At 41.1% G+C, this 288,358-nt stretch overlaps 2 protein-coding genes and 1 long non-coding RNA gene across 6 annotated transcripts; 2 read left to right on the top strand and 1 right to left on the bottom strand.

Annotated features, from left to right (window-relative positions):
• CSRP2 (cysteine and glycine rich protein 2) lies at window positions 123,059–143,435 on the top strand. Of its 3 annotated transcripts, XM_018047589.1 has the most exons (7): window positions 123,085–123,163; window positions 123,706–123,844; window positions 134,272–134,384; window positions 137,039–137,207; window positions 141,277–141,406; window positions 142,059–142,152; window positions 143,122–143,435. In XM_018047589.1, the coding sequence occupies exons 3-7, from the start codon at window positions 134,273–134,275 to the stop codon at window positions 143,196–143,198; spliced, it is 582 nt and encodes a 193-aa protein (XP_017903078.1). In that variant the 5' UTR covers window positions 123,085–123,163; window positions 123,706–123,844; window position 134,272; the 3' UTR covers window positions 143,199–143,435. The 3 variants fall into 3 exon arrangements, with proteins under 3 accessions (XP_017903076.1, XP_017903078.1, XP_005679799.1); XM_018047587.1 differs by lacking the exon at window positions 123,706–123,844 and having other exon boundaries at window positions 123,059–123,163; XM_005679742.3 differs by lacking the exons at window positions 123,085–123,163; window positions 123,706–123,844; window positions 134,272–134,384 and adding an exon at window positions 135,399–136,362.
• On the bottom strand, window positions 149,162–250,887 carry ZDHHC17 (zinc finger DHHC-type containing 17). 2 transcript variants are annotated; one of them, XM_018047585.1, is made up of 17 exons: window positions 250,139–250,887; window positions 224,361–224,464; window positions 219,324–219,446; window positions 197,351–197,428; window positions 196,639–196,783; window positions 191,546–191,610; window positions 190,739–190,901; window positions 183,862–183,987; window positions 168,689–168,831; window positions 167,231–167,331; window positions 162,306–162,430; window positions 160,956–161,018; window positions 158,355–158,448; window positions 157,199–157,282; window positions 155,849–156,006; window positions 154,780–154,874; window positions 149,162–151,992 (listed from the first exon to the last, which is right to left on the bottom strand). In XM_018047585.1, exons 1-17 carry the CDS (start codon window positions 250,229–250,231, stop codon window positions 151,854–151,856), a joined length of 1,899 nt encoding a protein of 632 aa, XP_017903074.1. In that variant the 5' UTR covers window positions 250,232–250,887; the 3' UTR covers window positions 149,162–151,853. The 2 variants fall into 2 exon arrangements, with proteins under 2 accessions (XP_017903074.1, XP_017903075.1); XM_018047586.1 differs by lacking the exon at window positions 157,199–157,282 and having other exon boundaries at window positions 250,139–250,340.
• On the top strand, window positions 253,027–258,108 carry LOC102181471. The gene is made up of 3 exons (XR_309984.3): window positions 253,027–254,347; window positions 255,719–255,936; window positions 257,054–258,108. It is a non-coding gene; the product is annotated as an uncharacterized LOC102181471 (long non-coding RNA).

Below are 288,358 nucleotides of genomic sequence, written 5' to 3'. Positions count from 1 at the left end.
GCAGAGTCCATTTTCCCATATCTTAAATCCTACTGGTCTAGTGACTTGCTCTGGCTAATAAAATGAAGCAGAAATGATGGCATGCCAATTTGAAGCCAGACTATGAAAGACTTCATGGGGTCCAGCTTTTCCCGACTTTGAACTTCTGCCTCCAAATTAAGGAACATTTTGGTCTAGCCAGCTAGAAAATGAGAGACCGGTGTAGAGATTATTTGTTCCAACAGAGACCTTCCTAAACTAGCCAGATCTCAACCAACCCACCAGCTAACGGGAAACACATGAAGAATCCAGACAATATCAGTCAAACCTGGCTCAGGTCAGCAGACCTGCCAAGCAGACTCATATATTAACATAACAATGGCTGTCTTAAGCCATTACATTTTGTGATGATTTGTTACTCAGTAAATGCTAACTGATACAAGGGAAATCTTGCTTTAGAACTTTCTTGAGGATCAGTATAGCCCAGGAATCCATAAAGATTCACCCAAACATTATAGGAATATATTGAAAATTTATGCCAACTACTTCTAGTTTCCAATTTCCTTAGGTAACTGACAAAATGCATATTGCTTCTGCTTCTGCCAAAGTATAAAATATCATTAAGTGAAAAAAGAAAAATTTCTCCTGTCACAACTATAATTCAATAAATAAATGCCAAATAAATATCTTAAAAAATTAATCCTAAGGGCCTCAAATAATTAGGTGGTCAAGGAGTCTCAACATTTTAATTCAACCTTGTCTGCTTTATGTATAGATCAAGGCATAAAGATGTTAATAGGGTCATGTACTCACCATCCTCACTTCCTTGGAAAACATCAAAAGTGAATGAAAGGAAGAATACTCTGTTAGTCCAGAAATAGAAAAGTTGCTAGGGCTTTGAGAGGTAAGATCAGGTCAAAAACTAATGGCTGAAAAAGATGTCTCATTCCTTTCAGTCTGTGAGTCTCCCCTCCTTCCTGAACAACTGGTCTTGTGTAACAGGCTCGCCTGTAGAGTATTAGTTCTAGACACCAACTCATCTTCAGATTTTGCTGAGTTTGGAGTCTGGAGGCTCAAGTTTCAAGAAAACCAGGCAAAGTCATTTATGAGTTACATGAGAGTGAAAATTCCATATGGTTTCTGACTTGTAAAAAGTAGAATAATATTTTTTTTTTCAACTCTAATCTTCTCCACCCAAACTTGTTTTCTCAAAGTATAGCCTTGTCTTGTGGTTACTCTCTAAAAGAAAGTATTTTAAAAGGTCTCTTTTGGAAATGAAAAAGTTATTCAAGTACACTTTTAGTCTGTTGTCAGCAAGTATTTCCATGTGCTATTTGCCAGCAGGCTATTGTACTATATGATTTGCTCAAGACAGACAGCCCTTCTTTAGACCTACAGTAGATGAAAAAAGAGAGTGACTTGATAGTTACATTTTAAATCTAGTTGATATTGAAAACACTTAAATAGAGTGTAAGGAATTCAGTGCTCTTAAGCCAGAGGCCAGTTACTCTCTCACTTAATTTAGGAGATGGTGTTGTCCCACGGTTGGGAGCATGGGTTTGACACTCCAGTTCCAGCTGTGCCATTCATTGCTATTTGACTTCAGTTCCCTCCTCTGTAAAATGGGAATGATATTAATGTCCGGAGTGGCTTTTAGGGAGGGATGCCAGGTGCGTAATAATAAGTGGCCAACATTCATTGTGCTGAGCACTGCACTAAAAGGGCGACACCTCATGTAAGTCTCAGATGAGGAATTGAGGCGTGGGGGTTTCATGCTTAGGCTACAGCTTGCCAATAGCAGAGCTGATGTTTGTGCTCCATTGTGTCCGATTCAAAACCTCCGTGCTCTTCCTCTTCTCTTTGTGGCAGCTTTTTACAGATGAAGCAAAGGCTCCAGGGACTGGCTGGGACACAAGCAAACAGGAATGTGGATTGCTGACTCCTCTCGAGGAGGGGAGTCACTTGCCAACCTTGCTTTGGGTGGTGAGTGAGAAAGAAACTTTTATTATGTTCAAGCCATTGGATTGGATTGGCCGGAAAGTTTGTTCAGGTTTTTCCGTTTACTGTTGTTCAGTCCCTAAGTCATGTCAGATTCTTTGAGATCCCAGGGACTGCAGCGCACCAGGCTTCCCTGTCCTTCACTATCTCCCAGAGTTTGCTCAAACTCATGTCCATTGAGTTAGTGATGTCTTCCAACCATCTCATCCTCTGTCGTCCCCTTCTCCTCCTGCCTTCAGTCTTTCCCAGCATCAGGCTCTTTTCCAGTGAGTCAGTTCTTTGTATCACGTGGCCAAAGTATTAGAGTTTCAGCTTCAGCATCAGCCCTTCCAGTGAATATTCAGGGTTGATTTCCTTTAGGATGGACTGGGTTGATCTCCTTGCTGTCCAAGGGACTCTCAAGTCTTCTCCAGCATCACCGTTCGAAAGCATCAGTTCTTGGATGTTTAGCCTTTTTCATGTGAGAGGTCCAACTCTCATGTCCGTACATGACTACTGCTTCCTCCTGTTCTGGATTAGCGTCATTAGCCCTGAGTGCTAATCACAAATATTCAATTCTAGGCTCATGTGGCCCACTCACCAGTAGGAGGAAACTCAGATAAAGAATGTCTTCACAGGCCAATCTGGGCACTCCACAGAGTGGACAGAACTCTCAGATCCACTTAACAACTGACAAGTAGCAACCATCATGGAAAATGACTCCATTCAATGTTCTGCATCAGCTGAGGAAATGACACTGTGTGGCCTTGCATCACGTGAAGAAAGACACATAGTTACCATCTTCCCTCATTTATCCTGATGAGATGAGAACCTTGGCATCCACCCAATCACCAGAGAGAGAGCCTCAAAGGGGCAGGTGTCCCCTCACTGAGGCAGCTGCTGCCATGAGGAGCATGTCCCTGTGTCTAGGAGACCATCCTGTGTCTAAATTTCACTTTCTGCCAGAATCTTGGGGCACAGAAGTTGCTCAGCAATCTGCGTGGCAGGCCAGGAGGGTGAGATCATGTATTTCTCCCCTTTGCATTGCCTTCCCCCCACCCCTTAAATTCCAGTGGTGATACAACTCTTTGGGTGTTCAGTTCTATGTCATTCTCCAAAGGTAAAATTCTCCTCCAAGTCTCCCCCTTGCCACCTAATGTTGTTTAAGATTTTCTAATTTTGTCTTAATATTTATTATAACGGACTGCTGCTGCTGCTAAGTCACTTCAGTCGTGTCCGAATCTGTGTGACCCCACAGACGACAGCCCACTAGGCTCTGCCGTCCCTGGGATTCTCCAGGCAAGAACACTGGAGTGGGTTGCCATTTCCTTTTCCAATGCATGAAAATGAAAAGTGAAAATGAGGTCGCTCAGTCTTGTCCGACTCTTAGCAACCCCATGGACTGCAGCCTACCAAGCTCCTCCGTCCATGGGATTTTCCAGGCAAGAGTGCTGGAGTGGGATGCCATCGCCTTCTCCATATAATGGACTAGATACCACAAATAGAAGTGCTGATTATTCCTAAGGCAATCTTGCCCATAGTGTATATTTTCAAGTTTCTAGTAAAATCCCATTGGTGTCTCTTGGGTCCAGTCACCACAACCATAGCCAGACTGCCAAGTTCATGAAAATCTTCCATACCACAATAAATTGCACTCTAGTGTGTCCTCGTTTATTTGGCTGAATTGGTGCTACTTGGCCACAGCTGTATGACCCTTACAGTATTTCTGGAATAACGTTTACTCTATTGTAAAATATTACAAACCACATTGCTTCACAGTAATATTCAGCTAGTATTTTAAGTCCAGTATGCCTGGCACACCTAAACATTTTCCTGCTTTTCTCCTGTTCTTCTGTATCTGAGGAAAATAGGCAAATAGGAGTTATTCAGAGAAGTGGATATAGTTCTTTGGAAAATGCTGTTTTTTATTTTTTCCTGAACCACAATTCAACCAAAGTTATTGGAATCTCTACCAAGATTTTTAGGGATTTAAGCAGATATATATATTTCTCTCTCTCTCTCTTTCTCTCTTTTTAAGTGATTTATCAGTGCTATAGCTCAGAAGTTGACAAGCTATATAAGCCTGAGCAAATCCAGCCTGCAAACTGTTTTTGTCAATAAAGTTTTATGCGAACACAGCCATGATCACTTGTTATGTGTTGCCTGTGGTACTCTCACACTATAGAAGAAGGCCCCAAAAGACTGGTGTTCATTCAATTCAGTTCAGTTGCTCAGTCGCGTCCAACTCTTTGTGACCTCATGAGCTGTAGCATGCCAGGCTTCCCTGTCCATCACCAACTCCCGGAGCTTGCTCAAACTCATGTCCATCAAGTCGGTGATGCCATCCAACCACCTCATCCTCTGCTGTCCCCTCCTCCTGCCTCCAATCTTTCCCAGCAATAGGGTCTTTTCAATGAGTCAATTATTTGCATCAGGTGGCCAAAGTATTGGAATTTCAGCTTCAGCACCTGTCCTTCCAATGAGAATATTCAGGACTGATTTCCTTTAGGATTGACTGGTTTGATCTCCTTGCAATCCAAGGGACTCTCAAAATCTTCTCCAACACCACAGTTCAAAAGCATCAATTCTTTGGCACTCAGCTTTCTTCACAGTCCAACTCTCACATACATACATGACCACTGGAAAAACCATAGACTTGACTACATGGACCTTTGTCAGCAGGTAATGTCTCTACTTTTTAATATGCTGTCTAAGTTGGCCATAGCTTTTCTACCAAGGAGCAAGCGTCTTTTAATTTCATGACTGCAATCACCATCAGGTGATTTTGGAGCCCAAGAAAATAAAGTCTCTCACTGTTTCCACTGTTTCCCCAACTATTTGCCGTGAAACGATGGGACCAGATGCCATAATCTTGGTTTTCTGAATGTTGAGCTTTAAGCCAACTTTTTCACTCTCCTCTTTCACTTTCATCAAGAGGCTCTTTAGTTCTTCTTCACTTTCTGCCATAAGGGTGGCATCATCTGCATATCTGAGGTTATTGATATTTCTCCTGGCAATCTTGATTCCAGCTTGTGCTTCATACAGCCTAGCATTTTGTATGATGTACTCTGCATATAAGTTAAATAAGCAGGGTGACAATATACAGCCTTGATGTGCTCTTTTCCCAATTTGGAACCAGTCTGTTGTTCCATGTCCAGTTCTAACTGTTGCTTCCTGACCTGTATACAGATTTCTCTGGAGGCAGGTCAGGTGGTCTGGTATTCCCATCTCTTGAAGAATTTTCCAGTTTGTTGTGATCCACACAGTCAAAGGCTTTGATGTAATCAATAAAGCAGAAGTAGATGTTTTTCTGGAGTTCTATTGCTTTTTCTATGATCCAACAGATGTTAGCAATTTGGTCTCTGGTTCCTCTGTCTTTTCTAAATTCACCTTGAACATCTGGAGGAAGATCACGGTTCATGTACTATTGAAGCCTGGCTTGGAGAATTTTGAGCACTATTTTGATAGCGTGTAAGATGAGTGCAATTGTGTGGTAGTCAGAACATTCTTTGGCATTGCCTTTCTTTGGGATTGGAATGAAAACTGACCTTTCCCAGTCCTGTGGCCACCATTGAGTTTTCCAAATTTGCTGGCATATTGAGTGCAGCACTTTCATGGCATCATCTTTCAGGATTGAAATAGCTCAACTGGAATTCCTTCACTTCCACTAGCTTTGTTCATAGTGACGCTTCCTAAGGCCCACTTAGGTGAGTGATCACACCATCACGGTTATCTGGGTCATGAAGATCTTTTTTGTACAGTTCTTCTGTGTATTCTTGCCATCTCTTCTTAATATCTTCTGCTTCTGTTGGGTCCATACCATTTCTACCTTTTATTGTGCCCATTTTTACATGAAATGTTCCCTTGGTATCTCTAATTTTCTTGTAGAGATCTCTAGTCTTTCCCATTCTATTGTTTCCCTCTATTTCTTTGCATTGATCATTGAGGAAGGCTTTCTTATCTCTCCTTGCTATTCTTTGGAATTCTGCATTCAAATAGGTGTATCTCTCTTTTTCTCTTTTGCCTTTTGGTTTTCATTATCTGATCCTTTATAGGGAAAGTTTGCTGACTTCTATAGATGAAAGACTTATTCAGTTTGTATCTGTGAGGTTGAGGCTAAGATGGAAATGATGAATTCCACATGATTGACAGGCAGTTTATACTCAGGATTTCTCCTCTGTACAGGCTTGAATACTGTCCCCTCCCCCACAAAATTCATGTCTATCTGGAACCTGTGTACGTGACCTTACTTGGAAACAGGGTCTTTGCAGATATAATCAAGTTAAGACAAGGTCATATTGGACTTGGATGGGCCCTAAGTTCAATGGCTGTGGTCCCCATAGGGAGACAGAAGCCTGGAGACCCCATAAAAGAAGGCTATGTGCCAACAGAGGTGAAGATTGAAGTGATGCTACTATAGCCAAGGAATGCTAAGGATTGCCTGAGCCACTAGAAGCAGGAAGAGGCTAGAAAAAATTCTCTCCTAGATTCACCATTGCAACGAAAAGAATAAAATACTTAGGAATATATCTACCTAAAGAAACTAAAGACCTATATATAGAAAACTATAAAACACTGATGAAAGAAATCAAAGAGGACACTAATAGATGGAGAAATATACCATGTTCATGGATCAGAAGAATCAATATAGTGAAAATGAGTATACTACCCAAAGCAATTTACAAATTCAATGCAATCCCTATCAAGCTACCAGCCATATTTTTCACAGAACTAGAACAAATAATTTCAAGATTTGTATGGAAATACAAAAAACCTTGAATTGCCAAAGCAATCTTGAGAAATAAGAATGGAACTGGAGGAATCAACTTGCCTGACTTCAGGCTCTACTACAAAGCCACAGTCATCAAAACAGTATGGTACTGGCACAAAGACAGACATATAGATCAATGGAACAAAATAGAAAGCCCAGAGATAAATCCACACACATATGGACACCTTATCTTTGACAAAGGAGGCAAGAATATACAATGGAATAAAGACAATCTCTTTAACAAGTGGTGCTGGGAAAATTGGTCAACCACTTGTAAAAGAATGAAACTAGATCACTTTCTAACACCGCACACAAAAATAAACTCAAAATGGATTAAAGATCTAAATGTAAGATCAGAAACTATAAAACTCCTAGAGAAGAACATAGGCAAAACACTCTCAGACATAAATCACAGCAGGATCCTCTATGATCCACTGCCCAGAATTCTGGAAATAAAAGCAAAAATAACAAATGGGATCTAATTAAAATTAAAAGCTTCTGCACAACAAAGGAAAATATAAGCAAGGTGAAAAGACAGCCTTCTGAATGGGAGAAAAGAATAGCAAATGAAGCAACTGACAAACAACTAATCTCAAAAATATACAAGCAATTTATGCAGCTCAATTCCAGAAAAATAAACGACCCAATCAAAAAATGGGCCAAAGAACTAAACAGACATTTCTCCAAAGAAGACATAGGGATGGCTAACAAACACATGAAAAGATGCTCAACATCACTCATTATTAGAGAAATGCAAATCAAAACCACAATGAGGTACCACTTCACACCAGTCAGAATGGCTGCGATCCAAAAATCTGCAAGCAATAAATGCTGGAGAGGGTGTGGAGAAAAGGGAACCCTCCTGCACTGTTGGTGGGAATGCAAACTAGTACAGCCACTATGGAAAACAGTGTGGAGATTCCTTAAAAAATTGCAAATAGAACTACCTTATGACCCAGCAATCCCACTGCTGGGCATACACACTGAGGAAACCAGAATTGAAAGAGACACATGTATCCCAATGTTCATTGCAGCACTGTTTATAATAGCCAGGGCATGGAAACAACCTAGATGTCCATCAGCAGATGAATGGATAAGAAAGCTGTGGTACATATACACAATGGAATTACTCGGCCATTAAAAAGAATTCATTTGAATCAGTTCTGATGAGATGGATGAAACTGGAGCCGATTATACAGAGTAAAGTAAGCCAGAAAGAAAAACACCAATACAGTATACTAACACATATATATGGAATTTAGAAAGATGGCAATGACGACCCTGTATGCAAGACAGCAAAAAAGACACAGATGTGTATAACAGACTTTTGGACTCAGAGGGAGAGGGAGAGGGTGGGATGATTTGGGAGAATGGCATTCTAACATGTATACTATCATGTGAGAATCGAATCGCCAGTCTATGTCTGACGCAGGATACAGCATGCTTGGGGTAGTGCATGGGGATGACCCAGAGAGATGTTATGAGGAGGGAGGTGGGCGGGGGGTTCATGTTTGGGAACGCATGTAAGAATTAAAGATTTTAAAATTAAAATAAATAAATAAATAAAATCAATTTATCAATTAAAAAAATAAAAGTAACTTTAAAGTAGTTTAAAATTCAGTTACCAAAAAAAAAAAAAATTCTCTCCTAGAACCTTCCAGAAGGAAGATGGCCCTGCTAACACCTTGATTTCACATTTTTGGCCTCCGATAGTGTCAGAGAATGAATTTCTGTTGTTTTTAAGCCACCTTGTTGACAGTTATTTGTTACAGCAGCCCTGGGAAACTAATAAAGTTCAGCTGTAAACTAAAAAATTCGGGTTTTAGCTGTAAAGCCCTTTGACTGCTTTTCTCTACACCATGAAAAGATGACCAAGCAGCTAATGAAATCGCAGGGCGCTGATGCACCGAAAATATTAAATATGCGCAGATGACACCACCCTTATGGCAGAAAGTGAAGAGGAACTAAACAGCCTCTTGATGAAAGTGAAAGAGGAGAGTGAAAAAGTTGGCTTAAAGCTCAACATTCAGAAAACTAAGATCATGGCATCTGGTCCCATCACTTCATGGCAATTAGATGGGGAAACAGTGGAAACAGTGTCAGACTTTATTTTGGGGGGCTCCAAAATCACTGCAGATGGTGATTGCAGCCATGAAATTAAAAGACGCTTACTCCTTGGAAGGAGGGTTATGACCAACCTAGATAGCATATTGAAAAGCAGAGATATTACTTTGCCAAGAAAGGTCCGTCTAGCCAAAGCTTTGGTTTTTCCAGTGGTCATGTATGGATGTGACATTTGAACTGTGAAGGAAGCTGAGTGCCGAAGAATTGATGCTTTTGAACTGTGGTGCTGAAGAAGACTCTTGAGAGTCCCTTGGACTGCAAGAGATTCAACAAGTCCATCCTAAAGGAGATCAGACCTGGGTGTTCATTGGAAGGACTGATGCTAAGGCTGAAGCTCCAATACTTTGGCCACCTCATGCAAAGAGTTAACTCATTGGAAAATATCCTGATGCTGGGAGGGATTGGAGGCAAGAGAAGAAGGGGACGACAGAGGATGAGATGGCTGGATGGCATCCCCACTCAATGCACATGAGTTTGAGTGAACTCCAGGAGTTGGTGATGGACAGGGAGGCCTGGTGTGTTGCGATTCATGGGGTCACAGAATTGGACACGACTGAGCAACTGAACTGAACTGAACTGATGCCTCTAACATGCCTGTCTGGTAAGTGACATAGAGACATTCAAGATGTAGTAGCCCTTAATATAATTTTAACCATTTTTATTAATTTATCTCTGTAACAGAACATCAACTAGCATGTGCTTAGGCAATTATATATTAAAAATCTATGGCCTTCCCAGGTGGCTCAGTGGCAAAGAATCCACCTGCCAACGCAGGAGATGCAGGTTCAATCCCTCGGTCGGGAAGATCCCCTGGAGAAGGAAATGGCAACCCACTCCAGTGTTCTTCCCAGGAAAGGCCATGGACAGGGGAGCCTGGTGAGCTATTCTATTGGGTCGCAGAGTTGGATATGACTTAGCTATAAAACAGCAGCAGCAGCAGCAGCATAGTTCCCAGTGAAGTGAAGTCGCTCAGTCGTGTCTGATTCTTCGCAACCCCATGGACTGTAGCCTACCAGGCTCCTCTATCCATGGGATTTTCCAGGCAAGAATCCCAGAGTGGGTTGCCATTTCCTTCTCCAGGAGACCTTCCTGACCCAGGGATTGAACCCAGGTCTCCCACATTGTAGGCAGATGCTTTTACCATGTGAACATATATAATGAATACTATAGTTAACACTTTTTCTGATTTTGAGCCTTAAAATCACTTAGAAAATAGCCTGATGCTTAAAAATGCAGTAGGCATCTTGTAACCAGGAGGCCGTACATGTGAGAACAAATGATAATGTCTCATAAGAGGAGAACAGAAAGACTGTCAGAGCCTGGGACACTTATGCAGTCACTGAGTAAATTATATTAGCCCCGGACCACTTCCCTCTGTAGTAAACAATAAACCTTTATTTGTCTATATCACTGTAGTTTTATTTCTTTTCTTACAGATAAATAGATTCCTGTCAATTAATAAAGACTCAATCCTTCTATTACCCTTGCAATGAAGAAGACATAAGAGATGTGTGTTCAATACCTGGGTCAGGAAGAACCCCTGCAGAAGAGCATGGTAACCCTCCCTGGTATTCTTGTCTGGAAAATGCCATGGATTCAGAGGAACCTGGTGGGTAACAGTCCATAGGGTCACAAAGAGTCAGGCATGACTGGAGTAACTTAGCACACATGCACGCAAACCCTTTTGGGTGAGATAAGGAGAATTTGCTCCCTGCTCTAGAGAACAGATGACTCAGCTGACAAGATGCAGTATGGCTGAGACTAAGTAGAGACTAAGGTCATTAAACCTCATGGGACTTGAGTGGACAGAGGATCATTTAAGAATTACAAGTGCCTATTGTTCAAAGTTGCTTGCAGTACTGTATTATTATAATAAAACCTATTCACTTGATTAATATTTTGTAAATGAAATTTTGTGTAAACTAGCGAAGGGTTTAATTTCTCTCTTGGATCAAAAAGGTGCATAAAACATAAAGTACATGGGAAATTAGGAGACCCAAGGTCAAATTGGGAACAAAAGGCCATGTGGAGTTCATGGGAACTGGGCTGGGTTCTATCCTTGCACTAACTGTGATATTTAGCATTGGGGTTTAAACCAGTTTTACTTGGGTATTGGAGTTGGAAGGCTTATAGCTGACATTTAGATTGCATGTGTTTAATGCAATGACTTTAAAGCAAATTGGCCAAATGTAAGAATCTTAATAGTGTATTTTTATCACTAAGATGTCAGAATGCCTTTAAACCATGTTTTATTTTTTCTCTTCTAAATAGAAGGAGACCTAGACATAAATCTAAATGGGGGAAAACTAAAGATAAAATGGTAAATTGATTCTTATCATGCTGCAAAAGTACAAAAATACCAGTCCCTGAGGACTTCCAATGTATGTTTGTGCCCTGTCATTTTTAACACACATGAAAGAAATGAAATAAATTTTATAAATGTTCTACTTTAAGATATATTAGTGAAAGGTTATTATGTTAGTCTTAGAATGCACTCACATTTATTTACGATAAGCTAGGTGGTAGATCTAGTTTTCAGCTACATTCTGTGGCCCTGATGTTACACCGCAGTATTAATATAATGCTGCCTCCATTAGAATAGCCTCTGACAAAAAGTTGAGTTTCAGACCAGTTTATAAATTATGCAAAAGAGTTGGCTGTGTTTGCAGCTGTGCAAAAAATTACCCTTCTATAGGGCTCCAAAAGGCATTGTCCCAATGGGAAAAACACAGTCAACTAGACAGATACTGTTTTTAGTTATTAATAGTATGCCATTCTCATCTTTTTGAACTGTTGTGATGGAGAAGACTCTTGAGAGTCCCTTGGACTGCAAGGAGATCAAAGCAGGCAATCCTAAAGGAAATCCACCCTGAATATTCATTGGAAGGATAGATGCTGAAGCTGAAGCTCCAATACTTTGGCCACCTGATGCAAAGAGCTGACTCACTGGAAAAGCCCCTGATGCTGGGAAAGACTGAGAGCAGGAGGAGAAGGAAGTGGCAGGATGAGATGGTTGGATGGCATCACTGACTCAGTGGACATGAGTCTGAGCAAACTTTGGGAGAGTGAAGGATAAGGAAGCCTGGAGTGTTGCAGTCCACGGGGTCGAGAAGAGTCGGACACAACTTAACGACTGAACAACATCTTCAGTACTCTTTCTGCGACTTATTCATCCTCATGGATTTCCTCCCTTTGTTTTAAGTATGGTAAGAGCTCTAGGTTTCTTTACTACTTCACTCTATCAAAACAAGAAAGGATTTACTAAGTGGTATGCGTATTGGTTAACCTGCTGACTAGTGACACTTTGCTGAAACAAATTCAAACTAAACATTGCCTCATCTAGACATCTGCATTCTGTTTCTCCCGTTAGATTGTAGAGTGAAAGATTGTTGCTAGTAAACGAAGTTGGTATGTGCAAGCACATAAGGAAATTAGGAGAGAGAATGAGCAAAGGAACATTTAAAATAGAGTAGACCTCTTTTGTTAAACCCAAAGGCAAACTTAATCAACTCCTTTTAAGATTGAGGGATGAAAATAAGAGGAATTGGTAACTTCCGTGTTCTTCTCCTCCTCACGATGCTTATGTGCATGCGTGTTCAATCACTAAGTCACGTCCAGTCCTTGGCAACCCCATGCACTCTAGCCCGCCAGGCCCCTCTGTCCTCAGGATTTCCCGGGCAAGAGTACTGGAACAGACTGCCATGTCCTTCTCCATGGGATCTTCCCCACCCACGTATCAAACCCCTGTGTCCTGCACTGGTAGCTGGATTCTTCACCTCTCAGCAACCAGGGGAAGTACTCCTCCTGATACCTGTTCCAAAACTCAGGGTACCAGAATATTGGTCACCGTCATCACCTTTGTCTTCATCGTCATCGCCCAGCAGGCTGTATCCCTGCCTCTGCAATAGCATCTGAGATCTGAGGCTCCTCTCACTGTCCTGACCCGGGTCCATCTCTGCAACGTGGAACTGATAAAACCTGCCCTTTCTGCCCACCAATCATGTGCCAGGCCTGTGTCCAGAGTTTCACGGGTTCGTCTTCTCCCTTCTTCTATGAAACAGAGGTCAGTATTTCCCAAAGCAAATTGGATTGTATCAGAAGTACTAGAAGTGCTTACTAAAAACGCAGATTCCAGGCCCTGTGCCAGTTTTACCGCATCACAACCTTCTAGGGATCTTATGCACGCTAAATTTGGAGTGTAGCCAGATACAATTTTTAGCCCAGTTCTACAGCTCAGAAGCATAGGCAGAGCCCAGAGGTTACAGAGATAGAGAGGAAGAACCAAAATGCATTGATAATGCACCTGGAGCCTACTCTGCACCTGGACTTCTCATTAGATAATACATTTACTAATATTTTAGCCAGTTTTAGTAACAGTTACCATTACTTGAAGATGAAATCATCCTAAGAAAAAACTCCTTGTGAGTGTGTGCTAAATCGCTTCAGTCATGCATGACTTTTTGCAACCCTATGGACTATAGCCCGCCAGCCTCCTCTGTCCATGGGATTCGCTATGCAAGAACACTGGAGTGGGCTGCTATGCCTTCCTCCAGGGGATCTTCTCAACCAGGGATTGAACCCCGTATCTCTTCTGTCTCCTGCATTGGCAGGCAGGCTCCTTACCACTAGTGTCACCTGGAGAGCCCTTTAAAAAAAACTCCTTAGTCTAATGAAATGCTCCAGCTTTGGCTTGCTTATACTCACCCTCTATCCCTGCGCTGGGGCAGGGAAGTGTGAAGTATGATTGATGAGTTGCTGAAGGTTCAGTGTGGTTTTTACCTGAGAGATAAACTTTGCGGGGACCTAGTCCTCCGGAGGCTCCTACACTTATCTGAGTTTTACCTCCTGGAACCCTACTACTATTGCTGGGGACTTCAATACCCCATTATCACAGACAGATCTAGCAGGCAGAAGGTAAGTAAGGGTCCAAAAGTCCACTCTACACATCTGTATCTCTTTTGCTGTCTCGCATACAGGGTCATCATTGCCATCTTTCTAAATTCCATATATATGTGTTAGTATACTGTATTGGTGTTTTTCTTTCTGGCTTACTTCACTCTGTATAATCAGCTCCAGTTTCACCCATCTCATTAGAACTGATTCAAATGTATTCTTTTTAATGGCTGAGTAATACTCCATTATGTATATGTACCACAGCTTTCTTATCCATTCATCTGCTGATGGACATCTAGGTTGTTTCCATGTCCTGGCTATTATAAACAGTGCTGCGAGGGCCAAAGAACTAAATAGACATTTCTCCAAAGAAGACATAGGGATGGCTAACAAACACATGAAAAGATGCTCAACATCACTCATTCTCAGAGAAATGCAAATCAAAACCACAATGAGGTACCACTTCACACCAGTCAGAATGGCTGCGATCCAAAAGTCTGTAAGCAATAAATGCTGGAGAGGGTGTGGAGAAAAGGGAACCCTCCTACACTGTTGGTGGGAATGCAAACTAGTACAGCCACTATGGAGAACAGTGTGGAGATTCCTTAAAAAACTGCAAATTGAACTGCCTTATGACCCAGCAATCCCACTTCTGGGCATACACACCAAGGAACCAGAATTCAAAGAGACACATGTACTATCATGTAAGAAACGAATCGCCAGTCTATGTCCGATGGAGGATACAGCATGCTTGGGGCTGGTGCATGGGGATGACCCAGAGAGATGTTATGGGGAGGGAGGTGGGAGGGGGGTTCATGTTTGGGAACGCATGTACACCCGTGATGGATTCATGTCAATGTATGGCAAAACCAATACAGTATTGTAAAGTAAAATAAAGTAAAAATAAAAATTTTAAAAAAAAAGGTAAGTAAGGACATAGTTGAATGCAAAAACATTAATCAACCAGATAGAATAGACATCTACAGATGACTTCATCCAAACAATGGTGGAATACACATTCTTGTCACATTCACATGTAGAACACTCACCAAGATATACCACATTCTGTGCCACTAAACACACCTGAACAAATTTAAAATAATAAAAATGTTCAGTTCAGTTCAGTTCAGTTCAGTAACTCAGTCATGTCCGATTCTTTGCAACCCCATGAATTGCAGCATGCCAGGCCTCCCTGTCCATCACCAACTCCCAGAGTTCACTCAGACTCACGTCCATCGAGTCAGTGATGCCATCCAGCCATCTCATCCTCTGCCGTCCCCTTCTCCTCCTGCCCCCAGTCCCTCCCAGCATCAAAGTCTTTTCCAATGAGTCAACTCTACACATGAGGTGGCCAAAGTACTGGAGTTTCAGCTTTAGCATCAATCCCTCCAAAGAAATCCCAGGGCTGATCTCCTTCAGAATGGACTGGTTGGATCTCCTTGTAGTCCAAGGGACTCTCAAGAGTCTCCTCCAATACCACAGTTCAAAAGCATCAATTCTTTGGTGCTCAGCCTTCTTCACAGTCCAACTCTCACATCCATACATGACCACTGGAAAAACCATAGCCTTTCTAGACGGACCTTTGTTGGCAAAGTAATGTCTCTGCTTTTCAATATGCTATCTAGGTTGGTCATAACTTTTCTTCCAAGGAGTGTCTCTTCATTTCTGATTTATAATAAAAATTATATGAATATATATAAGCTGATTATATTCTCAGTCCACAATGGAATTAAACTAAAAATCACTAACAAAAAGATAGTTGGAAAATCCCCAAATACTTGGAAATCAAACAATACACTTCTAAGTAACATATAGGACAAAGAAGTCTCAAGGGAAATTTTAAAATATTGGTTGGCCAAAAGGTTCCTTCAGGAAAATCCCAAATGAAACTTTTGCCAATCCAATGTTTTGAACTTAATGAAAATGAAGACATCAAATACTAGAGAGGGTGTGGCACAGTAAGAACTCTCATTTATTGCTAATGAAAAGGTAAAATGGTGTAGTTTCTTTGGAAGGCAGCTTGGCAGTTTTTTTACAACCTTAAATACATTCTTACCACATGACCCACCAATCACGCTCCTTGACAGTTACCCAAAGGAGCTGCAAACTTATGTTCATACAGAAACCAGCACATGGAGGTTTAAAGCAGTTTTATTTGTAATTGTCAAAACTTAACAACAACAAAGATTTCCTTCAGTAGATGAATGAGTAAACTGTGGCACATTGTAACAGCAGAATGTTATTCAGCTCTAAAGTAAATGAGCTATCAAGCCATTAAAGGACACAGAGGAAACGTAAATACATACTACGAAGTGAAAGAAACCTATCTGAAAAGGCTACATGTTGTATGATCCCAAATACATGACATTCTGAAAAGGCGAAACTATAGAGATAGCAAAAGGATCAGTGGTTGCCGAGAGTTGGAAAAGGCAGTGATATGAAGAGGTGGAGCAAATAGAATTTTCAGGGCAGTGAAAACACTCTTTCTGACGGTGGATCCATGTGATTATAAATGGTCCGGGACTTACCACAGCTCAATCTAATAATTTTTCAACTTTATGATGATGTAAAGCAATACACACTCAGTAGAAATTGTACCAAATTTTGAATTTTGATCTTGTCCCTGATGCTGGGCAGCAGCAGAGACCACAGCTCCCATTTAGCCTTATGATTGAGAAGGCACTTACGACATTTCTGTACACATACAATCATTCAGTTTCTCCCTTTCAGTACAAGATTCAATTAATTACATGAAATATTCAACACTTTATTGTAAAACAGGCTTGGTGTTATATGACTTTGCCCAACAGTAGGCTAATGTCAGCGTTCTGAGCATGTTTAAGGTGGACTAGAACATGATGTTCAGTAGGTGTATTAAAAGTATTTTTGACTTAGAATATTTCCAGCTTACAATGGGTTTATCTGAACATAACTCCACTGAATGTCAAGGAAGATTGGAATATATTTGTCCAAATCTGTAGAATATACAAGAATGAATCATAAAGTAAACTATGGGCTTTGGGTGATAATAACTTGTCAATGCAGGCTAACTAATTATAATAAATATCCCAATATGATGAGGGATGTTTACAGTGGTGAAACTGTTCATAGGTATGAACAAAAAAGTATATGATAAATCTTTGTACCTTCCACTCAATTTTTCTGTGAATCTAAAACTGCTCTAAATAATGAAGTCTGCTTTTTTTAAACTAATGATGATGATATAGGTTCATAATCCCTTATTCACAATTACAAAATCAAAAAATCTCTAAAAACCAAAAGTTTAAAAAAAATTTTTCTGGGGCACAACCTGACCTGGATTAACATGAGACTGTTTATGAATACACTTTGTATGAATATTCATGTATTTCACTACAGAAATACTAACGTGCTTAATCTGGCGGACTGGAGAAATCATGCAAGATACAGCATATCTCTTATTTCTATTTTAAAATCTAAAAAATTTTGAATTCCAAAATACATCTTATGCCAAGCATTTCAAACAAGGAGTTACTGTCCTATAACATAATTGGTATTTACTAGGAGCTATTCTAAGTGCTCAGAGAAGGCAATGACATCCCACTCCAGCACTCTTGCCTAGAAAATCCCATGGACAGAGGAGCCTGGTAGGCTGCAGTCCATGGGGTCGCTGAGGGTCGGACACGACTGAGCAACTTCCCTTTCACTTTTCACTTTCATGCATTGGAGAAGGAAATGGCAACCCACTCCAGTGTTCTTGCCTGGAGACTCCCAGGGACGGGGGAGCCTGGTGGGCTGCCGTCTGTGGGGTCGCACAGAGTCGGACATGACTGAAGCGACTTCGCAGCAGCATTCTAAGTGCTTTATATTTGTTAAATCAGTTCATCTAATTAGTGTAATTATGGTGTTACCAAAACTAGGGCACCTCCAGAAGGACATACAGTCCAAGAGTACTTGAAAAGAGAAAATGTCTTGTGTGCCCATCTTTTGGAGAAATTTGGTCACCCTCTCCATGTTACCTGGCAGAACTCAATCTCAGGGATCTACCTTTAGAAGAGATGTACTTCATCTGCAAGAAGTTCTTGCAGATGGAGATGCTGACTAAAAAATTAATCACAATCTGCAAGTAGAGAGTGTTTTATTCAGTAGGAAAGTTTAGGACTCCGAGCCCCAGGAAGCAGTCTCTCAGGGGTACTGAGATGCTTGGAGTCTTAAACATTCCCACAGAATAAAACACTCTCTACTTTCAATCAATAGAGACAAGTTTCAGCATCACAGACTCACTGGACATGAGTTTGAACAAACTCCAGGAGATAGTGAGGATGGGGAAGCCGGTCATGCTGCAGTCCATGGAGTCACAAGGAGTCAGACACAACTTAGCGACTGAACAATAATGCATTAATTCACTGAAGCTTATAGAAGAAAGAAAAGAGCTCTTTCAACATAGATCCTATTTTTTTTTTTGACAACATCAATTTGTGAAAAGTAAATGTGAATGGAAAAAATGAAGCGAACAAGAATGAAAATCTAAATCATATTTCCATTTACAGTAAAATCATTAGACAAATTGTACTCCGTAGTTCTGACCAGTTCCTTCTTCAACAGCAAATACATACTGGAGGTATGAAAATTACTTATGGAAATGAATGTTTTATCTGATGAGAGGACTTCATTTTTTGAAAAGTAAATATTTATTGGTTTCTAAGGAATAAATATTTCTTGGTTTCTAAGGATGAATGACTAGGGAGAGAAACTGTATTGAATTCATACTGTAATTCCTTTCTTTAGTTACCCACTTCCTGATGCACAGAACTAAATCAAATCAATGGGAAATTGATTTCAAGCTCAGCTTGAACGGTAAAATATCACCAGTTAACCTAATATTCCATGTTACTTACTATGCCTCCATTACGTAGCAAAGAAAGGCTAAATAGGCCTCAATTAGGTGGCATATCATCACATCACATTGATTACAAGCTTGACTTGTACAACACGCATGTCCTCTGATTTCAAGAGCTATACAAAAGAGCTAAACTAAAAAGCAACGAAAAGAATAGTCACTCCTCTTACTGACACAATATAAAAGAGCAAAGGCAATTTATCATCAATGAGTGAGGAGGTGGTATTGTCTTATTCACCTGATTCTCTGAACTTTCTAAAAAGTTTAAGGTGGAACGCATCATTGATAGTGGTTTATATAAGTAAAACATTTTTTGTCTAGGAATATCAGACTAATTTATCCACAGGAGTTATAATTGGGAGATGCAGAATTTTCACTTAACATGCCTAGATGCAATCCCAAAGAAAATGACTGACCCTCTGTCCTCCGTTTATTCACTAATTTAGCTCATTTGGTATAAACCTTATCTCCAGGTTCAGTAAAGAATAAGATAAAGTATCTGAATAAGATATGATTCCTGCTTGCCTTCAAAGAACAAAGAGCTTTTAGTCTAATACAGAAGATAAGGATATTATGCTGTTGACTTCAGTGCTGGAAAATCATTAAAGAGTCTTTGGAAAGCAATGTTTGGCTTGTGATCTTAGTTGGAGTCCCTAGAAGCAGACCCTGAGGTGAGGATTTGTGTGCAAGGAAGTACTCCCTGAAGAAAATGTTAAGGAAGAGAGAGAAGTACCACGAAGAAGAAAATAAATCAAGAAGGCTTTAATGTCAGAGAATTCCCTGGAAAGCAGTTTCAGCCTGAGTCCACCTGATGATTCTGGAGTATAAATTACAGCCTCAGAGATGTTGTGCCTTAAGGCTAGGGGATGGATTCTCATCTCTGGATGTGACCTTCCATCAGCTGAGCATCCCCTTAGTGAAGTCGCTTAGTCGTGTCCGACTCTTTGAGATCCCATGGACTGTAGCCTACCAGGTTCAACCATCCATGGGATTTTCCAGGCAAGAATACTGGAGTGGGGTGCCATTTCCTTCTCCAGGAGATCTTCCTGACCCAGGGATTGAACCCAGGTCCCCTGCATTGTAGGCAGACACTTTACCGTCTGAGCCACCAGGGAAAGGGAATCATAAACTCCCAGGCCCTTCCAGTTCTGTGTCTGTGGGCAAAGGTGCCGCAGTGGCCTGAGGACAGTCCTCTGAAGAAGACTGACAGCGAGAAGGTTGAAAGGAGGAGCACATTAAAGCTGGGGAGTGGACACAGAAAACTAAAAGAAGTCTGAGGGCACCCATGCAAACAGTGGCAACATCCACTGTCGAGATATGTGGGAAACAGTTGGAGAAAACATTTCCTACGTAATTACTAGCAGCCTTGCACGAGTTAGTCGCTCAGTCACGTCCAGCTCTTTGCAGCCCCATGGACTGTAGCCCACCAGGCTCCTCCGCTCATGGGATTCTCTAGGCAGGAATACTGGAGTGGATTACCATTCCCTTCTCCAGGGGATCTCCCCTACCCGGGGACTGAACCCACGTCTACTGCATTGCAGACAGATTCCTTACCAGCTGAGTCACTGGAAAGCCCGTATGTAATTACCAACCCCCCTCCCCCCCACCAAAAAAAAACACATAGGTTGAGCGAGATACAGATGCTTCCTCCAGAAAGGTATCTAATGCAGTGATTCGGGTGTTTACTCCATCATTCGAACAAGAGGACAGCCAGTCTACTAGGCATTCAAGAATGGTTCCCTGCAGGAAGGACCTAGAAGGAAAGGAGCAGAGCCACTATCTCAGCCACGGTCAGAAGTTGATAAATCAAGACTGCTACTGCAGCTGGGGCCAGAGGAACACATCTCAGCTGTGATCTAGGGAAGTGCTGCTGCAGCCCAGGGTTCTGGAGCCCCACTGCACTTACTGGAGCTTCACTAGCAAAACGCATGAATAAATGAACCAATCAGGCAGTCGGTGAAAGCAGTTTCGCTGATGTTTTTTAATCACAAAAGTCTCATATTTTATAGGATTTCTACTTAAAATCAAGCAGTGAAAAAATAATGTACTATAAAATAAAGAATCCCAGTTGAGCTATTTCCAATCCTAAAAGATGATGCTACTAAAGTGCTGTACTCAATATGCCCGCAAATTTGGAAAACTCAGCAGCGGCCACAGGCTTGGAAAAACTCAATTTTCATTCTAATCCCAAAGAAAGGCAGTGTTCAAACTACCACACAATTGCACCCATTCCACATGCCAGAAAAGTTATGCTCAAAATCCTTCAAGCTAGACTTCAACAGTACATGAACTGAGAACTGCCAGATATATAAGCTGGGTTTAGAAAAGGTAGCGGAACTAGAGATCAAATTGCCAAAATCTGCTGGATCATAGTAAAAGCAAGGGAATTCCAGAAAAACATCTACTTCTGCTTCCTTGACTACACTAAATACTTTGGCTGTGTGGATCACAACACACTGTGGAAAATCCTTAAAAAGATGGAAATCCCAAAGCACCTCACTGTCTCCTGAGAAACCTGTATGCAGGTCAAGAAGCAACAGTTAGAACCAGACATGGAACAACAGCCTGGTTCCAAATTGGGAAAGGAGGATGTCAAGGCTGTATACTGTCACTTTGCTTATTTAAGTTCTATGCAGAATACATTATGAAAAATGCCAGGCTGAATGAAACACAAGCTAGAATCAAGTTTTCCAGGAGAAACATCAACAACCACAGATATGCTGATGATAACACTCTAATGGCAGAAAAGGAAGAGGAACTAAAGAGCCTCTTGATGAAAGTGAAAGAGGGGAGTGAAGAAGCTGGCTTAAAACTCAATATTCAAAAAACTAAGATCACAGCATCCTGTCCCATCCCTTCATGGCAAGTAAATGGGGAAAGAGTGGAAACAGTGACAGATTTTATTTTCTTGGGTTCCAAAATCACCGCAGATGGTGGTCGCAGCCATGAAATTAAAAGACACTTGCTCCTTGGAAGAAAATCTATGACAAACCTAGACAGAGTATTAAAAAGCAGAGACATTACTTTGCCAACAAAGCTCCATATAGTGAAAGCTAAGGTTTTTCCAGTAGTCATGTACAGATGAGAGAGTTGGACCGTAAAGAAAGCTGAGCACCGAAGAATTGATGCTTTCAAATTGTAGTGCTAGAGAAGATTCTTGAGAGTCCCTTGGACTGCAAGGAGATCAAACCAGTCAACTCTAAAGGAAAGCAACCCTGAATATCATTGAAAGGACTGATGCTGAAGCTCCAAAACTTGACACCTGATGCAAAGAGCCTCGCTGGAGAAGATCCTGATGCTGGGAAAGATTGAGGGCATGAGGAGAAGCGGATGACAGAGATGGCTGGATGGCATCATCGCCTCAATGGACACGAGTCTGAGCAAACTCTGGGAGATGATGAAGGACAGGGAAGCTTGGTGTGCTACAGTCCATGGGGTCACCAAGAGTCGGACACAGCTTAGTGATTGAACAACAACAAAAATATGGAAACATACTTTGTTCTAGGTCTGAAGTAAATAAGTAGCTTTGATAACAATCCTCTTTTTAAAATCTCCTTTATGTATTTCTCTCACCTTTCATCCTCCAACTCTGACAACCACCAATCTCTTCTGTGTCTATGAGTTTTGGTTTTTTGTTTTTTTTAAGAATACACATATATGAAAGCTCATACAGCATTTGTTTTTGTCTGATTTTTTCTCTTAGCATAATGCCCTCAAGCTTCATCCATGTTGTTGCAAATGATAAGATTGCATTCATTTTTTTGACTGAATAATATTTCATTGTGTGTGTGCATGTATATATATACACATGCACACACACAATGAAATATACGTGCACACACACAAAATGTGTATACATACTCACTCACACACACACACATACACACACATATATACACCATATCTTCTTGATCTATTCATCTCTTAGTGGATATTTAGATTGCTTCAATATCTTGGCTATTATAAATAATGCTCCAGTGAATATGGGGATGCAGGCATCTTTTCAAGGTAGTGTTTTCATTTTCTTGGGATAAATACCCAGAGGTAAAATTAATGAATCACATAGTGCTTCTTTTTTTAGTGTTTTGAGGAACCTCCACACGGTCTTCTGTAGTAGCTGTATCAATTTACCTTCTCATTAACAGTGCCCTGCTGCTGCTGCTGCTGCTAAGCCGCTTCGGTTGTGGCCGACTCTGTGAGACCCCATGGACGGCAGCCCACCAGGCTCCTCTGTCCATGGGATTTTCCAGGCAGGAGTGCTGGAGGGGGGTGCCACTGCCTTCTCCACAACAGTGCACTAGAGTTTCCTTGTCTCTACATCTTTGCTAACACCTACTGTTTCTTGTCTTTTTGATAGTAGCTACTCCAACATATATGAGGTGATATCTTATTGTGGTTTTGATTTGCATTTCCCTGCTAACTAATTATATTTAGCATCTTTTCATGTACCTGTTGGCCATCTGTATGTCTTCTTTGGAAAAATGTCTATTCAGATCTTCTGAAATTTTTAAGTTAGACTGTGTTTTTGCGTTTGAATAGTATGAGTTCTTTGTATATTAACCGCTTGTCAGATAATGATTTGCAGATATTTTCTTCCACTCAGTAGGTCGCCTTTCATTATTTTGATTGCTTGCTTTGCTGTGCGGAAGCTTTTCAGTTTAATATAGCCCCACTTGTGTATTTCTGCTTTTGTCACTTTGAGCATCAGATATGAAAAAATCATCACCAAAGAGTGTGCTGCCTATTCTTTCTTCTAGGATTTTTATGGCTTCAGCTTTTCTTGTTTCTAAGTGCTCTAAGAATATAGTCCTGAATATATCATGGAATCCTCCCTGTAGAATGTACGTGTCTTTCATGGTCTCCCTCATAGTGGTTGGATTGTGTGTTGATTTCATGCATATTCAGTCACGTCCAACTCCTTGCGACCCCATGGACAGTAGTCCACCAGGTTCCTCTGTCCATGAAATTTTCCTAGCAAGAATACTGGAGTAGGTTGCCATTTCCTCCTCCAGGGGATCTTCTCGAGCCAGCCCGCATCTGCTGCATTGTAGGGCAGGTTCTTTACTACCAGTTTTTCTTAGCTTATGTTTCTCAAACTTAGTACCTGAAGATGTTCCTAGAAGCTTGTGTTCAAAGTATAATAGCAACTATTTCGATCCTTACCTATAGTAAGCAATCAACAAAATGATTGTCCATTTCTTTACATTTAACACTGTATGGTTGGCTGATGCAGGTTGATGTATGGCAGAAATCAACACAATATCCTAATGCAATTATCCTTCAATTATCACTGGAAAAGACTCTGATGCTGGGAGGGATTGGGGGCAGGAGGAGAAGGGGATGACAGAGGATGAGATGGCTGGATGGCATCACGGATTCAATGGACATGAGTCTGAGTGAACTCTGGGAGATGTTGATGGACAGGGAGGCCTGGCGTGCTGCGATTCATGGGGTCGCAAAGAGTTGAACACGACTAAGCGACTGAACGGAACTGAATGTTGATGTTTGATAGAAACCAACACAATACTGTAAAGCAATTATCCTTCAATTAAAAATAAATTCACAAATTTTTATAAGTTTGCAGCTTATAAAAGAAAAAAGCTTTAAAAAAAAAAGCTGTACAGTTTAAGAGCTTCCAAATATGTATGTAGTAGCATGCGTAGCAATCAGTGGCAATCAGATGAGTAAATTTATCATTCAGCTGAGCACTGCTCACCACAAGAAAAGTTTTGAGTGCCAGGGCTGGCCTTCAGTTCCACCACCAGAATATGCTTCCAGGGTCTCCCCAGTTCATTACTAGCATCGAATGAGCCACCTCTAAAACATCCATATGATGGATTATATTCATGAGAAGGTAGTGGAAGTGAAAATATCTTTATAATTCTAGGAATATTACTTTGTAACTATATCTTCTTCCTGATTGGGTTTAAATGACATACAAGGTCATGCTGTTTAGATCCTATTTTTTTCCCCCTTACATGCAGGTTTTCTTCAACAGATATGTACTACAATCCTACACAGTCCTCAGATATGGAAACCTGGTAGATCATTTTTTTAAATGCTCTTTAAATTTTTATTTTCATGAATAAATTATATATTATTTTAAATTTCTTTCTATTAAACAAACAGATGCCAAATTGACTCCAGTTAGGTAGCTCTAAGTAGTATATTTTAATTAAATTTTACTATAAGAAATTCATCTGTGAATTTGTTTTTATTAAAATTATACACATACATAATATAAACATAAAAACCAAAAAAACCTGGAAAAAAATGCACCAAAATCCCATTATCTATAAATAACCACAAGTAACATTTCAGTGAATATCTTTCTAATGAGAAGGAGATAATTTTATATTAATGGAGTCATGCTTAGAGCAGTTTTCACCTTTTTTCACTCAGGACTATGTCACAAACATCTCTCCATGTCAATAAATAGTAAATCATGTTTAATAACTTAAGAATAATATTGCATTTATGTGCAGTAATTTACTTAATCAGACCCCTATTGATAGATGTCTAGGATGTTTCCAAATTTTATATATTAAAAACAGATTTATAAGAAACATTCACGTGCCTACATCTTTCTATTCTTATATGTCCTCAGGGCAAAAGCCTACAAGTGGGAATACTGAGTCAGAGTCAGATTTTTATGAGTTGCTAAACTGCATACCAGAAGGCACCCTGGATTTATCGCATCCTTTCTTCCATTTAACACATAAGCCTAAGTGTGGCTTTTTTTTAAAAAAGCAGCTTTATTCCTTGAGGAATCTAGAGACATTTTCTTTATTTTCTCTAAGGCATTTCTCATTAAAATACGAGTGCCTCTAAAAACTAAAATAAATAATTACCATTAAATGTGTTCTCAGTACATTTTAATTTTATGACAGCTGTAAGATGATATATTCAGGTGAGAAAAAAAATAAAATGAGTTGCTTTCTCCACCAGCAGTTAAAACTCTTGTGGTGTATTATAGAAAAGATTTGAAATATATTCACTCTGAGACTATCCATTTTTCTGTTATTAAAGCAGCTGAGAAATGAATGTAAAATATAGTCATTACTTTTAGAAGAACATGCAAATCACCAGTCATTATTATTCAGGACAAAAACTATTTTATTAAAGTAAAGAATACAGAAGAAATTACCACTTTTAGTGGCAAAACTTACAGTGATCCTGTCATCCCATTCATGTTTGAGAAAGGAGTTTTGCTGTGATTAAAGACTCTGAAATGTAATAATTCATACGTGTAAGAAAGACTAGTCCCAGCGTTTGAAATGAGGAAGATCTTACTTGCGAGAAGAAGAAATATAAAAACTTTAGTTGCCCTCTAGATGTGAAAGATATATCTGTCTTGCATTTATATGACTGACTGAGAGGTAAACTCATGATTGCTCCTCACCTCTGGACATCTACTATTCATGTCTGCCAGCCCTGGTATCTGGTGTGTCTGGAGATCCATATTGTCTATGGAAACAGCACAGTCAAGGCTGGTGAGGCTTGCAATGTCTACTACTTTTAAAGGCCAAGAGTGAACATGTGTACTAATGAGCATGTACAGTTCATAAAAAGACTGCTGCTTTCAGAGAATAATTTTGTGAAGAGGCATGAGAGCCCTTAATTTATTTTCCTTTACTATGAAAAAGTCATAAGTACTTCCCCTCTCTCTTTGCCCTGTTTATACATGGTTTATGCAACGTTTTCACTCTTTATTTTCCCACTTGAATTAAATCTCTATTATCATTCATATATGTATCATTTCATCCTATATTATTGAAAACCTACTATAAGTTAGAAATGGTTTCAAGCATTGAAAAAATAGCAGTCAATATAACAAATTCTCTTTTCTAAAGAAGCTTAAATTCTAGTTGGAGAGACAGACAATAATCATTAAATGAGTAAATAAATATGCAGCGATACTAGTTTCTCATGGAAAGATGGAGTGGGTAAGGGAACAGAAAATCACACGCAGGGGTGACGGTCAAGGTGAGCCTCTCTGAAGAAGTGACATTGAGCAGAGGCCAAGGAAAAGAGGAGTGAGCCGTGAGCCATGCCCACATGGGAAGAGTAACATTCCAGGCAAAGGAAACACGAGGTATGATGAGAAGCTCTATAAGCGTTTTCAAAGAATTATTGACTGTACTCTTGAGGGGCCATTGACTGCTATAAAGATTATTGAAAAAGAAGAAAAGATCATTGGATGAGTAAGAGTGAAAGAAGAAATCGAGGGTTTGCCGTTAGGTGTTTTGAAGTTGAGACATCAGAGTGAAGATGTCAAGTAGGCCATTTGATATGCATTTTATGAAGTCCAGAAGAGACATCTGAAGACATGTATCATAAAATGAATCATGTTATCTCAGAATTAGATGGATCCTGTGAGTATTATCTTCCCTAATGACTCAGATGGTAAAGAATTTGCTTGCCATGCAGGAAAACTCGGTTCGATCCTTGGATCAGGAAGATCCCCTGGAGAAGGGACTGGCAACCCACTCCAGTATTCTTGCCTGGAGAATCCCATGGACGGAGGAGCCTGGTGGGCTATAGTCCAAGGAGTTGCAAAGAGTCAGACATGACTGAGCGACTCACATTTAAGTATCATCTATCCCATACACCTATCAGATGCTTGAATCTCTCTATAATATTCCCATCCATTGATTGTACAGTCTAACTCAAGGCTTTCCAGCAATGGGTAATTCCTTCTCCCTGTGACCATAAGCAGCCCACTCCATGCCAAGACCATTCTGACCCACAGAAAATTCTTCTTGACAGTAATAAAAAATCAGTCTCTCTGTAAATTCTACCCTCCAGTCCTAGCCCCATCCCTTTGATTCCTACAAAAAGTGTCTGTGTGAAATAGTATCCAGAAAAACATAGAGAAAGGACTTTCAGCTCCTTGTAAGAAAGAACTATTCAACTTTTACAGCTAGTTCTAAATTTAGATATGGCATTTCATAAGGGGATAAAGTTAGAGCATACAATAACTTAGGGAGAAGTTGGGATATAGATGCCAAGAATTCCTGCACAACTAGATTTCTGAGATCTTTTCTGAGGTTAATGTTCTAATTCTGATATATTATCTGTTTACAGTATGTCAAGTCAATATATCATAATCTATATTTCATGTTGGTTTGGGAGTATGGATCGCTCTCTCTGAAAGTATTGTATGACTGCTCAACAAACCTCAACTCCATCTGTTGAACCCTAGTTTTATCATTGACATATTTTGAAGTCAGAAATATTATCAGCCGTCTGGTCCCCTCTTAGAGACATAATCTTTTAAAGAGCTGTGTTCCAGAAATAGACGTCTGCAGGGAGGGATAAATTCTCCAGCTGGGCTCCTATTTCAAAGTGGTCATTTTTTACAGAAAGTAGGGAGAAGGATTCAGCCCCCTTTGGGGGCACCTTAGGGCCCTTCAAGGGTTAACCTAAATCAAAAATAAACACACTTCAAAATGGACAAACATAAAAACTTATATAGCAAGTTAGACCTTGCACATTTGCCCTGACCTACTTTAGTTTTATCTCTAAGTTTAAACCTCAGGAGGTTTATGGTTCCTGTCTAAATAACTTGTTCCTTCCATAAATTTAACAATCAGTGGGAATCAAGTGTGAGAATTTCTGTATTTATCCAGAGTTTTGAAAGGTCACCAAACTCAGAAAATAGAATTCTATTTCAAAAGTAATGAAGTAATAGCCTTCAAATAAATGCTCCCACCTGCTCATTTTCACAGTACTATGAAATGCCTCCATTCATTTATTTATTCAGCAAACATTTCTAGAGTTTACTATGAGTTGTTACAGAGCCAGGCACTGAGAAATTCATTTTCTACCTCTTTGAAGGAAAAACAGGCTATGGAATAGAAAGATAGTGTTTAAAAAAGAAAGAAAGAAAGAAAGAAACTGTTGGCCTGATAATTACTGGGTATCAGCTTGGAACCATAAAAAGATCATTTCAGTAACTAACTTATGCACTACAATCCAACCGTGGGAACAGAATACATTATTATGAAATAATTTTTCTGTTACTCCCCTAACAAACGAAGGGTGAGCAAACTCTTCCCAGCGGTTTATGTTCTGAAATATGCTGAGAGTTCTTTTTTCTAATGTCAACATTTTATGCAACACTCACAAGGCACCTGTTGAACTCATTATCTGAAAATGTAAATAAGTATTTACACACACTTGCATCACTACATTTTATTCTGGACTCATAAATCACTCAGCTGGAGAAGTACTTAGCCAGGTGATAAAATCATTTCACTTTCATTTTATATCTGCATATAATTTCTTCCTCTTTAAGTATAATTTTCATTGCTAATATGGGGATGGGAAAGAAGGCTTATGGGAATCCTAAGGAAATATGGCTCTCACAGTTTTGAAAGCACAGCGGCTGTTGCAACAGAATTCCTCACCCACTGTACCACCTGAAGTCTACAAGGCCTGGGGAGCTTCACACTGAGTCACAACCCCTTTGGAAAATCAGAATTTCATGTTGCCCCAATAAACCACACCACTGCTCTGTGTGAAGGTAACTTGAGGTTTTTAAACTAGCTCTTTCTGATAGAAAGAGCTAGGGTTTGTTTATCATCTTTATTTTTATCCACAGAGAAAATAGAAACAATGAAAGACAATAGAAAGAATTTAAAGGAGGGTTTTGTTTACTCCGGTACTTCAAAAGAGGAACCTAAAAAAAAACATTTCAAAGGCATCCTTGCCAGAAAGTTCACCTCTGTCCAGAAGGCGGAGGGAACTGGGCCTCTGTGTTCATCCTTGTCAAAATATACTCTCCTGTTGACAGAATCCCCATGAGGCCAGAGACTGAATTATTCTTCCCTGGCCCCCAGCACACCCAACCCACAAAGGGAAGAGGAAGGAATATTAATAATAGCTCTCTGGATTTGGGATTTTCATCTTTTTTTTTTTTAGAGTACCAGAATACTTTCTTCAAAAGAAATCACACCAGGGAGTCCAAAAGGAAAAACAAACAAAATGACGAAAGTAAAGGTGTTATCTTCAAACGGTTCTATGAAGACGACAAGATCTTCTAGCACTAACACCCAAAAAAGATGTCCTTTTCATTACAGGGGACTGGAATGCAAAAGGAGGAAGTCAAGAAACACCTAGGGTAACAGGAAAATTTGGCCTTGGAGTCCAGGATGAAGCAGGGCAAAGACTGAAAGAGTTTTGCCAAGAGAACGCACTGGTCATAGCAAACAAACTCTTCCAACAACACAAGAGAAGACTCTACACATGGACATCACCAGATGGCCAAAACTGAAATCAGACTGATTATATTCTTTTCAGCCAAAGGTGGAGAAGCTCTATACAGTCAACAAAAACAAGACCGGGAGCTGACTGTGGCTCAGATCATGAGCTCCTTATTGCCAAATTCAGACTTAAATTGAAGAAAGTGGAGAAAACCACTAGACCATTCAGGTATGACCTAAATCAAATCCTTTATGATTATACAGTGGAGGTGAGAAATGAATTTAAGGGACTAGATCTGATACAGTGCCTAATAAACTATGGACAGAGGTTTGTGACATTGTACAGGAGACAGGGATCAAGACCATCCCCAAGGAAAAGAATGCAAAAAGGCAAAACGGCTATCAGAGGAGGCCTTACAAATAGCTGTGAAAAGAAGAGAAGCAAAAAGCCAAGGAGAAAAGGAAAGATATAAGCATCTGAATGCAGAGTTCCAAAGAATAGCAAGGAGAGATAAGAAAGACTTCCTCAGCGATCAAAGCAAAGAAATAGAGGAAAACAACAGAATGGGAAAGACTAGAGATCTCTTCAAGAAAATTAGAGATACCAAGGGAATATTTCATGCAAAGATGGGCTCAATAAAGGACAGAAATGGTATGGACCTAACAGAAGCAGAAGCTATTAAGAAGAGGTGGAAAGAATACACAGAAGAACTGTACAAAAAAGATCTTCATGACCCAGATAATCACAATGGTATGATCACTTACCTAGAGCCTGACGTCCTAGAAGTGAAGTCAAGTGGGCCTTAGAAAGCATCACTACAAACAAAGCTAGTGGAGGTGATGGAATTCCAGTTGAGCTATTTCAAATCCTAAAGGATGATGCTGTGAAAGTGCTGCACTCAATATGCCAGCAAATTTGGAAAACTCAGCAGTAGCCACAGGACCAGAAAAGGTCAGTTTTCATTCTAATCCCTAAGAAAGTCAATGCCAAAGAATCCTCAAACTACCACACAATTGCACTCATCGCATATGCTAGTAAAGTAATGCTCAAAATTCTCCAAGTTAGGCTTCAGCAATATATGAAACATGAACTTCCAGATGTTCAAGTTGGTTTTAGAAAATGCAGAAGAACCAGAGATCAAATTGCCAACATCCACTGGATCATCAAAAAAGCAAGAGAGTTTCAGAAAAACACCTATTTCTGCTTTATTGACTATGCCAAAGCCTTTGACTGTGTGGCTCACAATAAACTGGAAAATTCTTCAAGAGATGGGAATACTAGACCACCTGACTTGCCTCTTGAGAAACCTATATGCAGGTCAGGAAGCAACAGTTAAAACTGGACATGGAACAACAGACTGGTTCCAAGTAGGAAAAGGAGCATGTCAAGGCTGTATATTGTCACCCTGCTTATTTAACTTATATGCAGAGTACATCATGAGAAACGCTGGGCTGGAAGAAGCACAAGCTGGAATCAAAATTGCCGGGAGAAATATCAATAACCTCAGATATGCAGATGACACCACTCTTATGGCTGAAAGTGAAGAAGAACTGATGAGCCTCTTGATGAAAGTGAAAGAGGAGAGTGAAAATGTTGGCTTAAATCTCAACATTCAAAAAACAAAGATCATGGCATCTGGTCCCATCACTTCATGGCAAATAGATTAGGAAACAGTGGAAACAGTGGCTGACTTTATTTTTTTGGCCTCCAAAATCACTGCAGATGGTGACTGCAGCCATGAAATTAAAAGATGCTTACTCCTTGGAAGGAAAGACAGCATATTAAAAAGCAGAGCTATTACTTGGCGAACAAAGGTCTGTCTAGTCAAGGCTATGGTTTTCCCAGTAGTCATGTATGGATGTGAGAGTTGAATCATAAAGAAAGCTGAGCACTGGAGAATTGATGCTTTTGCACTGTGGTGTTGGAGAAGACTCTTGAGAGTCCCTTGGACTGCAAGGAGATCCAGCCAATCCATCCTAAAGGAGATCAGTCCTGGGTTTCATTGGAAGGACTGATGCTGAGGCTGAAATTCAATACTTTGGCCACCTAATGCAAAGAGCTGACTCATTTTAAAAGACCCTGGTGCTGGGAAAGATTGAAAGCAGGAGGAGAAGGGGACGACAGAGGATGAGATGGTTGGATGGCATCACTGACTCAATGGACATGAGTTTGGGTGAACTCCAGAAGTGGTGATTAACAGGGAGGCCTGGCGTGCTGCCGTCATGGGGTCACACAGTGGGACACGACTGAGCACCTGAACTGAACTGAAAGGTGTTTTAACTTTACTTTGGCAGGGTTGGGGGGAGTATTGCTAAGAGGGAGACCCTAGGGAGCTGATTTCACCTTTGTTCCTATTCTAACCACGAATCATCTCTTAATGAATCATCACCATTTCTTTCATTTAGATCATACATACAGGCAAGCTTGTCTGCATTTTGCTACATCTGACATCATGTGACATCAAGTCTAATCATTACCTGGTTAGTTCTGATGCTGATTTTAGCCCAGAGCCTCACAGATGCATTCTGATTCAGTAAGTGAAAACTGAAGAAATCATCATTCTATTTTTAAAAATGAAAATGATATGAATATATTGGGCTTAAAGTGACAAAATGGCGAGAGAGAGAGCTCTTTCCCACTTGAACCCAACATCATGAGTTGATTCTAGAGCCATTAAGTTCATGACTTCTGGAATCATGTTCAGTTCAGTCGCTCAGTCGTATCTGATTCTTGTGACCCCATGGACTGCAGCACGCCAGGCCTTCCTGTCCATCACCAACTCCTGGACACATGTCCATTGAGTTGGGGGTGCCATCCAGCCATCTCATCCTCTGTCATCCCCTTCTCCTCCTGCCCTCAATCTTTCCCAGCATCACGGTCTTTTCAAATGAGTCAGCTCTTCACTTCACGTGGCCAAAGTATTGGAGCTTCAGCATCAGTCCTTCCAATGAACACCCAGGACTGATCTCCTTTAGGATGGACTGGTTGGATCTCCTTGCAGTCCAAGGGACTCTGAAGAGTCTTCTCCAACACCACAGTTCAAAAGCATCAATTCTTTGGCGCTCAGCTTTCTTCACAGTCCAACTCTCACATCCATACATGACCACAGGAAAAACCATAGCCTTGACTAGACAGACCTTTGTTGACAAAGTAATGTCTCTGCTTTTTAATATGTTGCCTATGTTGGTCATAACTTCCCTTCCAAAGAGTAAGCATCTTTTAATTTCAAGGCTGCAATCACCATCTGCAGTGATTTTGGATGTCAAAAAGATAAAGTCAGCCTTTGTTTCCACTGTTTCCCCATCTATTTGCCATGAAGTGATGGGACTGGAGGCCAAGATCTTCGTTTTCTGAATGCTGAGCTTTACGCCAACATTTTCACTCTCCTCTTTCACTTTCATCAAGAGGCTCTTTAGTCCTTCTTCGCTTTTTGCCATAAGGGTGGGGTCATAACAGCTTGGTTAAAATCCAGTCTCTATATTTGTTACCTGTATAAACAAGTTAACCCTTTCAAAGACTCAGTCCTGACCACTTATAAAATGTGGATAATTATAGTGCCCACCTCACAGAGCTGTTATGAGTATTAAGTGAACAAAGTTCTTAGCACATAGTAAGTGCTCAGCGAATATTAGTTACTACCGTTTGTGGGTGGCAATGCTATACTCTACCCTATTGGGATGGTACCAGAACACATGGTGGCCCAGCTCCAGCACAGCAAACTGGTGTGGGGCTGGCTTGGGTGAATAATAGTCAAATTTGGCACAAAGACTCCAGTAACCAACGCTCTGGCAACCATCCAGCCTACCACCCACCATCAGACCAGACCCTCTGGGTCACAAGGCAGCAGGATGCAGTGTCTGTTGGCGTGGCTTGGTGGTGGGCGCTAGTAGTAGAGAAGAACTCCTTCGGAGAATTTGGAGGGTGCTAGAGGCCTCTTTCCTTCAGCAAGGCAAGGCCCCTGAGACAGTCAAGAGTTCAAAGAACAAGATAACTGATGTGACTAGAATGGAGTGAACCCGGGAAGACAGAAGGAGGTGAAGAAAGGCAAGAACAGGACCAGATCATGGGAGGTCTTACAGGCTATTCTACAACTTTTTCATGTGAACGAGAGGGAAAACCTTTGCAAGAATCTGAGAAGTGGAAGATCATCTGCTTGGTTGAAGTAAATGTCTTAGAAAAGACTCTGAACCAAGTGGTCCATCAGTTCTAAGAGACTAAGTGTCTACATGAGGCCAAATGAACTGGATGTGCTTTGATCTCAGTAGTCAAGCAAACGACACACGGATTGTATATTATGACCTCAACGCAGATTTTGCAAGGATCTAATAGCATCCAAGTTGACTGTAGAAATCATCTGAAGTATCTGGAAAACTGTCAGATGTCCTTTGGATGCTGTGTTTCTACAGCATTGGACTGTACAGGCCAAGTATAACAACCACAAAGTCTGAATCTGAACTCTGAAGTAATTGAAAGTTAGTATTTGTGCCATCCGCAGGTCACCGAAAGTGCTAACCCAAATCTGATGAAACCAGAGATGAGAAGGAGCCTAGAAATAGCAGGCAACACTCAGTGACAACCACTCCCAAACCAGAGATTGTATATACATATCTCAAATTTACAACAGACTCAAGCCCTCTGAAAGAAGGACTCATTCCCCACAGCCAACATCTGCTGAATGGGCTTCATTTTAATGTAATGTGTCAGCATTTCCTACTCTCTGGACCTGAAACCAACGCTATCAATCATCTTTGAGGCTGGCTCTTTCATAAATACACCCAAAGAACTGAGTTAATATTTTCCAAGAACCTGCAGTCACACGTCCCTTTACCCTTTACTCTCTGTTGTAGAAATCTGTTCCAATATTTGGTCACCCCACCCAAGAGATGAGCTATGGAGTAAATGCTCAGTCAAGGATTAATGTATTTGACACACTCATAGCACCTCGTATGTTGCAACATCAAGTGAAACTTCTATAAAAGTTTTTATTTTAGGGAGCAGGTTCCCACTAGCAACCTATCTTATACATTATTTGTTGGTTTAGTATTTCATTATAAGTTCTATATAGTTAAATATTAATACCAATGTCCTAATTTTGTAGTGAGAGAAAATCAATTAAAATCTTTTCACTTGACAAAAATTTGTCACTTGAGATGAGGGCTTCATTTTTACTATGGTGTTAGGTGATTTCTCATTATACTTTCTTAGTTGTCTGTGTCTTCTAAACTTTTCACAAGTATGTATTAAATTATTTCCTTTTGTAATTAAAAATATAAATAGTTTATTTTTTTTTTAAGTAAAACCATTAAAAAAAAAGAAGTTCTTACTTTAATTAGAATGTTGAGTTGTTATTTCCTGATAGTGGTCCCTAACCAGTAACAACGTGATTTGTGAACCTATATTTTTAAAAACTGAACCTTTAATATTATCCTATCTTCACAGATGAGGAAACTGAAGTCTAAAGAGAGTAAGTGGCTTTTCCTCCTAAGTCTCAAAGCAAGTGAGTTGCAAAGCCACAACTATAGCTCATATCCCATGACCCTTAACTCAGTGTTCCTTCCACCTCGTGCTGCTTCCACTTAAGCTAAGTTAGTTAAGCTTCTATGGCAGCAAGCAACAGAAACTGCCTTGGCAAACATAAACACAAAGGGAAGGATTAATTAAAAGGATATGGGGGAACCACAAACTGGAAGAAGGAGATGGTAAAACAGCCTTGAAGTGAATGAAACCAAGTGACTCCAGAAGGTCTTTGCAGTTGAAACTGCTGTCAACTGTGCCCAGATTGTACCATTGGCATATAGCAGCTCCAACAATCTCTTCCAACCTGGCATAATTCTACTCAAGACTTAAAGCTGCATGAAACCCTGATACTGTCATAGGCCTACAGCTACTAGGTAGTTCCTGAATAATAAGGAAAAAGGATTCAATACAAGGAGCCTCCAGAAATCACCTCAGAGTCCATAATGGCATAGCAAATATCTGCATTTAGCACCAGTCCAAAACACGATGGAGTGAATTAATTTCCCTAAATACAATCAGTGTGTCAGTGGGAAGAGGTATTGGTGCTGAGTGGCCAATAACTGATAAACATCACTGCAAGATGAAATAATATGTGAGATTTTGTACAACTTGAAAAGGAAACAATTTTAGAAAGCAGAGATCACCTATAAAATTAGGTAGTTGAGCACAGTATTTTTCTAAGTTGATAAAATTCTTTATCAATTCAAGAAATGACATGACTAGTTATGATTTATTGGATGATACTGTTGATTTAGAAACATGCTGAGAACACAATTCAATTTTCATAGATCGTGGGCAGGAAAGGGAAAAAGTACTGATAAATTTATAGCATACATTAACTGAATGCTATAAATTTAATTTATAAATTTATAAATAATATTTCAATTACTGGAGAGAATGAAGTCATCCTTAACACTACAAGACAGTAACTGTTTCAAACGCTAACTTATGAAATTAAAATAGATGGCAACCTAGAAGTGAGTGTACGTGGGGCCATAATCGTGGTGTTAATCCAGAAGACAAGTGGATTTGCTCTCAGTAGCCAAGATATTTGTTTAATTGGTAAAAAGAACATTAATAAAATATCACTGTAAAATAAAAGAAAATAAAATATCACTGTAAGGGAATTCAGTATTTATTTATATTTACATTATAGACACTAATATAATTTTAAATAAAGTCTAATCTTTGCCCTCAAAAATATTAGACACTTTTGTTGAAGGTATACACAGACACATACATACACACACAAAGACAGAAATGAATTGACCACTTTCCAGGGTAACTGAGAGTTCAGCTTCCCAGCTACAGCCACCACTGACCCCTTGGGCAGTGATGTTCCCACTCTCCACTGTAGCGTCTCCAAGGGTCCTGGGATTTTTGAGACACTGGTTAGCCCTCTTGGACCAGTTGATTGGGTACTGAGCAAAGTTTTGTGCAGACGGCTATCTTCTGTCAGATAATCACTAGGTGGTGTGCTGATTGCTGACTGTGAGAGGGAACGGCCTCTTCGTCATCTCTGGCTTTCCTTTACGTCTAGAGCAGCACAGCTAACCTAACTCTGCTGGCTCTCCAGCCCAGTTTTGTAGGAAAGGTAAATATAGGCATTTCTGTACCTGGGAAGTTTGGGAAGAACATACTGGGCATGCTCACACCACTTCCCTTTTTCCTCTCGAGAGCAAACCTGCTTACCAAGGTGAGCAGTGGGAGCCTCCAATAACCTCCCGGGACACCCCTCGTCTCCCAGAGCAAGAGCCTGCCCTTCCTCCAGCACTGCCAGCAAGGAGAGAAGGTATGTCTACCTCATCTGGGTTTCTATAACCCATATTCTACATCTTCAACCTAGGATTGGTCAATAATAAGGGTGATACTGTGGTTCTTGTTTGTCACTTCTTGGTTTTAATTCTGACTCTGTTTAGAAACCCAGGCATATCCCACCATCCCAGATCCCACCTGTCTGCTTCCCTCCAGGTTATATTCCCTCCATCTCCATCTTATGCTATGACAAACCTAGACAGCATATTAAAAAGCAAAGACATTACTTTGCCGACAAAGGGTCATATAATCAACGCTATGGTTTTTCCAGTAGTCATGTATGGATGTGAGAGTTGGACTACAAAGAAAGCCAAGCACCAAAGAATTGATGCTTTTGAACTATGGTGCTGAGAAGACTCTTGAGAGTCCCTTGGACTTCAAGGAGATCAAACCAGTCAGTCCTAAAAGAAATCAGTCCTGAATATTCATTGAAAGGACTGATGCTGAAGCTGAAGCTCCAGTACTTTGGCCACCTGATGAGAAGAACCGACTCATTAGAAAAGACCTTGATGCTGGCAAAGAATGAAGTCAGGAGAAGGGGACGACAGAGGATGAAATGGTTGGATGGCATCACTGACTCACTGGACATGAGTTTGAGTAAACTCCGGGAGTTGGTGATGGACAGGGAGGCCTGGCATGCTGCAGTCCATGGGGTCACAAAGTCAGACACGACTGAGCGACTGAACTGATCTCCATCCTGTCCCCCATGCTAGGGGACCCAGCACCGAAGAGGAGGATAGCACAGGTGATGTACAGTCCGCACTGGCATGAGACTGGGCCTTCTCACACAGCTCCCTGGTGCTGGTGCCAAACAGTGCTCACTCTAGAGGATGGCCAGATGTGGGCAAGCTCTCTCTGGAGACAGACTCCAGGCTTGTCTGGAACCCTCCAGACCTGGCGTATCATCTTGGACCCCATCAGTCTCTACTCCCACTAGGCTCTGTTCCCTGCATCTCATCCCATATTCCAGCAAGGGAGTCCTAGCTACAAGTTAGTTCTTCTCTGACCCATCGCATCTTTATCTATGATGTCTCCACGGGTCCTCCTATCTCTGTGATGCTCAGGCTTTGAAGCTCAAAGGTCAACCATCACTTATTTTTTGTCTCTGTGTCTCCTCTACCACCCCTTCCCTGAGGCCATGAACAAAAGATACTTGAGCCGGCTGAGTAGGGTAAAAGCCAAGGGGTAAGAATAGAGATGGGAAACAGAAAGCTTATTCAAAAGTATTATTCCAGGGGCTTCCCTGCTGGCTCCCTTGCCACCACCACAGGAGACTCGGATTCTACCCTTTGATCTGGGAAGATCCCACGAGCCACAGAGCAACTAAGTCTGTACACCACAACTACTGAGCCTGTGCTCCAGGGCCGGGGAGGCAGGACTACCAAGCCCGTGCACCACAACTACCAAGCCTGTGCTCCAGGGCCGGGAGTCAGGACTACTAAGCCCATACACCACAACTACCGAGCCTGTGCCCTAGGGCCAGGGAGTCAGGACTACCAAGCCCGTGTGCTGCCACTACTGAAGCCCTAGAGTCTGTGCCCTGCAGCCAGAGAAGGCCCTGCCTGAGAAGCCTGTGCACTTCACCTAGACAGCAGCCAGCACAGCAACGAAGACTCAGCACAGTCAGAAATAAATACAATTGCTAAAACATGTACAGATCATCCCACTCCCCAGGTGACTAAGCAATTACAGCTTGATGACAGCAACAGGAGGAGTCGGCACAGACGACTACCGGGATGCAAACCAAGGCCAGATAAGACAGTCAGCTTTGGAGAAGACATTAAGAAGAGCTTTAAGGTAAAGAGTACTCCATGTCAAGGCTTGAAACTGTCAGAATAGAATCTGAGATCTTGCAAGGTGTGTGTGTTTGTGTGTGTGTTTGTGCTGTAGTGATTTTTAACTTTAGGTTCTTTGTTTACGTTTGGTTTTGGAAAATTCCAACACAAGTGCAGAAGAAGAGTACCATGAATCCCCCGCACCCAGTGCATCACAAAGTTGCACTAGTTATCAGCTCATGGCCAATCTTCTTTCATTTAAACCACCCGTCTCCCCCTGCCCTAATTATGTTGAAGCAAATTCTAGACATTAAAGTCTTCCCTGGTGGCTCAGTTGATAAATAATCCACTTGTAAAGCAGGAGACTCGGGTTCAATCCTTGGGTCAGGAAGATCCCTTGGAGAAAGGAATGGCAACTCACTCCAGTATTCTTGCCTGGGAAATCTCATGGACAGAGGAGCCTGGTGGGCTCCATGGAGTCATAAGAGTCGGACATAACTTAGCAACTAAACCACCACTACCACTATACATTAAAAGGTAAGGACTTATAACATTCAATCTTAATGCATGTTAAAATCACTGATATTTCTTTAATATTATTAAATAATCGGTCAGCATTCAGAGTTTTCCAATTATATCCATTAAAAAAATACAGTTGGTGTCTTTAAATCAGATTCCAAACAAGGAGGTTCATAATGTTTTTGCATGATATTCACGGTAAGTCTCTTTTCATCTGTAGCTTCCTTCTCTTTTTTTTCTTGGCAATTTGTTTGTCGAAGAAACCAGATTGTTTGTCCCATAGAGTTTTTCACATTCTGGATTTCAGTGAATAAATTCCTGTGGTGTCTTTTTATACATCTCTTTATCCCCGTTATTCACTATAAACTGTTAGTTAGACCTAAAGCTTAGACCTAAAGACTGATTTTTTTTTCACCAAAAATACATCATGGGTGATATTATAAACTTCCAATAGGAGTCACATAATTTTCTATTGCCCCTCTGTGATGTTAACCATTGAAGGTGATTACCTAGAGTTATAACTCCATTAGGGGTTTTATCAGTATTTTAATGGTTTATAGAATTCATATTCCTCTGTGATGTGAGGCAGGGTATTTTGTACTGTCATACAATTTCTAACACTCTGGGGCTAGAGTCAATAAAGAAGAGAAGTCCCAACAGCTTCACCAACTACTCTAAAAATGACACTGGTAAATCTCATTGTGATACTCAAAGACTGATGCTTAAATTGAAGCTAGATTTAAATGCAGTTTCCAGAGCAATTCTATGAAGAAACAGAGAATTCTGATTTTACTTCCTCTTCACTTAACTTTTCAACCCCACTCCCTTAGATCCACTAAATAAAAATTAAGAAACAATTTATTCTTTTTGTATCAATTCCCATTTTCTTCCTCTCTGGACAGATTTCCCTCCCTCCAGTTGAAATTCTCCGTCATAAATTTAAAAGTCAGTTGGATTTATTTACAGACAGTCCTGTCAAGGATAAAAAAATCACTACAGATTAAAAGCCTAGGCGGTACTAAGAGACACAGGCAGCGTGTATTTCCATGCCCAGGACATCTGCAAGCAGTTAAGGTGTTGTAATAATTCTCTTCCTTTGTGCATCTATCGCTAGCTAAGCCACCTGTTAAGCTTTCAGTGCTACTCACTTCACAACGCAGACTAAGAATTTACACCAAGTAAAGAATTGCTCCCAAGACTAACTCTTTTAAAATAAGGCATGGCTAGATTAATTTCTTATCTAACAAACAGTAATTAAAAGCAATGTTTATTTCACATCTGTTTCATAGACCCCAATCAATCCTGCGAAAAGTTTTCTTCTTTTCCTATATATTTAATTGAAGGCAAAAATTCAAATGAAATAATCATACATTTTTAATCACCCAAGGAACATTAGGGTGAGTAATGGGGGAGGGTGGTTTGGCAATCATGAAAACAACAGATTTGCCTGTCATAAATATGAACACCATATGAGGTGCCTAAACTCACAGCTTGGCATTACATTACAAACCACCGTTGAACTTACAATATGTCACATTTCAAAGAAGCCCGGATATGTTTTCAAGTGCAATCTTTAACACTTTGAATTCCCTTTGATGTCAGTTCTATTAAGTCTTGTGCCTGTTCTGAATAGGCTTAATTAAAAATACAAATCGTTACAGCTCATTTCAGAAATGGTCATAAAAAATAGTACTATGCATGGTCACTAACTCGTGTTTATATCCTGCCTTACTCATGATGGATTTAAGAAAGCTCATAAAGATACATATAATAAAGTGAGAGGAAAAAGAAATGAAGGGAAAGCAAAGAAGACATAGAACAGAGCTGGGAATGAAGCTAGTTTCTGAAAAGTGTGCCTGTATGCTTCTAAAAAGGGCAATCCTCATGCATAAAGAGACTTTTCTAAGATTCAAGGATATCACTGAATAAAGCCAAATGGGACTGACTTCATGCGGACATTACTACTCAGATCTTCATTGTGTGGTAAATTTCTCCCAGCCTATCATTAGTTCTATGACTTTAAAACTTTTAGCTTAAAAAACAAATAAGTCTTTAGATGAAACACACAAAAGAAAGCCATAATTGTATCCAGTTCAGATCATCAATTCCTCCAAATTTCTCTAGAAATATATTACTCTTATCCTGTAGCAGTATAACTATACAAAGATCATATAACTAACAAAACTCAGGATCGCTTTGAGCCTTTTGTAAAAACTTAACAGACACGAGTGTTAGTTGCTCAGTCATGTCCAACTCTTTGCGATCCCATGGACTGTAGCCTGCCAGGCTCCTCTGTCCGTGGAAGTTCAATCAGATAGAATCCTGAGACCAGAAGGGGGAGCTCTCATGCCCCAGGAAGACAGTAGAGCCCAATGGGAAGAAGACAGATTCCTCTTCTCTCCCGACAAGGATTCAGCCAATAAGAATTCGTGGACATTTTGCATACTATAGCTCTCCAAACTTCCTTGTCCCTTCTATATACGTGGCCTCTTTCCCTTGCAAGTGCCTCTCCATAGTTACAGACCCTGAGTTGTAATTTTCTGCTAACGCTGAATGTACCTATCTTTGTTGGAGAAATATCTGATTGTTTTAGTTCAACACTTTCTAAACCTTCTAAAGAATTTCTAAAAATCAGAGTCTAGACTATTTAAACCATTTTCTCCTGATTTCAGCATGGAAAATTTTTTACACTGCAGTCTAACTCCAGCCAGTCTTGTAAAGAGTACTCTCTAAACCCTCCTACACGTTGGTGGGGATGTAAATTAGTGCAGCCACAATGCAAGATAGTATAGAGGTTCCTTAAAAAATTAAAAATAGAGTTACCATATGATTCAGCAATCCCAGTCTTGTGGACATATTCAGAGAAATCTCTAATCCAAAAAGATACACCTCCCAATGTTCTTAACAGCACTTTATACACTAGCCAAGATATGAAAGCAACCCAAATGTCCATCAGAAGATACATGGATAAAGGAGACACAGTATGTATAATGGAATACTACTCAGTCATAAAAAAGAATGAAATAAAGCCATTTCCAGCAACATGAATGGACCTACAGATGATCATACTAACTGAAGTCAGACAGAGAAAGACAAATACCAAATGATATGATATTATGTGGAATCTAAAATATGATACAAGTGAACTTATTTAAAAACCAGAAACAGACTCATAACATAGTTACCAAAGTTTTAGGGGGAGGGGATAAATTAGGAGTTTGGGATTCAGTTCAGTTCAGTTCAGTCACTCAATTGTGTCCAATTCTTTGTGACCCCATGAATCGCAGCATGCCAGGCCTCCCTGTCCATCACCATCTCCCGGAGTTCACTCAGACCCACGTCCATCAAGTCAGTGATGCCATCCAGCCATCTCATCCTCTGTCGTCCCCTTCTCCTCCTGCCCCCAATCTCTCCCGGCATCAGAGTCTTTTCCAATGAGACAACTCTTCGCATGAGGTGGCCAAAGTACTGGAGCTTCAGCTTTAGCATCATTCCTTCCAAAGAAATCCCAGGGCTGATCTCCTTCAGAATGGACTGGTTGGATCTCCTTGCAGTCCAAGGGATTAGCAGATACAAACTACTTTGTTTGGGATTAGCAGTTTGGGATTAGCAGATACAAACTACTATATATAAGAAACAAGATCTTACTACATAGCCCAGGGAACTATACTCTATCTTGTAATAAACTGTAATGGAAAAGAATCTGAATCGTTTTGCTGTATATCAGAAACTGACATTGTAAATCATCAATGTCAATCAACATTGTAAATCAAATATACTTAATTTTTTTTAAGTGATTCTTCCTAAAGCCTCACATGCTTTGGCAGCTGAAAAGGCATTCATCCATTCGTTTATTTATTTATTCATAAATTCATCAATTTAACAGATATTTATTGTTACTTTCTATATTCCAGGGCTTTCCAGGTGGCTCAGATGGTAAAGAATCTGCCTGCATTGCAACAAACCAAGGTTCAATCCCTGGGTCGGGAAGATCACCTGAAGAGAATGGCAACCCACTTCAGTATTCTTGCCTGGAGAATTCCACGGACAGAGGAGTCTGATGGGCTACAGTCCATGGGGTCACAAAGAGTCGGACACGACTGAGTGACTGACACTTTCACTTTCTATGTTGCAGAAGTGGCACTAGGCAAAGCAAAGAAGGATTGAATAGGATTTTTTCTGTCTTTAAGGAGCATGGCAGACATGAGACCTGATCCCAACCCCCTTTCTTTGGATTCCCCTCTCCTGTGAAGTTTCTCAGCTCCCAGGCTTCCTGAAGCTTGGTGTTGCCATTTGATATAGTTTAACAACATATACAAAAATGTTTGCTCAAATTCTGGGAAAGCTTTCTTGATGAGATGAAAGACTTAGCTGAGCTGACTTTGGTTCTGCAAAAGGATCAGCTGCTAAACCAAGGCCAACAGCTGGTTTCTTTTATCTTGACATTCTGTATGTAAGAAAACAACTTCTTTTTAAGCCACTCAGTGTCAAATTTCCTGCCTCTTGCAGCCTAAAGCATTCCTAACTAAATCAATGCTCATAGTCTATCTGAATATTAGACGTTGGAGAAGACTCTCGAGAGTCCCTTGGACTGCAAGGAGATCCAACCAGTCCATTCTGAAGGAGATCAACCCTGGGATTTCTTTGGAAGGAATGATGCTAAAGCTGAAGCTCCAGTACTTTGGCCACCTCATGCGAAGAGTTGACTCATTGGAAAAGACTCTGATGCTGGGAGGGATTGGGGGCAGGAGGAGAAGAGGACGACAGAGGATGAGATGGCTGGATGGCATCACTGACTCGCTGGACGTGAGTCTGAGTGAACTCCGGGAGATGGTGATGGACAGGGAGGCCTGGCGTGCTGCGATTCATGGGGTCGCAAAGAGTCGGACACGACTGAGAGACTGAACTGAACTGAACTGAACCATAAAATATAAGACTAAAAGAAAAAAAAAAGCTGTTAGAGATAACAGAGTAGGAAGAGATGAATCGGGGGGAAATGGGGAGGAAGAGAAAAAAGGGAAGATTTTTGCTTTTGCATGTATTTGTCCCAGCAAACCTGCTTTAGAAATAGTTTGAGGCAGTGCTTCAATCAAACTTTAGATAACGGAACAGTCAACCTGCTGGACAGGGGCTGGGAAATTAGGAAGAGAGCGAAATGAGGAAGAACTAATAATTTTGGCCAGGATTGGGGTAGCTGCGCTGTAAACTGTAACTCGGGCGAGAAGAGAATTTTTAGGAAGTTTTGATCAATGTTGAATAAGGAGACTGCACCTTTCTTTTTTAGACATACACAATGATTTGTGTTATTTCTTAGGGCTTTTGGAAATGGATATATCTCCTATTAAATGGAACACTACACAAAGTAGAAACTTTAGGTGACTTAATAAGGGCCAGAATATTCAAGTTTCACATGCATTATCATATTTGATCGTTGCAACTACTCTATGAAAGAGCTTGTTTGGTCTTTTTTTTTTAATATGAGGAATTAGGGCTCAAAGGACTGAAGTTTTTGCCTCAAGTCTTATCTTTGGAAAGTTGCATCGTGAAGATTGAATGTTTGCCGGTTTCCAAAATCCTTTCTCTTTCCACTGTACTATGTGGTTGTGGCCTGTGGGGGAGGAAGGGGAAGAGTGGAGAAAAATAGGAAGAAGGTGGATACAAACAAGGCTGAGAGAAAAAATTCCTTAGACAGGAATTTCCCTGAAATTCCATAACAGATAACCAGAAGCCAAAAGGAAGGTTTGTTGCTCAATATAGGGAAGGGAAAAAACACACACACGCACAGTTTTTTGTTAGGTGAAAGGAAGCTACATCGCTAACTATCTGGGTGACCTTAGAGGATGTACTTAACATCTCTGGCTCATTTGCAGAAACATGTATGGACCCAGGGATTGTCATACTAAGTGAAGTAAGTCAGACAGAGAAAAACAAACAGCATGTGATATCACTTCTATGTGGAATCTAAAAAATGATACCTATGAGCTTATTTATAAAGCAGAAATAGACTCGCAGATACAGAAAACAAATGTTTGGTTACCAAGGAGGGAAGGGGGAGAATGAATTGGAGATTTAGGATTAACAGATTCACACTGTTACACATAAAACAGATAAACAACAAGAGCCTGCTGTATAGTGCAGGGAACTGTATTGAATATCTTGGGATAGGCTATAATTGAAAACAATTTAAGAATCATTTTGCCTGAAATATTGTTTTTTTTTCTCATTTATTAATTTTATTATATCAATGAATATTTCTTTATTAATTCTTGAGTGGCATTTTGGATTGTTGTTATTGCAGGGGTGAGGGGCAGATATCAATAGCCTCCAACAGTGAGAGATGGGCCACATGTTCTTTATTTTTTTTATTTTATTTTATTTTTTTTTAAGATTTAAAATGTTTTATTTTATTTTTTATTTTTTTTTAAATTTTAAAATCTTTAATTCTTACATGCGTTCCCAAACATGAACCCCCCTCCCACCTCCCTACCCATAACATCTCTCTGGGTCATCCCCATGCACCAGCTCCAAGCATGCTGTATCCTGCATCAGACATAGACTGGCAATTCAATTCTTACATGATAGTATACATGTTAGAATGTCATTCTCCCAAATCATCCCACCCTCTCCCTCTCCCTCTGAGTCCAAAAGTCCATTATACACATCTGTGTCTCTTTCCCTGTCTTGCATACAGGGTCGTCATTGCCATCTTCCTAAATTCCATATATATGTGTTAGTATACTGTATTGGTGTTTTTCTTTCTGGCTTACTTCACTCTGTATAATCGGCTCCAGTTTCATCCATCTCATCAGAACTGATTCAAATGAATTCTTTTTAATGGCTGAGTAATACTCCATTGTGTATATGTACCACTGCTTTCTTATCCATTCATCTGCTGATGGACATCTAGGTTGTTTCCATGTCCTAGCTATTATAAACAGTGCTGCGATGAACATTGGGGTACATGTGTCTCTTTCAATTCTGGTTTCCTCGGTGTGTATGCCCAGCAGTGGGATTGCTGGGTCATAAGGTAGTTCTATTTGCAATTTTTTAAGGAATCTCCACACTGTTCTCCATAGTGGCTGTACTAGTTTGCATTCCCACCAACAGTGTAGGAGGGTTCCCTTTTCTCCACACCCTCTCCAGCATTTATTGCTTGCAGATTTTTGGATCGCAGCCATTCTGACTGGTGTGAAGTGGTACCTCATTGTGGTTTTGATTTGCATTTCTCTAATAATGAGTGATGTTGAGCATCTTTTCATGTGTTTGTTAGCCATCCGTATGTCTTCTTTGGAGAAATGTCTATTTAGTTCTTTGGCCCATTTTTTGATTGGGTCGTTTATTTTTCTGGAATTGAGCTGCAGAAGTTGTTTGTATATTTTTGAGATTAGTTGTTTGTCAGTTGCTTCATTTGCTATTATTTTCTCCCATTCAGAAGGCTGTCTTTTCACCTTGCTTATATTTTCCTTTGTTGTGCAGAAGCTTTTAATTTTAATTAGATCCCATTTATTTATTTTTGCTTTTATTTCCAGAATTCTGGGAGGTGGATCATAGAGGATCCTGCTGTGATTTATGTCTGAGAGTGTTTTGCCTATGTTCTCCTCTAGGAGTTTTATAGTTTCTGATCTTACATTTAGACCTTTAATCCATTTTGAGTTTATTTTTGTGTGGGGTGTTAGAAAGTGATCTAGTTTCATTCTTTTACAAGTGGTTGACCAGTTTTCCCAGCACCACTTGTTAAAGAGATTGTCTTTACTCCATTGTATATTCTTGCCTCCTTTGTCAAAGATAAGGTGTCCATATGTGTGTGGATTTATCTCTGGGCTTTCTATTTTGTTCCATTGATCTATATGTGCCTGAAATATTGTAAATCAACTGTATTTTAAAAATCAAAACAAAAATCTCTGGCTCTCAGTTTTCTCATCTGTAAGACAAGTTTCTCATCTGTAAGCCCACTTACAGAGCCGCACTCAATATGTCAGCAAATTTGGAAAACTCCGCAGTGGCCACAGGACTGGAAAATCTCAGTTTTCATTCCAATCCCAAAGAAGGGCAATGCCAAAGAATGTTCAACTACCAGGCAATTGTGTTCATTTTGCATGCTAGTAAGATTATGCTTAAAATCCTTCAAACTAGATTACATGAACCAAGAACTTCCAGATGTACAAGTTGGGTTTAGAAAAGACAGAGAAACAAGAGATCAAATTGCCAAAATTCACTGATCATAGGGAAAGCAAGGGAATTCCAGAAAAACATCTACTTCTACTTCACTGACCACACTAAAGCCTTTGACTGTGTGAATCACAACAGACTGTGGAGAATTCTTAAAGATGTGGTAATACCAGATCACGTTACCTGTCTCCTGAGAAACCTGTATGCAGGTCAAGAAGCAACAGTTAGAACATTATACAAAACAATAGACTGGTTCCAAATTGGGAAAGGAGTATGTCAAGGCTGTATATTATCACCCTGCTTATTCTACTCATATGCAGTGTAGATCATGCAAAATGCCAGGCTGGATGAAGCACAAGCTGAAATCAAGATTTCTTGGAGAAATATCAATAACCTCAGATGGGCAAATGATACCACTCTAATGGCAGAAAGTGACAAGGAATTCAAGAACCTCTTGATGAAGATGAAAGAGGAGAGTGAAAAAAGCTGGCTTAAAACTCAACATTCAAAACACTAAGATCAAGGCCTCTGGTCCCATCACTTCATGGCAAATAGACGGGGAAAAAGTGGAAGCAGTGATAGATTTGCTTTACTTGGGCTCCAAAATCACAGTGGATGGTGACCATAGCCATGAAATTAAAAGACACTTGCTTCTTGGAAGAAAAGCTATGACAAATCCAGACAGCATATTAAAAAGCAGAGACATTACTTTGCCAACAAAGTCCGTCCACTGGTTTTTCCAGTAGTCATGTATGGATGTGAAAGTTGGACTATAAAGAAAGCTGAGCACCAAAGAATTGATGCTTTTGGACTGTGGTGTTGGAGAAGACCCTTGTGAGTCCCTTGGACTGCAAGATCAAACCAGTCAATCCTAAAGGAAATCAATCCTGAATATTCTTTGGAAGGACTGATGCTGAAGCTGAAGTTCCAACACTTTGGCCACCTGATGCAAAGAACTGACTCATTGGAAAAGACCTTGATACTGGGAAAGACTGAAGGCAAAACAAGGAGGCAGCAGGGGATGAGATGGTTGGATGGCATCACCAACTCAATGGACATGAGTTTGAGCAAACTCAGGGAGATAACGGAGGACAGAGGAACCTGGTGAGCTGCAGTTTGTGGGGGTCACAAGGAATCAGACACGACTTAGTGACTGAACAACAGAAACAACAACAATAAGTACTTTGCTGTAGTGCCTGTGGTGTTGTAAGTTTTAAACCTGTTAACTATTGCTTTCACCACAATTTCTCTCTTTCCTGGTTCCAGTCACTACTCAACTGCAAGTGAGAATGTATCATCGTATTCCTCTTCTGTTCTTATAGAAAATTAGTTTCTAAGAAGTCAAGAAAGCAATCAGAGGTGCCTACAAGCAATGGAAAAAAGTAATATCCGAAGAACAGTCTGCAATATGAGTGATCCTGGACCAACACCAAGATCAGCAGGACCTCACTTCAAGGCTGCTAAACACCATTGACACCATTCTTATATGGAGCAAGGCTTCTGGAATGTCAAAGCCACCAGTCTTCTCTGGCTGTAATGGGAGTTTTCACGGAGGGGGACTAAAAGCAAAACCAGAAGGTCACAAAGGAAGGGGCCTCCCACTCTTTAAGATGAGATCAGGTCGTTTATTCCTTGATGTTAAAAATACACTGAGTGAACTGAAGGTTTTGAAAAGCAAATGGACATGCCATAACTTTTTTGCCTGCTGTTACACCTCTAACGTTTCCCTAAAAATTTCTAAAGTGGATTTCCTAAAATATCTACAGCTTCTCCCCCCTCCAAAAATTACTATTCTTGTAGCAGTTATAAAGAAACCCTTTGTTGGAATCCTAGGAATTATTTCTTAAAACTTTAATATAGTTGTGGTTAATGGTTTACAAACTGTTGAATAGCTAGAGCTAGACCAAAAATGTCTACTAGGCAAGCAGAGACCCAGGAGGGTGAACAGCTGAAGTCAGGTGCATGGCTCCATCTGTACCAGGCTGGGAAAAGAGCCCTAATAAGATAACTCAAGCCTGAGAGAAAATGCTTTGTGAGTGAACTGTGAGATCCAAAGCAACTTTGCAGTAGGAAATCCCTGAGAATAAGAACAGGCTATTGACTCAGTGCTTCTGGGTTCTAAATAAGACTAGTAGGGAGCAGACCACCCAATGGTGGAAAAAGACACAACTGACCCTATACAACCTTTAATCTGTTCCACCTCTAGACCAATGCCTGGTCTTTTAATTTTCTTTTGTCCCTTGGTTTCAGTCTCTGAGTTTGGGACGTAGTGTGAACACAGCATTTTATTAATGCACAAGTACTTTAGATTTCAGATACATAATTTCAGAGCTGGGAAGGATTTAGGGAGGCTTGAGAGTCCCTGGACTACAAGGAGATCCAACCAGTCCATTCTGAAGGAGATCAACCCTGGGATTTCTTTGGAAGGAATGATGCTAAAGCTGAAACTCCAGTACTTTGGCCACCTCATGCAAAGAGTTGACTCATTGGAAAAGACTCTGATGCTGGGGGGGATTGGGGGCAGGAGGAGAAGGGGACGACAGAGGATGAGATGGCTGGATGGCATCACTGACTTGATAGACATGAATCTGAGTGAACTCCGGGAGCTGGTGATGGACAGGGAGGCCTGGCGTGCTGCGATTCATGGGGTCGCAAAGAGTCAGACACGACTGAGGGACTGAACTGAACTGAACTCAACTGGTCCAGACTAGATCAACAGTCTCCTCATTTGGATGCTACCGACACAGCAAGGCAAAAACCAGGAGTGCCAACCTCAGGCTACAGAACAGTTGTAGAACTGGGAAAACCGGATGAAAGGGAAAGTAGAAGGCAGGGAAGGGAGAGAAAGAACAATGGAATAGCAGCACACGCAGCAGGGAGTGGCAGCTATAATTGCCCTGATCTTGTCGTAGCAACTATGACTCAAAGTCTGGTCTTCTCCCAGACTAGACTTTACCTAAGCCACTCCATATGTGACTGGACAGGAGAGATATGAGGGAAAAACAGTGGTTAGAGGGAACCTCAGCCTGCCTTTTTGTGAGCCCTACTCTCCCAACCAGTGATTTGGTGATAGCATGCATCTCAGTCACTCAGTTCTGTCTGACTCTTTTGCACCTCTATGGACTGTAGCCCGCCAGGCTCCTCTGTCCATGGGATTCTCTGGGCAAGAATACTTGAGTGTGCTGCCATTTCCTCCTCCAGGGGAGCTTCCTGACCCAAGGATTGAAACCTGCATCTCCTATAGCTCCTGCATGGGCAGGCAGATTCTTTACCACTGAGCTATCTGGACAGGCAATCAAATCCACCCAGACTCTCAGCTTAGGCAAGTGGAACATGAATTCTTCCCATACCCCACCATTATCTCCTAAATGACCCAAGAGATTTATCAGTTACTTAGTATTTTACAGTTTGAAAAGCAATGAAGTTTCATGGTTAAGGCTTTGATGTCAGCCTGAGATCAAGTCTTATCTGTTACTGGTTGTACGACACAGGGGTGAAAGTTAGCACATTCATTCAGCCAGTAGTTACTGAGCCATACTTTGCCAGCTAAAGACACAGCAACAAACACAACAGAAGTCTCTCCTTATCTCAGGGAACTCACGAGCTAGTGGGGAGAGAGAGAATGAACAAGAATTTTAGACTATGATAGGTGCTCAAAGGGAAAGTATAAGCAGAGAAGGGAGATAAAAAGTCTTGAAGGTACAAGGCTGTCATTTTAGATAAGTTGAGTGAGGAGAAGGTGGTTTTTGAGAAAAGAATGTGAAGGAGCCCATGGTGATAATTGGCCGAGAAATATTCAGGCAGAGGAAGGAGCCAGCAGGATGGCTCCTAAGGTGGGAGGATGAGCGGGTACAAGGAAGCAGTGTAACCAATGGGGACAAGCAAGATAAAGAGAGGCAAGCCAGTCACCAGGACCTCGCATACAGGGTGGATTTGGGCTTTTGCTCTGGGTGAGATGGGAAGCCACCAGAAGATTCTGAGCAGAGGAAGAACCAGATCTAAATCAAGTCTTAACAGGATCACTTTGCCTGTGGTGTTCTAGAATAGACTGACCAGAAAGAAGGGGGAAAGAAAGGGAGGTCATTCAATCCATTGCTATATTCCAAGCAAGAGAGATGATGGCTTATATTAACCAACATCTCCACATGTCTTCTTCATCTACTGACTAGCATAGTAACGTGCCCTGTAGTCCATGAGATGCTGCATTAACTTATATAGCACACTCATATAGTGACAGATATAGCAAACCCTCAAATATTTGCTCTTACATGGTCTTCTTCGAATTTCTCAATGAGCCCCATTTTATGGAGACAGAAACTGAAGCCATGGAAATTGAAATGACTCCACTCAATATCTGGAAAGGGTTATAGGCAGAACTTGAACATGAGACTAAATCAACATGCTGCTGCTTTAAGGAAAGAAACTCTCAATTTCATTCTAGCCAAAGTTTCCTCTGACTCTGTTCTTCGCATCCACAGGTCTGGTCCTGAGCTAACCCTGGACCACAGGTCTGATGGATGGAAAGAGATGGGGGATTGTTCAGAGCACAGGGCATTCCTAGTTAGAGCAGGCCCACCCTGAGAATTTAGGGAGGATGAACAGCAGATACCTTAGGAAGAATGTAAGAGAAAAATAGAAGATGAAACATGGGCATGCAGGAAAAGCAAAAGAAGAAAAAGAAAAGTTCTACAGAGACAGAAGATTGAACCCTGAGAAAAATTTACTTTCTTCAGAATCCTGTTCAGGCTGGCCATGGACTCTCTTTTTAGACCTTGTAATTTTCTTGAATGACTTTGTTTTGACCTGCTTCAAGTTTTCCTCATCTGTCTTTAGCATCAATAAATTGCAGAGAGCTAGGGTGGGGCAGGAAGGGAAAGAATGAGAGTCTGGGACTGACATGTACACACCACTATATTTAAAACAGATAACCAACAAGGACTTACAGTATAGTACCCAGAGTGCCACTCAATATTCCATAATAACCTCAATGGGGAAAGAATTTGAAAAAGAATAGATACATGTGGATATATAACATGTGGGTGAATCACTTTCCTGTACACCCGAAACTAACACAGTGTAGTTAATTAACTATGCTCCAAAATAAGAAATGTTTTTATACACAAAAAATACAGAGAATAAAATCCCTGATGGTCCAATAGTTAAGACTTTGTCTTCCAGTGCAAAGGGTGAGGGTTCAGTCTCTGGTCAGGGAGCTATATACCAGGTAGCAAAAGCAAAAAACATAAAACAGAAGCAATATTATAATCAGTTCAATAAAAACATTTAAAAACAGTCTCCAATGAAAAACAAATCTTAAAAAAAAAAATGCAGACAACCAAATGTACTAAGAACCCATTACAGGGGCTGAAGAAATACAGAGGAAAATATATCTAAATTAAGGCCAACTGAAGAGCAAGACCATTGTAATCAGGAGCCAATTAAAAATGCAGAGTGGTTTCTCCTTGGGATGAGCTATTCACGTTACTTTTATTTCAGCAACAGGAGACATTCTTTTCCTTTCAAATCTCTCTTTCTTCAAAGGAAAGAGGTCACCTGTTCTTTTGCTTTAATTGATCCAAAAACAATTAGCCTGACAAAAATATTCTTAATATAAATGAGCCATCTTCTGTTGTGAACTATCACAATTTTGATTTCTTTCAGCACCTATAGTATAGTGTCTCCACCCAGAAGTGTGCACCCTCTCCTTCATTAGAAAGCTTAATATGTGCTTATGTTCATTAACAAAGGTAATCCTGGCTTAATTAGCATCCAAATTTATAGGCCCTCTTTTGTAGAGATAAGCCCTCGAAAATTAATAAAAATGTCTGATTTATGCAAATCACCTTAATCAGATTTGTCATTAATTTTATGTGCATGAAGTTCCTATTTAGAAAATGAAGAGAGCTTGGTTAAGTTAAGGCCAGAACACACGTAAATCCAAGCTAAAGAAAAGAAGTTTTCGTTCCTAATAAAAATGTGGACAATAGAGGGGCTACACAAAGGGATGAGACCTTTTATTTCTGATAACATAAGAGGCTAACAAGGCCATCTTCATGGTATTTCTTCTCTGGTTAAATTGAATGTGAAAGACAGAGTCAGATACCTGGGGGTTGTAAAAACACTGAAGGATGAGACAAATGGCAAAGCCGGCTTTAGTGGCAGCACGTTCATTTTTGTTGGACTGAGAAAATTAAAATAGGAACCCTTCCCCCATGCCAAAAAACAAACAAACAAACCCTGGCAGCTAAAGAAGTAAAAGAATCATACTAAATGACATTTAATCATTTTGCCTTCATCTTTAATAGACTCTTAGATAGTTTCTTCTAAACCTTTGCCAATGAAGCAGCAGTCATATTTTTTTCTAAAAAAAGATTTTATTTGGTAAATGTAATTAGGGGACTTAAGTAGCAAGCCCCAAGAACCCAGTCCCTTCAGTTTGGTAACAGAGGCAATGGCTTCCTAACGATCTTGCCTCTGAGCAGTTACATCTGCTCCCCTAATTGACTATGCAGGAGGGAACTGTCGTAATTTGTTTTCTTTGGATTAAATAAAAAATGTGTAAAACATTCATAACCACATGGTGGCAGGGACAGTAACTATATAAGTCCATACCAGTTACTCTGATGAGAACTTATCATTTCAAATAACAGGCTGCCTTTTGAAAGGTTGCTGCTAAACCACAAAAGATGCTGGGATTCTTGGCCTCTGGAGAGCTCAATCCTGGGCCAGAAATGAGGCCTGATCGCTCAGAGCTTCTGTGTAATAAAGTTTTATTAAAGTATAAAAGAGAGAGAAAGCTTCTGACATAGACATCAGAAGGGGGATGGATTGGCCCCCCACAGTTATTAATACCTGGGGTTCCTCAGGTGTAATTAGGATGGGAGCTTGTGTGGGGACCCTCAGGCACCTTCAGTCCCAGTTGTCTTGAGAGTCTGACCCCCAAAACCTATGCCTCTGGGGACAGTCTCTCCTCCAGTGTGGTCCCTTGCAGATTGGACATGGAGCCAGGGCGGCTTAGATGCCCGAGGGCAATCCCGCTTCAGGTGCCCCTCCTTCCCGCAGTAATAGCAAGCCCATCTCTTTTCACCCAGGTCCCTCTGGGCATTTTTCTCGGGCTGTTTAAGAACGGTTCTCATAGCCATTGTGAGAGCTTCAGCCTGTTCCTTTGTCTTTTTCTGCCTTTCCCTCATATTCCCTGCCATAATAGACTGTCTGATACACCTGTTTTAATAGCTTATGGTGGATATCTGGAGCTGACTGAATGAGAAATCTATCTTTTAAGATCATTCTTCCCTCTTCACTTTTGGGATCAATGTCAGCCAATCTGCGAAGGGCTTCTTTCAGTCTATCTAGGAATTTACCAGAAGCTTCCTTCTCCTGTTCTATGTTTGCCAATTCGGCATAGTTTAAAGTCTTAGCACCTGCTTGCCTGAGTCCTTCAAGAATACATCTGACAAAATGACTCTGATCCCTTCCTCCTTTAGCCGTGTTGTAGTCCCAGTCTGGTTTAATAGTTTCCCAGTGGGGAGGGCAGCTATCTCGTTCTCTCTCTTTCCTACTGATTCACTACCAAGCCATTCATCTCCATAAGCAACAGCTTTCCCCAAAACTCGAGTTTTCGAGTCAGGAGTCAGCATTTGTCCCAAGATATACATCACATCCTTCCAAGTAAGGTCATAAAGGAGAGTAATGCCTTTAAAAGCTCTAATACATTTTTCTGGGTCCTCTAAATAGTCTCCCAGATCCTCCTTGATGCGTTGTACTTTGTGATAAGAAAAGGGCTTATTAACTCTCCTAGACTGATTATTTCTCCTGGTGGGTGCTTCATGAAGAGGCAACAGCTTGTGTGGCTCTCAGCCTCCCTGGCTGTTCTGCACATATGATCCCAGGCATAGATTGGAGAAACCCGCTCTTCTTTCTCTCTTGTTTCCTGTCCTCCATCTCAACCTATATTTCACCCTTAGTTTTTGCTGTCTGAGCTTCTCTTATTTCGATGGTCTGCGTTTCTATTGAAACCAGAGCGGTCTGAGGTCATACTGAGATGGGGCTGTTGGGACCTCTACTTGGACTGTTTAAATCTCAGCTTGCGTTTTTGCTGAGACCAAGGCAACCCTCCTTGTGGGGGGTTCTCTGAGTTCCAGTTTGCTCAGTTTGGAGCCCCGGATACAGGGGCAAAGTAGGACAGGGGGGAGCTGAAGCTTTCACACCCAAATCTATACCCTTAGGACACAAGCCTGGCCTATCTTGCAGAGAGAAAAAGGATGACATATACGCTGCTTCTACCCATTTCCCTGGTTTTCTACAGAGCCAGTCTAATTGTAAAACAGTATTATAATTAAGAGACCCTGCAACCGGCCACCGTTCGCCGTCCTCCAGTGGATACCGTGGCCACGCAGTACCGCATAGGAAGATCAGGCGTGTCTTCTTTAAGCTCTGGGGATCAAACCTATCCCAGTCTTTCAGGATACAGTTCAAAGGAGTGAGGCTGGAGTTGTCAGCTCCCATCTGTAAGAGAGGGAAAAAAGCGACCAGCGCCATCTTTCTACCGGAGGCGTCCCTCCTTGCTCTAGATGGAGGTGTAGACAGACCTTAAACTGAAGCTTTCCTTCCGGTCCCTCACCGACGCGGGCGCTGTACTTGTCCCTCCCGGTTCTACCACTGAGATGGGGTGGGGATGCACCAGGGGCGGACCTGATGGCATCCCAAACTGATGTCCAGCTCCTCACCATTAAAACCTTGCTCGCCTCTGATGCCACCCAGGGTGCAGTCAGAGTAACCCTTCCGGAATGCCTCCCAAGCTAAGACCACTGTGGGAAACATCCATCACCTGAGTGCCTGTGCACGGCCGTGAGCATATTCCTGACCACAGTAAGACTGGTACAAACCCAGAACTGAGATGTTCCTTCCAAGCGTCACCACACCAGTATAAGCAATAGCAAAAGAGATGGTGAAGGGCTGCCCAGGGAGGAAAAAGCCATTTTTGTCCTCGAGTTATTAGGGCCAGTCCTTCCATTTCATTCCCACAGATTCCACAGAAAGAGTATCTAAGGAGTTGGGACAAAAGCCACTGGAAATTCTCCTCTGGTCCACTAAGAGCCAGCATTACCAAAGGAGGAAACTCATTGTACTTCCAATCTGAGTAACCTTTCACCTCAGAGATGCTCTTGAGCATCTAGCTTCTGAACTTTCGACTCCTAGCGAGGCTAGGCTACCTAACTGCCAATCCAAGTTTGGGACCTAAGTAACAGTACACAGCAACAACATGGATCACAAGTCCCTTGAAAGTCTATGATTCGACAGGTTAGTAGTTCTAATTCCCAAGAAGTTATGACACGGTCAAAGAGACCGGAAAGTTTGACCGAGAAAGGAGAGTTCAGGCCTCACGCTTTGCCGATTTCTGGTCGGTCCCCGAAGGAGACACTGGGTGCCACTTGGCATTGGCAGGTCAGTATAAACCCCAACAGGTTTCTGCCATAAGCCGTATGACATCACCACGGAACCGCAGAGCAGGGCTCCTCAACTGCTTCACGCAGGGCGTGTCATTCATTCACAGAAGCACACCGTAGAGTTAGTAAAGCGAAGTCGCTCAGTCGCATCTGACTATTTGCGACCCCATGGACTGTAGCCTATCAGGCTCCTCCATCCATGGGACTTTCCAGGCAAGAGTGCTGGAGTGGATTGCCATTTCCTTCTCCAAAAAGTACAGCAGAAAACATGTTTACTAGGAGAACAAAGAACTAGAGCTCCAAGCATCCTTATCTTCTTCTGAAGAATCCCGGCTGAGCTGCCAGGATGAAAGGTTGCTGCTAAACCACAAAAGACACCAGGATTCTTGGCCTCCAAAGGAGAAGAATTCAATCTGGGGCCAGAGTTTATTAAAGTATAAAAGAGATAGAGAAATCTTCTGACATAGACATCAGAAGCAGGGAGAAAGAATGCCCCCTCACTAGTATTAGCAATGGAGTTATATACTTTTTAATTAGTTATTACAATGAATCAAAAGAATGTCTGGAGGTTGTAAAGATCTTACTAGACCAACTCCCATAATTTACATTTTTAAGATAACAGGATTAGCCAGAGGGTTTTCAGGAAGGAGAAACTGTCCTCAAGCAGGATACACTGTTGTTATATAATCCTTAGTACAGAGTTAAAACTGGTTTGTTGTATAATCATCAGTTTGAGGCCTAAAGATTTAAAAAAAAAAAAAAAAAGTTTTATGTGACTAAGACTAAGGAATGTAGAGAAAAAAAAAGTTTGTCCTTTCCTTCTCCTTGAGAATTCCAGACCCCTCTCTCCTCGGGGATCCCCGGACTTCTTATCAACCTGCCTAGGAATTGACTCTCTCACTTTTCCCATGATACTTCAGTTTACAAATATCTGTAAATCTGAAACATATTTGCTTATGGTGTTTGTCTAAGCAGGTCTGGGAAATCATGTCTATGCTATAGGGGAGCCTCAACTGAGGAGTAAGTTAGAAAAAACAAACAAGAGGAGAAAAATACCTTTCATTTGTAGAACCAGACTAATGCAAATCAACCATTCTATGTCTTGTTTTCAAAGATTATCAAATAAGAATTATCAAGAACAAAAATGCTCTAATTTTCTCTTGCACTTGATCAATAAGTTTGTATTAACTTGACAGCCTGTTCTATATTTGAAAAATAATTAAATTTAATCAAATAACATTTATGATTGATTCTGTTACCACCATGTTTTATATTTCTAAAACAAGCAAATATAATTAAGCAGAGTTTGAGTAATTTAAAGAAAGTGAAAGTGAAACTGAAACTGAAGTCGCTCAGTCATGTCTGACTCTTTGCGACCCCATGGACTGTAGCCCACCAGGCTCCTCTGTCCATGGGATTCTCCAGGCAAGAATACTGGAGTGGGTTGCCATTTCCTTCTCCAGGGCATCTTTCCGACCCAGGGATCAAACCCAGGTCTCCTGCATTGCAGGCAGACGTTTTAATCTCTGAGCCACCCGGGACTGGCATATCCTAAATCTTATCTCACTGAATTGTAATGGAGGATATCATGAAAATTGTTTCAACCAAATCCAAGTTCCCCAGGACTGTTTCGTTGAACGGCTTCCAGAAGTATCATTCACATCACTGGCTGTGGGAACGACAACCCCTTGAGTTGAGCGGTGCACAGCCTGGGCAGACCTATGCTTGTGGGCTTGGGTTTTCCCTAGTCTGCTACTGTCAGATTGCAGACTTCAGGAACCAAACCAGCTCCTAAGTCTTGACTATTCATTTGCAAAGCAAAACTTTCATTCAGAGACTACACGCCATCATAATGTCAAATTAGTCATTTGTTCAATTTTGCCAGGCCATATATTACTGATCCCATTTCCCATCTATGAATAGAAATAATAAATGAGGGCAGCAGATTTATCCTAATAAATTTACTAATATTTATTGAGAAACTACAATATACTAAGCACTCTTATTTTAATTAATCTTCAAAATAAATTCGTGTACTCTAGCCTTCCAGGCTCCTCTTTTCTCCACTATCTCCCCAAGTTTGCTCAAATTCATGTCCATTGGGCTGGTGATGCTATCCAACCATCTCATCCTCTGCTGTCTCCTTCCCCTTCTTCAATATTTTGCAGCATCAGGGGCTTTTCCAATAAGCAGGATCTTCACATTAGGTGGCCAAACTACTGGAGCTTCAGATTCAGCATCAGTCCTTCCAATGAATATTCAAGGTTGATTTCCTTTAGGATTGACTGATTTGATCTCCTTGCATTCCAAGGGACTCTTTAAAGTCTTCTCCAACACCACAATTTGAAAGCATCAATTCTTCAGTGCTCAGCCTTCTTTATGGTCCAATTCTCACATCCATACATGACTACTGGAAAAACCATAATTTTAACTATATGCACCTCTGTCAGCAAAGCAGAGTCTGCTTTTCAATATGCTGTCTGGGTTTGTCATAGCTTTTCTTCCAAGGAGCAAGCATCTTTTAATTTCATGGCTGCAGTCACCATCTGCAGTGATTTTGGAGCCCAAGAAAATAAAGTCTGTTACTCTTCCCACATTTTCCCCAACTATTTGCCATGAAGTGATGGTACCAGATGCCATGATCTTCATTTTCTGAATGCTGAGGTTTAAGCCAATTTTTCACTCTTGTCTTTCACCTTTATTAAGAGGCTCTTTAGTTCCTTTTCACTTTCTGCCATTAGAGTGGTACCATCTCCATATCTGAAGCTGTTGATATTTTGGGGGTCAATCTTGATTCCAGCTTGTGCTTCATCCAGCCCAGCATTTCACATGATTTACTCTACATATGAGTTAAATAAGCAGAGTAACAATATACAGCCTTGGCATACTCCTTTCCCAGTTTGGAACCAATCTGTTGTTCCATGTCCTGTTCTAAATGTTGTTTCTTGATCTGCATACAGGTTTCTCAGGAGACAGGTAAAGTAGTCTGGTGTACTCCCATCTCCTTAAGAATTTTCCACAGTTTGTTGTGATCCACACACTCAAAGACTTTAGTGTAGTCAATGAAGAAGAAGTAGATGTTTTTCTGAAACTCTCTCGTTTTCTCCATGATCCAAAAAATGTTAGCAATTTGATTTCTGATTCCTCTCCCTCTTCAAAACCCAGCTTGTACATCTGGAAGTTCTCAGTTCACATACTGCTGAAGCCTAGCATCAAGGATTTTGAGCAAAACTTTGCTAGAATGTGAAATGAGCACAAATATATGGTAGTTTGAGCATTCTTTGGCATTGCCTTTCTTTGGGATTGGAATGAAAACTGGCCTTTTCCAGTCCCGTGGCCACATGAAGTCTTCAAGGGAAGACTTCAAGAAGCCACATACAGTACAATTTAAAACTGAGTTGAGTTTTCCAAATTTGCTGACATATGGAGGGCAGCATTTGAACAGCATTATCTTTTAGGACTTTAAACAATCTGCTAGAATTCCATCACCTGCCCTAGCCTTGTTCAGAGTAATGATTCCTAAGGCCCATTTGACTTTGCACTCCAGGATGTCCAGCTCTAGGTGAATGACCACACCATTGTGGTTATCCAGGTCTTTAAGGCCTTTTTGTACAGTTCTTCTGTGCATTCTTACCACTTCTTAATATCTTTTGCTTCTGTTAGGTCCATACCATTTCTGTCCTTTATTGAGCCCATCTTTGTATGAAATGTTCCCTTGGTGTCTCTAATTTTCTTGAGGAGATCTCTAGTCTTTCTCATTCTGTTGTTTTCCTCTATTTCTTTGTATTGTTCATTTATGAAGGCATCCTTATCTCTTCTTGTTAGTCTCTGGAATTCTGTATTTGGCTGGATATTATCTTTCTTTCTCTCCCTTGCCTTTTTCTTCTCTTTTTTCTCAGCTATTTGTAAAGTCTTCTCAGACAACCACTCTGCCTTCTTGCATTCCTTTTCTTTCAGGATGGTTTTAGTCTCTGCTTCCTGCACAATGTTATGAATCTCTGTCCATAATTCTTCAGTCACTCTGTCTACCAGTCTTAATCCCTTGAATCTATTTGCCACCTGCACTGTATAATCATAGCGGATGTGATTTAGGTCATACCTGAATGGTCTAGTGGCGTTCCCTACTTTCTTCTATTTAAGTCTGAATTTTGCAATAAGGAGTTCATGATCTCAGCCACAATCAGCTCCAGGTCTTGTTTTTGCTGACTCTATAGAGCTTCTCCATCTTTGGCTCAAAGAACATAATCAGTCTAATTTCAGTATTGACCTTCTGGTGATGTCCATGTGTAGAGCCATATCTTGAGTTGTGGGAAAAGGGTGTTTGCTATGATCAGTGTGTTCTCTTGATAAAACTCTCTTAGCCTTTGCCTTGCTTCATTTTGCAGTCCAGGGCCAAACTTGCCTGTCACTCCAGGTCTCTCTTGACTTCCTACCTTGGCATTCTAGTCCCCTATGATGAAAATGACATCTCTTTTGGGTGCTAGTTCTAGAAGGTCTTGTAGTTGTTCACAGAACCAGTCAACTTCAGCCTTTTTGCATCATTGGTTGGGGCATAGACTTGGTTTAGTGTGATGTTGAATGGTTTGCCTTGGAAATGAACTGAGATCATTCTGTTATTTTTGAGACTGCACCCAAGTACTGCATTTCAGACTCTTTTGTTGACTATAAGGGCTGCTCCATTTCCTCTAAGGAACTCTTGCCCATAGTAGTAGATGTAATGGTCATCTGAATCAAATTCATCCGTTCCCATCCATTTTAGTTCACTGATTCCTAAGATGTAGATGTTTACTCTTGCCATCTGCTGCTTGACCACATCCAACTTGCCTTGGTTTACGGGCCTAACATCCCAATATTGTTCTTTACAGCACTGGACTTTACTTTCACCACCAGACACATCTACAACTGAGCATGGCTTCTGCTTTGTCCCAGCCTCGTCATTATCTCTGGAGCTATTAGTAATTGACCTTCACTTTTCCCCAGTGGCATTTTGGACACTTTCTGACCTGCAGGGCTTATCTTCTGGTGTCATATCTTTTTGCTTTTTCATGCTGTTCATGGGGTTCTCACAGCAAGCATACTGGAGTGGGTTGCCATTTCCTCCTCCAGAAGATCACATTTTGTCAGAACTCTTCACCATGACCCATCCATCTTGGATGGCCCTGCATAGTATGGCTCATAGCTTCATTGAATTACTCAAGCCCCTTTACCACAACAAGACTATTATAAAAGCAGGCTTTGATAAATGGCTATAAGAAACTACCCAGAATGTGATAATCAGTTGTCATAAAGATGATGCTAGCACATAAAAGGGAGTTTTAAGTACCATCTAGACTTCTTAGGGGGAAGGGTGATGCAGTTAGCATGAAGTGTATGGAAAGTTTTCCCAGTGGAGAGATTGCAAAGAGGAGAGAGCTGAATGCAAATGATCTAACGCAGAGGATGAGAGGGGTGATAGAGCTGTACAAAGCTAATGCAGACATGATGTGAGGAGTCAGGGGTATGAAAAATACAGATGGAAGCACAAGCTATTAGAGGAATCTACGACCAAGGGAAAGTGGGCCGAGACTAAGAAAACCAGTATCAGATGCTCACAGGCAGTAAAATAAAAATGTAATAAGTACATCAAGAACACCACCTGGTAAAAGAAAATAAAAGCAAACAAGATTTCAGGAACATAGGGGATTCGTCTGAGAGGAACACCAACTGATTGAGTCAGTACCTACAACCAGAGGTGAACCCAAAAGGAAGGCTCTGCTTCTTTAAGAAGAGTTTGGACGATAACTAAAGATGCAGGCAAGAGGATAGTCTTTCCTTAAAGATTATGCTGTGTGTGTTTTAAAGGATAAACTGAAACTCCAGTACTTTGGCCACCTCATGTGAAGAGTTGACTCATTGGAAAAGACTCTGATGCTGGGAGGGATTGGGGGCAGGAGGAGAAGGGGACGACAGAGGATGAGATGGCTGGATGGCATCACCGACTCGATGGACATGAGTCTGAGTGAACTCTGGGAGTTGGTGATGGACAGGGAGCCCTGGCGTGCTGCGATTCATGGGGTCACAAAGAGTCGGACACGACTGAGCGAATGAACTGAAGTGAAGGCGTATTAAATTTTTTTAGACTCTATTAAACAAAAATTGACTAGAATCTCAATGCCAAACCGCAAGTGGTTAGGACAGCTCCACAGACAGGATCAAGGGGAAGCCTTCAACAGAGACAATGTGTAAGCAAAGATAGGAAATGATTTGATTGACTATCGCTAAAGCTGAGTTGACTGTTTGTGAGTGGTTGTCCTTTGTTTTTTTTTGATTTCATAATCTTGGGGCATTTACAGGCTTAGATTTCTGTTGCCTTTGAGGGCCATGAGTGCCACCTCAGTCCAATAGACTCCTTGTTGACTTAGTTTTAACAGCATTCATCAAATTCTATTTCCTGTTCTCCTGGCTTACAGCTCCATTCCTTTCCCTGGTGTCTCTGGCAGTTACATGTGATCTATATGGTGGAACTTGGCCAATGGAACAAGAGCAAGGTGACAGGTAGCACTTTGTGGATGAAATTGTTGAGATGAATGTCCATCTTCTCTCCAGTCTACATCCCCACCTGTGAACTGAATGAAGACAGGATTTCTAGAGGTAGGTAGAGCCCCAAGATGGAAGCAACCCAGCTCCCCAGCTGAGCACACGAATGTCAATCAGCCAGAAATACACACTGCAGTGTGGTGAGAGCAAGAAAGAAACTCATGCTGTGAGCCACCAAGGTTATAGAGGTTCTCTCCTGTTACTGTTAGAGATCTGTTACTTTTACAAGGGTAAGTTCAACTCTCACCCTGACTAACGCAGGCTGACAAATTACTTAGGGTTAGGGCCTAGAGAAAGACTGTGTAGTCTGGTGAATGAGTGATAGAAGTGACTCTGAAACCATTTAATGCTTTAAAAGCTGTCCTAACTCATTTAGTCTCAACTCACTCCACTATCCTATTTCCACTCTGCACTAGGCCGTTTATTTAGGTCCTGGGGTCAACGTGATGAGACAGAAAAGTCCTTCCCTTCATGAGGCTTATACTGAAGAAGTTCAGATAGGCAGGCTGGGGCTAGACACTAGTAAGTGTCTAAAGAGGAAATCATTTCAGATCATGGAAAGTGCTACATAGGAGATAAAACTGGGTTGATTGGATGGTGCTGACAGGGGGGCTAGCTGCTTCAGCTATGGTGGCAAGAAAGCCTCTCTGGGAAGCAGTTTCTGAGCTGAGCACTAGATGATGAAAGCCCGCCGATCACATAAAGATTACGGGAAAGGAGGAGCAGCAAGAACAAGAGCCCTGAGGTGAGAACAAGCTTCGTGCGTTCTGTTGACAGGAAGCCAGTGTCGCGGCAGCGCAGGGAAGGAGGTGCAGAAGGTGGGGTGAGCATCGCAAATCATGTGGCACCTTGTGGGCCATGCTCCTGAGTAGCTGAGGTTTTCTTTTTAAACTAATTCTAAATACAATAGGAAGCAACGAGAGGTCCTTTAGTGTTCTTAATTTTATACTCAGCTTCCTGGGTGGCTCAGTGGTAAAGAATCTACCAGCAATGCAGGACACATGGGTTCAAACCCTGGGTAGGAAAGATATTCTGGAGAAAGAAGTTGGCAACCCACTCCAGTGTTCTTGCCTGGGAAATCCCATGGACAGAAGAGTCTGGTGGGCTACAGTCCATATGGTCGCAATAGAGTTGGACATGACTTGGCAACTAAACAACAGCAACAACAAATTTTATACTCAGTGTAACAGCACTTAGTTTAGCTGTGTTTGATTATACGTATTAAATGTGCTACACCTTAAGCAAAGTTGAGTCATACTCTGAATCGGATGAATGGAGACAAGGAAATATCTCTGATCTTAAGAAAACTACTTGGAAACTCCACACATACACACCTTTATCCAGTTGGCTCCATGGCAGACTCTGAAGACATTTGTCAAAATTGCCAATGCCTGTATTATCTCTTGTGTTATTAAAAAAATTACCAGTCATGTACTGGAAAATATGTACCGGGGGTGGGATGATTTATTCCTTGTCTTTCTCAAAGCCGTCTTAGAATTTACTTCCTATTATTATTCTTTCCCTTGGAGTATGATTTTTTTAAAGTTTAGAAGCCTTGACATTTGTGTGGATAGATGTGAAATACCACAGTATGTTTAAAATTGCAAACAAAGAGACAAGATATTTGAGTCAAAAGGACAAATATGTTGGTGGCACTCTCCCTTCTAGGCAGTCTGAAGACCTTGAGTGCCAAGGTTCTAAGCTTCCCACAGATGGCTCTTAGGGTCCATTGTCTGTAAGATTTTGCTCTGCATGAGGGAATTGTGATGTAGAAATTTTTATGCCTACTAATGGTTCTGGATTACTAGTGCACGTGCTGAAATTAGCTCTCATTTTGTTCAGTTATCATCTGAGCATGAGGATATCTGGTTCAAGGTTCTGCATTGTTTTTGTTTTGTTAAACTTATAGACATAATGCTTGCATTAAAATTTGAACCGACAATTATTTCTTCTCTGGCCTAATTAAAAACTATGGTAAATAATCAAGTCTGCCTTCATTATCTAATTCCATCATGATGAGGTGATGGAAAAGGTTTCTCTCTTTAATTTGCATGTAATGTGAATGTGTGTGAGTATGTGTACTCTAAGATAACTTGACATCTGGGTATCTTGAAACAGTACCAGTGATACTGGCTGCCTGTTTCCCGGAGGCCCCAAGCCATGGGAAGACACTGCCTGCAAGAACAGTTTTCCTGGATGCCCTTGGTATCTTTACATCAAGAAGCAAATTCAGCAGCAGGTCACATGCCTTGCTATGCTGCCTGGAAATCTGACATGCTGCCACCAGCACTGGACAAAGCCACCAGAGGTGGGTCTCAGACCGTCCAGAGCACAGAGGGTGATAACAGATCTGGAATGCTAGGATTTCCCATTTGTGCATGTGGACATTTATACAATGTGGTTTGTACATTTATCACTGATTTTTGTGCTTAGTCATTCAGCCGTCTCCAACTCACTGTGATCCAAGGACTGTAGCCCGCCAGGCTCCTCTGTCCACAGATTTTCCAGGCAAGGATACTGGAGTGGGTAGCCATTTCCTTCTCCAGGGGATCTTCCCAGCCCATGGATCAAACCTGGTTCTCCTGCATTGCTGGCAGATTCCTTACCATATGAGCTACCAGGGAAACCCATCTGATTTTACTAGGCAGCCTTTTTGTCTTTAGCTTAACACACAAGAGATATCAGAATTCACAACAGAATGTCTTTCTTATAAATTTTCATAGGACCAACCAAGTTCTGAGAGAGATGAATCAACCCTTATCAAGAAAGGTACCCCTTACCTGCTCTACAGATAAAATTGGTGCTCTACACCAATTTTCCATAAGGTGGGATGCATCTATTAATGCATTTTGAAGAATCAGCTTTCCTAGGAGGCTCTAAAATGTATATTTTGAAAGAAAGGATTATAAAACCACAAGATTCTTCAAAGCATGCCCCAATAAATATCTTGCAGTACATTTTTCCTTTTGTTCTTTCCTAATAAAATTTAAACTCAGAAACTTCTTTCAAATTTTTTCAGTATTTGCCATTTTTCCCATTTCGTTCTCTTCTGAATTAAATCACCACACACACACACACACACACACATTTCCAATAGCTTAACCCAATTTCTGCAGCAAATTACCCTGCAAGTCAGAGAAAAGTGCAAAACCATTTTAAAAGGGGCCATTAGCTTCCAAGATATTTCTCCTCAATACAATTTATATTTCCTGAAAATATATATATGCTTTAGAAATGTGAGTAATTTGATTACTGCTAATTTGATTCCTATTGCTTTAGAAATGTGAGTAATTTCACATAAAAGACTTTACAGAATGAGTCTGAAAGTCTTGATTATTAATTACACCTATCACAAAGTGAATTCTCTCTAATGATTTGTTAACCACTGCAGTTAGCCCACGGAGAAGGCAATGGCACCCCACTCCAGTACTCCTGCCTGGAAAATCCCATGGACAGAGGAGCTTGGTAGGCTGCAGTCCATGGGGTCGCTGAGTCAGACATGACTAAGCAACTTCACTTTCACTTTTCACTTTCATGCCTTGGAGAAGGAAATGGCAACCCACTCCACTGTTCTTGCCTGGAAAATCCCAGGGACGGTGGAGCCTGGTGGGCTGCCGTCTCTGGGGTAGCACAGAGTTGGACATGACTGAAGCGACTTAGCAGCAGCAGCAGCAGTAGTTAGCCCAAAATGAGTTCCTGCTGAAACTGTGTAAACTTACTTAGGAAAATACTATTCTGCATAAACTAGATAAATTATCCCTAGCTTATGTACGTGCCCAAGAAATTACATCAAGAAAACAGCAAGCAATGTAACTCACTCTTCCAACATGTGATCTTGATTTTCATATTTTAATCGAAGGGAGATGATAGATAAGAACACTGGGTTTCTTTTTTTCATTTACCTTTTTAATTGTAGGGAAATTGCTTTACAATGTTGTGTTGGTTTCTGCCCTACAATAACACAAAGCTACACTGGGTTTTCATATAAATATATCTAGTAGTTTATTCTATTGAGGATATGTAATTTCTTGTGTAACTTTCTAAACATTCTCTTCATTATCTATGAATACAAATTTTCTAGGATGAAAAACTGCCTTTTAAGCATTTTGGTTTTCTTTAATTTTCAAATTAAAGAAAATGAATTCTGATTCCATTATTTACCAATTTTAAAGAACTGGCTTAAAACATATTAAAGATGGTATCTGAACTTTAATAGGGAAAATTAAAGATATTTTGCATGATTGTTTTCTTCTTTTATTAAAAGTAAGGTGAGCATAAGAAACTAACACATTGTAAAGCAATTATACTCCAAATGAAAATAAGTAAATAAAAAGCAAAAATAAATAAATCAATCATGAGGAAAAGGTAAGCATAAAGTATTATACCGTGTTTGTTAATAAAGTACACTGCATATGTTTTACATGTGCTACAGAATTTCATACTGAAAATCTTTCTGGTAACAGAGACAGTGCAAAAGAGTGCTCAAGACCTACTTCCTGTAGTTCAAATACCATCAGGATTTAATATAAAATATCTATAAATTTTGCTTGCCTACAAACTCATTTAATGATTAAAAATGCATTTCACTGTGAAGAAAGTTCAGATTATTTAAAGGATCGATCCCAGGTCTCCCACATTGCAGGCAGGTAGATACTTTACTGTCTGAGCCACCAGGAAAGCGGAATAAGAAGGTTCTGGGGTGACAATCAGATTTTAAGCATACCAAGGCTAGAGTTCACTGTGAAGATAAAATAAGTAAATTTGGTTTGGTCAGCTATAAAATCTTTAAAATGTTGATTATTTCCTGCCCAACAAAATTCACAGACTCCTTAGGAGAAATACAAACATGATGAAAAATGACCATCCTTCTTCAGCAGAAAGGTGCTATAGTAACATTATGTTTAGTTACTCAGTTGTGTCTGACTCTTTGAGACCCCTTGAACAGTAGTTGGTGATGGACAGGGAGGCCTGGTGTGTTGCAGTTCATGGGGTCACAAAGAGTCGGACACAACTGAGAGACTGAACTGAACAGTAGCCCACCTGGCTCCTCCGTCCGTGGAAATTTCCAGGCAAGAATACTGGAGTGGGTTGCTATTTATACTTCCTTCCCAATGCATTATATCTTCCTTAAAGTGGAACATTCCAGTTAAAGTCTGGTGGCCCTGGTTTACTGTGTGGAAATTGACTTCAGCTCCCCAGAAGTGAGATTCCACCCAGCAGTAAGATGAGGCCCGTCTGCCTCATCAGCCTTCCAAATGTATTGTCACTTACCCAAAAAGATCCTTGAAGGTGAGTCCATTTTTAAAATTCAATATTAAAATTAAATGAAGTATGAATAAATGAGGATTGTATTGGTCCTCTTGGGCTGAAATAAATCTTGTCTACAGCTTGTTTTGTGTGGTCTGAAAGCTATGAATGGTTTTCACCTTTTTAAAGTGTTGAAAGGAAAGAAGGAAGGGATGAAGGAAGAAAGAAGAGAGGCAAGGAAAGAAAAAAACTGCTACAGAAGTGGCACGTGGTCTGCCTAAAATATATGCTACCTCACTCTTTATAGAAAATGCTTGCAATTTGTGATCTAGATACCACAATTACAGGCAAAATTCTTTCTTGTCCCTCAGTTTAATAAAGGTGCTAAATATATATTTCCATCAATGGCCATTTAGCCTTTTAATTTCTAACAATTTACATGCAATAAACTGCATATATTTAAAATATATGATTTTATGAGTTTTCAAAGGAAACTATCATCCCAACCAAGATACTCAATATTTCTATCACCTCCAAAAGTTTCTTCTTGCTTCTCTGAAATTTATCCCTCCCTCCACTCCTTTCCCCAGGCACTCCTTTCCTCTCTCCTTTCTGTTATCATAGGTTGGTTTGCACTTTGTGAAAGAGTTAATCCTTCAGTTGTGTCTGACTCTTTGTAACTACTTGGACCATAGCTTGCCAGGCTCCTCCGTTCCTAGAATTCTCCAGGCAAGAATACTGGAGTAGGTTGCCATTCCCTTCTCCAGAGTATCTTCCTAATACAGGGATCGAACCTGGGTCTCCTGATTGCAGGTGGATTCCTTACCGTGTGAGACACCAGGGAAGCCCAATGCATGTTGTAATGTTTTATATATAAAAATCATAGTACATAATTTGTTTCAACTGGCTCTTCCAGGTAATGATTTTGAGATTCATCTTTCTGTGGTATTTGTAGTTTGCTCCATTTTAATGTTGAGTACGATTCCACTGCATGGATATATGCAGTTTGTTTACTGTTTATTTTTTGACGGGCATTTTTCTTGGGTAAATATACAGAATCAAAATTTCTCAGTAATATGGTAACTATATGCTTAACTTTACAAGAAACTATCTAACTGTTTTCCAAAGAATTTGTACCACTTCTTATTCCCCATGGCAACTCTTGCCCCACATCCTTAACACTTGCTATTGTCATTTTTTTTTAAAGCAATTCTAGATATGCGATGCTATCTCACCACCGCGCTAGTTCACATTTTCCTAACGACTAACGGTAAAGACTGTCTCCTTGAACACACTCTAGTCAGGCTTCTCTGAGCACTCATCTTTGCCCTAAAATGACAGCAGACTCCTCGCACAAACAACCTTGCCCACCCCACACTAAGACCCCTGAGAGAACACTAGCCTAGTTTCCAGCGTCTCATCCCTAGGATGACCACCGCCCCCCTTAACATGGAGATGGGCAGACAGGCCTCTGAATCATCTCTTAGAGAAGTTTCTTTAGAAACTTTGCAACAACAAATCCTTTCTCTATGCTTTGGGATATAAATCTACCACCTAAAACTGTTCTCTCTAGGACCCAAAAGTCATTTCTTTAACAGGCAAACATGTGAGGGGACAACTCATATCTTGCTCCCAGTCCCCACGGGAGGACTGGGCCCAGCTTCACTGGGTCCTGACTCCCATCAATACCGCTGCCTCCTGCGGTAAAGATACGACAAGCCTCCTCTGGGTAAGGGCTGACTAACCAAGTCAGACGGCCTGGTCCTGTCAACTAACCCCACTTTCTGCTCTTCATCAATTCCTCCCTCCGTGACCTGCTCAAGCCCATACTGCTCCCCCTCCCTGCTCCCTCATACTCCCTTTAAAACGCTCAGCACCTCTGCACAAGTCAGCACTGACTTCACGTCACACTGGACTCTTCCCTACTGCAATAGCATTGCCTGGTAAAATCTGTCCCCACCGCTTTAACTAGTGTCTGGCTTTATCTTTGATGCTGATTACATCATCTGTTTTCTCCTCTTTTTCTTGTTAATGTTGACTATCTTTTGATGTGCTTATTGGTCATTCACACGCGTTCTTTGCGAAGTGCTTGTTCAGATCTTGGTCATTTATTACTGCCTTTTTATTGAGTTTTAAGATGCTTCATATATTCTGAATATGGGTCCCTTTAATGTATATGCATGCATGCACGGGTGCTTAGTCTTGTCCAACTCTTTGTGAACCTATGGAATGTAGCCCACCAGGCTTTTGTGTCCATTGGATTTTCCAGGCAAGAATCCTGGAGTCGGTTGTCCTTTTGTGTGTGTGTGTTCACATTTGTGTGTGTGACGTAAGCCATTCTGTGTCATGACTTTCATTTCCTTCATGGCATCTTTCAAAGAGTAAAAGTTTTCACTTTGATGAAATTTAACTATATATTTTTCTTTTATGATTTTATATTAGGATTCTCCAGAAAAATACAGCCAATGTGATATACGTGTGTGTGTGGAGATGTGGATACCTACATACAGATATATAGAACAAACAGGATGTGTCCTGATAATTATATATATATAGTTGGCTTATATATATAAAATTCTCTACATATAGTTGGTTCTATATATATCTATATATCAACATCTGTATATGTATAGTATATCTCTATAACTATAATCTGTACATATCTAATTTATAGATACAGATATATTTATTTTATGGAATTAACTCCCACAATTGTGGAGACTTGACAAGTCCAAAATCTATAGGTCAGAAGTACAATAGAAGTTTTCTTTAAAAGCCTAATGATTATACCTAGTTAGGTCAAAGTGAATTCATTGGATGGCAAACATCTGTATTTATAATCAGTCTAACTCCATGAAGCTTGTTTTCCTGGAATCTGTACACTCTGTAGTAAATTAACCTTTGCTCCCATGTCACTGGATGAAACTCACATTTGGCTGAAGAGTGGACAGCCAAGTGCAGGCACAAGGGAGAAATAAAAGGCAGAGGGGCCTTGGGGCTCTAATAGTGACTGGAGACGCTGCGGGGGCCTTGGGTAGAGGCAACAGAAAGTTAGCCGTGAAGGAATGAGGAGGAAGCGGCTTTCTCTCTGGTAGCATCCAGAGCCCATTCCATCACATAAACACCTCGAGCACATTAAGTCCTGGCGTTCCATGAAAGCACTGGTTCCATTACTTCAAATAATATGAGGATAGGAAAAGTAAGTGGCTTCTGGGAAGGAGTCCAAAAAGCACATTTCATAAGAGGGCTATTTTCTCAAATCATAACGTTAGATATTCCAGAAAAGGAAATTTAATAAAAAATATATCCTTTCAAATACACTTTAAAAGATTTGAGCTGTGCAAACGTGGTAACATGGAAGCTTTTCCTCATTGAATGGTGTGTAAATGTTCACCAGGGCAATCATTTTGGGGAAAATGCAGTTTAATTTAGTAAGAGAATTTACTTACAATATATTATTTACTGTGGGCTCTGACAGGCAAGCTATCATTGAACAAGGAGTTTTTGTCTCAAGGTTTTAGTCCTAGTTGTACTACAGATTCACAGCTACTGAAGGAAGACAAAACACTTGGACCCCTCCCCAACCCACTTTCTTAGTTAACACCACCAAAAGCACTTTCACATTTATTATCTTATTAAATTGAAAATGCACAGTAAAATATCTTGGAAGAGAGCTTTTTAACAAATTATAAAAAAAAAAAAAAGAAAGGAAAACCTTGGAAGGTTAGGTATTAGTATCTCCACTCTATGGATGAGAGTTAATTTTGGATGAGTTAAGTGGTTTCTCCAAGTCACACAGCTAATGGCAACCCCAGGGGTAGAACTTTAGTCTAATTTCCAGCTGGTGTTTTTCCATTACACTGGTTTTTTTGTAAGTAGCTCACTCATCCATTCATCAAAATTTATTGAACACCTACTATATTCCAGGAATTATGCCAAGGGCTAGAACTACAAGGATGAATTAGACATAATCCTTGCCCTCCAGGGAGCTCACCGTATAAGAAAGAAGTTGCGTGATTAAATATAAATTGTGTGTCACTGGTTCTCACCCACATGCAATATTAAGAACCAAGTGCCTTGCAAAAGACATCTCCCCAAATCGTTAAGTATCCCTAAGGCCCCCACAAGTCTCATGAATAAATCTTATCAGCTCCTAAAGATTTTAGAAATAGTGACCAATAGTCTATAAGGATATAAAGATACTGCTTGACGTGTGTATTATTTGACCTGCACAGCTGCCTTTTTAAAATATAAATTAGTTGCTAACTGATTTGGGCTTCCCAGGTGGCTCTAGTAGTAAAGACCCCACCTGCGAGTGCAGGAGACATAAGAGACACAGGTTTGATCCCTGGGCTGGGAAGATCCCTTGGAGGAGAGCACAGCAACCCATTTCATTCTTGCCTGGAGAATCCCCATGGACAGAGGAGCCCAGCGGGCTACAATCCATAGGCCCTCCACAAAGAGATGGACACAACTGAAGCAACTTAGCACACACGCTAACTAATTTTACCTAAAAGTATCGACTTTGAGCCTTCCTAAAAATGTTGGCGATCCAGACCCTGCACTCCTAAGTGCCAGTGATAGGCTGCAACTGAGTAGTAGTTGTCCCTTACTGACAAGGTGATGGTTCTCCAGTTAACCAAAGCCCCACCTCCCTTGTTTCACTGACCTAACCTACTCTAGCCTCTACCTGCCTGGATATCAGCCAGATTTTTGTCTCCTCCAGCCCTGACCTTCTCCACTGGTTCAGTTCAGTTCAGTTCAGTCGCTCAGTCGTGTCCGACTCTTTGCGACCCCATGAATCGCAGCACGCCAGGCCTCCCTGTCCATCACCAACTCCCGGAGTTCACTCAGACTCACGTCCATCGAGTCCGTGATGCCATCCAGCCATCTCATCCTCAGTCGTCCCCTTCTCCTCCTGCCCTCAATCCCTCCCAGCATCAGAGTCTTTTCCAAGGAGTCAACTCTTCGCATGAGGTGGCCAAAGTACTGGAGTTTCAGCTTTAGCATCATTCCTTCCAAAGAAATCCCAGGGCTGATCTCCTTCAGAAGGGGCTGGTTGGATCTCCTTGTAGTCCAGGGACTCTCAAGAGTCTTCTCCCACACCACGGTTCAAAAGCATCAATTCTTTGGCACTCAGCTTTCTTCACAGTCCAACTCTCACATCCATACATGACCACTGGGAAAACCATAGCCTTGACTGCTGTATTAAACTCTAAAAATTCATAGTGATTCCACAAAGTCTCACAGATAATTCTCCTGCAGGAGACTCTGGGGAAGATGCTGTGGTCAAAAGCAGAGAACAAGTTCATTCTTGTGCCAGTCTCTCTAGGAGGGATACAAACATTACTGTTCTTGCAGAAAACTGTCTTTGCATTTTTCACTTCCATCCTCTCAGATTCACGTGTAGGTTCATGGAGAACTGAGGGGGAGTGTGGATCAGTCGGACTCCAGTAGGAAAACAGCAGCCGTATTAGTGATTTTAACAGAATGTATAATAGGGAATCAGTTAAACAGGTACTGGGGAACCAAAACACAAAAGAGGACCCCAAGGGAACAGAGCAGTACCTGCAGAAAGCTGCCATCAGCCGTGCCCTGGGGAAATAGGAAAAGTGCGGGGTTCCTATAGCCTAGGAGCTTGGAGGAGACCCTCAGAGCTGAGAGACCCTCAAAGACCCTTCAACCTTTGAGGAAGGGTGTCACCCTACTGCTTCTGGCACCTCTGAGAGAGACTGGTACTCAGATGTTATGTTTGGGTGAGATGTTAGTAGTTAGAGCACAGAACAGATGGCAAACTGGAGCAACCCCTCTTCTCTCCTTTTACATCCCTATCTCCCTCTAGTGCTTTCTACTGGCAGAGTAGAATCCCAGCCCCAGAATTCAATACAGAACATGGGTCTGGAGGTGAGAAGGAAGAGGAAGAATCAGCATACAGACATCAGGTCAAGATGACCTGCTTTGTTAAGAACCAAGACTATTATATAGCACAATTTGTTGTTCTTGGTTTCCCTTCCTTAAGCTGAGTTTTCTCCCAGAATGGTCCTCTGTCCCTTATATAAACACGTATCTGGAAGATCTGCCCGTCCCATAGGATCATCGCACAGTCTGACTCCCAAGAATGAACAGCAAAATCTCATGTTGGAGAGCTTGCTACACAACTAGTTATAATTATGTGCAATTAATATTAATCAAAGGTATATACAGCTGGCTTAAAACTCAACATTCAAAAAACTAAGATCATGGCATCCAGTCCCATCACTTCATGACAAATATATGGGGAAAAAATGGAAAACAGTGCCAGACTTTATTTTTGGGGCTCCAAAATCACTGCAGATGGTTACTGCAGCCATGAAATTAGAAGACTCTTGCTCCTTGGAAGAAAAGTAATGACTAACCTAGACAGCATATTGAAAAGCAGAGACATTACTTCGCCAACAAAGGTCCGTATAGTCAAAGCTATGGTTTTTCCAATATTCATGTATAGATGTGAGAGTTGGACTATAAAGAAGGCTGAGTGCTGAAGAATTGATGCTTTTGAACTGTGGGACTGGAGAAGACTCTTGAGAGCCCCTTGGGCTGTGAAGAGATCAAACCAGTCAATCCTAAAGGAAATCAATCCTGAATATTCATTGGAAGAACTGATGCTGAAGCTGAAACTCCAATACTTTGGCCACCTGATGAAAAGAGCTGACTCATCGGAAAAGACCCTGATGTTGGGAAAGATTGAGGGCAGGAGGAGAAGGGGATGAAGGAGGACAAGATGGTTGGATGGAATCACCAATTCAATGGACATGAGTTTGAGCAAGATCCAGGAAATCTGAAGGACAGGAAAGCCTGGTGTGCTGCAGTCCTTGGGGCTGCAAAGAGTCGGACACGACTGAGCAACTGAACAACAACAAATATACAATATGCAGCAATGAAAATAATCAAAGAAGAGGTGACATTTGACCTGCCTATAATAACTTTTGCATTCAGAACTTATTATACACATAAAGATGAAATTCACATATATATACGTAAACTTGTTATATATATGTATATAAGTACACACACACACACACACACACACACACACATATATATATAAGCAAATAATCCCTTTTATAAAAAATTGTTTCTCCTCCTGCTTAGGAAGGCCTTCCCCAACCAGATTTATAAAATCCTATTTTTAACATTTAGATCTTTAATCTAACTAAATTTATTTTTTTAAACTATGCAATCCAATCATTTTCTTCCAGTGGTTACAATCTTCCCCTACCGCCAATGAACTGAAATGCCAGATATCATATATTAATTTTCCATGTGTGCTAGAGGGCCTTATTTACTCCCTCAGATTCTTCTCTGCCCAACACTGCAAGCTAGGAAGCTGACCCCTAGGATCCGTACCACCCAGCCCCCTACTTCCTGATTTTAAATCAGCTTTGACCTAGATGGGGCACTGTTTGAAGATCACAGATCAAAAGGAGAGAGAGGTTAGCGTATTTCTTCCCCTACCCTTCCTTGCTTTGTCACCAAAGTACCTCAGCCTCCCTGTTGATCCCCTTTCCTGGCATACACCTGTATAAATAGACACTTCTAAATTCTGGTTTTGGTCTCATTTGAGTGTCCCTTATGTTTTTAGACACTGTCTTTTCTTGTGCCTATTTTATAGTTTGATTATGGCAGTTTGAATATATTTTAACACATACCTATCTTATTATCTGGCCAAGATATTCTCCTACACTTATTCTTCAATATGCTTCTATTCTTTCAATATTTTCTTGGAAATTTTAACATGTTCATTCTTCCACATGAGATAATTAAAATAATCTGGTCAGTTCAAAAAATTTGCACTTATGATGAAAACTGTACTAGGTTTAGATGCCAGCCAGGTAGTCTTATGATGGAGAGTTTCCCACTCAACAGTGTACTGCTCAGGGTATTCAAATGCCTACTGCAAATCTCAACTCAGTATGCACAAAATGGGTCAAACTAATTACTGCCCTTGCACAAATTTGCTTTTGCTTTTAATTCTCTCTCACTTAATAGTATTCACACTATTGCACACACTTAAACCTAACATCATTTTCACTCACTCTCATTCCCCACATCCAATGAGTACCAAGTCTTGTCCACACTAACTGGAAAACATCTTTCCAATCCTTTCCTCAACCATCTGAAAACTGCAGAACCAAGTTCTATTGTCTCTTGAATGAACATCATTTGTGTCCCTTAACTGGCCTCCAGTCTCCATTCCTTCTTAAATCTGTTTCTCACACTGCCTCCAGAATTAGAGTTTTACAATACAGATGTGAAAATGTCATTCTTTTGCAGAAAACTGTCAATGGTTCCAATGTCATCAAGTCAAACATATTTCATATTCTTGCTCCAATTTATCTTTCTGGTTCCTTTTTCAATTCACCACTCCCTCCCAAAACACACACTCACGTGTGCATGTATACATACACACACACACACCATGCTCTAACCACATCAGGTTATTTATTTCTCAGACATCTGCTTCCTGTCTTTGAAAATGTTTTAGTCTTACACTATCCAGTGTGGCACCCACTAGCCACGTGTGGCTAGAAAGCACATGAAAAATGCTTAGTCAAAATTAAGATGTATTATACATGTAAAATGCATACTGAATTTCAAGTATTTTATATCAAAAGGTAATGGCAAATCTCTCATTAATAATGTTTTATTAAAAGTTATTACATGTTGATAGTATAGTAGAAAGTAATAATTTAGTGGATACCTTAGATTAAATAAGACATATGATTAAAATTAACTTTATCTGTTTCTTTTTACTTTCTTAATGTGGCTACCAGAACATTTGCATTTTCTATGTGGCACGCATTGCTGGACAGCACTGCACTCCTCTATGTTTTTCTCCTTCAGATAAAATCTTCTTTTTGCTCAAAGTCCTACTTCAGAGGTCACCTTCTGTGTGAAGGCTTCACAGGTCTCCCACTCCAGGGAAAATAATGATTTCCACCTAAGTCCCCTAAGACTTTACCCATACATCTATCACAGCACTGACCTCATTATCACGTGAGTATTTTGTTCATATGTCTGCCATTACCATTTTTAAAAATCTTTGCATCATTTGTTTCCTTTCTCTGCAAACAGGCTTAGTCCTCATTCAATTTGTGCTTGTTAACTGGAAGGAATAAACAATTTTATTTCAAGTCAACACTAAGGATCATCACTAAAAATAATCATAAGATTTACCCTTAAGTTACTGCACATGAGACAGGAAAATATTTTATATAACTCCAATAAGAGAAAGTTTGTGGTTTGTCAAGAAACCAAACATTTTCTAGGAGGGATTTATTACCTGAAATCTTATATGAGACACTGAACCACATAGCATGTCAGGTCTTTAATCAGGGGGTCTACAGATAATACAGAAAAATTCCTTATATGGTCATTTCTTATATCAACCAACATTGCAAACAGACAGCATAATATTATAGCTCTGCAGAAAGCAAGCATTTTATAGACTAGAGTGAGACAGTCCAAATTGAGCTCCCTGGTGATCTCACTTGATAAAAAAGAATCCAGAGAATATAGTTGGGTTTTTCTAAATTCACTCTGACAGTCTATCTCTTTTACTCGGAATGTGAATTACAAGTTATTAAAATTATTGATTTTGGGTTCAAATTTCTCATCATGCTCTGTTTCCCATTTGCCCTATTTGTTCTCTGTTTCTTTATTCCTCACTTCTCTTGAATTAATCAAGTCTTTTCATTATTCCATTTTTCTCCTATGTTAGTTTTTCAGTTATATATTCTTTGATCTTTCCTTTAATGATTAGACCATTAATAGATAAAACTTTTAATTGTTTTGAAACATATGTTATTGACAAAAGAAAATATTTAAATGCAAAGGACACAGAAAAATTCAGAGAAAGGGAATTAGAAAAGACATTAAGAAATACATACTATTATAATGACAAATAAACAATTCACCTAAAAAATAACAATCCTGAACATGTTGTTAGTTAGAAACATAGCTAAAATGTATGTTTAAAATAGTGACAAAATTATAAGAAGAAATTTACAAACCTATAATCATAGTGGATGACATTAACATCCCTCTCTCAGCAATTTATAAAGTATATTGGTAGTAAGAATATCAAGAATTTAAAGGTAGTAAGAATATCAAGAATTTAAACAAAATGATGATGAAACTTGGTCTAATGGAAATATACATATGAATCTTGAGCACAATTTTCCAAACCTATGAAATTTTTATAAAATCTGACCTTATACTAAGTCACAAAGCAAATCTCAATACTACTCCAAAAATCAGCATAATACTCAGATAGCCTATTCACAAGTCATTAAAAATAGAACATACTAACAAAAATATAACTTCCCAAAATACCTGCATTTGGAAATTGTAAAATATAATGGTAAAATATCTGTGGATCAAGAAGTATAAGTCAAATAGAAATTATAAAACATTTTAAAACTGTATAACATGAAAATGTCATATATTAAAACATATGGGATGCAGTTAAAGTACTTAGTTATCTGCACAGTTAAATGCATGGACTAGAAAAGACAAATGACTGAAAATTAATGCTGTCAACACAGCAAATGGAAAAATGGCACAAAAGAGAAGCTTTGACCAAGAGAAAGGCCAAGAGAAGTACAAGAAAGGAAATAAAAATAAGAATATAAGAATATCATTAAAACAGGAAACAAAGAATACCAGCAAATCACACACACAAAACCAAAAGCCAGTAATTTTTGAAAAGCTAAGAAAACAGAAATAACAAAATCCTGGCAACTTTGATCAGTGGACCAAAAAAAAAAAAAGGCACAAGTATATTAGGAATTTAAAAAAGGATTCGGTAGACTTTTTCCCCCCAACCATATGTATTAGTCTTAACACTTTGGGCTATAAACGATCAGAAACCCAACATGAACTGACTCTAATTAATGAGTTTATTGGTTCATATCATGGTGAAGTACAAAGAGAGGCATGGCTCTAAGTAAAGACTCCTCAGGAGTGAAAGTTATATTGCTCAGCCACTCAGTCCTGTCCATCTCTTTGCAGCCCCATGGACTGTGGCCTGCCAGGCTTCTCCAACCATGGGATCCTCCAGGCAAGAACACTGGAGCAGGTTGCCATTTCCTTCTCCAGGGATCTTACCAACCCAGGGACGGAACCCATGTCTCCCGCATCTCCTACACTGTCAGGCAGATCCTTTACCACTGAGCCACCTGGGAGGTTACACTTCCATGACCCAAATTCAACCTTGTTTCTCTGAGCCTGTCAGCTCCCCTCTCCTGCACATTAATTATCATCAGACTCTCCCCTCACACGGCGGCACAGCTAGAGCCAGTACCCTGATAACAACGTTCTGGAGTGAAAGGGGAAGGGTCCCCTTTCCAGGGTCTCAGTAGATGTCTTATTATACTTTATTGTCTCTGATTGGCTCAGGAGCCTATCCCTAACCCAGCAAACTATAGCCCAGGCCACAAGCTGCTCTAGTAGGCTAAGCTGGAATCACATCTCTCTGCTGAAGTAGGCATGATGAGTAGCAAGTTAATCAAACTTAAAGTGCAGTTAGAGAGGCATGGTGAATGGCTGTGCTCGGGCAAAGAAATAAAATAGTATGTGATGAACTACATCACGATGTTATGTTGTGTTTTAAATGGGACTCCCACACTATGAGCTCACCAAGCTGAGTTGATTGTCAAATATTCCTCCATGTAACAAAAATTCAATCCATTGCATTTAATGATTCAGTATTATTCAATGTACCTGAATACTACAGCCCATTTGCCAAAATTGACTATTCAGGTTTGGGCAGATTGGGTTTCTCAGCTGGTTTAGTGGTACAGAGGGCCTTCCCTGGTGGCTCAGAGGTTAAACAGTCTGCCTGGAATGTGGGGGACCTGGGTTCGATCCCTGGGTCAGGAAGATCCCTTGGAGAAGGAAATGGCAACCCACTCCAGTACTCTTGCCTGGAGAATCCCATGGAGGAAGGAGCCTGGTAGGCTACAGTCCATGGGGTGGCAAAGAGTCTTCACTTTTAGTGGTAAAGAATCTGCCTACCCATTCAAAAGACCTGGGATGGATCCCTGGGTTGGGAAGATCCCCTGGAGGAGGAAATGGCAACCTACTCCAGTATTCTTGCCTGCAGAATCCCATGAATAGAGGAGCCTGGCAGGCTACAGTCTACGGGGTCGCAAAGAGTCAGGCACGACTGAGTGACTGAGCATGGCATGGTATTAATTTGTTCTTTTTGACAGATGTTAGCCAACAGAGTCAACCACTTCTTAACATCTATTTCTAAATCACTTCGTTCCTTTCAGGCAGGTTTTTAATAAACCGAGTATCTTAAAAGTACTCCAGTGCTCTATATAAAGTTTGTTCTTTGCTTATTTAAGACTTATTTATTGAGTGCTCTGGCCCGGAGGGGTAGGGTGAAGAGAGAGGTGGGAGGAGGGTTCAGGACCTGTGGCTGATTTATGCTGATGTATGGCAAAAACCATCACAATATTGTAAAGTCATTATCCTTCAGTTAAATAATTTAAAAAGAATTAATTATTGAGTGCTGACTCTGCATTTCATTTATTGCCAGGGGAAGAAAAGCAAACACTTTTATCCCTGCCCTCATGGAGTTGACAGCAGTAACCCTAACAGTAAAATGCATTTTCAACTGCTACACTGAAATATAATTGTGCAAGAGGATGAGTTAATTTTATACCCCTTTTAAAGGATTTTGCACTGCAGATTTCACAGGCCATTAACCTGGCCAAGCAAGGAGAACATTTTGCTCTTGTAGAAACATGCTCTGGGCACTGGGGAATGTGTCACTAGCATTTAGACGAGGCTTAAGGTGAAAGAACATAGGCAACTGAAACGATTTGTATAGCCTGTCATCTAGATGATGTCTAGACCGTGTTCTCTGCCCAGATACAACCTGGCAGTCTTTTAAGGGTGGGTGGTTTGGAGGAAGGGAGCAGACTGTAACAAAAGAAGGAGGAAGAGAAAGTTGGGAAGGGGTAGGTGGGAGTCGGGTGTTTTGGGAAAGAATCTTCATACACGTTGAACTGTGCCTTCCAGGGCACAAATATCTGTCCATCGCTTGTGGTCAGCACTTATTTACTGTTTTGGGAAAGATGTCTTCTCTGAATGATTCAGTGACTTTGTTTCAAATGATCTTCAAAATTCTGAAGGAGACCACTATTGACTAAAGACCTAGAAAGCTACTTTAATGCCATTCTGACTTCATTACAGCAAAGAATAATTGATTTTATATAAAATTCCATGTTATATTCATGTCCTACCTCTTAGATACTTGCATACTTCACTAACAAGAAAATGATATTTTTGATTGCAAAACAAAGGAAAGAAAGTCAAAATGCAGATTCAAATGGGTAGAAACTATGCATTTTCAAACAATGAGAATGATTATGTGTACAACATCATAAGCCAGTCTTCAAAGAATGTAGGCAGTGATTGATGTAAAGTATTTCTACCAGTAAACAAAAGACCTCTTTTGAATAAAGACAATAGTGTATGTAATTTATATTTATTGCTGAATAAAAATACATTTCAGGAGGCGTTTTTAAACAAGAAATCAGAGTATCGTACCAAAGTTAGTAGTAAAGTTTAAACAGCTCATCAAATCAAAAAAATTAGAAAGTTCTATTAAAAATTTTTCGAGAGCCAGGGGAAAGAACTAGGAAAACTGTTTAAGTTTGTGGTACCCAGTTATATATGCTACTGCTAACTTTAATTTGCTAAGGGAAGAATGATTTTGCATGTATTCAAGTCTTCCAGGTCCAAACCTTTCCACCACCAGTGCTCACAGGAAGGAATTCAGTCCAGTTGGACAGCTTTCTATAGGCAAGATTCTGTTGCCTCTGGAAATCAAGCAGATCAAGTCACTCTTTTGCAGAAAATCTGTCAGTGTTTCCCTTGTAAACACCAAGAAAGTGAAAGTGAAGTAGCTTAGTCGTGTCCAACTCTTTGCTACCCCATGGACTGTAGCCTACCAGGTTCCTCCATCCATGGGATTTTCCAGGCAAGAATACTAGAGCGGGGTGCCATTTCCTTCTCCAGGAGATCTTCCTGACCCAGGGATTGAACCCAGGTCCCCTGCATTGTAGGCAGACGCTTTACCGTCTGAGCCACCAGGGAAGCTCTCAAGGTCCTACTCAGTTTGGCCTTGCTTCTCTCCCCCGTCTCCTATCCATCTGTCCTTGACCGCTGCCCTCCAGCCAGGCTGGTTCTGAGTTGCTTCCAAACCAGACTCAGTTCTTTATCACCCCAGGGCTTTGCATTTGTCCTAGGCTCTGATTGGAATCCTCTTCTCACGTTTCTACACGGCTCCCTCCAAGCTTCAAGTCTGTTCACGCGAGGTTGTTCCTGATGCCCTATTTAAATTAAACCTTCTCCTGTATTCACAGCTTCCTCCCCTGCTTTTTTCTCTCCATGACACTTTTCATACGAGCAACACAAAAGGCAGAAATCGGTGTGTTTTGTTTCCTTGTATTCTATGCCTGGCACAGAGTAAGTTAAGTGCTCAATGAGTATTTGTTGAATGAATGAATATTGGTGTCTGAAAACGGGGCTACCCACATGGTTGGAGGTCTAGTTAAGCATCAGGTGAGTAAAATTAGCCTGATCAAAAATCCCATCTCTAAGCTGCACTGGTCTGATTGTTAGAGTCTGGGTTCTCTTAAAAGCAGAGCCTGAGGCAAAGCCAAGCATGCAGATTATTTATTTGCCAAGTGATGCCAGGCATCAGGAATGAAGGGCAAAAAAAACACAGTGAAATAAATAAGAGTTCATGAAATGGCAACAGAGGAAAGTCAATACACAGGATTAACTGATAAACAGGGTTGATAGCCTCAACGCCAGGAGTGCTAGCAGATAGGCAAGGGGAGGTGGTGTCCAAGACTGAGGCCTGTAAGCTTTAGAGGGGTGGGTCTGGAGAAGAGAATAGGTGGGGTTGATGTAGGACAAGGCCACAAAGCCAGGCACAGCAGTGGACACTGACAATTTCTAGCTTCATAATCTCTGATTTTAGGGTTGGAGCAATGGCCTGGAAAGACCTAATTGTCCACCTGGTCTCATGGGCATATCATCCACAGGCCTGTGGAGGTGGTGTACTCGCTAAGTCATGTCCAACTCTTGCGACCCCATGGACTGTGGCCAGCCAGGCTCCTCTGTTCATGGGATTCTCCAGGCAGGAGTACTGGAGTGGGTTGCCATTTCTTTCTCCTAGGGATCTTCCCAACCCAGGGATTGAACCCCAGTCTCCTTCATTGCAGACAGATTCTTTACCAACTGAGCTACAAAGGAAGCCCTACACAGGCCTGCACTTGGTTTAATGTTCTGTTCTGCTGTCTTAAAATTCTTTTTTCTTTTTGCACTTGTGTTCTATCGAAAAGTCTGAAGAACAGCGGCATGTGAGCAGAGTAAAGCCTGCAAGCAGTTATGGTCGCAGCAGCCCCCACACAAAAGGCCTCAGATGCATGGGCATGGCTGGCAGCAGGCACACAGAGCAGTGTTGGGGGGCCACCGTGCCCAAGGAGGGGACTGGGCGGGCACCTGGCCCAGACTGACACTGCAACAGCCACAGAAGAGGCTTTGGATGTGGGACAGGCTGGGACCCAGGACCCTTTGCAGCACTGCTTGTACCTGGACGCATGTCTCCTCCAGCAACAAAAGACAAAGAAACTATAAGGGACTAAAAATAACTGCATGCATGCAAGTTGAGGCAAATCATGGACAACAAGATATGAAAAGCCCAACTGCCACTTCCGAAGAGTCGGGAGCAAAAGCAGGGTACTGCTCATGCACACCCCCCTCCCCCAGCACACCACCATGAAAGGGGTGGGCAACCCCCTAAGTCGCTCTTCGGGCCCGACCCCCCGCTCACCTCATGTGCGGAACCAGCTGCCCGCCCCCAGTCAGGGAGCAAGCAACAAAAGGGACTTGTTTCTCGTTCTTGCTCCCCACCGCCCCCCGCTACAGCAGGAGCCCCAATAAAACTTGGCTTGAATTTCCTGCCTAGCATCTTATCCATTTCTATTGATTAAGGAGGCCAAGAACCCTGGTCAGTAACGGATAGAGGCAGCACCAGGTCATGCAGTGGAAGCCCGCTTGTCTGTCCGTCCAGAGCCCATCCTCGCCCCACTTGCACAAGTACTAACTCTCCCTATTTGAAGGCTAGCTGATTAGTGCTATGTAACTCTCCCTGAGGCACTGAGATCACACTTGCCCACACTCAAGAGTTTAGAAACTCTGGTTTGAAAACTCTGCAATACTCCAAAGCAAATATCTACAGGCTTAGAAATGGACATAAAACTCAAAAATTGTCATTCAATGAGAAAAGTCACTATTTTTCTATGAAGCTTTTGCTGAGCCAAATATTAACAAGGAAAAGGAAAACAATTTTAAAATTATTTTTCATCTTGTAGTCAAAGATATACCACAGAATTAATAAATGAATATTTTCAATGATACACAGATCATAAAGTCCCTTTTGGTTTATTGGATGACCTCTACAAGTTATAAGAAATCCCAGAGGAAAAATTAAAATGCCATTTAAATTTACATTTAAAACTAAATTCAGACTTACATAAAACTGATTTGTATGAAGTTTTTTTTTTTTTTGATAAATTATTCTAAAGACTTTTTTTAGATAAATTAGTACATCAGCTGCAGGTATACTAAAATTTACATCAGGGTAATTTATCAGAAACTCATCCCACTGTTGTCACTTTCTATAAAATACTTTTAACAGCTCCAGTAACAGTTGTATCAGCAGAAAGATCCTTCACAGTATTACAAGTAAAATTATCTGCCACAAATGACTGACATCACTTTAAAATACATTAGAAGTATAAATTTTGATAATCAACTGAATTTGCAGGACACTGAGCCAGGAAAATTGTATGAGCAATCAAGATATCACATTAATAAAGTATGGTTTTAACAAATGTAAAAAATAGAAACCAAATAGCAAGATATAAATACCTTTATAATTTATAAAGTTTTTAAAACTTATATAATTTATATATGTAATATATATATAAGATATAAATATCAATAATGACTGTTTGGCGGCTTAATCCTAAAGAATCCACCTGCAATGCAAGAGATGTGGGTTCGATCCCTGGATCAGGAAGGTTCCTTGGAGAAGGGATTGGCAACCCACTCCAGCATTCTTGCCTGGAGAATCCATGGACACAGTAGCCTGGTGGGCTACAGTCCATGGGGTCTCAAAGAGTTGGACAGGTCTTAGCGACTAACGCTTTCACTTTCATTTCAATAATTGCATGTAAATGGTGCTAAATATTCCAATTAAAAGACAAAGATTGTCACACCGCAGAAAACACAAGATCCTACTATATGATTGCTATGGGAAACCTTACGTATAAAGACACAGATAGGTTAAAGATAAAAGGATGAAAGAAAATAAAACATGAAAATAAGAAGATAAAACAGAACTGATTATATTAACATCAGACAAGGCAGACTTTGAAACAAGAAGTATTAGAAAGAAAAATAGGATGAATACATCATAAAAAAAGAGAATCAAGTCCTTCAGAAAACATAATAACATGCACTGATGACAAAGCTTCAAAGGGCCTAAAACAAAAACTAAAAGAACTAAAAACAGAAATTAAAAAGCACGCCATTACAGTGAGAAATTTCAAAGACTACGTTTTTTAAACTTTAATAACTGAACAGTTAATTTGAAATATGAACACCTACAAAAAATTCTTCACAACCTTTTAAGTTTATAAAGACATCATTAAAATATAAAAAAACATGACGACAACAAACACCAAACTCAAACACCCTTCACATCTGAGGTGGAGGAGAATTACTGGAAAGAGATACAAAAGGGGCTGCTACTTTACTTGCCATTTTCTATTTATTTAAACAATCTGAAGTAAATGTGGTAAAAATAAGTAAATTTTGAAAAATCTGAAAAAAAGTATGCACTATTTTAATATGTAAAATTTGACACCAAAAAATATTTTTTGCAATTTATAAGTTTATGTTGTTACTCATGCATCATTATTACCATTATTATGCTTTATAATAATAAAATCTTTTGAAAGAAAACTTTATATTTTAGTACCTTTAATGGCACTGCCCCTCCTTTTTGAACAAAGAGACCCACATTTTCATTCAGCACTGGGCTCTACAAATAATGCAGCTGGTCCTGCTAATAGTCATTTGAAACTTCACCATTTGAATCTGGACATTACTTTGAAATGAAAGGAGATCCTTTCACTATGAAGAAGATTAAGTGTGGCATGTAAACAGAATCCAGCATCTGGCAGTGGTCCTTGCTGCCCATCCTTCTGGTAGGAGAAGATGACTAACTGATGAGAAGGATGAAGGAAAGAAAAAGTGTTTCTTTAAACATACATCTTGCAAAGTCAAGCTCAACACCTTGAAAAAGAAACAGGACTAACGGTCGGAGTCAAGAATGCACATGGAAAAATACAGTCCCTACCCATAAATACCTTGTTAATTGGCAACATGAGTTACATACATAAAACAAAACAAAATCAGAGGAAAAGTCTTACTTGAGAGCTAAATTAAAGGTGAACCAAGAAGCAAATACATACTGTAGCAACAAGGACTCTGATGAGAACGGAGCCAATGTTTTAATTCAAAGAGGAGTTCCTAAGATCTAAGATTCAAGGAATTTTTCTTACGGATCAAGATGGAAAGGAGCTGGTAGCTGGCAGAGAAGGAAGCAATACAGACTGTTATTTTCCTCAAATGTTAAAATGCTAGATGGTTAACTGTAACCATCACTCTTCCATTATGTCAACACACGGAAAGCACGGTTGATAGGCCAAGTGGGACTTAGGGTTCTTGGTCGGCCACTAATTGCCTACATGACACAGGGAAAATGTAGCCTCTTTTTTTCCTAATCTGAAAACTGGAGGAATTATAGCTAAGATAGTCTTCCCACTCACAGGATTATATAGAGATAACATATGTGAAAGTGCTTTGGAAAAATAAAAAGTAGTAGTCAGAGCCTTAAATTATACATTCCAGCACCTAGAAGAGCTGCTTTATGTTGAAAAAGAGAAAGAGAGAATGGTTTTCCTGTGATTTAACAAAGACTATAATTTCAGTGGAGTGATCATCAGTAGTATTATCTCCTGAAGCATTCTTTAAAAAGTATCTGTCAAACGCTGAATAGCAAAAATACCAGTAATTACTGAGTTGTCCTCCTCAAATCTCTCCTAAACTGAGTGCAGTCATGATAAACAGCTAACACAGAAGTAGCTGACCAATGGAAAACTGCAGTGGTGAACACACTCTGGATTAGAATCCAAAATAAATACCAAATTGTTTAAAAATAGCTTCATGATTTTGAAAACACTAAAATACAAACACACAAAATTCTTCAAGTTATTTGGGTAAATTGTGATAAACATGACAAAAATATCCTGAATTTTAAAATCAGATGAATTTTCCCAAGCCATCTCTTCAACCTTTATAGCAAAGTTTCTTTCTAGAGTATCTGTAGAACCTAAGTGGAACTGTGCAAGCTTTGTTTCTGGGACACAGTTATGTAGCCTTGTATATATTTCTATATTTTGAAAGAGTCCATTTAAGCATTTGTAAAATAGGGTAATAATCCCTCCTCTGCCCATTGCATGGTGCTTTAAAAAAACTGAGTGTGAAAATGTCTTGAAAACAATGGGGTGTTTACAGGGAGACATATTATTTCTTCCAGTTTTCATTATGATCTAAGATTCTGGAATGTTGGCTGGAAAAAGTCAGAGGTAGTGAGCAGGGGAAAATCTAAAAAATCCTTCATTTAAGGCTATAATGAATAATAAAAGGACAGAATCCTCATTAGTGGACTTTGTTAGAAATAACGCAAAAAAGAACTAAAATTAATGACTATTAACCAGTTCCTGGTTACCAGAAATCTCTGTCTCGTCAAAAATTAATAAGTGTTATGTTGCAGGGGAAGAGAGGGAGAAATTAGGAGTTTGGGATTAACAGATACGCACTACTATGTATAAAATAGATAAACAACAAGGACCTACTCTATAGCACAGGAAACTATATTCAAAATCTTGTGATAACCTTTAATGGAAAATAATCTGAAGACTATATACATGTAACTGAATCACTTGCCATACACCTGAAATTAACACAACATTGTAAATTAACTATACTTTCAATTTTTAAAATCCTATGTATTTTAGAAATAAAGCCACTATAAAAAAGAAGTGTCATGTTGCATACATGAAAGACTTATGAAAATATATCTGAATATATTTAAACAGTGTTGTCTCCCTCAAAATAACACTTCTTTTACAAAACAGACACCTCCCCTTTTTCATTGTTCAAAATACTTTTAGATCTGCTTCAAATTTTATTTGTAAACCAAAATAGTATTATCCAGAATTGCCCACCCCCCCACCCCCGAAAGAGTTTTGGTTCCTGCCAAAAATCAAATCTGTCCTTAAAGACTGACATCTTGCTTTCATTGGGGATTATTCAATAGCAGGAGCCACAGGCTTCAATCATAGGATATCAGAAAAGTCAATGTTCAAGCTGCTTTGGCAATGGCATCTTTAATGTTAACATTTGTATAATTTTGAGAAGGAAATGGCAACCACTCCAGTATCTTTGCCTGGGGAATTCCATGGACAGAGGAGCCTGGCAGGCTACAGTCTGTGGGGTCATAAGAGTTGGACACGACTAAGTGGCTAAGCACACCTGAAGCTGTACAGGTAACTTCCGTGGAGAGATCCAACAAATTCCTATTTTGCTCTACTGTTAATCGGTCACGTTACAGCACAGTGACACTGCCCACATCCACGTCTGTACCCTCAGGTGTGCAGATCTGTATTTGTGAGCTTGTGTTGATCAGCAGCAGCAGGCATTCTTTAATATCCTTGAGACTGCTAGATGACCTGAAACAGCTCATAAAAATTTGACCCTCAAGTCAATGCTTTTATTAGAGTGAAAAACTAGCTTTACCTACTGGTAATCCTGGGTGTTCATTGGAAGGACTGATGCTGAAGCTGAAACTCCAATACTTTGGCCATCTCATGCGAAGAGTTGACTCATTGGAAAAGACTCTGATGCTGGGAGGGATTGGGGGCAGGAGGAGAAGGGGACGACAGAGGTTGAGACGGCTGGATGGCATCACGGACTCAATGCACATGAGTTTGGGTGAACTCTGGGAATTGGTGATGGACAGGGAGGCCTGGCGTGCTGCGATTCATGGGGTCGCAAAGAGTCGGACACGACTGAGCGACTGAACTGAACTGAATTCCTCTTTATCTCATTGCCCTGTTTTTTTAGGTTTTTCTTTTTTTTTTTTTTACCACAAAATGATTTTGTACTGGCATACAGTCAACTAACAATATTGTGCTCATTTCAGGTGAACAGCGGAGGGACTCAGCCATACATATACATGTATCCATTCTCCCCCAAAGCCCCCTCCCATCCAGGCTGGCATATAACATTGAGCAGAGTTTCGTATGCTATACAATAAGTCTTTGTTGGTTATCCATTTCAAATATAGCAATGTGCATGACCTTCCCGAAGTCCATAATCATCCCTTCCCCCTGGCAACCATGTGTTCCTTTTCAAAGTCTGTGAGTCTCTTTCTGTTGATAAGTCCATCTGTATCCTTCCCTTTTACATTCCACATATAAGGGATGTCATATGCCATTTCTCCGTCTTTATCTGACTTACTTCACTTAGTATGACAATCTCTAGGTCCCTCCTTGTTGCTGCAAATTCATTGCTCGGTCTTCATATCCATCATACCACTGAGTATTGATCTCAGATTATCATGATTCTCTGCTTTTTGCTCCTTCTCCCTATTAAGACTCTAAGCTCCACTTGAGTAGGATTTTCTGGGTCCTACTCCACTCCAGAGCCCAAGGCCTGCAACATAAAAAAAGCTTACACTATTCAGCAGAGAGAGAGGGCTAAGTCTGAAATGTAGACCTTAGCCACTACCTCCAAGACAGCTTATACTTACAGTCACCTTTGGGGGTGGGGAATCATGTTAAAAATGGCTTGCTAACTGTAAACGTTTAAAATTAAATGTGATCTTGTTCGGACATTTCTCCATTTTTAAAGACATTGGGAGTCCCAAGAAATGGAACTGGCTTGGGCACTCTCTACCTCAAAAAGGTCCTGAACAAAGATGGAAAATTCTAGCTTCTAGCTACTTGACCTTGAATATATTTTGAAACTTTGGCCACCTAATCATTTATAAAATGGAATCATAATCTCTACCCCGCCTATTGCACAGTACTGTTGAAAGGCCCAAATTTGGAAAGGCCCCTTAAGCTGTAAGGAGTGTCCCTGGGAGGAGCTTCGGGTGCGGAAGACCAGAACCCAAGGGGGAGGCTGCCCGCCTGCCCCGGTAGCTCCGGGCCTGGGCGGAGCCACCCGCCTGCGGAGCAAGAAGTGCGTGTCCAGCTCTGTTCTTACGGCTATCCAATTCTGAGATGTTAGAAATGATAACTACTATCGCCCCTGTCTTTTCACCTTTGGTAGCCATCTTTACAACAGAAGGGGCTGAAATAAACTGGCCTTTTTGACTGTCACTTATTTTATGGAATTAAGAGCTCACCATTAACCCCAGGGAAATGAACAGAGGGTGGAGCTAAAAGGAAAAGGCAGCGTGTTCGCTGAGAAATTGGCGGTTTTTTTGAAACTCGATGGCTAGTGAATTAAAAAAAAAAGTCTTCATGCTTCTAGGCACTGTGGATCACAGGTGACGGCCTCATCTCTGTCCTCCTCAGAGCTAGTCAACTGGAGCCAGTCTGTTATCACAAGCAATTGAAAGCGTCTGACACCAAGGAGGGAAAATGGAAGGGGGGTTGGGGGGGCAGCGGAGAGGTCAAAGAAAGTCGATTTGGTCTGCACGTGCTTACCAAATAATAAAAGGAGGGGAAAAGGAATGTCTGTTTTGAGTTTGACAAGGACTAGAATAAAGCAGGAGACAGAAGTATTTATTAAAATGTCTGCTCTCTTCAAAACCTCCTAAGTAAATAATCTCACCAGTTTTCCTCAAATAGATAATGAACTTGGTTTTTTTCCCAGGTTCTCATCCCTTTGCTCGTTCTTACAACCTGTCCTTCAACATAGAATTTAAACTTTCTTGAGCAGATACTAAATTATATATATACACACACATTTCAAAAGGCCTGATTTCTAGTTTCTCAAAAAATTGAAACATGCAGCAACAATGGATATCCAAAGTTCTGTTCTCTCCCCTCTTTTCTCTGCTGGGGAAAGTCTCTACCCCACGTTCTCTCCTCTCTCCTTGCTTTCTCTCTCTCTCCTGCTCTCTCTTTAAAAACCTGAGTCCATCTTATTTATTTAGATTTCCTGCCTGGCCCCGCTGACTTGTGAATTTTTTTACCCCAGACCATGAGGAGGATAGTGTCTTTGTTTGGATTTCCTTTATTTACACTACATTTTAAAAGGTTTTCCTGCTTCTGAGTTTTTGTCTTAATGTCAATATAATATGACCACCTTAATAGTAAAAGACTAGGAAGACAGACTTTATTTAAACATATTTCAGTGAGGTAAATAGAGAATGCCTTTGCTTTGTGTAAACAGAACAAAGGCATTACAATTGTGAATGGAAAATATATATACTAAAAAAAAAATTAGCAAATTTCACCAAAATCAGAAATCCATTCAAATGAATCTGTAGAAAAGAGAACCTGATTTTATTAAGCTTCTAACTTGGAGGAACTCATTTTATAGTGATAGAGCATAATAAACTAGTTTTTTTTTTTTTTTTAAGGGTGTGCTTATGTAATCGAATATTGCCTATTGTAAACCAGTTATGTGGTGGGGCTATCAGTACCACAAATTAAGTCCCTGGTTGTAGATCAGGAGCTCCTAAACTTGGAATCACCTTGGATGCTTTAAAAGAAAAAAAAAGTCTAACTCCACTCCAACAGCTTAGGATTTAATTGGCGTGCACTGTGGCCTAGACATTGGGATTTTAAAGTTTCCCGGGTACTTCTAAAATGTGTAGACATTGCTTTGGCTATAATTAAATCTTAGCGCTGCTGCTTCATAAAGCCAGTCTTATTTGTTGAAAATAAAATCATCTGCATATTCCCAGAGCTGAAGGGAGAAGCAGCTCCTCCAAAAAGGTGCAATATGTCGCTAAACTCAGGATTTGAAAGAACAGCCGGCCACAGGGCAAATCGTTTTACCCCAAAGGAACTATCTGATCCATCAAAGAATTTCCACAGCCCTCCCAAAACTCTGACAAGTTAATTCCTGAACTGAGCCTTGCTATCCCCATTTGTAAAATGGAAACAGCAGTTCCTTCTTTTGAAGGTTGTTCTAAAGATAAATGAGATCATGTATGTGAAGTAATATTTGGTTCTTAATAAATAGTAACTATTTTTAAAAATTCAATATTAGTGATTTTAGTTGTTCCCCAAAGCCATTGCCAATAATTCTAGCTAGTGTAAATCTCTCCTCCCTTACATTACAAAGCACAGCAATTTCAAATGATTTTGTATGGCTCTACAACTGTTCAGTGAATGTGGTCTTACTGGATGGACAAGAATTATTTGCAAGAAAGGGAAATTTAACTGATCATTTAACAGCAATGATAAAAACCCATGTGCTTCTCACACAACTGAATGCAACATATTAAGTTGAGAGACTTGACCCTAAAGTTCTTAGAGGAAACTGGCCATGAGTTGTAAGGTGGTGTCCAGACAACCAGTGAGTCAGGAGATGGGGAGAGGGGCTGTGGATCCGCATTTTCCTTTTCAAAGGCAGACTAACCCGTATTTTGTGTATGACTTTTTTGCTGCAGCTGTAACAAATTACCAGAAACTTGGTGTCTTATACAACACAAATTCATCTCACAGTCCTGGATGTTATGGAAAGTAGCAGGATATGCCTCCCCCAGATATGCTACTTTGGCCCAGTGATTATTTTGAGTTGTAGGCACTTGCAAAACAGCAAAGGCAGGGAGAGGCTTTTTCTGATCTCCCCTTATCTGCCTAAAGACAGAACCTCCTAAAGGAACTCGACGGTTGTAAATTCCCCTCCCCAGGAGTTTCCTTAGCCGGGGAGGAGACTAGTGGCCGACATCATACCCAGACAGACTTTGTCACAAAATGCCCTGTCTCCCAACTGTACTCCCAAGGGCCTATTTATCTTTCATAAGAATTCTTTGCTCTCCCCTAGGAGGTATACAGAGAAGGCAATGGCACCCCACTCCAGTACTCTTGCCTGGAAAATCCCATGGACAGAGGAGCCTGGCAGGCTGCAGTCCATGGGGTCGCAAAGAGTTGGACACGACGGAAGCAACTTAGCAGCAGCAGGAGATATACACCCCACTCCCCTTTCCCTATTAAAATGGTATTTAATCCTGAATCGTAAAGTTACCTCTTTTAATTACTCATTTTCCTGGCTATCTTCTGAGATATGTGCATGCTAAGTCACTTCATTACCTGCCACCTTACCTGCCACCTGAGAAATCTGTATGCAGGTCAAGAAGCAACATTTAGAACTGGACATGGAACAAGACTGGTTCCAAATTGGGAATGGAGTACATCAAGGCTGTGTGTTGTCACCCTGCTTATTCAACTTATATGCAGAGTATATCATGCAAAATGCCGGGCTGGATGAAGCACAAACTGAAATCAAGATTGCCTGGAGAAATATCAATAACCTCAGATAAACAGATGACACCACCCTTATGGCAGAAAGTGAAGAACTAAAGAGCTTCTTGATGAAAGTGGAAGAGGAGAGCAAAAAAGTTGGCTTAAAGCTCGACATTCAGAAAACTAAGATCATCACATCCAGTCCCATCACTTCATGGTGTATAGATAGTGAAACAATGAGAGATTTTATTTGGGGGGGGGGGGTGGCTCCAAAATCACTGTAGATGGTGACTACAGCCATGAAATTAAAAGACACTTGCTCCTTGGAAGAAAAGCTATAACCAACCTAGACAGCATATTAAAAAGCAGAGACATTACTTTGCCAATAAAGGTCCATCGAGTCAAAGCTATGGTTTTTCCAGTAGCCATGTATGGATGTGAGTTGGACTAGAAAAGAAAAGCTGAGCTCCGAAGAATTGATGCTTTTGAACTGTAGTGTTGGAAGAAGACTCTTGAAAGTCCCTTGGACTGCAAGGAGATCCAACCAGTCCATCCTAAAGGAAATCAGTCCTGAATGTTCATTGGGAGGACTGATGCTGAAGCTGAAACTCCAATAATACTTTGGCCACCTGATGTGAAGAACTGACTCATTGGAAAAGACCCTGATGCTGGGAAAGATTGAAGGCGGGAGGAGAAGGGGATGACAGAGGATGAGATGGTTGGATGGCATCACTGACTGGATGGACACGAGTTTGAGCAAGCTCTGGGAGCTGGTGATGGACAGGCAAGCCTGGTGTGCTATAGTCCGTGGGCTGGCAAAGAGTTGGCCATGACTGAGCGACTGAACTGACTGAAGTGACTTCAGTCATGTCAGACTCTGTCCAATGCTGTGGACTGTAGTCTGCCAGGCTCCTCTGTCCATGGGATTTTTCAGTCAGGAACACTGGAGTGGGTTGCCATGCCCTTCTCCAGGAGATCTTCCCAACCCGGGGATCGAACCCACATCTCCCGTGTATTGGCAGACAGGTTCTTTACCACTAGTGCCAACTGGGAAACCCATCTCCTGAGGTATACATGTTAATAAACTTCTGCTTGTTTTTCTCCTGTTAATGTCTTTTAATAAAGGAGGTCTCAGTCAAGAACTCTCAGAAAGTTAGAAGAAAAATTATTTTTTCTTCTCTACAGTTAGAAAGAGGACATGGATCCCACCTGTTTAAGAGCAAGGTGCTGGCAAGCGCATTACTTTCTGGGAACTCAAGAGGGGCCTCCTTTGCCTTGTCTTTTCCAGTTTCTCGAGTCCGCTCTCCTTCGCTCTTGGCTCCCTTTCTGCTCTTTCAAAGCTGACCAGGTGAAGCAGGGTCCTTTGCTGTGCTGCCGATGCTCTGGTTCTCATTTCCAGAGCCGCAGCTCCCGCTTTGTCTCCTCTGTCTCCCACAAGCTTTGAAGGACGCTTGTGATTAGGATGGGCCCACCTGGATATAATTCACAGTCCATTCCCTATTTGAAGGCTAGCTGATTAGTGATTTATTCCATCTGGCCCTTTGCCATGTAACATAACATTCACATAGCAGTGCACTATGGGAAGAGATGTCCAACTAGATTGCCAGATAGGTTGCAATCAGCAATCATTTCCTAGCTCCGTTCAGTCAAAAGTGACTGTTACTCGAATTACCGACTGTTACTTGGGGTTAGGATGTAGACCTCTTTGGGGAGCATTGTTCCGCCTGTCTCATTTTGAACTCATCCTGAGGAGTTAATTAGGCCCAAGAGCTTATAAAGAAGTAGGTCCTGATACAAGTTGGGTTCCATAACAGTAACCAACCAAGTCGTTTCGCTGACAGGACAATCAAGCCCCTTCTCCTCTATACCTGATCCACGGCAGACATTGCTAAGCATACCCTCAGGATCCTTCTCCACACAGCATAATAGGTAATCACCAGTACAGTCAATCAGACTTGGCAAGCAAACTGAAATCTGTTTTCCATACTAAAACTGAACAAACGTAGTGGAAAGAGACTTTCTCTCAGGGCCTTTTTTGGTATAACTTGCTGATCTGATGTTTTTAAATTGGCAGACAAAAGGAGTCCCAGCTGGCCTAAATAAAGAGATCATAATATGACAGAAAAATAAGTGGAATAATTTATTCAACCCTTGACAGAAGTCTCTTTCCATGATACTTTGTAGAGCTCCCAAATAGTAACTAAAGAAGTCTGTATTTATTACTAGACCTGCCCACATAATGCAAAGCCTTCTTGTGAGATTTTTTTGATAATGAATTTTTTTTCCCTAAGGGGATATTTTGCTTAGATAAATATTTGACTGTATGCTTATATGTAGGTATTTGAAAGCTTTTATTATTTCTAAAATAGAACATTATGATCTTTTACATGCAATCCATAATTGTGGTAGTGAATTTTGGAAAAACAAAGAAGAAACAAAAACGAAAAACCACACAGAATTGTCAGAAGTACAGTTTGCTTTTATTCTGCCAGATATGTTTACATTCATTTATTCATTCAACACATTTTTATTGAGCCTTTGTGCCACGCACCATTCTAGGCTTTGCTGTTGTTCAGTTGCTGGGTCGTGTCCAACTCTTTGCAACCATATGGACTGCAGCATGCCAGGCCTCCCTGTCCATCACCATCTCCTGGAGTTTGCCCAAATTCATGTCCATTGAATCAGTGATGCCATCCAACCATCTCATCCTCTGCTGCCCTCTCTTGCTTTTGCCTTCAATCTTTCATCAGCATCTTTTCCAGTGAGTCAGCTCTTCACATCAGGCAGCCAAATTATTGGAGCTTCAGCATCAGTCCTTCCAATGAGTATTCAGGGTTGATTTCACTTAGGATTGACTGGTTTGATCTTGCAGTCCAAGGGACTCTCAAGAGTCTTCTCCAGCACCACAACTGAAAGCATCAGTTCTTCGGTGTTCAGCCTTCTTTATGATCCAACTCTCATCCATACATGACTACTAGAAAAACCATAGCTTTATCCATGTGGATCTTTAAGTGTATATTATGGAAAAAAAAATAATAATAAGCAGACAAAAATCCATTCCCTCAATGAGCTCAGTTAAGTACAGGGAAAATAAATTACACCAAAAATGATACTATATTTTTCAAATTGTTTGTAACTCATTGTTTGATATGCTAGTTTTTTTCTTTAAACTATTCCTCTAATTTTGTCAGGCTTTTGTAGTCTTCCCAACAGTCTTGATCGCCCTGGGAGGCATGATGATCGTGGACTGCTGATTATGTAGTTAGCAGTTCAGTCGTTCAGTCTTGACTCCTCTTTCTAAGATTTGATGGTATGTGATCAGGAAGAAACCTCCCACAAAGAGAATGCTGAGAAATCTTACACCACAAAAGCTGACCTAAGGAACTGAAGAGAACTTCATTCTGTTTGCTTCCAGTTATCTATTGTTGCACTATGTGTCCTCCTAAAGCTTAGTAGCTCAGGAGAACAGCAATCATTTTACGATTATTAACTCTCATAATTCTCAAGATTTACTCAACTCAAGGGGCAAGTTCCCTGTTGGAGCTTGTTTTTCATGCAGCCTGACAATTCTGGGTACTGGAGTCACCTTCTATCTTTCTTCATTCACATGGCCCATTGCTTATGGCCGTTGGCTAGGATGTCAGCCAAAGCTGTGGTCTGGAGCACCCACACATGCCTGTGGGTGCCTGCCTTCTTTGAACAAGGTGGTTGGAACACTAGGTGGAAGCTGTATCATAGCCTTTTATGAGGTAGCCTCACAAGTCACATAGGGTCACTTCCCCCATAGTTACAGGCCCATCAGATTCAAGAAGAAACAGAGATGCCATTTCTTAACAGGAGAGTTGGACATGACTCAAGATTCTTGAGAGTCCCTTGGACTGCAAGGAGATCCAAACAGTCCACTCTAAAGATCAGTCCTGAGTGTTCTTTGGAAAGAATGATGCTAAAGCTGAAACTCCAGTACTTTGGCCACCTCATGTGAATGGTTGACTCATTGGAAAAGACTCTGATGCTGGGAGGGATTGGGGGCAGGAGGAGAAGGGGACAACAGAGGATGAGATGGCTGGATGGCATCACGGACTCGATGGAGGCGAGTCTGAGTGAACTCCAGGAGTTGGTGATGGACAGGGAGGCCTGGCGTGCTGTGATTCATGGGGTCGCAAAGAGTCGGACACGATTGAGCGACTGAACTGAACTGAACTGAAGACATGAGATGTCTACTAACAGAGGAAAAGAAAGATGATATGGTGCATGCTAAGTCACGTCAGTTGTGTCCAACTCTTTGTGACCCTATGGACCATAGCCCACCAGGCTCCTCTGTCCATGGGATTCTCTAGGCAAGAATACTGGAGAGGGTTGCCATGCCCTCCTCCAGGGGATCTTCCCAACCCAGGAATTGAACCTGTATCTCTTAAGTCTCCTGAATTGGCAGGCAGGTTCTTTACCACTAGTGCCACCTGGGAAGCCTGTATATATATGGAATATATATAAAATGGAATTTTACTTAGCTGTTCAGTTCAGTTCAGTCACTCAGTCATGTCTGACTCTTTGCAACCCCATGGACTGCAGCATGAAAGAATGAAATACTGCCATTTGCAGCCACATTGTTGGACATAGAAATTAGCATACCAAGTGAAGTAAGGCAGAAAGAGAAAGAAAATATATCACTTGTATGTGGAATCGAAAAAAAAGATACAAAACAGAAATAGACCCAGAGACAGAGAAAACAAACTTATGATTACCAAAGAGGAAGGGGGAGAGGGATAAACTAGGAGGTTGGGATGAACAAATATACACATTAGTAGATACAAAACAGATAGTCAACAAGGGCCTGATACATAGCACAGGGAACTCACCTTAATACTTAGTAATAATCTATACGGGAAAAGAATCTGAAAAAGAATATATATGTATATAACTGAATCACTGTGCTAGATACCTGAAACTAACATGACATTGTAAATCAACTATACTTCAATATACAAAGAAAGGAAAAAATAAAGAAAATACTTGCTTAAATGAATCAACATTTTACCCTTTTATTTCAATTCTTAATGAACACCTATGATATCAGTTCAGTTCAGTTCAGTCACTCATTCGTGTCCGACTCTTTGTGACCCCATGAATCACAGCACGCCAGGCCTCCCTGTCCATCACCAACTCCCGGAGTTCACTCAAACTCACGTCCATCAAGTCAGTGATGCCATCCAGCCATCTCATCCTCTGTCGCCCCCTTCTCCTCCTGCCCCCAACCCCCCCAGCACCAGAGTCTTTTCCAATGAGTCAACTCTTCGCATGAGATGGCCAAAGTACTGGAGCTTCAGCTTTAGCATCATTCCTTCCACAGAAATCCCAGGGCTGATCTCCTTCAGAATGGACTGGTTGGATCTCCTTGCAGTCCAAAGGACTCTCAAGAGTCTTCTCCAACACCACAGTTCAAAAGCATCGATTCTTTGGTGCTCAGCTTTCTTCACAGTCCAACTCTCACATCCATACATGACCACTGGAAAAACCATAGCCCTGACTAGACAGACCTTTGTTGGCAAAGTAATGTCTCTGCTTTTGAATATTCTATCGAGGTTGGTCATAACTTTTCTTCCAAGGAATAAGCGTCTTTTAATTTCATGGCTGCAGTCACCATCTGCAGTGATTTTGGAGCCCCCAGAAATGAAGTCTGACACTGTTTCCACTGTTTCCCCATCTATTTGCCATGAAGTGATGGGACCAGATGCCATGATCTTCATTTTCTGAATGTTGAGCTTTAAGCCAACTTTTTCACTCTCTTCTTTCACTTTCATCAAAAGGCTTTTTAGCTCCTCTTCACTTTCTGCCATAAGGGGGGTGTCATCTGCATATCTGAGGTTATTGATATTTCTCCCAGCAATCTTGATTCCAGCTTGTGCTTCTTCCCGCCCAGCATTTCTCATGATGTACTCTGCATAGACGTTAAATAAGCAGGGTGACAATACACAGCCTTGACGTACTCCTTTTCCTATTTGGAACCAGTCTGTTGTTCCATGTCCAGTTCGAACTGTTGCTTCCTGACCTGCATACAGGTTTCTCAAGAGGCAGGTCAGGTGGTCTGGTATTCCCACTTCTTGAAGAATTTTCCAGTTTATTGTGATCCACACAAAGACTTTAGCATAGTCAATAAAGCAAAAATAGATGTTTTTCTGGAACTCTTGCTTTTTCCATGATCGAGCAGATGTTGGCAATTTGATCTCTGGTTCTTCTGCCTTTCGTAAAACCGGCTTGAACATCTGGAAGTTCACGGTTCACGTATTGCTGAAGCCTGGCTTGGAGAATTTTGAGCATTACTTTACTAGTGTGCGAGATGAGTGCAATTGTGTGGTAGTTTGAGCATTCTTTGGCATTGCCTTTCTTTGGGATTGGAATGAAAACTGACCTTTTCCAGTCCTGTGGCCACTGTTGAGTTTTCCAAATTTGCTGGCATATTGAGTGCAGCACTTTCACAGCATCATCTTTCAGGATTTGAAAGAGCTCAACTGGAATTCCATCAACTCCACTAGCTTTGTTCGTAGTGATGCTTTCTAAGGCCCACTTGACTTCACATTCCAGGATGTCTGGCTCTAGGTGAGTGATCATACCATCGTGATTATCTGGGTTGTGAAGATCTTTTTTGCACAGTTCTTCTGTGTATTCTTGCCACCTCTTTTTAATAGCTTCTGCTTCTGTTAGGTCCATACCATTTCTGTCTTTTATCAAGCCCATCTTTGCATGAAATGTTCCCTTGGTATCTCTAATTTTCTTGAAGAGATCTCTAGTCTTTCCCATTCTGTTCTTTTCCTCTATTTCTTTGCATTGATCGCTGAGGAAGTCTTTCTTATCTCTCCTTGCTATTCTTTGGAACTCTGCATTCAGATGTTTATATCTTTCCATTTCTCCTTTGCTTTCGCTTCTCTTCTTCTCTTCTTTTCACAGCTATTTGTAAGGCCTCCCTAGACAGCCATTTTGCTTTTTTGCATTTCTTTTCCATTCTTTACCTATGATATATCTGGTTCAAATACTATGTATTCATGTCATACTAGCTATTTAGGAAATAAAGTAATATTAAAATAAGCAATACTCTATCAGTTTAATAGTAGAAATAAAATCCCATTATAGTAAATACCATTATGAAGAAGTATACTCTAGAGCAGGTATTTATACTATAATGCTATAGTAGGCTATCCACTACATCACTGCACTATTGATCTAATCTCAACACACTTTTCCTGTTGCCTAGCCAAAAGAGTTACTTTACAGATTCATAACTGATTCCTGTGGAGGAAGAATCAAGCTGGATGTAGCTGAATGCCACTCATTTCTTTTGTCCAGATGTCAAGAAGCACTGACTTCTCTCCATGTTGTATGAATTCTCAAATCCTCACTCTAAAATCAACATAAAGAAGGAAAATGCTTTCTTTCTGAGTTCAGTCCTTTTTCCCTATAACTCACCACAGTGAATATCTTTTTTATGATTTCACTTATTTATTTATGCCTGTGCTGGATCTTTATAGCTCCAGAGTTTCAGCTCCCAGGTTCTGGAACAGAGGCTCAGTAGTTGCAGAGCATGGACTTAGTTGCTCTGTGACATGCAGGATCTCTCCAGGTTAGGGATTGAATGTGTGTTCCCTGATCTGGCAGGCAGATTCTTTACCACTGGGCCACCAGGGAAGCCCCACAATGAATATTAATTGTTTCTTTCAAACCTGTTTCTAATCATGAGTTCATTAAAGCTGAAGCTCTTGTTTTAAATTTTTTTTATTCTCTAGAGCACATTAGAATGCAGGTTGACTCCTGTGATCTCTAAGAACATTCTGCATTACTTAGTTGATAAAATCAACCTAAGAAATCTGAGATTTTGTGCATGGTGTGCTCAAATTTATGAACTTAATGGGCCATTTCATTTAACAAGGGGGAAACACAGATGAGAGAAAAGTACCACAAACTAGCAAAGTTTTGTCCTCTATTGTTCTCTGGTTCAGAGGTTTGGGTTTAGTTTGGGTTTGGTCTTGCTGATGAAAAGACATACATATCAGGAGCTTGTTCACCAGCACTGCCCCAACAAAATGATAGCCGGGCCCAAACCCTGTCTTCCTGGAATCGCAGCCTTTTCTCCCCATCACTAAAGACAGCTTAGGGAACTCACACCACCCAGGTTTCTTTCCAGAAAACTCCATTTTCTTTGTTGAATCATACAGGGAGAGGAAATGATGAAAAAGTTTTCTTCCTGTTCTCAGAATAGACTTATTGCTTCTATGGGTCCATGTGCGGGGACTGGAATCCCTTGTGGGCTTTCTAGGGCCTTTAGTGAATAGTTATGGCTTTGTCTTTTATTATTTAGAATTTCAAATGATCTAGAAGAGCTGATGAAGCTTGAATTTTTGCCTTAATGTCTGATATTGTAACTACCATAGTGACCAGTTGTTTTCCTCCAGACACTACAAATTATAAATTACATGATAATCATATATTAACCACTTTTTTTTTTTAAGTCTCATACATCTGCTTAGGCCTTCTTAGGTCACAGAAACATAATGGTTTAGCAAGACAAAAGTCATCGTTTCTTCTGATGATATAAAATAAGGGAGAAGAAAGAATATTAGTTAGATTGATTCATTCCCAGTTTTCCAAATCTGTCATAAGTATCAAGGTTTCACTTCATAGGCATTCAATACTTATATCCGGGAAATCAATTTCTAAAATCTGAGTAAATCGGCCTTTTCATGATGGGCCTTACTCTGGTTTGACTTCATATTTTCCCCATATTTTGTTTATTCACTCTGCCAATATTCATGAAGTACCTAGTATATTCCAAGCCTTGTGCATTAGGCTGGGAGCTCAAGACAAGTGAAACAAACAAAATTCCTGGTCCTCAGAGAGTTTAAAATTTAGCAGGGAAACAGACAATAACCAGTCACAAAGCAATGTGTTTAAACAGGAGGCATTTAAAGAATGGTTTATGCAACAAACATTCCAGACACTGTACAAGGTTGGGAATAGAATAGATAACAACAACGACAACAAAAAAGACACAAACTTTGTCCCTGTGAACTTTAGTCATGGAGATAGGCCTGAATCAGATGTAATACAAGTCAAGTATTATATAATTTAGAACCCTTTCGACTCCAAGTAGCCAAAAACCCAACTCACACTGGCATAAGCAAAAAAAAGGTGTTTATTGATTCATGTAATATACAAACCAAAGGCTAGTTGAGGTGGGGTTGGTATAGGGGCTCATAAAATAAGACTGGTACCTGGTACCTCCCCTTATTTCAGCCCTGCTTTAACCTGTGTTTGGTTTCATCCTCACACTGAAATCCACCAGTAAAAAAGAAGAATGTTTCTCCTCTTGCAACAAATACCCTGGGCATGAAGCTCACTAGGCCACCTTCCCTAAGTGGCTCCTGGTCAGGGCACATGGGGTGTGACACCAGCGTCACACGTGAGGCCTTAGAGGTGGGGCTGGGCTGCACCGTGAGAGAGGAAAGGTGGGTCAGGCCCGCACGGAAAATGGGGCTGCCTTACCCCAGGGAGTCTGGACCCTGGCGGCCAAAGCCCTCTAGCCACGCTCCACGGCAGTTTCCCATCCAGTCTAATCTCCATGTGCCGTCCTACTCCTGGGGACAAACACAGCAGCCAAAATTCCACCAAAAGCGGCTTCTATCCTTACTGCTGCTGCTGCTAAGTCGCTTCAGTCGTGTCTGACTCTGTGCGACCCCATCAATGGCAGCCCACTAGGCTCCGCTGTCCCTGGGATTCTCCAGGCAAGAACACTGGAGTGGGTTGCCTGGTGCCTATTAAAGCTTGCCCAGTGTGATTCGATTCGCAGTCCTGACGCACACCCTGACGATCCCTTCTCCCTCCCCTCTCCCTGTGTCTCATATCCAACATCACCCCACTGCCTCTCGGCAGCCCTGCTCTCCAGCTCCTCCCCAAAGTCCTCTCAACCCGAACTCATGCCCCTGCAACCCATCCCTCAGTTTTCCAGCCTCAGCTCGCTTTGTCTGGATCCACTTTCCCCTCTCCTCTAGTACTTTCCACCCCCAGCCTAGATCTTCCAGGCTTACCTGTTTCTCAAGTTTTCTCTCCACTGATCACCCTCATCTGCATAATAAATGTCAGGATACCATTACAAAGTGGGGGATGGGGGGAGGGATGAACCCATTAGCGATGAAAAGATTGGGCTATTTTCAGCTGAAGAAGCGAATATGAGCACTTTTCATGTCTTGTCTTCTGTCTCTGCCATCCAAATAATCACATTCCACAGTACATAATTTCAAACTGTGTCAAGAATCTGGAAAGCAGGTAGAGGACACAGTGGAGGATTTATGGATTAAGATCTAAAGAATGAACACGAATGAACTAAGTGAACGAGTTCAGCAGGTGAGACAGTGTTCTGGAAAGGAACTCATCATGGGACAGGATAAGCCTGGGGAAGGTAGAACTGAAACGCAGCAGGAGTGTTCTGATGAGGGAGCAGGACACGGGATGAGCCCAAGGGCCATATCCAGGCAATCCCCAAGCAGTGGACGGCAAAGGAGCAACACCAAGGACCCAACAGGAGTGGCCCGAAAGGTCTGCGAGTGTCCTTGGGTCTCAGGCAGACAAAGGAGAGTACTTTTAATAGTGTTGCTAAGCCCCAGGCTTGGAAGAAAGAAATCCCTTTTTGAATACTCTGTGCCTGGGTTGCTACGCTCTAGCGATCTGAGTTATGTAAGCGCTCTGAGAAGAAAGAAATGAAAAGTGCCTTCAGCTCAGTGTCTCTTGGCTGAACTTGTTAGTCATCTTTCTGTGATAGGCTAAGTCAGAAGAGGAATCGCTGCCAAGATCATTTTGCTGTTATGATTAGTTCAAGTTTCTAATCTTTCACTGCACTGCTTTTGGAAAGAAATTCAATGCTAATAGGGGATAAAAAGTTAACTTGTTTATTTGCTGAAGAGTACAGGGGGCAAAAAAACTTGGTTTATTTGCCCAAGTGTTTACAAATATGGATGGGTTTAAGTCTACCATCTTGCAATCTAGTTGACTTATCTATTCTTTGTTCCTTTTTTAAAACATATTTTTCTACTTTCTTTGGGGTTGAGTGTTTTTATGGTTCCATTTTATTTCCTTTGGTAATTTGTTAAGGTTATTTCCTTTTGTTGCTTTAGGGTTTACGGTATATGTCTATCACAGTCAACTTTCAAGAAATAATGCACCGCTTCAGAGTATAAAAACCTTGCAATAAGACACTTCCTTTTCCCACCTCTGTGTATGCTGTTGTCATAATGTTACTTCTACTTACTCTATAAGCCCTATAATACATCATATGCATTGCACTGTTTTCTTGTCAAGCAACTGATGATCTTTTAGACAGATTTTCAAAATAAGGAAAAAATGGTCTTTTCTACTTACCTAGGTACTGTTTCTAGAGCTCTTCATTCCTTTAAGTAGCTCCAGATTTCCTTTTAGTATCATTTTCCTTCTGTTTGAAGAAGTTTTTTTAACATTTCTTTTGGTTCAAGTCTGCTGTGATGAACTCTTTCAGCTTTTATATGCCTGAAAGTAACTTTATTTAACCTTCCTTTTTGAAAGATTTTTTGTTTGTTTGTTTTTGAATTCTAGCTTGGCAGATTTTTTTTTTTTTTTCTTTTCTTTCAGTACTTTAAAGATGTCGATCCACCATCTTGTGGCTTGCATTGCTTTCCATAAGAAATCTGTGATCATTCTTCCTTTTGTTTCCCCTCTGCTTAGACTGTGATGTTTCCCCTCTGCTTTTAAGATGTTTTTCATCATCATTAATTTCAAATAATTTGGTTACAATATGCCTTGGTATAGTTTTCATGGTTCTTATTCTTTGAGTTTGTTGAATTTCTTGGATTTATAGATTCATAGTTTTCATGAAATTTGGAAAATTTCTGGTGAATATTTTAAAATATTCTTTCTGCCCTTCTCTTTCAGGGACTCTCAGTATTGTATTTGATCACTCAAGGTTGTCCTGAAGCTCACCAATGTTCTACTAATTTTTTCCCTCACACTCTTGCTTTGGTCAGTATTAGCTGAAGATTTCAGGAGGAGCATCTGCAGTTCTCTAGACTTTTCTTTCTGTGCAGTTTTCTCTTATCTGCTGTTCTGCTAGGAAAGTCCTAGGCACCTTGGTCTCCCTGGACTCTCAACTCCATCTCCATTACTCAGTGAGAGAAGCAGGCCCTTCCTGGGGTCCCTCCTCTTCCTTTCACCGAGAAACTCTCTCTCCATGCTAAGCTGGAACAGTTGTAGGGATCATTTTATTTGTTTTCCACTTCTCAGGATGGATGGTGTCTTGAGCTGCCTGATGTCCAATGTCTGAAAACCATTTTTTCATGCATTTCGTCCAGTCTTTCCTTTTTTTTTTTTTTTTCAGGTAAGAGGATAGATAAATCCGGTCCCCGTTCCGTGTTACAAGCTGAAAGCAGAAGTTTTAAACTGTGTGAAACTGGTGATTCTCAAACTTCTGTATGCAAGCGTTAACTGGGAGGCTTATTAAAACACAGGGCACAGTGGTACAGATGCAGGAGACATAAGAGACATGGGTTTGATCCCTTGGTGGGGAAGATCCCCTGAAGAAAGGAATGGCAAACCACTCCAGTATTCTTGCCTGGAGAACTCCTGTGACAGAGGAGCCTGGCGGGCTACAGTCCATTAGGGTCACAAAGAGTCAGACATGACTGAGCAATCGAGTACATTAAAATACACGTTAAAACACAGATTGTTGGACCCTCCCCTTGAGCTCCTAGATCAGTAGGTATGGGACCTGAGAATTCGCATCTCTAAAAAATTCTCCGATAATCCTGAAACCTCTGGTTCAGGGATCACGCTTTGAGAACAGCTGTGTTATACTATTCAACTAAATCCCAGATGATGTTTATCTACAAATCAGCAATACGATGTAAATCACATTGATAATCAAAACAAAACCTGTCAGTCACAGAAATGCAATCAAGGTCCTTATACAGTGTTTGAATCCATTGGAAGACATGTACAAGAACTACAGACCTGTTTGTGCCCTTTTATATGGTAAATCCAGGTAATAAACTCCATAGAAACCATGTAGGTGAATCTTTCCCAAGTGATATTTCTTAGACCATTACTACTCAGGTGGTACAGTGGTGAAGAATCTGCCTGCCAGGGCAGGAGACAAAAGCGACAGGGGTTTGATCCCTGGGTTGGGAAGATTCCTGGAGAAGAAAATGGCAACCCACTCTGGTATTCTTGCCTGGGAAATCCCATGGACAGAGGAGCCTAGCAGGCTACAGTCTATGGGGTCCCAAAGAGTCAGACACGACTGAGCACACACACATTGGTCATTCTTCATTTGAGCTGTTAATAGGTGCTGTGTGTGAAAGATGTTTATAGTCAAATAAGGTTAGGGACCTATAACATGTTAATGTATTTTATGAACCTTCCAAGGGGAAGATAAGAATAAGAAGTGTTTTCCAAACTGATTTGACCACAGAGTCATTTATTTTGCAAAACATGTATTAGTAACTTGAGAAACTTTATTGCTCCTTGGAAGCTAGTTTGGGAAATACTGGAGCAGACCCTTGGCTTTTGTAAGTTTATTATTAATGTTAGCTATTTGTCAGAAGATATTTCATTGCTGTAATTATTTGTGGTTCTGCTGGAGTAAGTGTCCATTCCCAGGAAGTGAGTCACTCAGCTAATGAATGAACCCAACCCACTGCCCATAATCCATACCCTAATTTGCTTTGCTGCTCATCACTCAGTAGCTTTTGTAGTAATAACAATTTGTTTCCTTTGTGAAAATGACCCTGAAAAAAAAAGGGCAAAATTTTGGTGAAAGAGAAAAAAAAAAAGGAGTTGGGAGTGTTGGAAGTGATATTAAAAAGGGCATCTTAGCAATGAAATAGAAGTTTGGGGATAAATTTTAAAGGCCATCTCCTAAATTTGTTGGGGACTTAGCTCTGTATGCAAATAAGCTCATCCTGTAACCTACTCGGAAACCAACAAGAATGATTCCTGAGTCACTTTAATGAGAGAAAAAACCTAGCAAGATAAAATGTTACACAAACAATTGCTGACCGGAATATAACTCAAGAGAAAGCCAAAAAGCCTGGGCAGGTGTTTCTGTGAAGCCACAGGAGGTGAAGACACTCATACATAATGAAGTTGGCTTCTAGAATTTAAAGAGGAATTTTATTCTGTACATTATGTCAGTAAGGGAGATATGACCTTAGCTGACTATATCTCAAGGAAATGGAATATGTTTCATCCTATGCTAAAGACCCTACAGAAGCCTGAGAAATAAATTTCATGCCTCAGGACATAAAGAAAGTTGTAGAGGGGAAAAAAATGCTGCTAATCACAATGGTTCTTTCATAAAAACTTAAATTCACGTTCCTCTTACCCCTTTCATACTCTACTTAGGGCTTTTCTCCATTAACTTAACCAACGTTACCAGTACTAAGGACTAGGTGGTATGATAGTTATAGGAGTTTTAAGTATAAAGAAACCAGTGCCCTGCCTGCAGGGACCTCAAGGGCGGAAGACGTTTGGATACTGCAGCCTGACTGATTGACCACAGCTGTGTTCCTATAGGCTCCCTCACTAACATGTCAACTCCGTAAGGGAAGATATTTGATCCATCACTGTATTTGTGGAATATACTTTAATTGATTAAATGAGTATCCCTTATAATAAAGCTTAAAAACAACTTAGGTATTTAAATATAGAGAACTGAGTGAAGCAAAGAGTTAACACAATGAAATACTAGGCAGTAATAAAAATAAGAAACAGTGTCAGAGGACAAAAACAAATAGGGGAGAGTTATACCAATGAGCCATTAAAGTACCCTGGACTTTGCCTTGTCGAGGTGTATGCTCTAACTCTCCCCTGCCCGCATCTGTAGATGCCCTGCCTCTTTAGGGCTCAGCTGAAGCGCACATCCCCCTCAGGTAGCAAGGCTCCTGCATCCCCCCTCCCTCAGAATCAACCTCCTAGAAGATGCTGGGGACCCTTACCCACACACCTCGTGCTTTACCCTCAGTGTTGACAAGTGGATTTCCGACTGCTGGTAGCAGTGTGTCTTTAGTCGGGAACCTTCTCCAAACCTGGAGAACGCTGCTGTGTCCACTTGCTTGGCGGGCCAGAATGCAGGGGAAGCAACTGCTCCCCACCTGGGCCCTGTGTTCCTGTATCGTAATGTGTCTCATACTATGCTCTTTACTGCGAGGTTTTGTGACTGTCTTGGCTCTCGTAACCTGCAAAACTGTTTGAGAACAGAGACCTTTAAATACTATATCTCCCACAGGCTAACAAAGTGTCTTGCATACAGAAGCTGTTTTTAAAAAACTAGATTAACTACATTAAATCAAACTGAGTATTTTTAGAAGACAAGCACTGTAGATATCTAACACCTCAATAGTTCACAGCACTCTCTGTGGCATTTAATCAATGAAATTATTTAAGCAAGTTTTTATGAATCACAGTTATTGCTTTTAAAATCTTATAATTATTGTTTTAAGGTCAAAGTCGGGCGTTGAGTTTTATATTGAGTATATTTTAACATTTACTGATTGAAAAAACTCAGCATCCATTGAGGGAAATAGAGGGGATAAGATCTGAATTGAGTCTGATTTTTTTTTTTTTTTGGCTGTACCATATCGCTTGTGGGATCTTAATTCCCTGACCTGGGATCTGACCCTGAACTCCCTGCAGTGGAAGCTCAGAGTCCTAACCACTGGACCACCAGGTCATTCTCTGTATTGCTTAACAGAGCATTCAGAAACCCACATGGTCCAGCCTCTACTGCCTTTCTCAGTTTTATCTTCCATACTCTTGCCACCATTCCTATATATACACCTGTGGGATCCTCGTGCAAAAGATTTGTAGTTCACATTTATCTTTGCTTGTTAACAACACTGTGTTCTTGTTGATGCACAGATAACAATAATGCAAGGTTCTACAACAATGCAGTGTTCTTATAAAGTGATATGTTCCTATAAAGTGATATCTTCTTATGAAGATATCGCTTCGTAAGAAAAATTATCATTTGCAGAATGGCAATGAAAGATATGATACATGGCAATGAAAAATGGCAATGACAGTGTGATATGAGGACCAAAAAAAAAAAAAAAAACAACTCCAAATGATAAACCTTCTTGAGATCCCACTTTTGATTTCCTATCATTATTATATTGTCTTTGAGGGGCAGTGGCTGAGAGGAACAACCCCACATCCAAGGAGGGTGGCTACATGGGTGCAGGAGGGCCTAGAGGAGCTATTTCATGTTCAAGGTCAGGAGGGGAAGTGGTGAGGAGATACCCCTCATCCAAGTAAGGAGCAGTGGCTGCACTTTGCTGGAGCAGCTGTGAAGAGATATCCCATGTCCAAAGTAAGAGAAACCCAAGTAAGACAGTAGATGTTGCAAGAGGGCATCAGAGGGAAGACACACTGAAACCATAATCACAGAAAACTAGTCAATCTAATCACACGGAACCACAGCCTTGTCTAAGTCAATGAAGCTAAGCCATGCCCTGTGGGGCACCCAAGATGGGTGGGTCATGGTGGAGAGGTCTGACAGAATGTGGTCCACTGGAGAAGGGAATGGCAAGCCACTTCAGTATTCTTGTCTTGAGAACCCCATGAACAGTATGAAAAGGCAAAAGGATAGGATACTGAAAGAGGAACTCCCCAGGTCAGTAGGTGCCCAATATGCTACTTGAGATCAGTGGAGAAATAACTCCAGAAAGGATGAAGGGATGGAGCCAAAGCAAAAACAGTACCCAGTTGTGGATGTGACTGGTGATAGAAGCAAGATCTGATGCTGTAAAGAGCAATATTGCATAGGAACCTGGAATGTCAGGTCCATGAATCAAGGCAAATTGGAAGTGGTCAAACAAGAGATGGCAAGGGTGAATGTTGACATTCTAGGAATCAGTAAACTAAAATAGACTGGAATGGGTGAATTTAACTCAGATGACCATTATATCTACTACTGCGGCAGGAATCCCTTAGAAGAAATGGAGTAGCCATCATGGTCAACAAAAGAGTCCAAAATGCAGTACTTGGATGCAATCTCAAAAACGACAGAATGATCTCTGTTTGTTTCCAAGGCAAACCATTCAATATCACAGTAATCCAAGTCTAGGCCCCAACCAGTAACACTGAAGAAGCTGAAGTTGAACGGTTCTATGAAGACCTACAAGGCCTTTTAGAACACCCAAAAAAGATGTCCTTTTCATTTTAGGGGACTGGATGCAAAAGTAGGAAGTCAAGAAACACCTGGAGTAACAGGCAAATTTGGCCTTGGAATACAGAATGAAGCAGGGCAAAGGCTCATAGAGTTTTGCCAAGAGAACACATTGGTCATAGCAAACACCCTCTTCCAACAACACAAGAGAAGACTCTACACATGGACATCACCAGATGGTCAACACCGAAATCAGATTGATTATATTCTTTGCAGCCAAGGATGGAAAAGCTCTACAGTCAGCAAAAACAAGACCAGGAGCTGACTGTGGCTCAGATAATGAACTCCTTATCACCAAATTCAGACTCAAATTGAAGAAAGTAGGGAAAATCGCTAGACCATTCAGGTATGACCTAAATCAAATCCCTTATGATTATACAGTGGAAGTGAGGAATAGATTCAAGGGACTAGATCTGATAGATAGAGTGCCTGATGAACTATGGACGGAGGTTTGTGACACTGTACAGGAGACAGGGATCAAGACCATCCCCAAGAAAAAGAAATGGAAAAAAGCAAAATGGCTGTCTGGGGAGGCCTTAAAAATAGCTGTGAAAAGAAGAGAAGTGAAAAGCAAAGAAGAAAAGGAAAGATATAAACATCTGAATGCAGAGTTCAAAGAATAGCAAGGAGAGATAAGAAAGCCTTCCTCAGTGATCAATGCAAAGAAATAGAGGAAAACAACAGAATGGGAAGACTAGAGATCTCTTCAAGAAAATTAGAGATACCAAGGGAACATTTCATGCAAAGATGGGCTCGATAAAGAACAGAAATGGTATGGACCTAACAGAAGCAAAAGATATTAAGAAGAGGTGGCAAGAATACACAGAAGAACTGTACAAAAAAGATCTTCACAACCAAGATAATAACAATGGTATGATCACTCACCTAGAGCCAGACATCCTGGATGTGAAGTCAAGTGGGCCTTAGAAAGCATCACTACGAACAAAGCTAGTGGAGGTGATGGAATTCCAGTGGAGCTATTTCAAATCCCGAAAGATGATGCTGTGAAAGTGCTGCACTCAATATGCCAGCAAGTTTGGAAAACTCAACAGTGGCCACAGGACTGGAAAAGGTCAGTTTTCATTCCAATCCCAAAGAAAGGCAATGCCAAAGAATGCCCAAACTACCACACAATTGCATTCATCTCACATGCTAGTAAAGTAATGCTCAAAATTCTCCAAGCCAGGCTTCAGCAATACATGAACCTTGAAATTCCAGATGTTCAAGCTGGATTTAGAAAAGGCAGAGGAACAAGAGGTCAAATTGCCAACATCCACTGGATCATGGAAAAAGCAAGAGAGTTCCAGAAAAACATCTATTTCTGCTTTATTGACTGTGCCAAAGCCTTCGACTATGTGGATCACAATAAACTGTGGAAAATTCTGAAAGAGATGGGAATACCAGACCACCTGACCTGCCTCTTGAGAAACCTGTATGCAGGTCAGGAAGCAACAGTTAGAACTGGACATGGAACAACAAACTGGTTCCAAATAGGAAAAGGAGTATGTCAAGGCTGTATATTGTCACTCTGCTTATTTAACTTACATGCAGAGTACATCATGAGAAACGCTGGGCTGGAAGAAGCACAAGCTGGAATCAAGATTGCTGAGAGAAATATCAACAACCTCAGACATGCAGATGACACCACCCTTATGGCAGAAAGTGAAGAGCAACTAAAAAGCCTCTTGATGAAAGTGAAAGAGGAGAGTGAAAATGTTGGCTTAAAGCTCAACATTCAGAAAATGAAGATCATGGCATCTGGTCCCATCACTTCATGGCAAATAGATGGGGAAACAGTGGAAACAGTGTCAGACTTTATTTTTGGGGGCTCCAAAATCACTGCAGATGGTGACTGCAGCCATGAAATCAAAAGACGCTTACTCCTTGGAAGGAAACTTATGACCAACCTCGATAGAATATTCAAAAGCAGAGACGTTACTTTGCCAACAAAGGTCTGTCTAGTCAAGGCTATGGTTTTTCCACTGGTCATGTATGGATGTGAGATTTGGACTGTGAAGAAAGCCGAGCGACGAAGAATTGATGCTTTTGAACTGTGGTGTTGGAGAAGACTCCTGAGAGTCCCTTGGACTGCTAGGAGATCCAACTAGTCCATTTTAAAGGAGATCAGCCCTGGGTGTTCTTTGGAAGGAATCATGCTAAAGCTGAAACTCCAGTACTTTGGCCACCTCATGCAAAGTTGACTCATTGGAAAAGTCTCTGATGCTGGGAGGGATTGGGGGCAGGAGAAATATCTATCCCATGATAGAGGATGAGATGGCTGGATGGCAACACAGACTTGATGGACGTGAGTCTGACTGAACTCCAGGAGTTGGTGATGGACAGGGAGGCCTGGCGTGCTGCAATTCATGGGGTCGCATAAGAGTTGGACACGACTGAGCGACTAAACTGAACTGAACTTGAGTCTTTATTAACAAATGTTCAGTTAGCTAGGAATTTGATAACATGACCTAATTTTGAATAATGATTTACATGCCTTTCAAAGTCATCTCCCAGGTCTAATTCAGTGGTCAATATCCTGAAGACCCATGTCTACAGGACACAAAAAGGATACCACCTCTATGTCACATAGAATCAAAAGAATATAAACAATAAGCATCATTCTTTTAAGAAAAAACACAAGAAGTACTCATTCTTGGTAGAAATATCAGCCAATTCAGAGAAATGAAAAGACAGTAAAAACACAGTAATATTTCTGATCAAAGCAAAATACTACCAAAACTTTGGTGCATACCGCTTCAGACTTTTTGGTATGGTATTTTTACCATAGCTATTTAAAGGGCTCACGGTATGTGCATGCTTTTTTCTCCTCCTTTTGCACTCAGTCGTGTAACAGGCCGAGCCAGGCACTACACACAGGCTCACTCGACACCCACTCAAGTTCTAACACAGCCTCCATCCTCCAGAGACTAGTAGTAGTAGCACTGTTAGTCACTCAGTCGTGTCCGACTATTTGTGACCCCATGGGCTGTAGCCCGCCAGGCTCCTCTGCCCATGGGATTCTCCAGGCAAGAATACTGGAGTGGGTAGCCATTCCCTTCTCCAGAGGATCCTTACCCAAGGATCAAACCTGGGTCTCCCACATTGCAGGCGGATTCTTTACCACTGTACCACCTGAGAAGCCCAAAGGCTAGAAAGCCAAACATTTCCAAGACTCCCTTGCAGCCTGGCTTCCACACATAACTGAGTTTCCACCAAACCCAGATGGAAGATACATTCCCTGAGCCAGATTTGGAAGGCACGTGAGTGACATGAAGTGACGATCATGCTCAGGGATGGCAGATCGACTGGTAGCTGAGACGGAAAGTTTACTGTCAGTCTCTAGGATGAGAGCCATTGAGAGGAGAGCATGGGCAGACACGGCGTCTCCTTTCACACTGTGCTGGGCTCAGCTATTGTTCTGGGCTCTGTAGCAACACTTGCAACTCTGCTCCTCTCAGAAATTCTGTGGTCTGCAACTAAGAACCCTAATGAATACCTGTGAACGCCTTTTCACATCAAAAAATACAAGTCAAGAAATATTCTATAACTGCCACTAGAAGAATCAGAGAATTCTAGAGTTCAGTGGGAACCGAGCAATCAATTAGACTTAGGAAAATATACTCAAAGAAGTTAAATAACTCACCCGTTTCCCCAGATGGAGTGCGGTGGAGGCAAGACCACATGTAAATCTCCTTATCCTCATTCCATATAAGGAATTTACTCCATGCTTGCGTCCCAGTGAGAAGATGGACAAAAATGGCAGTGCTCCAAGTTAAACTTCAGTGTTTTGTGTTGCATACCACACTCATTCATCATCTGGGAGGCTTTAGCCCAAGAAAGAGCCACAGTGGGATGTCTTTTTAATGTGTTGCCTCTTCTTTCCATCCACCTCCATCCCCCAGGGCAGGCCCATCCCCAGAGCTGCTCCCCTGGGTGAAGACCTGCTGACGTAGTCATGGTGCCATGACCCAACACTGTAGACTTCATTGCAGTTGGCTATGGGGTGGAGCATCTCCTCAGGCAACAGAGGGTTCTGTTTGGTTTGTATGAATGAAGACTTGCTCCCAGGGAGCTAGTGGTGTGTAATGCTGTCAAAGAGGGACACTTCTTTTCACTCTTCTCTTATGACAGCAAAGAATCATTGTCGAAAGGCTCCCTTTGGTAATGGAAAGAGCTTTGGATCCAGACTGGATTTGAATCCCAGCTCTGCTGCTTACTAGCTATGTGACTGTGGGAAAAGTTATTCAATTTCCACAAGTCTCTCACTTTACTTAGTTGCAAAGTGCAAAGAAAGATAATGGCTTTTACAAGGCTGTTCTTTGGACCAGAAGAAATATTTCTGTAATGTTTGACATGTAAGGGACATTCTCAGGTGGCTCAGTGGTAAAAAATCCACCTGCCAATGCAGGAGACTCCAGTTCGATCCCTGGGTTGGGAAGATCCCCTGGAGGAGGAAATGGCAAACCACTCCAGTATTTTTGCCAGAAAAATCCCAGGGACAGAGGAGCCTGGAAGGGTCACAAAGAGTCGGACACAAATGAGTGACTGAGCACACACAATAAATAGTTATTTTTATTGGGTTGCAATATATGCTGTTAACCTGAAGACCAGCCAATGGAGTATATGTTGGCCCTTTCCTACTTATGATTTTATAGCTGAATTTGAACAGAAGAGTAAGATCACTCCAGGGTAGCCCACTGCCATTTAATAAAGGATTTAGATGGTTTCTTAAGTCCATATAAACATACATATCTGAGCTCATACCCAGCCATTAACAGGTCAGTGGAGTTTGTTTCTGCTGCAGCCTTACAAGTCTTCCACTAAGTGAACACAGGGACAAATAAATTAAAGCTTGGGTCTTTGAACATATGACATTATTTAAGAATTAGGAATGGAAATTAGGTATTCCGACAATCTTTGGAATGGTGTGAGTCAATAATATTTAAAGTAAAAGCTAAGTCAGCTTTCCCTATAGACATATAAATACAGAATTTATAGGAGTTGGGGTGTTTTTAGGTATTAACCTTTTTTCTATAGCTCAATGTTTTTCTTACGAGGTGAGAGTTGCAGGAACATGACAATTTTTGTTTTGCAAGAAACGGTTCATTTTACAAATGACATTTAATCCCTTATGTGCAGGTTACACAGAAGTCCTGGCAGGCATATGCTGTAAGTAAGTAAGTAAGCGCCGGTCAATTATAGTGTTGTGCATTGTTTCCAAAATCCTGTTAACTTTCCTTACATCATTTCCCAGAGAAGCATTACGTATGTACATATATATGACGTTTTAGCTGGACGTTTTTATGAGGCTTTCTCTAAAGCTTTATTCAATGATAAAAATACATATGGAAATCTTGTTTAACGATATTTGAAATGAAATATATACCCAAATGCTGATTCTTAAATCCCAAACTAGACTAATTTTCTACTTAGTCTTTTTCTGAACAGAAGGGGAAAAAATCAAAATACTTTGGTAAGCACCACTGCAGATTCTAAAACTTTTTGTTGAAATTTACTGGATAAATATACACTTACTTTTATACAATCTGTAGCAAGAGAAAAAGTTTTATGAAAGTTGGAATATATATATATAGATATATACACATTTTATTTTTCTGAAATTATCTAGTATTTCTTATCAAGCATGAGATAATTCTTTTGGGGAGAAAGGAATAGGTTTCCTAGTGGTTGTGGCTTTGAGAATTCATTCCCATTTCCACCAAAACAGGCTCTTAAGACAGACGTTAACATTTGTGTGAAACTTTAGAACTGTGACCTTTCTTGGAAAATTCCATTCTGTGAGTGTACACACAATCACATATTCATTCAACATTGTCTCATAACCAAGAGGTCAAACAGGGTAAGCACTGAAAGATGGCAACTGGTTTGGCAATCAGGGACTCTCCGTGACCACAGTGAGAGGCTCAGGGTCTCTCAAGAGGGTGCTGTCAAAGTTGCAACAAGGGCTGGAGTCATTTCAAGCTTGACAGACTGTAGAATCTCCTTCCAAGCTCACTCATGTTTTTGTTGGCAAAAGGCTTCAACTCCTTGGAGTCTGTTGGCGGTAGGCCTCTGTTCTGCACCATGTGGGCCCTCCACGGGCAGCTTGCGTGTCCTCCTGACATGGCTGCTGGCTTCCGCAGAGCAAGGATCCATCTGACAGAGACAGAGATGCAGAGAGAGGGGGACAGGAGTGGTAGGACATAGGAGGAAATTACAATGCCTTTTTGGATGTAGGCTGAGAATCATAGACTTTATGCTATTTTCTGGAAGTGAGTCACTAAAACCACCACACACTCAAGGAGAGGGGAAATTAAATGCCACCGAATGAAAAACCAAAGAATATGTGGACATAGTTTAAAACCACCACAATCAGTTGAGAGTCTTAACTGCAAGTTACAGAAGTCCCACCTCAAAGTGAAATAAACATCAATGGGAATTTATTTGTTCCCCAAATGCAAAGACTCTGCAGGTAGACAAACTTTGTGAGTCGTTTGTTCAGAGCTCTGGCTCTATTTCTCTGATTCTCTTTATGTTGAATCATCCTCATGCTGGTTTCCTACAAGCAAAATAAGACTGTAGAAACTCTAGGCCCCATGTATGTGCATAGAGCTTTCCAGACTGAAGAGCATGGCTCCCTCTCAACATCCCAACAGAGTTCAGAGGCTCCCTCTGACTGGATGGGCTGAGGTCACGTGACTTGCCATGCAAACCAGGCGTTGGAAGGCTTAGATTGGTTCCAGAGCTCCACCCCAAGTCAGGGCTATGGAGGCTGTTTCCTGAAAGCACAGGGACCTCCAAACAGAAACCTGGGCCTCTGGGTAAAGGGGAATGACTGCTAGTGAGACAGCCACCAAAACCTACTACAAAACTCAGGGAAGTTTCTGTCAACTTTCAAAAATGGAGTAGAGAGCATTTTTGTCATTATTGATAGAAAGGGAAGGAAGCAGTAGAAATAGAGAAATTGAAGAGCAAAGTAATATAAGCATGCCAAAGAATGAAAAGCTCAGGCAGAATGGCTATTCTTGATTAGGTGGGAGAAGCACCTGTTCTTCTGAGATTCAGTTCAGTCGCTCAGTTGTGTCCAACTCTTTGCGACCCCGTGAATCGCAGCACGCCAGGCCTCCCTGTCCATCACCGACTCCCGGAGTTCACTCAGACTCACGTCCATCGAGTCGGTGATGCCATCTGTCGTCCCTTTCTCCTCCTGCCCTCAATCCCTCCCAGCATCAGAGTCTTTTCCAATGAGTCAACTCTTTGCATGAGGTGGCCAAAGTACTGGAGTTTCAGCTTTAGCATCATTCCTTCCAAAGAAATCCCAGGGCTGATCTCCTTCAGAATGGACTGGTTGGATCTCCTTGCAGTCCAAGGGACTCTCAAGAGTCTTCTCCAACACCACAGTTTAAAAGCAACAATTCTTCGGTGCTCAAGTATAAACATGGGGGAAAATATGGTGATTCGAGGCAAAGTGGAGGAAGGCTCAGGCAGTGCTGGCTGGTAAACGGGAATTAGAATGAGGGAGAAGGTGATGTCACCACCTGAAAGAGGAGAACACTATAATGGGACATCTAAGGGGTTAAGATGGTTGAAATGGACAGACTCAAAGGCTAAAGTTAATGGTATTTTTCATACTAGAAGAGCTAGAAAAACTCTGCTGCAGTAAGAAAGTCTAAACCAGAGGAGCCTGGTGAACTACAGTCCACACAGTGGCAAAGAGTCAGACCTGACTGAGCGCGCACACACACACACACACACACACACACACACAAGCAGAGCTAGAAAAGCAAGAATGCTCCTGTAGAAAAGAAAACCTAAATAATGCTGCAACAGAAGGTAATAGCACTGAAGGGAAATACTGTAGTATTCATCAAGGAAAAGGTTAAGAAATAACCAAATTAAAGAAAGGGGGAGTGTGAAGCAAGTTTTAAAAAAAGCAAATATGGTAAATGTCAAAAATGATATTTTAATCTACCTTTCAGATTTTAAGTGTATAAATCTTACATTATTTAGTCTCTGCCAGACAGTGCCTCACAGAGTATTGGGGTAATTTTTGAGTATGGGTAATTTTTAATTCTTACCATGGCTTCTAAATCTTGGCAACAAAATGAGGTGGGAACATCTGCTTCTTTTTTATTATTAAGCAGGTAGATAAGCAAAATGAGAAAATGTCTATATTTTTTCCTTTATTTAATAAATACTAAAAGATTCCTTTCCACCTAGCTGGCTTCTGGGAAGGAATCCTTGCCTTAAAAAAAAATAAAGCCTTATGTTTATATTCACACACTCATCTGGCTCAGAGTTTTGTTAAGAAAGAGTAGCATAAAATAAAAAGAATAAAAATATTTGAAAAATGTGACCTTGAAGCACAAGGTCATGAAGAAAGGCAACCTAGGTTCAACTTGCCTTAGGACAGCGACCTTGATAAAGGAGTTTGATTCAAAATTGGTTAATGGGTTCCAGAGACTGAAGGAGCTGTTATACAAGTATAATGTGCCTTTCCTGGGAAAAAGAAACACCCTGCTGGATACATTTAACCTTCAGTTTTGCCTCTTATAGTAAGGCGGAAGGAGTCAGCAGACTAGGACCATATGGAAGTGAAGAAAAGCCTATTCTCCGTGAGGGCACATTTCTCCCACTAGCTCTTTCCCAGGCTGACAATTTATTTTCTACTGGCAGTCTCTTAATGGTTTTGGAAAACACTTCATACTTTCTTACTACCAAACCCTTCATGGGCAACATAAGATGAATGATCAGCAAAGCCTGGCTTCTATTTCTTTCTGAAGGCAGAAGAGGACATCAAGATATCCTTACTTCACATAACTATCATCATTCACCGAATGTTCACCAGGTGCCACATGCTGTACTTGGCATTTTACATACATCATCTGATGTAACTCTCCCAACAATGCTGCAAGGTGTGTGCTGTCATCATTTGACAGGTAAAGAAACAGATACAGAGAAGACAAGTATTCGGTCAAGCTCACAAAGTTAGTAGGTGTCAGAGCTGTATGTTGAAACCACCTCTGTTTCTGAAGCTCACACTCTTTCCTTTGTGCCACTCTGTCTAAATAAACGGAAAGAATTTCCTAAAATTTATATTGAAAAGAGTCAACAGTTTAAGGAAATGTTTAATATAAGAGAAATAAAATATTTTTAAAATGTGGATAGTTCAGTACAAATGTAGATTAAAAATCAAATGTTGCACTTGATCCCCAAATTCACTGTAAAATACACTCAGACAAATACATAGACAGATAGCAGAAATACTTTTTAAGGTCAGAAAGCAAAGTGAAAGTCGCTCAGTCATGTCCAACTCTTTGCAACCCCATGGACTATACAGTCTGTGGAATTCTCCAGGCCAGAATACTGGAGTGGGTAGCCTTTCCCTTCTCCAGGGGAGCTTCCCAACATTGAGCCCAGGTCTCCTGCACTGCGGGTGGATTCTTTACGAGCTGAGCTGTCAAAGCCCCCAGCTTCAAATGCTAGGAGGTAACTGACAAGTTTAGGGATGACATGAGCATATCAGAAAGCAAACAGCTCAGGCCTGGAGGTAACAAAAAGAACCCAAAAGAATTGAGAAAGGACAATTTACTGAAAACCAGTGTGGCATCAAAATTCACTGATGGCTTCATTCAGTTAGAAACACGACATAAACCAACGCAAGAAAAAATAAATACTCTAAGCAGCAGAGCTAAAGGGTATATAGAATCTGAAAAACAGATTTTTCATGTTGGCCCCAGGAGTCAAGTCACTGTTACATTAGATGATGTCATGAAAATAGGGGCTGACCATATTTAGCAACACTCACAGCAGGCAGGAATACTTCAGACTCCCAAGACAATATCAGGAGATGTCAATCACCACTATGTGTTTTTGCACAGTACTGGGTGGACAGAGAATAACGCTGCTGTTTTAATGGGTTTATCCTGGATTGGTCCCAGCATATAAAATAAAACAATACTATAAGCCACTTCTGCACTTTGACATGCAGATATATACCAGGGTGGTGTTCTCAAACAATGCCCTCTGCCCCCTTCCCAAGAGGGCATTTACCACTGTCTGGGGACTTTTTGATTATTACAGTGTGTGAGGAAGGGTGTTATTGGCATGTCGGTGGAGGCATTCTACAATGTGCAGCAAGCCCCCATAGCTACGAATCATGCAACCCCAAATATCTACAGTGCGGAGTTGGAAAAACTTTGCGCTAGAGGAGGCTATTGCATTTGTGACCTGAGGGAAAGCCTTGGTCACTGCCTTTTGGAGTTCTCCACTTTCCCAAACACCAACTCTCCGGGATCATGGCTGCTGGCACAGAGGTCACTAGCAGGCCTAGAACTCTGAACAAGGTAGAGACGCCATTGTTTATTTTTCTTTCCACCTGAAACAATAAAGCAGACTGTACGGTCAGGTATCAGGTCGCTTGGGGTTTTCTGACACCGACACAGCAGGGTCCTTTGGCGCCCGGGGTTTCTGGCTGGGTTTGCCCCCCAACCCCCACAGCAGTGTGTGCAACCGTTACCCCAGCGGTGAGAAAAGCAAAACACTTGGGTACTGAGGCGTTTTCTGTAACGTCATTTATTTAGTCTAGATGAGAAATTTTGCTCTTTAAGAACAGGAAGGCTGCGTGAATTCCCAGAAGCTGGAAATCGGGCCAGAGGATACTTGTCCACTGGGGAAGCTGATCACTTTGAGTTTACTTATAAGGATAAGGCAAGGGAGGGGGCGGTGGAAACCCCCGATCTGGCCGATTTTCTACTGCTGGAAACTCCTCGACCTTGGAGTGCTCCGTCCTGAAGGAGAACCGGCGCCCGCGGTAGGAAGGTCACGTCGCAAGAGCTGTTTCCCGACGGGACCGTCCCACTGTCCCGCCTCGCGTCAGGGCGAGGCGGTCTCCTTTCCCCAACTCCTGAGCGCCTCAGGAAACCCTGGGCTTCAGCGGCTACGACGAAGGGGAAACCGGCCGGAGCGGTCCCAGCACGGCGGGGGACGCCGGGCGCGCGGGAAGCAGTAGGAAAAGGCGGGATTCTGCCTTTGTCTGTCCGGCCTAACCGCGGAGCCCCGCCGCGCGCAGCCCTCCCTCCAGACGCCCCAAAGTCCTAGCATTGTACCCTGGAGGCCGCTCGGCGCGGCGGGGCAGGGGCGGGGCGCACATAGACCACGCCCACGGGGCTTTAAAAGGTGCCCGGCGCAGCGGGGCGGGGCGCACATAGGCCACACCCACTGTATTTTAAGAGGTACCGTGCGGCGGGGCGGGGCGCACCGGGGTGGGGGCGGGGTGCACAGAGGCCACACCCACGGGGGCTTTAAAAGGTACCGGCGCTCCCCGCCGGGTTGCCAGACTCCCGCTGCCGTTTCTGTGACCTGTTCTCGAGCCCTCAGCGTGGTCCCCCTTCCGATTTGAGTGAGTAACCGGAGTAAGGCGATGGGGGTGTTCCGCCGATGTTGGGGGTGGGGGTCCCCCTCAGCCCCCCGGAATCCTCAGGCCGCCCTGCGGGCGCCCCTCCCACCTCCTCTGATGTTTCCATGGCGATCCCCATTTGGTACCCCCTTCATCCTCCTCACTCCTGCGCCCCGATCCCCACCAACCCCCTCCACACACCTGCCCTGGTCCCCGCGGCCGCCCGAGCCCTGCTCTCGTATCCCGGGTCCCCTGGGCAGAGAAATAATGGTGCGTTATCTCCATACCGGTTTTTCCGGGAGAGAGAGGTAGGGTCGAGAGTTTCGCGTGGCTGCTAATCCGCCTTTTAGTAGTCTTGGGCCCGCTCCTCCAGTGGCGCATTCTCTCTCCGCGGAGGGGAGGGCGGAATCCGAGTCCTGGGGTCTCCTGTGCCCCGAGTGTGCTGTGCGCTGAGAGCGACCTTCCCAGGGGCTGGTTCGGAGCCCTGGGGGGTGAGCAGGGGGCTCCCATAGCCGGTTGAACCCAGAATGCTTCCTCTGTTGCAGAGGAAGAGTACAGAGCTCCTGTAGCCCTGTTGTTCGGCGGCCTCTGCCCACCGAGCGCCGAACCTTAAATGTTGAAGGAACGGGAGTGAAACGTCATATCGATCAGTCCCAGCTTTTTCCGGAACTTTCTACAATTCAGGTACAAACCGGGAAAGCAAGAATGCTTAGTTGTAAATTCTGCGACAGGTTCTGAAAATCACAACCGCGGTTCCAAAACTCCACGTAGGCAGCCCCCAGGGGGGAGGGGGGAGGGGGCTTTTCTGAGTCAGGAGACACCCACGTCTGCCCCACCCCCACCTCCCAGCCTGGACTTTTGTAGAACGGTATCTGTTTAAATGGTTACTCAAGATGTTTAAGCTGCTTTATTCGCGGTCCAGAGACCAGACTTGTTTTTCATTTTCATTTTATAAATACTTTTTATTTTGGGTAATTTTTTAACTCGGGGAGTAAAAATGGCCTCTATAATTCTTAACTTTTCTAATTAACCTGTTTTAAAGCTCTACTTATAAAAATGCCAAGAATTCAAATAGAACAGCCACAGAGTTGGCTATAATTTGACTCAGATTTTCGGGAAAGAGCTGGGCAATAGATTCTAAAAGGGTAAAATTCACATACTGTGTGTGTGAGAGAGAGAGAAAGAAGCTGGGCAATAGATTCTAAAAGGGTAAATTTCACATACTGTGTGTGTGTGTTTGTGTGAGAGAGAGAGAGAAATAAAGGTTTATTGTTACTTGTAGCAAGGAAGGAGAATACTCTCCTAAAGCAGTGTCTCCCCAACAGCAAAAGTGTCTCCCCAACAGCAAAAGTGTCTCCCCAAGAGCAAAACGGGAAGTTTTGAGCTAAGGGCACATGCATATTCATGAAGGGGTTTGAGCAAAGGAGAATTCAGCATAGAATTGGGACAGAGGTCAACAGAGTCCAAGCCTTAATCTATTGAAGTTGGGGGCGAGGCTGGGGTGGGGAGGGGGCGGTCAACATCATTATTCCATCTCCACCCGGGTGGGAGGGCCTTAGTTACTAGTCTCAGGACTTAATGAAACTCAGGTTCCTGATGCCTCATCTCAGAAAGAATTCACTGAGAAAGTATTAGGTAAGAAGTGGAGTATTTAGAGAAACACACTCCACAGACTATCTCAGAAGGTAACAGACTGACATACTTTAAAACTGTATGTATTTAAGTCATACTTTAAAAACTGCATACCAAACTAGAACAAATATTACTAAGTCCTCTGGGGTCTCCCCCCACTATCTCATTGGTTGTTGCCCTCTAAAATTGATTGCCTCTGATACTTTACCAGTATTTCTCAAGGTTCTTTCTACTCTGAATTCTAGTTTCCTTTACTCCAGCACTCTTGCCTGGAAAATCCCATGGATGGAGGAGCCTGATAGGCTACAGTCCATGGGGTCGCAAAGAGTCGGACACGACTGAGCGACTTCACTTTCTCTTTCAGAATGAAGTTAGGTAGAGACAGGGTCTGCATCTCACGAGTCTTTGAAATTCACAGAACTTTGCTTGGATATCTTAAACACTGTTGGACCAGAACCAGTACTGGTTAGCTGAATGAATGAATGAAAGTTTGAGTAAGATTGCAATTATAGAGAACAAAGATATAATTGGACTCAAGCCATGTAAGTATTAGCAGCTTGGAGCTACAGTTTCTATCTTGAATTTTTTAATGGATTCCTCTAAATGTATTCACAAATACTGACTGATACTGGTATGTGCCAAATACTGAGCTGAAAGCCATACCCTTTGGAGGTCTGTCCTGATGAAACCGCCAACTCACTTGGATTTTGAGGAAACTTATTTTACATTGAAACAGCAAGAGTGATGGCATAGAGTAAAGGTTGGCAGTAATACATGAAGAGCTTGAGAAACCTCAGTGCCACTGAATGTGGAGATCTGGGCCTCTAATTTTTCTTCCCTGTCAAAAATCAGGTAAATCAGATGAGCGGGGTGAGCACGCCCACTGCAGGAGGGGAGGCATAGCACGGTGAGAAGGGCAGGACTGGCCGGTAGGGCCCAAATGCACATCCCAGCTTCAGCACCCACTGCTTTGATGACCTTAGGCAAGTTAGTTTACTCTTGGGTCTGTTACTTCATCTTATAAAATGGGTGTAATAGCCCTTACCTTGCAGGGGTTCTCAGAAGGCATGCTGTTCCTTGTACCATTCTGTACTTAAACACAGGGGGAAATGGCTATCAGCGAAAGCCTTCTCTGGGAGAGTGCTGACTTGGACAGTATTGCCTGGGCCTTGCTTGGAGCCCAGCTTTCTTCTCTTTTGCAGGTTTCCTCAACTGTGTCATTTCCTGGGTTGGTTTTGCCTGGCATCCCTTGTGTTCTCTTGGATGGGGTTCCCTGCACCTGGGGTCTCGATTACTTAGGATGGTACTACCTAACTTTGTTGTGTCATGGAAGTGGCAGTCTAGTGAAGCCTCTGGACCCCTTCTCAAACTTTTTAAGTACATAAAATAAAGTACATGGTACTAAGTTCACCAATCCCCAGAACTTCAGGGAATCTGTGGACCTCAGGTTAAGAACCTTGACTTAGGGGAGTTTTCTCAAAATGGATTGTGGAGGAGGCAGGCACAAGTTCTGATTGTTGAACATTTTAATGTAAGTCTTAGAGGAAGAACCAAAAAATGTGTATGTAAACCATTTGCAAAGGACATCAGGTTCCTTTGTTGCTCATCTCATTGTGCCAACACTACTACTAATTGTCCTTGACTAGCAAGAAGACGGCACATACCGTTGAACGCATTTCCGCCGGATGTCTTCCCAGTAAGGTTTCATCGTGGCTTCTTTTCCAGAAGAGAAAGACAGAATCAAATCCTCACCCCTCCCACAGCAGGACAGAAAACACCCAATTTAAAAAGAACTTGTTGAGAGTGTAGCATTGACATATATACACTTCCACGTATCAAACAGATAGCTAGTGGGAAGCTGCTGCATAGCACAGGGGCCTCAGCTGGGCGCTCTGGACCTGGGCAGGTGGGAGGGCGAGGAGACAGATCTGTCTATATGTATACATCTATGACTAATTCACTTTGTTCTACAGCAGAAAGTAATACAACGTTGTAAACCAATTATACTCCCAATAAAAATTTTTTTAATAAAAATAATAAATCTAAAAAAATTAAAAAAAAAAAAAACTGGTACGAATAGGCCCATGTCAGTCACTACTGTTCTGTGTGGTAGCAGTGGTTTACTTTCAGTGAAACATCAGTCAAATATACTGAATACAGTCTATTTGAATTTCATTGGTATTTTTACGTTGAATTGGTAAGTTTTGGTTTCACAGTTATGAGCCACTTAATAATCTATGCCTCAGCTTTCCCACTCATACAATGAGGATAATGATAATCCTTAGCTGTTACAAGAATTAAGTTAATATAATATGTAAACTACTTAAGTATAGTAAGCTTTACATTTGATTGATTTTTCTTACTCAGTCGCGTCCAACTCTGTGTGACCCCACTAGACTCCTCTGTCCGTGGAATTTTCCAGGCAAGAATCCTGGAGTGGGTAGCCATTCCCTTCTCTAGGGAATCTTCCCCACCCAAGGACTGAACCTGTGTTTCCTGAAACTTCTGCACTGGCAGGCAGGTTCTTTACCACCTGGGAAGCCCCAACCTTTAGAATAGTTAGAAATAACTATTTCTAATTATTGTTACTTATCACATGGCAGACATTACTCTAAGTGCTTTACAAATATCGTACAATCTCAAAACTGCCTTATGATATAAATAAGCAGTATCTCCCATTTTTAAAATGAGAAAATGAGCAGATCAGATAACCAACCTAAGATCTTTTGGCAAATAAACAGTAGTCTTGGCAGATCGATCTCAGTCTGACTGTATGTAAAAACCACGCAAACATTAAATTGTCTGAGTAATTAAATATCTGGTCGTTGGCACAGATTATGGACAGATGGAGGTCTGGCAGACGGAGGTCAGAGTGACCGAGTTGAGAGCGTGGGTGTATTCTAATGGGTGATTGGCAGCTAGTCTCCAAATCTGTGTCAAGGATTTTGCTGTCCTCCGGGTTGAAAACATGAGTGGCAACAAGATACAGAATTAGTAATGAATGGTGAGCGTGAGGTGAACATAGGAGTGCTTGTTAGACAGAAGGGCGGTTTCCCTCAGGAGGAGGATGGACTTGGGGGGCACAGAGGAGTGGGAGAGTACTTTTTGGTCGAGAGCAGCCGTCTGGGCGTGAGATTGGCAGAGAGGACGCTCACTGACTGCCAGCTGGTGGGTGAAGACGCTGGGCGGAACAGAAGGCATTCCTGGGTGCGAGTCCCAGTTCATGCTCCAGTGAGCTGCATGTTCTCCACCCTTAAATCGGACGCTAGAGTTTGGGGGACAGCTTGTGGTTCTGGAGTCAGACATGAGTGGTTGAACCTAGATTTGCATCTTTGGAGGTCACTGATCTGAGCAAGTCACTTAACCCTGGAACATTTGGTAACCATATTTCAGGCCCACTGATGCTCCTGAAGGAAAAGGAGGCCCACATTTATGGAGCACAGGCTCTCTGCCAGGAACTTTACGAATGTTATTAATCTCTCGTTAAATCCTTAACAGTCATCCTATGAGAGACTGCTTATCCACTTCCAAGTTGTAGCTGAAGACATAGAGGCTCAGGGGTCAGGAACTTGGTTAAGATAGCAGAGCTGATCACCGACTTTCAAGCTTACAAGCGTCTGATTCTGAGTCCCACACTCTCTCTTCCTCCAGGAATGACATTAGAGGCGGCATGTGCCCTGCGATTTCTGGGGCAGACATTAAATAATCATCTTGAATTCAGGACCTTGACTGACCGGAATCTTTTCTCAACATAGTTGCAGGAACCCGTATCAGTGAACAAGATGAAACTATCCTGGCATCCCTCTGTCAGGGATGCGTCTGGGCTTTGGGTTATATTACTTTGCTGTTACTTGTCTACCACCAAAGTAGAACTCCTGAGAAACTGACACTCTTCCTTTACCCTTTTATGCTCCGCTCCCGACCCAGGATAAGGCTTCTAGGATGCTGAGTTAATAGGTCTGCAGGAGAGCTGCATGAACAGTGCAGCGTTCCAGTCTTTATCAGCTGCTCCTGTGCTGGAAGAATTACTTGAGATTCAGAAATGAAGTCAGGAGTTAACTGGATGAGGGAAGGAAGTCAGCTTTCCTGATGTTTGAGAGAGATTAGGGGTATAATGAAGGAATGGATGGACTCTGAGATGGGTAGGAGATGAGTATTGATAACAAAGACTGAACATGGCTAAATACCGATGGTAAAGGCTACCAATAATTAGATGCTGACTAGAAGGACATTTTCTCATCTGATTCTCTTAACAACTCTATATGAAAGGCACTGCTATCCTCATTTTGCATATGAGGGAAGTGAGACTGTTGACTCCAAAATCCATTTTCTTAGTTCACCCTGAGGCTGAGCTTTTCTGAAGGCTAGCTTGAGGATCTGGCTTTGGTAGAAGATGCCCAATGGAACATGGAGCCTGTCACTCAGATGCAGTCCCACTCAGATAAGGGACATAGAAGGTAGTTTGGGTCGAAGAAGAAAATTTTAGAATGGGCATTCATACACAAATGCTTGTGAAGCTTAATTCCCAATTATTTACAGCTCTCAAACTCTGGCCTCTTTAAAAACCACTGTAATTGGGGACAGTTACATATTCTTTAACAAGTGACCCTGTCTAGATGTGGCTCAAAATGAAACTGGTTTATAGTAGATTCTCCTCTTGGGAAGTTATTACAGTATGCTAACAAAGATTCTAGTATAATAACAAAGACCTGCATGTAGTCGTAAAATGGCAGATCTTCTGGAAGCATTTAGAATCTAGGTTTATGAACAATTCACTCGGCATCAGAGCAATTAACTTAAATTGCAAGTGGTGACATGGAGACTTGAAATTCATGGGTTTGCATCATTCAGATCCTAAAATAAGGCAGTCAGCGCAGCACAGGTGGGGAGAATGATCCCTGTGGCCACTGGCTATCTAGAGAATGAGCTAACTTTACCACAAGGTGACTCAGATTTAGACAGTAAGTTTCTTCTTGGGCTAAGTGTTATGGATTCTGGGTGTGGTGCCTTTAGACTAGCGAGAAGCAGCAAAGAGAAACTGCACATAGGTGTTTGGATGAAAATCAAGTTTTTTTTTTTTCATCCAGCACAGTGGATAAATCCTAGCGCTGGAACTCTTTCTGGTAATGAGAACCAAAGAACAAGATGAAAAACCGGAATTAGCCCAAGTGTGGCCTCTTTTGCAAGGTGTGTGTGACGTGGGATTTTCTTACCATTCTGTAAATTAATGCACAGAATCAGGGAAAGGCATGCAGACTGCTCAGTGCAAATCCAGCCTGCTGTGATTAATGTCAGCTGTCGTGGAGCAGTGCAGCCAGGGGCTTGTAGGAAAATGAAGCTTTGGGTGTGTATGTGTGTGTGTTAATCTATGCATAGCAGTGCCAAGAGTGACAGAAATGAAAGATGGTCCCGTTTCCCTCTGCCAAACTTAGCAAATGTGCAGAAGGGTACACCCAAAAGGTGTAAACTCGAGCTTCATTTCATAGTCCCCATGGGTGCCAACTGTCATTTACTTGTGGTGCACTGTAATGTCCCAGAAGAAGGTTTTTGAGGGACTGATCAGGTAACTCTTTTCTTTACTGGCTGTTGCTCTGAGCTGTGTCCTGTGGGTGCTGGTCAGGGGGTTTCCTCTAGGAAGACTGCTGGCAGGGTGGACAGTATGAGATGCTCCCCCATCTTCAAGCTGCCAGTTACTGGATATCTGCCAAGAAATTTATGTATTTGTGTTTTATCTTCACAATATCTCTGTGAGGTAGAGAGGGTTACCTTCCTTCCCCCTTCCTTTTGCATCTAAGAAAGCCAAAGACTGCACAACCATTATAATAGTGAAATTAACTCAGGTCTGTCTAAATCAATGTTTTCCTTCATCTCTCCCTTCCTTCTTTTCCCTCCTTCTTTCCTCCCATTACAAAATATTTCAGACGTACGAAACTAAGAAACACCCAGCTACCCACTCTCCAGCTTAACCAATAAACATAAATCCAACTGGCTCTCTCTGAGGATGCCCTGTTAGCCTGGCCCACAGGGAGTGTTATTCAGAACCCTGAGCAAAGCCTTTAAGCTGAGTGCAACTTTTAAAAAGCTAATGACTTGGAAATTGTGCTGAGATTCCAAGAACGTGACGGAGAAAAGTAGGGCAGTGCTACGCAGTCTTCATAACATGGAATCGGGAAGTGTGCAAATTGAAAACGGAAGGATTCTTTTAAAACAATAGAAATTAAGTATTTTAACATAAGCCAAATACTCTGGTAGATGTGGGGGGAAGACAGAACTGTGGTCCCCACCCCCAAAGGAAGTTCTTAAAATGCTAAGCTGAATAGCTGTTGGATAGGTATTTCCCCACAAGATGACTACTTAACATTTGACTGGCATGGTGTTTACAGTAGGAATCAGACATAACTTACAAGAAGTGAATTTAAGTAACCCTGAGTTGCCTAAGAAAAGGGAGGATATTCTTCTTTTTTTAAAAGTCCCAAGTTGCTCTACAGTAGAGAGAAACATAGAGTGATGAGTTAGTTTTGATGTATTTTTAAATGCTAGTCAAAGAAAACCCAGAACAGTGTTAGTCTTGATAGAAGTCTGGCTTCTCCTGACAGGTGATTGCTCCAAAGTAAATATGATACAGGTTGGCGGTACCATGACACTTTCGAATATGATGAGAAGGGCCTTGACGATAATGCATTTTAAAAGCCAGCCAGGCAGTTGATGTTTGGGATCCCATTTTAAGTCACTACAGCATCATTACCTACAAGGCTGGCTTTGGTGTTTGGATTCCTCAGAATCATGGGGTTACTTCCAGCAGATGTCTGTTGTATCTGTGAGCATTCCAGAATGCAGGTAACTTTGGAGCCATGGGGCAAGGTCATTACATTAACTCAGCTCCGAGCTTAAGCCAGGGCAGGCTGTTGGAGCCCAGTTCTGTGTCAAGTTCTGCGGCCGGGCTCAGGTTTCACTGTGCATGTAAACAACGGAGCACCCGTCTGCAGGGACGGGAATGAGAGATTCATGCAGCTCCTAAACTCCTATGCAGATACATCCCATTGGTGCTGGGTATCGATCCTATGCGATGCCTTCACAGGAGCCTGGGAACACGCGTGGACCCCAGGAATTAATCTGTTCCTGGGGTCAGAGAAATAGGCTTTCTGCAAGTTGAGGCCAATAGTATAGTGATAACTGGTCCCATCAGTCAGGCCTTGGTGTGTCTCTTTGTTGCTGCTGCTGTTTATTTCTGGGACCAGGGGCTCTATCTCCCAAAGGGAATTTATTGGCTCATGTAAGTGAAGAGCATGGGATACAACGAGGTGAAGCTGAAAAGCATCGTTTGTCTGTTTTCCTCCATACTGGCTTCATTCTTAAGTTTTCTTGCAGACAGCTGCTAGCAACGCCTCTCCTGCATTTGCCCGGTTAACTGTAAACCAAAGACCAGGTTTCACTTCCGTTGAACTGGCCTGGGGTCCTGTGCCTGGTCCTAAACCAGTCACCACAGGGGATGCAGTGATGACCGGTATGACGAGTCGCATGCCCAACCCTGGAGTGGAGGGTCGAGTCAAACCCCTCTAACCCAGTGCTTCTCAAACCGTCTGTGGTAAAGGACTGTTCTCTTTAATTTCCAAATAGAGACTGACCATCTGACTGTCCTCTGTCTGACAAGATGAGCCCACTGGTTATGCTCTTGACTGTTGTGGCATAAAACTGGGGAAAGCTTTCTAAATGCTTACCTGCATGTTGTCTTGAATTGGTAGCAAGCACCGTGCACTGTCTCCAGGAAACTGCATCTTAGTAAGTCTCTTAAAGCACATGTGCCAAGAAAGAGATGGCTGCTTCCCTGGAGAGAATCTGGGGAAAGTATTCCCAGAAGAGAGGCCAGAGAAGGCTGGGTACCAGCAGGGTGCCCAACACGGTGATTAATTCTGTCAGGCTTTCTTGTGGAAAGACCTCATCTCAATGTCCAGGAAGCCTCATGTTCTGGATGGTCTAAATGGTGTAGGATGGTGAGTAGGATGGGAATGTTCTCCACCCTCCTTTTTAATCTTAAGACTGAAGATTCTTCAGCGTTTTGCTTAAGAGGCTGTCCCTGTCTCTTCTTTTTCTAGCCAGATTTGAGTTAGTCAGGATGTCCCAGCTTTCTTAGCCAGCTATGAATACTTCCTACAGAGGCCAGCCGCTCATCCAAGGGGACGCAACAGACAAGGGCTGCAAACGCCACTGACTGAAGGGAAGTCTGGAAATGACGGTGGAAGCCGAAGGGATTCTTATACTGTGTTTTTAGACACTGTGTTGTAGGTACTGCAGGGCTGACATAACATGCTGTCTTTACAGGACAACTGTAACTGGCAAAGGCACTCGAGCAGGCTGGCCATTCAGAACTAGGCATTTTAGACTGGGTCCAAGTAGACCAACCCATTGAGAGAGAGACGAGAACACGCTGCCCTACATCATAGCGAGCCAGCTGAGGACTTCAGCTTCCAGCTGCTCTACCACCTCAAGTCACACTGCGTGCGTGCTCAGATGCTCAGTCGTGTCTGACTCTGTGTGATGCTGCCAGGCTCCTCTGTCCATGGGACTGCCCAGGCAAGAACACTGGGGTGGGCTACCATTTCCTCCCCCAGGGGATCTTCCTGACCCAGGGATCGAACCCAGGTCTCCGGAGCCTCTTGCTTTGGCAGGTGGATTCTTTGCCACTGAGTCACCTGGGAAGCCCCATCAGGCCACACTACTTAAGAGGTTTTTCTGACACACTCAACGAGCAATTCACTTCACTAGGAAGGGGACTGGGCAACATTTTGTATGGACGGCCAGGCCCATCAGAGAGGGACAGCCAGCTGTTGGCTGGACCAGAGGACAGCAGCTGATATGGTCGGCATCTGGATGGAGGTCTGTTGTGGTTACAGCCAGGCTCCACCCGAGCAGTTGTGCTAGGCAGATAACTATTTACGCTTTGACCTTCTGTAACTTTACTGAACATACACAGCTTAATGTTGCCGGGCCACTCAGCACTTGCTTCCTCCTTAGAAAGTGTGTCATAGCTTGTGTATGTTAAGTGGTTAAGAGTGTGGCAGTGTTACAGTGACGTAAACATGTAGCAACAAGCTCTGCCCCTCAGCTGAGTTTTCAAACAGTTCATTGCAGCTGGCTGTGCTGGTGGCGGCGTCTGCCTTTCTGCTCCCTACACTGCTTTCTGAAAGCCTGTGGATGAGGGTGGCGGTTTGTTTTGTGCCTGGCGGCCTGCACTGTTGCCTCGTCCTTTGTCCTGTAGCAGGAAAAAAACCTGTTTGTGACAACCCCGTTTCCTAGTGAAAGAGCTGTAATTTGGGAGGCAAGATGAGGTTATGTTGGCAGACCCGCCCATCTTTGAAAGGTGTGGTCAGGGCAGGTTATAGAGAAATGAACGCTGTCCCCCGGGTCTAAACAGCCCTCCGGGGAACCTGTGCGGCATCTTGCTGGGTAGGGGCCTGTCCTAAAGATGCTCTCTTCCACAGGATGCCTGTCTGGGGAGGTGGCAACAAGTGCGGGGCCTGTGGGAGGACCGTGTACCACGCCGAGGAGGTGCAGTGTGATGGCCGGAGCTTCCACCGCTGCTGCTTTCTGTGCAGTGAGTTGCCCTGAGCTCGGACTCGCGTGTGGGAGCTTCCATTCACCTACTTCGGGAAGCGGCTGCTTCTGTTAACAAAGCTGACACCAGCAGTCCCAGTGGTTTCCGCCTGTCTGTCCTCCTGGACAGTGCATGCACCCAGCCTCCCAGCAAGGACAGCGAGCCAGACACTCAGCCCTGCGTCCCCACAGCACTTCCCCTCCATTCGTGCATGGTAACTCCATGCACGTTATCAGTTGTCACGTCTGTCTCCCCTGCTGCACCCAGAGCGCGCGGGTGTCTGTGGTTTGGCGCCCAGCACAGTCCCTGGCACGCCCCCGGGGCTTGGCTCCGATCCCCGTGCGCTCTGGCTTTCTCGTCCTGGCTGAGCTCCTCCTCTTTGAAACCTACTGGCCGGTTTCTCACCATGTTAGTTGCTGAAATTCACATGTCTAGAAGCTCAGATCCTAACTTCTCTGATAGTGAATAAATATTTACAGTTCTCTCTTGTTATTGATGTCCTAAATTTGAGGGAAAGGAACTAAGGAAATGAGAATACCATAGAGTTTGTGGGGAATTCCTGTTGTTTCTGGATGGAGAATGAGCAGAGTGTCTGATGGAGACAGGAAGTAGCCCGTGAAACAGCACATCCCCGACTGTTCCACGGAGGAGCAGTACCTGATAAGGAGAAAAAGAGGATAGGAGAGAAGCCCCCCACCCACCACGCTGCAGACTCCTTCTGAGGACCACCAAGTCTTCCGTCTTAAAACAGGAGAGTAGCTGCTTCAGAAAGCTCTACGTTAATCAGCTTGATTCATATGACATTTTCTTTAATGAAGGGTTTGTCACATGAGGAACCCTCCCATCTGTGCAACTTATCTGCCGTCTCTAGAGTACTGTGCAGTGAAAACTACTGTTAGGAGTTCTGTATGGTTTTTTAAAAAAATTAGTTACACTAAGGAATAACCAGAAAGAGCTTCCCTCACAAATTTTAGTCTTCCTTTTCCTTCCAGGCACCAACACTGAAGGCATCTGGACCTTTTTATACAGCAGCTGCTTTGCAGGCAGGCAGAGACAGACGACAGAGTTGCAGCTACACGGAATACAAACACAGCATATGAGTGTTTACTCTGCACGCCTCCATAGCAGCTAGCATTTCTCAGATTTGATTTAACCGTTTCTTCTCTTAGAAGTTAATTTTCTTTTAAAGGAATCTAATTTTTCCACAGCTTTGTACCGAGAGAGTGTAAGAACAGAGAGGAAATGCAGACACTTGAAAAACTGTGCTGTTTCCTCTAGGTTAAGCCACGAGGTCTACACCATAATCAAGCCAGTGTTTATTAAATGTCAAGGTCATTACTGGTCATTTTTATTACTCTTTCCTAATATTTGCCTCTGCTGACTAAAGCCTTTTAAAGAAATAATTTAGAGGAGTTTGTAGACCTCAAATTTTACTGCATAGAATGCAGATGAGGCCTTAGGGGGAGGGGGTGGTTCTGCAGTAAAAATTTCATATATTTAAACTTGTTCTGGTTCATAGATACGTGTTTAAACAGTTTTTTTCTGTGTATTCTGTGAAGGGTGTTTGTTCTTCAGCAGTGTACAATTTTAGGTTCACTCTACCTTTAGGCAGACACAGGTATGTCAGTACTGGAGCCTCAGCATCAAGGTTCAAAGAGGATGATGTCATTCTGTCCTACCAGAGACCTCAGTCTAAGAAAACAGAGACTTCACCATCCAGCTCTGCTCTGAAGCAGCCAGCTGGTCGCGTCTCCCTGCCTCCGCCCCTCCTCTTTCCATCTCTCCTTTAAGGGGGGGACCCCCTCCTCTATCGCACCAGGGCGGCTTTCCTGCTGCCCAGCTGTGCTACCAGTGAGCTTTCTCACAGTTTGTTTTTTTCTCCAGCTTAATTGCAGTTTTAGAAAGTGAAATAATGTCTGGATAAAACCTGATGACATTTGGCAGTTTTATGAAGTGGGATACGTGGAAATGTCTTGTGGTAAGAAATCCATCAAGAAAGAATGTGTTCCCCTTTGGGGACTGAAGGGAGACTTGAAACCACTTGACGATTTTCAGACATTACTTATCACTGCTGGAGAAGCTGGTGGTGAGATGCGAGAAGACTGTTTTTTTCCCTTCCAGACTAGTGATGAAAACTAGAATTCTGGATTTTAAAACTGTTTTCATCCCAGGAGGTGCTTTGAGGGGAGGAGGAGCTGCAGAGGCAGCCCCCGCCCCCTGCCAAGGCACTCCTGCCCTTTTGTTCTTAAACAATCCTTGGATGAAGGGGATGAAGACTGAGTGTTGAGGGCTAGGAGCAAAGGCCTGGGCCCAAAGCGCTAGCTCTGGTGCTTTTGTGCACCGTATCACAGTCACCTCTGAAACCTCTCTCCCTCCTGCCTGAGAGGCAGATCCTGCCACAAAGTTTGAGGCTTCAGGATGTTAACATTCTAATGTATCTCTAATGCAAACCATCATATAGGTGGAGGAAGGCAGATCACTCTCACAGATAACTGAGCAGTCCAGAGGCCGTTGGGTGGCTTTTGGGAAGCAGAGGATGAAGCAGGAATGAGAGCCTGTCCTTTCCCTTTTCTAAGTTTTGAGTCAGCGCTATCACTGTTCTAAGGAAAAGGCATCTTTGGCACATTTTCTAAGTCTAACTTTCTCCCCCTCAGTGGTTTGCAGGAAGAATTTAGATAGTACCACAGTGGCAATTCATGATGAAGAGGTCTACTGCAAATCCTGCTACGGAAAGAAGTACGGGCCAAAAGGCTACGGGTACGGCCAGGGCGCAGGCACGCTCAACATGGACCGGGGCGAGAGGCTGGGCATCAAGCCCGAGAGGTGAGTCAGGACTCTGACCAGCAGAGAGGAGCAGTGCTGAGTCCTGTGGCTTGATGAGCAGTGGGACCTGGGAGTTTCCAGGTTTTTAGCTTAAAATAATCAAAGACAATGACTCAGATTTACTGCTGTTCTTTAAGCTTGAAATAATGGACAGTTTGGGACCTGGCAAAGTTCTATTGATTATTCTAGTGATTCCCAGTCCTGGTTTATAGCATGTATTCAAGGAGTCATGATATTCTCAAAAGCTAGTGCCGCTTCCACAGCACTTCACAGATGTCAGATAGTGTCGCAGTCAGGAGATGCGTTTCTCCTGCGGGGTTACGCAGTCGGCGACAATTCCTCAGTCACTCCCTCCATGCTAGAGTGCTTCCTCACCAAGAAATGACTTTTCTTTAGCTTACTTAAAACTGGAAATTATTTCCTGTGTTTGATTCTATGAGATGAGTTGCTGTTAACGGTGTCAGTACCCAAGTAAGCCAAGTGCTAATAAATCCGCTAAATTTTAGTGATTCATGTTGAGACTAATTTCTTCACATGAAACTTATTCCTATTGTTGACCCGATAATTCCTTCAAATGAACTTCATATTTTTCACAGGCATTTTTATACTGAAGAAGCCAAAAGTGGTATAATAATCCTGTAAGATGGCCTTTCCCTTGGACAAGGCCATTAATTGTGCCCTTACTCTAGAATGGACACTATGCAATAATATATGGTAACTCATATACTTCTCACAGTCCTATGAAGTAGGGCTTCCTATCTTACTCAGGAAGAAAGAAAGACAGAATTAAGTGATTTGCCTAAAGTCACACTGCTAGTTAACTGTAGAGCCTAGAACAGTGTAACTCCAAAGCTTATAATCTTAAGCACAAGGCATTGTGGTATGCCTGAAATTATGTCTGCTGAACATTTATGTTCATTCTGTATAATCTTCATAGTAATTCTGAGTTTAGGTACTTTGTCCCTGTTTTATAGGCAGGGCACTAAGGCTCAGTTCACACAGGTTAAGTAGCAGAGCCAGGATCTGAACATTTGTCCTCTTGGCCCCAAACCTGTGCTCCTTTCGGCGTCGAAGCCTGCCTCTCGTTTCTGCTCCTCCCTGAGCCGTGGCGCCTTGCTCCTTTCGGCGTCGAAGCCCGCCTCTCTCGTTTCTGCTCCTCTCTGAGCCGTGGCGCCTTGCTGGGTGTCAGCTGTACCAGGACTGACTCGTTCACGGCTGCATGCCATCACTTGAAGGAAGGCCGGCTTACCTGACTTCGTTAACATTCACTGTTCTTGTTCTTTTCCAACTTGTTAAAATCCACTCTTGTTCCCCAAGATTTTATTTCAAGCACAGATCTGTCCAGCTGCCCCCTAAACAGAGCTCATCCATGACCCCAAAGTGAGTCAGTGTCTGTGGCCACAGTGGTAAAGCCACAAGGACCAGTGGCCCCTCCTCGGTGTCTGCTCTTCCCACATCCTCCAGTAACTGGCCGATGTTCCAAGCTGGCCTGTGTTATCTGTGCCCTCCCCTCTTCCCTGTGTTAGCCTGTCCCTGTGCCATGCATCCAGCAGGACCAGGTGTAGGCTTTCCTTTTCTGGAAGCCTCTCTCAGTGACTGCACTCTGCGAGCACCTGTGGTCTGGAAGGCCCCCACGTGGTCAGCGCAACAGGTGTGGGGCACACACAACTCTGGGAGAACTTCTTGACGAGGCAGCACTCGGGGGGGCAGGGACATGTTCATTGGGCTGCTGCTGCTAAGTCGCTTCAGTCGTGTCCGACTCTGTGCGACCCCAGAGACAGCAGCCCACCAGGCTCCCCCGTCCCTGGGATTCTCCAGGCAAGAACACTAGAGTGGGTTGCCATTTCCTTCTCCAATGCATGAAACTGAAAAGTGAAAGTGAAGTCGCTCAGTGGTGTCCGACTCTTAGTGACCCCATGGACTGTGGCCCACCAGGCTCCTCTATCCACGGGATTTTCCAGGCAAGAGTGCTGGAGTGGGGTGCCATTGCCTTCTCCGGTTCATTGGGCAGACCTGCATTTTTTTAGTTCAGGCTCACCAATTTACTAATACTCTGGCCCTTCAGCAGGTTATTCAACACATAAGCCCATGTTTCCTCATCTGACATTCAAGGTAACAATTAACCATACCTTCTGAAGTTGTTAGTTCCCTGGTGACTCAGATGGGTTAAAAAAAAAAAAAAAAAAAAAAAACTGCCTGCAATGTGGGAGACCCAGGTTTGATCCCTGAGTCAGGAAGATCCCCTAGAGAAGGGCGTGGCAACCCAGTCCAGTATTCTTGCCTGGAGAATCCCATGGACAGAGGTGGGTCACAGTCCATGGGGTTGCAAAGAGTTGGACACGACTAAGCGACTTTCCCTTCTGAGGTTGTTGGAAGGAAGGTGGAAGATAGTTCATATCAAATTCTTCTCAGTAGGACTAGCAGATCTGGAAATTTTTCCTGGAGAACATGTAACTACAAGTGTTGGATATTGTGAATAGCTTTTAAAGATCACAAAGTAGGTGGGGATGTCCTTTGGTATCTGCAGGGGACTGGTTCCAGCACCCTTACGGATACTAAGACCCGAGAATGCTCAGATCTTACACAAAATGGTGTGGTATTTGCATGTCACCTACACATATCCTCCCAGGTACTTTTAAATCACCTCCTGATGACTTATAAGACCTATTACAATGTAAGTGCTATGTAAATAGTTGCTGCTGCTACTGCTACGTCACTTCAGTCATGTCTGACTCTGTGCGACCCCACAGACGGCAGCCCACCAGGCTCCTCCATCCCTGGGATTCTCCAGGCAAGAACACTGGAGTGGGTTGCCATTTCCTTGGTGGTATGTGGTAAATTCAGGTTTTACTTTTTGGAACTTCCTGGAATTTTTTTCTTGAGTATTTTCACTCTGAGTTGGATCAATCTGTGGGTGCACAACTTGTGGATAGAGGCCTGACTATGTAGATACAGTGGGTTGTGGAGTTGTAAAAATATGCCCATTTACGGACAGTTCAATCCTGTGAATTAGTACTGTGAATTGGTATTTGTTGCTTAGAATAAAATTTCCAGTGGCCACATCAAACGTGATTCAAGAAATTCTGTGCATGAAACAATTTAGGTAGGTGGAAATGTAGGAAACTTGGAGATGAAGATATTAATACGTGTGAAATTTGAATAAATTGTCTTAAGAAAAGGTGGTATTTCTCAGTAAACATTTCACTTAAAACATATATGTAAGTTACTTAGTGAAAATATAACTAGGACAAGATTGTTTTTCTAGGTGGGAAAACTGACACTTAGCTACCCTTTGCTGAATGCTAACTGTTGTCTTATCTGCTCAACCTGTTTGTAAGGTTTTAGAGTAGCCTTTAAATCTGTTCAGAGCCCAGAATGGTGTTCTATGTGCAGGTGCATCTATATAATGAGTGGAAAAAAATTACAGAACAAGGAAAATAAGGTTTTATCTAGTGACCTGTAAATAGTGACAAAAACAGCACTCTATACAGAGAAAAAGCAAAAGATACACCGATCACATAGTAATAGGCCAACTTTCTGAAATATTTTCCCATGAAGAAAGTAAGTTATTTATACTTTCCCCCAATATACTGGGGAATTAAATAATCCATAAAACATACTTAATTTTCATAATTCTGCCTATATGCAGAAACTTGACTGCTTAAACTACCACTGATATTTTCTATTTTTTGTGAAGAAGCTAGCTGTTAACTCCAATGTTATATCAACAATAATAATACGAATGTGGGGTGCACATACATGCTATGGTAGGTGGCCTAAGTGTTTAGTGCTGAGGATTCCATGAATTCTGATGAGTTGATAGACTCAGAGGGACAGATACTTAAGCCTTGTCTGACTTTTGGTAACAATAATGAGCCCATAAATAGATTAAGAATAATAACTGGCTAGCCCCTGAGCTTTCTTTCTTCTTTGCCCTGTCCTGGCCTGTGGAGGCCTCCAGCCAAGGACAGGAAAGCAGTTACGTCCCAGAGTTCTGTTGTGTCTGCCTTGTGGCTTCTGAGAGCCTTTTGGGAAATCTTACCTAGTTCCTTTCTTCTCCCTTCCACAGTGTTCAACCTCACAGGCCGACAACAAATCCAAACACTTCTAAATTTGCTCAGAAATACGGAGGTGCTGAGAAGTGTTCCAGATGTGGGGATTCTGTATACGCTGCCGAGAAGATCATTGGAGCTGGAAAGGTGAGGGGCTGTCTAGAGTTAGTAAGCCTGCTCTCTGCTCCCTCTCCCCCCCAGGTCCCTTCAAGGCCCACTCAGGCGCTCTGCCTTATAAATGAATGCCTTGAACTAAACTTTTTCTTAATCAGATTTCCATCTGAATCATTAATTTTTTGGAGTGATCCCCTTGTTTGACAGATCAGATCTATGTTTAACAGAAACTTGTTTTCATGGGGGGGGGGCACTTATGAAGGTGTTAACGAATAAAGCAAGACTTTTAACAAACCTGGACTCCACAGGTTTTTCAGTGTGGTGAAAGGGGAAAAAAAAACAAGAAAGGAAGTATCAGGGCACCTGATGCTAATTCAGTTTGGAAGCGTTGCCCGAGCACGTTTCCTCTTTAAGCTGCAGTGTTCTCAACCACAGGGGAGGTGGTCTTTAAGGGAGTCCACTGCGCCTGCGGCGGGCCTTCAGACAGCTCTTCGGGAAATGGCCCTTCTGTGGCACAGCTCCCGCTCCGTGTCTGCTGTGGATGAAGTCTGAATTGAGTGCCTCCGCAGGCAGCCGAGCATGTGGAAGGTCTGGGCTTATCCTGGTTGGGGCTCACCCACAGCAGTCAGGAGCCCATGTGGGGCTGATCTTCCAGCACCTAAACTTACTCATTCTTCTCTTCCAGCCCTGGCACAAAAACTGTTTCCGATGTGCTAAGTGTGGGAAGAGTCTTGAGTCAACAACTCTGACTGAGAAAGAAGGTGAAATCTATTGTAAAGGTATAATTTAACTTCAGTTATTGCTGTCCATATGAATATCCTGTACTGGCTATTAGTGAAGGAAATGTCACCAGGAGGGGGATAAAATACTCTAAAAATGGGGAAAAGGTGGGGGATAGGGCCACTGGGTATTTGAAAAGATCTAGAGATGGCAATGGCACCCCACTCCAATACTCTTGCCTGGGAAATCCCATGGATGGGGGAGCCTGGTAGGGCTTCCCTGGTGGCTCAGAGGTTAAAGTGTCTGCCTCCAGTGCGGAAGACCTGGGTTCGATCCTTGGGTTGGGAAGATCCCCTGGAGAAGGAAATGGCAACCCACTCCAGGATTCTTGCCTGGAGAATCCCATGGACTGAGGAGCCTGTTGGGCTACAGTCCACAGGGTCGCAGAGTAGGACACGACTGAGCGACTTGCCTTTCACTTTTCACTTTCATGCATTGGAGAAGGAAATGGCAACCCACTCCAGTGTTCTTGCCTGGAGAATCCCAGGGACCGGGGAGCCTGGTGGGCTGCTGTCTGTGGGGTCGCACAGAGTTGGACACGACTGAAGCGACTTAGCAGCAGCAGCAGAGATGCTTACAGATGACAGAAAACCACAGAACATTCTTGAGGACACAGTAAGTTAAGTTCCCGGCCATTAAAAACACCTCTACATAAACAACAGTTTTCTTTCAACTTAAATGTTTTAAGCAAAACATATGAATATCTGAAGGTAACGGACACATACATAACTAGTCTGGTCCCAACCTGCAAGTCAGTTGAGACCATGAGCTAAACCTAGGGAACTAGAATACTCAAGACTTAAATTTGCAGCTTTAAGGTAGTTACTGTAAGGCATGTGTAGCAGGCTTCTATAGTTTACAGGGGTTTGTTGATGCCTGGGTCTCAAGCAGTGCTGAGCCGCTCCAGCCATGTCACGCCAGCAAAGCTTAATGGGCCTGCACCGATTCTCCCCTTTTCTTTTTTGTAGGATGCTACGCGAAGAACTTTGGGCCCAAGGGATTTGGCTACGGCCAAGGAGCGGGGGCCCTCGTTCATGCTCAGTAGAGGTGCAAACCCAGAACCGAGCAAGATCACACACCGAGTCTCTACAGAATCTAGGCGTAGGTAACCTAACACTCAACCACTGTGAAATCCTGCAGTACGGAAGTACTGTGTGCCGCCTTGTGCTTGGATAGGCTGGCTGACTAGTAGGAAGAGAGCACTACATCTTTTCACTTTATTCATCAGTATTTCAAGAACTATTTCTTTTACATTTTAAATAAAACTTCAGCTTGGTTTGGGTATTCAGTGTCTTTCAGTAAACCTTTTGGAGGAGTGCTGTGATGTTGGCTAGCATAAAACTAACCAGTGGGTCCCCACCTGCATTTTTATTGGTTAAAGAGCATCTACCTACCCCATTACGTGGTTGACTCGCCAGGTTAGTCTCTGCATTATAGCTGTTGGAGAAGATGGCTCTCTGAGCGGCAAGTGTGCCCTAAGTGAGGGTTGCTAGGCAACAGGCCCACCATGCCAGCGCCTCAGAGCTGGCATTTAGCAGTGCAGACCGCCTGCCTGCCCGCCCCTCTCAAGCTCAGTGGGCGCACTTCTGTTGTTGGATGCAGTCTCCTAAAACGTGGCTCCTAGACAACCTGCACCAGTCCCCTGAGAGTATTGGAAGGCAGGTTCTAGGCCGCAGAGAAGCAGGACCTCTAGGAGTGAGGCCATAGAAGCCTTCTGAACAAGCTTCTCAGAAAGGCACACCGACCCAGGGTGGGCACACTGTTATCAAAACACTTAGAAATTCCTTGGGTTTATCTAGGTCATTACAAACAGCTACCTATAGACAACTACAGAAGACTCCCCACTCATCTGATAGATGGTGAATTACTAATCCAGGAAATGGGCGAATATCTTGCAAATTTCAGTTCTGCAAAATCGGCAAAGAATGTTACATTGTCCTGGCACATTCAGCTGGCTCAGGGAGAAAATGAATATTAGACTATATGTGGTATATTTTCATTAATTTCTCCAGAAACTTTTAGTTCATTATCAAAGACTCAGTCAACCCTTTATTTTTCAGGAGCAGGGTGTGAAATTGTTCAATAATGTGTAATTATAAAATTGAACCAGCCTAGTGTGTGAATATATCTTAATCTTACATAACCTCAAGAAAAGGAAAAAAGTCAGAAACTTGGCGGGAAAAGGCTAGTTGAGGGTGTACCACGTGAAAACAACTCATGATTGTTTACATCACAGCCTTGAACACTGCATGTTCCGTAAGTTAGGTTTCACTGTGAGAAAGGGGGCAGCAGGCTGGGGAAGTTAATCAGCATTAACAAATAGGTTTCCCTGGTGGTCCAGTGGTTAAGAACCTGCCTGCCAGCGTAGGGAACATGGGTTTGAGCCCTGTGGGGAAATCCCACATGCCTCAGGACAACGAGGTGCGTGCACCACAACTGCTGAGCCTGCGCTCTAAAGCCTGCATGCTGCAACCACTGAAGCCTGCTTGTTGAGAGCCTGTGCTGCAAGTAGTCTCTGCCTACCGCGATTAGAGAAAGTCTGCACAGCAACGAAGACCCAGCACGGCCACAACGAAGTAAGAAGAAGTAAAAATTAAGACAAGGACATAGGGTTATGAAGAAGACTTAGGTAATAAACTGAAATCATTCTGTGGCAGCTTCAAATGTGTACAAATTCTTTTGACAGCTCCATCAAAAGATGGCAGTCTAATTACCCAACTTCAGTGTCTCGTTTTTAACAGTATATATAATGGACCAGACTAGGCTAGAAAAGACAACACAGCTCCCTGCCTCTTTCTCTTGAGATGCTTACTCTTGGCGGGGAGGCCGCGTGTAGGTGTTACAGCCATAACCTCAGCTAAGATCTCCCTCGTCAGACAGTATCACCAACAGCTTGCAGACTGTTCCAGTGCCCAGTTTTTTGAACCATCCCTGTGGATACCAACTGGTGCAAAGTGAGTTATTCCTGTTGAGTTCTGACTAAATTGCAGATCTGTGAACAAAAATGCCTTTTTAAGCCACTAAACTTTTCAGTGCTATAGATAATCGGAATTTAACTTACCACAGAGCCAACATTCCCCATCCTACTGTTTCCCAAACTACTGCATATGCTAACAGATATTCAAGAGGAAAATACACGAAGTTGTCAGGCACCTGATAATTTGAAATTTAAAGTTTAGACCACCCCCCCCTCCCCGTTCAGAATTAAATTTATTCTAAAATTGGGAGCCATGGCAAAACAGCTACTCCAACTATAAAGGTTCCAGTCGTTCCAGGAGTAGAAACAGCAGTCTGGCTTTGAGCAGGCTCTGTGCTGAGAGGCGTCACTTTCATCATTTGGAAGCAGAGCAGTAGGGTACTCCCAAGTTAGTCCAAATGTAATGCTGAAGTGTTGCATGGTAAACATCAATATTTCTGTTTTAAAACTGGCCCACCTGGGATATTCTCAGGGCCCTGTGGCGGTTTGGTACATCTGCTGACAACTCCAGTTCTGAAGGGCTTCCCTGATGGCCCAGATGGTACAGAATCTGCCTGCAATGCATGAGACCCGAGTGCGATCCCGAAAAAGCTTTCATCATCAACCAAGTTTAGGGAGCGTTGCAGCCATCTCTGTCTATACCTGTGTTCCTTTAGAGTCACAGTGCACGTCGGCATATTGAAGTCTTGAGATCTTGAGGTGAGAAGTCTGTTTTAACTTGAAGAAAGCCTTGTATGGAATTAACTGTTCATGGAACCACTAACATCTCAAGGAACAATACTGGGAAATGATGGTTTGGACCACTGGTTCTCAAACTTTCTGACCCCAGGACCTCTTTACATTCTTCAGTTACTCAGCCTCCCACTCCCACCCCCCTGCAAAGAGCTTTTGTTTATGACAATTAAATCTGTCATTACTTTCCATATTAGGAAATTTAAAAAATTAAAAAATACATTAGCTCAGACTTATGGTCAAGTTGAGATTGACAGGAACCAGATTCACCTCACCTCAAACAATCAAAAATAAAGACAAATTGCATGAAAAAAATATGATTTTGAGAACTGACAATAGGCAACAAAGGATAGTGAAGGGGAAAATGAGGTCAGCCTTGAGATTAGCAAGCTTATTACTCCTCTGAGAGCTTCTGGGCTACAGTGCAAGAAGGGGGAAGAATGAGGGAGCCGAAGGGCACCCCAAGTTGAGGAGACAGAGCTGAGGGTGCAGAGGGAGCAGGGCGGCTAGAGCGGGAGGGACTGGAGAGAGCTGCACAGAGCAGGAAGCCCAGGAGTTCGTGAAGTCCCGCCTGGCCCCCGACGTGAAGTCTCCAGCTGCGTTCTGGACTGAACATGCGTGTGAGGTAACTACTCAAGAGCATGGAAAAACCATCTCAAAGATTTAGACAGAACAGCGTCTGGTGCTCATACAGAGCTGGGGGCAGTGCCTGCTCTCACCCGTGAGATCGGGAGGCGTGACTCATGGAACTCTATGGAACACACAAGTCTTGCTTCAGAAATGGGGACCGATTAACCCTAAACTGAACACTGCTCTGGTCCTGCCTTAAACAACCCTGCTCATCAGCAAAACCTGAAAGGATTAACGTTTCCAAATAACCGCATCCCAGAGCAACGCTCTGGAATTTCTACAGGAATAAAAATACCCAGTACTCAGTCTCTAGTGTCTGGCATCCAGTCAAAAACTAGCAGGCATTTGCAGCAACATGGATGGACCTAGAGGCTGTCATAGTGAGCAGAGTAAGTCAGACAGAGAAGGAAAAATATCATACGACATGCTTTATATGCAGAATCTAAAAAGAAGTGATTCAAATTTACAAAACAGAAACAGACTCATAGATTTAGAGAAGGAACTTATAGTTGCTGGGGGTGGGAGGAAGGGATAGTTAGGGAGTTCGGGATCACCATGTACACACTGCTATATTTAAAGTGGATGACCAGCAAGGAGGTCCTACTGTACAGTATAGCAGAGAGAACTCTGCTCAGTGTTACGTGACAGCCTGGATGAGGGGGAAGTTTCGGAGAGAATGGATACTTGTATATCTACCTGACCATCACAACACTGTTAACTGGCTATACTCCCAACATAAAAGTTCCAAAATAATAATAATGTTAAATTTACCAAGCATGCAACGAAGCAGGAAAATAGTCCATAATGATGAAAAATAAAATCTATCAGAACCAACTGAGACCTGATATACACTGTGATAATTAGCAGATAACAATATTAAAACAGCTAACTGTTAACAGTATTCTATTTTGAAAGCATTAAGTAGTAATACAGATGATGTAAAAATGGTTCAAATAAAAGCACTGTAGGTGAAAACTATAATGGAGCAGATAAAAAAACACACTGGATAGCCCTGATGACGGACTAGACAGTGCAGAAAAGAACTTAAGTGAACGTAAGAGAACTTCAATAAACGAGTCATCACTGCGCCCGAGGACAATCTCAAATGGCCCAATATGTGTGTAACTGCAGTCTGCTGAAAGCGGGGGGAAGGAAAGTATTTGAAATGATGACTGAAAATTTTCCAAACTTGATGAAAACTGTAAAACTACAGATCCAAGAAACAGCATTTGTAGCAGTGAGGCTTCCCAACGCTTTGGATGGGAACAGCCCCTTGCTTACTTGGTACTAGAGACACTGCCGTGCATTAGAAAGCCTCCACCACGCCGAGGGCGGGCCGCTCTGAGGGAGCAGCACTCGCGCACGCATACCGCCATGTGAAGCAGATGGCCAGTGCGAGTCGGTGCAGGGCGCCCGGGGCTGGCGCTCTGGGACGGCCCCGAGGGACGGGCTGGGGCGGGGGGCGGGGGGCGGGTTCAGGACGGCGGACACGTGTGCACCCGTGGCCGACTCATGTCCATGTGTGGCGAAACCACCACAATACTGCACAGCAATTAGCCTCCAATTAAAATAAAGATATCAATTTTTTAAAAAAGTATTTCCCAATACCAGTCTGTTATCTCAAGACAGATATATTCTGGTAAAATTTATCTAAGCAAAACATTCATACTTCAATTCAAAGGCAAAAACTTTTCTAAGAGACACATATGATTTCCTTGAGTTGGTGACTTAGCTGACCTAGATCAAGGGACATTTTGAATTTTCCACTTGGAATTACAGATTTTTCTACTTTAAAAGCCACATAAAGATATTTAAAACTCTTAGACCAAAAATTTGATAAAATTTAAGGTTTACTTTCTGACTTGAAGCTAAGATTTCTTGCCCTGGTATGTACTTGTTTCCAATTATCTCCATAAACTCTTAGAACCAGGCATTCACATCACAGGCGCAAGCTACCAATCTGGGAAGGACCAGGGGATCCACTCAAGAAGATAACAGAGAGAAAAGGACCTAACCAGAGTGAAAGGGGAGGGCTTACTGTACAATTTCCTTTTGTATTTGTACTTGTTTAAAATATTGTTACTTGAGTTCTAATAGCTCTGGAGGCATTACTTTCAATACAGTAAAATAATTATGAAATGAGTATTAGGCCAATCTATTTGTTTAATACCACTCGGTCCTCAATTAAACTATAAACAATCATGTGATCAACAGGAAAGGATTCCTCCATAATTTTTGCTTTGTAAATTCCCAAATAAAGCTTTCCTTGTCCCACAGAGTTTCTCAAGTAACTGAGAGCGATGTTTCATAGGTTTTCAATATTTCACTAGAGTCTTTAGACACACTTACGTTTAAATCTTGGGGATTCATACAGTTCCTGAAAATCCTAGTTAACTGTATGGAATCTGAAATTCTTAAAGAAAAATATACTCTCTTATTTTAAAATAATTAATTACAAACATGCACATATACACACATACACAGAATGAAAGTTATGTTTGTCTTATCAATACTACCACCTTCTACTTTTGCCAATTTCTAGTTTTGCCACTTGATTCCTAGTTGACCCAGATATAAACATACAGAATAATGTTTTCATATCACAGGTACCAGTATCAGCAGTTCATCAATCTTTTGAAGTGAACTGAGCAAAATAACAAACACACACACACACTTAAGAGTCAATATTTATTCTGATTAATATTTTACAAAATTTTGACAGATTTAATTTATGTAAGGAGAGCTAATTTATTAAACACTTTACAGGTTTTTCTTTCCACAGAATAACACGTTAAGTAGCAAAATAATACTTGGCACAGTTATAAATAAAGAATATAAAATAAAAATATTCATAGCTTAAGTATAATAATGATGCTATTTTATGCCTATTAATATTTCAAATAAATTCCTGGGAACAACAGAAATAAGGAAAAGATTCCAAAGGAGTAATTCATGTTTAGAGCTGAGAAGTAAGTTCCTATTTGCTAAAAGTATCCAATTAAGCTGATATGAACTATTCCTCAAAGGGTCACCCTTATTCACAACTTTAGAATGGGGTTAAACTGGTTCCACACGTAAGACCTATAAAGTCATCAGAAGGTAGACTGCTGCATAGTTGGCTCCTGACCATCCGACCATTTCTGAGTTACAGATTTCACTGGTGCTATGAGATGGTTTAGTGCTAAAGCATTAACATTGCTAATATTTTCCATGTATACATCTACATTTTTTTTTTCTATTTAACTGAAAGACATTTCTTTCGCACTTAAAAGAATATTGTACCATAAAGAAAGAACATGGTAACAACACTCTCATTCAAACTCCGAGAAAACCACCATTGTATTTGACTGTTAATAAAAAATGTTTCGATAAAAATTGCAACTGAGTCTTCATGTGAAGTGGCTCAAAATACAAAAAATTAAAACAAATTCTAGCCTTTTATAAATAACTTTGAATTTAAAAATTATCTAAAATTTCCCCCAATTAGTAGTCAAAACTAGCAGAGACATTTGTAAAGATAACCAATTTTGTACATTCTATGACAAAATGGCACGATGCTGTTGCCACCCCACACCCATCTCTTCCCTTTTCAAAAATAAAGCACGTATGCCAATTTTCTAATATTAAAACACTCACATACACTAAGTAATCTTTTTGATGTATGACTTATGGTCAAAGAAACTACTATATAAAAATGGTACTTGGAAATACTGAACGTCAACTATATACAGATTCGCTGCTCCTCTTACTAAGGCAAGGGGCGGGTTTACCACTAGATTGCTTTAATAGCTGTAATCTGCATTTTACAGAGAATACTACTTTTACCAAGCATCAGACATGCAGTGAACTTGCAGGGTATAATGCCTATTAACAGCAACATCGAACACCACTAGAAGCTCATTAGATGTCTCCCTTTTCTTTTCGGTTGGATAAAATGAAATGAGCAGCTTTAAATACACTAACACATAGAGACAAAAGGAGAAAACTATGCGATAACTTATTTATATACAGATACACAATCTTTACACTGGTCTAGGGCCTGTCGTCAGTCTGGCCGCCCTTTTCCCACTCTCTGCTGGCCTATCCCCTCTCACACACTTCCCACAGGTTGCCTGAACCACAGTTTGCGACAGCACTTAAAAAGGACTCCAGCAAGTCTCACTCTGTAAACAGCATTTGTGGAAGCAGTGACTAACAGTTCACCATGAGGGTATGGAAAACAAAAATTGATCAGTGCGTCATGTTTAACAATTAGAAAATCTTTCTGAAACTGTTTCAGACAGCATTAACAAATTTCAAAACATTCAACGCTGGGAAAACTGAAACAGTCTTAGAGATAAAATTCTCATAGGTCATTTTTAAAAAACCAGAATATACCATTAGCTTTTCTTGTATTCACATGTCTATTATGTACAGAAATCATGCTCCATCTTTAGCTAGACTCCCATTATTTTGTCTACAATTTATTTTTGCAGTATATCCGTTTATCTCTATCACTGAGAATTTTGCATTAACTTGAAAATAGCTCAACTCTTAACAATTGGACTATCTGCACATCAAATTAAATTCTAATTTACGCTTTACTGGATAGTGTGTGCTAGTATACATTCTATGAGGTGCATCATGCACTTAGTAGGGCTTTTAAGTTGAACAAAATAACATGACTTACTATACTCATGCAAGTGCTTTATTATCAGACCATAAAACCTTAAGAGCAAATTATTTCACTGAACTAGAAATATATCAGCACTTCAACAGCTGATAGCAATAAAATATTGTTAGCACATTTTTTTGGTGAACATTATTTTCCTGTGCCTCTGAAGACACATTACAGTAGATCCCTAATAAAACCACATGATTTTCATCACAGTATTTACATGTACACTCTAACACGTACGTAATACTAGTCTGAATCAATTTAAGACAACTCTCTTGGAATTGAATGCAATACTAACAGTAGATTGCATTATAAAATTTAGCTGTATACCATAAATTTAGTTTTAGCTAGACTCGAACATTTCTGATCAGTAAACCATGTCTGTCAACAGAACAAGTTCATTCTTTCCTCATGAAAAATGTTATGAGAACAAAACCAAAAAGCTGCATATGTTGTGAATTCCCACATTAAGAACCATTAAAATTCTTGTTAAGATCTTTATTCTTCCCAGAAGTGGCAGTGTGTTCTGTCCATGTTTACCTTTGTTAACAAAAATGTTGAAAAAAAGACTGTAAAGTTCACTGTTAGCCCTACATATAGCATGCTATTTGTTCAAAGGACGTGGATTCGAGTGTGAGAGAGACACGGACAGACACAATTTTCAGGCACCACTCAGCAATATGCTTCAAAGGATAAAGATGGTGCTACACGAGCTGGTACCCAGATCCTGATATTTGGTCATATTCTATTGTATACTGCCTGGTCCAGTCCACGATAACAGGACGAAAGAGGCCACAGCATCGAAATTCAAAGAAGTCTATAATATTCCTTACACATCCATGGCTAAGCACCCCCCGCAAAAAAACAAACCAGAGAAACAAACAGAAAACAGAAAAAGAAAAAAACAGTCTATTAGTACAGTAACTTAATATGAGTTTAACATAATTTTATGTTAAATATATTGTTTCCAAACTTAAATACTCAAATTTTTTTGTCAGAAAGAATCTGCTTATAACTCTACAAGATATTTATGCATTCATGTTTCTTCACAGCTCTGACAACACTGATTTTCTCTTGTGCTTATACCATGGGTTACACTATTATATTTTAAAGTTATTCAAACATCCATCTCTCATCCCTATGTAAAATAAAATTTTTGATAAAACCTTTCCTTGACTGGTAGCAAGGAAACAAACTATATCCAAAATTGAGAAAGTAAAAGAAAAAATAAATATAAATAGCATAAATGTGACAGTGTACCCTAAGAGTAACAAATTTTTAAAAAAAGAAATGTCAAGGGAAGTTCCTGCAATTTTAGAAACCTCAAGAATACCTTTGGAAAAGCAGTCAGTTTCACACCTTATGTAATTATTATGCCAGTGGGAGAATTCTCAAAACTGTTCAACTGACTCTATTACTTTTTCTTTTAAAGATCTGCATGCTTTCCAAAAGCATGCAACAATTAACAGCACCACAAAAGCTTGAAGGTAGCAGACAATTTGTTTGAGTAAAACTCAAAGTTTTAAATATTTCATATTATTAGGAAACTACTGTTTAACTCCAAACTGAATGCAAATTTCCAAATATATACATATATAAATAAAAGAAGAGTACAATCTCCTCAATAAATGGTGTTGGCAAAACTGAAGTCACATGCAAAAGAACTAAACTGAACCACTATCTTACAGTATATACAGAAATGAACTCAAATGGGTTAGACTTGAATTTATGAACTGAAACCAGAAAACAGAGATGGTAAGCTCCTTGACATTAGTCTTGGTGATGAATTTTTGAATCTGACACCAACAGCAAAGGTAACAGAAGCAAAGATAAATGAGGCGACATTAAACTAAAAAAGGTTCTGCCCAGCAAAGGAAACCATCAACAAAATGAAAAGGCAACCTACTGAATGGGAGAAAATATCTTCAGATCACATATCTGCAGGTTGATATCCAAACTGCATAAAGAACTCATACAACTCAAAAGAAAAAAAGCAAATAATCCAAGTAAAAACAGATAATCTGAACAGACTGATGGCCAAGAGACACGAGAAGACATTCAACATTACACTAATTGTCAGGGAAATGCGAATCAAAACCACCACGAGACCACACTGCCACATACTTGTTAGAATGGTTATTATCAAAAAGACAGGACAAGCAAGTGTCGCGGAGGATACAGAGAACCCTGTGCACTGTTGGTGGGAACATAAATCAGTGCAGCTGCTGCGGAAACCACTATGGAGGTTCCTCAAAAATTAAAAATAGGACCACCATATGATTCAGCAATTCCACTTCTGGGTATTTATCCAAAGAAACTGAAAACACTAGCTTGAAAAGATGTATGCACCCACGTGTTCCCTGCAGCATTATTTACAACAGTCAAGATATGGTAACAGTCTTAAGTATCCATCGAAGGATGAATGGATTTTTTAAAAAATGTGATACACACACACACGCAATGAAACAAAATCCAGCCACTGTAAAGAAAAAGGAAATCCAGCCACTGGCAATAACATGGATGGACCGTGAGGGCACCCTACGTGGAGTCAGTCAGACCAATACGACACTATCGCACTTACTCTGAATATAAACAAACCGGAGCTCAGAGACAGAGAACAGACTGGGCAGGCCAGAGACTGGGAGTGGGGCAGGCAAACGGGTGAAGGAGGCTCAGAACATACAAACTCCCGGTTCTAAACAAGGGAGTCCTGGGAACGCAGCGTGCAGCATGGTGACGGCAGGCTACACCGCGCTGCACGTGTGAAAACTGCCATGGGAACAGATGGTGAAAGTTCTCACGACAAGAAAAAATTTTCCAGCTATTCATGGTGACAGAGGTTCACTAGATTTTAATGGTGATCACTCTGCAGTGTATACAAGCATCAAGCCATCATGCTGTACACTTCAAACCAACATAATGTTGTATGTCAATTAAAGGTAAAAAGGAAAAAGAAAAATTAGGTGTGTGGAAATCTTTATGTCATTCAAACAGCAAATAAAATAAGTAATCCGGGACTTCCCTGGTGGTCCAGTGGCTAAGAATACACACTCCCAATGCAGGGGACCTGAGTTCGATCCCTGGTCAGGGAACTAGGTCCCACATCAGGGAACTAGATCCCACATGCTGCAACTAAGAGTTTACATGGTGCAACTAAAGATCCTGAGTACTGCAACTAAGATCCAGTGCAGGCAAACAAACAAATACTTAAGAATAGTAAGTAATCTGAAGCAAAAAGTAGCTGCCTGAGACTCTAAGAAATTTCCCCAAAGAATGAATTTCAAGCAATTGTATTTTTAAAAATCTTATTTCAATTTTCTTGATCCATTCATTTTTCAATGAAAATTTATAAAGTGATGGAAACGTTAAAGAACAAATACTAAACATCAGTAGGTGAATAAAGCTTGAATCATAATGAAAGGAAAAAGTGAAATTTTGGTATTTGCGTTTTACAAGCTATTTTATACATGGCTAAGTAAAAGAAACATTCCCTATTTCATACCTTATTGCCACTTTAAAAGAAAAGACTTCTCTCTGATGTACTCATTAGACATTTGCTTAGTTTAGCTAGTAAGGAACTTCTTGAAGGAACTTCAAGAGAAAATATTAAATCCACAAAAATGTACGTACTTGAATGGACTTTCAATAGATGTTGTTGTGACTTTAAAGTGCTTGTATCTCCTGGCATTCATTCTTTCGTTTGTAGTAATACCTAAACATGATATCTGAGAGGCAAAAGAAATTAAACCATTAAATCTCTGAATATTTAATATAAAATGAATTAAAATTAATTCTCAGGATTAGGATGGAGAAAAAAATGATGAAGTCTGTTTTTGGTTTTCCATCAAGAAACATCAAGCTAATGTACAAGAGATCATCTGTCTCTATGAAGAGTGGCTAAACAGGGAAATAATTTTTAAACAGGTTACTCGGCATTGTGTATGTGGAGAGATGGACATTACGTGCATATTACTACTCCATCGGGCCCTTTAAGCAGGAGATTTTTTAAAAAATCCTAATTAAAAGGAAAGGGCTTCCCAGGTGGCTCAGTGGTACAGAACCCGCCTGCCAATGCAGGAGACGCAAGAGATGCAGGCTTGAACCCTGGTCAGGAAGATCCTCTGAAGGAGGGAATGGCTACCCATTCCAGTACTCTTGCCTGGAAACTTCCACGGGTGAAGTAACCTGGTGGGCTACAGTCCATGGGGCTGCAGAGTCAGATACGACTGGGCACACAGAGCGCACACAGAGAAAATCCATATGTATCAGTTTTCTTAATTAAATTAAGAAAAAGTCAATTAAATTAACTTTAAAAATTAAGTTAAAAAACCCTCTTGAATAAATACTGACATTTGCAGGTAATAAAATATCACTACTAAAACACTCACCAAACTAACGGCACCAATCAATCTAAGCTTACAGTCACACCCAACTGGATGCGTGTAAGTCAGCAAAGCCAGAAACAATGAGCCCCGTTAAGAGCGGTGCTGAAAGCCAAAAGCTCCTCGCGCAAGGAGAGGGGGGCGAGGCGGGGAGACGGGGAGAAGAGAGGCACCGCCAGCGCAAGCTTCTAGCTCTTGAAGGGTCTTAGCTATTGGGGAGGAGGAGTGGTCAGAAAGAGGACACACTGTTGCCTTTCAAGCAAGGAGTGAGTTTTTAAGAGTTCTCTGCACACCAAAGAAAACTCATTTGCACATACCTGATACATCTGACACATGAGTAACACAGCCACCCACATGAAATGGAAAACACTGTTCAGGAACATCCAAAACATCCAAGGTGAACAGGTGGCGATTTGAGTGATGTATGTCCAGAACCCATCCTTGGTGTAGCTGGTCTCACAGTGCAGTCCCCAGTCTAAAATCAGAGCAGAAGCCCTCAGATTTACTCGATAATCATCCGAGCCCCTTGGGGGTGATTTTGTAGCAGGTACCACTTAGAAAACATGACCTAAGAATTTCGCTGATGACTTTCAAAGCAAGTATTTTTGTACTCATAAATAATTCCCTTATCCCCTAGTGAAAAAACATAAAGAACAGAAAGCAGCAGCCAACCTTCAAAACAAACCAACCTGTCCTGTAACAACAGTTTTTATCTGACTGGTACTGCACACATAGAATACATAAAAACATGTCCTTTATACAAAGATGAGATGATATATACATGTGAGACTTCTTTGGAGGGAAGGCATAGAATACAAGGTCACCTTGGGGAGGAGAGCTTTTTCCAAAGCAAAGTTTACTCAGAGAGCCGCCGCCATGAAAGAACCAATGTTGTTGCTGGACCATGCTCTTTCTTAGGGGTGCTGGACTGCCAGAGATTAGGGTAAAGGTCTCCGACCAAAACTTTCTCTCTCTGTTCATCTCTATTTGAGGAACTAGCCTCCTTTTTCATTACAGTATTAATAATAATGGAGATTATTCTTAATATCTGTGGGAGCAGGAAGACTAGGACATCATCCAAGACTTATTTTCAAGTCAACATCTAATATGTCTTCATGCTAAGTACCAATGAGCCCCGAAGGACAGTAACTAATATTTTCATTCAAATTCTTTCCAAATTAGGTTCTCAGTGCAATAAAAGCCTATTATTTCTTCTAAAAAACTAAACCATATGATCAGTGAATGACAACTTATTTTTAACCATTTAAATATTCTCCAATAGACAATAATTATACCTTACTCTTCAAAATATTTCAAGTTCTGTGAAAACTGAACTTCAACTATATTTTCCCAGCTGTTTGATAAGAAAGAGCGACTAGCATAATCACAAAATTTACAAACTATTAAAGTGAAGCGAGCATGCAACGTGAAAAATCTTGCTGTATTTTACCCAGAAGCTTTTCAAAACCTATTACAAGATAATTAACCTATAATTCTGCTGCTTATACTCTACTGAACATGTTTGATAGTTCTGTATCTATTTTTTCATTGTAGTGAACTGCCTCAGTTAAAAGACATTTGTCATTATCGTATTTTTTGTTAACATGGTGAAGCATAAGTTTGCAAGCATTTGCTTTAAGAAGATAAAAGATACTAATTGTACTCACAAGAAACACAACCATAAATCATCCAGCAGATCATAAAAAGCAAGAAGAACAGGTAGCCCATAAAGTATCTATGGTTGCCTGCACCTAGACAACAAAACAGAGCAATTTTTCCAGCTAAGAAAACACAACCAGACACATACCTAGAGGAGGCTGGGTGGGGAAATGCCATGAAAAGTGAGATACACATTGGACAGTAATCACATACGTTATTTATAAGATGACTGTCAAGAAAACAGCTGTTTTAATGAAAGCCTTTAAATAAAAGAAGGCTTACAATTACACACACAGATGTAGTGACTGCAATGAAATGCATTCTAAAGTCAAAAGTCTTAATGAACCAAAAATACCACAATATTGAGCTTTGATTCCACTGTGTCTTTTGAGGTTTAAAAAGCCCTATTTTATCTTTACTTTTACGAACTCTATAATCCGACTTTTTAAAGGTTTCTCCCCAGGAGTCATGCAGTCTTTGTAGCATCTCCCAGCTGTCCCTCATAAAATCCCCATGGCCATCTCTCAGGCCCTTAGTCCACTTCCTTAGACTGGGCCATTCTCAACACTGACGTATGCAGAGTTCTTATCCGTCATTTTGCTCTGCCTCTGTACATAACAATTTTGTAGCAATTTTTAATTGTCTTACTTTTTCTAGTTTAACTAAAAGACAACACAACCTGCCTCTTGACTGATTTCACTGCTGTCCAATGGAGAAAACAAGAAAGAGGAGGCACCAGAGAGAACTGAGAAATTATATCAGTCTTTCCTAGACAACGATTTTATGATGTCTTTTCGCCTCTCTCACAACTGAGCTGATGTACCGCCAACAAGGAAATAACTAGGGGAACGAGGAGTGTTGCATGGTGCAAGAACGAAGCTTCTACATCTACTTTAATATTGTACTCCATTAGTTACCTGCTGCTGCTGCTGCTAAGTCGCTTCAGTCGTGTCCGACTCTGTGCGACCCCACAGACGGCAGCCCACCAGGCTCCCCCATCCCTGGGATTCTCAAGGCAAGAACACTGGAGTGGGTTGCCATTTCCTTCTCCAATGCATGAAAGTGAAGAGTGAAAGTGAAGTCGCTCAGTCGTGTCCAACTCTTAGCGACCCCATGGAGCAATATAAATGAACAATATACTTAGAAATTACTAATAAAACTTACCTACACAGTTACCCACCCATGGGCAATGATGGTCGAATTTCGCTATACAGCGGTTGCACACACCACAGTGTTTGGACCTTACTGGTTTCCGTATCTGTCAACAGGCATGTGAAAAGATTACAAAAGGCACTGTACCTAAGACAGAGAAGCTGAACATTTTCTCAAAATACAGTTATGAAAAAAACAAGGTTTCCAAAAGAGTAGATCCAATCAAAAATCATTCTTGATTAATAAAATGTCAACTGCAACAACAAAGATGAAAAAGAAGGCTACAACTAAAATATAAACTTGCTGTGTGGACAGTCAAAGAGACAAACAAACAAATAAAAACTCCTAAGGTGGGGCAGAACCATCAATTTACAAAAAATAAGAAACAAATACCAATCTGTTATTGCAGTGAATGGTACTATACTTAATTCATAACCCTTAAATTCCTCAAATATCACTCTTTTGGGTTCTTAATGAAAATCTATCACAGTGAATGATACTGCTTGCTGCTTAATAAAATGAAACTGTTCCTTAGTAATAGGAAGGTCGTTAGAAGTTAATAAAAGCAGCTTTTAAAATTCAAATCATTAATGTCTTCCCAGAGTTAACATATCTAGCAAAAAAAAAAAAAACACCACCCAGTAAGTGCACGCATCTTTCAGAGCCTCCTCAGATCTCAGATTAAGGTACAGCACTTCTCCCTGCTGAACTGCAAGACCATTATCTAAGAAAATACAACATACTTGTGAAGTTTAGGCAGTCCCTGTTTGTTCTAAAATACAAAAAATACATTATACAGCTCTCGACAGGCAATAAAGAATTCATTTTCATGATGCCTTCTGTTTCAAATCTTGTGAAATGCTTTTCTCTCCATTACTCTAAAGCGGTCAAGTGAATATAAGAACTCATTAGTGATCTTCAAAGAGCTGTTAGTCCCAATGCTGGATACATGACAAGAGCTAGAGTAATAACACTTGCTAGAAGCAAATTTCAAAATACCCTTCATTGGTGGTTCAATAAAAGCACTGTCATTTCCCCAAAACTTTACATAAGGTTATACATGATTCTGAGGGTACTGAGAAGAAGGCATAGGTGCATTATGTGGCTCTTACATGGGCTAAAATAATCTGTGGACCCAAGAAAAGGCTAAGTCATTCTTCACCACAGATGTAAGACTAAATCTATCAGCAGAAAGAAGTAGGATATATCAAACAACTTCTACCCTAACTTGCAACTCTCAGCTAAGTCTCCTCTTTGAGCAACAGTTATGAAGGAATCCTGCACAAAAGCTGACACCAGTAATTCATTGTTAGGAAATTCTGATTTACATCTGTCTTCTTACCTATTTGTCAAAGTGAAGGAGATCCATATAGTTACAAATACCTCTGTCAATCTGAATCGTTTTATAGTACAACATGCTCTTGATTTTACAATACCAAATTATCTATCCAGAACTACAGCTTACCGTAACATAATACATAATGAAAACATTTATGCTATAATGACAAAGGTAGTCTTGTTCTTGCCATCAGATATTTACTTAATAATGAAACTGTACTGAGCAACTCTATATAAAAGAATCTGTTTGCCATATGGCAAAAACATCAGCAATGTATACTTGACTTTGTGGAACAGAATAATATGTTCATAGAATAGTAGAATATAAAAATGTTCTAAACATTAAGAATACAATTCTGCAAATTACCCATTGTAAAGCACAGAAACAAAAATCTTTTTAAAGCATGCTTTAAGATACAAAAGAATCAGTACTCTAAAGTTGTTACCCAAAATAAAGCAGTATATATAGTGAAAATCCAAAATCGTAACTGTTTGTCAAAGAATGCAAGTCAAACTTAAAAGAATCTTTAGAACTAGAGCTTAGTTTCAAAAACTCATTCCAGAATCCTCAGCTAAGTCGATTATTTCACTATTATTGTTAAGATGTTAGTTCACTTGTAGTGTATAACTTAAAGGCATAAAAGAACATATAGTTTCAAGCAATGATTTGGGGATACTTCCATTTCCGTACAGAGAAACATGGTTTATAAGGGAACACTGTACGCCACAGAAACACTGTGGCAGTCCATACATTTTCCACAAGAACTAATTACAAAAATCAAGCAGAAAATCACTAAAACACAAACCGTATTATTATCTACGACCTGGCTGAATATGACAACTTTCACTGTCAATGATAAAAGAGTGCTCTAATTTGCACTAACACTCTAACACAGATGGGTAACTGCTCTGATGTTGTCTTAAAGATTACCTATTTCCCATCATGGCCTTTAAACATAAGAAACTAGGATAACAGCATATTAGGCAATCAGTAAACTTTTGATTTTAAATACTTTATTAGTTTTCTGTTGAATTACATTCTGAGAAAAAAAGAATGGATACAAATGAATGGCAACAGTGAATCGGAAATGCAGTTACGGTATAACATCAGGGGGGCAAGAACACTGGGAAGAAGATATCTTTTCACCATCTGTCCTCCTGTCCCATGATCTAAAAGCCTTCTGGTTGGGGGATCATGAAATGTGCTCAAACTCTCTATGCTATGCCACTGCTGAGGGGAAAGGAGAGAGGGAAGAATAAAGAAAAAAATACTACCAAACAGGTACTGCAGAATATACTGAGGTCCAGACTTCCTGTCTCTGCAAGTTCAACTATTGTCTGTGAATTAAAAAAAAAAAAACTTCATTCAAAACAGAACAATATTCATCAGCTATTGTTCCATCAAAATGAGTATCAATACCCACTACTAAATACAGATAACCAACAAGGACCTGCTGCATGGCACAGGGAACTCTACTCAGTATTTTGTAATAAACTATAAGGGAAAAGAATCTGAGAAAGAATGTATTATTTTATTATAATTATATTTTATATTATTATATAATAATAATAAATAAAGTATTTCTCAGATTACATATATAAAACTCAGTGATTCAGTTATACACAACTGAATCATTGTGCTGTACACCTGAAACGAAAACAACTCTGAAAACCAACTATACTCAATATTTATGAGTGTCAAGAAACACACATTTATTTTTAATTAGCCAAGGTTTTCAGCTGAAAATAATAAATTTCTTCACTTACTTCTGTTATTTTACTATAATTTGAATACAGAAACTTTATTTCTTGGATATATGAATAAAGCAACCCTAAACTTTAGTTACGGGAATAAAACTAAATTATGTAAGAACTAGTCTGCATGGGTTTTGATGATTGAGGGATAAATGTAAACCTGAATCCAAAAGAGAGTCGACTCTTCAGAGCTAGATTATGCCTTAAGAAAACCTGGCAAATCAACCGGCAGTAAATGTCCGAAGAATACCGGCGCGTAAGCGCAGCGTGCTTCGTGCAGCACAGAGAGGGGCAGGCTGCAAGAGCCTGCCCGTGCTTTAGTCGACTGCGGATAGAAAGACGCATCAGGGTTTGCTCTGTTCTCAGGGGCTGGGTCAAACAACTCTTAAAATAATGTAACTGCCTCTGGTCTATTTCTCCACTTAACATGACCTCTTTGGATTATAAATTCGGCTTCCTAAGTACCTGAGACATAGATGAGGGGTGCCCTGGATCACATATACAAATATGTTAGCTATTAGAACAATTTATCTATGCTATCAACCAGTTTTCTGGCCTTCTAGTTTACACGGCCTTTTAACATTTATTTAACGAATGCAAATTTTTTTGCTGAAGCTTTACAGAGATGTTTAAAATACTGTATTAGTCCCTCAAAACAATCATAATCCTTAGAAAGGAGAGAAACATGAAATATTAAAATGTCATTTTAACATGGCACAGAAGTATAAGGACAGGCATCTCAAGAGCACCAACTATATACATAATCTCAGATTGGTTTGAAATTCCCAGTTTCTTTACTCTCGTATCTGCTAAAAATACTGATAATCTGGCAATAAAACACATGTAACTAGTTAGATTGTATCTTGCTACCTTTTTCTTTTGTTCTTCTGTGGCTTTAATAATCCCTGGATCTGATTTCCAAGATTTTCCAAAATTGTAGAAAAGTGCAATACTGTTGGCAAGGAATGGAAGATGGATAAATAGAAAATTGAGATGTGCCTAAAGTTAAGGAATCTAAAGAAGCAATGAAAACTAGTTATTACTATAGGTAAATTTATAATCTGTAAGATTTTATCACACATACAAAGAAACCTAGAAAAAAGTACAAGATGGTTTATAACATCAAAATGAATTCCATCTGCACATGCTAGTCTATTACATCACAACAAACACATTTTCCATTGTGCTCATAAGTAAACACAAAAAAACAAAAATGTCAATTGCTTACAAATTTTAAATCATGTAGGGTAAGTTTACCTGACACTTTTTTAAAGTCAGTGAATACATTATTTTTAAATGACCATTACTTCTTTTGACAAAAATGAGGGACTTCTCATGTCCAAAGTAATTAGCATATTACTTTATCTATATTCATTAAAATCTACCAAACACTTAGATATCATACCCATATATTTAAAAGATTGTTTTTACATTCTCTTCATTGCCATTTTTGCCCACATTCAAGTTGACTTTAATTTTAGAAAAAGTATTTATAAACTTGCTTAAAACAGAAATACTTTCTTTGGTTACATTTTCCTTCCTAATAAAAACATAATAAATGTACCAGGCACTTATAAATGTTAAGTGAAGAATCAAAGACTATTTTCAATAACACTGGGAAAAATAAAGCAATGTTGCTACAGCAACACATTTTTGAGGCACAAAACACTCCATTTCCAAGATTTCCAAGGCAAAAGCTGTCCACGAAATTGCCCGTGAGAATGGTGCGGTCCCTGTACCAAGGAAGAAAGGAAAGGCCCCTCACAGAAGTCTGGGATGGACGCTGATGACAGGGATCTCTGTTCACACACTGACCGCACTAACCGTTCACGTCCATCCGTCCTCCCACACGTCTGCGGGCCACACCCCCACCAACTGACTGCCTCAGCCCAAATCTTTCTCTTGTTATTCTTCACAAATGTATTATTGGTCTAAAAGGCATGAAGATTCCTACTCTGTTCATTTGTTAGGTCTTCATTATTTATGAAGGCCCCTAAGTACATGGAGAAGGAAATGGCAACCCACTCCAGTATTCTGGCCTGGAGAATCCCATGGACAGAGGAACCTGGCGGGCTACAGTCCATGGTGTCGCAAGAGTCGGACACGACTGAGTGACTTTCACTTTCACTAAGTACACGTTAAAAAAAAAAGAAAAGATTTAGTAAAACATATATGCTAGGAATTCCCTGGTAGTCCAGGACTCCAAACTCTCTTTGCCAAAGGCCTGGGTTCAGTCCCTGGTGGGGAAACTAAGATCCCACAGACTGCAGGATGCAACCAAACAGAAAGTGTATGCTTTTCTCCTGTTAAAAAAGAGTATCATATAAATATTCTGTAATATTTTTAGACATTATTATGTATACACACTCTTTACATTTCTCATGGAAGCACAGGTTAAGAAAGAACAGTTTCGTGAATGAAACAAACCTGTCTTTGTTTGGTAAATACCAAAACACTACCCAACCACTTAAAATACAGGAGGAACAAAAAGGAAGAAGAAAAGAGAGTAGTTAATATCAGCTGCCACATATAAAAGTGATTTTCTTGCTCCAATCCCGTTTACTTCCACCTTTCACCATCCTCATTCTCCAAAATCCATGGGAACAGCCAGCACAGAATACACAGAAAGCCAAATTTCCAGCTCTTTCAACAGCCAAAATAAAATAAAAAATAAATAAAGCTTAAGAATAAAGCTGGATAAATGTTATGTGCCAAGAATGCTGAATGGTGGCATTTTTCAGTGCAAAATCTTTATTATAACAGTTTCAAAAAGTGCTAACATATGTAATGAATATATCCATTAGGTTCTTGTTGTGCAGCTGCTCAGTCGTGTCTGACTCTTCACAACCCCATGAACTAGAGCCTGCCAGGCTCCTCTGTCCGTGGGATTCCCCGTGGGCTCCCATTTCCTTCTCCAGGGGACCTTCCTGACACAGGGATTAAACCCATGTCTCCTGACTCACCTGGGAAGCCACACGCCATTTGGCTGCACAAAAACCCAATGATAAAGCTTGCTGCCATCCCCATGACAAAACCAAGGCAGAGGCTAAACAAGCAGTTGAAGATTAAAGAATGGATTTGAGATGAAGCTGGTAATAAAACTGAGGCTCTTACTACATATGCTATCCTGCCTCTCCAAAGTACTCTACAGAATATTCTGAGTCATTGACTATTATGGGAACAATGATCACATCCACTTCTGATTTAAGAAGCTCAAGACCTGATTGAAAAATAATTTAGTTTTAGATACAGAATTCCTAACAACCTATTTCGAAAGCTTTGTCAACACAATAAACAGTAGACTACATCACTTACGACAGTGAATTTTAGAGTTGTATGATAATTACAGAAGTATGAACAAAATTTTCAAGTAAAAGTGCAAGCAAATCGCTACCAGAAATAACCACAGCTAAAATTGCATGTGCTCACTGCCGGCTCTTATCATTCACACATTCTAAAATCAGAATCTCGCTTTAAATGCAATTTAGTGCTTTTTGTTATAAGTATGACACCACATCACTAAGTCCTAGAAAAGCATTTTAACGGATATTTTATTGTCTACCACATGTCGGATAACTGATAAATCTATCCTCCTATTCAAGTTATTTCCATTTTTTCTCTATAAATGGTACAATGATAAACTTCTTTGTAAATAAACCTTTGGTCTGATCTCTTATTATTTCCTTGTACGAATTATGGTCAGTGTATAATATAGGGCATTTGAAGATATACTGTATCAGGTCAAAGAACTGGGCTCTATACCAGACTCTCAATAATTACCTGGCTATGTAACTTTGAGCAAGGCATACAACTTCTATGAACCGCAGTTTTTCAATCAGTTAGAAATTATGATTTGTATGTTGTTTTTTTTAATCTCAAAGAACTGTTCTGAGAACCAAGTAACATATCTGAAGAACTATACATCAAATAGTAGAATTTATTTATTATAACAAATGGTTTATATCAATGTAAGACTCATTATCACCACAAAAACACTGAAGCTGAGTAACATATGAGAAATTAAAATAACTTATATACAGTTGACCCTCATGTCTACTAACTAAAATTTATTTGTAACCCCCAAACCAATATTTAGAATGCTTCTGCAGTCATTTGTGACTATGTGCAAAGTAACAATAAACATGAGTTGCCTTATGCACACATTTCCAGTTGAGCTAAACAAGGCAACACTTTGCCTTCTTGTCTAGCATTTGTGTGCTTCTTGTTGGTGATTTTGCTGTTTAAAATGGTCTCCAAGTATACTGCTTAAGTGCCATCTGAAGTTCCTAAGCAAAAGTTGATATATGGACTATATAAAACTCTCTGGCGTAAAGTTTTCACTGCTTGTAATTTACTAACCATCCTGCTTTCTCTGCTTAAATGCGAACAGATCAGCAGTACAGCAACAGTCTGATATTTTGAGATGTGGACTGGATTTTTTTTTTGGGGGGGGAACATTAAACTTACTGTCCGATTTAGGAAGCCAAGTTAGAAAATATGTCTGGAATACTAGTCATTTCAGAGGTCAGTGCTTTTTATAAATTTAAAATAGATGAGGTACTGAAAATGAGCAGTTACGTTTTACTCATTAAATAATCCAATAAGATAATTCTAATGCTTAATAAATCTCTGAAGAACAATTTTTATATCAAAGTATAATACAGGCCCAGAATGAGCTGGTAAAAACTGCAAGTGAAAAAATTGCAATAGACACTATGCTAAGAAAGTATTTTAAAAAGTAATCCTATAATGCTGTGATAATTAAGAATCAGAAGCACAGTTATAATTCTGCGGCTCAGTTTCACAAAGAAATAAGCATATTCTGTTTTTGTCTAGTAATACACAGGACAACTTAACAAAAAGAATGCAATATTATAATATGCAAGACTGTGAAGCGAAATCAGGTATCAGTAATAATTAATATTGTTCAGAACAGTTAAGTCACTGAATACTGCATACCATTTAAAATATCATATACTTTTTACATTGACAGTAATGTTCTGAAGAATGATTTAAGACATCAAACATGTACCTTTATTATAATAAAACAGACTGCCTTACTGATTTTTTCCATTAAAACATCAAAAGCTGACATTGTCCTTACCTCTTATATGTACACACATGCACAGATTTACAATGTCAAATTATACTACTTCTTAAAAGTACATCGAAAAAAAATAGTGCATCGAAATAATTTGCTGAACTTAGCAAACATCTGAAGATACACCACTAAAGGCTTTTCATAAGCAAAAGAGAAAACTAACTGTTACCTATCACAGCAGAACAGTAATAGGTGTGACAGCAAGAAAAGACGCAGAGAAAATGACACTGAAGCACGGAAAGCACCGCGCAGTCCAAAGGGGCAGCGTGTGCTAGAGTCAGACAGACGTGCTCCTGCTCTGCTTTATCAGGGACCAGCTGCGTGACCTCGGGAAAAACTAACAGATTAACCTACTTAAACCTAAGTTTCCTCATCTGTAAAATGGAGACAACAATATAAACATAACAGGATGTGTAGTAAATGGAACACAAAGTAGTTAGGAAAATGCCCTTTAAAAACTCAATTAATGGTCACTATTATCAAGATTTTATTACTACTGATGTTATTAAAAGCAGCTTTGAAAAGCAATTTATTAAATATGAAACATTTAAAAATACATTAGTTCATACTTATTTTTCTAATAAAACTGTTTTATTCTAGTATATAGTCAGTAGCTCAGCTATGTTAAATTATTAAACATTTGTTTAAACAAACAAAAATTGTTTTAGATAGGACCTTTATAACCAAAGGATATCATTCCAAAACCAGAAGAACCATGTCACATACATCCAAAATTTGGTTGCCAAATATATTCCAAGGGGCAATGCACTATGCATTGAATGATCAAAAAAGGATCTGTAAGACACAAGTTTTATAAAATGTGAACTCTATATTTCATTGTAAAAATGACTATTTATTTAAATGAAAATTACATCTATTCCGCATAGTAAACTTTTTAACAAAACCCAGAAATTCAGGATGCTTAAATATGAAGGCTGTTTTCCACAGTAATCAGTAACACATGAATGCACAGCTGAATGACTCAAGTCTGAAGCTAATTCATCAAGAATTAGAATTATATTCTATATACGTTCCAACTTTAGAATTTCATTGTATTCCTATTCTTTTAAATAAAAAACCCACTTTAGCATATACAGTAACTCTGTCATCCAGCTTACTACTCACCAAAGGCATGTTATAATTTTAACAAATGAGGCAAAGCAATCCCCAAGTTTTTCACTGCATCATTATTTCTCCTTACCTACACATTCCCACTAAGCTTTCAGTACATCTTTTCAAAGAGAATGAACCAGCTAGTTTGGAGGGATTAAAGGTCATTATTTACGGCATTTAGAATTCAGGAAAAAATAAACACTGATAAATTTCATTAAACACTAAGCAGGACTATGTATGCTTAGCAACCATCCATGTATGCTAAGAAGGCAGAACTGGTGAATTCTTACTCACACCTCTTGGTGGAAGTAAACACTAAAATAAGATTAGGTTTCCTCCTGAGAGTTACCACACTGGCGCCCTACCATTCACTCTCATCTCTGTGAATTATTTTCAGAACTCTCTTGTGAAATTCTGGTGAAAACAAAGTACTAAAGGAATGGAAATTACGTGGGAAATTCTGGACCATAAATAACTTCTAGTTTGCTGGGACAAACTTTAGGGCAATAGGAACTAAGGATAAGAAGCAAACAGAACAAACACAATGTTTAGAGAACAAAGGAGAAAATCTTAAAAAACCACCGAGACCACTTCATATGCTTAGACTCTTCAAATGCTTAGATGTTCCCTTGAGCTAAAACTAAACCTCTTTCTTGCATACTGCCTATGACCAGAGAAAACTTAATTTCTATGGAAAGGTAAGCTCAGGCATTATACTTATCCAGAAATAAGCAATATATTACATTCAGAGTTCAACAAACTCACGTTCATGTCTACTGAAAAGTTTTAAAACTGTATTCTAGCCTTAAAAATGTTAGACTTAGTCACTAAAAGTACCTTTACAGTCATTTTTCACAACGATGTTAAAAATGTTAAAGATGTCAGATATAAATTTGCCAAAAATTCTTCCACATTACATTAAGATCAAACATGTTACATAAAGGCAGTGTTCTAAATATACATTAATTTTACATAGCCAGGTGCAAATTATGACTTTTACCTGTCTGGTTAAAAATACAGTTAAAAACAACACACTTACTTTGAAAGAAACTGTACTGTAGCCCAAACACCACCATACATTAGCCCTTTAATGAGCCAAGAATCAATATTTAGGTCTGCTATAAACCCAACCAGCCAAATAACTAGGAAAGGAGTTCCCAGCATTACTTTCTGCCGAAATTCCTGGACAGGAAAAAAAAAAAAAAAGTTTTCATGTTTCAAGTAACCTCAATGTGAATCACTGTTACCTTTGTGAAAACACACAACAGAGGTGAAATTATCAAATATACCTACTATGTGCAGAAAGTATTCAAGGTACTAGTCTGTTTTCTAGGAAGAGGTATTAAATAAGCAATTTGAAAGTACTTGGTTAAAGTTGTGGAAAATGAGAACATGAGTTATTAAGAGTGGGTTTAGACAGGCAGATACAGAAAACGGCAGGTACCACCTGCTAACATATGGATGGGCTAAAAACCGTTCATGAAAATAATAGCCGATTTTAACAAGTGCATTGAAATCGAAGGAAACAAAGGCGACAGAATGACTGAAGGCCTAACAGCTGCATCAGAGAAGGAGAACTGTGTGTGTAACCTGGAGAGGATAGTTTGAATGATACATGTAAATAGTATATTAAAATACCTAAGTAAGAGAATAAAATCAATTTTATTTACAGTCCCAGAGATCACAGAATAGAGATGATGTGCCTCTGAACATGTGTCAAAGTACAGTGCTTAAAACTTCAGCTGTAGTACCATTTCATTTTTGTACTGGTCTAACTGTTAGAAATACTCCTAAGTACAAAACCTGCCTGCTTCCTTCTAACAGCTATTACAACCGTATCTTTGGAGCAACACACAGTCTATTGCCTCTTCTACGTAACAACCCTTCACAGATTCATAGGCAGCTATTAAGTCTTGAGTTATGTTAAAGGACAAAATTATATAAGATACTCCAATTGTGATCTAACAAAGCTCAGAGTGTAAACATTACTCTCCTCATTGAATATTTACCTTTTTGAAGGCCAAGATTACATCAGACCTTTTTAGCACCCCTTTCATACCATTGGCTTCTAATGAAATAAACACTTTTTTCATATAAGTGACTGTTTTCCCCAACTCAGTCACTGTAATTCATATACTGAACTAATTGCGTAATTTTAACTTAGACTAATAATTAAACACATCAACTTCAGAGTTTAATTTTATGCTGTTGCGAAATATCATCATTCCAATTTCTTTTTCATCTCTATTATGTGTGAATTTTGTATCAAGACATGAGAGAGCGTGTAACTGAGAAGAGTATATGAGTAAGGGTGGATACTGGTGGGAGAGGAGGTGAGCGTGTGGCATTTGAAGAGGTATTTTCTAAAGTTATCTTTAATCCGGCTTGTTTTTAGTCAAGACATTTGTTTCCCCCCAGCAATGGGCACATTTTGGTCCTTATTAAAAATTAAGACACAATTTATATACAGTGAAATTCACCCTTTTTTGTGTATACTTCTCTGAGTTTTGATGAATATACACAGTTGTGTAACAAGCGTGACTATCAAGACACAGCACAGCCCCATCAAGCCCGCAAACACCCTGTGCCAGGAGGCACAGCCCTGGCAAACACTAGTCTGCTACCTGTCCTTTGACTTTTTCCTTTGCATGCATGTCACATGAAAGGGGTCACACAATGCAGTCTTTTAAATCTGGTTTCTTTCACTTAGGTAACGCATCTGACATTCATCCATTTGTTTCGTGTATCAGTAGTAAGTTTCTTTTGAAAGCTGAGTAGTATTCCATTAAGAATTTAACACAGTCTGCCTATCCACTTCCCAGCTGAGAGACTATGCTTGTTCCCAGTTTCTGATTGTAAATAAAGCCAGCAGAAACATTGACATATAATTTTTTTTGTGAACACTGGCTCATCTCACCCGGTTAAAAACCTACGTGTGTGATTCCTGGATGTTCTTCAAGCTGTCATTTAACACACATATTACAATATTGTAAAGATGTAATGGTGATGTGCTGCTCTTATAGATGCAGAAAGTTTTATATTTAGTTACAGAATTTTTCAGATATATAGTAAATTTGAAGGGATTGTGAAGTGAATCTACCACCCAGATTCAATTCAGTTCTTTAATTACACTTTTCGTTTTTAAATAATTGCAATTTTTAATCTATTTTAAAAACTGATGTACAGTTAATTTACACTGTTAAATTAGCTTCAAGTGTACAGCAAATTTCAGTCATACATAGAAAGGAATATTCATATACCTTCTTTTTCAGCTTCTTTCCCATTACGGATTATTATAAGACACTGAATACATCTTCCTGTGCTACTATACAGCAGGCCCCTGTTGCTTATCTACTTTATACATAGTAGCGCATAGATGGAACTTATCTCCCCCACCCCTATCATCCTTTCTGGTCACCATGCTTCATTCCATGTCTGTGAGTCTATTTCCATTTGGTAAAGACATGCATTTATGTTATTTTTAAGATCCCACACAGAAGTGATATTATAAATTTGTCTTTCTCTGGCTTAATATGGTTTCTACCTTCACCCATGCTGCAGCAAATGGCATTAGTTCATTTTTTATGGCTGAATAATATTCCACTCTGTATATATACCATCCTTATCTTATTTAGACTTCCCTGGTGGCTCAGATGGTAAAGCGTCTGTCTGCAACGCAGGACACCAGGGTTTGATCCCCGGGTCGGGAAGATCTCCTGGAGAAGGAAATGGCAACCCACTCCAGTATTCTCGCCTGGAAAATCCCATGGACAGAGGAACCTCTTAGGCTGCAATCCATGGGGTCGCAAAGAGTCGGACACGACTGAGTGACTTCACTTTCACTTATTTAGGCTGCTTCCATGTCTTGGCTATTATAAATAGTGCTGCTATGAAAATTGGGGTGTATATAATCTTTTTGAAATAGCGTTTTATCTGGATACATGCCCAGGAGTGGGATTGCTTGATCATACGGTAACTATTTTCAGTTTTTTAAGGAACCTCCATACTGTTCCCCATAGAGACTGCACCAATTTACATTCCCACCAAAAGCATAGGAGAGTTCCCTTTTCTCCATAATCTCACCAGCATATATTATTTCTAGACATTTTAATGATGCCCATTCTGATTAGCGGGCTTCCTGGGTGGGACTAGTGGTGGCAAAGGATCCACCTGCCAATGCAGGAGATGCAAGAGAGATGGGTTCAATCCCTGGGTTGGGAAGATCCCCTGGAGGAGGAAATGGCAACCTGTTTCATATTCTTGCCTGGAAAATTCCATGGACAGAAGGACCTGCTGGGCTACAGGTTCCACAGGTCACCAAGAACTGGACATGACTGAGCACGCAGGAGAAAGAGGAACATTGGTGGGAGCGGGATTAGGCAGCAGGGTGCTCTGCTGCCAATCTGTGAATATGCAAACACATACTGACCAGGGTGAGGTGGCACCTCATTGTAGTTTGGATTTGCACTTCTCTAATAATAAGTGATAATGAGCGTCTTCTCATGGCCATCTGTATGTCTTCTTTGGAGGAATGTCTATTTAGGTCTTTCACCCATTTTTTTGATCAGGTTTTTTTTTTTTTTTTACAGTAAGCTATTATGAACTTTTTATTTTAGAAATTAATCCCTTGATGGTAGCATCATTTACAAATATTTTCTCCCATCCCACAGGTTGTCTGTTTTGTTTATGCTTTCCTTTGCAGAAGCTTTTAAGTTTAATTAGGTCCCATTTGTTTCTTTTTGTTTTTATTTCCATTACTCTTTAGAGATGGATCTGAAAAATATTACCATGATTTCTGTCAAAGAGTGTTCTGCTTGTTTTCCTCTAGGAGCTTCACAGTATCCAGTTCTACATTTAGGTCTTTAATCTATTTTGAGCTTATTTTTATACATGGTGTTAGAGAAAGCTCTAATTTCATTCTTTCACATGAAGCTGTCAAGTTTTCCCAGCACCCACTTCTCAAAGGGACTGCCTTATTTTCATTGTATATTTCTGCCTCCTTTGTTGTAGATAACTGACCCTAACTGCATGGGCTTCTTGCTGGGTTTTCTGTCCTATTCCACTGAGCCATATACATCTGCTTCTGTGCCAGTACCATACTGTTTTGATTACCATAGCTTTGTAGTATAGTCAGAATTCAGGGAGCATGATTCTCCCAGTTCCCCTTTTCCTTTCTCAAGATTGTTTTGGCTATTCCAGGTCTTTTGTGTTTCCAAAGAAATTGCAAAATTTTTTTGTTCTAGGTCAAAGAAAAATGCCATCAGTAATTTGACAGTGATTGTGCTGAATCTGCCTTGGGTAGTATGGTCATTTTAACAATATCAATTATTTCAATTCAAGAACATCATATACCTTTCCATCTGTTTGTGTCATCTTCAATTTCTCTTACTAGTAGCTTACACTTTTTTTGAAGAGTACAGGTGTTTTATCTTCTTAGATAGGTTTATTCCTAGGTACTTTATTCTTTTTGATGCAATGGTAAATGAGATTGTTTCCTTAATTTCCCATTTTGATATTTCATTGATAGTGTATAGAAATGCAACAGATTTCTATATATTAGATTTGCATCCAGTAACCTTATCAAATTCATTGATGAGCACGAGCAGTTTTCCACTAGCATCATTAGAATTTTCCACATATAGTATAATGTCACCTGCAAACAGTGACCGCTTGGCTTTTCATTCATAATTTTCTGGGTATTCATTGGGTTACTACATAGACCATTAGTTCATTCCTTTTTATTGCTGAGGAATGTTTCACAGAATGAATGTGTTTGTTTGTTTAATCATTCACCCACTGAAGGACTTTGGGGTTTTTTCCATTTGGGGTCTATTATGAATATATGAACAAATATTATGAATACATGAGTATGAACGCTATAAACATTCACATACAAATCTGTGTGTGAACGTCAGTTTTCCCTTTTCTGGGATAAACGCTTAAGAGTATGATTTCCGGGTTGTATGGAACTACGTGTTCCGAACTGCTCTCCAGGGCGCTGTATTGCTTTACATGTCTGCTAGCAATGTCTGAGTCTCTCAGCATCCTCATCAGCATCTGGCGGTGCGGTAACTTTTTACTGCAGCTATTCAGATAGGTATGTAACAGTAAGTCACTGCAGTTTCAATTTGAATTTCCCAAATGACTAAAACGATGTTGAAGATTTTTCAATGTGCCTGTTACTTTTATACCCTTTTTGGTAAAAATGTCTCTTCTTTAAACTATTTTCTAATTGGATTATTTGATTTTACACTTTTGAGTTCTGAAAGCTCTTAATATATCTTGGAAACTAGTCCCTTTGTTGGATATGTGGCTTGTAAATTCTTTATCCCAGTCTGTAGTCTTCATTTTCATTTTAATAACAGAGTCTTTCACAGAACATAAGTTTTAATTTTGATTCAAACCTGAATGATCAATTTTTACCTTTATGGATCATGCTTTTTATATCAGATCTCTGCATAGCCCTAGATTTTTAGGTTTTACATTTCACATTTAAGTCTTCAACAGTTGTGAGTTAGTTTACTAATGCAGTATGAGGTCTGAGTAGAGGTTTATTTTTTTGCCTATGCATGTCCAGACGCTCTAATATCAACTGTTGAAAAGGCTATGTTTCCTCCACTGAACCGTTTTTATACATCTGTCAAACATCTGTGGGCACATCTTCGTGATTCTAACTCTAGGCTCTCTATTCTGTTTCACTGGTTATTTTATTTCTCCAGAAATACTAGAGTCTTGACTACTGAAGCTATATAATATAGCACATGTTAAAACTGCAGACAGTGATTCTTCTTTTTCAAAACTGTTTTAGGTATTCTAAGTCTACTGCCTTTCCAAGTAAGCTTTGGCTATACAAAAAAAAAAAGAAAAAAATCTTGCCAGGATTTGAGAACAACTGATATATTTACTACACTGAATCTTCCAATTCATGAATACAGTAAGTCTCCCCACTTACTTAGATCATCCTTGATTTCTTTCATAGGCATTTAAAATTTTTTCAGCATACAAGTTACTTTACAACCATTTATAGAGCAACTCTCTAGGAAAATAACCTGAAGACTAGCAGAAAAGATTTTTCATAACTAAAGAAATAAAGGTGGAACCACAGTGAGATGGCAGGAAGGGGTGAACACGGTATAACCAGAGCTCCCATCTCCAGGGTCAGTGGGCTTACAAATGGAAGGAGTATCACAATCCCAGAGGCCTTCCCCAAGGAAGACGTGGTTTAAGCCCCATGTGGGGCTCCCCAGCCAAGGGTCCTCCTATACTAGGAAGAAAAGCTTCCACACATCTGGCTTTGAAAACCAGCAGGACCCATTTCAGGAGAGCTGGAGGTCCACAGGAAACAGAGATTCTGTTTTAAAGGACACTGGCAAAATTCAGACGCTACAAAGTACGAGCACAAAGAGGCAATACTCAGAAGCTTGGAACAGATCTACTAGCTAAGCTTGAAGAGTCCTCTGGAGCGGGAGAAAGCAAATAAAAGACCCCTACATATACAGAAATTGGTGGCAGCTATTTTGGGGAACTTCTTTTACCCTAATAACACTAGGTTTCTCTGGAGGCTCAGCTGGTAAAGAATCCACCTCCAATGGGGGAGACCTGGGTTCAATCCCTGGGTTGGGAAGATCCCCTGGAGAAGGGAAAGGCTACCCACTCCAGTATTCTGGGCTAGAGAATTCCATGGACTGTATTGTCCAAGGGGTCACAAAGAGTTGGACACGACTGAGCAACTTTCACTTTCACTAACACTAGGGTTGGAAAGAAGCATTTTAGAATCCTCCCTCTAGCCTATTGGTCCCCAGAACCTGGCCCCACCCTCCATCTGGGCAGCACGAGGCAAGCACTGCCCCTACCACCACCTGGGGCCACCCAAACAGCCAACCAATCAGTATGACATACTACAATAACAAACTGAAGAATAAAAATCCGATGATTATCTCAGGAGATACATAGAAAGTTTTTAACAAAATTCAACATTCATTTATGATAAAAATCTCAACAAAAGTGGGTATAGAGGAAACATATCTCAACATAAAAAAGGCCATACATGACAAACCCACAGGTAACATCATACTCAATAGTAAAACGTTGAAAGCATTTCCTCTAAGGTCAGGAACAAGACAAAGATGCACACTCTTCCGCAGCGGTGAGACAAGAAAAAGAAAAGAAGAATCCAGACTGGAAAGGAAGAAGTAAAACTGTCGATGTTTGCAGGTGACATGACACCATGCATAAGACATCACCAAAAGTCTATTAGAGCTAACAAGTGAACTGAGCAGTTACAAGACATAAGACTAATAAACTGAACTCTGTTGGTTCACACACTAATAATCAACAATGAGAAAGAGAAATTAAGAAAACAATCCCATCTACAAGTACATCAGAAAGAATTCAATACCTAGTAATAAATCTAACCAAAGAGGTAGAAGATTTACACTCTGAAAACTGTTAAGACATTGGTAAAAGAAACTGAAGACGGCACAACAGATGGAAAAGCATACCATTCTCACAGGCTAGAAGAACTAATATTGTAACTGACCATACTGCCCAAGGCAGTTTACAGATCCAGTGTGGTCCTTATCAGAATACCAATGGCACTTTTCACAGAACTAAAACAAGCAATTCTACAATTTGTATGGAAACACAAATGACCTGAATAGCCAAAGCAATCTTGAGAAAGAAGAACAAAGCCAAAATATCACATTCCTTGACTTCATATTATACCGCACAGGTACGGCAACCAACAGAGCACAGCACCGGCACCGAAACGGACACTCCAGCCACTAATCGGTGAGACACGGGTCAGGACCAGCAGAGGGCGCCACCTCGGACCTGCAAGAGTGGGTCTCAGCAAAGGGGATGAGAAAACACGAACGCTGGTGAGGGTGTGGAGAAAAGGAAATCCTTGCCCACTCCTGGTGTAACTGTAAGTCGGTACAGGCACTATGGAGGGTCCGCAAAAAGTTAAAACCAGAACTGCCGCACATCCCAGAAATATCACTTCTGGGTATCTACCCAAAGAAAACAAAAGGACTAAACAGAAATCATATTTACACCTCAGTGTTCCCTGCAGTATCATTTACTGTAGCAGTGATATAAAAGGAACTTAAGTGCCCACTGAGGTATGAATGGATACAGAAGGTGTCATCTATACATATAATGGAGTATTACTCAGCCATTGAAGAGTGGAGTCTTGCTATTTGTGACAACATGGACGGACTGAGAGGTATTATGCTAGGTGGAATAAATCAGAGAAAGACAAATATTACTACCACGTGGTCACACTTACATGGGAAATCTAAAAATACAAACAAAACAAAAACAGACACAGAGATACCAGAGGGGAAGGGGCTGCGGCTGAAAGAGATTAAGAGTTAAGAACCTTCGATTATAAAATTAATAAGCCATAGGATGTTATACTGTACTTAGAGTAACCACTAAAAAAAGGTCTTCAAAGAGATATAAATTCTGAAAAGCTTTTATAGATAGTTATGAAAAGTTTATCAGTAACTCACAAGAAGATAGGAAAAAGAAAACAGAAACAAAAACAGAACAAATGGAAAACAGCATAAGGAATATGGTCAATAATATTATAACAAATGTATACAGGAAAAATGGCTACTAGACTTAATGTGGTGATCATTTCATGTGTACAAATGTTAAATTACTATGCAGTACATCTGAAACTGACATAATATTGGACATCAACTATATTTCAATTTTAAAAGTAAAGTAAAAAATAATAATAAAAAAAGAAAATAGAAAAACAACAACAAAAAAAGTTATATGTTTATACTATACTATAGTGTATTAATACCCTTATGTCAAAAAAAAGCATATCTTTTAACTTAAAAATATTGCTAAAAAATTGCTAAAAAGTGCTAACCATCACCTGAGCCTTGATCAAGTCATAATCTTTTTGCTGGCGGAGGGTTTGAAATACTGCAAGAATTACCAAAATGTGACATGGAGACATGAAATAAGCAAATGCTGTTGAAACTGGCACCAACAAGACTTACTTGATGCCGCCTGCCACAAAACTTCACTTGTTAAAAAAAAGAAAGAAATATCTGTGAAACGCAATAAAATGAGATATACCTGGAGTTTTCCTTTTTGTACTGTCTTTGCCTGCTTTTGGAATCATACGTCATTTCTATTCTGCTACTTGCCCATACAAGTAACTTTTCAATATTCTTGTAGGTGAAGTGAGTTTCTTACAGACAGCATATAGTTGAGTCATGGATAATCCACACTGCCGATATCGGTCTTTTAATTGGTATATTTAGACCATTTATAGTTATTCTGGGCTTTCCGAGTGGCACTAGTGGTAGTAAAGAACCTGTCTGCCAATACAAGAGACTTAGAGATAAGGGTTCAATCCCTGGGTCAGGAATATCCCCTGGAGGAGGACACGGCAACCCACTCCAGGATTCTTGCCCGGAGAACCCCACGGGCAGAGGAGAGCTTCAGTCCAGAGGGTCGCAGAGAGTTGGACGTGACTAAAGCGACTTAGCACACAAACAGTTACTCTAACTACTGATATGTTAGGATGCTGCTGCTGCTAAGTTGCTTCAGTCGTGTTCGACTCTGTGTGACCCCATAGACAGCAGCCCATCAGGCTCCGCCATCCCTGGGATTCTCTAGGCAAGAACACTAGAGTGGGTTGCCATTTCCTTCTCCAATGCATTAAAGTGAAAAGTGAAAGTCAAGTCGCTCAGTCGTGTCTGACTCTTAGCATGGACTGCAGCCCACCAGGCTCCTCTGTCCTTGGAATTTTCCAGGCAAGAATACTGGGGTGGCGTGCCATTTGCCTTCTCCAATATGTTAGGATATAAATCTATAATTTAACGTTTTGTTTTCCATTTGTTCTGTTTTTGTTTCTGTTTTCTTTTTCCTATCTTCTTGTGAGTTACTGATAAACTTTTCATAACTATCTTTAAAAGCTTTTCAGAATTTATATCTCTTTGAAGACCTTTTTAAGTGGCTACTCTAAGTACAATATAAATATAACTTATCACAGTATACTGGCTGCAGTCACCATCTGCAGTGATTTTGGAGCCCAAAATAATAAAGTCTGACACTGTTTCTACTGTTTCCCCACCTATTTCCCATGAAGTGATGGGACCAGATTGCCATGATCTTTGTCTTCTGAATGTTGAGCTTTAAGCCAACTGAACTGAACTGAACTGAACTGAACTGAACTGAACAGTATACTGGTGTCATCATTTCACCAATCTAAGTGAAGTGTGGAAACCTTACCTCCATTATTCTCTCTCTGTCCTTACCTGTCTACAATATAAGCTGTCTCAAAACTGTTTTCTACATGCATTCAGATCCACAGCAAACAATACTGTGATGTTTGTTCCAACTGTCACATAGTTTGGAAGATGCAGAATAAGAGGGAAGTCTACTGCATCTGCCTGCAATTTTGCTTACTTGACATTATGTTCCAAGAGTCTTTCTTTTATCACTTCCCGTCTGTCTAAAGAACGCCTCTTAGCCACTTTCAGGGCGGGACGCAGTTCAGTTCAGTTGCTCAGTCGTGTCCGACTCCTTGCGACCCCATGAATCGCAGCACGCCAGGCCTCCCTGTCCATCACCAACTCCCAGAGTTCACTCAGACTCACACCCATCGAGTCTGTGATGCCATCCAACCGTCTCATCCTCTGCCATCCCCTTCTCCTCCTGCTCCCAATCCCTCCCAGCATCAGAGTCTTTTCCAATGAGTCAACTCTTTGCATGAGGTGGCCAAAGTACTGGAGTTTCAGCTTCAGCATCATTCCTTCCAAAGAAATCCCAGGGCTGATCTCCTTCAGAATGGACTGGTTGGATCTCCTTGCAGTCCAAGGGACTCTCAAGAGTCTTCTCCAACACCACAGTTCAAAAGCATCAATTCTTCGGTGCCCAGCTTTCTTCACAGTCCAACTCTCACATCCATACATGACCACTGGAAAAACCATACCCTTGTCTAGATGGACCTTTGTTGGCAAAGTAATGTCTCTGCTTTTCAATATGCTATCTAGGTTGGTCATAACTTTTCTTCCAAGGAGTAAGCGTCTTTTAATTTCATGGCTGCAGTCACCATCTGCAGTGATTTTGGAGCCCCCAAAATAAAGTCTGACACTGTTTCCACTGTTTCCTCATTTATTTCCCAAGAAGTGATGGGACCAGATGCTATAATCTTCGTTTTCTGAATGTTGAGCTTTAAGCCAACTTTTTCACTCTCCTCTTTCACTTTCATTAAGAGGCTTTTTAGTTCCTCTTCACTTTCTGCCATAAGGGTGGTGTCATCTGCATATCTGAGGTTATTGATATTTCTCCCGGCAATCTTGATTCCAGCTTGTGCTTCTTCCAGTCCAGCGTTTCTCATGATGTACTCTGCATATAAGTTAAATAAGCAGGGTGACAATATACAGCCTTGACATACTCCAGAGGCAGGTCAGGTGGTCTGGTATTCCCACCTCTTGAAGAATTTTCCACAGTTTATTGTGATCCACACAGTCAGAGGCTTTGGCATAGTCAATAAAGCAGAAATAGATGTTTTTCTGGAACTCTCTTGCTTCTTCGATGATCCAGCGGATGTTGGCAATTTGATCTCTGGTTCTTCTGCCTTTTCTAAAACCAGCTTGAACATCTGGAAGTTCCCAGTTCACGTATTGCTCAACCCTGGCTTGGAGAATTTTGAACATTACTTTACTAGCATGTGAGATGAGTGCAACTGTGCGGTAGTTTGAGCTGTCTACAAACTCTGGCTTTTCTTTTATCTAAAAACGTGTTCTTCTCCTTCACTCCTGAAACATATTTTCACTGGATATAGGATTCTGAATTGATAGTTCTTTCCATCTGGCATTTGGAAAATGCAGCAGCTGAATAGAAATCCACTATTACTGAATGGTTTTATCCCTACTGGTAAGGGGTGTTTAAGATTTTTATTTTTTGGTCTTTAGCTTCCAGAAGTTTCACTATGATACATTCAGTATGGATTTTATTGAGTTTAATCTGTTCAGGGTTTGTTCTATTTGTTAACCTACAAGTCTGTCTTTTGCAAAATTTGGGGATTTTTTGGCCATTATATCTTTGAGCATGTTTTCAGCCCCACCCTCTTTTCTTCTGGAACCCCAATCATATCAATGTTAGATATACTGTTATAACCACAGGCCCCTAAGGTTCTTTTCTGTTTGTTTTCATCGTTTATTTCCTTTTGTTGTCTTCAAGGTCATTGATTCTTTTCTCTTCTCTTCTGCTGTTGAACTCATCCACTGACTTTAAAAAATTTTTTGGTTATTTTAATTTTCAGTTTTACAGTTTCCATTTGGTTCTTATTTACAGTCTATTTCTATATTTCTATTTCTTCACTAAGCCTCTATTTTTCACTTGTTTCAAGTGTGTTCATAAGTATTCACTGAAGGCTTTTTATGATGATTGTTTTAAAATCTTTTGTCACATAATTCTAACATCTTTGATATTACACTGGCATCTAGCGATTCTCTTTTCATTCAGTCGGATCTTCTTGATTCTTGTTTTGATGAACAATTTCTTTTTGAAACCTAGACATTTGGGGTATTATGAGACACTGGAACGTATTTAAACCTTTCGTGTGGATTCCTCTGATGCAGGCAGAGGGATACCTTCTCATTACTGGCAGGTGAGGTGAAGTCCAGGCTGCCGAGAGGGCCTCACTGACACTGAGGAGAGGCTTCCTCATTACTGATGGGCAGAGGTGGGGCTCCCAAGTCCCCAGTGCCCCTCACTGGTGACCTCCCTGGCTGGGAGTGCCCCATTCCTGTTTCCTACATGATCGCCACTAACACAGCAGGGGAAGGGAGCTCACTGACAGCGTGTGTGGACGAAAACCCGGCTCTCTACCCAACCTTCCCTGACCCCACCCCAGGAGAGAAGCTGGGGCACATCACTGTAGCACGGTAAGGCTGGAAAGCTAGGTCTTTGCTGGTACGAGTCAGGGTGGGTCCACAGTTTTTTCTGTTGTTTCTGGCTGTAGCAGAAATTTATTTTCTAAAAGTTTCTACCTTGCCAAATATGCTGTCTCTTTTGTGGTCTTTGGGTTAAGGGCAAGCTTTTGGGGGAGCTGTTTTAGTCTGTACCCATTCATGATTCTGGGTTGTTGGCCTGGTCAGTTCCTCTTCTGGAAAATATGAAGCAAAAAAAGAAAAAAGAGGAAACTCACCACCACGTTACTCTTTGGATCCTTAGCTCCCTAACTCTCTGCCTTCTTCTCTCCATCCTCAGTCTTCCTATATTTGTTTTGTACATAATATCCAGGTTCTTTAGTTGTACTTGGCAAGAAGGAATAGGGAAAAATACATCTACTCCATCTTCCCAGATTTATTTTCACATAATTAATAAAAAACATTAGAGAGTAATCCTTGTGAGATTTTCACTGCTAACAGAAGGGATCCTGGGTTTTTAAATGTTGAGAAACACTAATTTAGAGATTTTCTTATAACTCATCAAGATTCCTTTCATATCTGTCTACTATCAGTGTCCAAAAATAATTTTTTTTCCTTTTGGGCTGACTTATTTTTAGTAAAAAGCTATTGAGTCTTGGGCGTTTTCTTGTTTAGTTTTAAATACAGAACATACTTCACAGACTAGCAAATCCAGTCATGTTCATAATTTAAATTTTTCTAATGTGAGATGGAGAGAGAATAGTCTATACAAATGCAAATATTTAATTTCACAAAGCCCCAGTTAATGAAATCATGAATTTTTATCTAGTGATTGCTTTAGATTACATAATATTTTTAAAGCTACTAATGCAAAAAGCTTAAACAAAAAAAACAGGAATATACAACTTCTGAACTGATCACAGTAATATACACAAATGTTAATAAAATTGTGCAGAACTTTTTAATGCAGCTCTCTTCTTGAAAGAAACTGTATTCAAACACATAACCCTGATATATAGTTCATTACTGCTATAATAAATAATTTTATAAACATCTAAAACTTCACTAAGCAAATGAAAGCACAAAGACAATGAGTCGTTCCAGAGTAACAAAAGACATTTTTATTAGTGGCCTAGTTATTATGAGAAATTGGCCATTTTTTACTCTGTTGAGCAAAACTGCTCTTAATCCTGGAGGACAGAGCAACATCAGAGTATTGGGGTGGCCAAAAAGTTTGTTTAAAAGTTTCCATAACACTGTATGGAAAAACCAGAAGAAACTTTGGGGCCCACTCAATAAATAATTAACTTTTTAATATCATATCTAAATAGTAAAATGAAAAGATGATATGACATGCAAAAACTGCTTCTCAGACTCATATATGGGGCTAAAAATGGCCAAGTTTATAAACTACAAATCTAATTCTTCTGATGTCTAAGTAATGGACCAATGGACTTTTCAGCTCATTAGGACGTTAAGGAAGTCTAAATCCTACATATCAATGAGGCATGCTTTCAAATCTGTTTCCCTTTACCCCAAACTTATTTTGTTTTGGTAACAGATAGATCAGTGTTAACTTTATATAAAAGTATCACCATTAGAACCGCCTGAATAAGACATATGTGATGCCCAAGGCGTAATGCCATTCAACTTGTGATTACTGACAAGTCAGCAAATGTCTCATCAATTATTCAGATATACCAAAAACTATCAGTCAGCTAGTCTTACCTTTTAAGGAAATAAATTTTTAAGGAATACAGATCCTTCTTTTGGGGAAAATGTTCTTAGTTTTGAAATCATACAATTAGGCAACTAAGGCAAAAATCACACAGTTTAAAACTGAAGATTTTACGGAAGATTTAAAATGAGCTTTCTATAAAGAATAGCATAAGTTTCTCTCTCTCAATGAAAGTTACAACATATTACAAAAGAATGGAAAGCTTAAATTAACTATAGAGATGTAAGTAGTTTCAAAATATATAAGGACTAAGATTTTTCACAAGTTATTATTATTATACTAACAAATACACTTAAAAGGAAAAGTTTTATTATCTCTCTATAAAAACTTGACAAAGGCCAGCTGAATTAAAGTTTATGTTAGTAGTGAACAGGCATCTAAACAATTTCATATATACCCATCCTTCTTAAACTTTGGTCTCTACCTTTATTTAGCTGGGTGAAATAATACTTTAAAACACTGCACTGGCCAGTGCCAAGACTAAAGCCCATACACACGCTGAGAAAATACGCTTATGAATTTTACTCAAAAAGACTATCTGTTGAAAACCTTCAGTCATGGACTTACCTTATCAGCTTTCAGCTTTCTAAGGAAAGATGGATTGTCATATCCCTTTGCTTGCCGTGCCTCTTGCAGATGGTTGATCATCCACACATTTTTTCTCTGCTTTGCCAAATCAAGTGCTGATTCGCCCTGATGATATAAGCAGAAGAAATTCACATCAAAAAAAAAAGAAAACAAAGAAAAAGTAGAATATTTTAGTTACTAGCTAAAATTAAAGCACTTCCACAAAGATAAACGGACAGCACTATTAATTCATTAACATTGTTTTTACATGTGGCAAAGTCAATTACTAAAAGACTCTAAATTATATATTACTTATGCTTTTCTACTTAAGGTACATTCAGAAAATATATTTACACCTCCTATTCTATAGACTATTTCTGGCTTGCATTTTTACTTATTTTAGAGAGTAATCAAAAAGTAGGTATTTTAGCACCTGCTGGATCAGAGGCTATCACTAAGTTTATGCAGTTATTCTAAATTCTTTAAGGGTTTCATTAGGAACAGTAATTGCTACAAACCATCCTGCTATAATACCAAACTGCCAGGAACCCCTCTGTTTAATTTTAGTGCCGAAAGAAGTCTAGAGAAGAGAAGAGAGGAGAAAAAGAGGAGACCGCCACTTCTTCTACTCTCATGTTGGTCTTCTTGATCATGTTAAACTCACTCACCCATCCAGAAACCTCCAAAGAGAACGAGGGCAGTAACGAAAGAGTTAGGCTCATGTTAGAGGCTTGAAGCTCCCTTTACTTGCAAGGGAAAGAATGCCAGGAAGTGTGAATGACCAAAACTAGAACATTTTAAAGGAAGGAACAAGGAATGAGTGTCCCCAATTCTAAATTTATGCTTCTTTATGCCTTTATTAATTAAAAATCATATTTCTCCTTTTGGTAGTTATATACCTACATTTTTATTCTATTTCATAGTCTCCACTTTTATCTACTTCCTTAAAAAGAAAGAAATAATTTTGTTTGCCAAAATTTTAAGAATTAAGGATGAATATTCAAAATTACTTTAAAAATGGGAAAAAGTACTGAAATTTTATTTTTAGAAACTGGATGAAAATAAAGAAATAAGGAGGCCTGGGTGCCTTACTTATGAGGGATAATTATTAATCAAATATGGAATACAGTTTATTCAATTTTTAGAAAACACTGAAAAATAATCAAACAACAAAATAAACACACCACTACCACCAAGAGCAACAGCAATAGCAACACAACTATAAAAACAAAAAGCCTAACCAATCCTTTAATAAAAAGATCAATAGTATTTAATAAGAAATGGGCTAACTTAGGTGAATCTTCCACAAACAGGGATATTTACTTTAAAATGTCCCCCTACCTATTCCAAAATTCTATCACCTAGGTTGTCAGAACCAAACTGAAAGATTACCTGAATGAAAGCACTCCCTTGGGCAACAACTCCCAGAGCATATCCTGCGGCTGCCTCGGTCCAGCTGAGCATCCCCTCCACTAGGGGGCCATGTGGCACCTAAGGGTCGCCTAGATAAAGAGATGGAGGGCGCTTAGAGGAGCCTCTCAGCTGCTCCTCTAGTCGTCTGACTACTTTTGCACAGTTCTTTTATTCAGCTGGCAAAACAAACAGGCAATTAATTTAAGAAATTCTAAAACCAAGGTTCCAGGTCAAGTCTATATTTGAACACTCCATGTGTCAGCCAAAACAGCAAGTGAATACATGAGCAGTAACAAGAATCATGGAGTATTAGAGCATGTAACTGACTAGTAAGAGAGGACCTTCAGGGGTTTTGGTGAGATAAACACTATGGAAGGCGGAAGACCACTTTCTGCCTAAGCGAGGTTGAATTTCATTATTAAATCTAAGGAAAGCTCTTCCTTGGAGACCATCAAGGCCGGGTACCTAAGAGGTAATGAAAACTATTTTCTGAAAATAGTTTCTTAGTTCTTTTCAAGAAACCATACAAAAGTCTTTCAATATATTAATTAACAAAGCTCAGGAATTTTACATTTTGCACAAGCTAAAAATTATGTCCTTTGATAATTTTAGAAAGAATAAATTATAAATATATAGGCAGCACTCAAGATTAATTGCCCTCCCCAAACTCAATTCATCTGAATTTATCAACCAAAAACACGTGTAAGGAGGTGAAATATATTTTTTAAATCCACAAATGAGATGCTACCGTGAAAAGGGATTACTGCATAGGCCATTTTTCTTAAAGTCTAAGTATCTCAAATCACTCTCTCCCACTATTATTACCACCTCAGAAGATTTATTCTTTGTAACCATTAATTAGGGACATGGTTTTTAAACTCTTTTAAGGCAGGTCTGATGAAAGTCTGGCGACTTCCTCGCCAGAAAAATGCTGATACTTTATTCATTAACAATATTAGAGCTCAAGGACCTACCCCTTGACCAAAATCCACTGGTGGGCCCCAGATTAAGAACCTCTAATTGAGGGTATATGGTCATTCCTAATCCCTCTAAGGATAAAATTAGTCATTTTAAAGTGATCTATCATTTAATAATGTCTCCAAAATAAGTTATTATTTTGATAGAATCATTTGTTTATACATTAAAAGAACTGAAACACTCAAATAACTAATTTACAAGGATATAAAGACAGATTCCTAAGAAACTTATGCTTAATTTTATTTAGGAAATAGCTATTTTAGAAGAAATAATCAATAGTTAAATACTATAACATAAAGTATAATTTTTCATATTCTTTGACGAATGTAACTTTTATTAGCTATTAAAGCCATATCCAGATTTACAGGCTCCATCTTGGTACAATTCATGTTTATCACCAGACTTTCTTAAGGCTTAAAATGAAAAAAAGGAAACATACACAGCTATAAATCAACTTAATCCGTCAAATTCCAGGACAAACAATCTAGGTTGGTTTTTTTTTTTTAATTTAACGAATTTTTCACATAGCTATGTGACATTCCACAAAGCTAAAAAGTACCATCTCAAATTATATATGACTAAAACAGAACCAAGTCCTGTTGCCCCAAAAAAGCTTATTTCCTTCCATTTTCACAATTTCAACATATATCACAAGACACTCAGTTATTCAAACCAAAACTGAATCATTGATATTTTTTCTTTCACCTTCATTTTTAATCTACCTTTTCTTTTCTGCTCTAAATTATCATTTCCCAAATCATTCATTTTTCTCCATCACTTCAATCTCAGGCAAAAGTAACATTATCACTTGCCTGATTTATTACAAGAACCAAACTGGTCTTAATACATCCCCTTTCACTTTCTTAATTCTTCAATATATTCTCCAAATAACAAAGCAATTTTAAAAAAATATTTTTAACACTAAGATTACGTAACAATTCTACAAAAATCTTTCCAACTACTTCTCATGACTGCGAATACAGTGAAAGTACTCTATCGTAGCCTGGTACCTATCTCTCTCAGTGACTCTTGCTTGGTCAAAGCTGTCATTTCTACGCCTCTAACATGACAAGCTTATTCCTGGCCTTGGACCTCACACTTGTAGGTTCCTCTACATGTAAAGTTATTTTCTCATATATCTAACTGATCCCTGTCTCAGAGACATTCACAAATCACTCTCACCTGATACAGCCCCCTTAGCCCTCATCATGACCACGTTTGCCTCTGTGGGTGTGTGTTAATTTACTTATCATCTATTTCCTTAATACAGTGTAATTTTCTGAGAGAATAGGGACTTTGTCTGTCTTAAGCACTGACTGCCCAGCACTGAACAAACATTTGCTGGATGAATGAACACTCTCCACTAGAAGGTGACTAGACTACAGCATATTAGGAATGCCAGATTCCAGTAGAAAAGGTATTTGATACTTATTTCACCCTTTTAATCACATTAAAATTACAGTTTTAAACAAAAATCTATTTTTTAACCAGTGTGGTTAAAAAGATTGCTTTTACTCTGAAAGTATAAATGCTCCCTGAGCAACTGAAGCAACTCCTTAGACTTTATTTCCTTTAAAAACAGTGTCACTTCAAGTAAGTCAGAAGAATGACAAATACCTTATGATACCACTTACATGTGGAATCTGAAAACAAAACATCAACAAAACGCAAGCTCATAAATACAGAGAACAGACTGCTGAGTGCCAGAGGGAGACAGTGTGGGAAGTTGGGGAGAATAGCGAAGGGAGTCCAAGGTACGGCCAGTTCTAAAAAAAAGAGGTCACGAGGATATAATCCACGATACTGTAGTTAATAACTGCTGTTATCTAGCTGCTAAATCAGGTCCAACTCTTGTGCAGCTGCATGGACTGCAGCCCGCCAGGCTCCTCCGTCCGTGGGATGCTCCAGGCAAGGATACTGGAGGGGCTGCCACTTCCTCCTCCAGGGGGTCTTCCCCACCCGGGGACGGGAAGTCACATCCCCCGCACTGGCAGGCAGGCTGTTCACAACTGAGCCCCCAGTGGAGCCCACAGCTACCAATACTCTAGTGCACATTCAGAAGCCTCTAAGAGTGGGTACCTCGAGGGCTTGCATCGTCTGCGTGCTAAGTCACTCTAGTTGTGTCCAACTCTTTGCAAGCCAGGCTCCTCTGTCCATGGGATTCTCTAGGCAAGAATATTGGAGTGGGTTGCCATCCCCCGACCCCGCCGCACCTCCAAGGGATCTTCTTGACCCAGGGATCAAGCCCGTGTCTCTCAGGTGCACTGCACTGCCAGGCAGGATCTTCACCACTATGTCCATCTGGGGAGCCCAAATCTTGAGGGGTTTACACCACGGGAAAAAAGAAATTTGTCACTGTGATGGTGATGGATGTTTACTGGACATGTTGGTCATTTCGCAAGGTGTACACATGTCAAATCATCATGTTCTACACCTGGAGTTGTATGGAAGTGAAAGCGTTCGTCACTCGGTCATGTCTGACTCTGTGACCCCGTGGATGGTAGCCCACCAGTCTCCCACACTGGCAGTCAGACTCTTAATCACTGAGCTGCCTGGGAAGCCAAACGCTTATCGAAGTTTATACAATGGTTAATTTTGAGTACCAGATGAAAGGACATTACACTTACAAACCACATCTCAAATACTTAAAAGTTCATGACTGAAGTTCATGAAAAGTTATCTAAACTTTTATATGCTAAGAAAAGATCATTTTAAATGCTCTGAAAATACATACTACTAGTTTCACATTATAAAACTCTGCCGTCACTTTGTCATAATTCTTTGGTACTACTGTAATTTCAACATATCTATATGATTCTTGCAAAGTCTGTGGACATACACTATTTGCCATAGTGAAACTGGTTAAAATATAACACTAAATACTGGAAATGTATTCCTGAGGCATGACTCACTTTAGGAATGGCTATCCAGTAGCTAAGAGAAGAAAAATCACACTCTAAAGCAATTCAGATCATAAAATATAAGGTCATCTCGTTAATTTTTTCTCATAGGGACTGGTTAGGGTCAGTCAAACTCCTCCCTCCTTTTTCTTCAGGCCTGGGATCAGCCTAATTTACTGATTACAACGTTACGAATTTTTCAGAACTTCCTACTTTAGAATGTTTGGAAAAGCAAAAATTTCTCTCTATGATTTCAGAAGTGGCAGAGAAGTATGCCACCACAGTCGTGAAAACCAGCCTAGGAGTGAAGCTCAAGACAAGAATCTTCATTCGGTCAACAAAATTTAAAGGAGTGCTCATCACACGTCAGACATGACGGTAAGTTGACTGTCCTCTTTCCATAAATTTACCAGCAGGTAACTAGACCATTCTGATCACTTTGGGTAGAGACAAAAAGACTTGAAATTGAAAAAAGGTAAAAGAAAATACATGCTTTTCTCAATTTCTTAGTGTTTCCAATAAGATATTTGATATTAACTTTTAACTAAGTACTTTCAGTTAGAGACTCATTTCTAAAAATTGGTTGTAATCATAAATAAATTAGTCTAAGCTATTTTATTTTAGTAGTTTAATCTTCTCAGAGTAATCGAACAGAGAAAGAACTATTCACTGCTACATAAAAAGATGCCCTGATCCAGCAGGAGATAACCAACTTTTTGATTGCCATTTTAGATTATGCAATTAAAATTCCTTTAATATTTAAATAGCATATATTCCTTAGAAATTTAAGAGGCATGACTAAGAAAATACTATGGCTTATAGTCAAAATTAAACAACATTTGTTAATAAGTACAAAGTTATTTAAGAAGGCACATTATTAAAAGATGTTTAAAATTTTAAAGTCATTTCACAGAAAAAGTCTGTTGCTAAAAGACAAGCTTTAACACAGAATGGTTACCCAAAATTTAAGATTATCAACAGAATTTTCTTGCAGGTATTCATAAAAAAGTCTATAAATTTCTAAAATGCTCAGAGTGTAAATGTTAACATTTTGTATTTTTGGGGTACATTTTTCTTGGATTACTCCAGCATTTAGGGGAGAGAAATTCTCCTACAAATATCACAGAGGTGATTATCAAATGTAAAGGTCTTGACCTTTATAAAAATAAGATAATTAATGACCAAGTCAAGAAATTACTCAAAGTTATTATGCATACTTGGGATAAAAATCTGTGATTCTCTGCAATGATATTATTTATTTAGGTTACGTGGTGCCACATGTGGGATCTTAGTGCAATAATCTTCTTAAAGAAATCAGAAAACTATCTATTCAGCTATAAAGAGATAAAAGTCAGTAAGAATTCACTAATGAAAAGGTCACCAAAATCTGAAAAATACTTCAATACTAAAAGATGAAAATAAATAAATTAGTTTTTCAAAACAAATTCTTGCATGGAAGCAAAGGGTTGAGAGTAAGTAAGTTTCTTCCACCTCTGACAGTCTATTAAAAAACCTAAGTTTTATTAAAGAATTCCAATCTTGGTAATCACATTTCACAAAGCACAATCAATAAAGGCTATTTTTACCTTGATATTCTGGGCATCGACATTAGCTCCAGCTTCCAGAAGAAGACTAATGACTGTGGTATTCCCTGCTAGTACTGCCCAATGCAGAGCAGTGTTTTTGTGATACTTGTCACCAAGGTTAACTGAAACATTGAATGTTAAAAGCAATCTAGTTGGATCCACACTGAAAAGGAAAAAAAAACACAACAACAACAACAACCCTAATTTCAATTATAGAAATCATTACAGACACTAAACTGATTGTGGTTATATTCCATCTTGGAACACTTCTATTCTAACCTATTTTCGACAACTTTATAATGAGTAATGAGACAACATTTTTAACATGAAGAATTAAGTATGTTCTACATCACAGAACGTAAACTAGTTCCAAGAGAGAGCACACTTGGTCCTGATGTTTATATTCTACATCATGGAGTTAATGTCGTTAGTATTTAAATACTTAAACAATTAAAATTTTAAATTTAAATCTAGATTGTTCCAAAAATGATTTAAGGCAACTTATTAATGTTAAACTTGCCAATATGCCAGTCATATAAAAAATGAGTTATACTTTTAATAAGAAGGTAGCATCTTCCATTCTTGGAAACTGCTTAAGACTACCTTAAGGGTATGACAATTGCCAACATAAAGGTAAACATAAAGACTCAAAATACCCAAAAGGATAATCTGTGTTATATACTATGTATTCATTGTAAGAATTTTAAATATTAATAAGTATAACATTAATTGCTTTTTCTCATCACTTGTTTTACATTTTATCATGCTGAAAATGATCTAAATAAGTATTTCATAATGGTTACATACCTATGTGTTCTATAAGCTGCCCACATTAAAGGCGTCATCCCATTCTGATCCATCATATCTACATCCTGATAGAGTAAAAAGTCAGACAGTAAAAATGTCTAAGTCCCTACCACATGTACTTAGAAAAACGTATTATTACACATCACAAAAGAAGCCAACATGAGGACACCACTCAGTCAAGGTTGATTTATGAAACTTTTCCTTTCTTAACTTTAAAGTAAAACTATTCAATATTTATTATTATTAAATATTCAAATTAATATGGATATGTTACTTATTTATAAATAAAAACATATATTTAATATTTAATTAACTTCTATTTATAGTTTTCTCTTTTCAGATGCTTCACTCAGCCTTTTAAAGATCTTGACCTACCCTTGATCTTTCACCCACAATGGACAGATTAAATAATGACTTATGTCTCTGAAAAACTTATTTATATTAATTCGTATATGAGGGAATAATAAAACCCTGTTTATTTCTAGTCATTTTAAAACAAAGAATAAATTCAATAAATTTTAAAAGAGTCAAATGTTCTGAATCTACTAAAATTTACTGAATTTGTTCCTTGTTTTAAAATGCTTCTTATCACTATGTCACTATGCATAAATATTTTTAGAATTAACTATCTCGACAAAGTCTGTGGTGAAAAAGCAAGGTAATAAAGCAATCCTTTGTCTTACTCCCTACCATTTTCATTTTTTAAAACCTCATTATTTATTGCGCTTTTTACTCCCACATACTTAAAATAAAAAACCTGAATTGGCGCTTTTTGGTTTTTCAGCTTCAGGCATTATCCTCAGCATCCACATTTCACGCAGCCTCAGCATGTAAAATGGCACGTTCTCTCTCTTCTCACTGGCCCACCACAGGCACGCACCCTTCCTAGCCCTTCCTCTGAAGAGGTAATAATTCAGGCTCTGTAAATATTTGATGCTTACATTACTATGAATATATATGAATACTACTCCCAACAAAGTTATGTAGAAACCATGATTACTTTTTCTCTCCTACCCAGCTTTTTGCTTTCCTTGGTACTCTATTTTTTTCTCCCTTTTGCTTAATTCTTTTTTTTTTTCTTTTTAGCAAATTAGAATTAAAACTACAACCTATTCAACCCAAACTCTTCTCAAGTTATCTAAATCTTCTTTTAAGACATGCTAATGTATCAGAGACTCTATTCGTTTCACTTCCCTAAAATTCTTTCTTGACCCACTCCAGCAATCAATTTGGCTTGATTCTGCTATGTACCTGAGGCATCTGTTTCATTAACTAGAACAGGACTTCTTTAAAGATCAATATTGTTTTAAAATCATCTTTGTATCTACTTTTCGGGGCACGGAGAATAATCAAAAACCATCTGTTAAATGAACAGACAAGTTTACCTATCTACTCTTCCAGGCTTGGGAAAGGCATGGGCGTTAGAACAAGACAGACATGATTTTGAATTCCTAGCTCCATCACTTACTAACTGTAAAATTGGCAAAATTACTATAATTCTCTGAACCTCAGCTTTCCCATCTACAAATGTGAATACAAATAATGGCTTCATAAGATCCCTGATGATTAAATGGAATGATGTGTGTAAGGCAACCTAATTCTATAACAGACATTCAATAAAAATTGTTTCCTCTTCGTCCCGTCCCCATCTCCTATTCCTGGACTACATCAAACCTGCAGATGTTATCCAACATATGTTATCTAATCTACCACCCAGCGGAGAGAACGCAGTTATAGTGAGTGCACTGTTAGAACACTTCATAACTCTACATACAGTTCTCTGTAAGCCACTCTCACTGATGGGAGTGTGTCTCCAACGTCCAAATATATTGAGGTAAAGAGAAAAAGAGCCGAGACAAGTGATAACATATCCTCCTTGGACATCACTAGTTTTAGTCTGTCTTGTGAAAACTATAGTTAAATGCTGTGCCTTATCACTACAAATCCATTTCTAAATTTATTCCAGGTGTTGTTGGGAATATTTCATGTAACCTCACTCAATACTTACATTATACATGTTTGTTTTTTTTCCCAATAAAAATCTTAAAAAAAAACCCCTTCTCTGAAGAAATGACAAACTTCCTTGTTTCTTACATGAGAGTTGAGTACTGTCACTTATTTTACTTCCTTCACTGCCCTGGTTTCAAGAAAGCTCAACTAAATCTGATGTCCAATTAAAACAAACATGTAAATTCTCATGCTGAAGTATCTTCTTCCTTCTTAGTCGTAAGCCTCTGCATTATCGTTTTTAAAAAGTGACAGTATTAAAAATGTTAATAAATAAAAAATGTAAAACTATGCCACACCTCTAGAGTACTAAAAGAAAAATGAAAATCAACCTTTTCTCTCTTTGGGTCAGGATTTAAAACTTGGTACTTCTTTTCCAAGTTCAGCCTGGACGTATGAGTATTCTCTATTAGGAAGAATTAACAAGCCCAGATCAAAAGGTTATGGGAATTCCATGATCAACAGGGTCCATTACTTAACATTTTCCCCTGAAAATCATTCAAAAGAATTGGTAGTGAGCACTGAATATATTTGACAGTATAACTAAAATGAAACAATTGTGATGAGTAGAATGACAAACTGAATGGAAATGTTATATGTTCTAAGAATGTAAATTTGGCACAATTGATAAAAAATGGGGGGCGGGGGTGGGAAAAGGCTGAAAAGAAAGCATAATGAGTGTCTACCCTGTAATAGCTATGAACCAAAGAATATTATTTAGAGCTGAAAAATCAAGTTATATTTATCAGAACAAAGTTAACAGTAAGAAAAACAGTATCACTGACTGATGACAAAATAAGGCGGAGAAGAATAAGAAGGAATTAGAAATATGATAATTTTATTACTGCTTATAATTGGGAACTAATCAGAACTAATCAAAATTGAGCAAACATCTGACTAAAGTGAGAGGGACAAGGAGAGCGAACTGTGTGACTGAGAAAAGAAATACCAAGCAGGAGAAGAGCAGGCACAAAAGCCTTATGACAAAACTTATCACAGCTGTTCAGCAAGCTGCAAGACAGGTGCGGTAAAAGCAGTGAGGGAGGGAGAGAGGACAGAAGATGAGATCACAGGTTTCCAGGGCTGACCACACGCAGTTCAACAGGCCAGAGAAGGACTCTGGAACCCACTCAAAGCACAATGGAATGCGCATTAGAGGGGTTTTCTTTCTATAATATTTTAGCATACACATTGACAAATTCTGGAAAAATATATAGTAAACCATTAGAGGAAGAGATCTCAGTGGGGGTGAGGAGTAAAGGAAGGTGAGATTTCATTCTCTAAGCCATACTTTTCTATTATGTTTGAATACTTTACAGTAAGTATGTTACTTCTGTAAGCAGGAAAAAAAAATTACTCATGAAAAAGAAAACGAATTTTCTGTCAGACACTCATTACCATCATCATGTATTTACTGCACAGAAGTTACTGTGACAAAAAACCCTATCCTTTAAGAATTTTATAGCCTACATACTATGCCAGAGTTAAAATGATTACACCTCAAAAATCAATAAATTAACAAAAAGAGTCAAAACTTTACTCCACTATTCCTACCCACTTACAAACTGGAAGGAAAAAGGTGAACATGTATTGTAAACTTATGTCTGTGATAGAGAAGGCCACTAAAGACAAAGTCATGTGCAACAGCGCCATCTACTGCTCTTGTCCCCAGTCGAGAAGGAACTGTAGGAGAGCAAAAGTGATCCCTCCTGGTAGCTGGTCTCCAAAGGCAGCTTCCAGTGAACCTCCTCTCGGGGTGTGCAAACCTCTGTGTTCCCACAATGGACACAGGCTGGGCCTGTTACTTGGTTTAATTGACAGAATTGAGCAGAAATGTTGCCATGCTGGTTCAAACCCTTTAAAAAGTCAGACAGCTTCTGCTTTTGCTCTCTGGGGAGCTCTGTACCACCAAGTTTCCCTGCTAGAGAGAGCGCATGGAGGGGTATTGTGGAGAAGGAGAAATTCTGGGACTGCATGGAGAGAAAGAGAGAGGCCTAGCTGCCTGGTATCCCAAGTGAGCCCAGCCTTCTGGCCATTCCTATCAAGATACAAGGTATGCAAGTGAGCCATTCTCCAGCCCAGCAGAGCCCCTATATATGTCCCCCCTGCCATCATCACAAGAAGAACCACCCAGCCACGCCCAGTTAACCCAGAGAACTGTGAAATATAATGGTGGGTGCTGTTCTAAAACCATCAGATTTAGGGAGTAGTCTTCACCACAGCAACAGATGATAAAACTCCTTTCAACAATTAACCAGCCTCAGCCTCCTTTTCTTAACAATAGTGTACAAGAGTCATCACTGACTGCCACTGTCAACAGCAAATACCTCAAAGGATTCATAAAATAAATACTATTCAAATCCTGAATCTAATGTTTTACATTAAAATAACAAATATATTTTAACAACACTGTATTAAAATCATTTATCTTACTTTTACGATAAGATCCTTAGCTAAAATAACTAATGTTTAAGTACAACTAGAAAAAAATCTCATGAAAGAAAAATTAAGTGATATAACTTTTAACAGAATACAGTTGCTATTAGAAAATCATGGTACACATAAACTGATAATATTTAATATGATTACAGTCACTACATATTCAGGAGTAATTAGGAAGAACCACTGAAATCATGAGAATTCTTCTGACATGTAAGCAGCAGTATGTTATACATCAGAAACAGAGAAAATGAGAGAGGAACGTATCCCCCTTGAGAGGGACTTAATATAGAAAACAACCAGTAATATGTTCAAAACAGTTTACATGAATTCAGATAATATGTTCAAAGGGTGTAATTAAGGGGAAAAAATAGACAACCTAAACTGTCCCCCTTACTTTCTGGAATTCATGTCCACCACTACTGGCAATAAAAAACCCAACTTAACGAATCACTATCTGGATCATAACTGGTTTTTGTATTTTTATGTTAACTACAATAAACAGCTCATTTATTTACTCTCTTCATTCATCAGAAAGTACTATTTTAACATCACTAGACTGTTACACTTCTCAACACCAATGATCTTAGGTATTCAAACCATGAAGAAACTTTGATTAAAATCTACCCCATTGTGATTTTTTTTACCTGTCCTTTTGCTATGAGATAAGCAACAATTGAGGTATGTCCAAACTGAGCAGCCAAATGAATACAGCTACATCCTTCTCCATCAATTAACGAAGGATCTGCACCATATTTCATTAGTTGCACAACCATAGACAGATGGCCTTGTCTAAAACACAAAAGAATAAACACTTACATAGATAAAGCTATTTCAAACAGGAAACTCTGGAAAGATCTTTTTTAAAAAATAGGGTAATGGTAGGAAAGATTAGAAAAAACCTTATTTTATGTTATTTTAAAACAAATATTCGTCAAGACACATTTAGGATTTTATGTTCTTAAGTCTTAACTGGTATAAAAGTCTTTGAAAATTTATACTCATACCTTCTTTAAATATGTATTAAATAGTTACCATATTCTATTAATCCTATTCCAATATGACCTTAATTGTCCCATGAACTAGATACTTCTTTCACTATAAACATATATAGACTGCAAAAGTATTCCAAAATTTAACCCCATCTTAAAATTAACTGGATTAACATCAGCATGGTTAATTTCTAAAGGACACTTCGGACAATAAACTTTGCTTTCAACACAAGTAACCCCGGACAGCAATAAGTGAGTACATTATTGATATTAACTACCGGCACAACAAGTTCTCCCATTCATTTCAGCATATCATTCTTTTAAAAAGTTGCTAAAAGAGGAAAAAAGTCCAGAAGTAAATGTAAACCTTGTGGCCCAGTGCAATGGGGTTGAATTTAGGTCTCCTCCAAGTTGATCCACAATAGCACCTTTCGAAATATAGTATCTATAAGACAAAATTTTAAATAATTGAGACAATTTCCATGTTCAATTTTAAGAAATTATACAAAAAGTAAAGAAATAATTCTTTATTTTAGGTGTCATGCTAGTTCACGCCTCTGACAATAAACAGCCTTCTGTGAGGTTTTAAAATATATTAGAAGAACTTTATATGAAATGTATCTGTCTTGTTTGTTTCAGAAGTAAAAGGAAAACAATGTTTTTAATTACAAAAAAGAACAGCAAAGCCAAAGCACCATCATATAAGAAAGAAAGCAGTCCGAGCCACAAGACTTGGATCCTACAGCAGGATCAGGCAGAAGTCTGGGAAGCACAGCAGTTGCAGAGCAGGCCAGACGCTTAACCCACCATGGGCAGAAGCTCCGCTTTACCTTCCTCACAAGATTACTGTGGGTTAAATCAAACAGTGTATGTGAAGGCGTTTTCTAAACTGTGAAGTGTAACACAGAGGTTTTTCATGATGCCTTATTTGCGATGCTTTTAAAGTTATGCTGCTTTAAAAAGAAAGAGCACCCTCATTGCTCACCAAATTAAATGTTGTAACGTCTTGATATTCTCTGAAATGAACAGGACCTAGCTGTTTATATAATGCTTGCTTTCAAACTGATTAATGCAATGAATCTGAATACAAATGATTTCAAGGCATTTGATGGCAAGTATTTGACAGGGGTTCTTTAAGCTGTTCTAAGCGATTACTCTTCCAGGTCACTAATGCATTCACTCTTAAAGCTCACGGTTCTACACATCTAATACATTCATACTTATGAGCCTGATTCAGAAATTTCCTTCTTTGTATACTTAAGTTGGTGCTTTTAAGGCATTATGCAATGATGGGCCCAATTCCACTCTATCATATAGAATAGCTTAAAGTGACTTAAAAGTATTTCCAGACTAACATATTTTCAGTCCAAAATATCAGACAGTCTGAACACAAATATTCAAATACTCCTAAACTGTTTCTTGAGATACTCAGCAGACTTCAATGTAATAATTAAAAATGGGTTTTTTGAGCCCAACGAGAAGTACAGCACTGCCAAAGAACTGCTTTGACAGGAAATATTTTCTTAAAAATTCCAACTAGAGAGGTTTTTTAAAAGCAATTTTATTGCCTTCTCTATAGTTAATATAGCTGTATCCCTGAGAGGTATTTTTACTCACATTTCAAATTCATGCTAGGACTACGGAAAAGAGTGATTTCCCAAGTTCTAGAGTACAACTTTTTTTCCACAAGGATAGGGGAACTTTTTTTCTGCATGCTAATAACTTCTATCATCTTTTTCATAAAAAAACACCATATTTTTATGTTATTCTTTGTAGCTTGAAGATCTTTGTTCAAAGCTCCAAAATTCTGAAATCTTATAATTATTACTGTTAAACCTAAGCCTCCTTGTAATACTATAAGAAGGTTATTATCAAGATATGTACTTCCAGGTACTAATGATCTCTAGGTTTGAGAAGAGAGTATCAGTGAATGACAGATAGCAACAGATATCTGAAAGAGGAAAAGCAAAGAGCTAAAGCCCAAATGTCTTCAGAAGCACCAATGAGAAGCAAGCCAGAATATGGTTAGAGCCCTAGGAAGGTTAAGGGATTGAAGGCAAGAGTTACAGCAAAAGGAAGAGGCAAGAGGCTGGGCTGCGAACAGGAACAGCGGTTCAAAGTCAACGTGAGTTGCTGAAAAACTGTTGCTTTCCAACTTATATTCTCACCGAAAGTAATTATTTATTCAGCATCACCACAGACATTTTGCAGGGAAGGCAATGGCACCCCACTTCAGTGCTCTTTCCTGGAGAATCCCAGGGACAGGGGCGCCTGGTGGGCTGCAGTCCATGGGGTCGCGCAGAGTCGGGCACGACTGAGCGGCTTAGCAGCAGCACCAGCAGGCATTTTGGGCTTTCCTGGTGGCTCAGACAGTAAAGATCTGTCTGCAAGGCAGAAGACCCGGATCTGATCCCTAGGTCAGAAGCTGCCTGGAGGAGGAAATGGCAGCCCACTCCAGTATTCTTGTCTAGAGAATTCCATGGACAGAGGAGCCTGGCAGGCTACAGCCAACGGAGCTGCAAAGCGGGGGACACGACTGAGCAGCTAACACAGACACACACGTAGGATTTTAGTGACATGGAAGCAATCAAGCAGCCAACAAGACTATACTAGTTTTCTTTGTGTGATGTATTCTTAAAATGCGACTATTCAAATTCTCAATATTACAGTGATAACTGAAGTGAAGTGAAGTGATAACTGAAACTCTATTAAAAGTAGACTGAGTCTAGTGTCCTTAAACTTCTCATGCTCCTGCTGATTTTAACATTCAGCCATTCAGTATTTGCCAAAAGGCATATTCAGCGCATCTTTACCAGAGAAGTTTAGGGACTCGAGGAATCACATCACAGAAACACAGGAGACACTGAAAATGCAGCAACGAAAGTTTACATGCTGAAGGGACATTTGGGAGGTTCCTGCTGTGAACTCTCTCAGTTCCACAACTTCTAATCAGGTCTGTTATGTCTCTCCTAAGTATGAATGGTCAAACATGATCAGATAATCGAAGAAAACTTCAAATATGGAAGGAGACCAAAGTAAACAGAAGCTCCAAATAAATAATATACAGAGAAGAAAACCTTAAAAAAGAGACTGCTGCTGGGAAAGACTGAAGGCAGGAGAAGGGGATGACAGAGGACGAAATGGTTGGATGGCACCACTGACTCGATGGACACGAATCTGAGCGAGCTCCAGGAGATGGTGAAGGACAGGGAAGCCTGCTGTGCTGCAGTCCACAGGGTCGCAAAGAGTTGCACACGACTGAGGGACCGAGCAACAAATGATTAATATCCCCCCCAAAATAAAATATGATACTTCTGATGTAAGAACAAAACATTTTTTTAAAGTGGGGTGAGAGGTAGAGATCAACAAAGAATGCTCCAAATTGAAAACACAATAGATAAAATTAGAAATTCAAAAGAAGGATTAGAAGATAAACTTAAAGATCTCCCCAAAATACAACAGCTATAAAAGGACCATATCAATGTACACTGATGTAAACTGTCACAAAGTGGAGGATAGAGTATAAAAACTTACATGTTGCCAGACAAGAGTAAGCCACACACACAGGGTATTCTCAGAATTTATAAGCTGCACGTTTTTTAACAAAGCCCCATACTCATTACCAACACCTTGACTTGAAATCAAACTGAAATCAGAGACTCTAAGCATTATCATCTGTTGTTAATGAAGAATCTTGAGGTAACAGGAGACTGCTGAAGGCAAAAACCTGCACTAAACCTTCCTAGTTCGTTTTATCTGGATAAAGTTTAAGGAACAGTACAAAGACTTCCACTTGAAAACCTGAGAAATATGAGAAACCCAGGTTAGGTGAAGGTCTCCTCCTTCCAAATTACACTCACTTTAATCCTGTCGTCATGGAAGTGACCCAGCTACTTTGCCTGCAGTAAGTTCCTTTAACACGTCCTGATGGAACGTAAGACACTTCTCCATTGGTCTCTGGTGCTCCCCTGTGTCTTGCTGAGCATATGAGAAGACTGCAAGGCCCTAACCACTCTTCACGTAAGACGTTTCTGAGAGCTGTGCGTGCATCAAGCAACCTTGAGGATGAGGTAATGTCTCCCTCTGGAACAAAAACCTTGCTTCCTGCTGCTGCAAAGTCGCTTCAGTCGTGTCCGACTCTGTGCGACCCCACAGACAGCAGCCCACCAGGCTCCTCTGTCCCTGGGATTCCCCAGGCAAGAACAATGGAGTGGGTTGCCATTTCCTTCTCCAGTGCATGAAAGTGAAAAGTGAAAGTGAAGTCGCTCCGTCGTGCCCGACTCTTAGCGACCCCATGGACTGCAGCCCACCAGGCTCCTCTGTCCATGGGATTTTCTACATACTCTCAAAGCAGTGACAAGAGGAGGGAGCGGAGCAGACCAGAGACTGCGTGGCAAGCCGAGCAGCGGCAGGATCCACGGGCCAGCACACCCAGCCAGCAGCCCCACAACTCCAACTCTGGTGCGCACGCCCTGGCTGCCGAGCGGTCTCCCCCGCAGGCACCGCCCGGCGCTCCTGGACCGTGAGCAGGTGGGGCCCGCAGCCACCGGGGCGCCTAGCCAGGCTTGGGGGCGCTGATCAAGTGGGCGCAGCCGAGAAGCCACGGCCTGCAGCCTGGTGCGGACACTCGTGCATAGATGCTGTGGTGGAGGGGGACTGGGTAGACAGCTGGACTGTTCACGTGGGCCAGGCACGGAGGCCTACATCCTGCAGCGGTCCCGGGCAACAGGGCCCTCTGCCAGCGCACGCTGCGGAGCTTCATACCCAAGCACTTCTTTGAACGATTCACAAGAACAGCCAACTTTACTTCCTTGTACTTCCCGTACAGCTGATTACTGATACGCTCAGGAGTCTGGTGAGGAGCGGGCTCTCCCTGTTCTCCCGCCTCACTGTCACAGCCATCTCAGGTGAGCTTTACAGACAGAGAGAGGAAGGTTCTACAGAACGTTACCACATATCACCTTCCATCCAAACCAGAGTCATCTGGCTTGTTTCAGCCAGTGCGTGGGAAATCTGACTCACTTCTAGAAGGTCACTTTTGTAGCTGCTTCAGATTGATTCTCGAGTTAAGAGACTGTTGATCTTCACTCAGTCACTACTTTGGATCTCAGTCTTGGCCATGCCACAGACTTCAGTGCACCAGGCTTCCCTGTCCTTCACTACCTCTCAGAGTTAGAATGAGAGAAATTGTACAATGTGGTGCCAGTTTGGTGCCCTGAGAGTTTGAGGAGGAAACCTACTGTTCTCACACTGAATCACATGGAGATGGCACCTAAGTCGCTTCACCTGCTGTGTCCCCAGGTGCCCTACCTGCCAGGACCTGCTCCCACAGGGGGTCTGAGACGTGACCCTACAGCACAGCCCACTGACTCCTGACTTGCTCAGTGTGGATCCAGATGTTCTTTGCGATCCTGATGAATGAAGAAGCCGGTGACTAACGGGAGGAGCAGTTCATCTTTTATTTCCACAGTCCGCTCACTGATGTTTAGTACTTAACCATCAGCTCTGTTCAGTTCCAGAAAATTCCCATCATCTTGAAAGAAACCCGTGAGCATCTCTCTCTACCCTCCTCCCCATGCCCAGCCCCTGGCAGTCAGCAGTCCACGTTCAGTTCTTTAATTTGCTTATTCTGGATTTTTGTAACAGAATCGTGCACCAATGGCCTTTTGTGTTCGGCTTATTTCACTGAGCACGCTCTCAAGGTCTATCCACATTGCAGCACATGTCAGTGCTTTACTCAGATGAATAATACTCCACCATGTGGACAGACCACACGTTCTGTTTATCCGCCATTCGCTGACGAACATTTGCGGTGCTTCTACTTTTTGGCTATTATGGAGAACACTGTTATGAACATTTGCTTAAGAACTTTGTGTGAACATCGCTTTTCAGCTCCCCTGCATACATGTAAAGTAAAATAATTGCTCTAAAGTTCTTTTTTCCCAAACTGACTGCCCCCTTTACATTCTCATCAGCCATGTTTGAGATTCCCATTTTTCCACATTCCTGCTGAGGCTTACTGTCCATCTTCTTTATTATACTCATCCTGGCGGGTGTGAAGTGGTACCCACCATGGTTTTAGTTTTACATTTCCTTGGTAACTAATGATGCTGAGTAACTTTTCATTAGTTTACTGACCTTTTGTAAATTTTCTTTTGAGAAATACCTTCAAAATCATTGGCCCATTTTTAAATGGGGCTGCCGCTTATCCATGAGTTGTGAAAATTCTGTGTGTTCCAGACACAAGTCCCTTATCTGCTGCAAATATTTGAACAAACTTATATTTGCATTTGAAACTGTTTCCAAAAGGGAGCAACTAAATTCTTGGTACTCACACTGTTGCTGACAAAGCCATGCTTTCTGTGTTAGTCTCTCAATTAAAAATAAAACACTAGGGGAGAAAGGGGGACGAGAGAGAAGATGGTGGAGGAGTAGGTGCACAGGGGCGTGCATCTCTCTCCACAGGTGCACCAGGAAAACATCTTCAGACGCACCAGCTCTCACAGAACACCAGCTGAGAGTGGACAGGAGTCCCTGCCCGCTGGAAAGGAACAGAGAGATTCCTTTCACACAGAATCCAGTCAGATGAAGGAAGGAAGGGGAAAAGGAGAGAGTGAGCAGGACTGGACCTCCATCCAAGGGTTGGGGAACTGAAGCAGGGGGCAGACCCCCACATCAGACCAACTGTTTCAGACAGAAGGGGGGCATGTGAGGCTGACGGAAGAGTGCAGCAGCTGGCCTGTGACAGCGAATGGAGTAAGGGCCACACAGACAATCCTTGCCGCAGCCCTACACACCCCAGAGAAGCATGCAAGTCTCCTGGAACGGGTGCCAGCTGAGACTGGAGTGTGCGGACTGCAGAGCAGTCCTAGGGTGAGGTCTGCTGCTGACTGCACTTGGACAGCCGGAGGGGGCATAAGGGAGATCACAGCGGGTAATACCTTTGGAGGAAAACCGGGCAGCCGTGGAGGCAAGGCAATACCGCTGAGTCATGCGCAGGGTGTGGGCCAAAACTGCAGCCTCTCTTTTCCTACACACCTGTGCTGGCGGCTGACCAATGGTGAAAGACCCCAGAGAGGGTGGATCTCTGAGTGCCTGATCTGCAGAGCAAACAAAAGGATCCCAGCTGAGGGGGTCTTTTGAGCACCAGCTATGCCAAGCAACAGAGAAGGACCCCAGCTTGGGGGGGGGGGGGCGGCATCTTTTGAGTGCCAGCTGTGTCAAGAAACAGAAAAGGATGAGCCAGTGAAACTCTTTGAACAACAGCTGCCAGAAGCTACAAAAAAAGATTAATAGGGCCTTCCTGGTGACTCAGATGGTAAAGAATCTGCCCACAGTGCAGGAGACCTGGGTTCAGTCTCTGGGCTGGGAAGATCCCCTAGAGAAGGGCATGGCAACCCACTCCAGTATCCTTGCCTGGGGAATTCCATGGACAGAGGAAGCTGGCTGGCCACTTGGCACTGCCAGGGTTCCCACAATCCAAGCAGCTGCACCAGCTCCACACTCAATCCTCACAGGAGCAGAGCTGCCAGAGGCTAGAAAAATCCCTAACAGTGCCATAAATCCTGTGCCCATGGCCGCCAGCTCCACCGCATGCCTGGCACTGCAATCCAAGCAGCTGCACCACCTCCACACCGGTCCTCTCTGAGGCAGACCCAAGTCCCAAAGAGCAGTCTCAGGAGCAAACGCCTGTGGTTGACCCACACGCAGAGGTGGGCTAAAGGCACAGCTGAACTCCAGAGGCAGTGTAGCCGAGGAAGAGTAACAAAAACATTTCTACCAGCTGTACAAGCTGAGGTTAAATCCATACGACCAACAAGGCAGACTCTGTATCTATGGAACATGTAAAAGGATAATGAGAGCTCCCCCAAAAGAAAACCACCTAGCTCTGGCAGCTGTGGACACTGGAGGCAAGAAAACGCAGGAGCAGGGCCAAATGAGGGTCTGAGCTGTCCCCACAGCAGGTACAGCGACCAGCCTAGTTTCGGAAAGCAACCTACCGAGGGAGATATGGACTGTGACTTACGGCAAGTGAAAGAACGCTGACAGCTGAGGTGCGAGAAAAAACACTATCATTCTGAAGTTGGTTCTGGATTTTTTTCCTCTGTTGCTATGACTGTTGATTTCTTACTTTATCTATTTAAGCTTTCGAGAACTTTTTTATTTTAATCATACTTTTATTTCCTTTATACGCTTCTACCTCTACTGTGGCTCGGATCATGAACTTATTGCCAAATTCAGATGTAATTGAAGAGAACAGGGAAAACCACTAGACCATTCAGCTATGACCTAAATCAAATCCCTCACGATGACACACTGGAAGTGAGAAGTAGATTCCAGGGCCTAGACCTGACAGACAGATGGCCTGATGAACTGTGGACGGAGGTGGATCCCAGGGCCTACATCTGACAGACAGACAGCCTGATGAACTGTGGACGGAGGCAGATCCCAGACCCTAGACCTGACAGACAGACGGCCTGATGAACTGTGGACGGAGGTAGATCCCAGGGCCTACACCTGACAGACAGACGGCCTGATGAACTGTGGACGGAGGCAGATCCCAGGCCCTAGACCTGACCGACAGACGGCCTGATGAACTGTGGACGGAGGCGGATCCCAGACCCTAGACCTGACAGACAGACGGCCTGATGAACTGTGGACGGAGGCAGATCCCAGACCCTAGACCTGACAGACAGACGGCCTGATGAACTGTGGACGGAGGTAGATCCCAGGGCCTACACCTGACAGACAGACGGCCTGATGAACTGTGGACGGAGGCAGATCCCAGGCCCTAGACCTGACCGACAGACGGCCTGATGAACTGTGGACGGAGGCGGATCCCAGACCCTAGACCTGACAGACAGACGGCCTGATGAACTGTGGACGGAGGCAGATCCCAGACCCTAGACCTGACAGACAGACGGCCTGATGAACTGTGGACGGAGGTAGATCCCAGGGCCTACACCTGACAGACAGACGGCCTGATGAACTGTGGACGGAGGCAGATCCCAGGCCCTAGACCTGACAGACAGACGGCCTGATGAACTGTGGATGGAGGTTCGTGACACTATACAGGAGGCAGTGATCAAGACCATCCCCAAGAAAAAGAAATGCAAAAAGGCAAAATGGTTGCCTGAGAAGGCCTTACAAATAGCTGTGAAGAGAAGAGAAGTGGAAGGCAAAGGAGAAAAGGAAAGAAATAACCCATTTGAATGCAGAGTTCCAAAGAATAGCAAGGAGAGATAAGAAAGCCCTCCTCAGTGATCAATGCAAAGAAATAGAGGAAAACAACAGAATGGGAAAGACTACAGATCTCCTTAAGAAAATTTAGAGATACCAAGGGAACATTTCATGCAAAGACGGGCTCAATAAAGGACAGAAATGGTATGGACCTAACAGAAGCAGAAGATATTAAGTAGCAGTGGCAAGAATACACTGAAGAACTATACAAAAAAGAACTTCACAACCCAGATAATCACAATGGTGTGATCATACACCTAGAGCCAGACATCCTGGAATGCAAAGTCATGTGGGCCTTAGGAAACATCACTGTGAACAAAGCTAGTGGAGGTGATGGAATTCCAGTTGAGCTATTTCAAATCCTGAAAGATGCTGCTGTGAAAGTGCTGCACTCAATATGCCAGCAAATTTGGAAAACTCAGCAGTGGCCACAGGACTGGAAAAAGTCAGTTTTCATTCCAATCCCAAAGAAAGGCAATGCCAAAGAATGCTCAAACTACCGCACAATTGCACTCATCTCACACACTAGCAGAGTAATGCTCAAAATTCTCCAAGCCAGGCTTCAACAGTATTTGAGCTGTGAACTTTCAGATGTTCAAGCTGGATTTAGAAAAGGCAGAGGAACCAGGGAGCAAATTGCCAATATCCGCTGGACCATCAGAAAAGCAAGAGAGTTCCAGAAAAACATCTACTTTTGCTTTATTGACTACACCAAAGCCTCTGACTGTGTGGATCACCACAAAAGTGTGGAAAATTCTTCAAGAGATGGGAATACCAGACCACTTGACCTGCCTCCCGAGAAATCTCTATGCAGGTCAGGAAGCAACAGTTAGAACAGGACATGGAAGAACAGAGTGGTCCCAAATCGGGAAAGGAATACATCAAGGCTGTACATTGTCACCTTGCTCATTTAACTTCTATGCAGAGTACATCATGAGAAACTCTGGGCTGGATGAAGCACAAGCATGAATCAAGACTGCCGGGAGAAATATCAATAACCTCAGATATGCAGATGACAACACCCTTATGGCAGAAAGCAAAGAACTAAAGAGCCTCTTGATGAAAGTGAAAGAGGAGAGTGAAAAAGTTGGCTTAAAACTCAACATTCAGAAAACTAAGATCACGGCATCTGGTCCCATCACTTCATGGCAAACAGATGGGGAAACAAGGGAAACAGTGACAAATGTTATTTTAGGGGGCTCCAAAAATCACTGCAAATGGTGACTGCAGCCATGAAATTAAAAGACGGTTGCTCCCTGGAAGAAAAGTTATGACCAAACTAGATAGCATATTATAAAGCAGAGATATTATTTTGCCAACAAATGTCCGTCTAGTCAAAGCTATGGTTTTTCCAGTAGTCATGTATGGATGTGAGAGCTGGACTATAAAGATGGCTGAGTGCTGAAGAACTGATGCTTCTGAACTGTGATGCTGGAGAAGACTCTTGAGGGTCCCCTGGACAACAAGGAGATCCAATCAGTGCATCCTAAACGAAATCAGTCCTGAATATTCACTGGAAGGACTGATGCTGAAGCTCCAATACGTTGGCCCCCTGATGGGAAGAACTAACTCATTTGAAAAGACCCTGATGCTGGGAATGATTGAGGGCAGGAGGAGAAGGGGACGACAGAGAATAAGATGGTTGGATGGCATCACTGACTCAATGGACATGGGTTTGGGTGGACTCTGGGAGATGGTGATGGACAGGGAAGCCTGGCATGCTGCAGTTTGTGGGGTCGCAAAGAGTCAGACACGACTGAGCAACTGAACTGAGCTGAACCTACTCACTGGCCTTTCCTGGTTCTGCGGGTTTCTTCTTGCCGTCCTTTCTCTATTTCACCATGTCTGTTAGTCTGCTTTGTTTTCACTGCTTTATTCCCCTGTTGGCACTCTGCTTTGGTCTTGTTTTTAGTTTTGTTTGTAACTGGTCAATGTCATGTTTTACTTCCTTTGGTCACTGGGCTACTCTCTTCTACCTCCTTTTCCTTGGGCTGTTTTAATTTTATGTGTGTGTCTGTGAATGTTCCTTTGTCTTTGCTTTTATTTGTCTGATTCTGTATTTCCCATTTGTCTGGGGTTTTTCCTTTGTTTCTTGTTTTGTCTTTTGTTTTAATCCCCTTTCATGCCATAACAAACAGATCGTGGAATCTTGGTTCCCCAAGCAGAGATCAGGCCTGAGCCTCTGGAATGGGACCTCTGAGTCCAAGTCCCTAGGCTGCCAGAGAGCTCCTAGCTGCAAGAGTGTTAATTTGTGAGACCTCCCACAAAGGTCTCTACCTGTACCCAAGGTCTGGCAGCCCCCGCCACAGGACACCTCACCCAAACAACAAACAAGACAAAAACACAAACTCAACCATCGGCAGACAGACTTCCCACAGACACCCTAAAACATACCACCTCACACAGCCCTGCTCATCGGAGGGAAAAAAGCTCACCTCCTCCAACCAGAACGCAGAGACAAGTCCTCCCAACCTGTAGCCTACGCAAACAACTGGACCAACCTAACCCACCGTGGGCAGAAACCAAAAAGAAGGAGGGATACGGCCCTAGGGCCTGAGAGAAGGAGACCCCAAACACAGTAGGTTAGAAAAAATAAAAAGGGAAATACTGCACAAGCGAAGCAACAAGTTAAAAACTTGTAATTCCAAACAAACGAAGAGGAAACAGGCAAACTACCTGAAAAAGAATTCAGAGTAACGATAGCCAAGATGGACCAAAACTTAGAAAACAGAATGGAGAAAATCCAAGAATCAATTAACACATTAACAAAGACCTAGAGAAAATAAAGAATAAACAGAAAGAGACACAATTAATGCAAATAAAAACACTATAAAAGGAATCAATGGCAGGGTAACAGGCAGAAGAACAGACAAATGAGTGGGAAGGCAGAATATTGGGAATAACTACTGAAGAGCAGAATAAAGAAAAAAGAATGAAAAGAATTGAAGACAGTCTCAGAAACCTCTGTGATAATATCAAACACACCAACATTCAAATTATAGGGGTCCCAGAAGAAGAAGGGAAAAAGAAAGGATCCGAGAAAACTGGAGAGATTACAGTTAAAAACCTCCCTACCGTGGAAAAGAAAACCGTCGATCCAATCCAAGAAGCAGAGTCCTCCCAAAACAGGATAACCCAAGGAGAAACGCGCCAAGACACATACTAATCAATCCAACAAAGATTAAACACAAAGAGAGAGATCTAGAAGCAGCAAGGGAAAAGTAACACACAAAGGAAATATACAAAGTAACACACAAAGAAGGCTGTTAATAATTTTCACACAATTAACAGCTGATCTTTGCAGAAACCCTGCAGGTCAAGGGAATGGCAGGATGTACTTCCAGTACTGCAAGGGAAAAAAATCTACAACCAAGATTACTCTACCTGGCAAGCATCTCATTCAAAACTGATGGAGAAGTCAAAGGCTTTACACAAAAGCAAGAGCTGAGGATCTAGCACCACCAAACCAGCTTTACAGCAAATGTTAAAGGAACTTCTGTAGGCAGGAAACACAAGAGAAGGAAAAGACCTACAAAAACAAATCGGAAACAAGAAACTGTCCAAAGGGACTACATATCAACTTTGAATGTAAATGGATTAAACGCTCCAACCAAAAGACACAGACTGGATGAATGGACACAAAAACAAGACCCACATATGAGCTGCTTATAAGAGACCCACTTCAGAGCTGGAGATACACACAGGCTGAAAGTAAGAGGATGGAAAAAGATATTCCATGCAAGTGGAAATCAAAAGACAGCTGGAGCAGCAACCCTCATATCCGACAAAATAGACAAATAAAGAGCATAACAAGAGACAACGAAGGACCCTACTTAACGACCAAGGGATCAATCCAAGAGGAAGACATAGCAACTGTGAATATCTACGCACCCAACACTGGGGCACCTCAATCCACGAGGCAAGCACTAACAGACGTGAAAGGGGAGACTGACAGTACGCCAGTGACAGCTGGAGACGTTCACACCCACTCACACCAATGGACAGATCGTCAAAGCAGCAAGTGAATGAGGAAACACAAGTCTCAAAGGACACACCAGACCAGAGAGACCTTACTGATATCTTCAGGACATTCCATCCAAATGTAGACAAATACCACTTTCTTCTCAAGCGCACATGGAACTTCTCTAGGATAAACCACATCCTGGGTCACAAGTCAAGCCTAAGTAAATTTAAGACAACTGAAATTGTACCAAGCATCTTCTCTGACCACAATGCTATGTGACTAGTTATCAATTACAGGAAAAAAAACTTTAAAAAATACAAACACATGGAGGTTAAACAATATGTTTCTAAATAACCACCAGATTACTGAAGAAACAAAAAGGGCAATCAAAAAATTCCTAGAAACAAATGACAACGAAAACACAACTCAAAACCTATGGGATGCAGCAAGAACAGTTCTAAGAGGGACGTTTATAGCAACACAATCCCACCGCAGGAAACAAAAATACCAAATAGACAACCTCACTTTACAGCTAAAACAACTAGAAAAGGAAGAGCAACAATCCGTGAAGTTAGCAGAGGGAAAGAAACCACAAAGAGCAGAGCAGAAATAAATGAAAAAGGAGTGAAGGAAACAGTAGTAAAACCAAAAAAACTGAAAGCTGGTTCTTTGAGAAGATAAACAAAACTGACAAACCATTAGCCATACTCATCAAGAATAAAAGGGAGAAGAATCAAATCAACAAAATTAGCGATGAAAACGGAGAGGTTACAACAGACAATGCAGAAATTCGAAAGATCGTAAGAGCAACTATATGCCAATAAAATGGACAACCTAGAAGAAATGCACAGATTCTTAGCAAAGCTCAATCTCCCAAGACTGAACCAGCAAGAAATTGAGACTATGAACAAGCTAATCACAAGGAAACCATAATCAAAACTGTGGTAAAAAAATCTCCAAAAAAAACCAAAAGCCTAGGGCCAGATGCTTTCAAAGGCAAATTCTATCAAACATTTAGAGAAGACCTAATGCCTATGCTTCACAAGCTCTTCGGAAAAACCGCAGAGGCAGGAACACTTCCAAACTTATTCTACAAGGCCACCATCACCCTGACACCAAAACAGATAAAGATATGACAAACAAAGAAAATTACAGACCAATACCACTGATGAACACAAATGCAAAAATCCTCAGTGAAATTTTAGCAAACAGAATCCATCGACACATTAAAAAGATCATATACCTTGACCACGCTGGGTTTATCCAAGGGATGCAAGGATTCAATATACACAAGTCAATCAATGTGATACACCATATCAATAAACTGAAGGACAAAAACCATGTGATAATCTCAATAGATGCAGAAAAAGCTTTTGACAAAATTCAGTGCCCATTCATGATAAAAACTTTCTCTAAAAAAAATGGCCATAGAGGGAACCTACCTCAACATAATAAAGGCCATAAATGATAAACCCACAGCAAACATTTTCAATGGTAAAAAACTGAAAGCATTTCATCTAAGATAAGGAACAAAAGGGGTGCCCACTCTTGCCACTATTATTCAACATAGTTTTGGAAGTCCTAGCCACGGCCATCAGAAAAGAAAAGAAATAAAAGGAATCCAGATTGGAAAAGAAGTAAAACTCTCACCGTTTGCAGATGATATGATACTCTACACAGAAAACCCTAAAGATGCTATCAGAAAACTGATAAGAGCTAATATGCTCTAGGAAAGTCACATGATACAAAATCAATACACAGAAATCACTAGCATCCCTATACATTGACGACTAAAAATCAGAGAGATCAAGGAATCAATCCCATTTACCACTGCAACAACAACAACAACAACAACCCAAGAATAAACCTACCTGATGAAAGAAATCAAAGACAACATAAACAGATGGAGAGATAGTCCATGTTCCTGGGTTGAAAGAATCAATACTGTGAAAATGATTAGACTACCAAAAGCAATCTACAGATTCAATGAGATCCCTATCAAATTACGAACGGCATTTTTCACAGAACTAGAACAAAAAATTTCACAGTTCGTATGGAAACACAAAAGACCCCAAATAGCCAAAGCAATCTTGTAAAAGAAGAACGGAGCTGGAGGAATCAACTGTTCTGAGTGCAGACTACACTACAAAGCTAGTCATCAAGACAGTATGGTACTGGCACAAAAACAGAAATATAGACCAATGCAACAAAATAGAAAGCCCAGAGATAATCTATGCAACTACAGCCACCTTATCTTTGACAAAGGAGGCGAGAATATACAATGGAGAAAACTATCTTCAGTGAGTAGCAATGGGAAAACTGGACAGCTACGTGTAAAAGAATGAAATCAGAGCACTTCCTAACAGCACACACACAGATAAACTCAAAATGGATTAAAGACCTAAATGTAAGACCAGAAACTATAAAACTCTCAGAGGAAAACATAGGCAGAACACGCGATGACATAAATCAAAGCAAGTGCCTCTATGACCCACCTCCTAGAGTAATGGAAATAAGAACAAAAATAAACAACTATAATCTAATTAAACTTAAAAGCTTTTGCACAGCAAAGGAAAGTATAAACAAGATGAAAAAAAAAAACCCTCAGAATGGGAAAAAATAATAGCAACTGAAACAACTGACAAAGGATTAATTTCCAAAATACACAAGCAGCTCATGCAACTCAATACCAGAAAAGCAAACATTCCAATCAAACAGTGGGGAAAAGACCTAAACAGACATTTCTCCAAAGAAGAAATACAAATGGCTAATAAACATGTGAAAAGATGCACAACACTGCTCATTATTAGAGAAATGAAAATCAAAACTATAATGAGGTATCACCTATCAGTCAGAATGGCCACCATCAAAAAATCTGCAAACAATAAATGCTGGAGGGACTGTGGAGAAAAGGGAACCTTCCTGCACTGCCCGTGAAAACGTACACTGATATAGCCACTATGGAAGACAGTATGGTGTTTCTTTAAAAAAACTAGGAGTAAAACTACCATGAAAAGTGAAAAGTGAAAGTGAAGTTGCTCAGTCGTATCCGACTCTTTGTGACCCCATGGACTGCAGCCTACCAGGCTCCTCCCTCCATGGAATTCTCCAGGCAAGAGTACTGGAGTGGGTTGCCACTGCCTTCTCCAAAACTACCATATGACCCAACAATCCCATTACTGGGCATATACCCTGAGAAAACCGTAACTGAAAAAGACACATGTACCCCAGTGTTCACTGCAGCACTATTTACAATAACTAGGACATGGAAGCAACCTAGATGTCTACTGACAGATGAATGGATAAAGCAGCTGTGGTACATGTATACAATAGAATACCACTCAGCCATAAAAGGAACACATTTGAGTCAGTGCTAATGAGGTGGATGAACTGAGAGTCTATTACACATCGTGAAGTCAGTCAGAAGGAGAAAAACAAATATCACACATTAATGCCGATATAGCAGATCTAGAAATGTTGTACTGATGAACCTACCTGCAGGGCAGCAATGGACACACAGAGAGGACAGACTTGTGGACCCAGGAGGGGAGGACAGCTCACCACCATACGTGAAATAGAGAGCCAGTGGGAATTTGCCGCGTGGCTCAGGGAACTCAATGTGGTACTCTGTGACAATCCAGAGGGGCGGGACCGGGTGTGAGGTGGGATGGAGGTTCAAGAGGGAGGGGACATACGTATACCTATGGCTGATTCATGCTGATACGTGGCAGAAACCAACACAATATTGTGATTATCCTTCAATTAAAAACAAATAAATTTAAATAAATACAATTTATACCTTAAAAAATAAAGTATTAGAATATTTTTCTAATATCCTGACTCAAGCTGTCTAACAGCTGGCTTATGTTTGTCTTTTTTTTCGTATTTAGTTGCATTTCATTTGTTTTGTTACAGACCCTGTAGTCACGCCTAGACTTTCCAGACTGAAAACATTACATCTATGTATGATCTACAAAGTCAATGTATGATCAATGATCAAACTGGAATATCTGAAAGCGATGCAATTTTGAATTAGTGTCAATGTTTCATATTTCTGTTTTCTGAGTAAAGAAGAAATAAATATACTTTCTTGTTATAAAGCAAAATAAATCTTAAATACTGCTTAAAAACAAAACAAAACAATGAATATCCACTGTGTGTGCTACATCACTCTGGACCACATCAAGCTGCTCCCATAGAACCTAGGGAGCAAGAGGGAGCTATGTAAATAAGATGCTCATGCTATTTGCTGCACTATGAATAATAAAGGCCTTTGTCTCTACCAGAATTGTGCGTCTTCTGCTAGCATCCATGAAATAGTAATTCTAGACTCAAAAGTAAAAATCTTGAGGCTATGAATACTACTTGCTATTGAAAACAGTATTTACTCACAATTATGTTTGTTTTAGGAAAGTAAGTTGCTAGACTACGTATTGTAAGAAATTAATTTTACCCCCCTGAAGATATAATATACACAGACACTATAATTATTAACCCACTCCATAATTACTGACTTTATCCTGTAACCTCGCTTGTCCGTAAGTGGTGAACAATCGAGGCAGGCAACAGGCAATATCAAGACTTTCTGTCTGCACTTCTCATTGTAGAGTTCCTTATTTATTTTTACACAAGACAAATGTGACTTTTTGATCAGCAGAATAAGATCAAACATATCTCAACTGGAACACTTGAAGCAAAAACATAATCAAGTAATGCTTTAAAATTCTGAGAAAATTAAGTTCAATCTAGAAGTCTATGCTCAGCCAACCAACCAATAAGGGTTAAGGTCATAAGAGATAGTAACTTCAAAACATTTTCCTCCCGAGGACTCTCTTTCTCTCAGAAAGTTATCAGAAAGTTTCGTTATCTACTAAGAGCAGAGAGCAAACCAACAGATGGAAGCACCTGAGATGCAGGAAACTGAGACCCACAATGGAGCAAAGGGATCTCTCAGAATGCATGCAAAGGTGCGTCTCAAGACGACGGCTGCACGCAGCTCTCAGGAGCAAACAGCCTTTGCCAGAGCAGAAAGATGGAGAAATTCAGAAATGATCTCATCCTTTCCACTCCACCAAAACAGGAGCCGATAAATTATGTGACACTGTTTGTTCACGCAGATGGTTTTTACAGTTCTATTTAAGAGTATGGAACAATCAGTTATGATATACAGAAAGCTAAACAAATGAGGGGGGAAAAGCAACTATTACTTCAGAAAAAAATAAAAATTCTATAAGAAAAAAAAATCACTGAACACTTCTGGGCTTATCAGTGAGAATTTACATATGCACAACAGTTTAAACTTTACACAGTAATTTAACGAAAACTGTAACAGCAGATAGAGGAAGAAGTATTAGCAGTGAGGTGTTCTAGGACATCTGGCTATCCCCAAACGGAAAGTCAAAATAAAATAACTGATAAGCCAAGAGACAGCACAAAAGTTGGCAGTATTTACTAAAATCCACCCTCCCAAGTTTCCTTCTCATAAGAATTCTACAGATGTATACAAACACAAGCAAAATGCTACCTGTAGAAGGTATTAATTATAACACTGTATGAAATAGTAAAAACACTAAAATCAATCTAAATGTTCACCAACAGGTAAACCATTAAATAAAGCCCATACAATTGAACATGATGCAGCATTTTAGAGAGAATGATGTAGCTCTAGTTGTACTGATATGAAAATCTTCAAGAAACAAAAATTAAATGAAGAAAGCTGAAAAGCATTTGCTATCATCTTTGTAAAGAAGATAACTTTCCACATAAAAGTAACAACATAAAAATATAAAATACAATAATGAAAGAAACATCTGAAGTACTGAAAATAGTTACCTCTGAGGTATAGAACTAAAGGGTAGGGAAGGGCTGCTGTTTTCATCGTAAGACTTTAAGAACTATTTAATTTTTTAAATTGCTTAACTAAGATCATGGCATCTGGTCCCATCACTTCATGGCAAATAGATGGGGAAACAGAGGAAACAGTGTCAGCCTTTATTTTTGGGGGGCTCCAAAATCCCTGCAGATGGTGATGCAGCCATGAAATTAAAAGACGCTTACTCCTTGGAAGGAAAAGTTATGGCCAACCTAGATAGCATATTGAAAAGCAGAGACATTACTTTGCCGACTAAGGTCCGTCTAGTCAAGGCTATGGTTTTTCCTGTGGTCATGTATGGATGTGAGAGTTGGACTGTGAAGAAGGCTGGGCGCCGAAGAATTGATGCTTTTGAATTGTGATGTTGAAGACGACTCTTGAGAGTCCCTTGGACTGCAAGGAGATCCAACCAGTCCATCCTAAAGGAGATCAGTCCTGGTGTTCATTGGAAGGGCTGATGTTGAAGCTGAAACTCCAATACTTGGGCCACCTGATGGGAAAAGCTGACTCATTTGAAAAGACCCTGGTGCTGGGAGGGATTGGGGGCAGGAGAAAAGGGCGACAGAGGATGAGATGGTTGGATGGCATCACCGACTCAATGCACATGGGTTTGGGTGGACTCTGGAAGTTGGTGATGGACAGGGAGGCCTGGTGTGCTGCAGTCATGGGGTCACAAAGAGTCGGACATGACTGAGCGACTGAACTGAACTGATTGTGATTAAAATAACAGTAATTTTTTAAAAATACAGAGCCTACAGAAGGCTAGGTAATTTGAATCAACTCAAAGAAAACTTTAAAAAGCTCAACAATATGTAAGAAATATTTCCTAAAAATAAAACCTAAGATTAAGAGCATTCACCTTCACCAGGAGATTAAGATTCAGGAGAAAGTTAAAACTGGGAAAAGTTAGAAAACTGCTTGGGCACCATCTGCCCTAGAGACAATTTGCTGAGGCAGGAGACTTGACCCAGAGGCAACCTCAGCAGACAAAGCAAAAGAAGGGTTGGGACCCCAAAAGCGTAACTGTAGACGTAGTTAAGAACCAGAATTAAACCTTGCTCTAGCATAGTCGTCAGCCACCTAAGTGCTCCAGAAAATCTAAACCCTTAAAGTTGGGCTTAATAAAAACAAATGGTATCTTCTCACCTTGAAGTGAAGTCGCTCAGTTGTGTCCGACTCTTTGCGACCCTATGGATAGTAGACTACCAGCCTTCTCAGTCCATAGGATTTTCCAGGCTAGAGTACTGGAGTGGGTTGCCATTTCCTTCTCCAGGGGATCTTCCCAACCCAGGGATCGAACCTGGGTCTCCCACATTGGAGGCAGATGCTTTATCCACTGAGCCACCAGGCCTCAAATTATTCCACAACTAAGTTTTCAAACATAATATCTAGTACACATTCAAAGATAAAACAGGCACACAAAAGAATAATACAACAGATACAGACCCACATGGGCTCCCAATGCTGTCTTCTCAAACAGATTATATATAACTATATTTTTAAGTATGTAAGACAAGATGGAAAATTTCAGCAACAAAAGAATCAAATAATACAAGCTAAAAGAAAATTAAAATTCTAGAACTAAAAAACAAAATTAGAAACTCACCGAATAGATTTAACAGCAGACAACACATAGAGTACAAAAGAACTGGAAGGTTAAGTCAGAAGAAGTTTCCAGAATGAAGCAGAGAAAAAAGGATGGTGCACACAGAAGAGAGGTTAAGAGACACTGTATACGATGAAAAGGCCAGAGATACGTTTAATTGGAGTTCCAGGAAGAGACAAAAAGAGAACGGGGCAGAAGCAGTGTCTGAAGAAACACATACATGCTAAGTCACATCAGTCATGTCCCAACTCCTCGTGACCCCATGGACTGTAGCCCACCAGGCTCCTCTGTCCATGGAATTCTCCAGGCAAGAATACTGGAGTGGGTTGCCATTTCCTCCTCCAGGGAATCTTCCCGACTCAGGGATCGAACCCGCGTCTTTTGTGTCTCTTGCACTTGCAAGTGGGTTCTTTACCACTAGTGCCACCTGGGAAGCCCTGTTTGAAGAAATAATGACTGAGATTTTCCAGAACCGATGAAAACATCAATCCACAGAATCAAGAATTTCTTGCAATCTCAGAGTAAATAAAAGAAATCCACACTTAGAAATGTCATCACGAAATTGCAGAAAACCAGAAAGAAAAAAAAAACTTAAAAGCAGTCAGAAAAAAAAAGCAAAGCCTTTAAAAGTGTAATACTTAGACTGATTTATCACTAGTAACAGAAGCCAGAAAACAGTGGAATGATGCTCTCAATGAGTAAACAACGAAAATAAAACAAAAATGGCCAACCTAAATTTCTATGCCATCTGAAAATATCCTTCACAAATGAAGATGAAATGAAAACATTTTCTGACAAACAATAACAGAATTTAGACATCAAGAGACCCCATGCAGGCGGAGGAAAAGTTAAAGGTTTAAGAAGGGGGAAAAGAGCAAATAAGATGGAAACATGCTCTCCAGAAGAATGTGATTCACGGAGTTCAACGCTTTAATTACTACTTGCTTAACCTTTTTTTAGTACTCTAAGGGCAAATTCTTTTACTTGATATTAACATCCTATTTATCTCCAGACTCGGCATGTTGCGCTTGAAAGGCACATCTGCAAGCAGTTCATTTCAGGTTCATGTCTCTATCTAAAGATCTTAGGCCCAAATTGCCAGAGGCTATTAAGCCAGATTTACTAAGACTTTGTTATCATTCTGACTCTCGCTTATCTAACTTATTATTACTGAATAAGCAGAAAAATAAGTAATAAAAATAATGTATACTGGGTATATAAGGTATTCTTCATTTATGCTGATATGAAGTTAGGTTGTTACCTACTATCTTTGTAACTCCTCATTCCTTTTCTCCATAGAATTCATATTTAGAATGTGAGCTACAGACGCCAACCTTTAACACCCAAATGTCACTTGGCAGTATATTTAACCTCTTTATGCATCAGTTTCCAAATCATTAGGACAGTAGTAAAAATTGTTATTTTTCACATAGGTTATTTCAAGAATTAAGATCTAAAATACACATAGAAAAGCACTAAGCAAAATATCCATCACATAATAAACATTCAACATACATTAAAAACAATTTTTTCTCAAAAAAAAAAGTATACAGAAACTACATTTAAAAAGCTATGAATTTTAGAAATTATATATTTTATAATTATTCTCAATAATTTTGTAGTAACAACTAATTACTTAAAAATAAAGAAATACTTACTTGACTAAATCTATTCTGTTATTGATGGCAGCCCAATGAAGGAGTGTAACATTTTCTTTGTCTGGTTGCCTTACATCATAACCTGCTTCCACCAATTCTCGGCAGCGTTCATAAATTCCATATCTTAAAAAGAAGGAAAACTTGATTGTTAACACTATTTGACAAGAAATTTAAAGCTGAGAATAACATTTCTAGAAGAAACTGATGCTCCATTTTGATACCTGGAAACTAAAAAGGCTTTCTCAATATAAAGTGTTACTTTAGAAATATCAATATTCCAACAGCTTTTACTAACCCGTTTTATAATTTTAAATTTCTCTTCTCTAAGAATGCAATAACTCATAAAGTAGGAGAGAACAGGACACTATAAATAAAAATATCTATCAGTTGTTTGTTTTTACTAACAACACCACTATTCCACAAAACACTGAAGGCAGCTTATTAAAAATACATACAATTATGTTAAAATATTGTCATAAAGAAGCAATAACAAAGAATTTATCATTGATTTAGAACAACATCAAAAAAAAAAGGATGTCTTACACCTGTAAGATACTTTATTTAGAAATTTAGCTTTGGTATTCCTAAAGGCAAATTTAAGAAAAGTGTGGAGGTGGGAAGTAGGGTGGGTGGGGAAGGGTCTTGTGAGTATAAGTCAATGAGACATAAGAGAAAGTTTACTAGAAGAGCTTGAGAAAAGAAGTTAATTTAATAAAGAAGAAAGATGCATGCACAGAGCTTAACCTTCTCCTCTCTTTCTGTTTAGGTCACTGTGTGACTGCATATATATTTCTCAAAATGCTATAACATGGAAATGTTTATGCATAAGCAAAAATCAAAGAATAATACAACAAATCACCAAGAATCCACATGGAGTCTCAAAAACCATCAACTTTATCCAAAACAAAATACTGGATCCTTGGAAATATGTGACACAAAAACAAACTGAAATGAGCTTTGACCATATTCATCAGAATAGCCTCCAAAATGGGGAAGGCGTACCACAGGGTGAGGCTGGGCGAAAGGTGACAACAATGGAACATTTGCAGCAAATATTAAAACTACATTCACATCACAGTTAATAGAGAAAGCAACTGATCTTCACTAACATTTACCAGTCTTCACTGCTTTAATGCTCGCCTACCCTGGCTCCGTGCTGCGTATGTACACACACACACACACACACACGGGCGCGTACAAAGTCAGTCAACCTAAGCAAACAGCAGGAGTTCCACAATTCACAAGCGATGACAGGAGCACCTTCAGTCTCTGTTCTTTTTCAGAAAACTGTTTACATGTGCCCAGTTAAGGGAACTATGACTGAGCAACTGAACACACACACACACACACACACACACACACACACACACGAATGTTCATGAGAATGATTCATAGTAATTTCAAGAGAAGTTTCCTTGGGGAGAGAAGGAAAAAAGGATGCCGAGCAACCTGCAGCATTGCAGCAAAATGTTAGCATCTGCTTAATCTGACAGTTATATTCTTCTCTATATTTATCTGGAGGATTAAAACATTTCAAAATTTAAATAAATGTTTTAAAAGGCAGAAATCACAGACGGCACACACAGTTAGAGGGTATTTGAGGAATAAAGAAAGGAGGCTTTTTCCTTAAGAGGAGAGACGCTGGAGTACGTTTGCTGGTGGAAATCACGCATTAGAGTGTGAGGTTAATGACAAAGGAGAGGAGGAATATATTAGCAGCAGCAAGGTTGGAAAGGAGAGTCAATGCAGAGCAGTGTAGCTGGCCTGGTGAATAGAGCCAGCAGGGTGTGCCTTGCTTTCTGACTGTGCGTGCATGTGTGAGGCAGGGGGGCAGTGGACTGAGGACTCAGGGAGCTTGCCTCTCCATGAAAGCAATGAAAAAACCGGCACCATCAACGTTTGGGGCTTTTCCAAACAGTTCTTCTCACTGGTAAAGAACCCACCTGCAACGCAGGGGATGCAGGTTCAATCCCTGGGTCGGGAAGATCCCCTGGAGAAGGAGATGGCAACCCACTCCTGTATTTTTGCCTGAAAAATCCTGTGGACAGAGGAGCCTGGTGGGCTACCGTCTATGGCATCACAAATGAGTCAGAAACGACTCAGCAACTAAACAACATCAAATTTTTCAGAATCTAGGAGAAAAACAGTTAACAAGACTTTCAGCTACCGAAAGTATCTTTGGTCAAGAAAAACAGGAAGACTTTCAGGAAGAACAGAGGACTTTGTGGTATTTTAAAATACCATACTCCCACACTTCTCTGGCGGTCCAATGGTAAGAAACAGCCTGCCAATGCACGGGACAGGGGTTCAATCCCTGGTCTGGGAAGATCCCACGTGCTGCAGGGCAATGACGCCCATGGCCCACAACTCCTGAAGCCTGCAGGCTCCAGTGCCTGCGCTACACTGCAAGAGGCGCCACAGTGATGAGAAGCCGGAGCACTTCAGCCAGAGGACCCCCACTGTCACAGCCAGAGAGGACCCCACAGTCACAGCCAGAGAGGACCCCCACTGTCACAGCCAGAGAGGACCCCACAGTCACAGCCAGAGAGGACCCCCACTGTCACAGCCAGAGAGGACCCCACTGTCACAGCCAGAGAGGACCCCACTGTCACAGCCAGAGAGGACCCCACTGTCACAGCCAGAGGACCCCCCACTGTCACAGCCAGAGAGGACCCCCCACTGTCACAGCCAGAGAGGACCCCACTGTCACAGCCAGAGAGGACCCCCCACCTGCCACAGCCAGAGAGGACCCCCCCATTGTCACAGCCAGAGAGGACCCCACTGTCACAGTCAGAGAGGACCCCACTGTCACAGCCAGAGAGGACCCCACTGTCACAGCCAGAGAGGACCCCTCACTGTCACAGCCAGAGAGGACCCCACTGTCACAGCCAGAGAGGACCCCACTGTCACAGCCAGAGAGGACCCCACAGTCACAGCCAGAGAGGACCCCACTGTCACAGCCAGAGAGGACCCCACAGTCACAGCCAGAGGACCCCCACTGTCACAGCCAGAGAGGACCCCACTGTCACAGCCAGAGAGGACCCCACAGTCACAGCCAGAGAGGACCCCACTGTCACAGCCAGAGAGGACCCCCCACTGTCACAGCCAGAGAGGACCCCTCACTGTCACAGCCAGAGAGGACCCCTCACTGTCACAGCCAGAGAGGACCCCTCACTGTCACAGCCAGAGAGGACCCCACTGTCACAGCCAGAGAGGACCCCACAGTCACAGCCAGAGAGGACCCCACTGTCACAGCCAGAGGACCCCCACTGTCACAGCCAGAGAGGACCCCACTGTCACAGCCAGAGAGGACCCCACTGTCACAGCCAGAGGACCCCCACTGTCACAGCCAGAGAGGACCCCCCACTGCCACAGCCAGAGAGGACCCCACTGTCACAGCCAGAGAGGACCCCACTGTCACAGCCAGAGAGGACCCCCCACTGTCACAGCCAGAGGACCCCCACTGTCACAGCTAGAGAGGACCCCCCACTGCCACAGCCAGAGAGGACCCCACTGTCACAGCCAGAGAGGACCCCACTGTCACAGCCAGAGAGGACCCCACTGTCACAGCCAGAGAGGACCCCACTGTCACAGCCAGAGGACCCCCACTGTCACAGCCAGAGAGGACCCCCCATTGTCACAGCCAGAGAGGACCCCCCACCTGCCACAGCCAGAGAGGACCCCCCACCTGCCACAGCCAGAGAGGACCCCTCACCTGCCACAGCCAGAGAGGACCCCCCACTGTCACAGCCAGAGAGGACCCCCACTGTCACAGCCAGAGGACCCCACTGTCACAGCCAGAGAGGACCCCACTGTCACAGCCAGAGAGGACCCCACAGTCACAGCCAGAGAGGACCCCACTGTCACAGCCAGAGAGGACCCCCCACTGTCACAGCTAGAGAGGACCCCCCACTGTCACAGCCAGGGAGGACCCCCCACTGTCACAGCCAGAGAGGACCCCCACTGTCACAGCTAGAGAGGACCCCCCACCTGCCACAGCCAGAGAGGACCCCACTGTCACAGCCAGAGGACCCCACTGTCACAGCTAGAGAGGACCCCCCACTGTCACAGCTAGAGAGGACCCCCCACCTGCCACAGCCAGAGAGGACCCCACTGTCACAGCCAGAGAGGACCCCACTGTCACAGCCAGAGGACCCCACAGTCACAGCCAGAGAGGACCCCACTGTCACAGCCAGAGGACCCCACTGTCACAGCCAGAGAGGACCCCCCACCTGCCACAGCCAGAGAGGACCCCCACTGTCACAGCTAGAGAGGACCCCCCACCTGCCACAGCCAGAGAGGACCCCACTGTCACAGCCAGAGAGGACCCCCCACCTGCCACAGCCAGAGAGGACCCCACTGTCACAGCCAGAGAGGACCCCACTGTCTCAGCTAGAGAGGACCCCACTGTCACAGCCAGAGGACCCCCACTGTCACAGCCAGAGGACCCCCACTGTCACAGCCAGAGAGGACCCCCCACTGTCACAGCCAGAGAGGACCCCCCACCTGTCACAGCCAGAGAGGACCCCCACTGTCACAGCCAGAGAGGACCCCCACTGTCACAGCCAGAGAGGACCCCACTGTCACAGCCAGAGAGGACCCCCCACCTGCCACAGCCAGAGAGGACCCCACTGTCACAGCCAGAGAGGACCCCCACTGTCACAGCTAGAGAGGACCCCCCACCTGCCACAGCCAGAGAGGACCCCTCACTGTCACAACTAGAGAAAGCCCTCACCCAGCAACGAAGACCCGGCAAGGCTAGAAATAATAAATAAACAAAAGTCTTTAAAAAATACCACAGTCCCATCCTCTGCTCCCAGCAACCTTGAGAAAAATGTTATATTCCTGGTACTGGTATCACAGTGAGCAGAACAGGAAAGGAGTTCTCACAAAGCCTCATTCCCAATGAGGAGTCATTACTTCAACTACATGGTGGTTCCTTGGAAGAGTCTACTTGAAAGGCTTATCAACTGGACCTCACCCAGTTGATGACTTAAAAACAGATGTCAAAGAAGACAACTCCAACAAAAAACTTACTGTGTCGCCTTAACTATGTCCCATGTGCTATAATCGTCAATATGAGTTTTCCGTCCCAGGGGTTCACCATATCCATGGTTATAATGGCTCTGAGGTTTGATTTCCTGTTAAAGAAAAAAAAATTACACAGAAGAAATGAGAAAAGTACAGAAAATATTTCAGTATTTTACGATTGCTTCTGTGCTGTTTGAAGAATGTTCATTATTTAAAATATTAACTTTATGCTGAAGTCCATACTCTTTGGAGAAAAAGCATGTTCAAACAGATATACCCCTTACACAAACTCAAAATAAACAGCTGTAAGACTTCAAATTAGTGACAAATTAGTCACTGCAATTTATCTTTAGCTCCACAGAACTCTACTTCTTCATTAAATCAACTCTCACTCTCTCTGACCAATTTTTCTATTATTCCAGCATAACCTCCAGCTCTACATCAAAACTTTCATCACCTGCCAAATAAAAACTAAGGTCCTAAAAAAGGAAGCCAGGATATTATTTTATTAATCTCAGATATCACCTTTTCTTATACTCCTTCATGCTGAGAGCTTGTTAAGCATCTAGCAGGTGAATAAAGAAAAATGGGAGTACTCAGTCACTTAGTCATGTCTGACTCTTTGTGACCCCACAGACTGTAGGCCATCAGGCTCCTCTGTCCATGGGATTTTCCAGGCAAGAATACTGGAGTGGGTTGCCATTTCCTCCTCCAGGGGCTCCTTCTGTTGCAGGGATTGAACCCTTGTCTCCTGCACCTCCTGCTTTGACAGGCAGATTCTTTACCACCGTACCACCTATAAACTCACTTAAGTAATCCTAAAATGTCAACATCCTTAAACTAATTTTTTAATAAAAGTTTAAACAGCCTTATAGAATATTATCAATATATCCATTTAAAGCTTATATACTATGTGCAACTTTCTATTTAAAATACAAAATTTGCTATGCATAGTCAATTTCTTCAGTATACAGCACTAAGATCCAATTACTTCTATATGACAACAGCAAAATTGAGCACGTTTGGCTCTACTATCATCCATTCAAATCTCTATGATTCTGATATTTTTCTCTTAAATGTGCACACACATGCAAATGAAAAGGTATAACAAGATATTTGGAAAGAATTAAATCCTTAGAATAATTCATTTTTTCTTGGCCACTGAAATTTAGTAATACAAATTTAATGGTAGTTCACTGGAGGAAAAAAGGCTATTATCTTCAGCTCACTTTAGCCATTGAACTTGTGAAAAATTCCAAAACTGATTTGTCTGGGCCATACATTTAGAAGACTATCAACAATATTGCTGAAAATTTTCAACAAAAAAAAATTTTTAAGTTTCACAAAAATAAATTCTGCTTAATATAACCTTTCAACAAAGAAAGCTTAGTTCCATAAGAAAATGCTATCGCCAATATTAAAACACAACCATAACAATCACAAGTACACATTTGCAGAAGAAGGTAGACATCAGTCTTAAGCCAAGACCCACAACATACATGCTACATGGTTTATCAAGGGACTTTTTTTTGAGAGATTGTTCTTGGACTCCATTAAAGCACAACTGGTTAGATGTGAGTGAGCACAAGCAGGCACACGATGCTGGGTGTAAGCAACAGTCTGAATGACTGATGGAGCTAACCAATACACGACTTGCCCAGTTTAATTTTTTTTTTTACCTTTTCTATTAAATTTCTCCACTGAATTCCAGTTCTCAACTTCTCGGTGCTCTTTATCCAGTGACACAAGATAAGACAAAGACACTTCTCAGATCAGTTAACACTGATTTTCCTTTTTCCTAAATATTTTTATATTATTCTCCCCTGCCACAGGGAAAATAACTTTTTAAACTTTTGAATCTGACTGTTCTATAGGAGTCTAAGACATCTGAAGGAAAATAAAACCCGGCCATAGTTTACAAGCAGAACAGGACAATATATTCAACAAAACATGTACTGAAAGCCTGCAAGAAACAAAACCCTCTACAGTGTACTGGGACCCACAAGCCAGGACAGGGTAAGGCCAATGCAAAGTTTAAGAGGGTGTCAAATATTCCATAATCAAAATCTTAAAAATCAGAATGAATTATCTTTTAAAAATCAGAAAAAGACTACCCAAACATCAAACTTTTAAATACAGACATCACTAGTAGTATTGCTCACTGCTGTTCCTTTGTACCAGGCTCCACTGCGGCTCTTTGACACTGTCCATGGGGTTCTGCTGTTAAAGTGCTGTGTTCAAACTGGTCACCAAATCTGGAAAAATCAGCTGTGGCCACAGGACTGGAAAAGATCAGTTTTCATTCCAATCCCAAGGAAAGGAAATGCCAAACAACATTCAAACTACCATACAATTGTAATCACTGCACAAGCTAGCAAGGTTATGCTCAAAATCCTTCAAGCTAAACTTCAGCAGTATGTGAACCAAGAACATCAAGTTGTATCACAAGCCAGATGAATCACAAGCTGGAATCAAGACTTCCCAGGAGAAATATCAACAATCTCAGATATGCAGATAAGACCACTCTAATGTCAGAAAGCAAAGAGGAACTAAAGAGCCTCCTGATGAGCGTGAAAGGGTGCGAAAAAGCTGGCTTGAAGCTCAACATGCAAAAATCTAAGACCAAGCCATCCAGTCTCATCACTTCATGGCAAACATATGGGGGAAACCTGGTAGCATTTTATTTTCTTGGGCTCCAAAATCACTGCACACGGTGACTGCAGCCATGAAATTAGAAGACGCTTGCTGCCTGGAAGGAAAGCTATGACAAACCCAGACAGCATATTAAAAAGCAGAGACATCACTTTGCTGACAGAGGTTGGTATAGTCAAAGCTATGATTTTTCCAGTAGTTATGTAGGGATATGAGTCTTGGACCATTAAGAAGGCTGAGTGCCGAACTGATGCTTTCAAACTGCGGTGCTGGAAAAGACTCTTGAGTGTCCCTTGGACTGCAAGGAGATAGAACCAGTCAATCCTAAAGGAAATCAACCCTGAATATTCATTGGAAGGACTGTTGCTGAAGCTCCAATACTTTGGCCACTTGATATGAAGAGCCAACTCACTGGAAAAGCCCCTGACGCTGGGAAAGATTGAAGGCAAAAGGAAAAGGGGGTGGCAGTGGATACGATGGGTTAGACAGCATCACCAACCGAATGGACATGAATCTGAGCAAACTCGAGGAGATAGTGGAGGACAGAGGAGCCTGGTGTGCTTTACAGTTCACTGTTCAGTCGCTAAGTTGCGTCGCTTACGGTCGCTTAAGGTCACAGAGGGAGACACAAGTTAGCACCTGGGCAGCAACCAACCACTGTGGCTTGGATCAGCATCGCCAAGCAAGATGCACACACCCAGCAAGGTCTGATGCTCTCCAGGCCTCTACAAACCAGAGTGGAAGGACAAAGGAGATGAGACGCAAAGGCAGAGAGTAGAAGCAGGAGCTAAGCTAAGACCTAAAGACAGACAACGTAAGGACCAAAAAGTAATAATGTAACTTTAAAACCTATGTACACATGAAAATCTGCTAGGGCAAACTGCTGTTCTTTCTCTTACTAAGGACAAACATGTTCTTTTACAGGCAAATAACAAATATTCATTAAATAAAATAAATATCGTTTTAAGGCTTACTACTGTAATACTTTCATGTGATTTTAATTTCATTTTTATAAAAACCCCAGAGACCTGTTATTATATATGATTAAACTGTATTCTCAGTTTATCTTCTATCCATTTTATCCCACTGACAGTGCCAAATGTGATATTCCAATATACTAGAAATCAGACTTTTTTCCAGTAACATTTAAAAGTTAAACCTGTAACCAGTATTTGTTTTATCACAGTTATCTGACTTTTATTTAATTTCCTACTTTTTAGTAAAGGAAATAAGATTTTTTCAAAGATGGTTTTACATATATCCCTAGAGTAATTCTTAAGAGGTAGAGCTACTCCCACTGAAGAGGGAGAAGAAAGGGTGTTTAACCAACTCTCCAACCTGTTTTACATAAAAAAAAAAGTAATAATATAGAATTTAAATTATTTTTCTCATTTTAAATCACACTGGAAACTGATTGATTTCTGGAACTAGGACCCTGCCAATCTGACATGACAACGTTCTCTATCAAGATAAACACCACTATCACTAGGTCCAGGAGCAACAGCTGTGATTTTTAAACTCTAAAAATATAAAATAAAAAATAATATGCTAATGTAAACAAATATCACCTATAAATGTATCAGTTCAGTTCAGTCGTTCAGTCGTGTCTGACTCTTTGCGACCCCATGAATCGCAGCACGCGAGGCCTCCCTGCCCATCACCAACTCCCGGAGTTCACTCAGACTCACATCCATCAAGTCAGTGATGCCATCCAGCCATCTCATCCTCTGTCATCCCCTTCTCCTCCTGCCCCCAATCCCTCCCAGCATCAGAGTCTTCTCCAATGAGTCAACTCTTCACATGAGGTGGCCAAAGTAGTAGAGTTTCAGCTTCAGCATCATTCCTTCCAAAGAACACCCAGGACTGATCTCCTTCAGAATGGACTGGTTGGATCTCCTTGCAGTCCCAGGGACTCTCAAGAGTCTTCTCCAACACCACAGTTCAAAAGCATCAATTCTCCGGCCCTCAGCCTTCTTCACAGTACAAATCTCACATCCATACATGTCCACTGGAAAAACCATAGCCTTGACTAGACGGACTTTGTTGGCAAAGTAATGTCTCTGCTTTTGAATATGCTATCTAGGTTGGTCATAACTTTTCTTCCAAGGAGTAAACGTCTTTTAATTTCATGGCTGCAGTCACCATCTGCAGTGATTTTTGAGCCCAAAAACATAAAGTCTGATACTGTTTCCACTGTTTCCCCATCTATTTCCCATGAACTGATGGGACCAGATGCCATGATCTTCGTTTTCTGAATGTTGAGCTTTAAGCCAACTTTTTCACTCTCCCCTTTCACTTTCATCAAGAGGCTTTTTAGTTCCCCTTCACTTTCTGCCATAAGGGTGGTGTCATCTGTACATCTGAGGTTATTGATATTTCTCCTGGCAATCTTGATTATAAATGTATAGATAATATTAATTTTTAATTATAAATGTGCTATTATATATCAGATAAATTTTCAACATACAGATATTTAATAACACTTTAGAATCTTACAATTTTTCCTTGATTTGAATGAAAACCAAGAAGGAATTTAATTGGTTTCTCTGCCAAGGAAAGTAGTACTGATTTCAGAATACACATGCGGGTCATCGCAGCTTTTGAGAGCACACTTACTCCGCTAGAAGCAGCACAGTATAACAAAAAAGCCCTTGACTGGGAGACTGCTGAACTGAAAGCCTGCCACTCTCCTATCTAGGCTGCAGCCCAGCAAGGCAATTAACTACGGCAGGGCTCAGGTCCCTTGTCAGCAGAGACAGCAAGTGAGTGAGATGAGCCCAGAGTTCACCGAGGGCCCTCAAGGACCACACCAGGGCACCAGAGAGCGCGATGGGTTCAGCTCCACTCAACTCACTCCCTTCTTAAACAAAGCACTTTATTATTTAGCCTCTTTAGATATACGGGAATTTACATAGTATGTCTTTAATAAAAAAAGATTCAGCTGCTTTTAAAAAAACTAGATCAGAAGTCCTCCAAGATCCCTTCTAAGACTAACACACAATGAAATTATTTTACATATTGGAATAAAGCAATTACAGACACTAAAAAGAGTCTTAAAGGTACCTAAATTGACAGACAAAGGTTTTTTATAGTCCTAGGACTGCTGAACAGAACTGGCAGGAGAGAAAGCATCTCCAAACCTTGCTGCTGAAAGAGCTGACAGGAACGAGAACTGTGACAAGCTCAGCTGCCATACACTGCTGCTGAGAAATCAGTAGGATAAAACCCAAACTCACATGCAGGCCCAGGCAGACACCAGCCTGCACACCAAGACGACAGGACTCCACGTGTGCATGCTCAGCTGGGTCTGACTCTTTGCAACCCCATGGATTATAATCCACCAGGCGCCTCTGTCCGTGGGATTATCCAGGCAAGAATAGGGGAATGGGTTACCATTTCCTTCTCCAAGGGATCTTCCTGACCCAGGGAATGAACCAGAGTATCCTGCAGTGGCAAGTGAATTCTTTACCACTAAGCCACATGGGAAGCCCCAATAGGCTCCATCTGTTCAGTTCAGTCACTCAGTCATGTCTGACTCTTTGCGACCCCATGGACTGCAGCACGCCAGGCTTCCCTGTCCATCACCAATTCCCAGAGTTTACTCAAATTCATGTCCATTGAGTTGGTGGTACCATCCAACCATCTCATCCTCTGTCATCCCCTTTTCCTCCTGCCTTCTATCTTCCCGAGGATCAGGGTCTTTTCCAAGGAGTCAGGTCTACACATCAGGTGGCCAAAGTATTGGAGCTTCAGCTTCAACATCAGTCCTTCCAATGAATATCCAGGACTGATTTCCTTTAGGATTGACTGGCTGAATCTCCTTGCTGTCCAAGGGACTCTCAAGAGTCTTCTCCAACACCACAGTTCCAAAGTATCAATTCTTCACTGCTCAGAGTTTCTTTACAGTCCAACTCTCACATCCATATATGACTACTGGAAAAACCATAGCTTTGACTAGACGGACCTTTATCGACAAAGTAATGTCTCTGCTTTTTAATATGCTGTCTAGGTTGGTCATAGCTTTTCTTCCAAGGAGCAAGCATCTTTTAATTTCATGCCTGCAGTCACCATCTGCAGTGATTTTGGAGCCCCCAAAATAATGCCTGTCACTGTTTCCATTGTTTCCCCATCTATCTGCCACGAAGTGATGGGACCAGATGCCATGATATTAGTTTTCTGAATGTTGAGTTTTAAGCCAGCTTTTTCACTCTCCTCTTTCACTTTCATCAAGAGGCTCTTTAGTTCTTCTTCACTTTCTGCCGTAAGGGTGGTGTCATCTGCATATCTGAGGTTATTGATGTTTCTCCCAGAAATCTTGATTCCAGCTTGTACTTCTTCCAGCTCAGCATTTCTCGTGATGTACTCTGCATGTAAGTTAAATAAGCATGGTGACAATACACAGCCTTGATGTACTCCTTCCCCAATCTGGAACAAGTCTGTTGTTCCACGTTCAATTCTTCATTGTCAACAAAAGAGTCCAAAATGCAGAAATTGGACGCAGTCTCAAAAACAACAGAATGATCTCTGTTCGTTTCCAAGGCAAACCATTCAATATCACAGCAATCCAAGCCTATGTCCCAACCAGTGATGCTGAAGGAGCTGAAACTGAACAGTTCTATGAAGACGTACAAGATCTTCTAGAAATAACACCCCCAAAAGATGTTCTTTTCATTATAGGGGACTGGAATGCAAAAGTAGGAAGTCAAGAGACATCTGGAGTAACAGGCAAATTTGGCCTTGGAGTATAAAACAAAGCAGGTCAAAGGCTAACAGAGTTTTGCCGAGAGAATGCACTGGTCATAGCAAACACCCTCTTCCAACAACACAAGAGAAGACGCTACACATGGACATCACCAGATGGTCAACACCGAAATCAGATTGATTATATCCTTTGCAGCCAAACATGGAGAAGCTCTATACAGTCAGCAAAAACAAGACCAGGAGCTGACTGTGGCTCAGATCATGAACTCCTTATTGCCAAATTCAGACTCAAACTGAAGAAAGTAGGGAAAACCACCAGACCATTCAGATACGACCTAAATCAAATCCCTTATGATTATACAGTGGAAGTGACAAACAGATTCAAGGGATCAGATCTGATAGAGTGCCGGAAGAACTATGGATGGAGGTTCGTGACACTGTACAACAGACTCCATAATATGTGTTTATCCACATGCCTGGGTGGACAGCTAACAGATGAATTACTAAGTGTGTGCAATCTAGTTAGCTTTCAAAAAATGCTAGACCTATTAAATTCATTTAAAAGATGGAGGCAGCACTGACCAAAGAATCCTCTGTGGCACAGCACTTTATCACCCCCCAAATACAGATGTTTTTATAAGTGCTCTATAAGAAAAGGTGCTCCCAGAACTGGTTCAATGGTAGAGCGTATCTGAAGGAACGAGCATGCAAAGAGTAAGTTCAGGAATGCTCAGAAACAACAGTAAGGGCAGGGACTTGTCCTATCATTAATTACAATAGATCAGAAAGCAAGCCAGTGAAAACCAGGAGTGCTGCAGTAACAGGGCAGGGGATAGAGCTTGAAGAATGAGAACCGGGATCAGGAGGGAAAGGCGTGTTATCAGCAAATGGCTGCGCATGCATGCTCAGTCATGTCCAACTCTCTGTGATCCCATTAGGCTCCTCTGTTCACGGAATTTTCTGGGCAAGAATACTGGGTTGGGTTGCTGCTTCCTTCTCAAGGGGATCTTCCCAACCCAGGGACCGAACCCATGTCTCTCCTGTCTTCTGCAACGGCAGGCAGATTCTTCACTACTGTGCCACTTGGGATCCCCTAGAACATCTGACTGAGTAAATGGTATAAGCGGACAAACCAGCCATTTAGGATTTTTAAAAAAGAAATTCAACAAGCTCCAACACAAAACGGTGATGTCTGTGACAGGAAAACGCCAACAAATACAGCCAAGGATATAGTCTGTTTAATGGCAGATGATGCTGAAACCTGTCTGAAAAGGCAATGCCACACAAAGCAGGATTCAGAGCAGCATGCTCCCGGGGGAAGCTTCCCACGTCCACAACATATTCCCTGAGAACACACAGGGAGATGGCTACACCACTCTCCGAGTGAGAGAAGCACGCACCCTCCTGTTCTCAGGGCGTCTCTGTGCCCTTCTGGATGCTCCCATCCTGGACACACGACCATGTGTTTGCTGCTTACCAGGTCCAAGCAATAACTTGTTCAAAAGAGCTCTAGGACTTTCCTGAGTGATCAGTGCAAGACCAGGGGTGCTGCAGACCAACTCCCCAGGCTTCCTAGATAAGTGGCGATCAGGCCTCAGGACCAGGCCTCAGTCTGCCTAAGGAGTCCTCCTCTGAGATTTCCATCTCATTCCTCACATTAGACAACTTCCAATCAGATTAAAGATTTAAAAGTAAGAATATCCGTAATAATAGTTCTAATGGTTAAAAAAAAAAAGCTCTGAGAAAAGCATGAGTAACAACACATTTGAAAAATGGGCAAGGAATACGAAGATAATTCAAAGAGGGCAAAACACAATGGCAAATACAGTATGAGAAGACACTATAATTCTCAATTACTATCAGTGTATTTCCAAACTAAGAGGGAGAAAGAGAGAGAGAGAACTGGAGCAGAGAATCAATTCAATGAACTCCTACGGCACATATATGTTACCTACAAGACGCGTGTTCCCTGCCTGCCTTTGGGGCACTAACTCATATACACGGGTGCATTAGGAAACCAGCAGGGCCTCACCATATGCGTACATCAGGGCTTCACTGCACGCTGATGAGCTGCACTGTGCAAATGTCTGCTGTCGGGTGTCACTGTAACGGGGTGAACTGAATCAAGAAGCCAACTGTATTTAATCATATAATCTGGAGCTGCTCAAATTTATTTCTGTAAGATGTATAGAACAATACCGAGGGTTACTGACAAGAAGCACCAAGGAAAGAATATCTCTATGCATAACTGACTTATTTTTAACTCCTAACCAAAACTGATGAGCCAAATGTGAGACCTTCTTAGAACCTAGGTAGTGATGAACGAAATTCTAGGAGTATCATAAGGATTTTTTTTTTAAAGAATAAACAATGAAAGGACAGCACAAGCATAAAACATACAAACAAGTGAACAGTGAAGGATAAAGAAAAGTAATAGCCACCACAAAATTATAAAATAACCTTCTTTTAAAAATATATCTAATTAACAGTGCCACTCGACAGAATTTCTCAGTCATCCATTTGATGCACCCTCTTTAAGGGAAGACTGGACAAAAATGATTTGGTAGTACAATGGAAAGAGCTCACATCAATTCTTCAGTTAGAGGCCTCTTACGTAGTGTGATCCGCTGTGGCCCCTGACCCCCGGTTAAGAGAAAACGACTTTCACTTTTGAAAACAGACCAACTTGAGGCATAAGTTCCTTTACGCTGCAGAACCACCGTCTCAAACTTGCTTTGTTGCTTCCAAAAGATTTTACACGAGGAGAATATTTATCAGCTTCTATAAAAAGCTGATTTTCACTTCATTTCCTTCTAGCATTAATCTATATTTAAACACATGTATATAACAATATACATAAATCTGCATTTTTTTCCTTCCACAGACATTTGATAAACAAATGCCTATACGTGTATTTTTCTCCCTCTCTTAAAAAAAAGCAACTTTATTTTTAGGATTTTTATTTAGGATAGTTTAAGATTTACAAAACCAACGAAGAGTCCCCATATTTCTTCCACACACCCAGTTTCCACTATTACTAACCCTAACGTTACTATGGTACAGTTGTTCTAATTCAATCAACATTAGCATTAATTGAAGTCCATATTTTATTCAGATTGTCTTAATTTTTAGGCAATGTCCTTTTTCTGTCCCAGGATTCCGTCTAGAGTGTCACATTAAAGTTGTCACGGCTCCCTAGGCTGTTCTTGGGTATGACAATCTCTCAAACTTTCCTTATTCTTGATGACCTTGATGAGTATGTGTTTTGTTTTAGGGCTTTCCTCATAGTTCAGCTGGTAAAGAATCCGCCTACAATGCAGGAGACCCTGGTTCAATTCCTGGGTCAAGAAAATCTGCTGGGGAAGGGATATGCTACCTGCTCCAGTATTCTTGGGCTTTCCTTGTTGGCTCAGCTGGTAAAGAATCACCTGCAATGTGGGAGACCTGGGTTCAATCCCTGGGATGGGAAGATCCCCTGGAGAAGGGAAAAAGGCTACCCACTCCAGTATTCTGGCCTTGAGAATTCCATAGACTGTATAATCCATGGGGTCGCAAAGAGTCAGACACAACTGAGCAACTTTGACTTTCTTTCACTTTCATGTGTTTTTAAAATGTGTTAGCTTTTAATGCAGAGAAGGCAATGGCACCCCACTCCAGTACTCTTGCCTGGAAAATCCCATGGACGGAGGAGCCTGGTGGGCTGCAGTCCATGGGGTCATGAAGAGTTGGACACGACTGAGCGACTTCACTTTCACTTTTCACTTCCATGCATTGGAGAAGGAAATGGCAACCCACTCCAGTGTTCTTGCCTGGAGAACCCCAGGGACGGGGGAGCCTGGTAGGCTGCCATCTATGGGGTCACAAAGAGTCAGACACGACTGAAGCAACTTAGCAGCAGCAGCTTTTAATATAACCTAATTTTGTAAATTTCCTTCAATAGTGCTATATAATCTTTATTTGCCCAAATATTTATATACCTTTATGTAGTCTGTAATCACAGTACTCATTTATTTTATACTCTTCCCTTTACATTTTCTCTTAGAATGACTACTATTAAAAAGACAAGATATAACAAATGTCGGAGACGATGTGAAAAAAGGAGACCCTTGCACACTGTTGGTGGGACTGTAAACTGAAACAATCACTTATGGAAAATAGTATGGAGATTCCTCAAAAACTTAACACTGGAATTACCATGTGACTACACTATACTTAGACTGACCAGGTTAATTTTGGAGGAATCTGATGGGTAAGAAATTGTATCTTGTTTTCATCTGCATTTCCCTGAAGCAAACTGAAAAAAAAATTATCTAGAATATCGATCCTGCTGAAAAGTCACCAAGTCAACCAGCGGATGTAGCAATATAGATTTCCTGTTACTTTGACAAGGCAGGGGCACACACCAGACCACAACTGATTGAGGAGAAGATGGAAGGAAAGAGGGACAGCAAGTACAGGCAAATCTTTGGAGTTCTGATACAAGGAACAGCAATGAAGTAGGGCAGTAGGCAGAAAAGAAGTGGAATCAAAGGACAACACAGTTTGGGTTTTCAGATTTTTTTTAGGATGGGTGAAATGACTGCTAGCAGAAATGATCTGGTAGAGTCAGAAACTGATGAGGTAGAAGTAGGAACAGAGAACTGCTGGAGAGACACCGTAAGTGGGCATGAGAGGACAGAAATTATCATAAACAAACATATGCAGTACTTCTGTACTAAAAAACACAGAACACTGATGAGAAATCAAAGAAGATCTAAATAAATAGGCAGACGTACCATATTTATGGACTGGAAGACTAGAAACAGTTAAGATGTCAATTTCCCCCACACGGAGAGATAAATTTAAGGCAAGTTCTATCAAAATCCCAGCAAGATGTTCTGTATGTATATATAACACTATTCTATTAATAAAACTTATATGCAGGGCTTCCCAGGTGGGAGTCTCTGAGTTGGGAAGATTCCCTGGAGGAGGAAATAGCAACCCACTCCGGTATTCCTGCCAGGAAAATCCCATGGACAGAGGAGCCTGGCGGGCTACAGTCTATGGGGTCGCAGCGAGCCGGACACAACTGAGTGCATACACAAAATTTACATGGAAAGGCAACTAAAACAGCTAAAATAATTTCAAAAATTAAAAAAGAAATTGTACAAAGAAGCAGCCTGTTCAAGACCTAGTACATAGCTCCAACAATCAAGACTGTGTAGTACTGGGTGAGAGGTAGATACATAGATCAATGAAATAGAATCCAGAATCCAGAAATGAAAACATACAAATATGCTCTCCTGATTTCTGACAATAACATAAAAGCAATTCAATGGAAGGATGATAAACTTTTCAATAAATGGTGCTAGAGCAGCTGGACATTTATGGGGCGGGGGAGGGGGGGCCGGGAATGTTCAATCTACTTTTCACATTTCATACAAAAAAAAAACTCAAAATTGATCCTGAACTTAAACATAAATGTTACAAGTAAAACCATAAACTGTCTGAACAAGAAAAAGAAAAAGAAAGAAAAAAAAAAAACTCTTGGATCTATTGCTAGGCAAAGAGAGCTTAAACTTAACATCAAAAGCTCAATCCATAAAAGGAAAAATTTATAAACTGAAATTAATCAGAATTTAAATATATATATGGTCTCAGTGAGTCTTCCCTGGTGGCTCAGATGGTAAAGCGTCTGCTTGCGATGCGGGAGACCTAGGTTCGATCCCTGGGTTGGGGAGATCCCCTAGAGAAGGAAGCGGCAACCCACTCCAGTCTCTTGCCTGGAAAATCCCATGGACGGAGGAGCCTCGTAGGCTACAGTCCATGAGGTCGCAGAGAGTCGGACACGACTGAGCGACTTCACTTTCACTTTCACCTCATGGTCTCAGAAAGACCCAGTTATGAGAATGAATAAACAAGCTACCTTGGTGGTTCAGATGGTAAAGGATTTGCCTGCAATGCAGGAGACCCGGGTTCAATCCCTGGGTCAGGAAGATCCCCTGGAGAAGGGAATGGCAACCCACTCCAGTATTCTTGCCTGGAGAATCCCTCGTGGGCTACAGTCCATGGGGTCACAAAGAGTCGGACACGACTGAGTGACTTCCACTGTCAAGTTTAATCAAACTTTCACAAACAAGCTACAGGCTGAGAGAAAATATTTGCAAACCGTAACAAAAGACTAGGGCCTAGGATATTAAAAACAAAAAACCAAACTTCTCAAAACTCAACAGTAAAACAATTTTTAAAAAAACTGGAAAGGGACACTGTTATGGCTGAACTGTGTCCCCGCAAATCTATCTGCGGAAGCCCGAACTGGTCAAGTTAAAATGACGTCATCAAGGCGGGCCCTAATCCAGCGTGACTGGCGTCCCGTCAGTGGCTCAGTCGCACCCGACTCTGTGACACCGTGAACCGTAGGCTCCTCTGTCCATGATCCCATGGACATGCCAGGCTCCGCTGCCCATGAGACTCTCCAGGGAGGACACTGGAATAGGTATTTCCTACTCCAGGGAGAAAATCTGGACATGCCGACACCAGATATACGTATACACTCAGAAACAGACACGCGGAGGACACAGCAAGAGGGCTGCCATCTGCTAAGCAGAGTGACGCCTCAGAAGAAACCACACCTGCCAACCTTGTTCTTGGATTCCCTGCTCCCAGAACTAAATAGATGAGAAAATAATTTTCCATCATTTAAGACATTTCATATGTGATATTTTGTCATGGTGGCTCTAACAAACTCACACAAAGAAATACTTAACTCAGGAAGATACAGATGGCAAATAAGCACATTGAAAACAAAGTCAGCATCATTAGCTGTTAGGGAAACGTAAATTAACAACATAATGACTTATCATCCCATACCTATCAAAATGGGCTAAAATTAAAAAGTGACCACACCAAATGCTGGAAAGGAGGCAGAGAGATCAGATTACTCATACACCACTGAGTTGGTTGGAATGTAAAACGTACAGCCACTCCAGAAAAGAGTCTGACAGTTTCTTAAAAATTTTAACATACAACTATCATATGGCCCAGTAACAGTACTCTTACGTATTTATCCTAGGGAAATGAAAAGCTTACGTTTACACAGGATCTTTACACAAATACTTAAAGCAGCTTTATTTATAACCCCAAACTGGAAACAATGTGGATGTATATCCACATCCTACCCAGTAAGAAGGAATGAACTACTGATACATGCTAAAACCTGGATGAATCTCCAAACTGTTACGCTAAATGAAAAAAGCCAGTCTCACAGGGATTTCATTTAAAAAACATTCTTTACATTACAAAATTATAGAAATGGGAGAATAGGTTGGTATGGGTATAAAAGGCAATATGAAAGATCTTTCTGGTGATAAAAATATCCTGTAACTTCACTGATTCAATATCAACTTCTCGGATGCGATATGATAATTTTGCAAGGTGTTACCATTTGAAAAACCTATATAAAAGGGTACACAGAATCTCTCTGCATTTTTTCTTGCAACGACATGTGAATCTATAATTATGTCCATATAAAAATTTTTTAGTTCAAAGAAAATCATTAACTTAAAACGTTTAAAATGTGTAATTTATAAATACAATATGCCTCAATAAAAATAGCTATGTGGTTAAAAAAAACAGCTTTAAAGGATATAAATTAAAACAAAAACTATACAGACCGGTGTTGTCTTACAGAACTTTCTGCAATTACTGATACATTCTATATTTCTGTGCTATCTATAATAGTAGTCACCAGCCACACGTGGCTAATAAAACACTGAAAATGTGACTAATATAACTGAAAAACTCAAATTTTTATTTTACTCATTTTAATCAGTTTAAATAGCCACAGGTCATTGGTGGCTGCCAGACTGGATAAGGCAGACCTAGACATTTTATAATGGGAAAGGTCATTATGTGCTAAGATGAAACTATGGCAAACGTGTCTTCAGAAAAAGTGTGAATTTTATAGCACTGTATGATACCAGTAGGGTTTCCCGGGGAGCGCACTGGTAAAGAGTCCATCTGCCGACGCAGGAGATGTAAGAGTCACGGGTACAGAGTCAGGGAGATCCGCTGGAGGAGGGAACGGCAACCCACTTCAGTATTCTTGCCTGGGAAATCCCACAGTCAAAGGAGCCGGGTGGGCTACAGTCCACGGGATTGCAGAGTTGGACTCTGCAACTAAGCAATAACATTCAGTTATCCTCAGGAAAAAGGAGACAAGTAAGAAAATAACAAGTATTATATCAAGTGTTAAATCGAAAGCAAAACTTCCTTAGAAAATAATGTCTACACTTTATTCATGGTTACAAAAGTTACAGAATTATGAATGAAGACTAATGCATAGTTTTAATTACGGTGAAGGGAGATAAAATCTCCAAGGCAGAAACAGATTCAACAACGCTGAGCAATTCTCTCTCTCATAATCTTGAACAGCAGAAAGAAAGGGAAGACCGTAAAACAAGTAACAGCTAACTCTGCCACGTGCTACTCTAAACTTTACTTAGAGGTAGGATTCCTCAGAATCAAAGCCGCTGTTGACTGTAAGATGCACATTGTTGTCCACTGTTCAGTCATTAAATCATGTCTGACTCTGCCACCCAGTGGACTACAACATACCAAGCTGCCCTGTCCATCACCATCTCCCAGACTTTCCTCAAACTCATGTCCATTGAGTTGATGATGCCATCCAACCATCTCAATTCTGTTACCCCTTCTCCTGCCCTCCATCTTTCCTAGCATCAGGGTCTTTTCCAATGGTTGGCTATTCGATCAGAGGGCCGAAGTATTGGAGCTTCAGCATCAGTCCTTCCAGTTAATATTCAGGATTGATTTCCTTTAGGATTGACTGGTTTGATCTCCTTGCCGTCCAAGGGACTCTCCAAGAGTCTTCTCCAGCACCACAGTTCGAAAGCATCAATTCTTCAGTGCTCAACCTTCTTTATGGCCCAACTCTCACATCTGTACATGACTACTGGAAAAACCACAGTTTTGACTAGATGGACCTTTGTCAACAAAGTAATGTCTCTGCTTTTTAATACACTGTCTAGTTTTGTCACAGTTTTTCTTCCAAGGAGCAAGAGTCTTTTAACATCATAGATGTGGTCACCATCTGCAGTGATTTTGGAGACCAGGAAAATAATATCTACCACTGTTTCCACTGTTTCCCCATGCATTCTGCCATGAAGTGAAGGCACCGGATGCCATGATCTTAAGTCTCTGAATGTTGAGTTTTAAGCCAGCTTTTTCACTCTCCTCTTCCACCTTCATCAAGAAGTTGTTTAATCTCTCTTTGCTTTTTGCCATCAGGGTAGCATTATCTGCATATCTGAGGTTGATATTTCTCCCAGAAATCTTGATTCCAGCTTGTGATGCACACACAAGATGCACACGGTACTGTAGTATTTAATACTGAAAAAAAATCCATGCGTAAGTAGATTCACACAGTTCAAGCCCATGTGTTCAAGGATCAACTGTACATGACATTATGATAAAGGGATAACTATGGAAACAGCAAAAAGATCAGAGGTTGCCAGAGTTAGCAGAAAGAGAGAGGGATGAGTAGACAGAACACAGAGCATTTTTAGGGTAATGGAACTATTCTGCATGATACTGTAACACAGGTACATGTCATTATTCATTTGTCGAATCCCATATGAAAACCTGGAAGAGACCGGAAGTGCAGCACAGATTTGGATAATGATGGGTCAGTGCAGGTTCAACGACTGTAACAGACATGCCGCCTCCAGTGTGCGTTGTTGACCCCTGGTATATGGGAATCCTCTGTACTTCCTGCTCGGTGTTGCTGCGAGCCGGAAACTAGTCTAAAAATTAATCTATTAAAAATATTTTTTATAACATCAAGGACATTTGCTATCACAGCCAGCTATTCAATCAACTCTGTATCATCACTATCACAAGCTGCTGCACAATACTAAAGGGGCAACTGGATTTAAGCAGCTTAAAAGTGAAAGTGAAGTCGCTCAGTCGTGTCCAACTCTTTGTGACCCCGTGGACTCTAGTCCACCAGGGTCCTCCGTCCATGGGATTCTCCATGCAAGAATATTGGAGGGGGTTGCCATTTCCTTCTCTAGGGGATCTTTCCGACCCAGGGATGGAACCCAGGTCTCCCGCATTGCAGGCAGACACTTTAACCTCTGAGCCACCAGGGAAGCCCTGAATTCAAATTCAGTTCTGCTACTTACCATCAAGTTACCCTCTCTATGCCTCAATCCTCTCCTTTGTAAAAGATGTATTTAAAAAGGTGTGGGAATTAAATGAATGAACATATATGCAAAACTGCTTAGGACAGTGGCCAGCTCATAGTTATAATTTGATAACTTAGCAATTACACTTGTGATTATCAGAAGACTGAGGAAATAACAAGAAAAGCACACAATACAATGCCTTATACCTTAAATCTCAAATTAGCATCCTTCTTCCTTCTTGTGCAAAAAAGAAAAACAAATAATAAAACTTTTCCCACATATCAAGTGTGTATCAGAGAGGGTAGGATAAAGTATGGGATTGTATACAGTATCACCTCTGAAAGTTTTTCAAAACATACCTACCACAAACCCAAATACTAAATTAGAAACTTTGAAATGTGTATATGGAAGTATAAGTCCTCCATAAGGTTCTAATAAACACACACACACAGACACACACATTCTTATTTTACCCAACCCATCTCCCAGGCTGATGGGAGATGAAACTATTGCATACGAGCAGTGAATGGGGTTTAATGCACTGAACTATATATTTTAACACAAATTTCTTGGAGTTCTTACATATTATCTAGATCGGGGCTGGCAAACAGAGCCTATAATTCAAATCTGGCCCAGCACCTAAGTTTATATATAAAGTTTTATTGAAACACAGCACACTCATTCAATCCCATATTGCCTACAACTGCTTCCATACAATCACCACTGAGCTGAGTCGCTGCTCCAGAGACTACACAGTCCACAAACTTGAAAATACTTTCTATCCGGCCTTTACAGAGAATGTTTCCCAGTCGTAGTCTGGATTATTCATGCAGAATGCTATTCAGTAGCTCAACTAGAACATTTCCTGTTAACAATGAGTGCAGTGTAATTGGAGTCCCGAAGTACGCAGAAAAGGAGAAGACTGGAACGAAGCAAAGAAACAGCTCTTCACATCGCGCGTGCAGAGCACAGCAACAGTCTCCCTGCAGCGTTCCTTCTTTAAGGAAACTCTTCCTCCTCCGATTCCAAGCAAGAAGTCTTGGCCAAGTTTACGCTCTCTCCCATGGCCACAGGAGTGGGCACACAAACTAAACCAGGAGGCCCTGCCTCCACTTTCCAGCGTGGAAGGCGGAGAGACACGCAGTCCCTCTGTGATGGCCAGCTGAGGCTTTAGACATGATGCCGGCATCCGCGTCCCCACTGCAGAGAACACAGAACCTACTCTGCATAAGGAGAAAGTGAAGCTGAAAGGCAGAGAAGAGCCGAGAGAGAAGACCGTCTTGGTGACATCCTCGGCTCAGGTTCCAGCTACCCTTGAGCCCAGCTGCACTGCTGGCATCCCAAGTGTGGGCTATGTAATGAGGAAACTCCCTTTCTTGCCCAAGGAGACTTTTAAAAGGCTGGTGACATTTGCAGTCCCAAGAGTCTAACTAACACGACAAGCAACTTCTTCAGGCACAGAACGGTTTGCTCCTTTAATCACTCATTCATCCATTCATTTATTTTCACAAGAATGAGAATAGTTCTGGTCACCAATTTGGTTCATCCTTCATTAAATCTTTCATAAATTAATAGATGTTCATAATTAGAAAGTTATTCTAAAAAACTGAACGAGGGTACAGTAACTTCTCAACCATTAGTTATTATTTCTCAGTTGATTGTTCCTAGTATAAAACAACTGAGAAAAAAACATAAGTTATCGGATATATATACAAAAAAACCCTTCAGGTATACTCATCCCTACTGTTTCCATCTCAACAATAATTGTTGATAATCAGAAAAATGAGCCTAAGACACTATAATATTCTGATTTATCAAAGAAAGATTCTATATTTAATATGTATTAACCCTAAAAAGTCAAAGTAATTCACTTGGCAAATCTTCAACAATTGAGACAAAAACAAAAAATATTTTGTTAACTCTCTATAATTCAGGAAATTAAGTTTTTCATAATATCTCACAGAAAGCTCAAGTTTCACTCTACTTTCAAATTAGCTGCTTGTAGCTAAGGAGAATTTTAAGGAGAATTTAACAGAAGATATCATCCTACAAATGTATAGTTACTGCACTGGGTAAGAATTTTACCTGCATATTTTGTAAATACAAATACTGCCTTCAATCAATTTTTTAAATTCCAAAGTTTAATCTATTTGATATTTTATTCTTAAATTACCTATCTGTAACAGAATCTAATCATAACATCCTTAAGGATTACATGCCTGTTGGGAGTTCTGTTAAAGGCACACTACATCAAGACGCCTTAACTGACTAACCAACCCTAAGACACCCTTAAAGATACTCTCTAGAGGAAAGGAGGTCCACAATGCATTGAAAAATTTTAACAAAATACACACACACAGGTGCACCTTCATCTCTCCAGAGGGACCTGAAGGCCGCCAATTCATCTTTAGTTATTTTATAATGACTTACTCTGTGGCCTATCAAAGAATGAAGACCATACTTAGCTTTTCAATAACCACTCTTAGATCAAAGCACACATCTTTAAGAAAACTGTTGTTTAGTCACTAAGTCATGTCCAGCTCTTTTGTGACCCCATGGACTATAGCCCACCATGCTCCTCTGTCCATGGGATTTCCCAGCAAGAATACTGGAGTGGGTTGCCATTTCCTTTTACAGGGGATCTTCCCAACCCAGGGACTGAAGCCCATGTCCCCTGCTCGGCAGGCAGATTCTTTACTACTGAGCCACCTGGGAAGCCCTTGGTGTTGGTTTAGTTGCTAAGTCATGTCCAACTCCTTTTAAGCCCATGGACTGTAGCCTGCCAGGCTCCTCTGTCCATGGGATTCTCCAGGCAAGAATATTGGAATGGGTTGCCATTTCCTTCTCCAGGAGATCTTCCCAACCCAAGGATCAAACCCGGGACCCCTGTATTGCAGGTAGATTTTTAACCAACTGAGCTATGAGAGAATGGGAAGCCCTTAAGAAAATTAAATAGTGCAAGCAAACATTTATAATAAAAAGCTGCCTGCCCATCCTCTCTTCAAACTCCAGACAACCAATTTTCTTTATCTTAGCTACTTAGTCAGTTGTCTCAATATCTAATATATGAATACTACTCTTGCCTGGGACATTACTAACTTATCACAACATTAACAGCTAACATGCATTGTGTTACCAAGTGCCAGACACAGAACTTTACATACATTTTCTCATTTAATCTTCACAACAACTTCATGATATAGGGGCTATTATGTCCCCATTTTAGTCTGGGAAACTGGAACACAGTACTCTGGAACTTGCCCAGAGTCACATGGGTAGCAAGCAGAAAACTAGGATTTGAACGGAACCACTTGCAACCTATACACTCCTATATGTACCTACTGAACAGTCCACTCTTAATAAAAATTTTGTGGATAAGTCTCACAAATTAAATAAAAACAGTGATCAAAACAGTAAGATGGCCCTTCTCACAATCAAATGCAATTTTTTTTGTTCTACAGATCAGTAATTTTCAATTTTGGCTTTGCCACAGTTCATGAGGTCACCGATTAATTGCATTTTCATTTTATATATATTGAATCAGTGGTTACTATGCTTGAGGTATAGTATTTTTAAATCTAAATTACAAGTATATGGCCTATAGCTGAATTTTTGTTGAATAAAAAAAGGGATCAGATCCTAAAGACTGACAGAAAGACCTGTTTTGAAGGGAAAGAACGTGCCAGCAACCTATTAGAAAAAGAAAAGCAATTTTCAGTACTTCAGTTTAATACTCTAAACAAAGAAAAAATGAAACACTGCTGCTGCTGAGTCGCTTTAGTCGTGCCCGACTCTGTGCGACCCCACAGACGGCAGCCCACCAGGCTCCCCCGTCCCTGGGATTCTCCAGGCAAGAACGCTGGAGTGGGTTGCCATTTCCTTCTCCAATGCATGAAAGTGAACAGTGAAAGTGAAGTCGCTCAGTCGCGTCGGACTCTTTGCGATCCCATGGACTGCAGCCTACCAGGCTCCTCCATCCATGGGATTTTCCAGGCAAGAGTACTGGAGTGGGGTGCCATCGCCTTCTCCGAAAATGAGACACAAATATACACAAATGTAACGTGAGGCAATTTTAAGGGCTCTCTGTTTGAGCAAGAGCTGACTTAGAGCTTTGAACTGGATTGCCTAGACGATGTAGAACTTTCATCTCTTGATTGCTTCCTTTTTTTTCCCCTCAATTTCAAAACTTCTATTACTGCCTTTTCTCTAGTGTCTCTTTTTTTTTTAATGCTAACTTTTTTTGCTTCACATTGCATTTGTGTAAAATGAGACACAAATATACACAAGCAATCAAGAGATGAAAGTTCTACATCATCTAGGCAATCCAGTTCAAAGCTCTAAGTCAGCTCTTGCTCAAACGGAGAGCCTAATAATGATACTCTGACTGAAGGGAGTATCATGGCCTCATTATATGGAAGAGCAGGGTGGCTTACTGAGGATGTATTAGCAAGTGAGACGGAAGGCTGGTGACAGACAGCAAGTCAGCTGGATCTAGAGACCAACACATGGTATCCATCCACTTAAGTTTTACTTCTAACCAGTCTAGATAACGGGAATCCAAACTTACTGACTACACTTCTCCTTTCAGCAGTTACTTGGTTTCGCCTATCTTCCCAACTAGGTCATTAACTTCTGGACAGCAGAAGCTATTTATTACATTTTCACCCATAAAACCTAGCATAGAGCTGTGCATCTAGCAGAGAGATGATCAAGCCTATCAACCTTGAAAAATTGCAACATACATCAGAACATTGAAGTCTGACGAAATCTGAAGACAGCACATAGTCTAGCCTCTTTATCCTAAAAGCAAAGAAATGAAGTATAATTCAAATGTCTACTGGCCTAAAGGAGAAAAGCTGGGATTAGCAGCCTAATCCCCTGATAATCAGTTTATTTTTTTCCAAATAGCCTCTAATTTTTTCCATTAAAATAAAAGTCTATCTCATCAGAAAACAAAAGTCAACAGCATCAGTACTCACTTTATGTCAGGGCCCAAGGCCCTTTAGATTTGGTCGGCAGTCCATGTGCCTAGATCTGCGATGACTGCTTTATAAACGTTATTCTACTTAGAGGTAGGTACTATGAACCTAATTTCACAAAAGCATAAAATGTAATTTGACCATGATGATAGTAAGAGGCAGAATCTAGATTTTCCATTTGTCACTAGTCTTGGCTTTTAACCAGTAGCCTATACTGTTTCACACTGACTTTATCACCAATATCCCGAAGCCTCAAGATAAACAAATAATTAAATGACTTACTAAATGAATGGATTATTTAATTAACTGAAAAGTAAGGTTCTCTCACAGCAAATACTTCTAAAAAGGAGGGTTCATTGTTCATCTAGTTACATAATCCCCTAAGAAAGGTTTTAACAGTGAGCAGTCTGCATATTAACAGATTTAAGGAATAGATAATGTCTTTACCTCACAAATGATCTATTCAACAAATAGTGAGAAACAATTTTTGTGACACAGTGCTAAATTTGAACATAAAAAGTAAAATAAACTTGTTCCTGCAAGATCCTATTCCATTAAATTAAAACCCAAACAAGTTTCTAAACCATTTATCAAAATCAAAATAAATATATAACACCATTCTCCTGGCTGGAGAAAGGAGAAACATTAGCTGAGCACCTACAATGTGCCAGTTATTAAAGCTCAACAAAGCTCAACACAACCTGATCCCTTAAAGCCAAATGAACCAGGCAGCATTTCCATTTTCTGATGAACAAACTGAGGCTTTAAGAGGCTAAGAACCTGTCTCAGGTCACTTGGCTCATTACTACAAATCCAGAATTGGAACCCAAGTTTGTCTAGCCAAAAGTCCATGCTAAGCAAGTTAAAGCTACTATTATCCTATTTGCTCACCAAAGCAAATAAAGGTTTGTTCAGTTTCTTTCCAAGGAAGAATGAAGACACTGCTTACTTCTCACTTAATCCTTATTATAGCTTATATTACTTCATCCCATTATTAAAAATCATGAACCTAAAACTCAGAGAAGTAGCTTACCCAAGAACACACACAGAATTATCCCAGGTCTATTGTTTAGTCCCTAAGTCATGTCCAACTCTTTATAACCCCATGAACTGCAGCATGCCAAGCTTCCCGGTCCTTCACTACCTTCTGGAGTTTGCTCAGACTCATGTCCATTGAGTGGGTGGTGCCATTCAACCACCTCATCCTCTGTCGCCCCCTTCTTCTTTTGCCTACAGTCTTTCCCAGCATCAGGGTCTTTTCCAATGTGTCAGCTCTTCGCATACCAGCTGTGAGTGCAAAACTAACCACAGGAAAAATGCATAGCTCTGGTATTAACAGTTATGAGCTTAAGACTCAAAATATCTGAACTAAGCGAACCCCATGTTTGCCAAGTAAAAAGGAATGGTAACTGTCATGTATTTCAACTTTCACTTTCACTGATAAGGCAGTTGATTTTCTAGTTAAGAGTTTATCAAATGGTAACCTGAAGCCTGGTCTCTGAATTTCAAGCCTACAGGCCATTCCATCACACCAAGCAATCTCTGGATTAGTCGCCTGTTGAAATTATTCCTAAAGTACCAAACAATGAACTACTTCACAAAGCAAAAGTTTATGAAGAGAGAAAAGTTATGTTAAAATACACAGAATCAGTATTTAAAAATACTTTCACAGGAATAGGTGATTAGAAATATTCCTTAGCAACATTTTCAGCGCGTCTTCTGAAAACTTTGTCTATTTCTTGATATAGTTTTAGGGCCTGAAGCGTGAACTAAAAGAGAGAGATCTCCAATGCCAATTCTGAGAATTTTTTTACCATTTGGTCAAAAAAGAACGTTTAGTTTTATTGTACAGCTCTGTTTGTTAGAAATCCAGAGTAGCCTTTTCACTTAGAGTGGCCCAGGTATGCGCCTAAGGAACTGTCCCACTGTTTTTGATAAATCAAAGTGACAAATGAGAAGGTGACGAGTATTAGTATATAACATGGGTAAGTGCTTGTATTTATGTTTTACTAAGTAATATAAGCATGCTATGGGCTTCCCTCCTGGCTCAGTGGTAAAGAATCCACCTGCCAATGCAGGAGACGTGGGTCGGATCTCTAGGTGGGGGAAGATCCCCTGGAGAACGGGGATGGCAACCCACTCCAGTATTCTTGCCTGAAGAATCCCATGGCCAGAGAAGCCTGGCGGTCTACAGTACAAAGGGCTGCAAAAAAGTTTGTACCGACTTAACCACTAAACAACTAACAATACACCGGGTATAATCTCAACTGCAGAAATAAACAATCATTCTAATGCATGCTAACCAGTTAGAGGCTTCCATGTTTGTTCACCCTACCACAACAGAGATTGTCTTCATCCCTTAAGCTCATAAAAACTATACGAGTTTTTCAGGAAGCTTTGCTGCTGCCCTCCGCACATCACTGTGGGCCATTCAAAACCGGGAGGCATCGAGAATCGCTTCCAGGCCTGAATGAGCACTCCCTCAGTTATGAACTAAGAAGTAAACACGTACAGAATGCTACTGATCCTGGAGCGGAGCGCTGTTTACTTCCAGGGAAGACACTCATGTGATGGGAAAACGTGTTGCACTATCCTCTTCTGGCTCCTGTCCCCCTTAAAAACAAGATACTTAGACAAGCTACTGTGAGCGTGGGTCTATTCCCAAAAGTTTCGACCTCTCTTTTTAATCGTTTAAGGATAAACGCTAAATTACGGACATCCGACACAAGGTGCCCCGAGGGGCTGCCTATGGCACAACAGGAAGGACATCACTTTGGCCAAGAAACTGTGTCCGTACCCTACACATCTCCAGAGAGCCAAATGGGAAGAACAGACACGGTCGTTCACTCTGGTGAAGGGAAACTGAAGAAATCAAAACCAAACGCGCTTCCTTCTCCCCGCACCCCCGCGGGGAGGCTTGAGCAGAGCTAGGCGCTCAAGCTGCGGTTCCAAACCAGCACCAGGCCCCCGTCTCCAGCGGACCGGCGAGCAGCGCAGCGACAGCGGAGACCCGTCGACACCTCCACCCCTGCCCTCCAGGCACAGCCGGGGACGGCGTCCCGGAGCACGCCCCGGCCGGGCCCGCCCCGCTATCTCCTCCCCCGTTATCCGCTCACAGCCCGCTCGGGCCTGGATCTGCCTGCCCGCCCTCCCCAACTCCGGCACGCTCCACTACCCCACACGCGCAGGCCGCCGCCCAGCCGCGCGTCCGGGGGCGAAGGGCCGGGGGGACCGCGGGGCGAGGACTGCGCTCGGAGCCGCTCCTCACCTCTGGATGGAGAAGGGGCACGCAGCCCGCTTCGCTCTCGTACTCATCCGGGCCGTCCGCCATCTTGGTGTTAAATCCCTCCTCCCGCTGCATGCCGGGAGAAAGCGTTTCGCCCTCGCGGGGCTCGGGCGAGGCGGAGGGCGAGCGCGAGGGCGAGCGCGAGCCCCGCCGGAGGCGACGCGGTCGCCGCCTCCTCCTCCCCTTCCCCCCGTGCCGCCCCCTCTGCCCCCTCCCCCTCGGAGCGCGCGGGTCCCTGCGCGCGTGCGCGCGTGTGGGGCCGGCCCGCGCGGGAGCGCGCTCTGCTGCACTGCGCCGCGGCCCGCGGGCCTGAGGCTCCGGGCGTGGGCGCCGCCGCGCGGGGGCGGGCCCTGGCCTCCCGCAGCCGTGCGCCTCTGGCTGCCGGGGGGATTCGGCCGCCCAGCAAGGGGGTGACCCGGTCCTTCACGTGGGAAACCTTGCGGCGGCGCAGCCACGAGGGCAGGGCTCGGAGCCGTGCAGCCGGGACTCGGGGGCCCGGGCAGTCGGGACAGCCCACGCCAGCAAATCCCGCTGTCCCGATCCGAGACCCCCGGGACCCGTCCTCAGCGACCTGGGGTGCAGCCATCACCCCGCTCCGCGTACTAGCTTTGGGACGCTCAGGCTTGAATCCAGATGTGCATCGCTCCTGGAAAAAGAAAGACGCACCCCTTCCTCCGCCCTCAGAAAGATCGTCCCGCCGTTTATGCCTCCGCGGGGACCCCGGAAAACACGGATAAAGCTTGGGATTTCTTCCTGAAGAAGCCTTTTTAAAATGATCCCAAACTGCCCTATCTTGAATTACGAATAACCACATTTAAAATGAACGCCCTCAAAACCCGCACGCCCCCTTCTGCTACATTTTAATGTAATCCAGGAATTCAAAACTGAAGTTATTTAAACCGAATTCGCTGAAATGCGAACCAGAGAAAAAGACATTTTTTAAACGGATATTAGAGCTCCATGGTGGGTAGCGGGGATTGGGTTTCAGAAATGTGCTGATGGCACTGTTAGAGAAAGTATTTATTTATTAGCTATTAAAAATCGAAAATCTAAACTGCTCAGAGAACGATTTAGCAACAAGCATTATTTCATAGGGATCCTGATACTAACCTGTTTTGTGTTAAAGCCAAATCAGGAAGAAGCCTGCAATCCGACAGTATCAGATTTATTTGTAATCAGGAGGGAGGGCACTCCGAGGAAGCTTGGATACCGCTCAGAAAGGTAGGAGAAAGCATCTTCTGTGAGGTTTAGGTTCCCGCCAGAGGAGGTCTGTAGGGTCTGGGTGAGCGGGGATCGGTTCTGGATTGGACGCTGTTTCTGAGGCGGGATTTGGAAAAGAGGGGTAACCGGGGATTGGATGCTGTCAGTGGGAGAGGGCGGCTCAGTAATGGGGTAGTATAGTAATAAAAGAAAAAAGCAAAAGTGTCTGGGCATCATTAGCAAGAGAAAAGTATCGCTCAGAGCGGGGTGAAGATGGCATTTTACAGACGCTGCATGGCTGGGGGGAAAAGAATAGCATCTCTGTTAACTTTGTGGCTGGTTTTATCAGTGTCTGTTCTCCCAGCACAGTGCTTTTTCTCATTTTGGTCTGAGCTGATTTTCATTCTTTTTATCCTGGCCCAAACCAAAAATTTTGGTTCTGACTCCTCCACCCATTATGCAGAGTTAAACAGAATTAGGGTCCTGCTTTCGGTGCTCCAAACTGCTTTCAGACACATTTTCACATGGACAGAAATAATTTTCGCTACAACAATTCAGTTTTCATCTTGTCCCATTGGTGTAGATAAGATCGAATTAGAGAACTAAAGGAGTATGTGAAATTTGACATGTGTTTAACTTGGGGATGAGGTGTGGTTACTGACTAGAGTTCTTGGACCCTTTAATAAATGGAAATTGATAAGAGGCCAGGCTTCAGGCAAAGCTTTATCGGGACTCACAGCAGGAGGAAGTGAATTCAAGTAACAGGTGCCCTTGCTCTCCTAGGAGGTCAGGCTGGTTCCTTAAATGGAGTAAGTGTTGGGCTGATCGGTGGGATGGCTGGGGGATGGGGTGTTTAGGTGGCCTGCTCACCCCCTTGGTGGTACTGTGTGTAGGGATGATACAAAATACTCTGCTCCCCACACCACCAAAATGGCAGTTGGTTTATGCCCTGTTTGTGTCTTATTCTTGACAATTGCCCTAGCTGCACGTGTAGTTAATTTTAGCCCCTTATGGCTTCTCTATATCCTGCTGCTCGAGGAGACTTTTGTCCAGGTACAAATGCAAGCAATCTGGTAGAGAGTCCCAGGTCCCAGTTACCTCAGTGCTAATGGTGCTCTGATTCACTATGCTGGACCCCTGCCAGGTTTCCTGTTCAGAAGGATATTAAAAGAGCAAACTTAACATGAGGGCTTCCCTGGTGGCTCAGACGGTAAAGACTCTGCCTGCAACACAGGAGATGTGAGTTTGATCCCTGGATCTGGGAGATCCCCTGGAGAAGGAAATGACAACCTGCTCCAGTATTCCTGCCTGGGGAATTCCAAGGACAGAGGAGCCTGGTGGGCTACAGTCCACGGGGTCCCAAAGCATCGGATGCGACTGAATAACTTAACACACACACACACACATGAGGATTTTCATTAGGACAGTTTGGATGTGTGGTAACTTACAGGCCCAGACTGTGACCAGGCTGCTTTCACAATGCTCCCTGGCAGTGCTGCCGCTGACCTCTTCCCCAAGCTCCTGGCCCATCACTGCATGGATGTATCCTGATTAGTTTATCAGATCAGGCTTCCAGGGTGGCTCAGCGGTAAAGAACCTGCCTGTAACGCAGGAGCTGTAGGTTCGATCCCTGGGTAGCAAAGATCCCCTGGAGGAGGGCATGGCAACCCACTCCAGTATTCTTGCCTGGAGAATTCTATGGACAGAGGAGCCTGGCAGGCTCCAGTCCATGGGGTCACCAAAGAGTCAGACACAAGAAACTTGGCACACACGCAAACACGCTTGCAAGGTATTAGATCAGCAACTCATGGCCCCTCTCTCATTGACTTATTTATACCTAAGAAAGACTGAGAGTTGGAAATTGAACTAAAGTTGGTTCAGCTGATTTATATTATTTAGGAAACATTCTTCTATCCAGATTTCCCAGGCTAGTCAGACCACCTGGGTTTGAATCCTGTTTCTGTCGTCTTTACTTTCTTCTCTACATATCTGAGTCCAGTTTCATTTCTACTCTTAGTTCCTATTTGAGGACAGAGTATTTCTTCTTCTGTTTACTTTTTCCTTTCCTTGAGGAAATGGTGGTGGAGACAAAAGCCCTGTTGAGGCAAAATACAGCCTGCGTGAGAAAACCTGGGTTATTTTATCTTTGCTGAAAGTTTATTCTAGCTCATATCTCTTATCTCTTTCCCATAAGGAAATGCCCTGAGACTTCAGATTGTCTCCCCATCTTAAAGTCCTGGAACTTTCACTTTCGTTGTAAACCTCAGCTCCGTGGTTCACTTTCTCTACCTCACCAGACTTTCTTGCAGCTATTTCTAGTAATGTACAGTCACAAAATGAAACACAAAACCAAACTAGGTTGGTTTTTCTGCCAATTAGTGTGAATCTCAGATATTTGCTATCTTTATCAGTGTAGCTTGAGTTAGGTAGGTGGATGAAAGGGCACAGTTAAGAAGTAAGCTCATTCATTCTTCTCTGCTTTGTTTCAGAATATTATGCTCCTTTGTGTCCCTGTCTATATTTTATTTCTCTCTCTCTCTCTCTCTTTTTAACTTTAGGATATGCCACTTTCATTTTTTGATTGCTAAATTGGTGAATTTTCTAGACCTTTTTTTTTTTTTAACAGGTACTAAGGGAGAAAATGTGCAGTTTTAACTGACCATCTGGACATTTCCGAAATCCCCCACAGCTGAAAGTTTTCCTCCATCCTCAGTCAGCTTTTGATCTGCTAATATAATTAGATACTAGAGCAGGGGTCCCCAATCTCTAATCTAATGCCTGATGATCTGAGATGGAGCTGATGCAATAATAATAGAAGTAAAGGGTACAATAAATGTCATATGCTTGAATCATCCCCCCTACCCTGGTCAGTGGAAAAATTGTCTTCCACAAAACTGGACCCTGGTGCCAAAAAGATTGGGAACCGCTGTTCTAGAGACTGTTCTCAGATGTCTGAACCTGAGAGTTCCCTGACACCTCCACGCCTCATTGGTAAGTTTGGGTTCTTTCTACAATTGGTTACCTCATTCACTGCAAGACTTTTTTCCTAATTTCATCCCCTGAGATTCATCTCAAATTCAACTTTTGGGATACTTGCCATTAGATTAGTCAATTATGAGAAGACAGTGGGAACTGCAGATTTTCAAACATACATACACATAAGTTTTCATAAATATTAGAGAGTTCAGGACTTTCTCAGCGTAGTCCAGGGATCCCAGTTTGGAAAAAAAAAAGAAAAATCCTGATTGTGACAAATGATGACTCTAGTTCTTGACTAATAACTTTAACCTTTAAAGGACTTTGAGAAGTCATCTAGTTTATCCTAGGTTAAATAAAATTAAAATAATTCTCAGTAAGTATATGGGCTTCCTCGGCAGCTCAGCAGTAGAGAATCTGCCTGCCAATGCAGGAGACACAGGTTCCATTCCTGGGCTGGGAAGATCCCTGACAGTAGGAAATGTTAACCAGCTGTTGACTTTTTTTGTGATTACACATACGGATCAAGTAACACCCTAGTGGATGCTCATTTAACTTGCTTTGAGACTCACTAGGGTCTTGAGGAAAGTGAAAAAGTTGGCTTAAAGCTAACATTCAGAAAACGAAGGTCATGGCATCTGGTCGCATCACTTCATGGGAAATAGATGGGGAAACAGTAGACTTTATTTTGGGGGGCTCCAAAATCACCGCAGATGGTGGCTGTAGCCATGAAATTAAAAGACGCTTACTCCTTGGAAGAAAAGTTATGACCAACCTAGAGAGCATATTCAAAAGCAGAGACATTACTTTGCCAACAAAGGTCCCTCTAGTCAAGGCTATGGTTTTTCCAGTGGTCATGTATGGATGTGAGAGTTGGACTATGAAGAAAGCTGAGCGCCAAAGAACTGTTGCTTTTGAACTGTGGTGTTGGAGAAGACTCTTGAGAGTCCCTTGGACTGCAAGGAGCTCCAACCAGTCCATTCTGAAGGAGATCAGCCCTGGGATTTCTTTGGAGGGAATAATACTTAAGCTGAAACTCCAGTACTTTGGCCACCTCATGCGAAGAGTTGACTCATTGGAAAAGACTCTGATGCTGGGAGGGATTGGGGGCAGGAGAAGAAGGGGATGACAGAGGATGAGATGGCTGGATGGCATCACTGACTCGATGGACGTGAGTCTGAGTGAACTCCGGGAGATGGTGATGGACAGGGAGGCCTGGCGTGCTGCGATTCATGGGGTCGCGAAGAGTCAGACACGACTGAGCGACTGAACTGACTGACTGAGGGTCCATTAGTCATTATTACAGAGCTCTGTGGATGAAGACATTCTGTTGTCATTCTGGCCTTGCAGCCCATTATCACAATTGTGTCCACTTTCCTTCTGTAGGTTAAGTGCTACCACCAGGCCTCCGCTGTTTTGGATTCCTGTCAATCCAGATAATGTTAAGGAACCCAGTCCCGCAGCAGCATCTCTTCACTGTCACCTGTAATGGATAACTGCCACTGGGCTTCTTGGAGATGTCAATGGTACCCTCACCACCGACTTTCTTACTGCCTTTGAGATGGGTGCACCCACCGGACTCTTGCAGAGAACACAGTCAGATGGTGAGTTCTCTGAGCCTTCGGACACCTTCCTCAAGGCAGTCAAGGCACTTCTAGAGTCTGTCCTTCATTTCCTATAGGTCTTCACCCTATCCAAGGTCTAAGGAGCCATCCTAGCAATATATTAGATTTAGCTCATGTGTCCTGCCACGTCATGAAACTCCAGATGGTTTTCAACCTCAGTGAGTTCTCTGCTGTCCTTTGCCTTCCCTGGTCTGGCACTTTCAGGATTCACTCCTCTGTTCCTTCAGGTAAATAAATGTTAACCAGGTCTTACAGATCTTTGTTTCTGTGTCTGTTGCTTCATACAGGTTTACTGTAGGGTCTCCAGAAAAGGGAGGCTATTCTTAAGCAGAGCAGAGGAAGCTACTTGTACCAACACAGATTTCACAAGACATTTTGACAATTTCTCAGGCTTGTTCACCTAAATGCTACTGTTGAAAGTCTCAGGATTCTACTTTTTCCCCTTATAGGGCCCTGCCTTTAGCATAGAAGACTTGTCAAGACAGTATATTCAGTCTTCTGTGTAGCTCTGTGACCTTCCAACTCAGTCCTGGATCTGATTATCAGCACAGTTTGTTTTGCGGATACAAAAAATAAGCATCCCTTTAAGTACCGCCTTGGAGGCTTTCTGATTTTCATAGCCTGCCTGGAGTTAAGTGTTGGTAACATGAGTCTATCCTTTCTTTAAGTCTTCATGCCCTGCCATGCATGTGTGCTCACGTAGCCCACTAGGCTCCTCTGTCCATGGAATTTTCTAGGCAAGAATACTGGAGCTGGTTGCCATTTCCTTCTCCCGGGGATCTTCCCAACCCAGGGATCAAACCCATGACTCTTGAGTCTCTTGCACTGGCAGGCAGATTCTTAAACACTGTGCCACCTGGGCAGAAAGTCTTCATGAGTCCTTAACAAAAATAAGTCAATCTACAGGTCTTACAACTGCCATTGTCTTCAGGCCGTTCAAGGGCCATCCTTCCTTAGTTCATAGACAAACGCTTGACTTTCTACGTGTGATTTTGCACATGGCACTGTACATATGTCGGTGCCACTCTCTCAGTGCATCCAACCCTCTCCTTCCCCCACCCCAGCCCCCGCCTCCATGTCTTTCTGTTGTCTGCAGGCATAGGTTTTGAGCTGGTCGTCACTCTGGGTGCCTGGAGCTTTGTCCTGATGAGAGCCTTTGGAGAGCTGTGTACATTGTCCCTCGGAATTGTCAGGAGTGCCTGACGTGGAGGAGCTGATGATGGATTCTCTGGCTCTACCCTTCAGTGTCAGCTCCTTCCACCCCCTAGTCTGTGCCTGTGCTAAAATAGCTGGCTGGGCTTCTGTAGGCATCCCAGGTGGTGGCGGCGGAGAGTTCCTACTGCAGTAGCAAGAGATGTCCCAAGCACTTGACACAGACCGTGGCAGAGCAGAGTTGGCTCCAGCAGAAATGGCTGGAGCAAAGTGGTAAGCCAAGAAAGTATGAAGAATGAATGAATGTGTCTACATTCATGTACATCTGACTTATTGTGATGATCAGACTATACCAGGATTATTTCTCTGTGTCCTGTCACAAATGCTAGATGCTAAGTACTTTAAAAATAGGAACATGGGATAAATTGGTATTGTGTGTCTCCTGAAATGATGCGCTGAGAAGCCAATGTCACTCCTGTGATATTCCCACCAAAAGTCATATCCTGAATCTAATCATGAAGCAGAAACATCTGACAAACCCAAAGTGAGGGACATTCTACAAAATATACGGCCTTTACTCCTTAAAGATGTCATTGTCATAAAGGACAAAGGAAGAGTGAGGAATTATTCTGAGTTAAATAAAAATTGAATGCAATATGTGACCCAGAATCTTATGTTGCATTAGCAGACAACATATGTTGCTGCTGGAACAACTGGCAAGATTTGAATACAATCTGTATAGTAGACAGTACTTTTGTATCAATGTTACCTTCCTGATTTTAATCATTGCCTTATGATTGTATAAAAGAATGTTCTTGTTTTTAGGAAATTTATGCTGAAATATTTAAGTATAATGGAACGTTATGACAAAGTCTCAAGGAGAAAATAATAAAATAACATGTTTGGGGAATCTGGGTAAAGGATATGTAGCAATTTTGTATTCAGTTACCGCAGCAAAGATCTGAAATTATGTCAAAACAAAGAATTTTAATTTTAAACAAATGGTAGACACTTATTTATTCACATATATGTATGTTGCTGCTGCTGCTAAGTTGCTTCAGTCGTGTCCGACTCTGTGCCACCCCAGAGATGGCAGCCCACCAGGCTCCCCTATCCCTGGGATTCTCCAGGCGAGAACACTGGAGTGGGTTGCCATTTCCTTCTCCAGTACATGAAAGTGAAGTCAGTCAGTCGTGTCTGACTCTTCGCGACCCCATGGACTGCAGCCCACCAGGCTCCTCCATCCATGGGATTTTCCAGGCAAGAGTACTGGAGTGGGATGCCATTGCCTTCTCTGATGTATATGTATATATGTGTATAAATGTGCATGTGTAATTAACTAATTAATTATCAAGCACCCAGAGCAAATGCTTGCTGTCATGTACTAGGTTTTCAGTAAATGTTGTATCAATAGAAATCAGCAAAGGAGTGCTCTGAAACAAAGCAAGGGTGGGTTTCTATGTGATCCAGTATTTCCTTTCCCCATCGTGATAATTCCAGACACCATGCTTAGGGTTCAAGCTGCTTCACCATAAGCTACCACATAATTTCCAAATGCAAACTGTACTTTTTTTTTAAATTAATTAATTATTTTACTTTACAATATTGTATTGGTTTTGCCATACATTGACATGAATCCACCATGTTCCCCATCCTGAACCCCCCTCCCCATCCCATCCCTCTGGGTCATCCCACTGCACCAGCCCCGAGCACCCTGCATCGAACTTGGGCTGGCGATTAGTTTTGCATGTGATAACTTACATGTTTCAATGCCATTTTCCCACATCATCCCGCCCTCCACCTCTCCCACAGAGTCCAAAAGACTGCTCTATACATCTGTGTCTCTTTTGCTGTCTCACATACAGGGTTATCGTTACCATCTATCTAAATTCCATATATATGAGTTAGTATACTGTATTAGTATTTTTCTTTCTGGCTTACTTCACTCTGTATAATCGGCTCCAGTTTCATCCACCTCATTAGAACTGATTCAAATGTATTCTTTTTAATGGCTGAGTAATATTCCATTGTGTATATGTACCACAGCTTTCTTATCCCTTCATCTGCTGATAGACATCTAGGTTGTTTCCATGTCCTGGCTATTATAAACAGTGCTGCGATGAACATTGGGGTACATGTGTCTCTTTCAATTCTGGTTTCCTCAGTGTGTATGCCCAGTAGTGGGATTGCTGGGCCTTATGGCAGTTCTATTTCCAATTTTTAAAGGAATCTCCACACTGTTCTCCATAGTGGCTGTACTAGTTTGCAATCCCACCAACAGTGTAAGAGGGTTCCCTTTTCTCCACACCCTCTCCAGCATTTATTGCTTGTTGACTTTTTGATAGCAGCCATTCTGACTGGCATGAAATGGTACCTCACTGTGGTTTTGATTTGCATTTCTCTGATAATGAGTGATGTTGAGCATCTTTTCATATGTTTGTTAGCCATCTGTATGTCTTCTTTGGAGAAATGTCTGTTTAGTTCTTTGGCCCACTTTTTGATTGGGTCGTTTATTTTTCTGGAATTGAGCTGCATAAGTTGCTTGTATATTTTTGAGATTAATTCTTTGTCCGTTGCTTCATTGGCTATTATTTTCTCCCATTCTGAAGGCTGTCTTTTCACCTTGCTTATAGTTTCCTTTGTTTTGCAGAAGCTTTTAATTTTAATTGTCCCATTTATTTTCACTTTTATTTCCAGTATTCTGGGAGGTGGGTCATAGAGGATTCTGCTGTGGTTTATGTCGGAGAGTGTTTTGCCTATGTTTTCCTCTAGGAGTTTTATAGTTTCTAGTCTTATGTTTAGATCTTTAATCCATTTTGAGTTTATTTTTGTGTATGGTGTTAGAAAGTGATCTAGTTTCATTCTTTTACAAGTGGTTGACCAGTTTTCCCAGCACCACTTGTTAAAGAGATTGTCTTTTCTCCGTTGTATATTCTTGCCCCCTTTGTCAAAGATAAGGTGTTCATAGGTGTATGGATTCATCTCTGGGCTTTCTATTTTGTTCCATTGATCTATATTTCTATCTTTGTGCCAGTACCATACTGTCTTAATGACTGTGGCTTTGTAGTAGAGCCTGAAGTCAGGCAGGTTGATTCCTCCAGTTGCATTCTTCCTTCTCAAGACTGCTTTGGCTATTCAAGGTTTTTTGTATTTCCATACAAATTGTGAAATTATTTGTTCTAGTTCTCTGAAAAATACTGTTGGTAGCTTGATAGGGATTGCATTGAATCTGTAGATTGTTTTGGGTAGTATACTCATTTTCACTATATTGATTCTTCTGATCCATGAACACGGTATATTTCTCCATGTATTTGTGTCCTGTTCGATTTTTTTCACCAGTGTTTTATAGTTTTCTATATATAGGTCTTTTGTTTCTCTAGGTAGACATATTTTTAGGTAGAATAGTATTTTATTCTTTTATTGCAGTGGTGAATGGAATTGTTTCCTTAATTTCTCTTTCTGTTTTCTCATTGTTAGTGTATAGGAATGCAAAGGATTTCTGTGTGTTGATTTTATATCCTGCAACTTTACTATATTCATTGATTAGCTCTAGTAATTTTCTGGTAGAGTCTTTAGGGTTTCAAACTGTACTTTAAAAGTGTACCTTGACCTAACATTTAAGGAGAAAGTTGCACTGATTCTCTACAATCTTTTTTAGAGGACAGAAGCAGAAAGAATACTTCTTAACTCATTCTAGTTCTAATTCACTAACATTACTCTAATATCAGGATAAGACAAAGATGTTATTAACACAAGAATGGAAGGATTCAGAGCAATTTCTCTCATGAATGCCAGTGCCAAAATTCTCAACAAAATACTAGCAAATTGAATCCAACAATGTATAAAAAGAAGTATGCCCTACAACCAAATGGGAATTATCCCAACCACTCAGGTGATTCAATGGAAATCAATTAACAAAATCCATCACATCAAAAGGCTAAAAAAGAGAAATAAGATCATATCAATAAGTGAGGAAGAGGCACTTGACAAAATCCAATACCCATTCATCATAAAAACTCTCAGTAAATTAGCAATAAAGGGAGAACTTCCTCAACTTGATTTTAAAAACTAAAAAAAAAGTATGATATAGATAACATCATACTTAGTGGTGAGAAACTAGAAGCTTTCACACTAAAATCAGAAATAAGGGAAAGATATTCCCTCTTATTGCTCCTTTGCAACACTATATTGGAGATACTGGCTAATTCCATAAAACAAGAAAATGAACTAAAATATGTACATCTTGGGAAGGAAGAAATTAAACTGTCTTTGTTTGCAGATGGCATGATTGTCAGAGATTTTACAAAAAGAAACCTCCTGGAGCTAATAACTGATTATAACAAGGTTGCAGGACACAAGATTAATACACATGAATCAGTTACCTTCCTATATACCTGCAGTGAAACAAGTAGAATTTGAAATTCAAAACACAATGCAGTTTGCAAACATGAAATAACTAGGCATAAACATAACAAGTAACTAGGCATAAACATAACAAATATGTGAAAGTCCTATATTAGGAAAATGGCAACCCTCTTAAGAACAAAATTAAAGAACTAAATAAATGGGAAAAGATTTCATGCTCATAGGTAGGAAGACTCAATATTGTTTTTCCCAAATTGATATATAAATCCAATGCAATCCCAATCAAAATCCCAGAAAGTCATTTGTGTTGATGTTCAGTCACTAAGTTGCATCCGACTCTTTGTCACCCCATGGACTGCAGCACTCCAGGCTTCCTTGCGCTTTACTATCTCCCAGAGTTTGCTCAAATGCATGTCCATTGAGTCAATGATGCCATCCAACCATCTTATCCTCTGTCACCCACGCTTTCCTCCTGCTTTCAATCTTTCCCAGCATCAGGGTCTTTTCCTATGAGTCGACTCATTGCATCAGGTAACAAAAGTATTGGAGCTTCAGCTTCAGCATCAGTTATTTTCTGGATGTTGACAAAATGATTCTGAGGTATATATGGAGAGACAAAAGATAAAATAGTCAATACAATATTGAAAGAAAAGTACAAAGGTCAAGAATGACACTACCCAATTTAAGACTAACTATAAAGCTATAGTAATCAAGACAATGTTACTGGTGAAAGGCTAGACAAATAGATCAATGGAACAAAATAGAAAGCCCAGAAACAGAGCCAGAAGTATATAGTCGATTTATCTGACAAATGAGCAAAGGCATTACAACAGAGCAAAAAAAGTGTTTTCAACAAATGGTCTGGAACAACTGGATATCCACATGCACAAAAATAATAGTGAATCTAGACATAGACCTTATGCTCTTCACAAAATTTAACTGAAAATGGATGACAGATCTGAATGGAAACTATAAAAACTTCTAGAAGATAGCACAGAGAAAACTTAGATGACCTTTCTTATGCTGATGACTTTTTAGATACACCGCCAAAGGATGATACATTAAAGAAATAATGGATAAGCCAAAATTATTAAAATTAAAAAACTTCTGCTCTGTGAAAAGTAATGTCATAAAAATGAGAATACCAGCATCAGACTAGGAAGAAATATTTGCAAAAGACACATCTGTTAAAAGACTATTACCCAAATTAAACAAAGAACTCTTAAAATTCAACAAGAAAACAAATAACATGATTTAAAAATAGGCCACAGATCTGAATAGACACATTACCCAAGAAGATATACAGATGACAGATATACTTATGAAAAGCTGCTCCACATCGTATGTCATTAGGGAAGAGCAAATTACAACAATGTGATTTCACTATATACTTATTAGAATGGTCAAAATCGTGAACACTGACATCACCTAATGCCAGCGGTGATGTGGAGGAGTAGGCACTCTCATACCTTGCTGGTGGGAATACAAAATGGTACAGTCACTTTGGAAAATAGTTTGGGCATTTTTTCCAAAATGAATGATACCCTTAGCATAAGATCCAGCAATCATGCTTGCTGGTAGTTTTCCAGAGGAGTTGAAAATTTATGTCTACGCATAAAACCCTTCATATGAGTGTTTACAGAAACCATTCATAATTGCCAAAACTTAGAAGCAAGCAAGATGTCCTGCAGTAGGAAATGGACAACTTGTATACATACAGACAATGGAATACTATTCAGTGCTAAAAAGAAATGAGCTAACAAGCCATTAAAAGACATTAGGGAAACTTATATGCATATTACTAAGTGAAAGAAGCTAATTTTAAAAGGCTACATATTGTAAGATTCTAACTATATGACATTCTAAAAAAGGCAAAACTATGGAGACAATAAAAAGATCAGTGGTTGTTCAGGCTTGTGGGATGGGTACAGGTGAGAAAAAAATCGGCAAAGCCCCGAGAATTTTTAAGGCATTGAAAATACTCTCTGATACTATCACAGTGGATACATGTCATTAACATTTGTCCAACCCATAGACTGTACACTACCAAGAATGAATGGCAGTGCAAACTGTGGACTTTGGGTGGTGATGTATGTCAGTGCAGCTTCATCAGTTGTAACAAGTATACCACCCTAAAGAGGGATGGTGGTAATGAGGGAGACTATAATGTATGAGCACAGGAGATTTATGGGAAATCTCTGTACCTTCTCCTTCATTTTGCTGTGAACCTAAAATTGCTCTAAAAAAGTAAAAGTATATAAATATGAAAAAAATGCATATTAAATTAACAGCCAGTTAAGATTCAGTTCAGTTCAGTCGCTCAGTCGTGTCCGACTCTTTGCGACCCCATAAATAACAGCATGCCAGGCGTCCCTGTCCATCACCAACTCCCGAAGTTCACTGAAACTCACGTCCATCGAGTCGGTGATGCCACCCTGCCATCTCATCCTCTGTCGTCCCCTTCTCCTCCTGCCCCCAATCCCTCCCAGCATCAGGGTCTTTTCCAATGAGTCAACTCTTCGCATGAGGTGGCCAAACTATTGGGGTTTCAGCTTTAGCATCAGTCCTTCCAATGAACACCCAGGACTGATCTCCTTTAGAATGGACTGGTTGGATCTCCTTGCAGTCCAAGGGACTCTCAAGAGTCTTCTCCAACACCACAGTTCAGAAGCATCAATTCTTTGGTGCTCAGCTTTCTTCACAGTCCAACTCTCACATCCATACATGACCACAGGAAAAACCATAGCTTTAACTAGACGGACTTTGTTGGCAAAGTAATGTCTCTGCTTTTGAATATGCTATCTAGGTTGGTCATAGCTTTTCTTCCAAGGAGTAAGCGTCTTTTAATTTCATGGCTGCAGTCACCATCTGCAGTGATTTTGGAGTGCAAAAAAGTAAAGTCTCTCACTGTTTTCATTGTTTCTCCATCTATTTTCCATGAAGTGATGGGACCAGATGCCATGATCTTCGTTTTCTGAATCTTAGGCTTTAAGCCAACTTTTTCACTCTCCTCTTTCACTTTCTTCAAGGGGCTGTTTAGCTCTTCTTTGCTTTCTGCCATAAGGGTGGTGTCATCTGCATATTTGAGGTTATTGATATTTCTCCCAACAGTCTTGATTCCACCTTGTGCTTCATCCAGTCCAGCATTTCTCATGATGTATTCAGCATATAAGTTAAATAAGCAGGGTGACAATATATAGCCTTGATGTACTCCTTTGCTGATTTGGAACCAGTCTGTTGTTCCATGTCCAGGTCTAACTGTTGCTTCTTGACTTGCATACAGATTTCTCAAGAGGCAGGTCAGGTGGTCTGGTATTCCCATCTCTTTCAGAATTTTCCACAGTTTGTTGTGACCCACACTGTCAAAGGCTTTGGCATAATCCATAAAGCAGAAGTAGATGTTTTTCTGGAACTCTGTTGCTTTTTTGATGATCCAACAGATATTGACAATTTGACCTCTGCCTCCTCTGCCTTTTCTAAATCCAACTTAAAAACATGCATTATTTGGCAAGTGCAAATGAAATAAACTGGGAAATATGCTTTTGTGAAAACATAAAAAGTTAAGTATATTCTGGAATGTACTGTAATGGTTCTAAGTACTAGAGAACAAAAATCCTCCAAGAAAATGAATTAGTTTAAGTAAACGAGATAGAGGTGAATTCTCTGGAAATGACCTTAATAATAAATTTTTATTGAATGAAATAAAAGAATAGGGATGATGTCTTATCTGTCTTTATATTCTCAGTACTTAGGAAGTCACCTGGCCACGTTGGGTGCTTTCTGCTGCTGTTGCTGCTAAGTCGCTTCAGTCGTGTCCAACTCTGTGTGACCCCATAGACAGCCTCCCACTAGGCTCCCCCATCTCTGGGATTCTTCAGGCAAGAACACTGGAGTGGGTTGCCATTTCCTTCTCCAATGCATGAAAGTGAAAAGTGAAAGTGAAGTCGCTCGGTCGTGTCCAACTCTCAGCAACCCCATGGGCTGCAACTGACCAGGCTCCTCCGTCCATGGGATTTTCCGGCAAGAGTACTGGAGTGGTCTGCCATTGTCCTCTGAGGTGCTTTCTGCTGCCATCTCTTCTACCTTATACTCAGGGAGAGCCCGCCTGAGAAGGAACCTAAGCAGAGAACAGCAGGCAAGAGTTGGAGGATAAGACATAGCCCTCTAGGTGTTGTTTTTTAGCTGCTTATTCGTGTCTCACTCTTTGCAACCCCATGGACTGTAGCCCACCACGTTCCTCTGTCCATGGGATTTCCCAGGCAAGAGTACTGGAGTGAGTTGCCATTTCCTTCTCCAATAGCCTTCTAGAGTAAGCCCTGAACTCACTGATGCTTAAAAATGGTTAATCCCTCAACTTTCTTTTACATAAACCCGGGAATTCTTTTAGCCCAAACTAGCCCAAACTTATTTGAGTCACGGAGGAGGCAATGGCACCCCACTCCAGTACTCTTGCCTGGAAAATCCCATGGACAGAGGAGCCTGGTGGGCTGCAGTCCATGGGGTCGCGAAGAGTTGGACACGACTGAAGTGACTTAGCAGCAGCAGCAGCAGCAGTTTGAGTCAGGCTCCTGCACTTGCAATCAAAACTCACCACCACCAAACAAGCTAAAATGAAAGCAGCTGGTTTGTCCTACTCGGGGATTCCCTATGTTGGAGACATACCTACCTTGAATTGAAACAAAAGTAAATAGGTCCTTCGCTTAATCTTTGTGTGGCAACAGTACTGGAACCCTCACCAGCGCTGGTGACTTTCTCCTTTGCATTTGCCTACTGCCTCCTGTGTCTCTCCCAGCTGCACTTGAGATCTGGGCCAATCCCTCCTTTTAATTTCACACGTGGCATAATCACGCTGTTTCTTACCTCCATCTTACATAACGTCCAAAAAACTGTTTTCTGTGCTTTTGGCCCTGAGCCAGCCCATCCTCTACGACTCATATTTTTGAGCCTAATAGTTACAGTAAACCATAAAAGCATCATTGTGCAGCTTTTTAAAGAGGATGTGAATGTCTGAGGCTATCATTCCTGGGTCTGGTGAACGCAAGTAAACTGATGCAGTGTGAAAATCCAGATGGACTGGGGAGCTTTTCCTCAAACCAAAATCAACATGTTATTATACATGACCCTGGCACCGTATAATTCTAATTTTAATAATAAGCTTTAAAATTTTCAGGCTTTTTAAATATGAAACTTAATAACGTGCACTCTTTCTTGGAAATCATCTGCAATATAAAGATTCAGTCTCAAAAAGAATAGAAGTCAGATAAAAAGAAAAACAAATTGTTAATAAATACATGAGAAGTGCTAGATCTCATTCGTGATTAAAGCAATGCATGGTGAAATAACAACATTTTATCATGTTTCACTACCAGATTGACAAAGATTTAAAACACATGCTCACAGACACATGCTCTTTGTAAGAGCTCAGGCTGGCCTAGCCTTTTTAGATGGCATTTTCATGGTATCTGTCTAAATATCAAGTACATCTACTCTTTGACCCAGCAATTCCATTTCTAGAAATTTGCCTTATGGATCGGAGAAGGCAATGGCACCCCACTCCAGTACTCTTGCCTGGAAAATCCCATGGACAGAAGAGCCTGGTAGGCTGCACTTCATGGGGTCGCTACGAGTTGGACACGACTGAGTGACTTCACTTTCACTTTTCACTTTCATGCATTGGAGAAGGAAATGGCAACCCACTCCAGTGTTCTTGCCTGGAAAATCCCGGGGACGGGGGAGCCTGGTGGGCTGCCGTCTCTGGGGTCACACAGAGTTGGACACGACTGAAGTGACTTAGCAGCAGCAACAGCCTTATAGATACATAAGCATGCAAGAATATATATTAGAGTTACTTGTAGCAGTGGTTGTAATAGTGAAATTGTATTTTAATTGTATTTCAATAGATAAATATTATTAGTTAAATGCATTACAGCACATCCATACTATGAAATATCTGTATGACATGGACAGATTGTTAGAAAAAAGGTAAGGATAAGAGTGTGTGTGTGTACAGGCATAAGCTCATTTGTGGGAAACAACTGTACATGCTTAAACACCTGGAACGACACATATCAAACGGTGTAACTTCCGGGAAGTGGGATTGGAGAACAAAGAATAGGATGATTTCTTTTTATTTCTCGACTCTTTCTATTTGTCCAACAAGCATATACTACTTTTATAATAAAACATATATATTTAAATTCAGTCACAATTTTCCATTACTGCACAATCCATAAAACGATGGATTAAACTGTGAAACTACAATTAAACTGTGCTATAAAATTAAACAGTAATTAAACCATGCCTCTTTGCCACTGTCAGAGCAGGTGGTATTTTAGGATGATAATCAATTGAAGTATTAGAGGAAAGTAAATAAAAGTGTATAAACTTAAATTTAAAGATTAGGCATTTTTTAATCTACACAGATTTTATGTGTTCAGTTGCTAAGTTGTGTCTTACTCTTTTGCCACCTGTGGACTGTAGCCCACCAAACCACTCTGTCCATGGGATTTCCCGGGCAATGATATGGAATGGGTTGCCATTTCCTTCTCCAAGGGATCTTCCTGACCCAGGGATTAAACTGATGTCTCCTACACTGGCAGGTGGATTCTCTACTACCAAGCCACCAGGGAAACCCAAAGATTTAATAGTACTAATATAAATGAACTGCTGAATTCAGTTTTATGAGAGCAACTTTATTGCATGGAATTATGCTCTCAACAGCTAGCAGTAGTCACTGATGTCATGTATCTTCAAGTTCACGTGTCTTCCTATCGCCCTGCCATTGCTATCTCTGATAGGGCAGTAGAAATCATTTTGCAAGAGCAGTTCAATTCAGTTCAGTCGCTCAATCGTGTCGGACTCTTTGCAACACCATGGACTGCAGCATGCCAGGCCTCCCTGTCCATCACCAACTCCCGGAGTTTACTCAAACTCAGCTCCATAGAGTCGGTGATGCCATCCGATCACCTCATCCTCTGTCGTCCCCTTCTCCTCCCACCTTCAATCTTTCCCAGCATCAGAGTCTTTTCCAATGAGTTAGCTCTCGCATCAGGTAGCCAAAGTATTGGAGTTTCAGCTTCAACATCAGTCCTTCCAATGAATACCCAGGACTGATCTCCTTTAAGATAGACTGGTTGGATCTCCTTGCAGCCCAAGGGACTCTCAAGAGTCTTCTCCAACACCACAGTTCACAAGCATCAATTCTCTGGCGCTCAGCTTTCTTCACAGTCCAACTCTCACATCCATACATGACTACTGAAAAAACTATAACCTTGACTAGATGGACCTTTGTTGGCAAAGTAATGTCTCTGCTTTTTAATATGCTGTCTAGGTTGGTCATAACTTTCCTCCCAAGGAGTAAGCGTCTTTTAATTTCATGGCTGCAATCACCATCTGCAGTGGTTTTGGAGCCCCAAAAAATAAAGTCAGCCACTGTTTCCTCTGTTTCCCCATCTACTTTCCATAAAGTGATGGGACCAGATGCCATGATCTTCATTTTCTGAATCTTAGGCTTTAAGCCAACTTTTTCACTCTCCTCTTTCACTTTCATCAAGAGGCTCTTTAGTTCTTCTTTGCTTTCAGCCATAAGGGTGGTGTCATCTGCATATCTGAGATTATTGATATTTCTGCCAACAATCTTGATTCCAGCTTGTGCTTCATCCAACCCAGTGTTTCTCATGATGTACTCTGCATATAAGTTAAATAAGCAGGGTGACAATATACAGCCTTGACGTACTCCTCTTCCTATTTGGAATCCATCTGTTGTTCCATGTCCAGGTCTAACTGTTGCTTCCTGACCTGCATATAGGTTTCTCAAGAGGCAGGTCAGGTGGTCTGGTATTCCCATGTCTTTCAGAATTTTCCACTGTTTATCGTGATCCACACAGCCAAAGGCTTTGACATAGTCAATAAAGCAGAAATAGATGTGTTTTTGGAACTCTCTTGCTATTTGATGATCCAGCAGACATTGGCAATTTGATCTCTGGTTTCTCTGCCTTCTCTAAAACCAGCTTGAACACAAGATCAGCATTGCTGAATTCTCCCAACTTCCTATCCTTGCCCTAGAGAAAGCCAGGTTCCCTAGAATTATGGCCAGGGTTCTGGTTTTATGGTGCATCTATAGAGGAAGGCACTATGTTATAGTTGTGGGCAGTTGTTCTTCCTTTGCTTTGTAAGCAGAGATATGAGAAGTGTTTGAGTTACTAGAATTTGCCTCCAACTAGAAGACTGAATTAAGTGTCCCTGTGACACCCCTTTATTGTCTATGCCAAAGCCTTTGACTGTGTGGATCACAATAAACTGTGGGAAATTCTGAAAGAGATGGGAATACCAGACCCCCTGACCTGCCTCTTGAGAAACCTGTATGCAGGTCAGGAAGCAACAGTTAGAACTGGACATGGAACAACAGACTGGTTCCAAAGAGGGAAAGGAGTATGTCAAGGCTGTATATTGTTACCTTGCTTATTTAACTTATATGCAGAGTACATCATGAGAAATGCTGGACTGGAAAAAGCACAAGCTGGAATCAAGATTGCTGGGAGAAATATCAATAATCTCAGATATGCAGATGACACCACCCTTGTGTCAGAAAGCGAAGAAGAACTAAAGAGCCTCTTGATGAAAGTGAAAAAGTTGGCTTAAAGCTCAACATTCAGAAAACTAAGATCATGGCATCTGGTCCCATCACTTCATGGGAAATAGATGGGGAAACAGTGGAAACAGTGGCTAACTTTATTTTTCGGGGCTCCAAAATCACTGCAGATGATGATTGCAGTTGTGAAATTAAAAGACACTTTCTTCTTGGAAGGAAAGTTATGATCAATCTAGACAGCATATTAAAAAGCAGAGACATTACTTTGCCAACAAAGGTCCATCTAGTCAAGGCTATGGTTTTTCCAGTGGTCATGTATGGATGTGAGAGTTGGACTATAAAGAAATCTAAGCACTCAAGAATTGATGCTTTTGAACTGTGGTGTTGGAGAAGACTCTTGAGAGTACCCTGGACTGCAAGGAGATCAGCCAGTCCATCCTACAGGAGATCAGTCCTGGGTGTTCACTGATAGGCCTGATGTTGAAGCTGAAACCCCAATATTTTGGCCAGCTGATGCTAGAGCTGACTCATTGGAAAAGACCCTGATGCTGGGAAAAATTGAGGGCAAGAGGAGAAGGGGATGACAGAGGATGAGATGGTTGGATGGCATCACCAACTCAACGGACATGAATTTAAGTAGACTCCGGGAGTTGGTGATGGACAGGGAGGCCTGGTGTGCTGTAGTTCATGGGGTCGCAAAGAGTCAGACACAACTGAGTGACTGAACTGAACTGATGACACCCCTGGGAGGGAACTTGGTAAGTACCACAGGAAAGAAAAGGTAAGAAACACTAAGGTACTGAGACAAGGTTGCTAGGCCAACCAGATCATGGCCTTGCTAAATGGGGCTGGGTTTAACAATTATGTATTAAAGTGTTTCCATGTCTGTCTTCCTACCAACCTAAAAGCACCTGGGAACAACTGGAACAATAATTGACACATAGTAGGTACTTATTAAATATAGATTTGGATAAATAGATAAATCAGTGAATAAATATCCAAGACAGAAGAAAGACTCATGAGAGAGTGGCTCCCTAAAGGAGAGGGGAGAAAGATCAGGTGACATGAATGAGAGGATGGCAGAAAAGCCAGGAAGACTTAGAATGGGATTCTCTCAACAGAGTGGCACACTTGGGAGGTCTTATCCTTGCATAACCTAGGAGACGGGCTTCCCAGACGGTGCAGCGGTAAAGAATCTGCTTGCGAATGCAGGAGACCCATGCAAGAGATCCGTGGGTCAGGAAGATCCCTAGAGTAGGAAATGGCAACCCACTGCAATAGTTTTGCTTGGAACACTCCATGGACAGAGGAGCCTGGTGGGCTACAGTCCTTGGGGTTACAAAGAGTTGGACACAACTGAACGCACACACGTCACCTGAGTTCAATGATAACCCTGAGAATGCAACTGGATTCAGCTTAAAGCTAAGATAGAATGCCCAGATTCTGCCCCGGTAAGAAGTCCCAGTGTTCCCAGGAAAGGGGAGTTCCACCCTTGTAAAACTCCCTTAGAGTTTGTGTAGAATAACTCATGCAGTTTGTCTGCTCGGATTCTATTATTCCATACCAGCTATGAGTGCTATACCATCTCCTTTTCCCAGACACTGAGCCCCACCTCGCCTGCAGAGGAAAATCACAACTAGGATAACTTCAGGACATCCGGGCACTTTCCGGCACACCCAGGAGCAGTGCTATTGCTGTGCTCTTATTACAAAGATGAGCCCTCTTGTCACCACCATGCCATCCCCACCATAATCACCATCCCTAGCTAAGAGTGAAATCATCCAATAATAAGTCATAACCCTCAATGTGTCTGGGGTCCTAACTAATCGGGGTGGTATCTCTTCCTTTCCTCCTCTGAGTGGGGTAACCAGGAGAGAGGTGGGCAGAGGAAGGCCAAATATTCCCCACAGTTATATCTCTATAGCTATGTCTGCATTGTTAGAAATATACTAGGAAAATGTTGAGATTTGACAGAAGACCTTCAGGAACCAGATAGGTTCTGGAGCTTCACAAATTCAAACTGGGACTCAGTACCATCAGGATTTTCTTTCTTGTTCACTCCGTCGCTCATGTTGACTTACTTCTACTTGGCTCCATTCTCTCCTATAACAGATGGGCTTTTTTTCCACTGGCAGAAAAGCCTGTCTGCCAGCAGTTTGGAGCTTATATCATCCCAGTTATCTTTCCCAGAAAAGGAGATATTTTTTCAGCTTCATTTTGAATATTTCCAGGGAAAATTCCAAGTGGCTTGACTCACTTACCTATCCCTGGACCAACCATCATGGTCAAGAAGATATTACACTCTGCTTGGTCCTGTCTGTGTCCACCGTTAGGCCAGGGAGTGGGGTCCTATGATTGGCAGCTTCACAAAACCATATGGGATGCATAGTTGGGTGGTGATGACCTGTATCTGAAGAAGGGGAAGACGTTATTGAAAGAAGGGAAAAGAGATGCTTTGGATGTCCACAAAGTTAAGTAAGTGAAAGTCGCTCAGTTGCATCCAACTCTTTGGGTCCAAGGAATTCTCCAGGCCAGAATATTGGAGTGGGTAGACTTTCCTTTCTCCAGGGAATCTTCCCAGGTTGAACCCAGGTCTCCTTCATCACAGGCAGATTCTTTACCAACTGAGCTATGATGTCCACAACAGTAACCAGTTATCTCTATGGGAAACTGGCTAATTTGGTGACTATACAGATGACAGTTACACGTGTTAGTGAATCATTATAGGGTCTAATGTTTGTTCTCATTGTTTCCAGAAGATTAATTGTTTTGCTATTCTCTCCTGTTCAGTTATTCAAATGCATAAACATTATGTCATATTTCAAAAAAGGAAGAACCTGTTGATATCTTAATTAGAACTGATGACACTTGGACATTTTTACATTAGACTTCCCATCCAATGTATAGCATAGCTTTCCACTTGTTCAATCTTCTGAACAAATTTTGTAGGTCTTTTATGTAATGTAGGTGGGAGATTATTAGCGAAACAGCTGACACCAGAACAGCCTTTGCTTAAGAAACTACCTTAATGAAGTGAAGGTCAGGCTGCCACATACTGCTACTCTGCCCTGCACTGCACAACTCTAGGGAACACCATTTACATGGATGACAAAGTAAGTGGGGCCCCTGGAGTTATGCAACAAAGCTGTTCTGGGATGAATGTGAGATTGGACAGGAGTCAAAGCAATGAGAAAAGTGGTTAAACTTGTCTGCATGAGAACATCAGAAAATTTTGATTCAGCTCTAGAGAGAGAACAGAAAAGAAAATAGAAAAGGATGAGAAAGGCGTCAGGACAAAGAGAGAAGCTTACGTGATGGTGGAAGGCTGAGTGGTACATGGGTGAGGACGCCAGTGAGAAAACCTTGGCAGCAGGATACACAAGGAACATTTCAGAGCAGGAATGGTCTAAATTTTCAGTTTTTTGAAGTGGGATATGCAGCCTCCTATCTTCAGTAAAATTTCTGTTGCTGGATACAGCCTTTTGTACAAGGCAATTTTGGAATGGGAGAGGGGAACAGAGAGCGTGGGCAATGGCCCAGCTTGAGTCATTGTCTCAGCAGAAGTAAAGAGGTAGATGCTACCATGCGGAGCATAGAAGAACTTAAGGCATGCAAATGGAGGGTTTGAGCCAATCCTTTCTGGAATTCAGGGTTCTGGGCTGAGGGCGCTCCCTCAGCACCCAAGTTGCATTCGTAATGACTCCATGCCACTCTTCCTAGCATTCTGTAAACTGTCATTGTTGTTTAGTTGCTGAGTTGTGTCTGACTCTTTTGTGACTCCATGGACTGTAGCCTGCGGGGCTCTTACATCCGTGGAATTTTCCAGGCAAGGTTCCAGGTAAACTGGAGTGGGTCGCCATTTCCTCCTCCAGGGCATCTTCTTGACTCAGGAGTGAGCCCACATCTCCTGCACTGCTAGGCAGAGCTTTAACCGCGGAACCAGGGAGGCCCATTCTGTGAATTTACTGTGTGGCCATTTCTTGTCCTAGAAATGGGACCCTATTTTCCATATTTTCTTGGCAGTTTTTGCAAGTTATTATAATTTGTATCTATCTATCTATGAAGTATACATTTTATATATACATATATAAAGTAAGGAAAAAATTTTTAATATAATAAGCTTTCCTGCTGGTCTGGCTTTTATCTGATATTATTTCCAATTAGACCAAAGACTTTATTTTACTATTTCCTGTAGTTTAGATCAGTTGTCAGCAAATTCTCTCATCTTCTATCTAAAAATGTTTTTACTTTGTATTTCTTTTTAAAAAATCATCTGGGTGACTTTCTCTCTTTAAGCACTTAAAAAATACTGTCAGTTCAGTTCAGTCGCTCAGTCGTGTCCGACTCTTTGCGACCCCATGAATCGCAGCACGCCAGGCTTCTCTGTCCATCACCATCTCCCGGAATTCACTCAGACTCACGTCCATTGAGTCCGTGATGCCATCCAGCCATCTCATCCTCTGTCATCCCCTTCTCCTCCTGCCCCCAATCCCTCCCAGCATCAGAGTCTTTTCCAATGAGTCAACTCTTCGCATGAGGTGGCCAAAGTACTGGAGCTTCAGCTGTAGCATCATTTCTTCCAAAGAAATCCCAGGGTTGATCTCCTTCAGAATGGATTGGTTGGATCTCCTTGCAGTCCAAGGAACTCTCAAGAGTCTTCTCCAACACCACACTTCAAAAGCATCAATTCTTTGGTGCTCAGCCTTCTTCACAGTCCAACTCTCACATCCATACATGACCACTGGAAAAACCATAGCCTTGACTAGATGGACCTTAGTCGGCAAAGTAATGTCTCTGCTTTTGAATATACTATTTAGGTTGGTCATAACTTTTCTTCCAAAGAGTAAGCATCTTATAATTTCATGGCTGCAGTCACCATCTGCAGTGATTTTGGAGCCCAAAAATATAAAGTCTGACACTGTTTCTACTGTTTCCCCATCTATTTCCCATAAAGTGATGGGACCAGATGAAATGATCTTCATTTTCTGAATGTTGAGCTTTAAGCCAACTTTTTCACTCTCCTCTTTCATTTTCATCAAGAGGCTTTTTAGTTCCTCTTTGCTTTCTGCCATAAGGGTGGTGCCATCTGCATATCTGAGGTTATTGATATTTCTCCCAGCAATCTTGATTCCAGTTTGTGTTTCTTCCAGTCCAGCGTTTCTCATGATGTACTCTGCATAGAAGTTAAATAAGCAGGGTGACAATATACAGCCTTGATGTACTCCTTTTCCTATTTGGAACCAGTCTGTTGTTCCATGTCCAGTTCTAACTTTTGCTTCCTGACTTGCATACAGATTTCTCAAGAGGCAGGTCAGGTGGTCTGGTATTCCCATCTGTTTCAGAATTTTCCACAGTTTATTGTGATCCACATAGTCAAAGGCTTTGGCATAGTCAATAAAGCAGAAATAGATGTTTTTCTGGAACTCTCTTGCTTTTTCGATGATCCAGCGGATGTTGGCAATTTGATCTCTGGTTCCTCTGCCTTTTCTAAAACCAGCTTGAACATCAGGGAGTTCACGGTTCACGTATTGCTGAAGCGTGGCTTGGAGAATTTTGAGCATTACTTTACTAGCATGTGAGATGAGTGCAATTGTGTGGTAGTTTGAGCATTCTTTGGCATTGCCTTTTTTTGGGATTGGAATGAAAACTGACCTTTTCCAGTCCTGTGGCCACAGCTGAGTTTTCCAAATTTGCTGGCATATTGAGTGCAGCACTTTCACAGCATCATCTTCCAGTATTTGAAACAGCTCAACTGGAATTCCATCACCTCCACTAGCTTTGTTCGTAGTGATGCTTTCTAAGGCCCACTTGACTTCACATTCCAAGATGTCTATAGTTAGACTATAATACTCATATATGTGTTTTCTTTGTATTTATGTTGCTTATAGTTTACTGAGTTTCTTGGTTCTGTGAGTTGATGTCTTTAAAATATTTTGGAAAATTTATTAGAAATTATTCTACTTTTTCATCTCTCTTTCTTGGGCTCCAATTATATGTTTTAGATAATTGGTATTGTTCCAAAGGACTTAGTTGTTGGAATCTTTTTTTATTTTAATCTCTCTTTTCCATTTGTGTTTTCATTTGAGTGATGTCTAGTGACCTAAATGTCTTCAAGTTCAGTGACTATTTTCTCCACTTAAAGGCAATCTCCAGATTGCCTTTGTTCTTTGTAATTTACATCAGATTTTTCACTTCTAGCATTTCATTTGATTTTTTGTTTGTTTTTATATCTTTTCAAAACTTCTCCTTTCGTTTACACCTACTGTTGACATTTTCCAAAGTTGTGTCTGACTCTTTGCAACCCTATCGACTGTAGCCCGCCAGGCTCCTCTGTCCATGGGATTCTCCAGGCAATAATACTGGAGTGGGCTGCCATTTCCTTCTCCAGGGGAATCTTCCTGACCCAGGGATTGAACCTGGGTCTCCCACATTTTAGGCAGATTCTTTACCATCTGAGCCACCAGTTACACACACACACTAAATGTGTATGTGTGTGTATAATTTTATATGTATGCATGTATCTCATCTGCATACCAGAGGCCTCTCTGGTTGGCTTATTTTAAAATGACAACCCACTTGCTAACAGTGAGACAGAATAACACTTGAGCCCAAAGACAGCCAATCAGGTTGCCAAGTGCATAGAGAAAGTACGTCAACTCAAATATGAAGGAAACATCTTATTTTCAAGTAAGAAAAAACAAAGTCTGTTTTCTTTTATTGGTAGATATCCCCTCGAGATTATAGAGAGGCATTTTGGCATAGTGTTTGAGTGGAAGAGTTTGAATTCAGGGAAGCTGGGGTTGAATTCCTAGCTCTGCTGCTTATAAATAAGCTCTTCAGTCTTGAGCAAGTTAGAAATTCCTCTAAGTCCCAGTGTATCATTGGTGAAATGTGGATAATTATAAAAATACATTCTGCATAGAGTTTCCGTGAGGAAACTGTGTGTGAGCATACATGGATAGTAATCAGTACATGAGCTGGCACAGAGGCCCTTAGTTAACACAAGTCGTTTTCTTTCCCTTACGCATGGCTCATCCCCATCCCCTCCCCTCCAGGCTGAAATTGTCTGAAATTGTCCCCTCCTTGTCTGAAATGCAAAACAGAGAACCAGCTTAGTCTTGGTCATTGATGTAGCTCTAGTATCCATCCCATCACAGACACTCAATAAATATTTGTTGAAAGAACAAATTCCTAAAGCTCTTCTCTGAGTAAGGTAATCCAAAATGTTGAGCTCAGCAGGGATCAGGCTTGCCTTAAACAATATTTTCATAAGTCATCCAGAAAAGGGAGTGTTTTGTCAAATCTATTAGGCTTCAGAAGACTCTAAAAATGGTAGTGAAATGTTTTACTCATACACAGACACTTCAGAGAAAATGTGCTATCAGGGGGGCAAAGTCATGGTCAAGTGACACTATGGACACATGGAAGTGGTGCTTTTTGAACGTTTACTTCATATCATGAATGCGAACTGGGAATCACGAAGTTTCTGCTTAAAGATATGAGATCAGTGTCTGGCTTTAACCAGAAATGGAAATGAAAAGGCTGTCAGGAAAATCAGCAACGTATGCATTCATTTATCCTTGTTATCCAAGTTTTATCCTTGTCTGTAAAGCAAGTCTAATTCTACAATAACGAATGCCAAAGAATCAGGGAGACGCTATTTCTTGAAACTAACCCACCAAGGAAGAATAATTAGAAGTGTGTCTCTTTGTTTCACAGGAGTTTCTAAGAAGCATCTGAAGAAATGCGGAGTATGTGCTCCCTGGCAAAGAAAGAGTTAGTCATTTTATAAAATGCTTAAAAATCAGTTTATTTTTAGAATGTTCCCTTTTGTCATTGACATCTTAATGTACTGTAATTTGAAGTGTTTGCATGTCGAGTGAGCAGAGCACAAGCACTTCGCAGCAGTGAGGATAATTGCTACTTCCATGTGCTATAAATCAATATGTAATGCAAGCATGCACAGTAACAGCTCAGCCCACTTACTGTACTTTAATGGTAGTAAAACAGTTTAAAAAATAACAAGAGGTGCCGAATGGAATACTCATTTTAGTTTGAAATATATTTTCTAGTTCTTTTATTTATTCTCTATTTGTCAATTTGTTAACTCACACCAGTGAAATTCATGATTGTAAAGATGTGTGTACATAAACCTCATACTTTTTAGAGAATCTCAGGGAAGATGTCATTTGTTGTGAAGAAATATAAATCAAAATTTATGATCAAAAGGAAGAATGAACCATATTGTTTCTAAATTTAAACATCTCTGTATGTCCTTAAAAACAGCAATTTTGTATACAGTTGAAATCTTTCTAATATAATGGTCATGTACAAAAATTCTATAAGCAAAAGAGTTTCCTTAATATCTAAGAAATGATCAGAACAAGAGAGTTCCAAAAATTGGAGGAGAAAGGCAGATAGAACGTTAGGTTAGTGTATTTCTCTCGATTTATAAGTACAAAGCTTAGTCCTTTATAGAAAGGCCTTAGAAACTGTTTGAAATAAATAAATCTTCTCTCAGGATGGACTTCTCTTTCATTTCCTTACATTCTCCTGGAGTCTGGCCCATTAGACTATGAAAAGCTACAAAGACAAATATTCTTTCATAAATAATGTAGAAGGCATTAATCTAGATAGCGCAGTTTGAGTATCCTGCAAGATAACCTCTAAAAGGCACCCAGCATGCAGTCTGATCTGGCCTCCATCCAGCACCTTTAGTCCAGCTGCTCAGTGATGTCACTTAGGTTCCAGGCTCTCTTCATCTTGCTGTTGGCATGTTTGGTATGTCATAACATGTTCTTCATGGTAACAAAATAGCTGCCTCAGCTCCAACCCTCACAGTCTCAAACAACAAAGTCAAAAAGCAAGCAAGATAGAAGAGCTAAGAGCTTCTCTCATGTATCTCTCTTTCCGTGAGGAAGGAAAATCTTTTCCAGAAGTGCCCCACCTAACTTCTTTTCTCTTTTGTTCCTCAGTGGCCACAACTATGTCATATGACTTCCTTAAAGCAATCACAACAGAAAGGAATGGATATTCCCACTGAGTTAGAACACTCACGAATTGTCCCCTGGGACTAAGAAGGGACTCACCTTCCCTGAGTATACTGCCACCACCTCTCTGAACTAAAACTGGATTTGTTAGGAGGAAACAGAGGCCAGATGGTGGTTTAGTCAGTATCCAGTAGTGCCCACCACACCGCAAAGACATGTATTCACAGCTAAATGCCACTGTATTCATTTACACTTAGAAATATAATTTCCAGGAGAGCTGGGGCCTTGAGTTCTCTGGACAACATGCTCTTTCCTTACAGAAAAAAGAACTTCAAGTTATTACAAGTTAAAATGGGAAAGTTACTAGTTGAGGATAGAATCAGTGGAATCGTTACTTCTCTGTGCTCAGGTTGCCTCCTCTGCCTGCAACGCCTTTTCCCTTTTTAAACTCCCACATATTTTTAACAATTCAGCTTAAACATCGTCCCTTTTGGGAAGCTTTCTTCTTTACCCCCACCTTCTCCACCTGCACTTCCCACCCCCAAGCTGAACTGCATGCCTCTCTTCTGTATCACCACGACATACTACATAGCTGTATCATTACACCTACTCTATTGTATTGTACTTATCAATTTACGTGTCCTCTTCTGCAAATGTGAGTTCCTTATAAGCAGAGACTGGGATAGCTTGCTTTCAGAGATTAAGTAGTTAGCACACAGGTCAGAATGTGGATATCAAGAGAGACACTTCTGGTAGGCAGAATAATTGCCATGCATCAAAATGTCCAAATCCTAATCCCTGAACTCTGTTGTGATGGTTAATTTTATGTGTCAAATTGGAGAGTGTTTTTGAATGCAATTAATGTTTACATGCATGAACACAGATTACCTTCCATAATGTGGGTGGGTCTCATCCAATCAGCTGAAGGCCTGAATAGAACAAAAAGACTAGCCTCCCTGAGCAAGAGAAAATTCTCCAACAGACTGTCCTTAGGCTTTATGTGCACCATCCTCTCTCCTGGGTCTCGAGCCTGTCGGCCCATACTGCAGGTTTTGGACATGCCAACATCCATAAGGAAGGCAACTCCTTCAGTTCAGTTCAGTTCAGTGGCTCAGTCTCAGGGCTTCCTGCTGGCACTAGTGGTAAAGAACCCACCTGCCAATGCAGGAGACTTAAGAGACATGGGTTCAATCCCCGGATCAGGAAGATCCCTGCAGGAGGCCATGGCAACCAACTCCAGTATTCTTCCCTGGGGATCTCATGGACAGAGGAGCCTGGCAGGCTACAGTCCACAGCAGCACAAAGGGTTGGACACGCATGCACACAATGCAAATATGAAGATTACGTTCTTCAGGCCAGTCGCTCAGTCGTGTCCGACTCTTTGCAACCCCATGGGCTGCAGCACGCCAGGCCTCCCTGTCCATCACCAACTCCCGGAGTGTGCTCAAACTCATGTCCATTGAGTCGGTGATGCCATCCAGCCATCTCATCCTCTGTCGTCCCCTTCTCCTCCTGTCTTCAATCTTTCCCAGCTTCAGGGTCTTTTCAAATGAGTCAGTTCTTCACATCAGGTGGCCAAGGTATTGGAGCTTCAGCTTTAACATCAGTCCTTCCAATGTATGTTCAGGACAGATTTCCTTTAGGATGGACTCGTTGGATCTCCTTGCTGTCCAAGGGACTCTCAAGAGTCTTCTCCAACACCACAGTTCACAAGCATCAGTTCTTCGGCGCTCAGCTTTCTTCACAGTCCAACTCTCACATCCATACATGACCACTGGAAAAACCATAGCCTTGACTAGATGGACCTTTGTTGGCAAAGTAACGTCTCTGGTTTTTAATAAGCTATCTAGGTTGGTCATAACTTTCCTTCCAAGGAGTAAGCGTCTTTTAATTTCATGGCTGGAATGACCATCTGCAGTGATTTTGGAGCCCCAAAAATAAAGTCTGACACTGTTTCCACTGTTTCCTCATCTATTTCCCATGAAGGGATGGGACCAGATGCCATGATCTTCATTTTCTGAATGTTGAGCTTTAAGCCAACTTTTTCACTCTCCTCTTTCACTTTCATCAAGAGGCTTTTTAGTTCTTGTTCGCTTTCTGTCATAAGGGTGGTGTCATCTGCATATCTGAGGTTATTGATATTTCTCCTGGCAATCTTGATTCCAGCTTGTGCTTCTTCCAGCCTAGCGTTTCTCATGATGTACTCTGCATATAAGTTAAATAAGCAGGGTGACAATATACAGCCTTGATGTATTCCTTTCCTGATTTGGAACCAGTCTGTTGTTCCATGTCCAGTTCTAACTGTTGCTTCCTGACCTGCATACAGATTTCTCAAGAGGCCAGTCACATGATCTGGTATTCCCATCTCTTTCAGAATTTTCCATAGTTTGTTGTGATCCACACAGTGAAAGGCTTTGGCATAGTCAATAAAGCAGAAGTAGATGTTTTTCTGGAACTCTCTTGCTTTTTCAATGATCCAGTGGATGTTGGCAATTTGATCTCTGGTTCCTCTGCCTTTTCTAAAACCAGCTTGAACATCTGGAAGTTCACGGTTCACGTATTGCTGAAGCCTGGCTTGGAGAATTTTGAGCATTACTTTACTAGCGTGTGAGATGAGTGCAAATGAGCATTCTTTGGCATTGCCTTTTTTTGGGGTTGGAATGAAAACTGACCTTTTCCAATCCTGTGGCCACTCCTGAGTTTTCCAAATTTGCTGGCATATTGAGTGCAGCACTTTCACAGCATCATCTTTTAGGATTTGAAATAGCTCAACTGGAATTCCATCACCTCCACTAGCTTTGTTTGTAGTGATGCTTTCTAAGGCCCACTTGACTTCGTATTCCAGGATGTTTGGCTCTAGGTGTGTGATCACACCATTGTGATTATCTGGGTTGTGAAGATCTTTTTTGCACAGTTCTTCTGTGTATTCTTGCCACCTCTTCTGAATATCTTCTGCTTCTGTTAGGTCCATACCATTTCTGTCCTTTATTGAGCTCACCTTTCATGAAATATTCCCTTGGTATCTCTAATTTTCTTGAAGAGATCTCTAGTCTTTCCCATTCTGTTGTTTTCCTCTATTTCTTTGCACTGATCACTGAGGAAGGCTTTCTTATCTCTTCTTGCTATTCTTTGGGACTCTGCATTCAAATAGGTATATCTTTCCTTTTCTCCTTTGCTTTTTGCTTCTCTTCTTTTCACAGCTATTTTTAAGGCCTCCTCAGACAGCCATTTTGCCTTTTTGCTTTTCTTTTTCTTGGGGATGGTCTTGATCCCTGTCTCCTGTACAATGTCACAAACCTCTGTCCATAGTTCATCAGGCACTCTGTCTATCAGATCTAATCCCTTAAATCTATTTCTCACTTCCACTGTATAATCGTAAGGGATTTGATTCAGGTCATACCTGAACGGTCTAGTGGTTTTCCCCACTTTCTTCAATTTAAGTCTGATTTTGGCAATAAGGAGTTCATGATCTGAGCCACAGTTAGCTCCTGGTCTTGTTTTTGCTGACTGTATACAGCTTTTCCACCTTTGGCTGCAAAGAATATAACCAATCTGATTTGGGTGTTGACCATCTGGTGTTCATATGTTGAGTCTTCTCTTGTGTTGTTGGAAGAGGGTGTTTGCTATGACCAGTGTGTTCTCTTGGCAAAGATCTATTAGCCTTTGCCCTGCTTCATTCCGTATTCCAAGGCCAAATTTGCCTGTTACTCCAGGTGTTTCTTGACTTCCTACTTTTGCATTCCAGTCCCCTATAATGAAAAGGACATCTTTTTTGGGTGTTAGTTCTAAAAGGTCTTGTAGGTCTTCATAGAACTGTTCAACTTCAGCTTCTTCAGCATTACTGGTTCAGGCATAGACTTGGATAACCGTGATATTGAATGGTCTGCCTTGGAAATAAATGGAGATCATTCTGTCGTTTTTGAGACTGCATCCAAGTACTGCATTTCGGACTCTTTTGTTGATCATGATGGCTACTCCATTTGTTCTAAGGGATTCCTGCCTGCAGTAGTAGATATAACGGTCATTGGAGACATATCATGTCTTAGAATATGATAATTTAAAGAGATTTCTAATATGAATAATTTAGAGTTTGTCTGTATAAACCAGTGTGCATGGCCTCATCACTACTACCTATGACTCACATTCAGAGCATTTTTTTTTCCAGAGCATTTTTTTAAATTTTAAGAATTAAGTATTTGCCAACCACAAAGAGTTTACTTGGTGTACAAACATAAAATACAGGTAGCTTTACCAGTCTTTTTGTAAACATGTTAATTAATTTACTCCAAAATCTTAAATAGAATGATAAGGAAGCTTGTAATTAAGAAAAGTTCCCTTCTCACTGTTTGCTGACTTCTAATCTCAAACACAATTTACAGTAGTAAATTTGGGGGAAAAAATTAATACAATCGAGATTTCTTTAAAATGCTTGTTTGGAATAAACATTACATCAAAAGCATACATGGTATAAAACTTCAAAAAAATAAAATAAAACACATCTTTTGGACAAGCTTTTCATTTTCTCTTTGTCGAACCAGTCGCAACCCTGACTCCTTCCTTTCTGTAACTCTGCACTTTCTTTTATGAAACCATTCACTGAGTTACTCTGTCACCCATACCAGCCCCTGAGAGCTAAAGGGTCTGGCTTGATTTATCTATGTATGGGTTTCCAAGGCTCCTGGTAGTTGTCAACGATGTTTCACAGCTGTACCTTAAGAGATATGCTGCGGTCAACTGACCTGGACTGGTTCTGACTTGACCGCAGGAACACCTGTACAGATGAGCCCTGAAGGTGCTGAAATCTACCTTTGCTTCATCACTATGCTAAGATCTCTGCCAAAGGCGAGGATTCTTATAGCCGGCTAGGCGCAGATCCTGCCGCGTGTGGAGAAGCATGGAAGGCTGCACCCGCCCCAGTGGACTTCCTCTGCCCCTGGAACTCTCTGCCCCTTTTCTAGAATGCGGATAACTTGTCTGCCTCCCACTATCTCTTAAAAGTCCCTTGTTCCTCTCATCTTGGGGAAGAGGTGTTTTTCTAGTATAAACTCTCCCTTCTTCATTCCCTGATGAAGGAACGAAGCTTCTGCTCTTTCATTCTGAAACTGGTTTTTGCTTTTTTTACTTGATATTTGCAACTCTGGGCAAAGGACCCACTGAGAAGTCACCAACCCGTTGGCGACGGGTAACACTGTTAATTCCATATCCTGTTTCAAATCCTGAAAAATGATGCTGTGAAAGTGCTGCACTCAATATGCCAGCAAATTTGGAAAACTCAGCTGTGGCCACAGGACTGGAAAAGGTCAGTTTTCATTCCAATCCCAAAGAAAGGAAATGCCAAAGAATGCTCAAACTACCACACAATTGCACTCATCTCACATGCTAGTAAAGTAGTGCTCAAAATTCTCCAAGCCACGCTTCAGCAATACGTGAACCGTGAACTCCCTGATGTTCAAGCTGGTTTTAGAAAAGGCAGAGGAACCAGAGATCAAATTGCCAACATCCGCTGATCATCGAAAAAGCAAGAAGTTCCAGAAAAACATCTATTTCTGCTTTATTGACTATGCCAAAGCCTTTGACTGTGTGGATCACAATAAACTGTGGAAAATTCTGAAAGACATGGGAATACCAGAACACCTAACCTGCCTCTTGAGAAATCTGTATGCAGGTCAGGAAGCAACAGTTAGAACTGGACATGGAACAACAGACTGGTTCCAAATAGGAAAAGGAGTATGTCAAGGCTGTATATTGTCACCCTGCTTATTTAACTTATATGCAGAGTACATCATGAGAAACACTGGACTGGAAGAAACACAAGCTGGAATCCTAATTGCCGGGAGAAATATTAATAACCTCAGATATGCAGATGACACCATCCTTATGGCAGAAAGTGAAGAGGAGCTAAAAAGCCCTCTTGATGAAAGTGAAAGAGGAGAGTGAAAAAGTTGGCTTAAAGCTCAACATTCAGAAAATGAAGATCATGGCATCTGGTCCCATCACTTCATGGGAAATAGATGGGGAAACAGTAGAAACAGTGTCAGACTTTATTTTGGGGGCTCCAAAATCACTGCAGATGGTGATTCCAGCCATGAAATTAAAAGATGCTTACTCCTTGGAAGGAAAGTTATGACCAATGTAGATAGTATATTCAAAAGCAGAGACATTACTTTGCCAACTAAGGTCCGTCTAGTCAAGGCTATGGTTTTTCCAGTAGTCATGTATGGATGTGAGAGTTGGACTGTGAAGAAGGCTGAGCGCCGAAGAATTGATGCTTTTGGACTGTGGTGTTGGAGAAGACTCTTGAGAGTCCCTTGGACTGCAAGGAGATCCAACCAGTCCATTCTGAAGGACATCAGCCCTGGGATTTCTTTGGAGGGAATGATACTGAAGCTGAAACTCCAGTACTTTGGCCACCTCATGTGAAGAGTTGACTCATTGGAAAAGACTCTGATGCTGGGAGGGATTGGGGGCAGGAGGAGAAGGGGACGACAGAGGATGAGATGGCTGGATGGCATCACGGACTTGATGGATGTGAGTCTGAGTGAACTCCGGGAGATGGTGATGAACAGAGAGGCCTGGCGTGCTACGATTCATGGGGTCGCAGAGAGTTGGACACGACTGAGCAACTGAACTGAACTGAACTGAGTAGGATTTTGGCCTGTCTGTCTCCATCTCTAGTGCAGCTACCTTAGTTCTGGCCACCTTTAACTCTTTGCTTGGTTTGCTGCTGCAGCCTTCTAAAGGATTTCTCCATTTCTTTGCCTCTAACCTCCACTACCAACCTCCTAACCACAAACATCCTCTAAAATTTTGACAGATCTAATATTCTTTGTAAAATGGAAAGCTAGTTGTACCACTCTGCCACTTAAATCCTTCAACAGCTTTTCGTTGTCTTCAGAATAGAGTGCAAACCTCTGAGGTTGGGACAAGAGCCTTAGGTGACTTGGACCCCATTTATATCTTCATCTCTGTAGGTCACTTAATAAGAATTTGAAGGGAACTTCCCAGGTGGCTCAGTGGTAAAGAACTCACCAGACAATGCAGGAGACACAGGTGATGCGGGATGGATACGTGGGTCAGGAAGATCCCCTGGAGAAGGAAATTTTGGCAGTCTGCTCCAGTAGTCTTTCCTGGGAAATCCCATGGACAGGGGAGCCTGGCAGGCTACAGTCCATGGGGCCGCAGAGTCTGACACAACTTAGCGACTGAACACACACACACAAACTTGAAAGGCAAAGTATATAGCTTTCCCCCCACCCCCTTAATTTTTATGTTTTCATCACCAGCTCAGTGCCAGGTAGAGAGTAGATGCTCAATTCATATTTGTTAAGGAGTTTCTGGCCTGATTTTGTGGTTTAAAACATACGCTCTCAATCTATGGAAGCATCTATGAAGTAGACAAGTTTCCAGAATTCTCCATCAGCTCTTTCAGACCCATCTTTATTATTATTTCCTAAGCTCTCACTAACATTTGCTTCCTCATACTATGATACAATGCTTTTTGACTCATGTAACTCAGTAACATTAGACCATAGCAGGGGGTTACTTCCCAGAGTATTGCCTTAAACCTACCCCGTCCCCATCAAGTGAAAACCAGCTTTCCTTATGTTTCATGAATAGAGTATATTTAAAAATTAGTATATTTTGTTTTTAATGAACTTTGCTATTTAATTTAATTTTGCTATTATGATATAAAGAAATAGCATTTTAAATATATTTGCAAAACCCCAGAAAGTTGTTTTAACATTTAGCTACTGCATAAAGAAACACATGAGTACAGTTAAGTCAGAGAAGTTTTTAAGTTTTAAGTCAAGCTTCCCTAGTGATGTTTATTTTAGCTCTGAGCTACTTAGTTAGCCATTTAGATGTTCTCTGAACCTCTCATCACTAACCATTCTCCTTTTCTTGCCTGTTTAAGTAGTCCAGTAAAAATACCAATTATGAATCAGATGGTACTCAGTTCTATCACGAAACAAATGTCATTGCTTAACATTGGGATTCACTGAATGAAAGGTGGAGACAAGCATAATTTAAGTGATGAGACTAACTAAATATGTTACACTATTAATGCAGAGCAATTACACACTTAGCATCTTTGACTATATTATCACTAAATGATTATTACTTTTAAAATAATTAATATATTAATACATACTTCCATTTATTCATCTGTTCTTTTGCTGGAAATGTTTTCCTGAATCTTTTAAAATTATTTCTTGAGACTCTACTATATGCCAAGTTCTGTTCAAGGTAGTGGGCATACAAGGCCTGGTATCTAGGAGGTAGGATCTCTACTCTGATGGAATTTATGTTCAGTGGATACAGACAGACAAGAAATAGGAAACAAAATGTAGAAAAATAAAGTTTCAGAAATTGCTAACTACTATAAAATAAATAGACTTTCCTGATGGCTCAGATGGTAAAGCAGCTGCCTACAATGTGGGAGACCCGGGTTCAATCCCTGGGTCGGGAAGATCCCCTGGAGAAGGATATGGCAAATAAAGTAAATAATTAAAATATGGCAATGTGAATCGGCAGGGAGAGGACAACTTTAGTTAGGGTGATTCAGAAAAGTCATCTCTAAAGAAATAAAGGCTCCCAATGATAAGGATCTCATCAATGAGAAGGAGCTATGAGAAAATCTGGAGGAACAGTGGTCTCCACAGGAGAGACGAGTACAAGGGCCCCTGACATGGGAATCAACATGCGTATTTCTTGTAAAAGGAAGGACTGGCATGACATTTTATGTGATGAATCTGTGCCTGGGCCAGAGATAATGATGGCTTGAATTAGTTGTAACACTGAAGATATTAAGTGGTTGAATTTGGTACGTATTCTGGAGTTCCAACCAACAAGACTTACGTGGGAGGTATGAGGACAAAAGAGGCGCCTCGGGTTTTGACTGAGCTGTGTAAGTAGTGATGCCGTTTCTTGAAATGGGGAATATCAAGGAGAGGTTTCTTTGCAATTTATTTATTTTGCATGGAATTTGAGAACTATATAATACATTCAAGAAGAACTGTCAAGGAGGAAGTTGAACACATGAATATGAAACTCAAGAGCCAGGAGTAGAGTTTTCATCAAACATTTCTCTGTTACCAGCTACTTTGTTCATCAACTTAAAAAGTTCCTGAGAGCTGCGGCCACCTGCATCAGTATGATATAACTAAAAACTGAGACCACCTGTGTCAACATGACAGATACTTGTTCCAGGAAACTTTGCTCAGAGAAGATAAAACCATAAGTCAATAAACAACTCCACTGTTTGCTTCAGGAAATCACTGCAAATCAGTTTATCTGAGACAAC

The sequence above is a fragment of the Capra hircus genome, chromosome 5, assembly GCF_001704415.2.
Source record: "Capra hircus breed San Clemente chromosome 5, ASM170441v1, whole genome shotgun sequence".
NCBI classification, from domain to species: Eukaryota; Metazoa; Chordata; class Mammalia; order Artiodactyla; family Bovidae; genus Capra; species Capra hircus.
This window is presented reverse-complemented; position numbering and strand designations above follow the sequence as displayed.

Coding starts and splice junctions, on each gene's coding strand:
- CSRP2 (XM_018047587.1), top strand. CDS start 134,273: ATGCCTGTCTGGGGAGGTGGCAACAAGTGCGGGGCCTGTGGGAGGACC. Junction 134,385..137,038: donor CCGCTGCTGCTTTCTGTGCA/GTGAGTTGCCCT, acceptor TCTCCCCCTCAG/TGGTTTGCAGGAAGAATTTA. Junction 137,208..141,276: donor CTGGGCATCAAGCCCGAGAG/GTGAGTCAGGAC, acceptor TCCCTTCCACAG/TGTTCAACCTCACAGGCCGA.
- ZDHHC17 (XM_018047585.1), bottom strand. CDS start 250,231: ATGCAGCGGGAGGAGGGATTTAACACCAAGATGGCGGACGGCCCGGAT. Junction 224,465..250,138: donor TGCCCCTTCTCCATCCAGAG/GTGAGGAGCGGC, acceptor TTTCTTTAACAG/GAAATCAAACCTCAGAGCCA. Junction 167,332..168,688: donor ACAGTACAGTTTCTTTCAAA/GTAAGTGTGTTG, acceptor TGTGTCTTACAG/ATCCTTTTTTGATCATTCAA.